At 46.6% G+C, this 288,358-nt stretch overlaps 1 protein-coding gene and 1 long non-coding RNA gene across 3 annotated transcripts; one reads left to right on the top strand and one right to left on the bottom strand.

Annotated features, from left to right (window-relative positions):
- Window positions 1-94,628: 94,628 nt before the first annotated feature.
- Window positions 94,629-152,749, bottom strand: LOC138566563 (uncharacterized). Of its 2 annotated transcripts, XR_011301964.1 has the most exons (4): window positions 152,598-152,748; window positions 102,425-102,499; window positions 100,725-101,006; window positions 94,629-99,770 (listed from the first exon to the last, which is right to left on the bottom strand). It is a non-coding gene; the product is annotated as an uncharacterized lncRNA (long non-coding RNA). The 2 variants fall into 2 exon arrangements; XR_011301963.1 differs by having other exon boundaries at window positions 94,629-101,006; window positions 152,598-152,749.
- A 96-nt stretch (window positions 152,750-152,845) lies between these two features.
- Window positions 152,846-233,887, top strand: TMEM115 (transmembrane protein 115). The gene is made up of 2 exons (XM_069644056.1): window positions 152,846-153,927; window positions 233,084-233,887. Exons 1-2 carry the CDS (start codon window positions 153,074-153,076, stop codon window positions 233,271-233,273), a joined length of 1,044 nt encoding a protein of 347 aa, XP_069500157.1. The 5' UTR covers window positions 152,846-153,073; the 3' UTR covers window positions 233,274-233,887.
- Window positions 233,888-288,358: the final 54,471 nt, after the last annotated feature.

The following is a 288,358-nucleotide window of genomic DNA, read 5'->3' as shown; positions in this document are numbered from 1 at the left end:
CGAGGCCTATTAAATGCCTGCTCTCTGGCAGCACATGCATTGAGCTGCCGTGATCTGTTGGAGGATGCCCGATGTGGCTCTGATATCGTTATCATGGTTGGGCTGTAACTATTCAATTGCTTCCTCCGCAATATGCTATACTTAGATGCCACCGTGAACCCCCCCCCCGGATGGGTGGAGGTGTTGCTGTGGTCTCGTGCATGACTTAAATATAGACGTGATCTTAGTTGGTCTGTCCATATCTGCGTCTAGTACGATATATATACTCTTGATTTATCGTCCTCCTGGCTATGACAGGAGGTTTTGTGAGGAGTTTCTTCCTGGGCTGATCACTCTGCTCCTACAAAAATATTCAAACTTGACTGTTACGGGTGATTTTAATCATCCTATCAGCGAATTTGGTGGCGTGCTGGCCAAGCAATTTCTATGGAAGATTTGGGTCCTACCCAATTGGTTAACTACCCCACACATCGACTCAGAAACACCCTTGATTTTATTTTTGTTATTCCTGCTTCCCTTTCTGTTGCTCCGGCACTACCATTATCCGACCATATGGTGGTACCTTTTTCTATACCAATAATGACCCATATTGAGTCTGGTCCTTGTCGGTTTGCACTTAAGCGTGGTTGGCACAAAGTCTCCCTTCCAGAATTCTCGTCTGCTATCCTTATGGAGCTGGCCACTGCCCCTAATTGCAGTCTGTCCACTCTTTCGCAGACTTTGACTTCTGTGGCTGACAAAATGGCACCTCGCAAATGCTGTCCTATAAGGACTCAGCTTTCCGAGCCCTGGTTCTCTGAGGAGCTAAAAGCTCTTAAACTTAGCAAGAGACGAGCTGAAAGGAGATGGAGACATGCATATTTAGCTGAGCATTGTCTCCTCTATCGGCAAGCTACTCTTCAATAACATAAAGCCATTAGGGCTACAAAACAGCTTTATTTCAGTAATAACATTGAACAGGCTATAAATCAGCCCAAGGTCTTATTTGAGATTGTTAATTCTCTTGCGGTCCAAGCAACTCCTCAGTCAGATGCTCCTGTGTCTCAGGATCTATGCAATTCACTATCTACCTTTTTTGAGGAGAAAATAGTTAACATACAAGATTATATTGCTGTCTCCAGTCCTCCTGCGGTGCTGCATCCCCCTGTGATTGCAGGGGCTGTCGATCCCGCTCTCCCGATATCTCGGTGGTCCTCCTTCCCTCTGGTTACGGAGAATGAAGTGCTTGGTGCACTTGAACGCCTTAAATCAGCATCCTTGAAGACTCGGTTCCTCTTTCCGTCCTCAAAAATATTTCCCGAGAGGTTGTTACCCATCTCATTGAGGCAGTTAATTATTCCTTTATTTCAGGTATCATCCCTGATAACCGGAAGCATGCTCTGGTCATTCCACTATTGAAGAAACCGGGGCTTGGCCCAATGATTATGTCCAACTTCCGGCCCCCTCCTTAGCAGTTTACTTGAATCTTCAAACTTTTTTGACCCGTATCAATCTGGATTTTGGCCTGGCAGTGGTACTGAGTCAGTTCTGATTTCAGTGCTGGATGATTTGACTCGCCTGGTTGATCAGGTTTGGGTTGGTGCTCTGATTCTGCTCTGTTTAGCAGCAACATTTGATACCATTGACTACCCTACCCTGATCTCCCGGCTCTCTGCTGTTGGTATCTCTGGTCATGTTGTCGCCTGGTTCTCCTCTTTTCTATCTAGTCGCACAGTTTCTATGCCTCCTTTTTGCTCTCGAGCTATGTCTCTGTTCTGCTGTGTTCCCCAGGGCTCTTCTTTCTCTGCTATTTTGTTTAATCTCTATATCCATCCTCTTCTGGCTATAATTCACGCTTGCTCTACTACTCTTATGCCGACGATACACATATCCATTGTACAGCTGGATATCTCCAATTCTGAATAGGATGCCCGATTGAGGAAATGCTTGCTAGCCATTGTTGAGTGTATGGTAGGAAACTGGCGAGGTATTGGTGGTGGGATCTGCTATGCCATCCCTGTACTGGACCCCGGAGTTCTGGTCAGTAAGCCTTGGCCCTTTTCCTCTACCGGTTTCATCAGTCAAAGATCTGGGTGTCAGGCTCTCAGCGTCTCTGTCAGAAGCTTCAGGTCTCTTCTGTATGCCAAAAAGCCCACTTCAAATTACGCACACTGCGCAAGGTCCTCCCGCTTATCCCAGCCAAGCTCCATGCACCAGTTGGATCTGCTTTAATCATCAGTAATAGTGATTACTGCAATGCCCTCTACTTGGCTCTCCCTAAATACCTCCTGAGCCATCTTCAGCTTCTGCAGAATTCGTCCGCTAGGGCTTTTCTCCATCCCCCATAGGGAGCTCACATGTCCCAGCTGCTGCGACAACTTCACTGGCTCCCTGTCAAGCAGCGTGTTATATTCAAGGCACTCTGCATTTTGCTAGGGCTATTCATGGTCTGGGTGCAGAGTTTCTTCAAAATAAATATGTATTGTATACCCCTGCTCAACCTCCTTGGTCCCAAGATTTTAGGACCTTACAACCCCCAAGGTTCAGGCACGCCCGTACTGGTGGTTGTGCATTCTCGGTGACAGCCGACAGAGCGTGGAACTTACTTCCGTTCTTGCTGCGCAGTACCGAGTCCCACATTGCATTTCAACGTGCCCTTAAAACTTCTTTGTTTTAATTCCGCAAACTTGATCTTTGCCTCTTGTTAGCGCCAAGGTGCCTTTGGGCTTATGCACTCTACAAAATTTGTTAAAATAAGAACACACCACACAGCCTCAAGGGTACTACGAATCTGTAAGGATATTTGGCGTGTTACAGCACAGAGTACAGCACTACTGCACAGGTAGCAAACAGCACAGAGTACAGCACTACTGCACAGGTAGCAATTTGTATATGTGTTACCAGATTAACAAGGAAAGACAGGCTATTCAGTCAAAAACGATTTTAACATATAAGATGCAAATCTATTTTTACAGTTAAAAGCACACGTGCACATTCAAAAATGCACACTATTTTCCACCTGAAATGCCTATGGAGCGAGAGACACATTTGAAAATAATAACTAACATTACTCATAACTAACCTGACTAACTAAAGTTAACATAATCCACTAATAAAATGTGTCTCCACTGCAGAATTAGGCCTATTCTGAAAGTGAACTTTTAAACGCACATCCATTTTTTTTTCTCTGCTGCCCTGTCCACATAATTACAGGAAGCAAAAGAGCTCGAAAGAACAGGAAATCAGTTGGTTACAAAGTATTACTATAAAAATGAGCCATTGTGTAGAGAAGGAGGAGATGGCATGATTGATTCTGATTGGAGCAGCGTCATAGCAAGTATCATGCTAGAGGGAGTGATCAGAGTTTTGCTGGGGGGAGTTTGAGGAGAGAGAAGGACAGTCAAGATTTGGCAGAGCTGGGAGAAGGACCTTTTTCCTGGTTGGAGCATTCCTATCTGCAAAAGCTGAGAATTCCAGGCAATGACCCCGGTTTGAGAAGGAAAGGCGCTCCTTTTCACTGGGGTTAATCTTCAAGGGAGCCACATTCAGAAAGAGAACAGCTGAAGAAAACTCTGAACAGATAAGGTAATTACATAAGTGTGGGAGCTGAGTGTGTACGAGAATGTTCAGTCAGAGTAGGAAAGGAGATTCCGGTGTCTTAATCACACGTTAATGTTGCAAATTGTGTTCTGTTCTCCACCATTTTTTTTCAGTGTATTACAGACAATGCTGTTACTGTGCTATTTTATTTATTTCTGTAAAGAGTGAGATTGTGTTTAAATGCAACTTTTATAATACAGAAAAATATTTGAAAGCAGACGGGTTTTGTGTCTTATATTTACCAATACAGTGCTGATGGTGAGGGGAGATTTTTAAACAATGCAATTGTCATTTTAAGACAGATGTGTGCATGATCATATTCAGTATAGACAGTTGAGAGTGATTGTTTGTAGCATAGCTCGTTGGAGGTACATGAGCCAACGGGAAGAGGGACTCTCTAAACATAGTTCCCTACCGTATATAAGGTAGTGGAAATTACCACAAAATTACCACATATAGCTCTCTGTCGTAAATAAGTCAGTGAGATCGCCCATGGTGGCACACTAACACTAACACTGAAAATGTGGTATTCCTAAAATGTAGGTCTGAGGTCTCTCTAGTGATTACACGAAAAATCTAAGCAAAGATAAGGGATTCTGGACATTGGGGCCACAAATAAAACAAGGGAATTATGCTCACCAAAATACCACCAACCACGCATATCAAATATGCATGTCTGGGTGCTGAAATAATGCATGTCCACTGTATTATCATTGCACATGGCCAAATCTGAATACAAGGAGTGATTATTGCTAAGTTATTTTTCGGCGGTAATGAAATACCGTCAGGCCCCAAATCTCCACAAAATACCCTACATATTTATGGTGATTTGCAGGCCGGGAAAGTGATCATAGAGTACCTACTGGGCGTGGCAAGTGTGTCTCACACTGCCATTTGCACATTAAAGGGAACCCATTTTATAATAGCAGTGTGCCACTAAAAACGAATTTCAGAATGTCACAAAGGGAAACCACATTCTCAGATCTAGTGCAATATTTAGAGGCAAAGTTGTTTGCACATGGGAATTGGTCGTCAAATAGCACGTTAGAATGGAGTAACCGCATTCAGGGTGAGGTGCAGAAAGAAAAACTAGACAATATTTTTGCAGAAGGCAGCATAATTCAGGTCTGCCTTACAAGATTATTGAATGCAGCCGATAAAAGTGCAGAGAAAGACTGTTTAATACGGCTATGCGACAAAATATGGTTTATTTTAAACAAGTCCCTCCGAATGCAAGAGAATGATACTCAGCTAATTAACAGGTTAAATACTGAATTAGAGGGGGCAAGTAAAAATCAGGAAATGTTGAGAGCAGAATTGGATGTATGCCAAAAAGACATGCAATTAAAATGCAGAGACTTTGATACTCAGTTATCCAAAAGCAAGAAACAATTTGAAGATAGTGAGCAAGAATTGGCACACTTAAAAGCCTTAGTGGATCACATTAGACGGGATAAAGATGAGGTTGTTTCAGAAATGCAGATTTTACAAAAAGAACATTGTGAAAAAGAAGGTGATCTCCAGAGTGCAGAACAAGAAATGATTAAAATGATTCAAGAAAGAGACAAGAGAAATAAAGAGTTCAATGAATGCCAAATGCAAATGTGCGACATGCAGGAGGAGATTAATAAAATGAATGGTGAAAACAACTATTTGCAAGATGAAGCCAACAGACTCCTTAAAAAGTGTAAGGACTTAGAACAGCAAATGTGCATTCCCAGGTCCCAGGAGAGGCGGCAGGGTACCACATTCAATGGAGTGGAGGTGAATTCTAGCTCTGCCCAAAGAGCTAGTGCTCCAGTGACTGGGCCGGTGACTGAACTTGGTTGCAGCGCCCTTGGGGGATTTGATACTCCCATTGGGGGCAGCCACCAATCTCATACACCTGAAAACAGGATTGAATCACAAAATAGTGCAATTCCATGCATTGCAACAAGTAGCCCCATAAAAGTAATGAAATCCATTAAAGCCCTGATCAAACCATTTAAAAAGGGAGGTGAATGCTGCATTGAGGATCACTTAGAAGCGGTGCATGACATTTTTAAAGCACTCCAGATACCTAAGGAACAGTACAGACAATATTTTCATTTAACTTTAGATGCCCCGACGGCCAGCATCATAAGGGGATTAAATGAACAGCAGAATATGACATGGATGGAGTTTGAAAAAGAAATTAGGCGTCATTTTTCTCCTTTTCCGTCATTGCAGGAGGCAAAGAAAGTCGCGTACACAATTACTGCTGGACCTAATATATCCCCTCGCCAATTTTTACAAGACTTAAAAAGAGCATTTTCTCGCTTTGATGTATCTTTTGACTCAAATTCCAATGAGTTTAAAACTGCATACTTCTATGGGCTACAGAAAGACATCATATCCCAATTGGTCCGTGAATTTGACCGTGACAAGTCCCTTGAATGGATTGTACATCAAAGCACAAAACTATATGAGGTACTCTATTGTCAGGGTAGAGAAAGTGATAAAATTAAAGATACTAGACCTAAATCTAAAGAACCCTCAGCCACAGTAATGGAAATCAGGTCAGCCAAAATGTCCCTTGAGTCTGCTCAAAGCCAAGGTAAAAATAATGTGACACCTGAACAAAGGGGTAATCAACAAAGATCGCCATTTCCTGTACCAATGTTCCAATCACATGATCCTAGTAATAGAGAGAGCTACATCAGCCCTAGGTATTTAGGGGACAGACCCCGGGTAGGATACCGGCCTGATATGGCAGGTATGAACAATAACCAGAGACAAAATCAAGATCAAAGAAATGATGGTCCCTACCAGTCATTGGGGACACAGAGCAGATTTGATCCCAGCACCATGATATATGGTAATCAGGATAGGCCCCAATATGTGGATCGATTTACTGATAATGGAAATCAACATAGGGGCCAGTACCCACAATCTGAGAGACAGGACATGAGGCAAAACGTGAACTACAATCCACGCCAGTACAATGATTCCCCACCAGGGGACTATAATCAAAGGATGGGTGCAACCCGCTCCCCTCCACAAATGAATCAAGAGTTCAGAAACCATCCCAACCGACATCAATCACCTGAGAGGTATCAGAATAGATCCAATCAGGGGGAAAACAACCAATATCGACCTAGGCCACAGAAAGAGGATCCTAGAGAGATGGAAAGGTTCCAGTGCCTTGAGGCCCAAGTGAAAATGTTAGCTGAGCAAATAGGAAAGCTCTATACAGCGCAAAAACAACCTTCCAAAGAGGGGGCTGATGGCCATAGCAATGACCGGGGGGCTTCCGAAAAGTGACTAAGTACTCATGATAACTGCAGTGCCAAAATGACAGATTGCTCTGATATAATTTTGCATAACGACTCTGAGATGCCTAATGGATTAAAAATGAAAGTACCAGTAAATGAAATTGTGACAGAAAGTGCAAATACTTCTAAAAAAGAGGTACGGTTTAACTTAGAGCTAAATAAAACAGTAAAGATTTGCACAAATGAAAAAGAAACATTAGGAATTCCAAAAGAACAAAGGGACAGATTTAAGAAAAATGATTCATGCATGTGGAATACCAGTGAACAGGGAGTAAGTGGGGATGCTATAGCTCCTTCCCTGGGCAAGCAAAACAATGACCAAACACAGACAGAAAAAGGAAATACTCACAAGGAGGGTACAAGTCAATCACCTGAAGAATTCTTTGAGCCACATATTTTTGAAGAGGCTGAAAGGGCTGGTATCACACTAAATGATCACAAATGCACAGAATTAAAAAATGACAAATTGCTGAATGATGTTGTTACACATGTTCAGTTGGAGGATTGTAATGTGGTCTCTGATGTTACCCAGATGGATGGGCGAACAGTGGCCACACTCCAAAAAACCTCTGATCATGGAGAAATGAATAAAATCTCTCGCGCAGAAATGGGTAAAAAGGAGGGAAAAATGTCTTTCCATTTACCAATGTGCTTAGCCAAAAGTGAAAAAGACCTGAGAAAGGTGAGCCCTGAAATCAGTAAGAATTCACATTTCTTATGTGTATTAGAGGAAGTTGAGGACAGATATTATGCACCCATCACTGTAGAAGAAAAATGCCACACCTTTGCTATGATTGACACTGGCGCACAGGCCACAATTATGTCCAAGGAGCTGGTAAAGAGTATCAATGAAGGGAGGCCTCCACAGAGTCAGATCACAGTGAAGGAAAATCAAGGCCCAGTGCATAACTTTAATGGGGAGGAGGTGCCCATCATAGGTGTAACTGAGGTTGACATAAAAATAGGAAAGCACAGAATGAAACAAGAGGTATTGATCACATCTATTTGTGAAATTCCATTTCTGATGGGGACAGATTGCCTGAAAAGATTGTCTCCTCTCATAGATGGGGTGAATGGAGTGCTATGGTCCTTAACCAAAAAACCATTGAGGCCTAAGAAACTAAAATCACAAAACAGCAATATAAATGAATGTCACACCGTTGCCAAAACAAATGATGCTGTGGAGGTATATCTCCAGAATAGCTGCATACCTAGTGTCACTGTCATATTAATGTGTCAAGACAAAATGCAGAGCGACAATGAAAAACTACCTGTACAAATATATTTGGACCCAAGGAAAGATTGGCAGACTGCCATAGAGGAGCACACATTACGTTTTTATTTAAAAGAGAAAACGTGCAAACAGAATATTGTTCCTAAAACAGATTCAGAAAAACACATTACCACTCTGGCAGAAATACACATGGAAGATGAGCAACCATGGGTTCATGTTGGTATAAATGACTATTTTAAAACAATAAAAGCCACTTTAGCGCTTGAACATGAGAGGAGTTTCATTAATGAGAAATTGTTGCAAAAAATAATGGAAAGGGAAGAAATCCCGAGATTTAGGGTTAAAAACCAATATGTTTCTGGGTTGGACAGTCCAGACTTTGAAAACCGAATTGCAGGCAGATGCATGCTTAAAATTAGCATTGGGCAGAAAACAATTTACCATAATGTCTGGATAGCGAGTGGAGCACAAAATGAATTTTACATGGGAAATGACATCATGCACAGAATGTGTATGGTGTTAGATTTCCTTAATCAAAAAATATGGTCACGCCTAGGTGGTCCAGCACCTGAATTTGAAGACAAAAGAAGGGCTTATCATTGTGCACAACTGGTTCCTTATGCAATCGAATTACAAATGAGGAAAGATACTATTATTCCTGCATTTACAAAACAGTTTGCAATAACACTGAAATGCAAAAATGGACAGCAGATGAAAGGCTCTGATGCATTTGTATGCCTGAATGAATCCATAAAACAGCAAGGCCTGTATTATGAATACATTCCATTGGTAGACATTGGTGAAGGATCTGTAAAAATCATGGTAAATAATAAAGGTTGTCAGGATATTCATTTAGAGGAAAACTCCCCATTAGGAATGGCCATACAAAAATCACATTATACGGCAGATTTAAATAACATGGTGATTGGGAATATTCCTGGAAAATATGTAGATGCCAAGGGCGAGTTGCCAGAACACCTGGACTCTCAGCCCAAAGGAATATTTAAAATTCATTCTGTGTATCCTTAGGATTCAAATGAGACAGTGTGCTGCCATCAAGAGGATTGCATAATATTTAATTTAAATGAAAATGAAACAGAAAATCAGCCCATTGAAGTGGAAGCTGATATGCCAAAATATTTAAAAGTGGCAGCTTTACAAAAAGACACGGCCACACAGTTAGAAGAAAGCGCTGAGATTCCCTTACCAGAAGATTTTCCAGAATTTTCCAAAATGGTAGAAGAGCAGATCTCCTTAGCGGATGCATGTGAAAGCAATGAAGAGAGGGACAATCTGAGGGAGATATTTATGGAGTTTAAGGATGTATTTGCAAAAGATGCTTATGATTGTGGTTTAACTGATTTACATGTGGCCACACTACCAGAAGGGTGTAGCAGAAACCCAGTGTTTGTACGCCAGTATAGACTACCGCTGGCATGTTTAGAATCATTGGCAGAGATTATTAAAAATTTGGAATCACGGGGAATCATCAGGCCCATTCATAGCACATCCAATACACCTATTTTAGGTGTATTGAAGCCAAATGGTCAATGGCGGCTGTGTGCAGACTTGAGAGAGTTAAATAAAAGAGTACCAATATCTAGATGGCCACTGCCATTCATTGATCAGGGCCTAGCTCAGGTACATGGTTCAAATGTATTTACCACATTAGATCTCACCTCTGGATATTGGTGCGTGCCATTGGCAGAGGAGATACAACATTTATTTTCCTTTACATTTGACAGGACTCAATATGCCTGGCTTAGAACTCCGTTCGGGTACATCAATAGTGGGAGTGAATTTGGCATATTTTTGAGAAAGGCCATGCCGGATGCAGCGGAAAGAGGAACAATAGTTTATGTGGACGATGTCCTGATAAAAAATGAAAGCCTGAAAAGCCACTTTGATGAAATAAGACATGTACTTGGGCAATTGCAGAAAGCAGGCGCCAAAGTATCTTTGCAAAAAGCACAATGGTGCAAGAAAAAAGTGAACTTTCTAGGGCATGAAGTGACTGAACATGGGCTAAATCCACAAAAGAAGAAAATAGAGTCCATACAAAGATTAAAAGATCCTAAAAATGTGAAAGGAGTAAAAAGTTTATTAGGGATGACAGGCTATAACAGAAAGTTCATTGAAAATTATGCAGAAATCACTCAACCATTGACTAAACTGCTTAAACTGAATACTCCCTGGAAATGGGAAAAAGGGCAGTCTGATGCAGTGGCTAAATTAAAGGAATGTCTTGTAAAGGCACCATGTTTAGCATACCCCATAAAGGACAGGGATTTCTTTATAGAAATAGGTTTTTCTGAACATTGTATGTCAGCAGTGTTATCACAAAAACACGATTTGAATCACAAAACCATTGCATATGCAAGTAAGGCATTTTCCCAAGTTGAAATGAAATTTAATGAATGTGAAAAGGCCCTATTAACCACTGTGTGGGCGCTACAACATTTCCGCCCCATTGTTCAGGGAGAAAAGGTAATTATTGAAACAAATCATCAACCTTTGCAATTTTTAGAGAGTAAAAGAATTAGATCAGGTAATCTAGCGCAATCCAGAATCACTTCATGGACGCTGGCATTACAAGGTTTTCCCGTAGAAGTGAGATATGGACAAAATAAAAAGAACCCAATTGCTCAAGGGTTAGCTGACTTACATGACTGTGCAGCTGAACAAATACCAAATGAAATGGAAGTAGAAACTAGTTTGCAGGAATTTGAACAATCACCACACAAAGCTTTTGATGAAAAAACATCCAAGGATTTGCCAACTGTATATGTGGATAGTTGTGCTTTTCACATTGAAAATGACAGTAATAAACAGTTAGTGGCAGGAATAGGAAATGTCTGGTTGAAATGTGAAGGTGTCCCCAGTATAGGGATGAGGATTGGAGATAGGAGCAGTCAGGTGGCGGAATTGGCAGCCATTTATAAAGCAATTGCTACTGCAGTTGATAAAAAGTTCAGTGAAATTGTCCTGGTGACTGATTCTGACTATGCACGGAATAACTTTGTGGAGTATTTGCCTGGTTGGAAAGCAAGAGGCATGGTTACATATAACAAAAAGCCACTTAAGCATGGAAAAATGATACAAGCCATAGACAAATTGGTGTCAGAGAATAAGTTAACAATATACTGGAGAAAAATTCGTGGGCATTTAAAAACACCAGTAGAGGATAAGGAGGGAAATGATAAGGCAGACCACCTGGCTAAGATTGGGGCTGTGATGGGAGAATTGCTACCTATTGATTATTTAATGGGTGAAATACAAATTGATGCAGTCACACGTTCTAAAGCACCAAAGGGGGTAGATCAACCGATGGTGCAGTGGAGTCATGACACGCCAGACCAAGATTTGATTGAGGCACAAAAGAATGATCAAATTTTGGGAATCTATTATAATCATTTGATAGATCCCGAACAAAATCCTTTAACAGAAAATGATTGTATGGGAAAAGAAGAGTTGAGGGTGCTATTATTATATACTAGAGGATGTCTAGTATGCGCCCAATTTAAACCTGCTTCACCAATGCATAGAGCACCATTGATGAAAAGAGGCCTAACTCTCCTATGGTCAGATTTGCAAATAGACTATGTAGGTCCTTTAAAAAGGTCGAGCAGGGGACACTGTTATATTTTGAGTGTGGTATGTTTGATGTCGAAGTGGATTGAATGCATTCCTGCACCAGATTGTAGTGCGCAAACAGCAGCCACATTGCTGGTGAACCATGTGTTCTCAAGCTTTGGGTTGCCACAAAGAATTGAGTCAGACAGAGGAAGTCATTTCACAAGTACTCTAATGAGTAAGGTATGGCAAATACTAGGTGTGAAAAGGAAACTACATATCGCATATCGGGCGGCGTCTTCAGGTACAGTTGAAAGAAGCAATAGGTCTGTTGTGGATATTTTAAAGAAATTTGTGGCAGAAGCAGGTTCCAGCTGGGATTTACGTTTACCGTTGGTTTTGATGGCAATCAGGTCGACTCCTGCCAAAGCAACAGGTGTTAGCCCCCATGAGGTCTTAACAGGTAGGAAAATGGTGTTACCACAACACCTACTATACAGAACACATGAGCAAACCCTTGTGAGTGCATCCACAGTTCATGAATATATTGATGAACTGAGGAGGCATTTGCAACATGCATTTGCTTTTGTGCAGAGAAATCTGGAAAGAGCTGCTGACAGTGCAAAATCGTATTATGATAAAAAGACATCAGTAAAGGAATACAGTGTAGGGGATCAGGTGTACAAGTTTCATTTTGGAAAAAGTAAACAGAAAAATTCTAAATTTCTAGCAGCCTGGCAGGGGCCATTTCGAACTATAGATAAGGTCTCTCCTGTAGTGTATAAAATTTTGAAAAATGAAGGTGAAACAGCAATAGAGCAGTTTGTCCATGTAAATCAAATCAAACCATGCCATCCCAGACATGAGATCAGGCAGCTTGAGCATGTAGAAACAGATAAAGTCCCTTGAACACAAAAGGGAAAATAAATGGGTGTAATCAGGAGGCAGTGACAAAGAAGTTAAAAAGTTGATTGTTATGATGGCACATAAACACTGTAGTATATGTAAAAATATATAATATAAAATAAATAAATAAATAAATGCACATATAACGGAAGCTCATGGTTGGTGTGCAGAGAGAAAATGTATTAAATATTGAATGCTGTTTATGTGTGCTTGTTTTCTTTTAACTTGTGTTTAATTTCAGAAAAAGAAAAAAACGAAATATTTTTACCAAGCATGTTTTATTTTTGGCAAAAGGGTGAAGTTAGTATTGTGCTATGTACTTAATTTGTTTATTTTCTATTTGATTTAGAAAATTAACATTATTTGGTCGGAGGTTCCGGGATCAGAGGCCACGGGAGACGATGGAGTCCTGGAGTCCCCTGGATGAATGTTGTTTTTAGGAATTGGCTTGGATCGTAGCCAGATTCTAAAAACAAAAGGAGGGTATGTAAGGATATTTGGCGTGTTACAGCACAGAGTACAGCACTACTGCACAGGTAGCAAACAGCACAGAGTACAGCACTACTGCACAGGTAGCAATTTTTTGCAGCACCACCACAAGGGTGCGGTGCATTGCTATATGTGTTACCAGATTAACAAGGAAAGACAGGCTATTCAGTCAAAAACGATTTTAACATATAAGATGCAAATCTATTTTTACAGTTAAAAGCACACGTGCACATTCAAAAATGCACACTATTTTCCACCTGAAATGCCTATGGTGCGAGAGACACATTTGAAAATAATAACTAACATTACTCATAACTAACCTGACTAATGAAACTAAAGTTAACATAATCCACTAATAAAAATGTGTCTCCACTGCAGAATTAGGCCTATTCTGAAAGTGAACTTTTAAACGCACATCCATTTTTTTTTTCTCTGCTGCCCTGTCCACATAATTACAGGAAGCAAAAGAGCTCGAAAGAACAGGAAATCAGTTGGTTACAAAGTATTACTATAAAAATGAGCCATTGTGTAGAGAAGGAGGAGATGGCATGATTGATTCTGATTGGAGCAGCGTCATAGCAAGTATCATGCTAGAGGGAGTGATCAGAGTTTTGCTGGGGGGAGTTTGAGGAGAGAGAAGGACAGTCAAGATTTGGCAGAGCTGGGAGAAGGACCTTTTTCCTGGTTGGAGCATTCCTATCTGCAAAAGCTGAGAATTCCAGGCAATGACCCCGGTTTGATAAGGAAAGGCGCTCCTTTTCACTGGGGTTAATCTTCAAGGGAGCCACATTCAGAAAGAGAACAGCTGAAGAAAACTCTGAACAGATAAGGTAATTACATAAGTGTGGGAGCTGAGTGTGTACGAGAATGTTCAGTCAGAGTAGGAAAGGAGATTCCGGTGTCTTAATCACACGTTAATGTTGCAAATTGTGTTCTGTTCTCCACCATTTTTTTTTTCAGTGTATTACAGACAATGCTGTTACTGTGCTATTTTATTTATTTCTGTAAAGAGTGAGATCGTGTTTGAATGCAACTTTTATAATACAGAAAAATATTTGAAAGCAGACGGGTGGTGTGTCTTATATTTACCAATACAGTGCTGATGGTGAGGGGAGATTTTTAAACAATGCAATTGTCATTTTAAGACAGATGTGTGCATGATCATATTCGGTATGGACAGTTGAGAGTGATTGTAGCATAGCTCGTTGGAGGTACATGAGCCAACGGGAAGAGGGACTCTCTAAACATAGTTCCCTACCGTATATAAGGTAGTGGAAATTACCACAAAATTACCAAATATAGCTCTCTGTCGTAAATAAGTCAGTGAGATCGCCCATGGTGGCACACTAACACTAACACTGAAAATGTGGTATTCCTAAAATGTAGGTCTGAGGTCTCTCTAGTGATTACACGAAAAATCTAAGCAAAGATAAGGGATTCTGGACATTGGGGCCACAAATAAAACAAGGGAATTATGCTCACCAAAATACCACCAACCACGCATACCAACCACGCATACCAAATATGCATGTCTGGGTGCTGAAATAATGCATGTCCACTGTATTATCGTTGCACATGGCCAAATCTGAATACAAGGAGTTATTATTGCTAAGTTATTTTTCGGCGGTAATAAAATACCGTCAGGCCCCAAATCTCCACAAAATACCCTACAAATCCCCTAGTATTTTTAACAGAATATTACATGCTGATTTAGGCAATATTCAGGTACCCAGGGCTATTCTTGAATATGTCGATGATCTTCTAGTGTGCAGTGTCAGCAAGAACCAGTGCAGGAAGGACTCCAAAACACTCCTACAACTCCTGGCCCGCAAGGGATACAAGGTTGATAAGGCAAAACTACAGTATTGTCTCCAGGAGGTACTCTACTTGGGCCGCTTAATATCTGTGAATGGCAAGAGAATAATTCCTGACTGCACTGCCTCTGTCCAGGCCACCCCACAGTCCAAAACAGTGAAGGAAATGCAAACTTTTTGGGGCTATGGAATTATTGTAGCGGCATGGATACATGATTATGCAGCATACACGAGACCCTTGTTGAAAGGCCTCAAGGAGACCACAAAATAGCGTGGACAGAGGTATCAATTTCAATGACTTCAAGGAGTTAATTTCCACTGCACCGTGTTAGCTAAACCAGAGTACACACAAGAGTTCTACCTCTTTTCCAACTCTAATGGACAACGGACGACTGCGCTACCAACACAGAAAAGCTCCATGGGCCCCAAGCCATTGGCCTTTTACAGTGGTATCCTAGATTCAGTTATGCAGGACCAATTTGCCTGTGAGCAAGCACTTGCTGCTGCAGCATTTGATATTGAAAAGAGTTCACCTATTGTTATGGGATGTTCCATAAATGAATATCATAAGGTACTGCAGAAAAGGGCCTACCATGGGCTACAGATGATATCCAGGCTGTCCAGGGGAAGAAACCACAAGAGTACAAGTCCCCAGATAGCGGGCCCCCATATAAAGTGCATATAAACCTTTTCAATTCCAACATCGTCCTACTACTGGCTTCGAAGGGCCTTTCTTCTCTTCCACTTTATGTGTGAAACACAAACCACAGGAAGTGGTATCCTGTTTGCAGATGGTCGGGTAAAGGTGGGAAGACATAACCACATTCCATCTGACCTCAAACACATCCATCACGTGTTCACATATGTTCTATTAGTCCCTAAGATTTTTTTCACTGTTCTTTCTAATCAGTGCGGTGTTTAGCCATGCTTTTCTGGCAATTTGGCTTATACTTGCTCTTCTTCCTCTGACCTGTTTGTTCTTCCAGTCTCTTATGCTTCTTGACGTGTGAAACTGACATAATTATTATCACCTCTACCACCAGAGGCTCCTCCCCCCCAAAGGGTGCATGTTAGATCCCCCAATAGGGGTTAAGGTAGGAAGAGAGGTAGAGAAAAGAATATACTGGTCACTGTGCATCAAAGAGAAAGTAAACAATAAAACCCTGCTAAGTGGGCTTGCAACCCACGTTCATTCACACAAGACAGATTTAAAAATGTCAAGTCATTTATAAAGGGACTATTGTTAAACCTCCTACAAACCCATTACTTATGGAAAGATGCACAATATACTGTAAAACAAATACTGCTTTTCAAATAAATGCCCCACATTTAATTCACATGGAAATATGTTCATGAATTGATTCTCAATAAAGAGCACTCACTGAAGCTCTCACACTCTGCTGCAAAGTGCATTACAAGTTCCTTACCTGTAACTCTTGTTCTTCAGCATGGGTCTTGCATGTATTCACACCGGTAAAAAGAAAGCAGTTCAGCTTAAACCTTAAACTGCTCATCTTCTCTATTGCCCATCAGTGTCCTTTAGGTGATACTGCCCCCAGCTAATGACACTCGTCCTCCTAAGCTCCACCCCTGGTGGACATCTTCAGATAGGGCAGCGCACGAAAAGTGGCAGCATGTACCAAGAAGAGCCAGAGAGCAGGAGGGAGGGTTCACCTGTGAATCCATGCGAGAACAAGAGTTACAGATAAGTAACTTGTTCCTTCTACAGCAAGGGGTCTTGCATGGATTCACATGCTCATAAATCAGATTATACAGCAGTACATAAACACAACCCCAGGAAGTGGCAAGGCTCACAGAAGCAATACAATTACCCCTGGAACAGACTCACCTCATACAAACAGGTTGTGTAGCACCACTTGGCCGACCCGGGTTTCCTCCCTAGAATCCTTGTCTACACAGTAGAATTTTGTGACGGTGTTGGTAGACCTCCACGTAGCAGCCCTGCAGATGTCAGGCAGGGGAACACCAGAGAGAAACACTGTCTTCGTTCCAATGGCTCTGGTGGAGTGGGCTCTCGGCCGGCCTGGAAGCGGTCTGTTGGCCAGACGATGGCAATGCATTATACAGCCAGAGAACCACCTAGAGATGGAAGCCTTAAACAGGGCCTTCTTGTCTCCCACATTTCGAAAATTGATGAACAGCTGAGACATCTCCCAAAAGTCTTTTGTGCGTGCCACATAGAACTTCAGGGCCAAATCAATGTTTAGCGAATGCAACACCCTTTCAGCAGGCAAAGAAAGAGTCACAAAGAAAACTGGTAGAATCAAAGGCTTGTTGAGATGAAAGTCTGACAGAACCTTCGGCATGAAGGAAAGATGAGTTTGCAGAACAACTTCAGTGGCATGGAAGTCCGAAAGCAGAGACTTAAAGGAGAAGGACTGTATCTCTGTGAAACACCTGGCAGCGGGGACTGCCACATGGAAGGCGGTCTTTCATGACAGAAACTTCAAAGGTTCACAATGCATTGGTTCAAACTGAGGCCCCATGAGCTTAGACAGTTCTACGTTCAGTTCCCAAGCTGGAGTAGGTGCATCAGGGATAAAATACCCAATTTGATTATTTTTAAACAAATGATTGAATGGTACATTTTGAAAGATTTCGGCCAGTACCATTCGATCACTGCCAAAAATACCGGACATACGTAGAAAGGGTTGTGGGGGTGGTCCTCGACTTCAGAAGCAGGAGAACGAAAAGAAAAATAACAAAAAGGAAGAAAAAAGAAAAAGGGACCCTGCGGCTCGGATCCGACCTGCGTTAGAGGGACGGAACTGACGCTGCAGGGTACAGAGGAGGTGGCGGCAGACTGAGAAAAGGTAAGTGGGGGGGTTGTGGGTTTACTGGCTGTTTGGGGGAGATAGGGTTTTCTTTTACCAATCAAAACATACTTGCGGCGATATTGACTATGGTCAATTCCGCTGAGATTGTTTTTGCCTTGGTAAAACAGCACAAATCCCTTCAGGGAATGCCCTGAAGAGACCCTTGAAGAACTCCTTAACAAGACTGTGCGACCACAGGGAGAGCTTGCCCGGAGCCCGTGTACCGGGAGATGATGGCCAGGTGGACCTTGACAGACGCATTGGGTAAGACTTGACCAGTGAAAGCAGGTATGGGAGAAACTGCGGAGCACGCACGCACAACACCAACATTCTCTGCACCCGGAACCACACTGTGAAGCACTTCCATTTGTGCCTGTAGCAAGTAAATGTAGAGGGAGCCCTGACCTTCGCCAGGATCTTCTTGCATTCCAAAGGCAGTGAAAAGTGTCCAAATTCTAAGGCTGCAGGAGTCAGACCGTGAGGCTCAGCGATGCTGGGTCCTAGTGCAGGATTGATCCTCCTTCTCAGGAGAGGAGGTCAGGAAATGGAGGCAGTTGGATGGCTGGATCCACTGACAGATAGAGCAGGTCCAAGTACCAGATCTGCCTCGGCCACGCTGGTGCAATGAAGATCATTTTGCAGTGGCAACGTCTGAGTGTGTTGATCACATGTAGCAACAGTGGAATTGGAGGGAAGGCGTATAAGAAAAGACCCTACCAGGGGAACAAGAAGGTATCCCCTAGGCTCCTGATCTGAGGATATCTGCTGGCTAACATCTGACACTGGAGTTGGCAGCCGCGGTGAAGAGGCCAATCTGCAGAAGACCCCACTCGCTGAAGAGCCTCAACACTTACAATTGGTGAAGCTCCCATTCGTAGCAGGACCACAGCTCTCAGCTGAGAGAGTCCACAATGGTATTTTTGGTGCCTGCCAGGTGAAACAGGACAAGAAACATGTGTTGAAGAATGGCTCAGTGCCATCATGGGCTTCCAGAGAGAGAGCGGAGGAGCACGTGCCGCGCTGTTTACTGATGTAAAACATGGTGGTGGTGTTGTCCGTGAAGACACGCACCACCTTTCTCTGGAGCTTAGCCTATAAAAACATGAGGGACCAGAAGACTGCCTGCAGTTCCAGGACATTTATGTGCATCTCCTTTTTCTCCGGGAGCCAGAGGCCTCTGGCGTGAGAATGTCCTGTGTGGGCCCCCAACCCTTCAGAGATTTGTCAGTCGTGTCTGTAGCTTCGTACGGAAGGATCTGAAAGGGGGGCCCTTCGAGTGAGGTATGAACTGTTCACGAGGAGAGGAATTCGCTGACGGGCCCATTGGTCAGAACTCACCCTCTAGAACTTGTAAGACAAGATATCTGCACCGTGTGAGGACAGGGGGTGCAGGATTCATTTACTCCGACACGACTCAATAACGAGGACTCAGTAGTTTGGCAAAGGGAAGTCTGTTTAATGATACATACATCAAACAGGGAAGCAAATGGGAATCAGCTGTAGTGCGATCACCTGTCTCGCTCCGACTTACTCGAACTTCAATTGAACAGAGATTCTTATAGGCAATGTTCGTCATCATTGACGTCTAACTTTACAAAACTCGACATGCAATATAATTGGTTAGGAAAGGTAACTTAAGTATAGGTGTTATATCTGTATATGATAATAGGGCATACGGATTGGATAACTCTTATCGGGTGGGCGTCTACGCCCATCCCTCTACATCACGCGTGATAGACGTCACTACAACTACGACGTCCTATTGGTTACAATAGCTATAGGATTTAAGATAACTTGGTCCATTGTGATTGGGCAGGTTACACCCCTAGACATACATTTCCACTTTTAATTAGCAGCATGCAGAATGGACACCCCTGTGCCCGGTGTCCCTAGTTTCACCCTGCCTCCCTTCCAACAATCAGTGTTTTAGGGCGACGTGTCAATTATTTGGCTAAGGATGGCATCGAAACTGTAGTCTCTAATCGGGAAAAGTTATGGCATCTTCAGGTCCTGGATGACATCAGGCGATGGTACTTCTTCGCGCCTGGCTGGTCACGTGTTAGTTCATCATGAAATCTGCTTGTTTCCAGCTTTAGTGCATTTAATTCTGTGTCGACCTAGCCACCTGCATGGGCCCCCCCTGATCTTGACCTTCATGAGGCAGGCTGGTATGCTCTGAAGTTGGAGTCTTGTGAGCTGACGCTCTCCTCCCCTTCTCCGGTTGACCTCGATTTCCTAGGCATGAGCCGATCTTTGTTGAGTTTCGATTCGGCTCCTTCTCTTGCCTTTGGCTGGGTTTCGAAACTTGGTCTGGCAGGCCTCTGGCCGCCTGGGTACCTTTTCTGCTTTTACAAAATGGAGTCGCACTTGTATAATGTGCCTTATTGAGGTAGATATACGGTTGGCGCTTGCCGCTCTATCTTCTACTAAGCATTGCAAGCAATATCGATTTCTTAGCATCTTGCGTTTCAAGCCTATTTACACACATTTAACAGGACGGTTGCTTCCATCTTGTCTCGTAACACTGTTTCCTGGCGTTGTAACATTGTCTCCTCTCTGTGCCTATTCCATTCAATTTCGTAGTTACTCGCACTGGCGTGTTCTCTTCGATAGCTGCTCTTGTTCATTCTCGAATCTGTTCAGGCCCTTGTGTCATTTCCACTGGCCTTCCATTAAGGCTTTTGGGGTCTCTTCATAGACGGTGTGTAGGTACTCCTCATTTCGTATTAGCGGCTGGTATGGCTGTGTGATAGGGTACCGTGCTGCCAAGGGTTGTCTGGTTATGGGTGCTTCAACCGGTATGGATCTTCTGATGTATACTGGGCAGAGTCCCACTGCAGCTCTTTGTAGGTTCATTTGCTCTTCATACGTCACATACCTTGGCGAGTGCGTTCCTGGCACCTCAAAATGAGGGGAAGGGGTGCAGGCCATGTCTGAGATCTCCTTTACAGGACGTACTGACCACCATTGCAGGCCTTGATGGAATGCCCGATTGAAGGCAATCTTGTCTGTCCATGTGCCAGTGACTTGCTGCCACCTGGCATCCAGAAATTGTTGGAGGGGTCACATCTGAAGCCTCCAAAAGGGGACCAGATGGATGCAGGAAGGCATCATCCCCAGCAGGGACTTGACAGCCGTTGGAGTTTTCCCAGGATGGCCTTCAACCTTTCTTCTGAGGGAGTCGCCAGACTCAAGACTGTTGAGTTGGGTGCCCAGTAACAGTGCGTTCTGAGATGGCACTACACAGGGCTTCAGATAGTTGATTGAAAATCCTAGAGAAGTCAGAAGTTGTATGGTCTCTGATGTGTGCTGGTTTGCCAGCATGTGGGAGCGGGACTAGATGAGCCAATCGTCCAGTTAAGGGTAGATTCCTTTGCAGAGTAGATGTGTTGCCAGCGGGCCCGAGCATTTGGTGAATACCCCATGAGCCGATTTCAAGCTGAAAGGAAGGGCCTTGAACTGGTAATGCTGCGAAGATGACAAAACACAGGAACCTCAAGTGTTTACAATGAATGGGGAGGTGAAAGTACACGTCTTACAAGTTGAGAGTTGCCAGAAAAGCCCCTTCCTCCAGCTGGTCAAGCACGTGTTGCAACGTGACCATCCTGAACCTTTAGGATTTTAGGAACTTGTTGAGGCATTTCAAGTCTAGGATTCGTCACCGCCCTCCTAACTTCTTCAACAGAAAATATCTGGAATACACTCCAGAGCCCTGGAGGCACTGAGGGACTGGTTCTATTGCCCCTTTGCATAGTATGGCTTGGACCTCCTGTAGCAGCTGGGCCATGCGTAGTTATTGTCACGCAACAGGAATGAATGCAGGGAAACGCATCTTGAAATTCTAAAGCGTGGCCCTGCTGAAGAACATCCAGCACCCATTTGTCTGTGGAGATCTTTTGCCACTGATCGACGAAGTTTGATAGACGGACTCCCACTGGGGTGCAGAAGTGGGGGTGCAGGACCTGGGCCAGTTCAGGGCTGTTTCAGCATCTTTATCCTGGATGGGAGGCGACAACGATGCTGGGTACCACTGCCGCTGGTCTGGGATCAACCTCTAAAAGCTTCCTGGGTGGTGGAGCAGGAGGGCTGATAGGGGGTGGTTTAACCCTTGGACCCTTCAGGGAATGAAAGGACAGCATTCTCTGCTGCAGGGGCCCCAGAGAGCGTACTGTCTCTATGTCGGTCTTGATGCCCTGGTGAGTGTCATCGACTGCCTTTCCAAACAGGTTGTTCCCATTGAACGGCATGTCGATGACCATGGTCTGCACATCTGTGAGGAAATTCGTGACCTTTGACCAACCTTGGTGTTGGAGAGCCACGCCATTTCCCATCTGGTGGAAGCTGGATGTCCGCTATATCAAGAGCGGCAGTAATGGCGTGGACAGAAGCTAATTCTCCTTCCTGAAATAGGGCAAATGCTTCAGCAGTCTTGTCATTAGAGAGGAAGTCGGGGATGGGCCCCAGCTCCCTGTTGTATGGTGAGGGCACTGCCGGCCTTGATGGTAGCGGATGCTGTGGAGATGATGCGCTTCCCTGCAGCATTTAGCTTCTTGCCTTCAGTGGTCGAAGTGGGCGGGAGCAGTACTCCTCTACTTCATTTAATTAAGCTTTACCATTCCTATACTTTTATTTTAAAAAGAAACCATTCCTGAACGGATTCCTTTTAAAACAAAAGTGTAGGAAGAAGTTGAAACTTGCACTTTCAGTGCATTGCACATGACGTTTCCTATAAGAGCAGGCACCAGGCACATGTGTTTTTTTTTTTTTATTGTGCATGGAAGGGGGCGTGGCGATGGGGTTTGTGGGGAGTGGTGCTGGCCAGTAGGGACTTCGACCACTGCTTGCCTTCCTGATCTGGAGGCACCGTGGATGACAGAGAGGGATTGAGGGACCTCTCCTTGGCGGCGGCCGATACCACAGAGTTCGGTGAAGACTGAGACCTGAGGCACCTGGGGGCAGAATCCCGAACCCAGTATTTCTTCTCCAACTGGTAATGCAGGTATGGTATTCGGAGCCTTCATGACTGCCAAGCCATCTTCTCATATGTCTTCCAACAAACGGACCAATATGGTCTTCTTAGTCGACTCCTGCCACTCAAAAAGGAAGCCATCCTTCTCTTCTGGCACCAGGTTGAATAGTTTGGCAGCTTTCGATGAAGTGGAAACGGCTAACTTTGTCCAGGCGAGAGGCTCTAGCGGGCTCATCGACGACTACGTTCCCACAGATGGGGAACCTCCAGATGTCGAAGTCATCTGTGTGAGTACTGGTGGTCTTGGTATCTGTGTGAACTGGCTCCTCTGCCACAAGGGGCACGCCTCTTAGCTCTGGCCGAGGGGTGACAGGTGCCTTATGAGGCGTGTAGGCTGATACCGAGGAAGCCTTGGAGGACTCTTGATTGGAACAGGCATAGGACCAGTGGGCAGCCACTGCTGAATTCCAGCCACCAGGGTGTGCAGGGTGGTTAGGATGTCCAAGGACATGCCTCTTGGCACAGGTGCAGTTACAGTCGGTCCAGGAACTTGGCCTGAGCCCCTTGGATGGCTCAATGGCTGGGAAGGCCGACAGGTCAGTGACCCCTCATGGAGCATGGGCAGAATGGGTTTGGGTTTCCCATGGCCCCCATCCTGATCTGACTAGAAATGTTCAGGCAGGTCCTCTTCGGAACTGGTGTAGATAGATCACGACTTTCTGGCGGATCCCATCGGAGCCAGAGTAAAGAGGGGGACACCCTTGGTGGGACGGGGCTGGATTCCCAGTGCTGGAGCCATGTCTCTCACCAGATCAGAGTCCCTTGGGAAAGTGGCCTTGACAGGAGCATGCTGAGCAGGAGTAGGAGCTGCCGTCTATGGGATTGTCGTAGGGACCATTGACGGTGGTCAAGGTAGCAGAGAGACCCTGGGCATGGTGACCGTTGTAGAGGTAAAGGTGGCGGTTGTTGACAAACCTTTTGGTGCAGCGGACGCTGAAGGAAGACTTGATTTCGCTGAATCCGTAGACAAGGTGCTCATCGATGGGGCGGTCATCGACAGGGCAACAGTCTTGATGGATGAAGTTGTTCATTGCGCCTGTCGACGAAGGAGGAACCGTGATGGGTCCTTAAAAGATCTGCTTTTCGACAACCTGTGCTTGGATGATGAGGTCAGAGATTTCCTCGGGAAATGAGGTAACCCACCGGCCGGCTAACCGTCCAAGAAGTCGGTGACGACGACCAACCCCTCTCAGAACTTGGTCCCGCAGCCTCAGCGACCATTGACGAGGAAGACAATGGAGCGTGGAATTTCACCTTTTTTTGTTTTTTCACAGAGGAAGCATCCTCAAAGGATCTCAAGCTCTTCTTACTAGTGAGAGCATGTTCGTAGACCTGCTGGCCCTGAGAAGAGGCATGATTGTGTTCAGAGGCCACGCCAGAGGCCTTCTCTTCCTCGATCCATGCCACCAACCCCCGGTGGCAGTCCTTCTGGGTCTTCACGAAAAGAATTGACAGATCGAGCATTCGTTCCTATTGTGGTTGGGATGAAGACAATAAATGCACTTGAGATTCCGATCCTCGATGAAGATATTCTTCAGACCGCAGCTTTCACAGGACCTGAAGAGGCTTTTCTTTGGGTCATACACCATAGTCGGTAGTTGGCACATGAAGGTTGATGATGAAGAGATGGAGAATTTCTTCAAAAACCAGAAAAAAATCCAACAATTTTTGAGGAGCAAAGCACGAGGACGCCCAACTCAAGAAACATGCTGTAAAATCTGAAGATGGCCACCAAGGGTGGATCTTAGGAGGACGAGTGTCATTGGCTTGGGGCAGTATGACCCAAAGGACACTCATAGGCTATAGAGGAGACAAACAGTTTAAGTTTAAAGCTAAACTGCTTTCATTTTACCTAGGATTCCCAGCCGGACGACGGGGAATATTCATGAGCATGTGAATCCATGCAATACCCCATGAGGGAGAAGTAATAGAAAAACATAGCAACTATTATTGTGACTACACATAACACACTCAATATGAGAAAGGTTATCAATGAAAACAATCCTATCATTTTCTAGCCTATATCTCTACTTCAAATGAATCACCCACCAAATGAATCACAATAGTTTCTCAAAGGCAATCTTATGCTCATCAATTGTCACCAATGTTGGGAAGGGAACACGATCTTCCCAGACCCCAAGCGCTTCAGAATAAGGCAAAGGACGCCACAGGTACTGTAAGAGACCATGGGGAGGGGTGTGCCTGTATAGGCTTCTGCAATTACATTATTGCATACTTCATAGATGCAGTGCACATGCAGGAATAGTAGCCATCTTAGATATTAGCAGACATACTGTGGCACAAAGTTAACACATAGTGCGATAGTCAGCACCCCAGGCTTAGGCCGCAAACACGAGCAAAGGAATAGGTCGTTTCCAAGCACTGATGAGAAAGTCCAGAGCTACACAGATCCATAAACCCTTCATTGTCCTAAAATGTTGCCAACCTATGCGCCCTGGGCGGAATGTGCCCTGCAAGGCTATGGAAGGAGTGCTGAGTGTCTTTGTAAGATGGGATCCCACGAGAAGGAGGGCACGAGGCTATGACCCCCACCAGTCCTAACTCTAGGTTATAGCACCCAAATGCCCTAGTTTTAAGAACTCTGAATTCTAAGGTACCAGCAGCCCTAGACCACTGATCATAAACCTGTAGGAACCTCGATTGATCAAAAAGATCAAAAAGTATAGCATTCCTGCCTTCACTGCTAGGTCACATGATTTGTGCTACGAGGTGCAGGGAGGGATGACCTCATAGCCCAAAATGAAGGTGGGAGACCTTGGAGAGATGATGGTCTGCCTGGGAGTGAGTGAAGTGTGCGAGTTAGTATGACCCCGACTTTCCACTTGGGCTCCTGTCCCCTTGTACCAGGTGCACTGTTACATAGATATGAGATGTGTTTAGCTTGCAATATTATTGCAATATGGCCACCTTCTGACATGACGACTGCATCACCCATGTGGAAGAAGATGGATGGACAGGGCTGGGGTCAAATGCCCCGGCATCCCCTATAAAGCAGGTGACCTATGTGTAGGGTCGCACCAACCAGCTGCGCAGGTTACTACTGTACAGAATGATGTCACTGATGACGCTTGTGTACCTTTATAATGTACTGCTGATGCAGATTTTGCCAGAACATTCCGTGGCAGCAGAGGTCTTTGATCGCACTTTTTTCCTTTTTCTATGAACTAAATGTTATCCTTGCAAGAGGTGTATTGAGCCTTTTTTCCTAGTGAGTTGAATTCTTTATGGTGTGAGTGTCTAAGGGATTTCCTACACTAAAAAGCCTCATGAATTGGACTACCTTTTCAATACCGCTCCTCTTACTCAATTTAATATTAAAAATGGGTAAAACCATCTCTCATACTCACAGCAGTCTTCTGTGTAGAGATACGAAAGCCAGTAGCTGGAGGAAGGCATGTACAATCCAAAAATCCCAGAAAAATCCCAAAAATCCACATAATCAAATCCAATGCCAAAAACCACCTTACAAATCCATCATGGTCTCCGATGGCCTTACACATGCATAATATATCAAATGAGTAAATGGCTGTAACAAAGACAAAAGAGATCTAGTGTCAATTGGAATTAACCCTGAACAAAAGCCAAATCTGAATAAGATAGGCCAATGTGTTTCAGCTGCTACATAAACAAAACAGCCACTGGATCACAGCACAGAATCACGTTTACAGTGTTCAAACCATGTACCAAAATAACGGATATCCGGCTTGAAGCCAGGACTTGTGACATGATCACCTCGAGGGTCAAGTGGCTGGAACAGTTTATGCAGGCTACCAACGGTTCATTGTGCAGACATGCGGGGACTAGATGATTAGTAGCATGGCGTGCCACACATTCCTCTCATTCACCAGTGTCAGAATCCGCAGCGGGCCCCTGTAGAGCTTCAATGGTAGAAGGTTCTCCCTAAAATGGTTGCCTTGTGGGTCACGGAAAGAATAGCATGAAGAAACTAATAGTTGGGATTGGAGGACGCGCCTTTGCACATGCTTTGCGTTGGTTCTGCTGACAGCAGCGCAACGCTTACCGCTTCTCTGTTCACAGACCTGTCAAAAGCAAAAGAAAAGTCATGTTATAAACTTATCGAGTTACCTGAAAGTTTCCACAGAATAAACATTCTACGCACCTGATAAGAATTCTCACAGCAGCAGTTTTCAAGTAAGTGCAGCTCTTCTCTGAGTTCTGCATCACATACCACTAGGTTCTTCTTCAACCTCCGACACTCTGTCAACCTGCAAGACAAGGTATTTAGTTAAAAGAGACATTTAATCACAGACTGCGTTAAATACAAACTACGCGCTTAAGTACCACATACTCCTAAGAACTTTTCTGAGTTTTCCAAGACTCGGCCACGCAGCGAAAACCTGCAGCAGGCCACAAAGCCAAGTATCACAGAGCGCCTTCCTTGTTACACACAGGAACAAGACTTTGTGGTGTTCATTAAAGACGCCTGTGAATCATCACGTGCAACTTTCTCTCGTCAAACCTGCAAGAGATAGAGATTTAGACATTAACAAGAGAATCCATCTCCTCAGACACTATTGTCCCCAGAGTCTACAACACAAGATCTGATTTACAGCAAAACTCTGAACTTCAAGATACTTACCACCTTAGAGGTTCTTCAGCACTCTTCATTCTGGAGAAATCTTTGACTTACTACCAAAGCACCCCTGCATGATAACAGGACGGAGAGCTCCCTCACCCAAAATCACAGGTGAGAAGGAAAGTGGCACCCAGACTATTGCAAGGGCGCACAGCAAGGTGGGGGTAGAGTCTTAGAATTGTGAGCTCACATTAGAATCATTCCTTGTTCTTTTTTTTATCTCTCGTTGACACAGGGGGAGCCCCTTCTTATCCAGCATTTGCAGCCCATAGAGTTTTCAGGCAACTTGCGCTCCTGCAGAGACAATGTAAGCGTTACAGAACGCGAAGCCATTACTTAAAATTCCTCTGCCTGAGCATAATGGAGACCACAGATGTAGATAACCTGTACCAGTTGTAGGGGAGTTATGTGCTGAAGTCGTCCATGCAGCACGGTCTGAAACCAATTCCCTGAGACAGGAATTGGTAGTTAGTAGCGATCGCACTGAGGAAATGGCTGGCAGCTACTTCCCGGTGGTATACCACCAGTTCAAAATTCCATAACCAGTGCCCCCTGTTCAGGTGGTTGTACCAGGAAACATTCCATTAGCACCCCCTGAACCGTTTATGGGGGGATCCTAAGCGTTTCGCAGTGTTCATGAACCAGTGCCATTTGCATTTCTTGTGTAGAACAGGGATTTTTCCATCAGACCAGTTCGAAAGTGGCCTTTGTACTGTTTTATTTGGGAGGACATGCTGCAGACTGGTCCATTCCTCTGGTAAACGGTGATGATCCTTTGCTACGAAATTGTCCGGGGTTCCAGCGAGAAACTTCGCCTGTCACACTCAGGGACAAGCCTTGGACATCGAGTTACTATCCCTGAAACAAGGCAGTCAAGATTTGCTGGCTTATATGGCCAATTTCAATCGATTAGTAGCAGAAACTAACTGGCCGTAAGAAAAGAGTACAATGCTTTTTTATCAAGGTCTGCAGGGGGAACTGAAGGATATTCTTGCCCAGGTTGTGAATCCTCCCGCTGGATGTGCAGAATATATTGATCTTAACATTCAGTTGGACCACCGCTTGCAAGATTGAGGAGTGGATCACCCTGGCTCGGATAACAGATCATACTATGTTCGTCCAAAAGAAAGTGTGGCCCGTCATGCATCCGAGAGCCATCCTGAGCCTATGCAACTGGGGGTAAATTCGGGGCCCCATCTCGAAGGAGGAAAGGGGAAAAAAGAAGACAATAGCACTTATGCCTCTACTGTGGTTCGGCAGGACATTCCCTTTGGGATTGTCCAGTGAAGCCTCCCTGGAAACCTGTAGGTGCCTTGGATAAGGCCTAAAAACAAGATCAGGCGGAAAACTCCAATGCCCGGCAAGCATAGAGGTTGGCTTGTCGAGCCAGAAGAAGGAATCTCAGATCTCTCATTTTGTTGTACCCGTCATCCTGATTGGCCACCAGCAACCCTCCAAATTATATCCTTTAGAAGCATGCATGGACAGCGGTGCGATAGGCCACTACATGGATCACGAACTCGCAACCAAGATTGGTATCACTGTGTATCCTAAGCTAGTGGTTGAGAACGTTACGGCTTTAGACGGTACTCGGCTAATATCGGAACCAGTGACAGTGCACAGAGGTTTGCACCTTGCTCTGCCAGGATGGACATCGAGAAAAGATTTTGTTTCACCTAGTCAGTGCTCCACAGTTCAAATTTACTTTAGGATTCCATGGTTAGAAGAACACAACCAGAACGCATGTTATATGCTGCTGGAAGATTCGGGAAACCAGGTACAGGCTGTACGAAGAGGAGGCCCTACACTAGGGTTGATGGGCATCCTCTAATGACAATAATTGTTTGCATGTTGCAAGGCTATCACCGCGCTTGGAACTAATATTCCTCATCCATAGTATTCTATTTGGTAGCAATTAAAGTCCACACATTGGAATCAAAGTGTTGTTTTCTTTATATTCTTGTCGTGCAGAACAACAATGATATAGCCGACACGTGTTTCGACCTGTGCGGTAGTTCTCAAGGCTATTTGTATCCATAAAAACCATATTAAACCATAAGCACATAGATGGTCATTACAATTTATATCAAAATCAACATGGGAGATGCAATAAAAACAAATCATGATTAGCAGCATGTAGAGAGAAAGCAAATTTTCCAAAACATACCACACAGGTTGTTGAAGGTTGGGAAGTGTAAGCATCCATGGCAATTACTGCGCCGAGCAAAAGAAAAAGCATTTCCAATTAACTATTCATTTGGAATTAACGTATATTCTCACACAGTTCTAACAACTCGTTATCTTATTCTATAAGTTATTGTGATTAATTGTTAAGTAACGTGGTCCATAACCCATCATTGGGGTACATGCGTTTGGTGCCACCTTCTACCAATATTAGGTCGTTTCTGATTTTTAAATCACCATGACCTATTGGTGTTGATTTGGTAAAGAAAAGGCATGCTAGAATCCAAACTGTGCGAGGCACCCAAATTGTGCTCCCCTGTATACTGGCCACAACGTTGTTGCTTTTCTTACCCTTATCCTATGTTTTAATCTTCAATATCTGTATTAAAAATGTATTATTATTAATTGGAGTATTCAGTATGTACTTCTCTGTATATGAGGTGGTATCATTAGTGATAATTTCGCCCACCTCAAATTCTGCTCATTATATCAATCGTGACACGATATCTCTTCTATTGCAGTCAAGAATGGTTTTTGGGTTGGATCCCAGTATCCTAAATAAATCGAAAATATATGTTCACTGACATTGTCTATTGACATGCTACAAAGAGTGTATTGTAGAGATTAATTCAATTCACCTATTAAGTAAGGTTCAATCCCTAGAGTAGCCTCACATCAGCATCGATTAAACCATCCATTCCGTTTCTTCTCGTTTTTAATACTAGCGGCAAAACAAAAATGGTGGCCGCACGTTACGTGATGATGTCACGCGCAAAATAGCGCGTGACGTCATACTGTAAACAATAAACGTCATCACTTATAGTTCGTTTTGAATCTGACTAATCTTAAACAAGTCGAATCTCATGTCTGCATTGTAATTACTAGTGCATGCAGCTGCAATCTGAATGCCCTAGTACATGTACTTTGTTTGCAATGTTATTAAGACTATTTGAATGTATGAATAGAAATTAGACTTGGCATTTGTGTTACACTTTTTGAAGGCCAATCTAATTTGTATGGGGCTCAGTTTTAAGTAATTGTGATAATAATTCCTGCTGAACTATAGCGCAATTATTAGTGGGTGAAAAGAGAGCCTGAAGCTATTAAAGAGGGTGTGACCCTTAGGTCCCACAATTGGTGTTAGGTTGTAAACAACATGTTGCACCCAAGATTGTTATATATTACGTATATTACAATCATAGAAATACATACATCTCATGATCTGAATTGAGTCCATGTTCTGTAGACCGTAGAAGACAAATTCATTTGGCTTCCATTTTCCGTAGTACCAATTCTAAATTAACACCTCTCTTTCCTTTTTTAGCTTTCATGAGACCCAAAAATCTTAAATCATCCATATTATCCATCTGGTGTTGGCTTTGCCAATGTATGGCCAGTGGTGTCTTTGGCTCTGTGTTCTTCAAACTCAACAAATGTTCCCTGATGCGTATGGGCAACTGTCTGATAGTGCTGCCAACATAATTCTTATCACAAACACATTGGATTATATAAACAACATAGCATGTTTTACAATTAATGTGGTCTCTGATATTAATTTCGTTGCCAAACTGATCTCTAAAGATTTTACATTTGTCCCAAGCATATGTGCATTGATTACAATGCCCACAATTATAAAAGCCACCTTCCCTTTTTAGCCAACTTTGTGTCTGCGTTTCTATTTTGGTGTTTAAAAAGGATGGACATAGTTTTTTCTAATGGTTGGCGCTTGCGTAAATGTAAACTTGGGCTTGTCAGTAAGAAAAGGAGTCAAATCTTTATCTAGTTTTAGGATATGCCAATGTTTGGCTGCCATTCGATACAGAGTATTGCTTTCTTTGGTGTATTGTGTTATAATTGCAATAGGTTGCGTTTGGGATCTGTTGTTGGGCATCCTCCCCCGGAATATCGAGATTTCCAGGATGTTTTTGAGAAGGAACAGGCCAACGTTTTACCACTGCATCGACCATACGATTGCCAGATTGGTCTGATACCTGGATCCCAGGCCCAGTGCAGTCGGATCTATGCCTTGACTGAGCAAGAAAACACGCAATTGAAGATAAGTACCTTGCTAATGGATTCATCAGATCTTGGAAATCGCCTGCAGCTTCTACCCTATTCTTCGTGCCGAAGAAAGGAAGGGGACCTTCTCACCTGCATAGATTATGTGCGCTCAATCAGATCACAGTAAATAACAGATACCCACTTCCACTCATTCCGGTGTTGGTGGACCAAGTTAAGCATGCTAAAGTTTTCACCAAGTTACACCTTCGAGGAGCTTACCATCTTGTGCGGGTTAAGAAAGGTGATGAGTGGAAGACCTCCTTCCGCACCCGTTATGGATTATATGAGTATCAAGTGATGCCCTTTGGCCTGTGAAATGCCCCTGCAGCCTTCCAGAATTTCATGAACGATGTGTTATGGGAGTTGTAGACGTGTGCGCTGTGGTGTACATTGATGACATATTTATCTACTCTGCCTCAGTTCAAGAACACATTGCCCATGTTCGAGCTGCACTTACCAAGTTGCGGCAACATCAACTGTACGTTAAGCCTGAGAAGTGCTCTTTCCATGTGACCGCTGTGGAATTCCTGGGATTTTTTTTACCACCACAAGGCATTCAGATGGATAACCGAAAGGTGGAAACAGTGCTAACCTGGCCATCTCCCACATCGGTAAATGGAGTGAAAGGTTTCCTGGGATTTGCCAATTTTTATTGGTGCTTTGTACCTGGTTTCTTTCAACTGGTATATCCAATTACGTTGTTACTTCGGAAACACGGAAAATTCGATTGGACAGTTGAGGCAGAAGAAGCGTTCCAGGCATTGAAAAATAGGTTCACTACGTCCCCAGTGTTACGGCATCTTCAACCTGATCTGCCGTTTGTGGTGGAGACTGATGCTTCTAGTGCTGCTATGGGAGCTGTACAGTCCCAAAAATATTCAAACACCGGACAGTTGCACCCAGTAGCCTTCTGGCCCAAGAAGTTTTATGCAGCTGAATTGAATTATGCTATTACAGACAAGGAATTACAGCTGTTAAGAAGGCAGTCAAAGAATGGAGACTTCACCTGTTAGGAGCTCTGCACACCATCACTAACCTTACGGACCAGTGAAAATCTGCAATATCTGCGATCAGCGAAGGCCCAGTCATCGCCACAGCTCCATTGGGCTCTGTTCTTTGCAGAATATGACTCATCTACCGCCCCGGGGTGCACAACGGTAAGGCGGACACCTTATCACGCATAGGGGAAGATGTTTATGTCGCTCCAAGTTCGGTGAATATAATTCCTGAAGGAAGTATGTTGGGAGCTGTGGGTGTGACCAACTGCTCCTTAGAAGACTTGAAGACAAAGATCCGGCCCAGTATGACAGAGAGTTGGAAGCCTGAGGGTCCAAAGGGCCTCAGTGTTCAATCCATGAGAATTTACTGTATTTCCAGGGGCGTCTATCTGCCGACACGGGCCCTGCAAGAGCAGGTCCTAGCAGACTATCATGGTGCACTGTTGGAAGGGCATCCGGGCATTGCTAAGACCGTAGCCAAAGTTAAAAGGTTGTTCTGGTGGCCTATGTGGCGTAAAAGAGAACATCACTTTTGTTCAGACCTGTGGGATATGCGCTCAGAATAAAAGTTCTAAGCAAATACCTGCAGGACTTCTTCAACCTTTAGCTGTTCCACCAGCCCCATGGCACACCATCTCAATGGAATTCATTACAGAGTTGCCACCTTGATCTAGTTACAACACAATCTTGGTGATGGAGGATTTGTTTTCCAAGATGGCCCACTTTGATGCTGACGGAATTCCTTTCAGGGCTACAGTCTTGGCTAAAGTTTTCTTGGAACACATTGTACATGGTTTTCCGCCAGTAGTGGTTTCTGATAGAGGCAGCCAATTTGTATCCCAGTTATAGGAGAGATGCTGTGAGATGGCAAGATCAAGGTGCGTTTGTCCACCAGTCATCATCCACAGACCGACGGACAGACAGAGCGGGCAAATCAGACCCTAGAGCAATATCTCCGATGTCTCCTCCATCAAACGGACAACACTTGGGTGGATCTGCTTTGGATTACTGAGTACACTTATAACAATTCTGAGCACGCATCTACTGGCTGTACTCCCTTTTACATCCTGAATGGTTGCCATCCACGAACCTCAGCTTATGATCCACTACAGCCTTTATATATGCCTGCGGTGCAGAATTTACATGAAAACATCACCCGAGCTAAAGAGGAAACATTGGTACATCTGGCAGCAGCGAAAGAGAGCCATAAGAAATATGCGGACAAGCCCTGGAGAAACACTCAAGTGGGGGATAAGGTGTGGTTAGCTTCTAGGCATATCGCTCTTAAAGTGTAGCATCGAAGTTGACTCTCCCACCCCTATGAGGATACATCCCGTGTTTCATGTCTCCCTATTGAAGCCAGTGTGCCCTGGAACCAGAGTGCAAGAATCCCCAGACACAGTGATTGTAGAGGAGGAGTCGGAGTTTGAAGTGAAAGACATTTTAGATTCTAAGGTAGTAAGGAGGACATTGTTTTACCTGGTAGATTGGAAGGGGTTTGACCCGCAAGACAGAACGTGGGAACCCAGTAAAAACATTCATGCTTCCCAACTACATAAAAGGTTTCATCAAAACCATCCGACTAAGCCAGGGCCGGAAGGTCCATCCTTAGGAGGGGCCTGCGGGTGGGGGGATGAGGGACTGTCATGATCACCTCGAGGGTCAAGGGGCTGGAACCATTTATGCAGGCTAGCAAGGGTTCATTGTGCAGAAATGCAGGGGCTAGATAGTTATTAGCATGGCATGCCAGACATTCCTCCCATTCATCAGTGTCAGAATCCGTAGTGGGCTCCCATAGAGCTTCAATGGTAGAAGGTTCCGTCTAAGATGGCCGCCTTGTGGGTCACGGACAGAATAGCACGAAGGAACTAGTAGTTGGGATTGGAGGACTACATAAGCCCCGCCCGTGCCTTTGAACGTGCTTTGCGTTGGTTACGCTGAAAGTGGTGCAACGCTTACCGGCGCTCTGTTCACAGACCTATTAAAAGCAAAAGAAAAGTCATGTTATGAATTTATCTAATTACCTGAACGTTTCCACAGACTAAAGATTCTACGTACCTGATAAGAATTCTCACAGCAGCAGTTTTTAAATAATTGGAGCTCTTCTCCGAGTTCAGCGTCACAGACCACTATGTTCTTCTTGGACCTGCGACACTCCAACCTGCAAGACAAGGTATTTAGTTGAAAAGACATTTAATCACAGACTGCGCGAAATACAAACTATGTGCTTATTTACCGCATACTCCTAAAAACTTTTCTGAGTTTTCCAAGACGCGGCCACGCAGTGAAAACCTGCAGCAGGCCACAAAGCCACGTATCACTGCGCGCCTTCCTTGTTACGCGCGCAGCCTTACCTCAGGAGCAAGACGTTGTGGTGTTCATTAAAGACGCCCGTGAATCCTCACGTGTGACTTTTTCCCCTCGTCAAACCTTCAAGAGATTTAGACATTAACAAGAGAATCCATCTCCTCAGACACTATTGTCCCCAGACACTACAACACAAGATCTGATTTACAGCAAAGCTCTGAACTTCAAGATACTTAGCATCTTAGAGGCTCTTCAGCACTCTTCATTCTGGAGAATTATTTGCCTCACTACCAAGACACCCCTGCACGATATCAGGACGGAGAGCTCCCCAACCCAAAATCACAGGTGAGAAGAAAAGCGGGCACCCAGACTATTGTGAAGGGCACACAGCAGGGTGGGGGTAGAACCTAAGAATTGTGAGTTCACAGAATCATTCCCTGTTCTTTTTCTTTTATCTCTCGTTGACACAAGGGGAGCCCCTTCTTAACCAGCATTTGCAGCCCATAGAGTTTTCAGGCAACTTACGCTCCTGCAGAGACAAGGTAAGCATTACAACTTGCACAGAAGACGCAAAGGAGTAATTCCTGATTTTAGTTTGTGAATAAAAGGTAAAAGCAACGTTTTACTGACATGCTGACTGTGCGGTTACATTTCTACATTTCACAGCTTATAATTATTCTTAAATCTCCTGAATGCATTTTCCTTCGTTTAGCTAGAATATATGACACCCCCTATGAGTAGTCATTATTCAATATTAAGCCAGTCGCTGATGTACACTGGCATTCTGCACTGGTACCTAAAATACAATATCAATTAAGCATAAACTAAAAATATTTGTACCGATGAGAAGCGCTGGCTCTGGCAGAAGTAAGGTTGTAGACTGCTTGCAGTTGATGCTGCAAGTCTATTCATTGACACAGTCACCGAAAAAACTGATCGATCAAGAAGAAGTTATAGATGTTGACAGAGATGGGTAGATTGAATCGCGACAACTGTTCCAAATAGTTCTCTTTCGTCAGTCAGGTTTAGAACAGTAGTGCATAGATATTATAATTTTCTTTTATTTGTGACGAAACAAGAACATGATCAGAATGAACCCAAGTGTGAGGATATAGAAGAGAGGAGATATTCCTGCGCTTGTTTCCAATGAATTCCATTATGCTTGTCATCCAGTCCGTAATGGTTCCTAGATGAAGCTCCCATTTGATGGGAAAGGAATTTTCCAATAGGGTTTGTATTCCTTTATGCCAATCAAGTGCTTTCTCCAGCAGGACTTTGGCCAAGTGCATGGCTCCCATGCATCTGCAAAGGTTTCTGTGGTGCTGGTGATCTACATGTTCACGAACTATGCCAGTTCAATGACAACTGATGAAACTGTAGGGGCCTCATTTTCCCTTCAGGTCAGTTCAACAGCACAGATTCAGTCTGCACCAGTGGATGAAGGATGAATTCACAACATTTTACCACTTCCGAGACATGGTGATCAGGCTGGCAACTCACATAGGGACACCACAGCTTGCATGGCACTTAATATACCTACTGAAGATTTGGACTACTGCTCACATGGACATAATTTTGAGATATCTGCGCCGCCCATACCATCCCGTCTCTGGACCCCTCTACAATCTGCCCCCTTCATCCTCACCCACACCCATCAACCACACAATGTCATCATCCCCGTCTCCCCCTAAACCACACAATTTCTTCATCCTCCATCTCCTCCAATCCAGTGAAACCCTTCAAAAAAATTCTTTAACACCCCCCCAGTAGGAAAACACCCACTAGACACCTCAAAATTTCCAGGGAACTCGGCATCATCCCAAACCTTACCCCCTTCACAAGCCAACTCCCTCTCTCATTGACCCATTCACCACACCCTCACCATCACAGCCACCCCCCGCTTGGCCCCACCTGAAACTCCTTCACACATTCTCCCTCCCCCACCAAAACCGACATCCCCCAAAATCCCACAACATTTGAATACTCTTTCCACAGTCCCTAGGAATGCTCAGAGCCTCCAACCTCCATCATAAAAGCTGAAACAATTGGCCTCCCACAAACAAAAACTCCCCCTCTTCTTCCCTTCCTGTACCCCCCCTTCCCCCTACTATCACCTTTACCAACACCAGAGCCCCCTCCACCACCTTCCCACTCCACCTACCCCTGCAAGGTCTCCACATGGGGACCCCCCGCACTACTTTTACAATTCAAGGCCCAGGCCCTCCGCTGCTTGAATCCCCAGGGGCCAACTATCCCCACCCTTCCTTCCCACTCTCATGCATTCTCATCAATGCTAGATCTGTCACCAAAAACAGACCCAACATATATGATTTCATCGACTCTGAAAGCCCAGACATCCGGTTTATCACAGAAACTGGGTTCTCGGACAACTTCTGACCCAGAAACCTGGTCCTCTGATGACTTCTGACCCATTGCACACAAGGCACCCCCCGCCCCTGACTTCACACTCATCACTCACAACTGAACTAGCAGAGCAGGTGGGATTGTCATCTTCTTTAAACCTCACCTATATAACCAACTAAGTCTGAGGCACAGGCATGCAAAGCGGACTGCGAATCGCTCCTAGACAAATTGCTCATAAACCCCTTGCACCCCCACAGCTCTTGCTCACATTTACAGACCCCCCCGCCTCGTCCCCTTGGCTACAACACTTTGCTAACATCCTAAGTGACTCCCTAGTGGCCATACCGATCTCCCAGCCCTCCCTCACCCTTCAAAGAGACCTCAAAGTATGGTACGATGCAAAAAAACTAAATCACCAATCCGCTTACGTGCCACAATTGCACATACTTCAATACAATGTACTTAAACACTGCACACACCTTTTGGTTTCTGTATAGAGGTTTAATTCAATATAAGCTCATTAAAAAGATAACCAATTTGAACTGCCCTAACATATCTGGGCAGATACAGTAAGCACATATTCTTCAATTAATACATCTTACACACACATATCACCAGCTTGATACATTTATTACTTGAATGCACTTTGTGGTTCCTTGCTTATGTGTTGCCTACTATTCAAATGCACTTTGCTTTGATTAACTTGTGTTTCACTTGGAAAGCGCATCAATTATGACCCCTTTCAGCAAGCTTCTTCAGAGGCTAAACAAATCTTGTTGAAACCCAACATGAAAAACACTGATGTACAAGCTCCCTTGAAAAGAATACAGGTTCCTGTGTGCACAAGACAAAAACAAAAACAGAAGGACAGACAACACAAAGGAAAATGTAATTGTGGATGGTTATATATCTCTTAAGAATTCAGATGCTTTGCTTTCTCAATTACACTACCGTTATTGTCTAACATACAGATATATTACCAATACAATACTCAAATTCTTGTTTCATTGGTTCAATGTTGGAGAACATGAGCAAAGGCAATATCTGGGCTTGATTACTGCCTGGTAGGGAATTAGTATGCGACAATACAATTTTTTGGCTTGACATTGTTGACATGCAATGACATTCATATAAAATGCAATGTTTGGCCTAATGTCTAACTCACCCTTATATTAATTCAATGTGCTCCCTTATGCAAATTCTTGCTGCTGCTTTAACTTTTGATATCATTCAATTCCAGTCAAAACGCAAAATGAAATGTTTTCTTCCTCTGAATAAACCCAAACCATACCGATTGTGATCTTGACCCCGTGCGAAACCAACAAAAATATTTACCTTCATTTCACTAAAACACATGTCTGTGTTTGTTTTGTTCATTCACTGGCTCTTACAAGTAAGGTCACGCCCTATCAAATTATTATTTTTAAAACAGGCTGATTCTCAGATACTTTAACCCCGTACATTGTCGCACTATGCCGTCTTAGAACTAGGTCGATCAGATTGTCCACCGGCTCACCTGTTATTGCTATAGATGTAACTCGAGGACCACCTTCTCTCTTGTTTCGTCAGAAACCAGCACTATTTTGGAACCTCATTATAGTCTCAATGAAACCAAAGAAAGACTACCTATTGTATGCAATGGCCTTAGCTGCCCGCCATCCTGTAGTGGCCCATTTGTCTAGTATTCTATTGTCATCGCCACATGAATTGATTACTGCTCTCTATTGCTTACAATTGATTATTGCTGCTCCTATGCCCACAACTGATTATTGCTGCTCCCTGTGCCCACCTCGTGCCTGCAACATGGCCAACACTGCACGCCCCCGCCCAGCACTGATCCCTCCCACTCCCTTCCTCCCATCCTTCTCCACTAAACCTAACCTCCAAGCTACTCTTACGAGACCCACCATCCACACAACACGTGCAAGAATTACTAGCTCCAGAAACCAACTACTAGGCCTGTGGTCCAGACACCCAATTAAAACTTCACAAACCAACCACAGTAACCCACAGGCCACAGACCATCCCAAACATGTGACCGACCCAACCATACACAGCACGCCCAAGGTTCTACCCACCTCTATCACAACGGAAGCAACCAAAAGCAAAACGGAAAATTGACCTCCATAAAACCCTCGAACCTGCAATGTGCACTGATCAATGCCAGATCCCTTCCCGCTCATGCCACAGAAATCCAGGAGCTCCTAACCAACCTTGACATCTTAACCATCACTGAAACCTGGCTACACAAAAACACTGGGCCTGCCCTCTCATTAGCCATCCCACCTGGATACACCATCCTTAGACAGGACAGACCATTAATCTAGAGATAAGACAAATATTCCTCTGAACTTGGTAAGAATATCGATTCCCTCACTGTTAAGATCTCGATATCTTCCAACACCACCATCAACCTAGTTTACCGCCCACCAGGCCCTACGTCTGACTTCCATGAAAACCTTACACACCTCCTAGCTAAAACCCTAAAAACAACCACAAAAACCATCATCTTAGGCGATCTCAACTTGGGATTCAATGACCAGAAGGACGGACCATCCATAGCCTTAGCACAAGCACTCCAGGAACTAGGCTTTGATAAAAAAAATCCTCGCACCTACTCACTGCAAAGGAAGCACACTTGATTGGGTAGCGGACCACAACTGTGGCATCGACATCAGCTCCATCACACCCACCCCATGGTCTGACCATTCACTTATTCATTTCCTCATCCCCTCACTCGCAAGCACAGCGAAAAAACCCAGCCCAACACCTCCAGCCATGGCCAGAAGTGCCAGGAACCTTACCAAAAAAAGATTCTACCCTACCTAGACACACTCACCACCAATCTCCCTGCCACCCTAGACCCAGCAGTACTGGCAGACATCTATAAATCCACAATCAGTACAGCGATAGACATCGCCCCTCTCCAAAAGAAAATAAAAATCTAAAAATATCAACCACTCCAATACTTGGTTCTCATCAAAACTAAAAGATCTACGCACCAAAAATGCAAAGCGCTGAACAAATGGCAAAGCTCTCCTAGCGCCTCCTCACTATCCTTATATAAATCACTGACCATCCAATACAAAAAAGCCATTATTACAGCTAAATCTACATCTTACAATGACAGAATTTCCAATGCTAGTTCAGAATCGAAAGAACTCTTTGCCATATTCAAGGAATTATCCACACCAGTCACCAAGACTCAAGAGATTGTTAAAGATCAAGCATGGTGCAACACCATACAGTCCGCCCTTCTAAACAAAATTGAGCTCCAACAGAAAAAATTCTAGTCCACCACAAAAACCTCACTCAACACATCCAATCAGCCTCCCACGTTGAGACTGAGGTCACAAAAAAAACAACTACACCGTTCAAATTTAGAGAAGTCTCTTAAATAGAATAGAAATTGTGAACAAAATTAAGCCCTCCAAATGAAAGGCGATGCTTGCTCCGCCAAATTAGTCAAGGACTGTGTAGAAACACTTGGACCGTTTCTCAAGTCATTTATCAATGCCAATGCCTCCTTTAACTTGAACTCAGTCCCGATAGCCTAAAAGAAGCATGGGTGTGCCCACTTCTCAAAAAAACAACCCTAGATCCGGAAAATGCCAAAAACTACAGACACATCACCACCCTCCCCTTCTTGCTTAAGATCCTGGACAAGGTGGCCTACACACAAATCCAGCAATACCTGGAAGAAAATCACATCCTAGGAAAAAGACAATCAGGCTTCCGCCGGGGACACAGGACCAGGTCTGCCTTACTCAATCTCAAAATACAACTCAAAGACATCATGGACAAAGGCAAACCAGCACTTCTGCTCTTGCTGGACCTGTCCGCTGCCTTTGACCTGGTTAAACACGACATCCTAGGCATGCAACTAAAAAACAAAGCCCACTTCTCCCCACAAGCCATTTCCTGGGTTACCTCCTTCCTCGAGGGTCGACCTATGAAAGTCTTCTCAGACTCCACATGTGCCACCCCGACCACCATCCACTGTGGAGTCCCACATGGCTCATGCACAGCCCCTACACTATACAATATATTCACCCTTCCACTCTTCAATGACTTGGATCGTCATGACTACACCAACTATGCCGAAGACACCCAAGTCTTACTCCCCCTCACAGGCATCTATGAACAAGACGCTGCAGCACTAAGATCTACAAAGCCATCCGAACTTGGATGGCAGCCAACGGCCTCTGCTTAAACAGAGAAAACAGAGATCCTCATAGTTGGCACTAAGGAACCCCCTGAACAAACTTCCACCACAATACAAAACCTTTAATATTGACAACTCCACCATTACGGTCTCATCCACAGTAAAAACCCTAGGAGTATACCTTGACTCAATGCTGTCAATGTCACGCCAGGTCAATGCCATAGCATCCTCCGCCGCGCTCACCACGAAGGTAATCAATGCGGTGAAACCCTTTCTCTCCACACAAAACTGATTGTCAATAGCCAGAGCGACAGTAGGCACCAAATTGGACTACTGCAATGCCCTCTTCCTGGGCATCTTGGCTAAAAAAATTTTTTAAAAATGCAAATCACACAGAACAATGCCTTGAGAGCAGCTCTGAGTATTCCCAAAAGGGAACACCTCTCCCAGGCAAGAAAAGAGGACCACTGGCCATCAATAAAAGAACGCATCCTTTTCAAATCCATGGCCAGTACACACATATGCCTCTCCTTGGACGCCCCTCCTTATTTATCCGAAAGCATCACCCTCAACTCGTCCACCAGATATCACCTTACAAACCAAACCTATGTATCCACCTTCAAAAGAAGTAAAGCTGGGAGGGTCCAGCTTTCAATACCGAGCACCAAAAAGCTGGAACACACTACCCACGACACTAAGAAATGAAAAATCATACCCTGCTATCTGCAAACTGTTGAAAACTACTCTGTTCAACTAACTTGTCTCCACTTGCCTCCACATAATGACTGTATGTAACACACTGAAAGTACTTACCTGCTGTAATGTATCCATGTATTTTATGTACCAAGTAAGCTTACTGTAACAGCGCCACGATGCCCCCGGGCCGATGTGCGCTATACAAATTCAAATAAACAAATAAATAAATCTTACTTTAGAGCTACCTTAATGGCTTTGATGGACCCCCGAAATCAAGTCACCGACACAGAGATAATTACTTCTGCCAAACCGTGGATGAACTTATTCCATCTGTTGTCCTTTGCCATTGTTGAACTCAGCCCCTTCTATGAGAACCCCCGCCATACTTTGCTTTTCAGTGAAATTAACGTACTCAGCCTGATATGTCCTACATTCATGCCCTCCTGCCCAAAGCATTATTTGGAAATAGTATGAGTTTGCCCAAGGCATATAAACTGTTTCCTGTCAAACACCCCAAGAAGTCAGTTACAAACCCTTGGTATTCAATTACTCCCCAGTAAGGCATGTAGCTCATGATCCGAATTAAGTCAAGAAATTCCAGTTCTGAAAAGAAAAAAATAATTTTGGCTTCATACTATCTCACAATTCGCTCACAATCTCCTCCCCTTTCATTCTGTTCAATTTTCTTGATACTACAGAAACAAATTCCATCTGGATTCTCTTGCTTATGATGAGTCTGCCAGTGTACTGCCAATGGATATTTTTCATTACATAGCGTACTGCTCGTAGATGTTCCTAAATATGCAGTTTTACCCGTCTCTTTGTGCTTCCTTTGTAAACTTTGTTGCATATACACGTAATCACATACACAATGTAAGAGTTGTCACAATTAAAACAACTCATTGAAATTCATCCTTTTGTTGTTACCATCAGATAATATTGTACAAGTGACAGCACATTTACAATAATTGCACTTGGTACATTTGTAAACCTTCAGGTTTAGTAGGACCACTGCAGTTTAGAGTCACCTCTTTCTACAGTTTTCTTTTAAAAACTTGAAGCTATTGTTTTACCTATTGTTGGAGCTTTCATAAAGACCAGCTTTGGTGCATTGGTAGTAAAAGGATACAGTTTCTTGTCTGATAACAAGATGTTCCAATGTTTTCTTAGAAGTTTAAAAACAATGTTGCTATAGACCGAGTACTGAGGGATGAATCCCTCTCGATCCCTTACAGTGAACTCTCTCTGTTTTACACAGGCTTTGGCTTTTGTTTGGGCGATATAGTGCTGTTCATAACCTCTTTTTCTAAAACTGTCTAAGATATCATAAGGTTTGATTAATGATTCTTGTGTACTGCAATTGTATTTAGCTCTCAGAAATTCCCCATACGGTATGCTTTTGACTGTGTTTTTGCGGTGACAGATATTCAAGTGTAGGACAGTGTTTACTTTTCCGTAACATTCCAGTCTCTACCTCATTATTATTAATGTGGTTGAGAAGATCTAAGTATGCTATCTCACGTTCGCTGGATGTATAGGTACATTTGATACCGAATGGATTCAAACTGAGGAAGGAAAAGTTACTTACCTGTAACTATTGTTCTCCAGCATGGGTCTGGCATGGATTTACATGCTCATGAATATTCCCAGTCAACAGGCTGGGAATCCTCGGTAAAAGAAAAAAACAGTTTCACTTTCACTCTAAAACTGCATTTCTCCTCTAAACCAATCACTGTCCTCTGGGTCATACTGCCCCCATCCAATGACAGTCATCTGCCTAAGCACCGCCTCTGGCAGCCATCTTCAGATTTGGTAAACACGTAAAGTGGCAGTATGACCAAGAAGAGGGGCCAGAGGGAGGGTTTGCATCCGAATCCATGCCAGACCCATGCTGGAGAACAATACTTACGTGTAAGTAACTTGGTCCTTCTCCAGCACAGGGTCTGGCATGGATTCACATGCTCATGAATAACGAATACACAGCAGTACACATTACACAACCACAAGAGGTGGCAAGGCTCAACAGAAGTAATCAACACTAACCCCTGGGACAACCTCACCTCAGGTGAACAGGTTGTGTAGCACCGCCTTGCCGACTCTGGTCTTCTCCCTAGAATCCCTGTCAATGCAGTAGAACCTTGTGAAGGTATGAGTGGACCTCCACGTCGCAGCCCTGCAGATGTCGAGCAGGGGCACCTCAGAAAGGCACGCTGTCATTGCAGCGATTGCTCTGGTGGAGTGGGCTCTCGGACGACCCGGCAGAGGCCGGTTAGCCAGCCGATGACATTGCATGATGCAGCCAGAGAGCCAACTTGAAATGGAAGCATTGGACAAGGCATTCCCATGGTTCACATGACCAAAGTTCAAACAATTGAGAAGTTTTCCGAAAACTCTTTGTATGCGTGTGTGTCGTAGAACTTCAGGGCACTAGAAACCCCCTGTGAATGCAAAGCCTTCTCTGCCGTCGACAAAGGTTTCAGGAAGAAAACGGGCAACACCAAGGGATTGTTGAGGTAGAATTCTGACGGAAACTTCGGCATGAAAGAGGGGTGTGTATGCAGTACGGTTGCTTGTAGGATAGGGCCTGGATCTCCCCACACGCTTGGCAGAGGTGATGGCCACAAAGAAAGCCGTTTTCCACGAGAGAAACTTGAGTGGTGCTTGATGCATAGGCTCGAAAAGGTGCACCCATGAGACTCATCGGGACCATGTTGAGTTCCCAGAAGGAGCCTTCACCTGCAGGAAAGATTGGAAAAGCCCCTTAAGAAACTCCTTGACGCGTCTGTGGGACCACAGCGAGGATCTTCACGGGGATCTGGTGTAGTGCAAGATGGCCAACAGGTGTACCTTGATGGATGTGTGAGCCAGTCCAGTTTTTGCCAAGGACAGCAAGTATGGGAGAATCTATGGAGCCGTGACCCTCAGAGGGGTAATCTTCTGCGACCGGCACCACTGACGCTCACCTGGTATCCACGGGGACGCCACCCAGCCTTGGTTGGATGATTTGCACTCTTGAACCCTCTCCCGGTCCCTTGGTAAGGCCTCTGGTTAAAGATGGGTCTTAATGTTGTAAAAGGTGGATTCTCCGTCCTGCTCCTCGTGGCAGGGGCGCGAGCAGCGACCAAGTTACTTCACTGGTGCAAGCCCCCCTTTGGGAATCCAGGCCTGCTGCGACTCCGTAGGTTTGCTGCTTTACAGTCTTTATATGCAGTTCTTATGTTCCTCTTAGTTCGAATAATAATGTCTTGCTTCTTTCCCTTTAGGTATGGAAAGGTATTTTGGTGGTGTCATGCAGTTTGAGGATGAGCATGAGCCGGCAGGCGAAAGCGCGGTGTGCGCGATGCTGTCCGGTGAGTAATGCACGATGTGCGGCGCTGTTTCGCATTTTATATTGCTAACCTGTGTCTTTTCTCTCCTTGCAGGTTACGATGTTCCTCGCAGAGCATGGTAATGTTCCAGCAATGATACTGACCAGGAGATGACTAACCAGGTAAGAATTGTGTGGCTTTCTTCATTCGGGAGGAAACGTGAGTAAACGCTTACTAATGCTGTCTTTCTTTCTCCTCTTTCCAAGTTATGGTATTCCAGGATGCATGCAATGCCGGATGATGGAGTTCGTACCTTCAGGTGAGTGGAACTGAAGTCGGCGATGGATTGAAGACAGGATAGTGTTCCAGGTAAGTTTCATAGTGTTCTTTCTATCTCTGCAGGTCCTTGGTTTCAGGTAAGCTGGCATCAAAGAACTGGACACGGTGAGCCTTACGCTGCCCACAGCAGAATAACGCAAAGCATGTTCTGCTGTTTGGGTGCGGTTTAAATAGTCTCAGGTAAAGTAATACAGGTAAAATAGTCCCAGGCCTGCCACACCCAAAGTAGTCCAGGTAAAGTAGTCCAAGGCCTGCCACAACCAAAAGACTAGACCGCATAGCTCAGTTCCTTGTAACTGAGCTATGTGTATGCCTCCATGTTGGCTGAACCCCCCCTGCCCCCCACCCCCAAGTTAAATAATCCCAAGTAAATAGTCTCATTCTAATGTTAGTCTTCATGATGGTTATGAGCCTGGGGCCAAAGGCGCCAGGACCGACTCCAAGAGAGTCTTGGTTGAGGTTTTAAGGCCTTTGACCTGGCCCTAACTGGAAGGCTGACTTCCCAGTGAGGGCCAGGGGCAAGCGTCATGACACCACATAGCAAAACGCTTCCATTTACGGCTGTAGCACTTCAGAGTTGACGGAGCCCAGGCTTTGGCAAGGACTTCCCTGCAGTCTGCTGGCAACTCATAACCTCCAAACTCTAAGGCTGCAGGAGCCATGCCCTCAGGCTCAGCGATCCTGGGTCGTGATGAAGGATTGTGCCTCCCTCTCTGGAGAGCAGTTCCGGAAGTACTGGCAACTTGACTGCAGGCGACACTGACAGGCTGAGTAGGTCCAGATACCAAATATGCCTTGGCCACGTCGGGACGATGAGTATCATCTTGCATCGACACACGGTGTGTTGATGACACGTAGCAGGAGAGTAAACAGGGGAAAAGCGTACAGAAACAGATGTTCCCACAGGAAGGAGAAGGCATCCCCCCCAAGCTCCGCAGTTGGTGGTATCAGCTGGCAAACCTCTGCCATTTGGAGTTCACTGCCATGGCAAAAGGATGAATCGGGGGTCTGCCCAACTTGATGAACAGGCGGTCCACCGGATCTTGACAAATTTCCCACTCGTGGCAGGAGCGCAGCTCCCTGCTGAGGGCGTCTGCGAGGATGTTCTTGATGCCTGCCAGGTGGAGAGATATGAGGAACATCCTCTGTCTGATGACCCAGTGCCACAGGTCATGAGCTTCCTTGGAAAGTGCCAGGGATTGAGTGCCGACCTGCTTCCTGATGTAGAACATGGTGGTAGTGTTTTCTGAGAATATCCTCACCATCCTGCCCTTCAGAGATGGCAGGAAAGACTTGAAGGCCCAGAACACTGACCGTAGCTCCAGGATGTTAATGTGTGGATCCTTCTCCTCTGGAAGCTACAGACCTCTGGCGTGTAGACGTCCTGTGTAAGCCCCCAACCTTCCAGCAAGGTGTCCGTGGTGACCGTCTCCTGGTATGGCGAGGTTTGAAATCGACGATGTGGAAGTGTACCCCCCACCAATATTGCCTGCCGGAACTCCTCATTAAAAGGGATTTTGTCCGCAAAACTCCCGGACACCTGTATACAACGTGCATCCAAGAACTCCTGTAGGGGTCGCATCCACAACCTGCAGAGACCGACGAGGTAGATGCAGGACATCATACCCAGCAGCGATTTGATGGCCCGGACAGAGGCCGTTGTCGCTGATGAGTTGTTGCACCTTCCCTTGTATAGCTGCTATCCTCTCTTCCGAAGACGATGCCAGGCAAGTCACTGTGTTGAGTCTGGCACAGAGGAACAGAGCGCTCTGTGATGGCGTCAAGTAGGACTTCAGATAGTTTACAGAGAATCCCATCACCGTCAGAAGTCTCCCTCGTGTGCTCGTCCGCCACATCTTACGAATGAGCGCATACCTGCCAATCATCCAGGCAAGGGTATACGTGTATGCCCTGCAGATGCAGATGGGCCGCCACCAGGGCCCAGGCATTTCGTAAACACCCGCTGGCCGATTTCAAGGCAAAGAGCAGGGCCTTGAACTGGTAGGGTTGGCCATGAACCATGAATCATAGGAACTTTTGATATTTCCTGTGGATGGGGACATGGAAGTACTCATCCTCTAGGTCCAACTATGTCAGAAAATCCCCTTCCCCAGTTGGCCGAGCACGTGTCGCAATATGACCATCCTGAATTTTTGGGACTTCAGGTACTTGTTCAGAAGGCGCTGGTCCAGGATGGGTCTCCAACCCTGTCTTCTTTTTTATCAGAAAGTATCTGGAATAGTAGTGATCTTTCTCCACTTGCTGAAGAACCTCATCAGCCGGCCTCCCACCGGGGTGCAAGAGTGGGGGCCTAACGTCTTGGCCGGTTCAGGCCTGTTTAGGCGCCATCGCCCTTCCCTGTGGTAGACGGCAATGCTGACTTCCGCTACCGTAGGCCTGGGAGCAACCTCTCTAGGCTTCCTGCAGGGAGGATCGGGGAGGCTGTCTGTATGATCAGAAAAAAACCTTTGCATGATTTGCTCGATTTACCCCTGGAGGAACGAAAAGAAGAGTGATGCTTTGGAAGAGTGCCAATGGAACGGGCCATCTCCGTATCTGTCTTTATGGCTTGAAGGGACTCGCTGACAGCCTTCCCGAACAGATTTTCCCCATCGAAGGGCATGTCCAGTACCTTTGCCTGAATGTCCTGCCGAAAAATGTGTGGCCTTCTTACATCCCGACCGACGAAGACAGACTCAGTTTCCCATCTGACAGAAACCTGTGTCGATGATGGCATGGTCTGACGCCACCTCCCCTTCCTGAAAGAGTGCGAGTGTCCATCTTCTTGTCGCTGGGGAGAAATTCCAAGATCAGGCCCAGCTTGTACCAAAGCTCCCGGTCTTATCAGGCCAAGATGTCCAATGCATTAGCCACCCTAATCGTGGATGTCGCCGTGCAAAACACTCTTTCACATGGCATTCATCTTCTTCCCCCTTGCTTTCCGGGGGGGAACTGAAGATGATGAAGCCGGGATAGCCAAAAATGTCCTTGCGGAAGCCAACACTATAGAGTCTGGTGACGATTGCCACCTCAAGCACTTGGGCAGGGAGTCTGGCATCCGATATTTCAATCCATCTCGCTTGGTTGGAGCCATGCAGAGTTGTCATGAGGGCTAGACCTTCCTCCCAAATGTCTTCCAGGAACAGCACGGCCATGATCATCTTCCTCTTGGACTCTCGTCCCTGATAAAAGAAGAACTCTTTCCTGGTTTCCTCGGGTACCGACTGGAACAGCTCAGAGGCACTGTAAATTATAGAGTGACATGATCCCACCGTCTAGTGGAGAAATTCTAGTAGGGGCGTCCAAGTGCAGTGATTCATCGTCTGCCATGACAAAGAGCTCATCTTCGTTGGTCCATACCAGTGTCCGTGTCTGGGCCGCTGGTGGAGTCGCGCCTGACGTGGTGGAGGATGCTGATGTGGAGGCATAAAATGACGCTTTCTCTTTTTATGTAGAGGCTGGTCAGGGGACTGCGGCACCACTGGTGCCGGGGGCAACCTCTGCTGGATCTCCGTCACCAGATGTGTTGAGAGTCGACAGGATGTCCATGGATATGTCCCATGGTTGTGAAGGGAACAATGGATCGCTAGGCCCTGCGCTGTCATCCTCGTGGTCATTATGGGCAGACTCTTGGTCATCGACGTCCATGGATGAGATGTCCATTGGTTGAGCGTCAACCCTGGAGGGCTGTTTTGGGGGCTCCTCACCCCCACTTTTTCCGCCCTGAGGGTTTTGGACCAGGATCTGGGCTGGAGCTTACCCCCCTCCCCAGGGGTGCCTGCAGCCTTTGCTGCTGCCTCGGTGGCCGCATCACACTTTGGCGGTAGGGAAACCCTTTGGGCCGTTGGAGCCATCCTCGTAGGGTCGCCACCTCCCGCTGCCATTGTCATTGTCATCACAGTAGGTGTCGCCGGAGTGGCCAACAAGAACTTTGGCTGCGCTGGTTGAGCCTGCTTGGGCTGTGGGGCCGCCTTCTCTTCCTCCGGCCTAGGCTCATCTGATTTCTTCCATAACTTGGCTGGAGTGGATGACTTCCTCTTTGACGGCAGGCTGGCTACAGATGCTGCAGGCGATATTGATCGTGGCCTAGTCAACCTGGGACCTGCATCAGCGGCAAACCCGGTGGAATCGGACTTGCGGTTCTTGGCCTCATCTTGGACCCTCATGGATGGGGCAACTTCAAATGACTTAGATATCTTCCTAGAGAGAGACCGCTCTTCGGACCGGCCGGTCCTGGGCAAGGTATGACCCTGCTCGGAGCATGGGGCCTTGTTCGAATTGAGCCATGCCGCCAGCCTGCTATTCCTGTCTTTCATTGTCTCCTTTTAGAAGCCCAGATATATCTCGCACTCTGCTTCCTTGGTCTGGGTGTAGGTAGTAAAGGCATTGTAGATGTACTCAACAAAGACGTTTCGTAGCCCGCATTTGGTGCAGTGCCTGAAAAGGGTCCTTCTCTCCTTTTTCTCCTACGTCATGATCGGAGGGCATGAAGTAGGCCCAAGAGGGTTTTCCACAAACTTTGATGAATCTTCGGCCTTGAGGGGTGCAAAACTTCACTGACAACGGGTCCCCGTTGCCGGCCGATGAGGAAAGAGCACACAGGCTCTAGTGGAAACAAAAACTAAATGTTTGCATGAAAAAACTTGGAAAACACGTACAAATAACTCAGAGAGCAACTCGAGAACTCCCAACACTGAAGCTTGCAGCAAAAATCTGAAGATGGCTGCCAGAGGCTGGGCTTAGGGAGAGGACTGTGATTGGATCAGGGCAGTGTGACTCAGAGGACCCAGAGGAGAAATACAGTTTTACAGTAAAAGTGAAACTGTTTTTCTTTTACCAAGGATACCCAGCCTGACGACTGGGAAAATTCATGAGCATGTGAATCCATGCCAGACCCCATGCTGGAGAAAGAGACAAATCCGACTAGATCATCTTCTGTGCCCACCCATACCACTAATACATCCTCTATGAAGCGCTACCATTGAGCAATGTTGGCACTGACGTTGTAAATATACTGCATTTCTAATAATACATTTGCTACTGATTGAGAAGATTTTGACCCCATTGCCACACCACGTATTTGTTTATATCCTACCCCATTGAATAAAAAGTAATTGTTGTTGAATATGTTCTTCATAAGATCCACCAGAATCTGTTTTTCTTGATAAAAGGTGCTGATTTTTGTTCACAGAAAAATTAATTGCTCGAATTGCAGCTTCATGATCTATGGACATGTAGAGAGAAACTACTTCTAAAGTCACCAACCAATAATTGGTTTGCCACTGTAATTCTGATAAGAGTCATAACGTGTGTGCTATCTCTGATAAATGACTTGCTGACCATTGGATTCAAAAATAAATCTACAAATTCCGAGATGGGTTCCAAACTAGGTCCCATCCTATTGACAATTGGTCTGCCTCTCAAATTGCATGTTTACTTTTGGTAAAACATATATCTATGGGTATTGGGGATTTTTAACCAACATATTCTTGCAGTCCTTCTTACTAATCAATGCCTCTTCTGTCCAATGTTTGACAGTGATGACTGCATTGTTTTTGACACTCTCCCATGGTTTCTCCTTTACAATTGTCTATTCCTCTTGTTGATTCAAGTGATTAAACCCCATTTGGATGTAATCTTTTTTGTTAAAAATCACTATGTTGCCTCCTTTATCTGCTGGTTTACAAGTTATGTTCTTATCCTTTTTCAATAGTTGTTTAAACGACAGATTGTGTTTGACAAACTGTTTGCAAGATCTAAATTTGCCATCTAGCTTACATAGGTCTTTGGTCATTATAGCAAAGAAAAAATCTATCACATTTTCTTTTGGGAGTGGTGGAATTAATTTTGATTTAATCCATAAACAATTTTCTTTGCGGCTCCTTATTCTAGGTCTGAATCATTCAGCACCGGCTGTGCACTTGTTTCTGTGTCATCTGGCATGGATAAAAGGTATTTCTGACGCCAGGATGCTCTCTTCCCTGTACGAGCCACTACATTTGGAGTAGTATTTTTTCAATTTTAGTTTTCTGCAGAATTTAGTGTCTACATATAGGTCCACCGGTTTCAATCCCACTGTGGTGGCAAATGATAAAGCCATTTTGTAATACCTATAACTGTTCCTTATCTAATACACTGTCTCATAAATTAATTACTGTTAATTCTTGAAGTCTTTCTCGCTTGTGCCCTTGTTCTCAGTCCTCTTTCTGTGTCTTTTCTTTCTCTGCAATCTTTTGCCCCTCTAGCCTCTTGGTCTTCTGAACTGGTTGGTGTACCATTGCCAGTCACCTTCATGGGTTCTAAAAAATATACTCTTTGTGTGCTTTCCAAATCATATGAGGCAGAGCTATTGGACTTTCTGAACATCTTTATCTCTGCATACACGTGTATGGTACAATGTCCCAGACAAATCCATGACGCTACCACTCCTGGACAACCTGGAAGCCCACAAAATGACTCAGCATTTAACAGGTGTCACTCACACATCAAGACATACTCGATGCAATGTTTAAGCTAAATTCTGGAAGACAATCCTTTTAAGGGAACAGAAACGCCACTTGGCATTCCGGAGGGCCCTCATGACATGGCTATTCCCCCTTGCACCCTGACAAACCCTGCCCTCTTGAGCTAGGCAATCACTTCAAGCAGCAATGAACTTCAATGCATTCACTGAATGATGGTAAGAATAACCTAATCATCTCCAGCAGAACACAAGAGAGTCCATGCCGCATCTTCGAAACCAAAAAGCTGTAATGATGCAGAGAAGACCAGTGACGTGTAAAGCCATGCCCCTGCCTGTTCCCAAGCGACTGCGAACATACAGAATAAGGAAGCTAGAATAAGGTGCCATTTTGTGTATGCCACCCACATGTAGAATGTAACACAATTAGCATCATAGTTTTCTATTTTGTAGGCAGCTAGTTGCAACATAAGGAGGGCTGGGGTGCTGAATACACAGAGAGGGAATGTAGTAAATGGTGGTATGCACAGTTAGGTAGGGTATATGGCATATATTACTCACCATAATCGTATTTCTGATGCTTGTATCTGCTTAGATTCACATCCTTTGCACAGGCCGACGGCTAGTGGTAGTCGCAGAGTATTGCATGATTTGTTTTTCGAAACTCGAAAAAGGACGTCAACTGGGCCTGTCAGTAATACTATCCTTAGTGTGACGTCCACTGTACCCATGATCCTTCATGTGTCGAGGTCCCTCAGATTGTTTTGTTTTAGACATGAAGTTGCATGAAGTGTAGCATGAGTAAAGATGTAATAAAGCAGAGAATAGAGAAAGAGCAAGAAACATCCATGCACCTTCGACTCCAGCAGGGGAGGAAGAATTGCCTCTTGTGAATCCAAGCATCAGAAATACAATTACAATGAGTAATGTATGCCGTCTGAGGCTTGTGGATCTGCTTAGATCACATGTTTTGTATAGATTAGCAAGCAGTATCTGGAGCAGGTAGGTTGTGAGAAGGCACAGCAGCAAATAGATGTTTTAGCACCGCTTGTCACACCTTTGAGTCTGCTTTAGAGTGTGTATCGATGCAGTACTGCTATGTAAATGTATGAACTGAGCTCCAAGTAGCTACTTTGCAAATTGCAGCTATTGCTACATTTGCAATAAATGCTAGAGTAGCTGATGTACTTTTGGTAGAGTGAGATCTAGGTGTACAAGGTAGAGTTTTCTTAGACTGTGTATAGCAGAGTTCTATGCATTTGACTATCCATCTGGAGATAGCGTTTTTCGAAATGTGGTCTCCTTCCCTACCTGGTGCTATGGAAACAAAGAGTTGGTCTGTTTTCCTTAGCGGTTTTGTCTTGCTTATGTAGAATAAAACTGCCCCATTACATCTAAGGTATGGAAGCTTTTGTTGACCGAGTTAAATGGAGCTTGGAAAAAGGTAGGAAGTTCAATGGACTGGTTGACATGGAACTTGGATATGAATTTTGGTGCAAACCTAGGATGTGTCCCAAGGACCACCTTGTCCTTGTGAATTCCAATGAACGGGTCTTGTACAGCCAAGGCTTGTAGCTCACTTACTCATCTTATGGAGGTGATAGTTACTAGAAAGGCAGTCTTGCAGGTTAAATGTTTTAGGCTGGCCTTGTGCATGGGCTCAAAGGGAGGACCCTGAGCTTTCAAAGTACAACAAGGGTATAGTCTCTTTACTCCCTCCATGAAATCCTTGATAACAGGAACTTTCCACCAAGATGCCTTGTTTAGTGAGGTGGTGTACACGGACAGTGCCGCCAGGTGTACTTTAATAGAGTTAAATACTAGACCAGAGTCTAGTAGAAAAAGCATGTAAAGTAGAATGCTTGAAGCTGAGCATTCAATTGGGTTTAAGCATTGTGTTCTGCACCCGATGCCAAACCTTTTCCACTTGTTGAAGTAACAGTGTATGGTGTTAGGTTTATGTGCCTCTTTAAGGATAACCATACACCTCTGAGGAAGGATTACGTGCCCAAACTCTATGGGCCTCATTATGAGTATGTCGGTCCGGTAACAACAGTGCCGGCAAGCTACCGGCACCATTGATACCGGACCGGCATACTCCGAGTTCTGTGAGCAGCTGACCTGGCAAGTGGAAAAGCACCCACTCGCAGACCTTGACGGATGCACCAGCACTGTTGCACACATGTTTCGGCAGGTGGTTGGATGGTCTCTGTAGAAGTTGTATACAATAACTTCCCGCCACAGTGGATAATACCCACTTGTCTGAGGTGATCTCCTCCTCCATGCGTGTGTGAATTGTGACATAGAACCTCCTACTGGAGTAGCATGGGAGGGGACTTGGAGTGGGGTGTCATTGTTTGGGTGTGGTGGTACCCTTGTAGGAGGATCTTCCTCTACTCCTGGAAATTGTGTAGCCTCTTTCAAAGCTGGAAGAGGACTGTCTCTGAGAGGTGCCCCGTGAAGGTGACTGGCTACCCTGGTTATAACTGGAGGATCGCTGTGGGCCCTGCCCACGGAAGAACCTTCTATTATTAAAGGCTCCTCTTTGGACAAAGGGCTTGTTGGAAAGCTGCACGAGAGACTGAAGGGTATCACATTCTTCTTTGACACTCTTAAGAGCATCCTCAACTACCTTACCAAAAAGGGCATTGGGCTCAATGGAGATATTTAATAGCGTGGCCTGTATGTCCAACTTAAATCCAGACTGCCTTAGCCAGGCATGCCGTTTTATCAACATGACCTCGGCTATGATGCGGCCTGCATCGTCTGCGGCATCTAAGTTGTTTTTTAAGATGCAGTTGGCCACTTGCTTGCCCTCTGCTACTATCTTTAGGAGCTGTGATTTTAGAGGCTTTGGAACAGCTTCAAATTGTGTTTCAAGCTTGACCCATTTGTGACAATTTTAAATAGCCAAAAGGGTGGTATTGTTGGCTATTCTAGTTTGGTAGGCAGCTAAAGAAGCCACCTTTCTGCCAAAAGTGTAGATTTTCTTGCTTTCTTCATCAGGCATGACCTCCGCCAGAGATGTGCCTCCTCTCTTTCTTGTTGTGGTGACATCTAAGGAATCTGGTTTGCGCTGGCCCCTGATGTGCTGAGTGTTGGTGGGGGCCGGCCTAAACATCTTTTCAATACGGGGGGTTGACAGCCCTGGTAAGGTTGGGTGTAAGGAAACAGGGCTGTAAGCACCTTTGGACGGATTGCAAGAGGGGGTTACACTGTGTGGCAGATTTCTTGTTGCCAAGGATATCCTCCACGAAATCCTCGCCGATCTGTACCCCCTGGGTGTCAACCTTAAAATGCTGGGTGGCCCTGAGAAGAAGCTCATTATATTGGCGCTGGCTATCAATCGGTGAATCAGCTACTGGTTGATCCTGGTTATCTGGGGATTGGATGATGTAGATGTCATCATAATATTGATCCTGGCCATACATGTCTCCTTGGTCCCCCTGGGAACTGGGGTCCTGACCACCTGAGAGGGGGTCAAGAGCCAATGGAGTGGAGCGGGCCTGGCGTGAGGTACTAGGCTGAGAAGAGTCTAGACGTGGCCCCTTGGCAGGTGGTTCGTCCCAGTTTGCCCCTACTCCCTGTGGTAAGACCTAGGGATTTCTAAAATTCATCAGGGTGTCTGTCCATAAAATATACAAAACAGGGCATCCTCCTCATGATCTTATCAATGCTTTCTGGAATCCACTCAGTTGACTTCGGGAGGACTGAGGGGGTAGGAGTGTCCTGCAAGGTTGTGGGCTCCTTGTGATATAGGATATTAGAGAGGGGGTCCTGGGAAGTAGTATAGCCACTGTCCCTAGAGGTAGAGGCTTGGCAGGTAGGGGCATCGAAGACTTGGGTGTTTGACGTTTTAGGCCATAGAAGGGTGGGTGGGGTGTGTTTTTTAAAGTGCTCCCTCATTTTGGACGTGTTGGAAAGGGGTGCCGAAACTCCTTTCGACACACGTCCTTCGGCGCGGGAAAGGAGTGCCTTTTTAGGCGTGGTGTCTGAAAAGGGCCTTGTTGGTGCTTGTTTCGGAGATCTATCGTGCAGTGAACGTGACTACGATGGCCCAGAGGACAGGGATAATTTAGAGGACCTCTCCTTGGACACTGCAAGGCTCGAACCGGTTGACGACTTTGTCGACATTCAGCCGTGAGGTGTGTGCTTAGTGTGGCGTGAAGTGTGGGCACCTTTGCCACCGGGTGACTTCTCAGTCACAGGCCCGCAGACTTGCTTGCTGGAGTCTAGGACACGCACATTGGGTCCCTTAGGAGCCCAATCGCCCTTGGCGTCATTTAGATGCTGACGCTGCCTTCATTGGATTCCCCGGTGACATCTATGGAGGCTTCAGCTTGCATGGTGTGTGTAGCCCAGTGCTTTGTTCGACTGTCCTTTAGTGTTTTTGGCCTTAAAAGTTTGCAGAACTTGCAAGTCTTTTCAGTGTGGTCCCTCGGCAGACAGCGATTGCACACTTTGGGCCTCATCAGGGGTTGGGCGGTATCCTGGCTAATTGCGCCGGGATACTGCCCAATGCTATTAGCGTTAGCGCTACTCGGTCTGGCGCCATCAGTGCCGGATCCCGAGTAGCGGTACAGCAGTAAGTTTGCATAGGGACCGCTATTACCGCCGGCCAGCAAAACTGGAGGTAAAACTCCAAACTTTCCGCCCAAATCATAATAGGGCCAGCCCTTAAATGTAGTGGTATTAGCGTTACCGCTGCATTTAAGGGCTACCACCCAATTCGTGATGAAGCCATGTGCGTGTCCTTCCAGGGGTATTTCCTGTTACAGGATGGACAAAATTTAAATGGAGTATTCTCCATGGCAAAAGGGAAAGGCAGCGCGCTGATGAAAGGAAGATAGGGCGTCAGAAAAGGAATTCTTTAGTAACAAAAAGAGTGAAAGAAACCTCCCCTCACTCTCGCTACTGTGTTGCCATCCGTCAAAAACCAACAAAGCAGTTGGTAGTGCGGCGGGCCATGGGCAGTTGAAGAAAGGATAGGAAGAAAGTCTAAAGTTAAACTTTGTCTAACAAAATGCGTTAGCCTGAGGAACTCTGCAAATTATCGACCGACCACGATGGCGGAAAAAACAATCAGAGGGACCTCGACGCGTGAAGGACCATGGGTACAGTGGACGTCACACTAGGGATAGAATTACTGACAGGCCCCGTCGATGTGCCTTTTTGAGTTTCGAAAAACAAATCATGTAATACTCTGCGACTACCACTAGATGTCGGCCTATGCAAAGCATGTGATCTAAGCAGATCCACAAGCCTCAGAAGACATGCATTACTTACAATCATCAGAAATGCTTTTACGGTATCTGCTTAGATTCACATGCTGTGCATATGGTCCGACATCCAGTGGTAACCGGGGAGTATTGCACCTTGTCTTTCGGGGACCGAAAGGGGATGTCGGCATACGCGCGTCTGAAACACTATCCCTATCGTGACGTGTGTAGTACCCAAAATCCCTCACACGCCGAGGTCCCTCCGATTGTATTTTTTCTGCCATGAGGGAGCCTAAGGCTATAGTGAGTGAGTACATGAAGAGAGAAAGTAGTAAGAAGTCTATGTTCCTTCCACTCCGAGCGGGAGGCAGGGAGGGCGCATGTGAATCTAAGCAGATACAATCATCAGAAATGCTTTTACGGTAAGTAATGCATGTCTTCTGATGCTTGTTAATCTGCTTAGGATCACATGCTGTGCATAGACTAGCGAGCAGTACCCGGAGTTGGAGGTGGGTTGTGAGAAGGAACAGTAGAAAAAAGATGTCTTAGTACTTTCTTGTCCCACCTGAGAATCAGACCTAAAATGAGTGTCTAGGCAATAGCGTTTTGTAAAGGTGTATACATAACTCCAGGTTGCCGCTTTGCAAATGGACTCTAGGGGAACATTTGCAATGAATGCTATGGATGCCCCAGTGCCTCGAGTAGAATGTGCTCTAGGCTTGAAGGGCAGTTCTCTCTTTGCAAGAGTGTAACATAGTGTGACGCATTTGACAATCCACCTTGATATTGCTGATTTAGAGACAGGATCCCCTTCTCTACCAGATGCCACTGAAACAAAGAATTGTTTAGTTTTCCTCAGTGGTTTAGTTCTATCCATGTAGAACATGACTGCCCTGCGCACATCTAGTGTGTGAAGGCTTCTTTCGGCCATGTTAGTAGGTCTCTGGAAGAACGTGGGTAGTTCGACTGACTGGTTCACATGGAACTTCGATAATTTCGGCGCAAATCTGGGATGTGTGCGCAGAACTACCTTATCTTTGTGGACTGCAACAAAGGGGTCCAAAACCGAGAGGGCCTGTAGTTCGCTAACTCTTCTAATAGAAGTGATAGCTACTAGAAAGGCTGTCTTGTAAATCAGGTCTTTCAGACTAGCTTTATGCATAGGCTCAAAAGGGGGTCCCATGAGCCTAGTTAAAACCACATTTAGATCCCACCCAGGGGCTGGGTGAGTGATGGGGGGATACATTCTTTTAACCCCTTCCATAAAGGCTTTAATCACCGGTATTTTCCACCACGACACCTTCTGCTGTGACGTGGTGCAGGCTGACAACGTTGCTAGGTGAACCTTTAAGGAATTGAAGACTAACCCAGAGTCCAACAGATGGGTTAGATATAACACAATGTGTGAAGGCGAGCAATCGGTGGGATTGACGCCTTTGGAACTGCACCAGATGACAAAACGTTTCCATTTGCTGGCATAGCAATAACGTGCGTTAGGCTTTCTTGCCTCCCTCAGTATGTCCATGCATCTTTGAGGGAGTTGCAGATGTCCAAACTCTATGACCTCAGGAGCCAGGCTGCTAAGTTCAGAGTTTGTGGGCATGGGTGCAGAGTCTTCCCCCTGTCCTGAGACAACATGTTGTACGGGCAGGGCAGCTTGACTGGTGGGGAGAGGGACATTTCCATCAGGTGCGCAAACCAAGGTTGGCGGGCCCACATGGGAGCCACCAGAATCATGGTGACTGGTTCCTGGTGCATCTTGTGTACTATCTTGTTCAGAAGGGGAGTCGGGGGAAAAGCGTAGACAAATTTCCCTGACCAAGTTATCCAGAGACCGTTCCCCTTGGATCGGTTCTGGGGGTACCTGGAGGCTTAATCTTGGCATTGGGCATTCTCCTGAGTAGCGAACAGGTCGATCTCTGGAAACCCCTATTCTGCGAAGACATTGGATACAATGTCTTCTTCGTGCAGTCGCCATTCATACTCTTCTGGCAGAGGAAAATCTCTGCCGAGTACGTCTGCCAGAAGATTGAGTTCCCCTGGAACATGTTGGGATATCAGGAACATCTTGTGTTTGAGAGCCCATATCCAGATGTTTTGGGACAGCTTGGATAGCCCTGGAGAGTGAGTGCCCCCCTGTCTGTTCAGGTAATACATTGCTGTTGTGCTGTCGGTTAGGACCAGCACTGTCTTCCCTTGCAGTTGCTCCTGAAAGGCTTTCAATGCTTTGAACACTGCTAGTAGCTCCAGTAGGTTTATATGGTTGGACGCTACCTGAGGGGACCACACTCCGTGCGCTGTCTGTTGAAGCAGGTGAGCCCTCCACCCTGTGAGAGATGCTTCTGTCGTGAGAGTGGCTTCCACTACAGGGGTGGTGAAGGTTTCCCCTTCAAGAGGTTCTCTCTCGACCACCACGGCAGAGAGAGAACGAGGGCTGGCGAGACAACTAACTTATCTTCCCATTGTCCGCTGGCCTGACACCACTGGCTGTTGAGCCACTCTTGCATGTGACGCATGCGCAGCCGCGCGTGGGGAACCAAGTATATGCATGACGCCATCATCCCTAGCAAACGCATAGCTTTGCGTACCTTCACCTCTCAACTGGCTACATACTGAGGAACCTGAGAGAGCATGTTCTGAACCCTCTCGCTGGAAGGCAAGACTAGACCGTCTTCCGTACGAATTAGAGCCCCCAGGAACTGTTTTACTTGACTGGGGACTAAGCTGGATTTTTTTTCATTGATAGAAAATCCCAGGCTGAACAGTAGGTCTACTGCTTTTTGGGTGTTCGAAAAACAAACGTTGAACGGGTCTCCCGTGATGAGCCAATCGTCGAGGTAAGGGTAAACTGGAACTGAAAGTCTGCGCAGGTGTGCCGCTGCCACTGCCAGGACCTTGGTAAACACCCATGGCGCCGAGGCTATGCCGAAGGGGAGACCTTGAACTGTTTGTGTTTGTCCTGAATCACGAACCTTAGGAACTTTCTGTGCGCTGGCAGCATTGAAATATGTAAGTATGCATCTTTCATATCCAATGTTGTCATGAAGTCCCCCTGTTTTAGCAATGGGATCACCTCTTGCAGTGTTATCATGCGAAACTTTTGGGGCTTTATGAACTTGTTCGCTGGGCGAAGGTCTAGAACAGGACGCATGGTGAGATCCTTTTTGGGTACAAGGAAGTACACTGAATAGATACCCTCATTTACCTGAAGAATCGGGACGGCTTCTATGGCGTCCTTTCCCAGCAGCGCTTCCACCTCTTGGATCAGGATCTGCAGATGTTCCGGTGAAAGGCGTCAATGTTTCAGCGGGCTGAACTGTGGAGGTCGGACGAATTCCACGCAGTAACCGTGGGCGACCGTCTTTAAGACCCACTGGTCTGAAGTTATCCCCTCCCATGCCTTAAGGAAAGATGTTAATCGCCCCCCGACCGGGGAGACATGGGAGGGGACTGGGACTTGGTGGTCATTTCTGACCCGAAGTGGACGCTCCTCTGGAATTGGAGCCTCTGCCTCTATTCTTACTGCGCTTCTGACCCCTCTGGGGGTAGTAAGTGGGGCTTGCAGCAGGTTGACTCGAATTGAAGTTGCCCGTGCCAAAATTGTTTTGAGCGGCACGGGCTTGTCCTCGAAAGAACCGCCGAGAATTACTGCCCCTCTGTGAAGAGGGTTTCTGGGAAATCTGGTGCAGCGACTTAATAGTCTTGTGCTCCTTCTTGGCTGTCTCCAACGCATCGTCTACTGCCTTCCCGAAGAGGTTGGCCTCTTCGATGGGTTTGTTGATAATGGATGCCTGGGTCTCAGGCCTGAAGCCCGACGTGCGCAGCCACGCGTGCCTCTTTAGACGAGTACCCTGTGCGAGAGACCTGCCTGTTGTCTCTGCGGTGTCCAGGGTATTTTTTACAACATTCTGATTGGAAAGTTTGCCCTCCGAGACAATGGCGAGAAGCTTGGCTCTGGTTGGTTCCGGAACCTCTTGAAGGCCTTTCTGGAGTAGGTTCCATTGGGCGTCGACGTAGCTTGCCAGTAATGTCTGTTATTGGCAATCCGGACGGTATAGGCCGCCGCCGACGTAACCCGTTTGCCTAAGGCATACAACCTTTTGGACTCTGGGATTGCGTGTCCTTTGATATAAAGCGGGTCGGTGGGGGAGGGTCGGAGACGTTTTTCGACCCTTGGGTTCACAGCCCTAGTCTGAGCGGGTTTGAGTAAGGAAGGGGCCAGTCGTCTCTTTACAGAGCTCAAGAGAGGGATAGAATGGCTTGCCGGAAGCTTTTCATTAATAATGTCCTCCGCAAAATCTTGTTCAGGCAAGGCTTCCAGCGTGGCAATTTTAAAGAATTCCGCTGCTTTTTTCAACATGTTGTTGAAAGCCATTTGATCATCCACCGGGGAAGCTTGTCGAATCGGGGTGGATGGGGGAAAGTCGAGGCAAACGATATCAGAGTTGTGATCTTCCTGCTGGGTGTCCTCCCAGTTGTCCATTGCCCCTTGATCTTCCCCATAGTTGTCCAGAAAAGACGACTCCTCTTCTTCTGTATAGATGTCTCTATACGTGTTCATCTGGACATCTTCTTGATAGTCAACTTGGTGTTGGACATCTAGGTGTTGGACATCTTGTGTTTGAGGGTTAGGGTCTACCCGAGCTTTTTTCAGCAGAGGTTGATCAGGAGCCCTGAAAAACTGCTCCAGCCGATCCATACGCCGCTCGAATTGCTCTGTGATCCACTTGGATGACCCAAATGGACCTAGCTGCGTAGGATCTCCTCAGGGTGCTTGAGAGGGCTACCTGGCTTTCTTCGTAAGAGTCTTCGGGATCGTCTTCCAAATCCATGGAAAACTTTTCGGCGGATTGGCCCATAATTGTGGGCGGAACCGGTACTAGGCCCACCGCCGTAGCAATCCTATTGATGCTCTTACGGATAGTCACTGAATCTTCGGGAGACAACGCCTCCGATGATGTGTCGGCAGTGAAAATGTCTTCCGCGGCTCCAGAAGGGCCAGCGGATTTCTTCTCGGGTAGAGGCCTACTCGTAGTTTTCGGGCCTCTAAGGGCCTTGGAATCCGTCGAAGTTTCTTGTTCTGAAACTTCAGCGTGTGTAGTTTGGGGAGTAGCGTCCTTGTTACGTTTGTTATGCCCAGTCGTCATGCGCTGCTGCGGATGCGGGGAAGGCTTCGGATCAGACCGGTCCGTGGGCGCCGCCGAAGTTTCCGGCTGACCCGTTGGCGCTTTCGCCTTCTTCGACGAAGTCGTCGAGGAGGGCGCTTGGGTTGTGTGCTTTGTGCGGTGTGATTGTACGCCCCTGTCACCGGGTGTGGTCCCTGTAGCAAGACCGGAGTCGAGCCTGGAAGGGTCGGGGACAGGCGTGGCGGCCCTAGAATAGTCCACCTCAAGGTCTATAACGTCCGCGTTGGACGTTTGGTCATCTGATGTACCCCCGTCACTTTCGGCTGGTGTCGCGGCAGGGGAGGGAGGCTCCACGCGTGACATTCCGTACGCGGCCCACCGCTTCAACCGGCGCTCCTTAAGGGTTTTAGGTTTAAGGAGTTTACACGCCGAACACTGCTTTTCGTCGTGCTCTAGGGGGAGACAAGCGTTACACGACGTGTGCTCGTCTTTCCACGGATATCTGACCCTACACACAGTGCAGAATCTAAATGGAGTCCTTTCCATAGCAGAAGGGAAGGGTGACCAGACCAAAAAGGAAAGCAGTGGAAAAGAGGAAAGACATAACAGTATGGCAAACCGCGAGCCCACTCTCCGTACTGTGTAGGCCGGCCAGAAGGCCCGACCACGTGGAAGTCCGAATGCCGGATCTTAGGCGCCAGAACCCACAGCCGTAGACGATTCCCCTGTAGTCTTCGTCAAAGATGTTCTTAATGGGGGCGCTGTTGCACACGACCAAAATGGCCGCCTGAAAGGAGAGCTCTGGTTTCACCAACAATCCTTTGTCAAATATATCCTTTCAGAATCGTCATCTAAGGGTATAAGATGGAAAACTCTGTGGCGGAAGACCGTGGGAAGAAACGCTCAAAAAATCGTGTCTTTTCATCCGAAGGAACCCGCGAGAATCGCCTGGAGGTGCCCAAGCAGTCGGAAGGATTGGCCGCGGCCGGCCGCCGGCTCCGCAGCGTATCCACTGCGGGCCCAAGGTCTGCTGAGAGGAGCGGGCCGCAGCGGGGGAGGAGCGAAGCGGTGATCCTGTGCCGCGCTACCCGCAACCAAAGAAGAACACGGCTGGGAAGCTCTGCAGCGCCGGAGACCACGAAACGAAGTCCACCAATACCCGTACGGCTGCTGCCGCCGGAATTAACCAGCACCCACGGCTGCTCTGCTGCGGCTGCCGAGAGCGACTGGTGCCCGCGGCTGGAAACGAGGAAGCGGCTGAGCGGCCGCGAGAGCGGCACACGGCTCTCCCGGCCGCCACACGCTTGGCGACACGACTGCTGCTGGTGAGGTGGCCCCCTTCTCTTCCGGGCTGACGGATCGGGGAGGAGAACACGGGAGAACGGCGTGGAAACACATGGTCGTGTCACAAAACCCAAATTAAGTAAGTGGAGCAGACCGAACGGACCCTCCTCCCCCCACAATGAAAACTGCCCATTCTACACCATAATCCTTATGGAAAGGCAGGGGGGGGGGAGGATAAACACTGCAGGTCAACAATCTGGCTGCATTAGATAAAAGGCATCGCCCAGCACATACCTTGAAGTGCAACGGGGGCCACTGATATTGCGGTCACTGGGTGGCTGGAGCCTGGGACTGCCACAGAAAAAAAAAAAAGGGAACGCAGAATCTGTGTTTCCCCCCGGCACTCGGCGAGCCCCACCCAATGGGACACCAGTAGAACTTTCGAGGTGAAGGGACGGATGCTCTATTAACATTCAACTGTGCGCAGACAAGTGTTGATGGCTCCCGTCAGACAGTAACTCATTAATCCTTAGTGGAGCGAGAGGGACACTCTGCTATGAGCCATTCGAAGACTGCATATGTGAACAAATAATAGGGGTAAACCCAGTGAAGACCCTGGTCCTGTGGAAGAAACAAAGATAACTGAACACCCGGAGGCTGGAAAGTGTGTGGTAGACCATCTCTGTCACAATACCCGCCCTGTTGCCCACTTGAAAACATCTACACGTAAGCCTATACTACGTGGGAGGACACAGTCCACTCAGGGATTGCACACCATAAGACATGGGACGTACCGAGAAGAAGGGCACGGGGGGGAGAAAGACAGGTCCAATGGATACCTTCGCCAGCTCCCAGCCACATAGGGCGACCGAAGAGGCGCCACAGGAAAATGAAAAACAAGTGGAAGATCCCTTGGACCGTCTGTCAACACTGGTCCAGAATGGCTTCATGGCGGTCAACGTCAAACTGGATGATATAGTCGCAACAATTGGGTCCCTTAAAGCCCGAGTAGAAAAACAGAGTGTGCGTGTCACGGAAGCAGAGAGCAGGATAAGCACCAACGAAGATACAATATTACAACATGGTCGCGACATAGCCCACCTCCAGACAGAGCTACGGAAAACTCAAAATAAGTGCGAAGATTTAGAGTCAAGATCTCGGAGAAATAATATCCGGATTGTCGGAGTTGCAGAAACTTTCGGCAAGGGCGACATGGAGAGGCAAGTGGAAATCCTTTTGAGAAACATCCTAGGATCAGGTTCCTTTTCCGATCATTTCCTTGTGGAAAGGGCTCACCGCACGTTGGCGCCACTACTCTGTGGGAGACAGGCATGGGTGAGGGGTATCCTAATCTCCAAATCAACGGGAATGCTGAAAGGGGGGAACTGACGGAGGTGGAGAAACGACTGGGGGAATTAGGGCAACAATATACTTCCTTGCATGCAGAGAGCACCCTTGCAGACATAAATAGCAACTTACAGGAATTCAATAAATTGGCTACCAGGGAACTGTTATATATGGCCACCCCGGTCAGGGCTCGCCGGTATGGTGAGGGAAATGAGGCGGGGCGCATCCTAGCCAACCTACTTAAATCTGAAAGATACCTCGCCCCAATCTCTAGTGTAATAGCGAGAGACCGCACAATAACAATAAAAGCAAGGAGGGTATAAATAAAGAATTCTCCCATTTTTATACAGAATTATATGCTAACCATGATTCGAAAACACCAAATGATATCGGGACATACTTGGACACCATTACGCTCCCGAGAATGTCAGCAGAAAACAAGCTGTTAGACCAGCCCCTCACTACTGAAGAAATAAAGGAAGCGATTAAATCACTAGCCAACGGTAAGGCTCCTGGTTCAGACGGTCTAGGGATTGAATTATACAAGGAGCTCAGCAAGGAGCTTGTCCCGATACTGCTGTCTGTGTGGGAGGAGGCCATAGAGGTAGGGACGCTCCCAGTGTCCATGAGAGAGGCCATCATCACAGTACTCCCCAAACCCAGGTGACCCCCCAATGAGATGTCCTCGTACTGGCCCCTGTCCCATATAAATTGTGACGCCAAGATATTTGCAAAGATTCTAGCCCCCTGACTCCTGCCACATTTGCCAGTGCCGATACACCCGGACCAATGCAGATTCATCCCCACTAGATCGACAGCACGGAATCTGCGTAGGTTGTTTGGGGTCATGGCCCAGATTAAACCGGAGGCCCAGGAAGTGGCTGTGCCTCTGGATGCTGAAAAGGCATTTGATTCTGTGTCATGGACATATCTATTCATGGTGCTTGAGAAATTTGGGCTTGGTCCTTACTTCCTGAAATGTGCAAACATACTATACACCAACCCGGGTGCTAGGGTATTGACCAAATCGCACCATGTCAGAATGGTTCGAGCTGGGGAGGGGTACGAGACAGGGCTGCCCTTTTTCCCCCATACTATTCACCCTGACAATGGAACCAGCTGCGGCAGCTATCAGAGAACATCAGGGACAGAGGGGGACACGGATGGCTGGTTTGACCCAATCAATATCCCTATATGCAGACGATGCCCTATTATACATTCGCAAACCGGACATACACCTGGGTCCAACGATGGAGGCAATGCACAAATTCACACAATATTCGGGATATAAAACAAATCTGAAATCTTCCCCCTGACCCCAGCTACTAGATGTCCAAACAACACACACGGCCTGCAGTGGTCCCCGGACAAGATAAGATACCTGGGGGTAATTGTGTCAGGATACAAAACATCCCTACTCCTGAACAACCACAAATCTTTATTAGGTACGATTGCCACAAAACTTTAGTTCTGGGCTAAACTTCCCATCTCACTTATTGGTCAGATAGCTATACTAAAAATGGTCATTCTTCCGAAACTACTGTATATATTTACTAATATACTGATCTGGCCTGGTAAGTGCTTCTTCGACACGCTTAGATCCATGGCGGTGGAGTTTGTCTGGTGCGGGGGGACGGCCAGGATGAAGTGGGAAAAAATGGTGGAACCATACAGCAAAGGTGGAATAGCAGCTCCTGATTTCGAATTGTATTATCTAGTTGCACAGGCTCAGTTCGTTAAGCACTGGTATGATGAGCAAGACACCTCACCCCACATCTGTTTAGAAAAACACTCTGCACGCCCAACTGATATACGGTCAATCATCTTCGATAGAAAACACAGAGATGAGTGCCCATTTGATCCAGTCAGTGCAACAGTGCAGGCCTGGTACAGGCTCTACAGTAGGCTTGGAGTAGAGACACCTTACTATGCTAAAGCCCCATTCTGGAACTTCCCCGGCATAACACCCACATATGATCCAGGTATACAAAACAAATGGGACCCGGAGGAGGAATTTAAAATCAGAGACATTTTCCCTAATAGTAAATTTATAATGCTGGAAGAATTTAAAATAGGTATGGGGAGTGACCAATTGATGATATTACAAGATCATAGGATGAGAATGGATTTTAAGGCCTGGCCAATGTTCCCCGATGAACCCCCACCACACCCGTGTCTGTTGGCCCTATCAACCCGATCGGGAACAAGTGTTTCGGGGCTATATGCGGCCGTGCAGGCTAATGCCCCGACGGTAAATGAAATAAAGGCCTCCTGGAAAGCAGATCTGGGGGTATGTATAAACGACAGTACCTGGGTGAGGTACTGTGAATTGACCAAGAGTGTCCATGAATACAGGCCTCAGGCTGATCCAATTTAAGATATTGAACAAACTGCACTATACCCCCAAAAAAGTTGCCAAGTTTACAGATAACGGTCCCGGTGTGTCAGAAATGTGGAGCTGATCAGGCCGACTCGATGCACATGTATTGGAACTGTCCTAATATACAAGTATTCTGGGGCGAGGTAGCAAGCATTTTGGAGGAAGTAACTCGGATACCGGCAGACCTTACAGCGCAGAAATATCTGTTTGGGGATATTGGAAAATAGTCAGAGTTGACAAGGAGACACTTTAACATTGCATGCGCAGTGGCCAAAAAGTGCATTCTGCAAAAGTAGAAGAGCGCACAGGCACCACAAGTGAGCCACTTCCTTAAAGAATTGATTTACGTAAATGAATGTGAGGAATACTATGTAATTTCACTCCCGAACTCATGTAAACCTAAGGACATTTGGGCCCCGCTCAGAATATATTTATGCGAAACAGACTCAGCCGGTAACAGCCCGGCAGGACCCGATGAAGTGGCTAGTCAGTAATGCTGTGTAATCTGTTATTAAACTGAACTGAATGTTGCTGTTTCAGAGATATGCAATGTGTGATGTTGTTGCAATGTTTTGTACCACGAGCATTAAATAAAGTTAAAAAAAATAAAAATAAAAAAGAAGATGTTCTTGATGGGCGAAGTGACTTAACAGGGATTAAACCGACAATTTGGTAAGATAAACAATGTCTCATGAAGAGCTCCGTTATAGGGCGACCAGTTATCTGGGCGGAAAAAAAACAATCTGAGGGTCCTCGGCGCGCGAGGGATTTTGGGTACTACACACGTCACGATAGGGATAGTGTTTCAGACACGCCTATGCCGACGTCCCCTTTCGGTCCCCGAAAGGCAAGATGCAATACTCCGCGGTTACCACTGGATGTCGGACCATAGGCACAGCATATGATTCTAAGCAGATTAACAAGCATCAGAAATAAATATATAAGCAGCATTAGAAGTGACAAGAGAAATGGCATTTTGCTTTGTAAGACCCTGCACAGTTCACAGTCATGAAAGCACAGCATTGTGGTTTAAATTGCTTAACATGGATTTTTGTTGGCCCACAATGGTGTCCAGATGACTGAAAGGGCCAATGCTGAGAGAAAAGGGAGGATAGCTGAAACTGCAAGAATGGGGCTTTCCCATGCGTCCAGCTTAGATAAGCAACAATTGAGTTTGTTTTGTTGTTAGTAGACAGAAACATATGTAGTTTAATTGCCAGGTCTGTGCCTTTCCTCCCCATTATGGTCCACAGACCAGGGAGGGCAGGAGCCCATCCCTCATCATCCCAACGCCAGCTCTTGGAGAAGCGAGCCCGTAGACGTGTGTTAGACGATCCTCTGCACACCAGAACACTGCTAACATCTCCACAACACCTTCCCCGGGTTCCCACACGACTCCCTCTAGGGTTCGAGACTCACGTGATTTGGTTACCCCAAAGGATCGAAAGTTCCGTACCAGGTACAATTTACGTGTCCGGTTGCAGCCCTTCCTGCATTGGCAGTTGCCATGGAGAACATACAGCAGAAGGGGCGGCGGAACACCTCTGCGTCGATCGTTCATTTGCTCACGTGATTCAGAGCGGCGTTTACCACGTGACCTTGGTGGACGTCACATGACCCAGAAGCGCACAGTATATAAAGCCTGATGCACGGAGCACTCCTTGCTTCTCAGCTGTCTTCTGACCCTGTTTGGCGCTACGTTTGATAAACTCTGTTGGTTTACCTTGATCTTGGAACTCTCACCTGGACTCCCTCGGATTACCCTTTTGTACCTTTGCTTGGAACTGTTTACCTATTGCTGAATCTCGACACGACCCTCACCTGTCTTCGGATCATCCCTTGGTACTTTGTTGGACTTCTACGCCATTGCCCTTTTGGAAACTCAAGTTACGCCTTCAGCTCTACAGGTGGCATATCCTGTGTCCACGCTTGTCTGCGTTCCCTCTTGTTCTGGGGACCGCCTCTCATCTGAGTCTCAAACCTCCCTCCGAGGTTTCCAGGGTTTTCCAAACACCGGATAGGTAAGATTATTCAGATCCTTTGGTTCTTGTTCTATATTGTATTTTCCTGGTACTTAACCTCATACTTTTTGCAGCAGCATCGGTGTTCCAGAGGTTCCATGGATCCGGGAAGTAACATCTCCCACCTATGGCCCCAAAGGTCGCACAGCGGGGTTCTTTTGGTTCCCCTGTGCGTCGATTGGGGACGGAGGTCTCAACGGTCTACACGACACTCAAGTCAGAACAGACTGAGAAGCCGTATAGTCGTGTTAGATAATGCAGGGGTCCACGGAAGAACCCATAGCTGCTTTAGTTCAGGCAATTACAGTATTAACGGCAGATATGGCCACCGCTAACACGGTAATTCACCAAAGGTTAGATTCCATACAGAGTGTCCAGCATTCCCTCCCTGCAGACTCTGAATTTGGGGATGCTGCCACTTCAACCACACCTCCTCCGTTGACAAGTACCCCAGCTCCAACCCCGGTGGTCCTCCCAACCCCTTCTCCATTGGCCGCTCCTGAACGTTATCAAGGCGACCCCAAGAAGTTCAGGACCTTCATCAATCAGTGCAAGTTACATTTCCTGTGTAGGCCTCTGGCCTTTCCTAATTCCACTGCTAAAGCGGCCTTTGCACTTTCCCACCTGGCTGGAACGGCTGCCGCTTGGGCTAATCCTTTACTGGAGAACAATAGCCCGGTTCTCTATGATTTTGATTTGTTAGTTATAGAGATGTCTCGAGTCTTCGACACCCGACACAAGGCACAGTCTAGGGATCTGGAGTTGTTAGAGCTAACCCAGGGTAAAGGGACCTTGATAGATTACATCACCCGCTTCAATCAATTGGTAGCCGAGACATCATGGCCAGAAAGCAAGCGGGCGGTCATATTCTATAGGGGGTAGAATAATCCAATGAAAGATGCCTTAGCAGTGATTCCTTCCGTGCCCACTCAGTATTAGGAACTAGTGGATCTTGCCCTGCAGGTAGATGCACGTCGTTCAGAGCGCAGGGCTGAGTTGGATTTTTCTCATCCTACAGCTGTCAGTACTCCCGCTTCCAGCACTGAGGAACCTATGCAAGTGGGAGGTTTACGTAGCCCTATCACAACATCCGAGAGAGAACGTAGGAGGGTGGATAATGCATGCTTTTATTGTGGCACCACGGGACATTATGTTAAGGAATGCCCTCGTCGTCCCAAGAAGTCCCAGGTTTTTCGGACAGCTCGACCTTAGATCCGGAGACCAGGTCGAGTTTCCAGTCCTCATCTCCGGGTGCCACTCCTGCTTTCGCTCGTGTCCAGCCCATCTTTGTACAGGCCACTCTTTGTCCCTCTACGGGTATCTCTCACGCAGTCCCGATCATCATTGACTCTGGTGCCACTGGGAACTACATAGGCATTGCTTTAGCCCATTCTCTCAATCTACCTTTAGTGGTGAAAACCCGACCTGAACCGGTTCAGGACGTAGATGGCACTGCCCTAGCATCTGGTCCCGTTAGACCCCAAACTGCTACTCTATTAGTGACTATACAAGATGTTCACACAGAGACGTTAAGTTTTGACTTGATCACCACACCTCAGTTCGGTATTATATTAGGAATACCATGGTTGCGTGAACACAATCCTCTGATTAATTGGCAAACAGGCACGGTGCTCTTTGAATCGGATATCTGTCAGAACTTTTGTCTCCCAACCCATCAAGAAACAGATACTCCTTCACGGGCCTTGGGAGCTCTTGCTCAACTTACATTGAATGATGGTGGATCAGAGGTTGTGAATTCCCATACCGTCGGAGGGGTAGTTACCGGGATTCCCTCCGAGTACAAAGCATTCGAGTCAGTTTTCGATCGCGGTTCTTCCGAGGTGCTTCCTCCACACAGACCATAGAACTGCCCGATTGAACTAATCCCGGATTCTACCATTCCTTCGGGCAGGATTTATTCTCTGTCCCCCTCGGAAGAACAAGCTCTGAAACAGTATGTACAGAACGCCCTACGACTAGGACACATCCGCCCCTCTACTTCACCAGCTGCAAGTCCCATTTTCTTTGTACCCAAGAAAGAGGGGGATTTACGTCCCTGTGTGGATTACCGGCGCCTAAACGCCATCACGAAAAAGGATAGGTATCCAATTCCTTTGATTACCCCTCTTCTGGACCGCTTATCCCATGCCTCCGTTTTCACCAAGCTGGATCTTCCTGGCGCATACAATCTGGTGCGTGTCCGCGAGGGCGATGAGTGGAAAACTGCCTTTCGCACCCGTTACGGCTTGTATGAATATCTAGTCATGCCCTTCGGTCTATGCAACGCCCCGGCAACATTCCAGCATTTTATGAATGACATATTCAGGGACATTCTGGACGTATACATGGTTGTTTATTTGGATGATTTGGATCTTGATCTTTTCACGGAATCTTGATGACCATGTAAAGCATGTTCGGGAGGTCCTATCCCGTCTGAGGGAACATTCGCTATTTGCCAAACCCGAGAAATGTCAATTCCATAAAATGTCTGTTCAGTTTCTGGGCTTCCACATTACCCCTGGGGCAGTATCCATGAATGAATCCAAGGTTAAGGCAGTCCTAGATTGGCCAGTTCCTCAGACACTCAAGGCTTTGCTGGCTTTTTTGGGCTTCGCCAATTTTTACAGGCGCTTTATTTCGTCCTTTTCCACAATTGTGGCCCCACTTACGGCTCTGACCAGCCCTCAAGTACCCTATCAGTGGCAAAAGGAACATCAGGAATCCTTTGAAGCTTTGAAAACCGCTTTCACCACCGCACCGATTCTTCAACACCCCAATCCCGAACTTCCATTCATAGTCGAGGCGGATGCCTCTTCTTTTGCCCTCGGTGCGGTGTTGTCTCAGACATGTCCTACGACAGGCAAGTTGCACCCGGTGGCATACCACTCCCGCAAGTTTTCCAATACTGAGACCCATTATACTGTAACGGAGAAGGAACTTCTGGCTGTCATGGACGCCTTTCGTGTCTGGCGCCATCTTCTGGGGGCTAAGCATCCAATCACTGTCTACTCCGATCATCGGAATCTACAGCATCTGGCCTCCTTAAAGTGCATCAATAGCAGACAGGTCCGGTGGCATTGCAGGCTTTGCAGGCTTTTTTGGGCTTCGCCAATTTTTACAGGCGCTTTATTTCGTCCTTTTCCACAATTGTGGCCCCACTTACGGCTCTGACCAGCCCTCAAGTACCCTATCAGTGGCAAAAGGAACATCAGGAATCCTTTGAAGCTTTGAAAACCGCTTTCACCACCGCACCGATTCTTCAACACCCCAATCCCGATCTTCCATTCATAGTCGAGGCGGATGCCTCTTCTTTTGCCCTCAGTGCGGTGTTGTCTCAGACATGTCCTACGACAGGCAAGTTGCACCCGGTGGCATACCACTCCCGCAAGTTTTCCAATACTGAGACCCATTATACTGTAACGGAGAAGGAACTTCTGGCTGTCATGGACGCCTTTCGTGTCTGGCGCCATCTTCTGGGGGCTAAGCATCCAATCACTGTCTACTCCGATCATCGGAATCTACAGCATCTGGCCTCCTTAAAGTGCATCAATAGCAGACAGGTCCGGTGGCATCTCTTCTTTTCCGCCTTTGATTTTCACATTACTCATCATATGGAATCACTCATGGAAAAGCGGACGCCTTGTCACGCTCTCCGGGTGGAGTCGCGTTGCCAACCTTCCCCGATACTGTTCTTGGTAAGAGTCATGTGATTTGTCTCTGCACTCCCTCTCTGTCACTGTTGGATTCTGTGCGAGCATGGGCGAGCAATCATTCTGACCAATTGCGGGATTGGGATCCCGTATATTGTGATGGTTTGCCTTTCGTGCATGATCGCCTGTTCCTCCCCACGCCTGACACCCGTAACCTGGCCCTTCAATGGTCTCATGATGCCCCCTTTAATGCCCATCCCGGCCTGGAGCGTACCATGGATCTCCTAAAGCGCTGGTGCTGGTGGCCCTCTATGAAGCGTGACGTGGAATGCCATGTCAACTTTTGCTCTGTCTGCGCTCAGGCCAAACATCGAAGAGGTCGTCCAATCGGCCTGCTGCTCCCGCTACCGGTACCCCCAAGACCTTGGCATACACTGACTATGGATTTCGTGACCGATCTCCCCAAGGTACGGGGTTTTGATACCATCTGGGTGGTGGTGGACACATTCACAAAAATGGCTCGCTTTGTTCCCTGTAAGGGGATCCCTTCGGCCCCGGTCCTGGCTGAGTTGTTTTTTGAATCTGTGTTGATGTTGTTTGGCCTTCCTTCTGTCATTATTTCCGATCGTGGGTTGCCGTTCACCTCTCGTTTTTGGAGGTCTTTGACTAAGCTACTTGGCATCGATACCAGGTATTCTTCGGCCTATCACCCTGAGACTGATGGGCAGACTGAAAGGACGAATCAATCTATGGAGCAGTATCTTCGGTGCCTTATCCTGCAGCAGCAGTCCTCCTGGTTGAGTGCTTTACGGATTGCCGAGTTCGCATACAATAACGCGGCTCACTCTGCTACAGGTTTTTCTCCTTTCTACGCCCTCTATGGCCAACACCCCAAGGTCTTGCCTGTCCCTGACGCCTCTGTCTCTTTGCATCCTGCGGCCACGGCCTGTTTTAGGGATCCGTCTGCTGTTCATGCTCGTACTTTGGTCCATCTTACTGAAGCAAACGCCTCTATGAAGTCCCGTGTTGATAGTAAGCGCTTGGCTGCTCCTCCCCTTGCGGTGGGTTCCAGGGTGTGGTTGTCTTCCCTTCACCTTCGCCTGGTTGGTTGTCGGAAACTTCTGCCTCGTTTTGTTGGCCCGTATGTGATCTCTCAGGTTGTGAATTCAGTGGCTTTTCGTCTGGTTCTCCCGAACTCTTGGCGAATCCATCCTGTTTTTCATGTCTCTCTCCTCAAGCCTTGCCCTGATTCCTCTCGCCTTCGGGCCCCAGCAGCCCCCGTGTCCCTGGCCTCCCCTGATGTTTTTGAAGTTGCAGCTATTTTGGGTTCCTGTTGGTTTAGGGGTGGGCTCCAGTATTTGGTGGATTGGAAGGGTTATGGACCGGAGGAGCGTTCTTGGGTTTCCGCCTCGGATGTTAACGCTCCCAGGTTGGTAGCCCGGTTCCATAGGGATCACCCGTCCTGCCCACGAGGTCGTGGGCCGTTGGGGGGGGAGCTATGTTAGACGATCCTCTGCACACCAGAACACTGCTAACATCTCCACAACACCTTCCCCGGGTTCCCACACGACTCCCTCCAGGGTTCGAGACTCACGTGATTTGGTTACCCCAAAGGATCGAAAGTTCCGTACCAGGTACAATTTACGTGCCCGGTTGCAGCCCTTCCTGCATTGGCAGTTGCCATGGAGAACATACAGCAGAAGGGGCGGCAGAACACCTCCGCGTCGATCGTTCATTTGCTCACGTGGTAAACGCTGCTCTGAGCGGCGTTTACCACGTGACCTTGGTGGACGTCACATGACCCAGAAGCGCACAGTATATAAAGCCTGATGCACGGAGCACTCATTGCTTCTCAGCTGTCTTCTGACCCTGTTTAGCGCTACGTTTGATAAACTCTGTTGGTTTACCTTGATCTTGGAACTCACCTGGACTCCCTCGGATTACCCTTTTGTACCTTTGCTTGGAACTGTTTACCTATTGCTAAATCTCGACACGACACTCACCTGTCTTCGGATCATCCCTTGGTACTTTGTTGGACTTCTACGCCATTGCCCTTTTGGAAACTCAAGTTACGCCTTCAGCTCTACAGGTGGCATATCATGTGTCCACGCTTGTCTGCGTTCCCTCTTGTTCTGGGGACCGCCTCTCATCTGAGTCTCGAACCTCCCTCCTAGGTTTCCCGGGTTTTCCAAACACCGGATAGGTAAGATTATTCAGATCCTTTGGTTCTTGTGCTATATTGCATTTGCCTAGTACTTAACCTCGTTCTTTTTGCAGCAGCATCGGTGTTCCAGAGGTTCCGTGGATCCGGGAAGTAACATCTCCCACCTGTGGCCCCAAAGGTCGCACAGCGGGGTTCTTTTGGTTCCCCTGTGTGTCAATTGGGGACGGAGGTCTCAACGGTCTACACGACACTCAAGTCAGAACAACGCGATTATCAGCATTCTGCACTGGTAAGCAGAAACATCAGCCAACTCGACACCGGAGACACCCTTCTGACCTACCACCTCCACTTTTAATGCTGCATGCGCATTTGTAAGCATTTCGCCTTTGCCCCCTCCTGGAGCAGCATTTCCGCCGACGGTGCTTTTAAATAGCACGATTCGACCATTCTGAAATGGCCGCCGCCACGCTTTCTTCATGTTGCTAAGTAACGTATCAGCACCTCTGTAGTACGTTCTGATTGACCCTCACCGACTATGGCTACTTCTTCCAATCAGGGGTGCCGGCAGGCGGAAGCCAGCCCACACCAGAAGGCCCCACTAAAAGGCCAGATCCTGTCTGTGCCCGTCTGTGCCTGTCCGTGCCGCCACCCTAATAACGCCTCGTTTGAAAACAGTCAACCGAGTCAGGCAGTGCCCGCCTTACACCGGCAGTAAGTGTTAAGCTATTCGCCCAAGCCACTTTGGGCTGCCTCCTACCTATAAACTGTGGACATTGCCTCCAAACTGTACCATTTCGAATATGCCTTACTGAGCTATACATTTCTGACCTAACTCACGTGTGGACACACATGGACTTCTCCTAGCGAATCCAGCCGCATCTATGCCTCGCTCTTGTCCAGCTCAGCCAATTTTATGAATACCGTCTCATCAGAACTGTTCTAGATGTGTAACTTCACACATTCTGTTATTGCCGTACAACCTCCCACAGCATTCCTATCGCGCTAAGCATTACGGCTCGCATGTTACCCCACCTCTTAAAAAGACCTGATATCACTTCGGTCTGGGCCCACCGTGCCCAATTTACACACCTGTGGTCATAACTTATCTACTCTTACCGCCTGCTACCTAACGATTTATTCGTAATCAGTTTGCATTTCCTACACACGGTCAAGTTAGCCACAATCCGATTCGTGCTATAGGTATTTATATGTATGATCATGTGCTAAATATGTATGGTAAATGTACTTTATTCCTATTAATACATCTTTCTGCATAATGCTAAACTATGCGCATGTCCAAGCTGCCTTTTTCTGCCTGCAAGCTGTAAACTGCATATACCACTTGTGACTATATTTACATTAATGCCAGACAAATATCCCTGCATAGGCCAATTGTACTGCTTGATATCTGTATACACACCATTTTTAACTAATGTTCCCACACCTGTAGCCTGTACCTTATAATACGAAATAGACTTTAACACGCCAGTACTATCCTAGACTATTCCCAGCTAGACGTCCACCTGCCGACCCGACACACCACTCACTCCCGTAATCCCAACCACACACGAAGTAATCCCCTTAAATCTGAACTTCGAGGACTGCAAATCTTGCCTTTGTTCAAAATGTGTCATTTACTGATTCAACCCCTCTCACTAAGTGCCATCTTAACCACACTGAGCACCTTGAGCCCGTTGGCTCCAGCGATCAACCCGCACACTTTGAAGCACCCAACTCCGGACCCGACACTAACTTTTAACAAGAAACAGGTCTATCGCCATGTCCGCCAATCCATTACAGCACGACGCTATAGCACCAACCTACTACCTGCCATCCTTATCTCCACAACCATTTAAACACTTTAATAGGACTTCAACTCAAACTAAAGACACCAACTCGATTTCACAGATTGAATGGATGCAACGCTATTCCAACCGCCAACACCAAATCAACCCTGCGACATAGCAACAAGAAACTGCAGGTTGAGATCAAGGTTTAACCTATTTTATCACACGGCCAAATCCCTCATCAAATCTAAAACCATCAAGGACAAAATCGAAAAGCCTTACAAAAATGCTACTGACAAAGGTACCCACCTACCCACGAGATGCACGGCGACCAGTAGCAAGCCTTGCATCACCACCATGCCATTCAAAGGTGGCCTGATTAAGATTAGATTTCTGACTGTACACGCCCTAGACATGGCTGACCTTATCACCAGCAATAAACTAGACTTCTTAGCCATAACAGAGACCTGGCTGCATGCCGCAGCAGGCCCTTCACTGGCACTAGCAATCCCAGATAATTACTCAATCAGACAGGACAGAGAATCTTCCAAAGGAGGCAGGATCGCCATTATTAGCAAAACTGACCTTGGCCTTAGAGCACTCCCACACCACTCACTTGATTCATCTGAACTCCTCTCTGAAACTTCCAATATCAGCCTCAGGCACTGTCATGATCACTGTTTCCAAGGAGCCAGGATCAGCCCAACGTCCTTGGAAGCAGGCCCCTAATCCTAGGCACCAGCCGGTCCCTACTGGGACCTTTTGGACCCTGTCCTGGCGCCGGTGGCACCAGGCTCATCAAAACCATCGGTCCCGGCACTGGAAGCGCCGGGCTCATAATTGGTGTGAAAGTGCTTGGGTGGACTTACCTGCAGCAGACCATGCTGCTTACTTACCAGCCACTTAGAAGCCCTCTGTGAACAGGAACTACTTTCTTACCTGGGTGGGGCAGCTCCACTCCCTGGATACAGCACTGGAACTGTTCTGGAAACTGGAACTCTTTTCTTACCTAGGCGGGGCCGTGGAAGAAGACGCCTCATCACTCCAAGGCTATTTAAACCACACCCGATAGATGAAACGTGCTTCGCGTTATTCTGCATCTGCAGCAGAACGCTCACCGAGTCTGTTCCAGCCTTTCCTCTTTCGATCCTGAACCTGCAAGAATTATACTTACCATTCCTGTATCCAGTCAACATCAGCACCTGCAAAAGACAAGAAACAACAGGTTAGCAAGACAAACTTTACACACAGTGCTTTCTCACCTGATCCATCAGCAGCGGCCGTGTCTTCACGCTGCACCTTCGCCTGCAAAGACAAAAGCATTGTTATACTTACCGGCACGCCGTGAATTCCGGATTTCTTCATTCTGCATCTCTGCCTGTGAAGACAAAGTATAGTTAAAACTTACTAGCATTCCGCTGACTCCGGCGCTGCAAACCAACATCTGAAAGACAAAAGAAAAAGACATTAAGCAGGTATTTACTGCGAATACTCCGGCATCTCTTTAACACGAACTAAGCTGCAAGGAAAGAGACAGTTAGAGGGCTTGCCATACTTACGAATTTCCAGGCGCTTCACTCCATCTTCCATCCCAAGAGTCCTGCAATACATAAGGGAAAAGCATTATACAGTGTCTTCAATATTAACGTGCCACGCATTTAAAGGCTATAAAGACAAAAGGTTTCCAGAAACTCACCGCTCGTGCAGATAACGACGGTAACCATCCTCTGAATTCAAGAGGCCAATGTTTCACCAGTGAAGGAACTGGCAACGGCACCCTGCACCAGACGCAGATGGAGAGCCCAGCATTCACCTATCTAAGGTGAGCACGTTGACCTGGGGGGGCTCTACAGAAAAGCAAGAAAGAGAAAGAGAAAGAGAAAGAGAAAGAGAAAGAGAAAGAGAGAGAGAGATTCAACAACCCAGGCCATTAACCCCATATTCTTTCACCTGCAGAAACCTCACTCTTCGAGTTCGACACACAGTGCGAAGAGGTTCGACCCCAGAAGCCAATCGAGTCCTGCACATCACTTTTCGAGTCACAGACACCTTCCTGCCAAGACCCGCGCCTCCGTGGGAATCAGGTGAGCGTTACAGGCACTTTAAAGATCCATCTGACCTATAGGTCAACAGGACCAATATCTACCTTCGAGGAAGATATACAACTCCTTGTCACCGACACCAAACCAGGCTCACAAATATTGTTACTTGGTGATTTTAATCTAGGCTTCCTCGACCCCAACGACAGCCCAGACACATCTCTAGCCAACTCAATCACCGAATTAGGACTGTCCCATCGTATTACTAATCCCAAACACAATAAAGGCAGAACCCTTGATTGGATTACTGACCTTAACTGTGAAACTAATATCCTCTCGAACGTACCATGTGCCTGGACTGACCATCATCTCATCATATTTACCATACAGCCCTGCATGCCCAAAAACGCTACCAAAGCTTTGGCGCCACCAGCGCTAACGAGAAATAATAGGAATATTACAAAAGACAACCTATTACCTCTACTCAAACCTATCCTAAACTTCTCCTACACCAGCACAGACCCTGCCTCATTTGTTAATCTCCACAACCAAACACTTAGCCAGGCCATTGATACCATAGCCCCTATGAAATTACGGAAAGCTAAGCCTCACGCTCACCTTAATAACTGGTTCACTGCTAGACTTAAAATGTTTAAGGCTAAGGCCTGACGTGGCCGACCGTTTTCGCTCACGGTGAACTGTCCATGAGAAAGTGTTTGTGTCGGGAAAGGGGGTGGGGGTTGAGTTCCTGGGACTGCAACCTGGTAGGATGGGGAAAAGGTGTTACAGGAAAGCGGACACTGCGTCTCATCATCCAGTGTCCCACTTACACTCCCCGAAAACCCCTCATCCAGGTGATCCTCCCGCACCGGTCCACCCCCAGGAACTGGATCCAAAAGTGATGGCCTTGTCCTGGCCACCTGGATGACAGATCCCCGGGGACTAGCAGGTGAGACACCTTCAGGTTTCTCACATACCCTTACCCTATTCGATGCAGCCACATCGGTTTCCCAGGGGAACCGAGCAAGGAAATCCACGTTCCCTTGGTCTTTGCCTTTTCGGTGCTTCACAGTGAAACAGTAGAGTTGCAGGTCTAGGAACCATTGCATGACTCAAGGGTTGGAATATTTTCACTGGCTAATCCGAACTAGTGGAGAATGGTCCGTGAAGAGTGTGAACTTTCTTACTAGGTGGTAGTGTCTAAGGTGGATCATGGCCCACTTGATGGCCAAGGACCTCTAATTCCGGCACAGAGTAATTTGTTTCATGTGGGAAAAGTTTGCGACTAAGATGGGATGTTCCAATCCGTTGCAAATTTGTGATAAGACTGCTCCTAGTCCTGTAAGGAAGGGGTCTGTTTTTGATACAAATTCCTTTGAAAAATCTACGACCTTTAGGATTGGATTCTGGTACAGGGTTTGTTTTAAGTTGTTGAAACATATCATCCTCGTCAGTCCATTGAATATTCTGGGGTTCAGTGTTCTTTCATTTGTCTGTCAGCCTAGCGGTCCTGTCCGAGAAGTTTGGGATAAACCTACGGTAATAACCGATTAACCCCAGGAATTCTCCGAGATCTCTTTTAGTTGTAGGTGTAGGGGTATCTAGGGTGGCCTTCTCTTTTTCGCATTGTGGTTTCACACTTCCATTCCCCACAAAGCAGCCTAGGTATTTCATGGCCGATTGGGCCAGTCTGCATTTGGATGGATTGGTAGTTAGGCCAGCTTCTCTGAGGGCTCTCATAATAATAAAGTGATGGAAAAGATGGTCTTCCCAGGTGTTACTATAAATGACAATATCGTCAATATAAGCTCCACAGAAATCAGAGTAGGGCTGTAATATTTTGTCCATAAGTAGTTGGAAAGTGGCTGGAGCCCCGTATAGGCCAAAAGGGAGGACTTTGAACTAGAGCAGTCCCAGGGGCGTCGAGAAAGCTGCCTTTTCCTTATCCGGTCCATACACAAAGGCATCGAAGTCGGAAATGGCCTTAACTTGGCAGAAATCTATGCAAAACCTCCAGGAATGGCCAGGTTTGGTGACCAGTGCGATAGTGGAGGACCATGGGCATGAAGGGAGCTCGATAACATTTGCTCTTAACATTTTATTCACTTCCTCAACCACTATCTGTTTACGGGCTTCCAGGAGTCTATATGGTTTTAGATTAAACACTTTTCCCTTGGGTGTTCTAAAGTAGTGATAGGTGCCCTTGTCGGGAAACGATACAATTAAATCTTTTACATCTTGTTGTTCTTGTTTAGATAGCTCTTGAGGAATTAATTCGAAGTTGTCAATTTCTTCTGGCACCAAACAGGATAGTATTGTGGCATTGGTGGCAGACTGGTTTTCCTACCACTATTTCAAGAGATTTACATGATATAGATGGACCTTCTGTTTCCTGTCTAGGTTTTGCTACCTTAGAAGTACAGGTTCCTGTTCGTTTCAGTATTTCATATGGGCCATGGCTCTTAGAGACAAGCTTTTTTTCCCCGAGGTAGGCAAGAGGACCAATACTTTTTGCCCTATGGAAAACGATCTTAAGCTCATCTTTTTGTCATAGGTGGACTTTTTTGGGCCTTTTCCATAGGAGTATAGACTAGATTCTGAAGAAGTCTTATATGCTCTCGCAATCTGGTAGCAGCTTGCGAAAGGGGAATGGGTGCCTCTTATTTCTTCCCAGGTCTCCCGGAGCATGTCCAGGACTTCTCTAGGTTCTCTACCATAAGGTAGTACAAAAGGAGAGAATACAGTAGATGCCAGATGGGTTTTTCTGCTGCAAATAGTGCACAGGGGATCATACAGTCCCAGTCCTTGCAGTCCTTAGCTGGCAACTTTCTTAGGATCGTTTTAAACGTTTTATTGAATCTCTCTACCAAACCATTTGTTTGGGGATGCTACACTGAAAAACCTAAAGGTGGTCATATGGAGCCTCCTTGACTTCACCCATCAGCTTGCTCATAAAATTTGATCCTTAATCCGTTAGGATTTGCTTGCCAAAGCCAAATCTGGAAAAATATGGTAGGAGGTGCTTTAGAATGTGATGGGTGGTGTTGTTCCACATATGGAATGCCTCTGGGTATCTGGTCGCATAGTGGACAATCACAAGTACATATTTGTTACCCAATCTAGAGGTTTCTAAAGGTCCAATGATGTCCATCCCAATTCTTGAAGAAGGGATTTCTATGAATTGTAAAGGATTCAGAGGGGCAGGCAATGGGATGAGAGTACTGGTTTTCTGACATATTTCACACGTCTGAATCAAGGTTTTTATATCAGCATGGATTCCTGGCCAGTGAAACTTCCCACTGATGTCTGTCTGGGCTTTGGATTGTCTTAAATGTCCCACGGTCAGATGGGAATGCGCAATCTCTAGTACGATTTTCCGGTGGGTTTTGGGTATTACTAACCAAGTTTTATTTAAGCCTTCTGTGGATGTTTCTTTTCTATATAGCAGACGTTGCTTTAAGAAGAAAAAAAAAGGACTTCCCTTCTCTACACCTACTCTTTCGGAAATTGCTTGCAAGAAAGCCTCAGCAAGGGCTGGGTCATTTCGCTGGGCGAAGGCCAGGTCGGGATAGATGGTAGGCTCTTCTCCCTTTTCTCTTCAGTGGTAGATGGTTCATCAGCTTCCCCAAAGCCCAAGGTACCCGTCTTCGTTGGTACATGTTCGCCTTTTCAAGAATCCCTTGGGCATTTTGTCTCCACAATGTACTTCAAATTACGGTTTCACTGGGGCTCGAGAACCTTTAGGTCTCCCCGGGAGTCAGGATCGATGACGCCTGCTAGAACGTCTATACCAAACTTCCAAGCCATGCCAGATTTTGGGGCCAATCTTATATAACACCCAGGAGAGGGTTATCAAAACTAAGTCTGTGGGAAACATTCCTCTTTTCCCAAGACGGATAGTAGCCTCTCTAATGCTACAGATATCAAAGCCTATTGATTCTTTCGTGGCAATAGAGGGGTTGGACGCTCTATGACTAAGCTTCTGGAATTTTAGAGCTCCCCAATTTGTTTCAATTGAGTCACATCCCACTCCTGACACCACATTTAAGGAAGGCATGGAATCAATAGTAAGACAGACACAAGTGACCACAGTTCAAAGGTGTTTATTGCACTTCAACAAGGGTATGATTAAACTCCTAGCTAAGCCTAAATTTACAGATGGGAGCAAGCTATGACCCTCAATTAATAATGCAGTCCTAGTGGAGTCTTGTCAAAATATAAGAGCCTATACAAAAAAGGATGTTCAGGCCATTGGCCTCCCTTCCCCACCTTTTCAGCACAGGACAAGGCGTTTCACTCAAGCAAAGCACACACTCTGGCTTCTTCGGCACGAGGATACAGTTCTATTACCAACATCTGGGCCTTCTGTGTCCAAGTCTCTTTACTTTTCAAAAGTCTCTGATCCTTCCTCTTATACAATTAGTCGTCCTCAGCCAGACTCAGACCAATTTCAATTTGCATTACAGTATCCAAGCCTTTCGAATGTGCACAGGATTTAGCTTGACCCTTTGCATGACCACTTCGCCCTTCTCACAGTTGCCAACCAGTTGGATACCTAACAGAGACCTTCGAATGAACACCCAGGTGGCGTCGGACCACTCTGTGTACACTATCTTTCTTGGCCTCCGTCACTCCTCTGTTTTTCAATTATATTCGCACTGTTCATCACATACGTTTTACACACGGCTCTCCTTAGATTTCTTCATACAATGTTGCTGCTTTCAACCTTGGTTCTAGCACAGGCTGGTCTGGTATCAGTCTCTCCGAATCACCAGCTGTGCCTTCTTTACTGGCGCTGCTCTGTTGTAGGAGCAAAGGACAGTACCACAGCAGCAAATGCTCATCCCGGCCTTGGTTATCGACGCACGAGAGCCCCGGGTACCTCCGACACTCAATGCAGGTTTGTTCAGCTTTATTCCCTGGTCTTAGGTTTCTAATTTTCCAAAGTTCACAAAAGTAACAGTCTGGAAAGTTCAAGGGCACTTCCCTCTTTGCAACCCTCTGGTCTAGCTGTCTTTCTCCTTGTATTATACTGCCATCTTGGAACTGCTGCTTCCTCATGTGCTTTGTCGTGCTCAGGGTGCGCTTTCTCGCTCCGCCTTTTATCCGTGTGGGGAAGTGTGATCGAAGTTGGGTGTGTGTAATGATCAGTAATTGCCTGACCATTGTATTGGGACATGTTCATAAATGCATCATTTACACAAGGGGTAGTTCCGGACCCTCTGAAACTGTCAGTCATCTGCCAAATGTTAAAAAAGGCTAGTCTCGATCCTGAGGACTATCCGAATTATCGCCCCATTGCAGGCCCTTCCATGGCTGGGAAAGATTTTGAAAAAGGTAGCCACATGTCAGCTCCAGAACTACATTGAAGACAAGGGTCTTTTTCATCATCTACAATCTGGCTTTCGACCCAAATTTGAAACGGCAATGGTGGCAGTATGGGACAAGTTGTTGCAGGCAGGGGATGTAGGTAAACCTTCCCTGCTTGTAATGCTCGACCTATCCCCTGCATTTGATAGTGGACCATGGTATCTTGCTAGACCGCCTAAAGAATATAGTGAACGTGGACACACATGCCTTGGATTGGTTTGCCTCATTTCTTGCAGGGCGTAGACAATGTGTACAGGTGGGAGGTTTTATATCTGAAATCCTCTCCCAATGCTGTGGTGTGCCACAGGGCTCTGCACTTTCCCCTCTTTTATTCAATATCTATCTCTGCCCACTAATGGACATTTAGGAGAAACACCATCTCAGGTTCCACTCCTACGCTGATGATACGCAGCTGTACATCACACTTGACGATGTGGAAAAAGCCCTTGCCAAGGTAGGCAGATGTCTGGAGGAAATAGGGGTTTGGATGGTACAAAACTGGCTGCAGCTCAACCCCAAGAAAACAGAGGTTATTCTGTTTGGACCTAAACATCTATTTGAGGGGAAAAGTAGCACACCCTCACCCCTGTTTCTGGGGTCCAGACTTAAATATACCTCTAAGGTAAAACATCAAGGATGCATCTGGCAGTGACCTGGGTTGCGACGGTCAAGTTTCGGGTATTGGTATTTCAGCCAAAGTACAATCTGTTTTTTACAACATCCGCCTGCTGCGGAATGCACTTCCTTATATACCCGAGACTGACCATGCTCTGGTCGTGGGAGCCCAAGTCAATTCCAAACTAGCATACTGCAATTGACTCCTTGCTGGAGTCCCGGCCAAACAGATCTATCGCCTACGAAAGGCACAAAATGCAGGAGTAAGATTGGTATTTGGCGTATCTAAAAACACCTCAACCTCAGGCCTCCACCACTACCTTCACAGGCTAGCAGTAGAGACCTGCATAAAATTCAAGATTGGTTGCCTGGTGTATAAATGTACCAATGGTCTGGCACCAAGTTATTTAATGAATAAAATCTGTACTATCCTGGACGGGTCCTAAGGTTGGAAGACAAACATCTGCTTACCATTCCAAGGACAAACTGTGTTTCAAGAGGAGACTGCAGATTTTCAGTTGTTGGGCCTAGACCGCTGCATCTAAGAAGGGCCAATTCCTTCCTGGCCTTTCGAGCAGGTCTAAAGACCTACCTTTTCAAATAAAAGCCTTATTCTTTTTCTGAGAATTTCAATGGTACTAATGTCTATATGACTACATTTTCCATCCAGTCTACTGTTCCACCTGCGTCGGGATTCGATTCAGTTCGTTGTGTGTGCGCATATAAATGACTCAAAAAAACAAAAAAGTCAGGTATACGGCTCTGTTTTTCCTCACGGTGAGAAAGTGTTCATGTCAGGAAATGGGGGAGAGGGTGGTGGGTGTTAAGTTCCTAGGTACCTGGTAAGATGGGGAAAAGGTGTTACAGAAAAGGGGATACTGCGTCTCACCATCTGGTGTCCCACTTCCACTACCCAAAGACCCCTCATCCAGGTGATCCTCACGCACTGGTCCACCACCCAGGAACTGGATCCAATAGCGATGGTCGTATCCTGGCCACCTGCATGACAGATCCCCAGGGACTAGCGGGTGAGACACCTTCAGGTTTCTCACAAAGGACAGAATGGACATTTTGAATAATGCAAGACCGGACCTAGACTTTAAGGGATCCGCAGTGAGCATTTACCAATACCAAGAAAGTGTATGACTCTCACGACCTGCCTCCGGGCCCATGAGGTGAGATATAAATGGGGGTTTCCATTCTATCATTTGAGGTGGGGAATGAAGACTTATTTATTTTATTGTTAGCTTGTTAAGCGCTTATACAATAAGAATATACGGTTTCAAAGAGCACACAGGGCATGGAGGAGGGGAGAGTGAGGAAATACATTACAACACAGTATTTAAGAGCAGAGGGTGGAGAGGGCCGAACCTACTATGCGTTGTGAGTATTCAGAACGTGCAAGTGCAGAAAGGAAGAGGGAAGAGGGGTAAGTGCTGTGGAGTCCGAGCCCGTGGGTGAGCCATGGACGAAGTGCTAGGAATGTAGAGTGGTGCACGGCCTGGGCCATGTAAGGGAGGTGTAAGTGCGAGTCTCCAGAGCGGAGGGTGTGCAGATACAAAGTGCTTTGGCAAGACAGATGCTGGGAAGAATTAGTGTAAGGCCCTGAAGATACATAAGGGCCAAAGACACAGATTCAGCAACCGTGGGATTAGCAGAGGAGAGAAGGAGGAGGAAAAGAAGAAAGTCTTAAGGAGCTAGCAGAATTTGAGAAGATACTGCTCAAGGCGCAGGGGGAGGGAGAGGCTATTCCAAAGGAGGGAGCCTTCAGGAGGAAAAAGAGCAACCCCCTGGCCTCTGTTTTGCAAAACGCTTTGCACACAGAGTTGGTGCCAGAGGAGTGAAGTGGTCAAGAGGGAGAGTATTTTGTGAGAAAAAGTTGAAGATTTTGTGGTCCAAGGTCCCAGACAGCCTTGTGGATGACGCAGATAGGGGTTTGATTTTAATCTGTGCATCAACCAGGAGCCAGTGAAGACTTTTTAGTGCAGGAGAGATGCGGTCCCTGGGCTTAAGACCAAGGATAAGTCTTGCTGCTCTATTCTGGATAAGCTGGAGGGGTCACAGAGTGGAAGAAGGAAGATTCAGAAGGAGGCCGTTACAGTAGTCAAGTCTAGAGAGAACCAGGCGTTGAGCCTCTGGGGGAAAATTAGAAGAAAAAAATAAAGGTAGAATTCCTTTGAGAAGGAAGCGCTGAAGCGGACTTCTTGGCAATGTTCCGAGGGTGAGGGAGGAAGGAAAGAGAGGAGTCGAAGAGGACGCCAAGGTTTATGGCAGAAGGAGGGAGCAGGCGTCCCAAAGGGAAGAGTCTCCGTTTTACAGACGTTGAGGCAGAGATCATTGGAGCCGCTTCAAGTCCTGGATGGCAGAAAGGCAGTCAGGGATGATGGAGGGTGCAAAACGGTCATCAGGGAGTCTGAAGAAGAGCTGTGTGTCGTCTGCGTAACACTGGAAGTTGGAGGAGAAAGTGGAGATGAGGCGTGCAAGGAGAGCAAGGTAGATGTTTAAGAGCCATGGGTAGGGTAAGGAGCCCCGAGGGACACTACAGGTGGAGATGGAAGTAGGAGAGGAGAAGGAGCCCAGGATGATTTGGGAAGAGCGGTTAATAAGGAAAAAGGACAGCCAATCCAGTGCTGTTCCAAGATACCAAGTGTATCGTGGGGCCTTTGTACGAGGATTGAATGGTTAACTGTGTCAAATGCAGAGGAGAGATCGAGAAGGATGAGGAAAGCTTGGGAGTTGGAGTCCAGAAATGCAAGCAGTTCTTCACGGGTGTTCTGAAGAGCAGTTTCCATGCCTCTGGATGCTCAGAATCCAGATTGAGGGTTGTGGAGTCCTCCAATAAGTTCAGGGTGAGAGTTAAGTTGGAGCAAGGCTAGCTTCTCAAGTAGCTTCCCCAGGAAGGGGGTGATGGAGATAGGGCGATAGCTGGCAGGGCAGTTAGTGTCGGGGGTGCACAAAGGAGTGCTTGGGGGGCAGGGGGAGATGCAATGATACAATAAGGGATTGCAGAAATCAGCAAAAGCAGGGGCAAGAGAGCCAATGTTATCTTTGATGGTCCTGGATGAGCTCGGGGAGACGCGTTTAGAAGAGTCCTTCATGGAGCGGACAACTCTGGTAACTTCTTCAGGTGTGACAGGAGAGAAAGAGGAAAAGGAGGGGGACCGTGGTGGGGGCAGTGGGATGGGTTTTGAGGGAGTGTAGAAAAGGTAGTCAGAATGGCCTGAGTTTTGGGGCAAGGGGAAGGGGCGGCGGAGGAGACTGCTGAGGGGTTGGCTAGTCCCCTGCAGATTTTGAAAAGTTCAGATGTGTTATGGGATGCGCCGGGGACTCGTGCCCGAATGTGGGCTCTTTTCTTGGCACGGATGGCGAGTCTGTATTGCCTTTGAAGCTGGTGGCAGACCAGTTTGTTAGGGAATGAGTCTGAGGTTTGCCACTTCCATTCTGCTGCCCTGTACTTTCGTTTCAGGGCTGCAAGTTCAGTGTTGTATCAAGTGTTACGCTTTGAGGCAGGTTCAGACAGATCCTCATGACTGAGGTGAGAATGTCAAGAGTGTTGGTGATGGAAAAATGGAGGTGGCTGAAGCCAGAGTCGGGGGGGGGGTGAAGGTGGAGGCGAAGGCAGCCGCAGTCACTCGTTTCATCGGGCAGGTTTTGGTGAACGAGGTTGGTGCGATATCTTGGGGGGGCGGGGTGGGGGGTGTCAGGGGGCCAATGGGACCCAGATGGGAGGAGAGAGCGGTCAGACCAGGAGAGATGGGTGACTAGTGGGGGTGGAGGGAGAGAGGTTAGAGTGAACAAGGGCATCCAGAGTGTGTCGAGCTGTGTGGGTTGGCCTAGAAGGGAGAATGGAGAGGGAAAGCGAGGAGCAGAGGTCAGTGAATAGAGTGGATGCAGAGCCAGGGGAGTCCAGTTGAATGTTGAAATCACCCAGGAGGAGAGGGTTAGAGGTGGAAGATAGTGAAGAAGAGCAGAAGACAGCCCATTCATAGAGAAATAGGGAGGCAGTGCCTGGAGACTGGTAGATGGTAGCAATGGTAAGGGTGGAGGTGGGAGAGGTGACCAACTTGCAAACCAGGCTTTCCAAAGAGGAATAGGTCTGGGTAGGTAAAATGGAGGCAGGAACCCACTCAGGAAAGATTAAGGCAACCCCCTGCCAGTGCAGTGAGGTTGAAGCTTGGAGATGATCGTGAAGCAGTCAGGGAGGAGGGAGTCAAAGGCAGTGACTGAGCTGGTATTGAACCAAGTCTCAGTAAGAGAATGTCGAGGACAATGTCTTCAAGGAGACCCATGTCAGAGGATTGTTTGTTGGCTGAGCAGGTAAGAGTCGCCAGGTGGAGGTGGTCAGCGCTTTTGAAGGTATTTTGAGGTGGGCTACAGGGGCGTGGTACACCATTCACAGGAGGGAGAGAGAGAAGGGGGAGAAGCAGGCAAAGGAAGGAAGTTAATGAGAGAAGGCAGGATGCAGTCAAAGAGAAGCAGATTGGGTTGTGGAACCTGAACCAGAATGGTGCCAGTGTGATAGACATTAACGAAGCAATGAGAGGATGTGTCCCACTTGATGCCACTGTTAATAGTAGTGTGAGGAGGGAGAGAGAGTGGAAATGAGAATGGGAGTCCAGAGATCAGGAGAGGAGACAGAGAAAGGGAGATCAGTGAAAACCTCTCAAGAGCAAGCACTGACATAGGTGTCTGCAATGGGAAGTCCTGGGTTTGCACTCAGTATATCTTTTGTGCTTTTTCCGGCTGGACTTGGAGAGAGATGGAGGGGTAGGTAACAGTGTAGCAGAGAATATGGGAGAGATGGAGAGAGCCATAGAAGGGCAGAGGTTTTAGCGAAAGAATGAGAGTGGAATGGCAACACTGCAAGTTATGACTGAACTCACTAAGGGGCCTAGTAGATTGAGTCGGAGAGAATAAGTGAAACGCAGCAGGAACAGATTCATATTGGAAGAGTGGCACAGAGATGTAAATATACAAATAAATTGATTTTAAGGAAATGCAATCCGCCCAAATTCGATTTTAAAAGCAGACCCCAAATTTGACTTTAAATGAAGGCAGCAAACAATGCAGATGGTGCACAGGAAATGCAAAATACAATTGAGAGTAATAAATTCAGTGAAAGGGATGAAGTTAGTTAGATGAGGATGGAGGAGGTGAAGAGCACTGACAATGCCTCATGAGAGGTAGTTATGGGGGTCAGCCAAACTCACTTTCATGACTGCAGGGATTGTGGGTGGCCTTTGGAATCAGTGAAGCAGTCAGCAATTAGTTCGGTGGACAAATCATAGTTAGAGATGGAAATCTATGGCTCTCCAGGTCCTCCTCGGCCCACACATACAGGGGCCTTAGAAATGGGGCCTTGGAAAGTCGGAGGCCAGCTTCTGCCTGCCGGCGAACGGGATAGGCTCTCAGATGAAAGGGGAGCCAATCACAAAGGGGAAGCATTGAGTTGGTCGCTGCTCGCAGAGAAGGAAATGTGTTGAATGTTTATCCCAGGCAGCATTAGGAAATATGGGCATTTAAAAAAAAAACAATGAGCCCCATGTTACAGCAGCGCAGACCTCAGGAATCATCAGACATGCAAAGCGTGCTCCTGCAGAGTGAGATGGTGGTGAGGAGCGCCTGCCCTCACAATGTGACTGCTGTGTCGGTTGCTACCATATTAAGTCGAGAGAGGAAGCGAAGGAGCTTTGGCCTACCTATCCAGAGAGGCCATCTGCAGACAACAAAGGAAGTGGAAGCAGAAATTTCAGAAAGCTTAACACCCCATGTCCGAAAACATAAATGACTGAATAAGGGGAGAAAAGGGCTCTGCAGATAAAAGGGAGGTGTAAAGACTTGCACCAACGGATAACGCAATGAATGGAGGCGTGTCGACAATGGGGTATGAGGCTATGGGGAATCACAGACGGAGTGCCTGACAAACAGAATCAATAGATGGAATAGTGTATTTCTTCAGAGAGGGATTTTGCCCTGATTTGGGGTCAGAGCGTCTCGAACTGGGGAAAGAAAAAGAAAGGGGACCGAGGGGGTGGACTGGTTGGGGGTTATGTTGGATAAGTTTGTTGCTTGGTTATTTGTTACACATGCAGTATTGATATGTTTAGTTTCAGATCGCAAAGCTCTCCTCATGAGAAGGGAAGTTGCAAGCTGTGACAATGGATGACGAGATGGATGTAGGTACACTGTGAACCCCCCAGGAAGCGGGCAATGATGTTGCGGGTGCTCTGGCAGGAACGACTGGATGTGCTCTTTGTACAAGAAACAATATAATAAGTTAGAGGAACTTGACATTAAGGGGAGAGGGGCTTGGTAAGCTGCTTTGCACCTTCGGACCTGACAAAATAAAAAGAGGGGTTTTTATACTGTACAAAAACAAAAACCTTTGTTCGGTTGCTGGGCCGATAAAAAGGGACCCGTATTGGGGGGGGCGCCGATGCATGGCAGTAAAAAGTACATTTGGAAACCATTGTTTAGTGGTATGTGCAGTATACACCCCAAACACAGCACAACTAGGGTTCTGTATGGTGACTGTGTTGAAGTGCAAAAAGGGAGTATGGATCTGTGGTGGCGATTTCACCATGATTATGGACCCAGCTCTGGATGTATGTTCAGTGGGTGAAGGGAAACGCAAGCCATAGGAAATGGCTAAAAGCACATTGCAACAGGTAGCAAGAAAACACTTCCTGCTTGATAAATTGAGGGAAGCGAACCAAGAAAAGAAAGATTACACACAACACCTATACACGGATAGACCACATTTTGATGGAACAAGGGCAGTAATACCTGGAAAAGTGGGCGCTAATACACATGGTGGGATGGACGGATCACGATGACAGCAAGGGTGGCACTCGGAGATGGAGTTAAGAGGGAGAAAACCTGTATCTGTAACAACACGCTATTCAAAGATAAGGTCTTTGATGAGTTGAGAGTGAATATTAATCAATATTTCAAGCTGAACGCTACTAGGCAAAGTGGGACTTCGCGTAGTGTGGGATGTTAGGAAGGACAAATTTAGAGAGTGGATCATGGCCAAAGGAGCGGCTAAAAAAGGAGGGAGTCCTGGTCAAAGGTAAACTGAAGGCAGAGATTCAGGCATTGGAGGCACAGATCAGACTGCAAATGTAGGGAGGAGACTTGGAGAGAAGAGAAATGCAAAAGAGAAAATCCCTGAAAATGTGTGTGTGTGGTCGGACAAGACAGTGGCCAAGTTTCGATTCTGTAAACAAGCATTCTATGAGAACAGAGACAAGTCTGATGCAATGCTGACAAGGAGGCTGAGGGAGCAACAGACTGAGAGGACAGTTAAGAAGAGATGAGCATGGAAGGGCCTTGATGTCGCCATCAGAAGTGGCGCATATATCTCACTTCCGAGGTGGGCAGCTCCGAAGAAGGGATACCATTTTTTCTAAGCAAAAATGCGCTGCCGGCAATTAGCAGAGAACAAGAGTCCATGGAAAGCCCAATCACCATAGAAGAGATAAAGGAGCCATAGCCTCAATGAAGCTTGTGCTGCCATTGAGCCTCTGGTTCATTCACAAATCAAAGCCCCGATCACCATGCTAGTGAACGGTCCTCGGATTTTAGGGCTCCCTTTCCCCACACAACCAAATGAAAGGCCCAGAGTGGGCTGGTGAGCAGGTCTCTGGTTCCGGGGCCGGGGAGAGGTGGAGCATTTTTCACCCATTCATACACTTACACAGACACATCCATATTCATATTAATTGCATTCACCTCTTTCACCCAAACAGGAGACATCTCCCCTTGAGTTTACGTGTGGAGGAATCCAAATTTGGCTGGCTACTACAACTGCAAATCAAATACAGCAAAGTTACATTTCTCTACTGAAGAAAGGTTTATGCCAGACTAACTTTTGTATAACATGCACATAGGGTGGCATGACGGCAGGTGGTGCGTGACGCCAGCATTACGGAGCACCCACTGCCCCTATGAGCACATTAAAACACACAGAGCTGATATACATTGGAGCCTGGTAATTTTTTTTTTAACAGAAGAGGCTTAAATGTTTGCGCCAATTATGTAGGATCGCAGAGCAGAGTTGTGGAGCCCAAACGAAACAAGTGGTGGTTGAGAGGGTTTCTCACTCCCAAGAAAATGTTTGAAACATTGGGTTAAAATGGTGCATTTTACAGCACTTTCTTTGAAAAATTGGGCAGAAAGCCATGTAGTTTGCAATTGGTTTTCTATGGTAGCACACGGAAAACCCCAATAGTTGCAAGTCACCAACTGTGCACAAGAACATTTTCCTATGCATTTCATGCTGCCTTTTCCCACAACATATGCCAGTATGAAAATATATTCATGCTGGCTGTTCCCATGTATATGTAACAACAAACAGGGTAAGCTAGTGTAGATACAAAAACAAAAAGCACGGGCAAGCCGTTGAAATCCTTTTAACCGTTAACAGGATGAACGTGGTATCACAAAAACAACGGTTTTGTAGGACAAAAGTGATTCAAATGTTATGTAGATGAAAGAACAGGGTTCTAGACCACTCGGGCAAAGTGGAGGGTGGAGAGGGAAAGGGGGGAGGTTGGGCCGGGGATGATCACCCAACTCGGCGTGCCTGTCTCTAAGGAAGGGCACCCTGTACTTAGCTGGAGTGCCTATCCCTAAGAAATGTGTGTAGTGGCGCCTGTCTAACAGAGAATAGAAAGAAGGGCTGCCCCTGGTATTCTATACTGGTGACCAACGTATACAATGGAAGGACCACTCAACGCACGAAAAGCTAGGATTTTTATTAAATCTTGTAGGCAGTCTTCGATACTGTAGGGAGATCCAATTTCGTTTTTGTGCAGCAAAGTACAGAACTGTGTATTACGGCTGGGTGTAATTTTTTTTTTTTTTCTTCTTCCTGACTTTTCCGGGTCTGAAGGTTTTTTCTTGTCAGCGGTCCCCAGGTGGTATATGACCCTCACGGGCCACCCCCACTAAGGTTCCTCTGCCCTCCCCCGTCTCCATTTGCCTGTTGCCCCCCCTTCCTTTTCCCCTTCCTTCACCTACCCCCCCACTCCCACCTCCCCTCCCCTTCCGTGCTCATGCTGTGTTGCCAACACCTCCTGTTGGTCCCAATAACCTGTACAGCATTTGCTGCTTTCATCTACAGAACATCTGAATCACTTTTGTCCTACAAAACCGTTGTTTTTGTTCCCATGTATATCCATGCAAGCTGCACCAATATATGCCAGCATTACTGTAGAAGGACTCCCAGCCCGTAAAAGTGCCATGCCACAGAAAGCATACCCAGACTGGCTGTGCACCATAAGTGTTATTACTGGCTAGACTGGCCTACATTCAATGTGATCCAGATATGTTATGTAGTAACACTTATGTTTGATTTACCCTTGATGCATGGTCCTGTACATCATGGGTAAAGCAACACAAGGGTTTGCAATTACCACAGTTTGGGCTTTCGTGTAGGCATGGGAAAGGCACTGCTGTATTGGTATTAACTGACCTTGATGGTTGCAGGTGCAAAATGGTTTGAGTACCCAAGCATCTAATAGCAGTGGCTGGCAAATGCCTAATATTTATGCACAAGCCATAACGGTTGGCTTTGCCAATGCTTGTTGTTAACAGGACTTCAGTGAAGGATACACATAGTGCTTTTTAATTGAGTGGCTGAAGGCAGACCAGGTCAAGACATTTTTATTACACCAATGACAGATTTACAACTCCAGTTAAGTCATTACCTCTCAGCCAACTCCTTAGAGAAAACACTTGCAGGCACTTGGAGTGCAACGTTTGATGGTAAGGCTTGAATAAAGTTAGCTCAAAGAGTTCCCATTGGGAGGTATTTGGGGCGGCAGGGTTCAGGAACTGGGTGCGAATTGCCATAGTGATTAGCTTGGGCATAGGCAGTCCTTGGGTGGACAAATAACCAAACAACACCTGCAAGCTAGGTGTCCTGCTTCATATGCCATTTCTCCCGATCTGTTCTCAGTGCTGTCATCGGGACTGATCTTCCTGGATCCCAGATTCGGCAAAAAATGTCTCCCCAGATCTCAGATCAGGCTCCACAATCCTGGGAAATCAATGTGAATTATACATTTTTTTAGAACACTGTGCTGCATTTGTGTTTTAAACTATGTCGGGCAGGGATTTGAACTGTGGTCTCTAGGTTCAGAAGTGAGACACTTCACCACTTGAGGGTCTGAGTAGGAACCCTGTGAAATACATTGTCAATGTTGCACTGTACTGGAAATATTGATGTGCATTTTAAGGGGTGCAGATTTTGAACTTTGCTGACATTATAAGAAATTGGTTTATTTTCCAAGTGTTCATGATAAACCTTCTGAGTGGCTAAGAGGCAAATGTTTATGGTGGCGACTAAAATACCCGTCTTACTCCCTCCCAATCGGGGCCTTTCAACCTTTTCAAATTAAAGGATCTCAGGGTTCCCCCTAGCAACTGCCACCATATTGCCAGTCAGCAGTCTTGTAACACGGCAATATATTCCTTATTATATTTTTGTTTTTGGGTTTACAATGTGCTGTGTTTCCCGGAGCCCTTCCAGCCGTCACTTCCCACGCGATTTACAGAGGTGTTATCACCTCATTGCCTCCTAACACTGGTTCCTTCACATCAGCAACTTGCTCACAAAGAAGTGTTTACAGTTCTTCAGCGGGCATTACTATAGGCGGCTATTAGCCTTATATTTGTCGCCATGGTAATGTAGGCACCCCAGGGGCGCTGCATACTGTTTTCACCCTAAGCAGGGGCGCTGGCCGATCATGTTGAACTGGGCCCCCCACACATATTCTGCCAGACCTGCTCCCAATCCTCCCTTCCCTGGATCTGCCCCCCGTCCCGTTGTGCTGCACCAGTAAAAAGAAGTCCACTGTCTGCACTCCAATGCAATTGTTTTGATTTATTGGTGGCAGTTTCCACCTAATAGCCCAAACTAAAAAGAATGCTATTTTTTGGAGGCCTGCAGTGCCGCAAAATTTAAGGGTGGGGGCTGGCACACACACTTACCTACAACACATTCACACAGCCATTCATCCACCACTAACACGACTCCTTGCATTCATGCATACGAAAAAACAAAAACAGCATTGACACACACAAACAAAAATCATACACATGCACATTCATGAACCTATACATACACATTTAATGTAAATACACATATATACATATTTAATTTAAAATAAAAAACCTTACGTCCATGCACCATTCAAAAGCATCCGAAAATCCAAACGGAGGACCGGATGGCCCTCTCTTCACTCTAATACATAGAAACACTGCTTGACAGGAGAGGAGTCCTCTCTTGCCATTCAGCGTGTACACGGTCAGCTTAATAATTGGAGGCAACAGAACTCACTTCTGAGCCCTGCTGTCCTGCTATTCTTTTGCTTTTTTTCTGGGGAACCCAACGGCTCCTTGACAGACAGCAAAATCATTGTAGGGGCTGAGAGTAGGCAGCACACTCCCTCTGTGAATAAAGAATATTGATGGACTGTGCTGCCTCCTCCTGGCTCCTGCACATGCATGCCAGAGTGCCCCCTGGCAGCTCTCAATGTGCAGGGAGGTGCAGGAGCGCCCCCTATGCACATTCAGAGCTGAAGTACCCCAGCCCTCATCCCCAATGCTCCACGCAAGGCTGGGCAAACAAAACTACCCAGGCCTTGCACAGACCATTGGGCATTCATGCTGGGGTACTAACAATTCAAACCAGCCCAGGTGCACAATCAGCTGAGGGAGCATTTAATGCTAACACTGTGCTGGCTTCTTGGTATTTGCCATTTGTTGAAAAGAATGTTTCTGTTATGGGTATCAACTGTGATGGGTATTACCCCTGTTATTTAAGATACGTATCAATCACTTCCTCGATTTTCACATAGGTATAAAGAGCGAAATCCTACCTGTTCTTCTATACTGCCTTCAGTAGGTAAGAGCGATTCACCCAGCGCTTTCTCACAGTGTGGAAGGATGTCGACACTGCGTGAAAATGCCGGGGAAGAAAACCCAGAGATGGTGGTAAAGAGGAGTTGGATGTGGACTGTCTCCCGTGGACTTCTCACGGAGTGTGTAGTTCTCAGTCACATTGTCCGTAGGAGGCTAGAAGTCTTGTAGCTATAATGAGAAGCAACAGTTAGCAATGGGAACAGAAACCAAATAAAGGATAGGGGGAAATAAAGTGGGAGACTATACCCTGGAAGACTAGTCGAAGTCAGAGCAGGGTTTGCTCGGTGTCCAACTGAAGAAATGAAAAAGGAAAAAGCTGCTTGGGAAATGGATCCGCGTCCGGGAAAAAGGGTTGGCTGGGTATTGTAGTTCGGTATTGGCTCGACCCTGCGAGTGCTGAGAAAAAGGGGAAAGCAGATGAAACGTGCAGGGATACACAGAATGCTGGACGGTGGGAGAGAAGGTAATGTGTTTACCTAGGTGAACAGGTTCTGGAGGTTGGGCAGGATCACGTAGTTCGTGGGAGAGTGAGGAGAGATTGACTATCTCGCGGGATGAAACCCTGAGTGGGAGAAAAGGAAAATAAATGTGTGTGTCTGTGAGGGTTGCAAGTTCGTAAGGATTAAAGGTCCCTAGGAGCGATACTCACGGAGCGCAGTCTCTGCTGACAGAAGCAACGCGAAGCCGTCCTGTGTTGGGAGCCAGTAATACTTTATCTTCGAGGATGGGTTTAGTCAGTTCTCTGGTCTCCCGAGCCACTGGACCAACCCCCTGTGAAACAGTGGCCATCTTGGGAGTAGGAAATTGGAGATTAGCAACATGACGCCAGCGGCGCCATAGGGAAAAGTGCCGGATAATCCGGTGCTGACGAGGAAATGTAACAGTTCAGTAAATAGAAAATTACTTGCCATGAAGGGGATGGGCAATGAACCAGAGATTTTGGGAGCCCTCACATGTATATGTGGGGTGAGGAATATGGGGTGGGAGCGATGTAAGGAACTCATGGGGGCAACAGCAGAGACATACACAAGTGATCACAGTTCAAAGGTGTTTACTAAACTGTAAATGCAGGGTGGAAAAACACCTAACCTAAATCTAAGATGGGAGTAAGCCTTGACCATCAAATGAAAAGGCAGTCCTTGTGGTGTCTTGTCAAAGTAAAAGGCCTATATAATAAAAAATAAAAAAACTATTCCCAAGTACTTACAACTATTTACAGAAAGAGTGTGGGATACGGATTTCAATAAAGAAAGAAGTGTTCACAAATAAGATGTGATTGACAGGGGTCTCTCTTCCCCACGTTTTAAGCACGGGACAAGTTGGATCTCCTGAGCACAGCACTTACTCGAGCTTTCCCAGCACGAGCCGATGGTTCCGTACCAGCTATCATTTTCTTCGATGGTTAAGTCTCTTTTGAATACAAAGTCTCTTGCCTTCGAGGGCCTGAAGTATTCTAGAACAAACAAAGAGTTCCTTTCCAAGTGAACTTTGGGTGATGACTTTTCAACCCTGCATCTCCCTCGGTCGGGCTCGGACGCAAATGACAAGGGGGACAATTGACTTCCCCTGGTCTTACAATACTCGTATTCACAAATATTAATGTCTTTTTAAACAGTTCTTCAGGCTTCGCCCCTTTTGTCGGCGTCACTCTTGCCAACTTTTACAAAACAGTTCACTGTGTACACCCCATGGTTGGGTTCACTCAGGTCAACACACTATTCATAGGGACTTCAGACTTTGCCCCTTTTCATTAGCATCCCTCTGGCGGGTTCATGCTTGCCAACTTTTACAAACAGTTCACTATTTCAGTATGGCCATCCATCGGATCGGTTCACTCTTGTCAACATGCTGTATGGGACTTTAGACTTTTCCTCTTTTCGTTAGTATCCCACTGCCGGGTCCACTCTTGCCAACCTTTGCAACATATGGTTCATGTGCTGCTTTCAGCAAGTGGGATTAATTTCCCTTAACTTTATATTCATCTGTCGATCAAAGTCTTTCGCCTGTACAGAGGATTTTACAAGACCCCTGTATAACCACTTTGACCTTTTCTCGCCTTTTCCCAAGGCCTTCTGGTCACGGTAGTTCCTGCCATCGGGAAATCTCCCAGAGTTTCCTGCGTGAGCACCCACGTGGTGCCGGACTCCTCTGTTGCTGGTTTTTATAGTTAAGCCTTTCAGAGTTCAAATTAGCCATCGGCTACTTTTCGTTCAACACAGTTCAGTTTCTTATTGACTCTCCCCTCGACTCACCGACTGTGATGAACCGCTTGGCTTTCTCTCTCTTTGGAGTCAAGGTTGGTACCACAGAGTCTCTCCCCGGCTTGGTAATCAGTGGAGGTGGGTCTCATGTACCATTGACATCTGCTGCAACACACGCTGGCTATTGTTCGCGGTCTTACAATTCCTTCTGATGAGGGTCCACGGGCCTTGGTCGGAAAGGGCAAGGTCGCATCTCTCCTTGTCACCCTCTCGGTATGCACCGTCTTTCTCCTCCTCTTGAACAGCCGTGCTGAGTTAGCTCTCATGTTGTGCAGTCTGCCTTGCTCGTCCTGTGCTATCTATCGTGCTCCACCTTTTATACCTGTGGGGAAGGGAAAGAGTTGTCAGTTGTGTGTGATTCTGGTCAACTGCCTGACTCTGCCTGGACTTTGGGTTAGGACATGTCAGGTGAATAGCTCTGGAATTAGTCAGTTGCTTTTCGTGGTGTAAAAAAGTGTTTGTGTCGGAAGAGGTCTTGTATGGGATTATAACCCTCTAGAGGAGTTTGAGGTGATCTTGGAAGGGTGGTTTATGTAGGGTTTGTGCATTGAGTAAGAGGGTTTTCGGAAACTGTACTTGTTGGCCACATTCGACTGGGAAGTCGGAAATTGACAATCAGAGGGATGGGATTGGTAGGGTTTATGAACTAAACGGGAATAGCTGGGATTGTGAACTGAACAGAGGGGATTGTGGGAGCTGTGAGTGTTTTGTCAAGGTAGACTGGGTGTTCAAAAATTAATTATCAGAGGGAATTGGAGAAGAATGGTTTGGGTTATTCTGGTGGGCAACATGAAAACAGTGATTCCTAGCGAGGTTGTTTCCTACTGTAATGGGTTTGGGTTTTTAATTGGTTTACCAGAGGTGTATGGGTGGTGGGATTCTAATAAGAGAGCTTCATTGGGAAAAAGGGAGATGGATGTAGCACAACCTAAAGGTTTCAAGGATGTCATTCTCCTCTCCTCCTTCCTCAGCATAATACTGCATCTCACCTGGGGCTCACCCCTACCACTCCCCCCCACAGAGCACAACCCCGGGCTTCCCTACCCAGGTGATCCTCCCTCGCTCGTCCACCCCCAGGGTTAGGATCTGAGAGCGCCAGCCCTGCCCTGGCCCTATGAATAAGGAACTCCTGAGGTCTACTTGGGAGAATACCCTCAGGTTTCTCATAGCGGGTAGAGGATGGAATGGGTGAGTAGGTGAGCTAGAAAGGGTATGGGAGGACCCCGATTAACAAAAAACAGGTGACATTAATTTTGACTTAAAAAAGTGTACAAACCGATGGCACACATTTAAAAAAAATTCTTTGAAAGCACGTAGATCAGCTGGGGAGGGTAGCATGGTCTGTCACACCGCCGTGTAGGTGTTTTATTCTCTGCCACACCTCTCACTTCCCGCTTGCTCTCTGCTACTGGTGTCGTATTGCTGCCAGTGGTACACGCTTGAGAGTTGCTCTCACATGGCTGGGCCTCGGTCTCTCGCTGCCTTGTGCAGGCATGGGTGGTACTGGATGATGCTCCCTCTCTATTGGCGTTTGCTGCTGCCCAGGTCTGGTTTGTTCCTAGAAAAAACACAAAAGACTTAATGAGCATTGGGCTTCAGAGGCAGGATGTGAGACAAGTGAGTACAGTACATAAGAAATTGGGCACCCTCAACTGCCACTGCCCTTCTCAGGGGTAGGACTGGAGGACTGGTTCGGGAATTCTCTCGGGTAGGCTTCCCACCCCTGTCAGAGGGGTTCGCGGAGTACTAGATTTGTCACAATAGGCAGAGAAATTGGTGTTCTCAAAGCCAGGTTTGAAAGCCATTAGATGATGTTGGCACCAAAAGTCACAAAAACAAGATCACATTTTTGAAAATCACAGATATTATTAAAAGGTACCTGGTGGGAAAATGGAGAGAGTGGCTATTGTGACGGGAGGCAAGGGGCTAGGACCCTGGTTAGGGACAGTTGCACTGGAGCTGGCATACCAGGAATCTCCCACAGGGCACCCAACCAAACGCTGGCCACATGGAGGTAAGGGAGTTCTCCATGACAGGGACTGCATCCCATGGCAAGCCAGGTGCAGGGATTCTGCCTTACACTAATGTTGATGCTGTGAACCAACCATAGTATCAGAGAGCAACATACAGAGCGCACCACAGACATCTGAAAGAAAGAATGCGATGCCCTGACGGTTGCAACTATTACAATTGTGAGATAACCCAGGATGTTTGCACGTGGGTGGTGCAAAGCTACCAGAAAAAGCGTCAGGACAGAAAAACCTTAATATTGTGTGGTCTGGTTCTGGCAAACATTGGTGGAGGCATGTTGGAATCGAGTGGTCCATCAATCAAACCTCCGGACTCCAAAATGGCAGACTGATATCCGATAGCTTCGTTACATGGAAAAGGGGCTTCCCACATATCCCAATCAGACACATGCAGGAACTGTAGTCCAAACAGGCATCAGTCAGTGGGAAGGCCCGATCGCTTTGCCAACTCTGGGGCTCCCAACTTGCTAGTCAGTGTCTCAGTAATGACCGAGGGAGAAGTATTAAAAGTGGTCAGGGACAAGAAAAAGTGTGCAAGTAAAAAGTAGGTTGGCAATGGGAAAGGAGGGAGGGAATTGAGATAAGCCAGGAGAACAAAGAAAATGCAGAGATGAAAGGAAGGGAGTGGGCAAGAGAAAGTGGAACATGAAGTGAGAGAGAAGAGAGCAAGAGAACGCAGAGCGGGCAAGTGGGGGAAGAAAAAACAACAGAAGGAGGGGGGAGTGCGAGGGAAGAAGGAAGTAATATAAAGGAGAAGACAGATAGTGAGACAAGAAAACACAGAGGGGACAATGGAGAATGTAAGGAGAGAATTCAAGAAACTGCTTGGAGAGGGCATAGGGATGAGAGAGAAGAAAGAGGAGCAGGACGGGTAGGTAGAACACCTGAGTTGCAAAAGACAGAACATATGTTAAAACAACATAGGCAGAAAAGTTGGAAATGGTACCTGGGTGCGGAGATCGGTTCAGAGCAGCATTAAGAAACTGGTGGCAACAGCTTTCACTAACAGGGGCAATACAGCCTACAGAGGAGGAAAACAAGAGCGATCCATCAGAGTCTGATGCCTGAACCTATTCAAGACAACCTAAGGCACCAGGGTGGTCGTGCCAGGTAACCCTAAGTCCCGGAGGATCCCAGCAACATCCTGACTAAGAAATATCTCAGTGGCCAAGATAGAAGACTCTGGACACCCTTTGAATATCACAGGAACCTTGACGGTTTATCTTACACATCGTGACATAGCCCTGATCTGGACTAAGACAGAATCAGGATCATAGCCAATAAGAGAAAAAAGAAACCACATGAAACATCACTATTCGTTATTTTACTTGAAAAACTCTACCGCAGTTTCTTTACTTGACCCAACTTTTTTATTTTACATCCCACAGAGAAAACCCATAAACCGTACTCCTTTCCTTGTTCCTGCAGTGATCAGATTAAACACAGAATTTAATCAAGAAATCAATGTGTCTTCTGTTGTCACTTGGACATTAGAGTATTCATCTTTCCCACAAAAGGGTGGAAAAAGGTTTAGTGGAATGTAGTGACAGGCAGCGCATGACACACAATTGTTGGATTCGTTTTTACGCATTAGCTATGCAATGGCGCCTGCTCCAAGTAGGAAGTGCAATACAGAGGCCAAAAAGGCCAGCACTCTAAGAAGAATAGAGATGTATCACCTAATATTAGTGGAAATATTGTAAACAGACATTTCTAATTATCAAAGTCATTTCATCGTAGAAAGCAAAGTGTGCAATAATTGAATGCTAGTATAAGTTGAAACAATGAATTAGGTTTTTGAAGAAAAAGAGGCGACTGAGAGGCAACATTGTCTCAAACCAGGAGTAAAACTTTCAAGTTGCAAGCTAATAGACAGCCATAAAAAGTTACTTGCCCCTCAGTTCTCTACATACAAGCAGCACTCGCCAAGAGTCCATTAGGACTAGCAATAAAGATTGCCCACGCTTACAGCTCAGGAAGTCTTCATTCTATTCAAGACAAGGAGGCGAGCATTATGCTTTTAACTTTCTTTAATACTGCCATACCAGCACTTTAAAACAACTTTAAATTACATTTTTTTCCTGCATGTCCTTGGGAAAAATGAAATCACAAAGTTTAAAGTTCTAGTTCCCAAACAAACTCCAGACAAGTAATCAAAGGACTCCGACCGCCATGATCCTTAGGTCCTCTGTAATCCTGACCTCCATCTCTCCACCTATCAGTGTCCTGCCTCGGGTATAACCACTCTCAGCTCCATGTCCCTTCCTCTTTCTTTTTGCTGCCATTTATGGAGATAAGTACTATTTCTACATTGTCCTGAATATGTTCGTGTATAGCAGGTTTTCATTAGTGGTGGTCATTAGTTTTATGTACAATCTGTTTCAGTAGTTACATTAGTATGATTACCTTGTGGGAAGCGCTTGCGAGTGCGTACATTTCTTCGTCTCAGAGCGAGCTGAGGTGACTTAGTACACAGTGCATGCGTGTGCGACTCGCGTCAGCGTGGTTTCTAATCCTTTTGGTTAGAATTATTGATGCGGATTTAACTTGATTTTAGCTTGTGGAGAGGCGGGGTGGAGCCGCAAGCAACGCCGCTCGCACAAGGCAGCCGGCCCGCTCTCCTCGTCATACGTTTCCCGCTGCTTGCACCAGCGAAAACAGCAGGCTTTAGGACCTTGCAGCTTGGAAGGTGCAGAGTCTCTGATACTACTGACTCTGCTTCAGAGCCTCATTTCATTTGCCGACTCCCCAGAAGTTGGCTTTGCTAACAAAGGAAAATGGCTCAAGTGTCCGGGAGGTTAATACAAACATTAGGGGATAGTAATAGCAGAGCTCAGAAGTACCAGACAAAAGGTTGATGTGGAAGGACACTGCAAAGAAGAGTTGCTATTGTGAGGAGGAAAGAATATGTACTGCAGGGCAGGCCATCTAGTATTCGCCAATTAAAATGGGAATTTGGACCATAGTAAAGGTAACAGGGAGAATGGAAAAACAGAGGCCGAGCAGGGCTCATTATGCAAGTACAGAGACTTGTCTCAGTGCAATTGATGAAATCGTAGCACTAGATCTGATTAAATTGAACGGTAATAATAGAAGGATCATAAATAATCCTGTGAGGGGATCAATGGAACGTGGGTCACACTATCCTGAGAAGACAGTAAAACACCCAGTTACTCAAGGAATATTGAGGCAAACGTAACAGAGAAAGAATATTATAAAGTGAAGGGCAGAGAAGTTTGAGGAATTAATTAATATACAAGACACACTACGCCAAGAAAGACTGAATCATACTTGCATAGAAAACAACCACCACATAGGAAAGGATACTTTCCACGGTTACCCAGAATATATTAGCATGCATCAAAGGATTCGACAAGGCCAAAGAAGGTAATCTTTAAAGAGGACAGGAAAGCCAAAAGTCTGCAAAGAGAACTACAGGAATATATGAACATTTAATATTAACAAGAAGCTTGAAATATGAAAGAAGGGAAGTCGTGAAGCATCCATCAGGAGAAGGGAGTCATGACTTATTCCTTTGGACATTTACTGATGACCGACGAGAACCTTCGTTAGGAAAATAAGTAGGGAATATCCCACAGCAATCGGGAAAGTTGTGTATTATTCTTATTCTTTTTTAATATTTAATCAACATATGATTTTTACAAAACTGTTTGAACATTCATGTTTTTCACCATCTCCTTGTAATATGCGTGTTATCATGCACAAGTTCATTGCTGTTTGTGCACATCTGTCTACTAGAATCACACGTTGGCGTTGAGTAGCTTGTTGTCGATATATTCCAAAATTTTGGCTGTGGCAATTTGCCAAGCTGTTCTATTGCCACCAATGAGCCTGCACCACCATGTGTCCTCTTCTTGTAAGATGTCGAATCCTACCAAGGGGGACAGGTATCGCTGTCTGATTGCCTTGGTTGCTGGACAAACCATCAGTAGATGGCGTACTGTTTCTTTTGGCGGCGGTACGGTTCATAGCAAAATCGACAGTTGGCCGATAGAGTAAGGCCTCTGATGTGAAGTATTTCATTTGTTTTTAACAAATTAAGACAGGCGCGTAAAATTAAATTGCGGGCTTGTCTATTCGGAAATTGTTTTATTGGTTGTTGCAATTCATTTCGTTTCAATGCATTGGTTGGCAAATGTGAAGTGAGCTGTAGTTTTGCTGCAGTATCTATTGTGTTTGCCAAGTCCGCGTCTTTGATTTTGCGTAGGACTCATAAGTTATTCTTCATGAGATGCAATTGTGTGGAGCAAGGCTTGATTTTCTTTTTGCCAGTCTATCAGCATATCGGATTGTTGCTTGTCCATCTTAAATCTGATCATTCTGAATATTTTGTTGTCGTTTTCCATTCTGCATTTTCTGAACAGCATGATGGTGTTACAGCTCACCGTACATTCTAAGGACTGAGGACTTAGTTCACGTTTAATAGCCACTCCTGATGTTGAGTTGGGCAATTTCAGCACCTGTCGCCAAAGCGAGGCTTCAAGTTTGGCCCATAACGCCTTGGGAATGGTCGCATTGCTTCGGTGCCATATGTGACAGCGAGCATAACTTTCATTTCGTAAAGATTTCCCGAATTTGCTGTCTGTGGCCCTGGCTTGGGTCGCTAGTTTATTTATTTTTGCATGCAATTCTGCTTGCATGGTGGTTTCATGGCGTGAATTGTCCAGGTAAACTCCTAGGTATTTAAATACTTTGAAGGTCTCCATTTTTGTTTGACCCAAGAGCCAATTGAAGTCAGTGTTTTTCTTTTGATGTTTTTGAAGGATCATAATTTTGGTTTTGTCTTTATTGATTTCTAGATGGTTGTTGATTGCGTACTGTGAGAGGGCGTGTTGGCGTTGCAGCCCTATTTGCGTCTGATCGAATAATGTGAGGTTGTCCGCGTAAAGGAGGCGTCCAATTGTTGTATTTCCGATCTTCGGAGGAAATGCTCCTGTCGTCTTCGATTTCTTGGATGTCTCCGATGTAAGCGAGAAAGAGTGCTGAGGCTAACAGACACCCCTGCTTTACCCCACGTGTGCTGGGAATTTCTGCTGACAATTCTCCCTCACGACTCAAGCGCACTCTCACCAGGGTGTTCCGGTGAAGGGCTTGGATTGGAGCTAGGATGTCTTCCTTACAATTTCATGTTTTTAGCTTGCTCCACAAGCGAGATCTTTCGACGCGGTCAAACGCTTGACTAAAGTCTATGAACACGGCGAACAGGCGTTGGTTGCTTTGCATGACTTTGCTTTTTAGAATGCTATAAACCAAGATGTTACAAGTTTACAAGTAGTGCCTGCCTTTTTTTTTTTTTTAAAGCCTGCTTGGAGCTCATCGTTGCATTTTGCAGTTGCAGCCCACGATTGGAATTTTTTCAATAATAGTGTAGCGTATACCTTGTCCATAACATCTAATAGGGCTATCGGGCGGAAGTTCGATGGATCCGAAAGGTCGCCTTTTTTGTAAATCGGTATGATCGTGGCTTTTGTCCATGATGTTGGTATGGATCTTGTTTCTGCACAGCGTCGAAAGATGACACTCAAGAAATCGGCCCACTCGTTTGGATGAGTCTTGAGTTCAAAGTTTGTAATGCCGTCGGGGACTTGTGCTCTTGAGTTCCAGATCAACCCAATTCATAACTCCTTGTCGTTGGTCATTGATGGTTTCAGTTGTGACCGCTTTAAACACCTTTGCAAAATGATTCTCCCAGGTGAGTTGGTTAATGTTGTTCAGGATTTGGTTATCCAGGGGTTTGTCTGTGGCTCTCAGTAGCGACCAAAAATCTCTATTGTTATTCGTAACGAGCGCTTTTGTGATTTGCTCGGCGTCTGACTGATACAGTTTGTGCCTGTGGGATCTGACCCAGGCTTTGTTAGCTGATTTTAGGCCTTTTAATTTTTGCCTGAACCTCTGATGTTAGGTGTTTTTTGACTGAACGCAACGCTCTTCTGTAATCACGTCTTCTGTTGACCAGCTCTTTATTATATAGGCGATTTGCGTTTGATCTTGTGGCGTTCATATTGTTTTTTGGTCGCATGTGTGTTGTTAGCAAGGGTTGATATTCAATTGCACTGCGTGTTTCAAGATGTGCTTTTGCTTTATATTTTGATGTTAGTTCGTTAATGGCCGCAGCACTTAGTTTTAGCCTGGTGCCTTGGGCGTTCGGTTCAATTTGTAGATTTGAATGAATTAGGTTTCTATTTCTTTGTTGCTAAAATGTCTCCAGCAAGTTATGATCACTTGCAGATGTATGCCGTACATTGAACGAGTTCGTAATATGTAAGAGCGGCTGGGAGACGAAGATAAAATCAATCGGTGATGCAGAATTTCCTTGCTCCCAGGTTGGCATTCTGTTTGCTTGTGGAAACGCGTTGCTCAAATTATGAAGTCCACAAGAATTGGTGAAATTAAGCCATTCTTTACCTCGTTGTTCTGCAGCAGAATTAGAATGGGTTCCTAAGTAGTGCTTTTGTGGCTTGCAGACTGCGTTTAAATCGCTGCATACGACTATGGCGGTCGTTGGATGTTCTGTTGTGGCTACGTCAATCGTGTGTTCACACAGAGCGATACATTTTTTTTGCGGTTATTGCTGCAGGATTCCAATATGTATTGACTATGACGACTTTGTTGGAAGAAACTTTGATTGTTTTCACTTTTCCAGATGAGTAGCACTGCCAGGATAGATTGGTTTGCGATTAGTATCTTTTCTATAGATGCTCCACATCCGTTTTCGGCATGCCGTCAACAATCCGGAGGCTAGGCGTCCTGTACAACCTCTAGCTGCTGGGGCTAGGATGACTTGATATTTGTTCATGGTTGGAGTTTGTTGAAGCTATGTCTCTTGGAGGCAAATGATGTCATATTCTCCGAGGTTTGGTCCCCTAGTTGTGCGAGATGTACATGGCCTAGTGTGTTCCATGAGCACAACAGTATTTTCTGTGGCTGCTCCTCTGCCTGTTGCGTTGTTGGTGTCTTGGAGCTCGTGGATGGGTATTTGTTACGTTGCAATGTGAGACCATAGTCCTGGTTTGTTAGTTTGCGGTGAGTTTGCCTTTTGTTGAGTTGAAGTTTGGCGTACTGTTTGCGCAAAGGTTCTTATCGTCTCAGTTTCACAGTTTTTTTTCTGTTGGTCTTCTTGCTCTCGTCTTTTATTGCTTGTGCTACTTTTGAATGTGAGAATTTGCTTCCTCAAGGATTCTCCATTGTGTACCGAGTCGTCTGGAGTGCAGAGGCCCCTCCCGAGTTTGTGTGCCTTTTCTGTTCCCTGTTCATTTTGATGTCTTTTTATTAACGCTTTCTTCTCATGAGCGTGATTATCTAGCTTGGGTTTCTTGTGTCTTTCCTGGTTGTCATGGTTTTCGTTGTTCGGTTGCTTCCCTGCTTGTTGACCTCGCTTTGTTGCGTCTTCGACATTGAAGCCATGCTTATAGATGTCATGTTTATGTGTTTGGATCAGTTTGTGGGCAGTTGCTGGTTCAAGATGTAGCAGCGCTGCTGCTCCTTGACGATCGTGCCAAGGCTCGACAATGCTTATATCTTCTGATAGTATGCCCCTTAAGTTGCCAATTTGATGGAATATTGTCAGTACAGTTCTCCTATTTAGGATAAGTTCTTCTTTGTTGCAAGATCTTTGTGTCATTCTGAGTGACCATCTGAAATCTTTTCTTTTTTGATTAGAGTGCTCGTTGATCTCAGAACTTGTTCTCAGTCGAGTGTTGTTGCCAGATTTCAGTCGTGATTCTCTTGTTCTTCTTCCTCTTTCTTGATGCGGGTTGTATTCTGCATCGTGGTACTTTGTTGTTGACCTTGCGCCTTGTCTCTCGATTATTTTGTGTTGATAGTTTTCCTTTGTTTCGTATTGCCGCTTATTGGAGTGTGCTTGTGTTGGGTGGTTGGTTCTAGGACTTCCTTCTGTACTTTGTCCCTTTCTTCTGTCTGATTCACGGTGATCATTTCTTTCACTGCGCCTGGCCTCCTTTTGATGTTCCGTTTTTGTTTTCATCTCTCGCGGTGAGTTGTTATTTTGCACTTGATACTTTTTATGTTCATACAGCTGGGTTTTGTAGAGAAGGCGATTACGTTTCTCCTCTAATGTTTCAAAGTCTCGCACTTTACATTCTTTGATGTTATTTTTTTTTCCACATAGGGGATGCTTTGTACACTGAGCGATGGTTCTGCTCTTTCATTTGCCTGCTGAGGGCTGGGGTCCTTGGTTGGTTTTGGTCGTCATCTGAGTACACACTTAAGTTCATCAGTGTGTCGTCTGGATCAGAAATTTCTACTGGATTTGGGGCGTCCAATGAGTTGTCTTCGTTTCTCCTTTCTGCCAATGCTGCATGGAGATGTTCGCCTTGCTGGTATTTTTTAGATGGCGTTGAGATTGGATCGATCAATCTGTCGGAGGATGCAGGAGGTGGTGCGCATTGCCTGTTACTTGTGCTTCTCTTAGGTCCTGCATTAGTGGACGATGGATTACTTATGTCACCTGTATCAGCTTTCCCTTTGAGGTTGTGCGCTTCGAATATCGCATATGAGGTCTCTGGGACCTCGTTGTCGCTTTTGGTGTTTGTAGTCGTTTCGTTTAGTACTAAGACTACCTTTGCAACGTTTTTGGTTTGCTCAGTAGAAGCTTTTTTTTGCGGTCAGATTTGACGTTTGAGCCTTTACGTTGGATTCGTGCTTCTGAATGTTCATACGACTTGTTGTCATGCGTTAGGTCTATTAATGTCCTTGTTTGGGTACCGGAGTCCTTTGTGTTATACCCCTTGGCTTTATTTGTTATGTGCTCCGGCACGTTGATTGTGGCTTTGAATTTGTCTATCGGTTCACTGGTGATTTGCTTCATCGTCTCCTTGTTATTTTTATTGTTCTCTTTTGCAGTTATGTAATCTTCCAGGTGTAGCAATTTGGACAAGATTGTAGCTTGAATGACTCGTTGATCCTTTACCGCGTCATTTATTGCCTCGTATAATTTGCAAAATGGATTGAGTGCGATGGTTATGGCCGACATTATACTTAACATGTCTGTTTTTTTTAAGACGGCTCCTGTGTTGTGCCAGGGATCTGTGACGCAAATCCTCTGCCTGGGGTGTGTACATAATCGCTTTGCCTCCTTCTTGGAGTTTGTAGCGCGTTACCAGCTCTCGATGTATTGAGAAGCGAAAGATTGGCGGCTAAGGGTGTAGCATAATTCCTTTTGTCTTGCTGGTTGAGTTGTATTTCCTGTTCTGCCGCAAGATGTGCCTCATTTAAAGCTGCTGCGTTTAACTGGATCGGGCGTGTAGATTGCTCTGTTTCTATAGGGTTTGTCCGATCCGGCACAATGGTGCTTTCGCTCTCTAAAGGCTGACTTAACTCGATTTGCTTAACAATCGATATGCTGAAGTTTGATACACTCTGACGAGGTGGTTGGTCACAGACATGCTCCAATTCTTGGTTTTGATTTTTGGCTTCAGGTTTGAGAGTTGTCTCTTTTGCTTTGTGATGTGACGAGTTCGTTATTTTTCCCACATTTATCGGAGTTGAACTGTTTTCACCATTGTGTTTTGTATTAGGTGGATTCTGTGGCGAATGACTACTAGGAGTGCACTATTTTTGGGAGCCATTGTGACCTTTGACGGTGCATTTTGGTTTGACAAAACTTCTGGCAAGTTTTCTGACGTCTTGGGTTATGAAGTTTTTAATGGCTCCTGCGTTAACTCTGGTATATTGTCCAGTTTGCGTTGTTTTGCATGGGGAAATGGTTCTTTCACGGCAGCAAGCATTTCGGCGTCGGACAGTTCACAATATCTTTTGGTTTTTGAGAATATTTGGGATTCAAAGAAATCTGTCAAGATTCACATTGTGCAGGTTTTTGTTACCACTGCTTAGCTTGTTTTGCTGTTTGTGCCATCTTTGTTGAAATGCTGCAGCTGCTTGTTGTGCGTGATAGGTTTTACCCGTGATTGTACAGTTCTTTTTTTATTTTGGTTTGTGTAGCTGAGCTTAAGGCTAGTTTTTCACTCTCTTCCCCGAATCTCTTTTTGCAGTTTTTTACTGCAGTTAGTGAGCTAACTGTTTGATCCAAACATTTTTGCGTGTTGTCTTGCTTTGGGGCGTTTACTGTGCATTGTGCGAGAGTTTTCGCAAGTAGCATGGACTTGCGCTATTGTAAGCTGAGCGACCTCCTGCGATATGGAGATCGGTGTCCTGGAGGCAGCCTCGATTTCTTTAGAAGAGTGTGCCATGTGATCCTTTGTTTTGATTGTGGCCTCACGCTCGTGACTGGCCTCTCGTCCTGCCCCCTGCCGACCCGCTTCCTGCCTTGACACGACGCATTGGGGCTCCAACGTAATCGCGGGCTGACTGGGCTCTGAGCCCGTCGCCGCAAAGCAGGCGTGTGGCTCTTCGACCGCCACTGCGGAGCCTTCACTGCGGAGCTTTGTCTCCCCTCCAGGAGACTTCAGTGAAGACAGCGCGGCTGCACGGGGCGGGAGAGCCACACCCCCCAGCGAGACGTCTCCAGCTGATGATGCCAGGGGCACGAGTCCTGTCTCGCACGTTATCCTCTCCTCTTCATTTTACGGCGAGTCGTTTTTTTCAAATGCGCGCGTGGAAGGGTTGGGGATGCCTGGGGGGGTAGGTCCCTTGTGTGACCGATTGGTACATACGCTAGCAATGTGGGGGACATGAGTGAGTTGTTTCACCCTTTCCTTGCGAGGATAGGCTATCTCCAGAACCTCCAGCCCCTTTCTTCGAACTACGTAGGTGGCGGCTGTCCTCCGCGTCAAGCTCGCTGCCGATTGAAACGACTTTGAGTGGCTTTGATTTTGTTGCCATTGTCACTTCGTGGATGTAGGGAGGAGGGGGGGGTGAGTGAAAGGAGTGGTGTGGGGCTGAATGACGGATATAGCTTATGTGACTTACCGTGAGTCAGCAGCACTACACCGACATCGGTCATGTGCGTCCGTTGGAGTGTTGTTCTTGGGCACGCCGCATCCATCGGTCCCCTGCCGGACCACAACAGACCACTTGCTTCTCCACTTCCTCTCCGCGCGTGCTCTGCACCACGAATGATGTTTTATGCGGTTTGCAGCTACTGAGTGCTGTGCTGCTCCTCCTCCTCCAATAGTGTCCACAGAAAACAGACTTGAAAATCAAAGGAGCAGCCCACGACAGACCACTTGCTTCCCCACTTCCTCTCCGCGCGCGCCACAAATGATGTTTTATGCTGTTTGCAGCTACTGAGTGCTGCGCTGCTCCTCCTCCAATAGTGTCCACAGAAAACAGACTTGAAAGTCAATGGAGCAGCCCACGACAGACCACTTGCTTCTCCACTTCCTCTCTAAACATCAATTGGAAATGTCCTCAGAATGTCTGCGTCCTTCATTCTGACTCGCCACACTGCACCGTGTATTGTTTCTGAATCTTGAAAATTCAGTGTGTGGCCTAGGACATGGTGAGAAAGCCGGCCAATAGCCAGATTAGAGGAAAGGGCCTTGTGTTTGGATAGATTCCTCATGGACATAGACGCAGGACTTGAGTTTAAGACAGTTTGATGGTGTGGCTAGGAAAGGAAGGATGGCTTTGGGAAAGAGATAGATGGGCAGGATGCCCACTTCCCAAAGAGATTTACCTGTTGGCCTGATGAATGCCAGTCAAAGCTAGCCACTTATCAATAAGTCTGTGTATCAGGCATTTGATTAGACCATTGGACTGAGTCCGGGCATAGTCATTAAGGAGTATGTAGCAGATATGGCTGGCAGATATGGCTGTTAGTTTGGAGTCAATGGCCACAGCAGTACGACAAGTTCTGGCAGACACTATAGTGATGAGGGTGATTTTGGACAGCACAATGACATGGAGATACCGTCAAACGCTCACAAAATGGCAAACAAAGTATTAAAGAAAAATAGCATAATAACCAAGATGGTGGGTATGGCCCTGGACAATCAGTCTCCCATTCTCAGGACAGACACTGGTGGGAGCATCAGCGGCAGGTGCTTTGAGATTACTGTTTGGGCTCCACTTCAGCATAAAAGGCACACATTCCAGCCCTAGGCTCCACATCTGTAGTTGAATGCTGAAACACGGCATTGGGTAAAGTGGATTCTCCCACCATTTAATGTTGAACCCATAGTAAAACCATGTGAGAATGTGATGTATCTGAAGGATGAGGATCCAGATACATCTGCGCAAGTGGACCATATAGGTGAGCAAATGATAAACCCTTTTGGGATGACTCACCTGAATCCACAGAACGGTATACTCATCATTTACTCAAGAGGAAGGTCCCATAGAAAGATGAAGGCTGAGTGCCCAAAACCATCCATGACCAGGAAACCGCATATGGTGCTAGACATGAATCTGAAGCTATCAGTCTTTTTATATGGGAAAGATATTCCAAAAGGAGCAGACAAGGACTGGGCAACCTGCCAGGACCGTATACCAAATATTGGTGATTTGGTGCTCTGGTGAGAATCTTGGATCTTTCAGAAGAAGGCCAGATTATGGAGGAGCTCCTGGATCCAGAGATCGTTTTGGGGTGGGCCCAGAAATCCTTGTTTGATAGGAGACACCAATGCCTCCATCACTCTGGCATGCAGGCAACACAGTTAAATTGGGTTTTTAGATCACGCTCTATGCTGGAGTCCAATCTCCAAGCACGGAACTGGATTTTGAACCATGCTGCTCTGCGTTGTTTTGCTTCCAAGACAGTGCACTGCCCCGGAGTGATCCTTCTTGCATAGCATCCTTCTGAAGATGAATCCTAAACTGGTGGGTCTGGTCAATGCTCTCATGCAAGGAGACTCTTAGGAAGTCCTCTTTGGAGATAGCCCTGTAAAAGAGATCAGCAAATTTGTATTCCAGATTTACTACTCTGGACAGAGCCCAAACCTCACTGAAGTAGTTACTTCAGTCATCAGTCTCTACTATGATGAATCACAGATGATAATCCCAGAAACCCTGGCCTGCAGCCCTTCTCATGTGGCCAGGAAAAGGCAGCCAAAACCTGATCCTGACCCTGGGGTGGTATCTTGTGGCAGGATCACATGATAGGGACGGAGGGGGGAAATCAGGTCAGGAAGAATTGGACGATACTTTAAATAATTTCCCTAATAATCATACTGGATATTGTAAAGTTGGAAACCTTGACACAAAAAGGAATATGAACATTATGGACTCAAGTTCCATAATGGTTTGAGGACTGAGACAAGGAAGAGGAGCTCAGAGTAACAGAACTATAGTGTGAAGTCTAGTGGTTGTGATGACCCACACCTGAGTGGGACCTTTAGACATTTAAAGGCCCTTCAAGTGGGGGCCATTAGAGAGCAGTGGAAGCAGCAGAAGCATGAAGTAGCAGTAGAAGATGGGGCTGCCGCTGTTTTGGAAGCGGGATGCCGGGTCAAAGTTGTGGCAGAAGTCGGGAGCCCTATGGGATGCACAGAGCGAGCATCGGAAAGCGGTACGGAAACTAGCTGTCCCATGGGAGAGCAATGCTCTCCTGGTTCTGTGTGCGTGGCGATCACAGTAATGCGAGCGGAGCAGAGGCACATCCAACCACAGGAGGCGCAAGCAAAGTAAACATTACCAGAGATGTCAGATGCCTGTTTTCCCCAATGAAAGAAGAAACATGAGCAGCGGGTCCAGCGGAGGCATGCAGAAAGACCATCGAGTTGGCCTTGGTTAGGTGACCCTGGGGTCTGCAGATCTTACCACCCGGGGGGTGGGTGGGCCAGGATCTGGACCCCAACCAGTGTGGTGCCGTCCGCACCGGCTCCCAGTCTTCCGTGGAAGAGAAAATGGATGGCCTCAGTTCGAAGGTACCTTTCTTGAGGCACAACCTGCACAAGTTATCTTCACGTATGGGGGAGACCGAATACTGCAAATCAGATGCTGAAGATGCCCTGAAAACCCTTGAGTGCCGAATAAATGTGGTACAAAACAGCTCAAAGTAATAGAAAACGGGGTAGATGAAGGGGAAGGCTGATCTCAGCGCAACAATATTCACATTCTGTGTCTTCTAGAGAAATCAGAGGGCCCTAGCATGGAACTCTTTCTCGAGAGGTGGCTGATTGATCTAGAGGCACCGAAGGCATGCTCTAACTTTTTCTCTATCGAAAGGGCCCTCCAGGTACCATCAGGTACCATCAGGTCAACCCATTCCTGGTGCTGCACCCTGCACAGTAATTGCAAAACTGCTCAATTACAGAGACTGTGACACGTTGCTACAGGGCCGGATACCTAAAAGGGATCTAAAATTGCCTTCTTTCCCCGACTACACAAAAGAGGTGCAGCTAGCCAGGCAGTCTTTAGACCCATTGAAGAAGTGCCTATAAACCCTTGGACTTATATATGGTCTGTTATTCCCTGCTCAACTCAAGGCGCATTATAATGGGGCCACCCACCACTTCACGGACCTTCGCGAGGCATGAGCTTGGGCTGAACTGCATCTAGGGTGGGAACTGAGCGGATGAGTGGCACACAACAGCCCCCGGTCTCGAGGCCACCCCCCCCCCGCAACTGGTGGGTGACCGTGACCCTGATACAGACATGCAAGATGGGGAGGTCACAACCCCACAAGACAAAGGATGATGACGCAGGAGGAACTGGGGGGGGGGGGTCGGAGGCCCGCTCTACAACAAACAATTATTTTACTTGTTTGGGTCTGCTCTTTCAGGGTCATGGAGATGGCGGAGCATAGGCCATTGGGATACCACCACAGCCCCCTTTTTTCGTTCTCCCTTTTTGGTGTTTGAGGGTTGGTGTTTAGAATGGTTGGGCAACAGGTATTTCGGGTTGGGACAGAGTATGGGGTGGGGGAGTTGTTGGGATGGAAATGAGTCTGTTCCACCCCCCTAGGTGCTTTGAGATGAGGTGAATCCCATATGAAAGTGTACGGGGGGCGGGGGGGACCGTGCTATAAAGTTTAGCGCGGATATAATATAGCGCGACAGTAGATGCATAACCCTAGAATGTGCATAGAAAGAAACACCATTTTGTAATAATGGCAAAGGCACAGTCTTGCATTGCCGCGTTACACAGATCTCAGCTTCATGGAAGGGCTCCACAAGGCCAAAATCATTAAGACAGGATGGGTCCACTAACCAGTTCTCATGGAAGTGACCACTTATCCCTTCACTGTTGCAATTACTTAGCATCAATGGGAGGAATGCGCCCTGCAAGGCCGTGAGACAATACCAGGCTCCTCGCAGTGCCCATTCATCGCAACCAAACTGCCAGCAGGACTCTAACCACCACCCAGCCTACCCAGAGCCAGAGCCCACAACACTGACCCGACCCTCAAACCCCTACACTCCTGCATTCCATGATAGTGAGTGACCCCAGTCCCTAACATAAACCAAGTGACCATAAAAGAACTAAGCACTTGCGACTGTTCACCCCTCGGCACAAAATATGTCTTTTGTAATACGAAGTACCAAGGGGGATACATTATAAATCAAAACGAGGGTGGAAACCTTGGGTGCGAGAGGAGTCCCTTGCTGATATTTTGTATCCTGTACAATTAAACCTGGTTATCCTTGTAAGCTATCTCTTGGCTCCTTTCCCTAGAGGTTGTATTCATTCTGCCGTGAACGTGGACAGGGACTTGCCTTCAGAGTTCTGGTTCTTGTTTGGTTTGATTGGGTCACTGCATATGAAGATCAGTCCAACATGGTGGGCGTGGTCACACAGGCCAGCTTTGGGGAGGCTGTAAACACTGCTGAATTCGCACCCAAATCCAAATGGCCAACGTAGCGACAAGATCCCTCAAGGTCCTCAAGTGGAATGTCAACAGCATCTGCTCTGTCATTAACATGAGGCTGGTCCTACAATTTCTGAATAGATGCTCCCCTGACATAGCCCTCCTTACCGAGAGACACATGGCTGGGTCGACATGCACACTTTTTCGTAGGTCAAGCTACAAGACCTCATTGCATTCAGGTTTCACCAGTTGGGCCAGGGGTGTTTTGGTCTTAATTCATAGGTGCATTCCCCTCAAAATGGTGTTGCTGCAGCAGGACCCCAGGGGTAGGCTTATTTTGTTAGTCAGTTAAGTCTGCGGTACAACTATTGGTATGCTGGCAGTGTATGCCCCTCCACCGCTCTCCGCAGAGCACCTTACTGACATTCAGGACACACTTATGAAACGCCAGGTAGACTTGTGGGTCCTAGGTGGTGACTTCAATGGATGTGACTAGATTGCACGCATCTATGAGATAGGAATCCCGATGCACCCACAAAGTTGGCTGCCTTCTTGTAGGTGCTAGGCCTCAGCGATGTATGGAGGGATCTGCATCCATATGAACACAAGATATTCATTCCACTCGGGGGCCCATGCCTCTCTTTCACGGCTGGATTACTTTTTCCTCCTGCGTCATGGTGACGATCACACAGTATCTCGCCAACGGGATTTCAGACCATTCACCATTGGTAATAGAAGTTCAAAATAACGATACGAGGGCAGCCCCGAGTTGGCGCCTGAATGGTTACTAACAAGGGTTCCCGATTTTGCAGACAGTATTCAGTCTAAGACCGCTGAATAGTTTGAGATCAATATAGGCGCCGTGGACAGTGCAGCGACACTGTGGGAGGGTTATAAAACGGTCCTCCGAGGAGAAATTATCTCCTTGATATGACGGAAGGCCCAACTTCAGCGGATGCTAGAGGCGGAAGATCAAGATGCCAAGCAGGAGACAGAATAGTTGTCCTCGGATTCTCCCGAAGCTCATCGGTTGCTCCTTAAGGCTAGAGAAATAGCTGAAGTCTTTGCTGATTATCATGCAGAACTTTACCGGAACCTGCATAGGTTGCAGGATACCACTATACTTGATAATTTGACGTACCTCAATTGTCCAGGCCCCAGTGCATATAGGTGGAAGCTGAAAGAACGAAAGAGGAAATATCCGAAGCAATTACACAACACCACTATGGTAAAACACTGGGACTTCCCTAGTGAGACATAGAAAAGAAGAAATTGGGGGGGGGGCAATGATTAATCATCTGAATAATACGTTTTGTTAATTAACGAGTGGGGCACCCTCCCCCTGGACCTCCATAAAGCCAGTATAGTGTTCTTCCCAAGCAATCCAAACCTCCAGGCCAAATTCATTGATTAATGGGGCAGCTAAGATTTTGGAAAAGGTGTTTGCGAACCTGCTGCCACATATGTCATCTCTGATCCACCCGGATCAGTATGGATTTATGCCAGATAAAGCCACCCGCATGAACATCCGGCAGTTGCACTTAGCAATTGAGCGGGCCCCAGTTTTAGAAGGGATCAGTTGGTGCTTTTTTCGGTCGACTTTTAAAAAAAGCATTTGATTTGGTACTCTGGGATAGCATATGGGAAATTACGGGCAGAATGGGGTGTGGTATTGCGTCTTGGGTCGGCCTACTCTACGAATCGCTGAGGTTAGGGTGAATGGTAGAACCTCCAGATCCTTCCCGATACGAGTGGGATACGCGGCAGGGGTGTCCGTGGTCACCCGTTACTTACGCTTGCCATTGAGCCTTTGGCAGCACAACACTGCCAAGACTCATTATGGGCAGGTTTTTGCTGGTCAAGCTGGGAGGAGGACAAGGTTTCTCTGTATGCAGACGACTTGGTGGTATACTTAGGCACTCCAGCCCTTTCCTGTCCAATCTTGACAGCGATTGCGGGAATATGAAACAGTCAGCGGGCTGCGAGCAAACTGGAACAAATCCGTTCTGTTCCCAGTCCAAGTTGCCGACCTGGGGATTCCCTGAGACTGCCCATACAGAGTGGAGAGGGAGAGCTTATGGTATTTGGGCATCCATATAATGGTAGACCACAGATGATTTCTCACCCACAACCTTCACCCGATTACAGAATGCTTTCTTAGAGAAACGCTTTCTCAGCGCTGGAGGTCTCTGCCGTTGTCTCTCATGGGAAGGGCTTCCCTTTTCAAGATGCTCACACTGCCACAGTATGTGTACATTTTACAGAATGCCCTGTTACAGATTCACAAAAAAGAATTTGGGAGAATAGACTGGGCTCTTCAAGAGTTTTTAATGGGAGGGTACACAGCCCCATATTGCCCTTCCACACTACACCAATCGGTCTGGGAGAGCGGAATTGGGATACCACACATCCAAGGCTACTACAGGGCGAGTCAGCTAGCGGTGGTCAACGATATGCTACATGTGAATCCTGGCCTGCCACATATTCAAGCAGAGAGGATGGGCCTGGAGGCCCAACCTCCGCTCTGTTACTTATACCAGCAGCCACGGAAGGCCCCCTCTGTCAATGACTCAACACACAGTGAAGGAGCGGAAGGAGGCCCATAAGTATACTGGATGGGACAATACACTGACCTTGGCACAACCGCGTTGGCAAAACTCCTTGCTAAAAGAGGTGAATAAACGGTCAGTACTGATGGGGTGTGAGGAAGCGGGCATTAAGACCATTGGTGATGTGGGCGGGGGAGGAGGGAGGATTACCCCATTTGCAGAACTGCAACAGGTGTTTTGCTTCCCAGAGATGGAGCGCTACCACTACTTGCAATTGTCACACGTAGCTCACCAACCTTTCGGACATGCCGCAATGGTCTCCACTTGAAAGGAATGTCCTCTTGAAACACATTACAACTAAGGTTACTTCTACCCTATACCAAGCCATAACAGCCTTTGCAACCCCAAACTATCCAATCTTAGGGCCAGTTGGGAGGTGGATGTGGGATCTATCGAACCGGAGGACATGGTGGAAGCCCTGATATTTCCCAGGGAGGTGGCAATCGCCTCTAGATTCTGCATGGTGCAGTTACAAATCCTCCACAGGGTCTACTACCCCAGTCTTGCCATTCCAATAGGGTTGTATCGATGGCCCCCAGTGTTTGAGGTGAGGAACAGAGGCACTTTTATCCAAGGGTTTGCTGCTTTTGGATGGCATGCTGCAATAAGTAATCTCAGACACGTGGCATGGGGATACCTCTAGACCCTAAACTGTTACTTTTGGAGATTTGGTGTGAAAACTCATAAAACCGATATGAAAAACTGTTTTATCCACAGCGATTGGACTGGTAAAGTGGAAGTGGGGGCCCCCCAAAACATCCGCAATACAGGCAATGGGTGGCTGACGTAGACATTTGTGTAGCTATGGAGCAACATGTATATATACCCTGCACTGGGGTGCCCAAAGAAGGCAGATAAGATCTGGGGGCGTAGAGAGAGATCCAGATCCTTGGAAGGAGGTGGAAATGAGGTGTCATCTCTATAGTGGACCGGGGACACAGAATAAACTGTAAAACCACCACGACAACTTGATTTATTGTGACTAATTTTCTTTTTACCTTGGTTAATGTTTGGTTATAAAATTAATACAATTGTCTCATGTAAAAAAAAAACAAAGTGTGTGGAGAAGAACCTGTACCTAGGTACCCTCTTCCACAGATCACTGACCCACAATAGAGCAAATGCTGCGCAGCTAGTAGCAAATGAACTACCATTGGCCAGGTAGTGGCCTCCCCCCATGTATGCAGGGAGCATTTTAAAAGCTTATCTGATGCCGCCCAATATTTACACCTTTTGGTTGTTGTCTGCCTTTTTTATAATGCTGTATGGTTTCCTAAGCCAGCCTGAAATAGTTTTTCAATTGTTTGGTTTATTTTACGTCACCTGGTTGTTTTTTTCTCTCATCTTGCTTTATTTGAAACTTGGTCTTATTATTACTTCCCCTCTGGCAAGGGAGGGTGTTAATGCATCAATTGTTTAATGGTTGGCTCTTGGAAGTTAATCAGGGGTTGCACTCTTTTATATCTGTTAATGCGGGATGATGCGCTTTCACAGTGTTCTACAGTGTCCAGCAGACTCGTTCTGAATAGGATTTGCCGTTTATGCTGACCGCGAGCGTTCTGATTCTCACTCAGAAGGTGTAAATTTGGCCAGGCAGGTGTCGAAATTGATTGGATAAGCAGGAGCTAAAAAGCAGCTCATCGGTATCCATCATTAACCAGTGTCCAGGAGCTACTATGGTGGCACAATGAGCTAGTACATAGTGTTCCGCAAATCTAATTCCACATAAGATACAACTCGTATTGTTGCGTCTATTGTTTATGACCTCTTATGCTTTAAATGAAATATAGAGGGGTCCTATTGTTTATTTATATATATATTGTCCCAAACCCACAGAGTTAAATTCATATAGATGTGTTCGCCATTGGTTGTCCTGTGGAGCCAAAAGTTCTCCTGGTGCCTGTTGGTGTCAAGCTAACCATGCTCTTCTAGGTAATAAGCAGGAGCTACATAGCTCCCAAGGTTATCAGAGTGGTGGCAAAAGCACATGCTGGAACATGTAGGCCCGATTAATCTTTTCAGCTCGAGACAAAGCTTTCTAAAATTGGGGAAAAAAACTGTTCCCCTGAGGGGAGGGCGAGTCCAGGAAATTCCACTTCATCCACCTTTTGGGATGCTCATAGGGTAGTGGACAGATCACACCAGTGCCCTATGGTGTAACCCGCTCATACAAAGATAGGCTTTTCCAACTTACCACAACTGATACAAAGATGTAGACATCAACTTTAACCGTTTATATATGTACTTCTACTCGCCCTCATTGCCGAAGTTCTTCCTTATTTTTGTTGAAAATATATTTTTATTTATGTTTACAACAGCAGATAATAAGCTGGAGTCGAGCTAGTAATAATTCCACAAAAACAAGTAATGCTTTATGCAGGACCCAAGGAGAGGGTAGCACACCAAGTCCAATGACTCAACAACCGTCCTGTTGCTGAACTAAACCACTTTTGCCAAACAATATACTTCGTTAGCTTCCTCTCCCCGACCCAGTTCCCTTTCCCCTCCCCCCAGGTTGTGTTGATGGACGCTTTGAAAGCGCTATGGGGCTAGTGCAGATGGGTCGACAAGCGGGGCAGGTGCGTGAACCGAACAGGAGACTTGCCGCGGGTCATCTTGTGTTGGAACGTGAGGGTGTTTGTGGCCATGCAGGGTCATGTGGTCATCGCGTTTGTGGTATGTCTCCATTCATATGCGTTTGGTAATGCTCCATGAAGGGCAACCATTGTGTGTCAATGTGCTTGTGAAATTCTAAGAGGATGGCCGTCAGGCTTTCCATTACAGATATTTTGTACAACTTATCTAGCCATTCTCTGTGTGTAGGGAGGCGTTTCTTTTCCAGTAGCGAGGGACACAGACTCTGGCCGCTAAAAAAAGGTTCCTCTGCATATGCGACAGGAGCGTGTATTCCTCCTCCTGCCCCTCTATCCCAAATAGGACCAGCAAATGTGTAATTTCCATACTAGCCCCGTCTATGTCCTTAATCCACCCCAGCACTTCTTTCCTGTACTGAGGTGCAGATGGACATTTCCACCACATGTGCCAATACGTGCTGGTCACGCCACAATTTCTCCAGCACAGGGTCTAATATTGGGATACATTTTGGAAAGCCTTTGTGGGGTTAAATGCCACCTGAAAAGGAGCCTACTGTTGTGCATCTTATATTGCATCACAATGTTGGAAGACCACACTGCTCTATAGTGTGCCATATGTCTTTATCTTCTGGAAGGCGCATGTCTGTAGACCACAGCTTTTGGGTGTTCGGCACAGGTATGTGGGCCCGGATTAGGAGGGAGGTATAGAGTGCCGAAATTAGACCTTTTGAGTCTGTGTACAAGTAGAGGACTTGCTCAAATCGGGTCAGTGAACAGCTTAAGCTTATGTGCCCAGTTCTGATCCGTCAGGGCCCCCTTTACTTGAAGGAATGTTGGTGATCCCGATAGCTTCTTCCATGTTGGATTTCAGTAAAAAATTACCATCTTTTCACATTTGACCCGCTCTAGTTAGGCCGGCTTCGTAATAAGGCTGAAACCTAAGAAGATCTGTGATCATGTACCTGATGGGAGGGGCCCAGGTGCAACTTAGTCTCAGGAATGCCCCTTTCACTCTCACCTGAGGTGTCAGCAAATGAGTTAGCTGATCTTTCTGGTGTGAGAGTAGTGGTTCTTCTGCAAGGGAATCTTTTCTCGCAGAGCTACAGTCTGTTACGAAAGGTAGCCACTATGCCCTGCTAAGTGGGAATGGTTGGGAAGAGTGGCCTCCCTCCCGGAAACAGCCAATATGGGGAAAAAGCCAACAAGGCAGGAAGAAAACCCACATCCACGTTGGCACGTGTGACCAGTCAGGCTCCTTAGTAGCTGAGCAGGTATGTAGAAAAGGCTCAAGAGATCAGATAACAAGGCAGCAGAATGGTAGAAGCAGCAGGAATTACCCTAGGGCAGCGGGCACAGAGAATAGGGGATGCACAAGGCAGTGGAAGAATAACAATCCAGGAAAACAAGATCACAGCGTCTTACCCCAAAGAGAAAACACCAGGGTTGCAACATGCGGCTCGGGCCACGTATGCGTTGTTTGTAGTTACTGTGGGCGGCCATCTTGGTGGAAAACTAATGCATGTTGCAAGAAGAAAGTGAAAGGAAAGTCAGCGTTTCAATGCATGCCATAACTTCCAAGACAGGGAGGTTATGACACTTGGGGGGGGGCGGGGGAGGAGGCCATGTAGGACACCTTTAATTTCACCAGATGGCTTCCAAAGGTAGAACAGGACCAGGTGGGATCTATGGAACCCAGGGCCATTCTCCCAGAGTGACCCATTGTTTCTCTCTGCTCTCCTGCAAATCGTCCACCAGGACCCGAAGCTCCTCTGCCCAGTAATACTTGTATAAAAGTCTGGGAAGCCCACCCCTCCCTCCCCCTTGGGTAAAATCTGAGTTTTAAAAGCGATCCTGGGTCTCTTCCCTGCCCAAAAGAATGGTTCTCTTCATTTCATCATGAAAGTGAGCTGGCAATATCAGGGGAAGCGCTTGAAAAAAAGGACAATAGTCTCTGTAAGACATTCATCTTTGTTGCCATTTGGTGGGACGCCCACGGCAACGTTAGTTTCGGTCATTTCTGTAAGTCTTGTTTAATTTTGTCCCACAAGTGCAGGTAGTTGGTCTTGTATAAATCTGCGTTATTCAAAGGGATATATATATATATACAAAGATACTTTATGCTGGTGCCTTGGATAGGTTTGCCCTGATGTGCTAAAGTTTCGACTGAGAGGGAGCTGGGAGGCGTCAACGGGAGTGGCAAAGTTTTAGCAATGTTAACTTTGAACCCGGACAGACACACATTCCTTCAGTGCGTCAAGAAAGGCGTGGACAGAGGAGCTTGGACGTGTAATGTACGCTAGTATGTCGTCTGCGTACAAGGCCAGTTAAAACTCGTTGTCCCCAACCGTATACCCGCACCTGTCCCTCAGCATGGACGGCAACCACCAGCGGTTCCAGGGTCAGCGCGAAGATCAGCAGGGACAACGGGCAACCCTGCCACATCCCTCGGGTCAGTTGAAACTCGGGGAGGCCACGCCGTTAACCATGACCTTGGCCCTTGTATTTTGATATAAGGCCATCGCCCCGGCGAGCCATCTCGGGCTGAGGCCTGTCTTACGTAGAACTTGTTCCATGATCTGCCATACAACCCGGTCAAAAGCCTTCCTCAGCATCAACTGATAACAGAAGAGGATCTTCAGTTGTGCCCGTCACCACAGGCAATGATGTTCAAGGTTTTGCGGATACTGTCCGCCTCTTGCCTACCACTTATGAATCCGACCTGGTTGGTGTGGATACGTTTCTGCAGGACTGGGTTCAGTCTACCTGCCAAGACACTGGCATAAATCTTACCGTCCACATTTACTAATGAGTCTGTAAAACCCACAGTTCAGCTTGTCTCTGCCCTCTTTCGAGAGGACTACCATTCACGCTTGACTGACAAGTCAGGGGCCTGCCCACCATCTAATATGCTGTTGATTAGCCGCACCAAGAATGGCACCGCAAAGGGCCATGGTTTTTTTAAAAGGATGGGTTGTATCCATCCTGTCCCGGGGCCGAACCAGCTTTTAATTTAGAGACGACATTGAGAACTTCTTGATTGTTTATAGGGGAGTCAAAGGCTGCTCTGCCCTCCGGGCTTGCCCGTCGAGATAATTATGGGTGTCCCTCTCCCATCCCGTGCATTCTGTGGAGTATAGTATTCGCCAAAATGCTGTGCTATGGCCTCTGGCTCGTTATGTTTCCTAACCCTTTTGCCCCTAATTTTATAGACTGCGCATTCCGCCCTTTGGTCCCACAATCCCGTTTCAGAGTGTTTCCCTAGATTCCTATATTAGGTATTGTTACAGACCCATTGTGGGCCAAGCGGTGCACAGGGTCCAATCTCCAGGGTTAATCTACACGTGTCGTGGTCTGACCACACAACAATTTCTAGGTCTGCGTCGAGTATGGTGTGCTCTTGTAAGGCGTCTAGGAGAATGTAATGAAACCTTGTAAAGGTCGGATGGGGTGGGGAGGAGAAAGTGAATGTAGGTGCAGTAATCTCCATGAATCTATCACAAAGTGTTCAAGCAGGAGGGTCTGCAAGGCATCACCGCCCTGGGCAGTGGAGGGGTAGGGGCACGGGGCAGCGCGGGGGTCTCAGGGACAACCAATCTACTGCGGGATCAGAAATTCAGTTAGTCACCTCCAAAAATGAGATGGCCCATCTTCCATGGGTTTGTTGTTGGTTGGGGGCGTACAGCGAGCACAGCAACTGCTGTATGGCTTATATTCCCGTTCACTGCCAATAGCCTCCCCTCCATCCCTCTTTGATTTGCAATATCTCAAGGCCTAATGATTTTTTGATCAGCATCCCCACCCCCGACTTTAAGGGTCTGAAACCCACAGCGCTTATCCCAACGCTTTCCCTCTCAAAGTATATTCTTCCCCGCTTTAAATTTAGTTTCCTGCAGGAAAAGGATATCTAGCCCCGAAGTTATAAATTCATGCAACACCAGGGAGCGTTTCGATGGCGAGTTCAACCCATTAACATTCAATGACCCCCGACCAATACACTAATATTATACTTATTCAAGTGTGTTTCCCTTCTCCAAGATGTTTATCAACATGCCCATTACTTCAAGACCCCTGATCCGGCCCCCAACTAGCCACAGCACCCCCACGCACACTTGCACATTCACGTAGTCTTATGCGTCCATTGAAACCCCAACTTTCCCTTAACCCCGTTGTGCCCCGTCGACCGGATGGGAAGTAGAGTGAATCATTCATGACGGAGCCGCCCACCAATATGAGGATCAACCAAGAAGGGCCCCTTGCCCTCCAACAAACAACACAACTATGTAACAGTTAAGAAAATGGCACGAACATTTTCCGGATTACGGGGGTGGTCATCCACGGCAAATCCGGTGTGCGACCTCCGGGTGCGGGGGGCCCCCCGCTGCCTGGCAAATTCCCAAGATTGCAGGCAAAGGAAGAGACAGGCGGTCATAGGGTGTAAAATATTCGGTATTTCCTCGAGCCAGCTGATCAACCTCTTTTAGGGCGATTGTCCAGTGTCCTGCACCTGCGTCCTTGGGTAGATTGGAAACAAACCACTGTTCTCCACTTTTAATTACTTCAAGACCCTCTCCGCTTCTACTTGCATGTGACCTTGTATTCCTCTTTGTATTCGAAAGTCACTGCGAACAGGAATCCCCAGCAGTAGGGTATGCCTTTTTCTTCTAGCCACTGGGTCAGGGGGCAGGATTCACGTCTTTTGATAAGGGTCAGATTTGCGACCCCTCTAAGGTGATGTCCCCTTTGGTCCTGGCTCTATGAATTATGTCCATCTTCAGTTTATAATAGTGACATTTTACTAGCACAGACTTAGGGACGTTAGGTGGGCCCACTCTGTGGACTCTATCGAAAGAGACCTGGGTCTGGTGGGACATTAAAGAGTCAGTTTACAAGAGATTTCACTAGTTGCTCAGGGCCATAGCGGTTTCAGCCTGCAGTTCCTTCATGCCTACGATTCTGATGTTGGATCTCCGTTCTCGGTTTTCGAGGTCATCGATCTTTAGGACCAGGTCCCTCTCCTTTTGTTCCAGTTCGTGCATGCAACCTTCCTCGTTGCTCAAGGGCGACAGCGGATTCAGCCTGCGGTTCCTTCATGCCTATGATTTCAATGTTGGACCTCTATTCCCGGTTTTCGAGGTTGTCGATCTTCAGGGCCAGGTCCCTCTCATTTTGTTCGAATTACTGCAAGGAACCTTCCGTTCTCATTTCAATCAAGTCCACCCATAGCTGGTAATTTTCATTCGAGTCAATCTTTTCTTCCATTTTGTCGACTTGTCCTTGCAGGTCTGATATTTCCCCAGTTTGGCCTGTCTTTATCGATCGAATCTCCTACAGGAGCATTCAAATGTCTGCCTTCGTGGAACCCTCTTTATCACCCCCTGTTACAGGTCGGGCCTCTGGAGTTTGAGCCATTATGGCTTCGGCTGTGCACAAGTGTGGCTGTGCTGGGGTCCAGCAGTGCAGTGAAAGGTGGTGTCCACCTTTGGTCTCTGCTGAACCACGGGGATCCCTGTGTGCCGTGAGCTGTGGCGTCTGCCGCTGTCTGCGCCACCTTCCACCCACGTGTGCGCGCCAGCGTGTGGACCGAGTTCATGGGGTAAGCGGTTCCGAGTACCGTGTGGTGGTTTTCTCACCAGTTTAAGCCCTCTTCCCCAAGGTGTGGGTAATAGTCTGCTGTGTTGGGATCCACCAGGACCGGCAAAGTCACCACCTCTGTTGCTCCATGCACTTATGTCGTATCGTTTGCCGCACCGTCCAGGCCTACGATGTGTGCAGAGGGCAGTTAAGTTTGTCCACTGGGCAGCCTGAACTGTAGGCCTTCAGTAGCCCTACAGCGCTTCATCCATGCCGGGGTGGGGGTGGCGGGCCACAATGCAGGTCTGTTAGTCAGTGCGGGGTCCCCACTAGCAACATGGAGAGCACGGGCCATGTGGAGGGGAGTGTGTGTGGTGGGAGGAGGGACCGCACTTGTATTGCCCTTGTCTGCACACCAGTGCGCTGGGAAGTGTGTGGGAGTCACTGACCTTATGGCTGCTGTTGCTGGGGTCGCTCCAGGTCGCTGAGGACCGCACGAGCACATGGTCACCACTGCCCCCTTGCTGTCATGTTTCGGGTGGTACTCCTCTCAGCCGTTGTTTCTCTTGGGGTCTGGCAGCCCCCCAGATGTCATTGGACAGTCACTACACACCCGCTGTGTGGGATTGCGGGCCCGAGCCGGTTTCACTTCTGCCGGTTGGTGGGACACAGCAGGCACGGTGCGCGGCAGCTCCAAAGCCCTCACACTAGTCCTGTACTGTCCTTAACTGGGCCTCCACATCTCCACTGGCTGTGGCGTTTCGTGACCAAGATCTCCGGATCACCATCTCAGATTCTACTCGGACCCCGGTGTGCAGCTACAGTACATTGATTAACCCCGTCTGCTTTCTATTAAAATGAATCTGCCATTACTGAATTTATTTCATTTGGATGTTGTTGGACGAGGGAGACCATGGATTAGAGGACTATCCTGTTTGTGCCCCTTGGTGGTCTCAGTTCTTATTGATAAGTGGAGAAATTGTATATGGTATTCTCTTCAAGTTCAAACATTTCTTTCTGCAATTGCTGAAATGAGTAATACACTTGGACTACTGGAGTTTCACAGCATTAGGAATTACTATCATTTCCATGGAATGTAAACACTATAACACAAAGGAATGTTGCTTACAAAGTACTTGGTGGGGTTTGCAATGCCTTCTCTAAATCCTATTTTCTTAACTCATTAACAAGAGATATATAGTTAAGCCAAAAATGCTGCAAACGTGCAATGCACTCTTTTTAATGCAACAATACATAGTTGGGGAGACAAAATGTAAAAACGTACTAAAAATGCTCCACATGACGTTACTAGTATGGATGACAGTTCATTCTAATCAAGAATAAAAGCTCTATAACAAAGCTGAGTGAGTTAAGTACACTTATTGCTGAGATCTGTCTACAATCAGTTCACAAGGCAGTATCTTTGCAGCGTGAATGGATGGTACAGTTTTCAAAGGTTGATCAAATGAGAAAAACAGATGTTGTTAATAGTGACAACTGTTATTGCAGTGCTTTTAAAAAGCAAAAACTGTAATAGTAAGCAATAATTCATAACAAGAATTCCTAGATTACTTCTAGATAATACTTGCTCATTTTAATCATTTGTGCCCTTAGTAATGATACTGCCACCCACACAGGAAACATTCACGTTACCAAGTTAAAAACAGCTCTGAAGTCAATGCTGAAGAAAAAGAAAACCCCAGGGTTCAAATTGAGGGCAGCTGGGAGCTATTTAGTTCCCGTTTGGAGCCTAAAAAAGCTTGGTTAGCTTTACACCAACAGCTATCAGCAGCTACCCTTGGCTCCTCAGGCCAACTTGTGAAGAACAAACATACATTTAACTGTGTAAGCTATAAGGGATACATTACTCACTGTGATCGTATTTCTGGTGATTGTATCTGCTTAGATTCACATGCTCTGCATAGTCCGACATCTAGTGGAAGTCGCAGAGTATTACAAGTTTTGTTTTCGAAACTTGAAAACAGGGTGTGTTTAGTAATACTAACCCTAGTATGACATGTACTGTACCCATGGTCCTTCACGCGTCGAGGTCCCTCAGATTGTTTGTTTCTGACATGAGTTTGCATGATGTGTAGCGCGAGTACAGATGTGATAAAGCAGAAACAGTGATAACCGAGAAAACATCTAAGCGCCTTCTACTCCAGTAGGGGAGGAAGGGTGGGCGCGTGTGAATCTAAGCAGATACAAGCACCAGAAAAACGATTACGGCGAGTAATGTATGCCTTCAGGAGCTTGTGATTCTGCAGTATCTGGAGAAGGAGGTGGGACGTTAGAAGGTACAGTGGCAAAGTGATGTTTTAGGAACAGTTGTCCCACCTGTGAATCTGCGTTAGAGTGTGTGTCAATGCAGTAATGCTGTGTGAATGTATGGATGGAACTCCATATAGCAGCCTTGCAGATGGCGTCTAGAGGGACGTTTGAAATGAAAGCTAATACTTTCTTGGATAGGGAATAGCAGACCTGTATGCACTTGACTATCCATCTGGAGATGGCGTTCTTTGATATATGATCGCCCTCTCTACCAGGTGCTATGAAAACAAAGAGTTGGTCTGTTTTAATTAGATGTTTCTTTTTATTCACATAGTTCAAGACAACCCTCCAGACATCAAGTGTATGGAGGACTTTTCAGCTGAATTGATGGATTTTGAAAGAAGGTAGGAAGTTCTATGGATTGGTTTACATGGAACTTTGAAATGAACTAAGGTAAGAACCTAGGATGTGTTCGGAGGACAACCTTGTCCTTGTGTATAATAAAAAAGGGGTATTCTACAGACAAAGCTTGTTGCTCACCGAATCGTCTTATGGAGGTGATAGCTACTAGGAATGCAGTCTTGTAAGTAAGATGTTTTAGGCTGGCCTTGTGCATAGGCTCAAAGGGTGGACCCATGAGCTTGAAGAGCACAACACTGAGATCCCAACCCGGAGGAAGGTTGAAAATTGAGGTGTGGGGGTATAGCCTCTTTACCCCTTCCATGAATGCCTTAATGACAGGGACTGTCAAGGCAAAAATTGTGTTTGGCCCGATTAATGGCAAGATGATAGCTAGAGGTAATGGACCAGAATGCTACCCTACCACCAAAGGAAAAGGGAGAGCGCCATTTCTGTTTGGTTTACCTGCGTTTAAGACGAAGAAGCTTAAGATCGTCATTAAACTAGAGCTCAGAAGGCTGACCACGTACTCTAATACATTTAAGAGGGGCCAGTAGTTCGGCCAGAGTAGTGAATATCTGGGAAAGAGAACAAAGATCAAGACAGAGTGGCAAGACACAGCCTATTAATATGGGGCACTAGAAGGGATCGATCAACAGCCCGCCAGTTGCGCTTCCACACCTTCCGATTACAGGATGTGAGGGCACAGTCAAGTTATGAACAAAAGGAATAGCAAAATGATCAGACCAAGCGTTCCTGTGTGCAGTAGAAACTGTAACAGCATTAAACTTAGCAAAAATCAAATCTAGACATGACATCCTTTGCAGCCTTTCCCCTCCCACGGGCACCCCGGCCGACGCCGCTTTCTCCTGTGGCCCCCATATAACGGTGGGGACCGCCTGTGCACAGGTCCCCCCCCACCCTAGCGGGGGTTGCCTAAGTGAGACAGCAGCAACCCCCACGCCCAGCGCCAACTCTGAAAGCTACATCCCCTGGACTGATTTAAGGTTTGGCCATTTCCTCTTGGCCACCCAATTCAAGCCTAAACGTCAAGGGTCATTAACAGCCTCCCTGCTCCTTCTGCTCGGCAGCTCACCTCTCCTGGGGCGCCCGGCCCATTCAGCTCCCCCCGACCTGATTGAGGTGCGGCGTTGGGGGTCTAGACACTGCAGCGAAGCTTGCAAACCATAAAACTGGTGAGACCACCAATTAGCAGTTGCGGATCCACATCCCCCAACTTAACACCCCCAACCCATACCTCAGAGGGCTCTCGAGCCCATCTCTTGATCCAGAGCTGTAAGAATGTCGAAACAAGCAAAGGCGGGCAAGAACTCAGACATTGCATCCATGTTCTCCACAACAGACAAGGGAAAGAAGCTAGATACCCTGAACCCCCCCCCCCAAAAGCCCAAGAAGATTGGGGGTCCCTGGCTACTAAAGAGGACATACAGGCCTTCATGGCCAACATCAAATCCGAGTTCAGGTTCTGCATGACAGAGCTCACTAACAAACTAGAACGTACGGATCAGAGTGAACGAAATGGAACAAAGACTGGGGGAGAAAGACGACCGCTCCCAGGACCAGGCGACTGCACTAGGGGAAATCCAAGGCGCTATAAGATCCCTACAGGATAAATGCGAAATCCTTGAGTTCAAGCAAGAGGACTTGGAGAACAGGGCCCGGAAAAACAACCTCCACATCCAGGGGTTCCATCATCAATACCAGACAAAGACCTGGCTGTATATGTGGGAGACCTCTTCCAAGCCCTACTCCCACACCTGGATAAAACACAGCTTCTTATGGACCGCACCCACAGACTGTGTCCACGACAGGGTGGACTCTGACCTCCCCCCAGATGTAATAACAAGGGTCCACTTCTTTACCACAAAAGAGGCTATATCAGCTATCAGTCACACCCAAGATGAAATCTCCTTCCAGGGACTACCCATCCAAATATATCAAGACCTCTTGCTCCTCACCTTCCAGATGAGGAGGGCCCTCCGCCCATTGGCGCTCTTCCTGCAAGAGAAACAGATTTGGTACAGGTGGCTGTTCCCAACCGCTCTACAATTTTCATACAATGACACTCTACGTAGAATCTTCCACCTCGAAGACGCCAGCAAGATAATGGGACCCTCTGCCCAGATGACTCCTCCCCTCCCCCCAAGATCGGAGGTCCCTACAGGCCTGGAGGCGGATGCCCTTCCAAAGCCCAGACGTTCCTCATGGTCCAAGGTCCCACGGAGCAACAGGAGAAGATAGAACACAATAAATCACTCAGCATGGGGGGGTGCCCCGCCCCCCGGGGTTATCCCTCAATCATCGCCTTGGAGATGCCTCGCCATCATTAGCCAAGCTACAGACGATCTTGTCCGATGCAGCGGGCCCCACTCTCGGCCCATGACCAGTTCCGAGGTACATACATACCACCCTCGAGTCCTCGGAACCCCGTTACTCACGTACTTCACAATTGGCCCTGTTGGCCAGGGAGATGGCCATATTCACACAATTGGCCCCTCCAGTAGTTAAAATGACGCCCCCCGTTGGGGGCACATGTTAAAACCCCAAGTGCAGGGAGACCTAGGCCTAACATTCCCCCCGAGATACTGGCTGATCAGCACTTCACCGACCCTACCCCCGGCCCAACCATGATAGGAGGGGCGGCTCAAGCACAGGGACATCAGACCCTAAAGTTCCTCACCCTGAATGTCAACGGGCTGAACTCCCCTGCCAAACAGAAATCGATCCTGAAAAACTTCAGGACGAAGACGCAGCAGTAGCCCTGATACAGGAGACCCATTTGCTACCGGAGGACTGGGGACGACTTTGCTCCGGATCCTTCCCGCTTCAGTTTTTTGCTTCAGGAAGCTCCAAGAAAGGCGACACAGCAATTCTTTTTAGGAAGGGTCTAAACCCTCAAGTTCTAGACACCAAATCATGCCCAGAAGGCCGATTCGTGGCCGTCAAGTGCCAATTGCTGGGAGATATCTACTCTTTTGTCTCAATATATGCCCCAGCACTAGGCAATCAGCTTTTTACGACTCAGTGGGCAATACCTTATCCCACTTTATAGAAGGCCAAATTGTAATCGGGGGAAGACTTTAATGGCGTGCCGGACCCCACAAGGGATAGGTCCCACCCCCCCACACCCGGAGATTTTACCCAAGCACTCAGCCTTCTATGCCTGTTTAGGACACTAGTAGATTCATGGCGGATCCTCCACCCTTTGGAAAAAGACTACTCCTTCTACTCCTATGTGCATCAAACCTTCTTGCGGACAGACCTCCTCCTAACCTCTGCCCAGGTGCTCTCCTATACTGAGGAGGTATCCATCGGCCCCCCGATCTTGTCTGACCATGCCCCAGTAACCTTGGAAATCCGAGCAAACATTCCAAAGCCTCACTCTCCCCCCAGATGGTCACTGTATGACCCCATGCTTAATGAAATGCCGCTCAGGGACACGATCAAAAACTTTCTCGAGGAAAACCCGGTGGAGACATATCCCCCGCAAACACCTGGGACGCCCTGAAGGCGGTGATCAGAGGTGAGCTAATCGCACAAGGAGTGGCGTTTCATCTCAACAAACGCCTGGTCCGCCTGGCTCTGGAGGAAGACCTTAAAACAGCAGAAGAGGCTCATAAAGAAAAAGGATGGTCCCCCAGGACACAACGAGCTATCCGCATTGCCAGGAAGAAACTAGAGGCCCACTAAGCCGACCATACGGCCCACCTCATGGCAAAAGCTAAGCAATTCTACTACGCCAAGAACAACATAAACTGCTGGTTTCTAAACCAGCCAAGGCGAAACGTAACAATACCATTGTTGGCCTCCGAGATGCACAGGGGACAATACAATATGCGGAACCCCAAAAATTGCAAGTGGCAATTGAACATCTTTCCCAGGTTATGGCAGCACCCCCCCCCACCCGGAAGCAGAATGACCAGAGAAAATACCTGTGGGAGGAGTCCCTCCCCCAGCTGCAGGACTCGCCGAAAGAAAACTTGGAGAACCCGATTACAGACGAGGAGGTGGAGGAAGCCATCAAGTCTCTCAAACCCCAGGCCCCGATGGCTTTTCCACGAGATTCTACAAAATCTTTAAACCCCAACTAATCTCGCCCCCGACGGCACTCTTCAACTCCATCAGGGAGACAGGCCTCAATGCAGGAATCTACCACAGTCCTCCTTCCTAAGCCAGGGAAAGACCCGAGAGACCCGGCTTCCTATAGACCGATAGCTCTCCTGAATATAGAGGCCAACCTATACTCCAAGATCCTGGCTAACCGCCTGGCCCGAGTGCTGCCCGATCTAATCCATCCTGACCAGACGGGCTTCATCCTGAACAGATCTGCAGGCGACAACATTCGCAGAACCCTGAATCTGGTCGATCTAGCCACGCACAACTCCCAAGGGCTGGCGCTAATGGCTCTTGATGCCACCAAAGCCTTCGACAAGGTGGATTGGTCTTTCCTGCAGCTTACGTTGGAGGACTTCGGTTTTGGTCCGTCATTCCGGACAATGGTCCTGGCTAATTACAAAGCACCTAAAACGCTCCTTAGAATTAATGGCTCATTCTCTGCCACGATCCCTCTGACCTGTGGGACTAGATAGGGCTGCCCTTTATCGCCATTGCTGTTCGCACTGACTATGGAACCATTTTTCCAAAGGATTAGACAGAATATCCATATCAAGGGCCCTCACTCTAATCTCTCACAGCATAAGATCGCCCTCTACGTAGATGATGTCCTGCTCACGATCACAGAACCCTGCACCTCACTACAACATGCTCTTGGCTGAAATAGCTAGCTACGGCGAGGTCACCGGATTCGCCATTAATTTCTCCAAATCAGTGGCCCTGGGTGTTGGGCTTACCCCGGAGGACCAAGAGGTTTTGACCCCAATGTGTCCAATCTCATGGAAGAGGATGTCTATCCCCTACCTACGGGTCCAGAGCCCGGCAAACCCGAGAGACACATTTCAAGTTAATTTCCCCAAGCTCTTTAAAGAATTCAGGGATGATTTTAAACGCTGGGCGTCCCAGGAGATCTCCCTGATGGGTCGCATAACCGCTTGTAAAATGAACCTTTTGCCAAGATTTCTCTACGCCTGCTCATCTCTCCCAGTAGCAGTCCCGACATCCAACTTAAATAAGCTACAGAATGGGATGCTCCGTTTCATTTGGAAAGGTAAAAAAGCTAGAATCCTCCGGAAGTCACTAATGGGAGACGCAAGACTTGGGGATATGGGGGTCCCCGATCTGCACGTCTATAGGGCAGTGGCGCAACTAGCCCACGTCCGCGCCTGGCAAATAGTCTCGAACCGCCCAAGATGGGTAGAACTTGAACAGGCCCGGCTCCCGCTTCCCCTCAGATTTCTCCCACATATCCCGCCCACCCTTAGAGAACACAGGGAGGGCCTTCTACTGGCAATCAAACATACGCAGGCCTCCTGGGACTGGGCGATGAAGCGTAGGGGAATCCCGAGGGGACTGAGCCCCCCCTCTCCAATCTTCTACAACCTGACCTTCTCACCCGGGACACATTCGCGAAACTTTCAGCGGTGGATTAAAGGAGGCCTCGAGACTCTGAACCAACTATATGAAGGCACCCTCTCCTGCACATTCGAGCAATGTAAGGAGCGGTTCCAGCTCCAAGAGAGGGACAGATTTACATATTTCCAGCTTCGCCACTGGTGCTCACACCCGCAGACCCGCCAAGCAGCCACGCGCCTCCTCGCGGCCCTCGAACTAACCCTCACAGACCTCCCAGCCCGGGGCAGAATATCTACCCTATACAGACGATTCTCAGAGGACTTTTTAGATACAAAAACCCGGGCCGTGGCTCAATGGGAGGCGGACTTGGGGCACCCACTGAAGGACCGAGCCTGGGTGGATATTTGGACCCGAACCCACGCGGCATCTACCTGCGTTACCAATAGAGAATGCGCATATAAAAATTCTACTGCGATGGTACTACTCCCCTCTCAGGCTCCATCACATGAACCACTCCTTAGACCCCCTCTGCTGGAGAAGATGTGGCCGACCGGGCTCTTTCTTCCACATGTGGTGGGCATGTCTGAAAGCCCAACAGTTCTGGAAGCTATGCCTAGGGGCTATAGAACAGATCATTCAGGCCCCCCTCCCCCTAGACCCCGGTCCCATCCTTCTGGGGACCCCGATCTCGGGGATATACTCACGCTCGGGAAATAAGGCCAAACGGCTAATCCAATGCCTCTTGGCGGGGAAAATAGTGATCGCCCGCTCCTGGAAAGCCCTGGAAGGCCCTTCCATGATCCAATGGTGGGGGAAGTTATGGGATATCCTAATTGCCGAAAAGGTAAGAGCGGCAAAAGCCGGGTTCCTCCACCGCTTTCAAAATATTTGGGCCCCCGTCGTGGAGTCTTTTCAGAGATTCCCTGCCTTGACATTTAAGCCCACGAACGCCCAGCGGGTCCTGGGGGACCATAACGCCACCTGAAGGAATGAACACGTAATAGACGCACAGACCGGAACCCAAGCACAGAGAAAATGTACCTACACCTCGAGTGGGGTAGGGCACCGGGAGTAGAGACATCAAGGGGAATGTATATGACATATTATTTGTTATACTGTCTACAAACTTGTTTCCTTGCCTTGGTTTAAAATAAAAATATTAAAAAAAAGAGGATCTTTGAATTGAAGAGGGAGAATCATACGCAGAAAGACATCCTGGAAGGACGGAGTCACGCTGGACCGCGGAGCCAGCGGTACCATGGAGAGCGAAAAAGTTGCTTGCAAGACGCCAGAAGGCTGGTGTCTTGTCCGACCCAGGATCTCCCAAACCTCCTTTTTCCCCACTCACCACCCCCTTCCCAGCAAAACACGCACTCACTACACACTGCACACTCCCACACACACAACCCAACATACACATCCACAATGACGATTCCGGATCTCGCTGTGCCAGTCAGCACCTGCGTGGACTCGTGTGCATCGCAGAGGCTGACAGTTCAATTTCGCAAGACCGCTCTGTGGGATCACAGAGCAGTCTTTCTAAATCAATCTTTTTTTAATCAGTATAGTGAAAACTATATTTTCACTTATACCAAACAGAGATATTCGAGGCTGGAAGAGCTGCAAGGGTTACGGGAGCTTGAAAAACTTGAACGGGCAGACGCCCTATCAAGACCCTACTAACGCTAGCCTAACAGTGGGCCAGATGGTTTTGGAGAATCCTAAGAAACAGACTTTCGAGGCTGGGAAAGCTGCAAAGGTTACAGGAACCAGACAACCTCGAACTCCAGATAAAACAAGCCTATCAGAGGGCCATAAGACTTTGGAGAGTCCTGAGAAACAGACAGTCTGAAATGGAGAAGAAGAGAACCTGGAAGGTGTCAATCATTAAGTATCATATCAGTACATTTCAAGCCCCGACTCGGAAAACGGGGTATCGTATGAAGAAAACCTTTCTTCCTGGAAAGGGAAAACTGTATGGAAGTAAGACTTGGCACAACAAAACCTACAGAGAGGTTGTGTAGTGTGTTGCAAAACATTGACAAACTTTTAAGACCTAATTAGATTAAGAAAACGTTTTCTTTCTGGAAAGAGAGAGAGAGAGAGAGAGAGAGAGAGAGAGAGAGAGAGAGAGAGAGAGAGAGAGAGAGAGAGAGAGAGAGAGAAAGAGAGAAAGAGAGAAAGAGAAGCGTATGGAATTGCGATTTGGAATACAGAATCTGCATAAAGGTTGTGAACTGAGTTACAAGAATTGACAAACTTTTAAAACCTCTTGGAAAAAGAGATTGAAGCGATTGGGCCAGGCAGAAGCCCAAAGTTAGAGGGCATTGCTCTGGCCTCCTTTCTTTTAATGGGGACTAGTTAGCCAATAGGATTTGGACTAAGGTCTATTTCTTTGGTCTTTGACGAGCACCCAACTTTTTAGTTTGTTAGGCAGGGAACTTTCCTCATAGCAGAAGGATTAGATAGGCGTTTTATTTAAATATTTAAATAAAACATCTTAAAAATGGCACACCTTTGTCAGAGTCCTACTTCTGGTTCCCAAAACTGCCTTCTCCGCCATCATTAGTACATGGCGGACCGGCACAGAGAAAGTGGGCGGGCTTAGCCCACTTTTCAAAACATTCAAGTAGAGTGAAAGAAGGGTGCTTGAGTAGCTGGTGGGAGGAGGAGAGTAGTAGTGGGAGGAGAGTAGTAGAGGAGAAGAGTAGTGGTAACATCAAAGGGGGGCAAGAACCAGAGGAGTTAAACAGCAGAGGGACAGAAAAATGGTAGGAGGAGTAAAGAAGAGGGGTGTGGTAGTAATAGTAGAAGACAAGAGGTAAACATGGGTGTGAGTGAACCATCCTGAATCCAGCAAGTCCCAATTTACATTAGTATCACCAACCACTGGATAGAGGAAGGACAGTTAGAAAGTTCCCTAGGGAGATTACGTTTTAGCATACCATATGCAGTATAAAATAAGCTTCTAGATAGCAGGAATCAACATTCGCTAGTACCAACCAGGGATTACGGTTGAGGTTAAAAAAAATAGACAAGAGAAAGAGAGCGGCCTTAGGCCCACAAAGGAAAAAAATAAAAATGCTTGAACTGTTTCTATGACTCAGATTGATTTTTTTGCAATCTGCAACAGTGGTCCCACCATGATTGCCCTTCTCGGGATAGTTAACTCCTCTCTTAGCGTAAACACTTTTCAAGACAAACTACAAACAGGTCTCATCTACTTGGAAAAAAAACACCCTTGACCTGAAGGTTCTGGCAAACTACTGTCCAATCAGTAGGCTTCCTTTTTTCGGAAAGATCATGGAGAAGGTTATTGCCAATCTATTCGCTAAAATTCACCAACTCTGCCTTTTTCGGGATTATCAATCCGGCTTCCGCAAACTCAGCAAGGAGACAGCCACTACTCAGGTGGTTAATGAGACCTTGCAAATCAATACATGGGATGCATGCCCATTAGTCCTCCTCAACCTCATTCTACCAAGACACACCAACGCCCTGCCTTTGTCACAGAACGGGTTTTGCAGGCACAGTGGTTAATCTCATACCTATCTAGGAGACACCAGGCTGCCCAAATAGATTCTCCAAAGTCAACATGCTGCCAAGTGGGTGTGCCCAGAAATCCACCCTTTCTCTGGTCTTATTCAGTCCATACATTGGACCCATCAAAACACACTCAACTGAATGACATCGGAATACACCAATTTGTGGGCAACACTCAACGATACCAAAGAGTTATCGGTTCCCAGGACATCGCCCACCCCCGAACAGCACTGCCATTCAGAATGAGAAAGCCTACTTGAAACATAACCCTATCAAGACCACATTTTTTATCCTAGGCTCTCACTCAAAGTTAGCTGGACGACATGCATTTGGACAGATGTACCCTGCAACTCACTAACTTAACACACATTTCTCAGATTCATTGTGGAAATGAAAGTCTCCTTTCAACATCACATAGCTAAAAATGTCCGAAGGCGCTGGCATCAAATCACCCTACTTTGTAAGATCAAAGCCTTCCCGCTGCCAAGCAGTAGTGTAAGCTCTGGTGATAAATTGATCACTTAGATGGTGGGGAAATACCCAACTAGCAGGGATCACAGTCATTTAGCTAGTCCCCTCCTTAATGAGACACCTACACAGTGGCTCCCCTCAAAACCATAGCATGCAAATTCGACCCCTCATCACCTCCACTATATACAATCTGACTGGACATCCTTACCAGCTAAAATCCTGTTAAGATTCCTGCATCACCTATAAGGCTACCTCAGCAGGCACACCACCTTGCCTGCCGGCTAAGTTATTAAAACACCTATGGCAGACTGCGATAGAGGCGCAATAGCATCATTGCCACACTCGAGACTGGATGGACCAGTAAGGAGAAAATTAGGAAACAGCCAATCTCTTGCTATGCTCTGTATCAGAGCAGCACTATGGACCATTCCCGCTCTCCTCCATTTCTGTAAATAACTGAAACCCTCCACATTTCATGCACACCTTGACATTACCAAGACTCCGGGACTACTCACCAGCCACAGGGTGACTATCTGTAGCTCATCGCAGTGCTACCGTGTTAATTGTTTCGTTGTCACACAATACTGCATTACTGTCTGCCCCTCAACACTCTCGCCTGTCAATGTAACCCTAATTCTGCTCTACAGCACTTCACTGCTTCCAAGCTAAGTCTGTGCTAGATCAATATAATAATATGAATTCAAATAACACAACAAATAATCATCCTTCTGGTTCTTGTCAAAGCCCTCAACCTGACCACTATTCAATGCTGCAACACCAGCCAAAGCCCTATCCAGATGCACCCACAAACAGGTAGATACATCTGCAAAGCCACACCTGGACCCCTTGTTTATAGCCTGATCCAGACACATCTATGCACAACTCCCGCCTAGCCCGCACTCAGCACAAACCTAGTCTGTATACCAGTGTTCCCTTCCCCATCTACACCTTTCTCTATAACACCATCCACACGTGTATCAAAATAAAATCACTATCCAACACACTTTTTTTCCAATATTTTTTATTATTTTGCATACAAAGAAAATAAGGAACAGTTCACTGTAAAGAACAACCATAACACAAAAACACGATACCAACAGGTTAGAACAAATCATGTGCCGGGAGAAGTACTGGCAAAAGAAAGGGAAAAAAGAAAGGATTGAACGCCCGGAACAGCACTAAATAGTCCAGTTTGCACGTGCATGCTCCCGTCTCCCTATCCGTCCACTTACCCCAAATCTTCTCCCATTTCCCGGGACAGCCTCTAGCATTATATATTGTTTTCCAGCGCCATACAGCAGTCCATTTCAGCTACCCATTTTGACAGTCGTGCGCAATATGGTGCCCCTCACTGCGCTACCACAGCTCCCATCATCAAACCTACGGTCATGGACCCAAACAGTTTCTCAAATCTGGTGAAGCCTATTTCACCGCACAGCCCCAAGAGCAACAGGCAGCAGTGACGAATCCATGTGCAGCCAGTCATTTACAACCACCAGTTGCCCGGCCCAGAAATATCCTCACAAGTTAGGTAGGCTGATGCCCCCCTCCCACACCGAGCGCACCAGTGTTGCTAGAGCTACAGGGCTGAACACCCCCGCAAAGAAGGGTCCGGAGAGCAGCATCCGCTCTGTCAAATTCAACCTGAGGAATCTGCAATGGGGCATTCTGAAGGACATACATGTAACTCGGGAGGGTTAACATCTTGAATAGGGCCACTTTCCTCAAGTAGAGTCAACGGGAGGAATCTCCAGTGAGTCACATCCTGCAAGAACCTATCTGTGATAGGATGCAAATGATACTGGGGAAGATTGGGGTGGGCACCAGTTTTAGATCAGGTGTGTCATTCAATCAATACCTATTAAACACAATGATTATTAAATGCAATGTACAATCCAATCTTAGTAAAGAACAGAAAATAGAACTAGAACTAGAACAAGATAAAAAAAATAGATCTGGGCCTCCCTCTGGAACAGCCTCCCTGCTGCCCTCCATTTTGAGCCTGATCTCCTTAAGTTCCAGAAACTCCTTAAAACATTCCTCTTCTCTTGCTTCTCTCTCCCTTGCTAACCTCTATCTCTCTCTGCACTATCCCTCTCTCCCTCCTTTTCCACACAGCATGCTAACTAGCCACTGGGCATACCTCAGAGTATCATAGGTCCCTGGCACCCTCGCCAGTCCTCCTGCACTTGGCCATTGCTACTGCACTTGGTCAATGACCCATGAGAACGACATCTCTCAGCAGTTAACAGTTTCTGACTAACTGTTATTGCACGTGTCCCTCTGCCCCTGGACTTGTCCTACCTCCACTGTCCTGCACCTGCTTTGCACTTGCACGATCTCAATGTACCATTACTGAAGTTCAATCATTTTCTTCCAAGTCTCCCCTCCTGCATGGTTGCGCCTCTATGCACTTGGAAAAACTGCAGAATCGTCGTCAGACCCATTTGCCATTATCTACAATGTTAATATTTAAGCACTTACTCTACCTGGGCAGACTTGTTATCGTTCAGAAACTCGAGGGATCTGAATTAGTTTTTCTCCCCCTGCTGCCCCTTCACCCTCCTTCAGCACTTTAAAACATGTGTCTTGTGTACAGGCGCTACACAAATAAACATTAACATACCATAGCAACTTGAAACACAATTAATCCTTGAACAAACTCAGTACGTGAAAGTCCCATGTGCTCATATGGAGCTGGGCTGGACACTGTTAAGATAGGTTTTTCTGAAAGTGCTACCAACTTCATCAAAACCATTCAACTGAGGCAGAACAAGACTCCACTCTTAGTATGAGGCTGTACCACCAGAGTACCTGGTAGCGTAGACAGAGCAGCCAGGCTTGTCTTAGGAGGGATAGGGCTGTAGAATCAGTACAAATGAAATTGTAATACAAATGGTCCAAAGAAACACTGAAACACTTTGTATGTAAAAATAAAGGATGTATTTAAATACAGGTAGGCCCGGCGAAATCTAGAGTAAAGTAAGTATTAATACATTATATGAAATCACAATATAACACAAGACTATACCTGAAGGTACACAGACCAAAGTATAAACCTTATTTGGAATACCCAACAGTAGTTCTAGGGAAGTGAAACTCTTCATACACATTCAGTCTAGGTCACACCTATTCTTGTGGAGTAAAAACCAATGGTTACTTTCACAATTACATTCAGTAATGCAAGGGCAGTAGACCCTACCAGTCATACAGTGACTCTCAGTACAAATCACATAATCAGTCAACTGGACAATATACTTTTTGGGAATAGTGGAGCACTTATTCCAGGTGCAGTAAAAACCTATAACTTCTTTTGTGATAACGCACAGTTATACTATGTGAGTAAAACCTTAGGATGCAATATTCAATTACAGGTGCTTTTGAGATCAGTGAACCACAGATAGAGATAAGCAGTAACTCTTGCAACTTATTTTTGGGAAGGCACACAGATAACTCAAGATAAGTAAAACCTATATATGTTTTTATATCTCACAAGCATTCCAGGTTAGATCTTTCCCAGCTATAAGGATAACTGATATACGAGTTATCCGGGACAGTTAGAACCACAGACTCTAGGTTAGATAGCACAGAGAAAATTAAACCCAATGTTACACTTTTCTGAATGACTCAAAGTTATTCTATGTAGACAACAACCTAATACACACTTATTCTGGACACGCTAACAGCAGGTCAGGGGAAGCAAGACCCTGTTGGGGGAAACTCCTACAATTATCCTCAAAGGACTAATCTGGTGATACCAACAGTTGGAGGACACTCATACAATTACCATGCAGGAATAATCTGATAAAACCAACACTGTACCTTTGGGAAGAGGCACAACCTAATTATAGGAGAGTATTATCTTCACATCTGCTTTCTATTAGAACGCAAAACAGTTTCTAAGGACGGAAAGATGTTAACCATACTTTAAAGAATAGTGCCTCACACATCCAAGATAAGTAAGAACTTTTCTAACGGTTCACTCTTAGAGTTACAGTTACCAACCAACTCTTTACAAGTAAGCACCTTTTACACACTTTCTTTTCTTGGTAAAAGGACCAATCCCTTAAAAGTATTTCCCTTATTCTTGGAGCATGAGTGTTCTCAGTGGCAGAAGGGTGGGTCACTAGGATCTAGTGACCAACAGGCAGTGTCAGGATAGGTTCTTAAGTAGCAAAGGTCAGAGTTCCTTAAGGAGACTCAGCAAACAGGTGAGTATGTTACTTCCGAGTTAGAAGAGGGTCCAGGGGCTTCACAGAAGGCACTAGCAGGATTCTAGCAGTGGGACTGGATGCACTGGATGAGAGGCCTCCCCATCACAAAAAACACCCCACAGCTTCACAGAAATCCTAACAGTCTTAAGGTAAGCACATACCCAAGCCAACACAGTACCTCAGCATTGAAGAAGATTTTGCAGCAGGAGGACTTCAGGGTCTGCAGCCAAATTCCAGGTCAGTGGATTCCTTGTCGTGGTGACTGAAAACAAGACCTCAGAAAGAACTTTGCATTAGGGATCTATGAAGAAGACTCTAGGCAAGGTTTTCCTTGCCTTGCGGTTGAACGCGGGACTGTGGATTTGGCGCCTTTTCAAGGAGCACACAAGAAGACAGAAAATCACAGTTGAATTCTCGTTCTTACAAAAGGTCCAGCACTCTGTTGAGGGGACTTTTCAGACTCGAATTGTGTCTCTGGAGATCCACCAGGATGCCCACGAAGTTTCTGCGAGATTCGGAAGACCATGCACCGCGCAGTGGCTTGAGGTCCCAGGGTATTGCAGCAGCGCAAGGGCGCAGCAACGCATGGGATGGCTCAAAATGCAGGTCTTCCTGAGTCTAGTCGGTCTCACCAGGCTCTGTGCACGGTATTACCCAAATTGTTCATTTACAATTGTTCGAATGAACAATTGACCGAATTTAAAGGGTCACAACTGACCTTTTCACAATTGACCGGGTATATATATATATATGGGTGTTGGGGGCTTTGGCGTTGGGTGGTGGGTTGTGGGGAGTTTCCCCCCACATGGTACAATTGACCTTCACAATTCGGTCAATTGTGAAAAGGTCAATTGTCATTCGAACAGTTGTAAAACGAACAATTCGTATACAACCCTGTGCACACTTTAGTAGAAAAAGAAATGCTGAAGTATTTAGGATGATTCAAGTTTATCCACAATATTTAATATTATAATTCAAAGAAAATGTATATAAAATAAACATTGTTTTTTTCTCAAAACATATTCATGAAGAAAATTTGCACTACATGTGATGCAAATATTAATGCGATACAATGGTTTGCAATCTACCATTTCTGTCAAAGAAAATAGCATATTCCAAATCATACAAATCTGTTGAAGACATTATTTCATAGTTCAATATAGAGAAAATTAAAATCAGAAAAAACTGAAACATAGTCCCTTTGTGATATATGAATGGTCTATCGTATTTCTATCCATGACGCGTTTCGGGCAGATTTGCCCTTCTTCAGGTGGAAACTAATCAGTATTCCTATAAGTTAAATGAAAAGTGAGAGTCAATTTCTTGAGACTCTATATACTCTATTCAGTAACTATTGTCCCCTTCCAGGACTAAAACCTACTAACCTGGGATGAATCTGGAGATAATGTAAAATAAAATCCTCTGTGAGTTTAGTCATAAACGTTGGACTGGAATTGGGACCAGTCGCTACCAAATAGCTTCTGAATTCAATGTTCCCCAATGGGATGAATTTAGACTGGGATCTTAGTTGTTTCCTTTAAAAACAAGACAGGATCAAAGACTTCATGACCGCCAACAGGATGTATTTAGACCAGGACTAGAGCTGTCACCTTCACAAGCAAATCTCGTAACCTCATGTCCCTGAAAGGGCAGTTCTGACAAAAGCAACAAATGACCCTTATCACCAAATTGGCGGGTTATTCCTGTTCTACTTGAAGATTATCTCCAATGCGCAAACAATAATAACGTAATCCAGGACATCTATTTTCAAAATTACGTGTTAAAACAAAAGGATATGTTTTCTCTAACCACGTGCCTCTATGGACACATTTTAGACCCTTCAAATAACATGTCTCAAAACGCGCTTGAATCAGTCTATTACAATGTTTCATTGACATGCCTCGAAACCATTACAAGATGGCGCCAATATCATAGTCCTCGAAAGTCCTTCTTCTATTATATTAGAGCCTTCTGCCGGAGCGTGATCATGCTGGTAGTCATGCCAACCAGGCCCAACAGAGACGAAGCTGAATTCACAAGAAGCAGACGCTCGCAGGGAACGCATTTCAAGAAAGAAGTGTCTCTCAATTCCAGTTTCTATTCGAAGCAGTCCGCATAGCAAAACAGCATTTAGATGATAGATAAAAAGTCCAAGAAGATACTTTTGTGATTTCAGCAACCACACGGAGGAAATGAGGTACTGCATGACACGTGCATTTATTTTGGCGAACAAACAGGCTCATCCGTGATCAAAGCAAAGCCCCAGCATTAAATGCAGTAAATTAAGAGACATCCATCACGCGGATGATGTGGTATGATCTTTTCATATCGCATTACACATACCCAAACTCAGGCCTTTATATAAGACCACAAACTGAACAGAGGTTGTTTTCCACAGATTGGTGTAACCACATGAACACCTAAAACTGCACAGAATGCCAGACCCGTACATTTGTGCAGCTTCAAGATATTGGATTCATGACTACCAGCATGAACACAGCCTGCGGTACAGGTGCACCAAATTAATACAAGGTATCACTGCCACCAGCCATTGAAGGTAAGCTTGTCCCAGCAACAGAATTGTTGCAGTTTTAGTGTGAAAGGGCATACATTGTATCTCCCCAGCACTGTGCTGGCTTCACAGAATAAAATGTAAAAGGGATCCAAAGATCCTTTCTACCCTTGGGAACTGTAGTTCTCTCAAGGTTAGCAAAATAAAGTTAAAAGGGGAGCCCCTAGGGCAACCGATCAACAACAGGCACTTATTGCCAATATGTTGTTAAAGAAGATAACTGACACTTTGGACAGTCCCATAAAAAGAGTAAAAGATTCTGTGAGTGTGGAAAAGGGTTCCCACTCGCGGGGAGATATTAAGGAAAAATAGTCCACCAGTAAAGAAAAATGTTCTGGGGTTGACCCAGGTCAGGAAGATTTACCAATTCTGTGAAAATCTTACCTAACAGACACTCACCCTGCGTTCAGTTGGCACTCACCTTGCATTCAGTTGGTAATGTGTGCAAGCGCACATCTGCTTGACCGAAACATAGGTCATTTTGAATTGTCCTGTAACAGAATCAGTAAGCAGGGGTCCCATTTGCTAAACTATAGCAGAAAGTCCACATATGATATGTGTTAAAAATGCTCAAAAGTCAGTAGACGATGGGTGTAGATGTCATAAGTAGCACATTTAGTTTGTGTCTTCATTGATGCCATCCGGGGTGAGGGCATCAAGGTGGTCTATCCAGTAGGTTTCCCTCTGATTGAGACGAATTGTGTGACACAAAGAGAAAGAATCAGGGAAGATTGGAGTGGACACCACTAGACCAGATGAATGCTTATTATACAAATGATTCAAATAATCGGAGCATACCTTAGGGCCTTGGCACAAGGTTGCATAAATCACAGAAAAAAGAGAACTAGAAGAAATTTGAGTCCAAGGTATGCTCACATAGAAAGCTGCTACTGATATTTGTATTCACTTATTGGATGTACTTCAGATATCAGAACATGAGGTTTGTAAAGTTCTCCAGTTATTTAATTGCACGCCTAATTCACGCCTCATTTATTTCAGACATGCCATAAGACTTCCAAGCCAGGTAACTATTGTGCGTTAATTGGAGAAGTTCTCTCTAAAAAATGTATTAACATTTCTTTATTTTGTGTGGATTTCCACAGATCATGCAGCCATGCACTAATGGTTTGTTTAATTTTGTTTTATCTTTTGATTTGAACCCAATTTGGCATGTAAACATTTATTTTCTCGATGTATTCACTCATTGTTATCATTTATGAGCGTATTATTTAGTGTCCTAGCCCTGAAGACGGACTTGGTCATCCACGACCCGCAGCCGCCCAGACTTGTCGCCTCCCTCACATATCTATGCCCTTCCACCTTTTCCAACCCGGTCAGCATTTTGCCGGCACGACCCAGACTCATAAATATGGCTTATTTTCAGCCAAAGCGCTTGCTTAGCAGTGCCTAGTGCAGTGTTCGAGAGTATCTCCTGTGCTCTGCGAAGCTCATCCTGCCTATCCAGGGTCCCCTGCTCCAAGTATGCCTCCTCTGCCACTCTCTCCTGCGCCTCTGCCTTCTCGCCTCCTGTCTATGGACAGTGCAATGAGCTACAACTAGGGAAATCACCTCTCCCCGAAGGACCGCCTTGTAACCTTCCCATAACACCTCCGAGCTATGTACCATACCTGTATTAATGTCAAAATATTCAATTGTCTTAGGCCACCCTTCCAGGAACTCAGGAAACCCCAAATAGTAGCTCTTTATACGCCATGGAGACCATTCCTTTTTCTTACCTTATCAAGCTCCACAACCAAAGGGGAGTGGTCAGAGATGCCCCTAACCAGGAAAGTAGCCGACCTAAGCCTATGCATGTCTTCCATCTGAATAAAAAGATAATCCAACCTGGACAGAGCCATGCACTCCCGAAAAGGAGAAACCACTATCCGACGCGTGTACCGCTCTCCAGGCGTCTACCAACCCCAGTGCGCTGAAAAGTGTATTGAACTTCGTTGGAGTACCAACCGCTCTACCCTGTGCATGCATACGATCCAGTGCAGGATCCATGACTTCATCCAACCCCATGAGCCAACTGCCCGCCGGACTGCGGCATAGGGCTGCTTGGATTTCGTTCAGTAGTTCCAATGCCAGTGGTGGAGAGGCATACACGTGCACCACTCCCCAAACCTCTTCCCAGAGTTCGCCAGTCACCAGGACATATCACCCCCTACGTTCTTGCTTCATCTCCAGGAGCTGGAAGGGAACCTGTCTGTGTTATAGTATCAGGGCACCCCTCGCCTCCCTACAGAAGCCAGCATGTATCACTGTGCGGCAATTTGTGTACTTGAAGAAGCCACATTCTGATACAGCCAAATGAGTGCCGGTGAAGAAACGGCATCTGGAGAGTGCCGATTGAGAGTTGTAATACCAGTCGTCTTCTAATACTGGACCCCAGCCCGTTCACATTCCATGTTAAAAAGGAAATTGTTTTAGGTCTAACCTGCCCAGCCATATTTGTGAGCGCTACAAAATATTGTTGCCGAGGGGGCCCATCACATACCCTACCCTGACCTGGAGAAACAGCGAACAAACCTCCCAGCTTCCAATTTCCCCTAGTGTTCCAATCATCAAATAAACCCACCCCATCCCACCCTCCCCTCCAAACAACCATCAGTGCAAACAAGAACACCCCCCATCCTATACGCCCCCAACCAGAAGCACTTGTCGCCCAAACCCATGAGAACCGGAACATAGAACAACCCTTGAAAACATATTTGGAGTCACCTACAAGACACAGTCGAGCCTCCCCATAACCCCCGCCAGAGGCCGCCATCTATAGGATTCCGGCACGCAAGAGTGATCATCATATTAACAGTTTAACTTCTTTCATCACTCTACTACAAAGTGTCCAGCTGCTCCTCAACCCCCCCCGTATAGTCAGCCCACTTCCTCATGCCCCATCCCACCACTGGTCGACTCGATGAAGGTCAATCCCTGTGTATCAAACAAAAACGGGGACGATTCTCTATTGCATCCCCGGTTAGGCCGATCTCTTAGTGATCCAGAGCACAGGTCAGACAGGATATGTATCTCTAACCAGTCCTAGGCTTCCTTAAGGTTATGGAACAAGTGTACCGTGCCTTTATGGTAGACCTTGAGCAGTGCCGGGAAGAAAGTACATATTTAACGCTGAGCGACATCAACTTTGTTTTAACAGAGTCAAAGGACGATCTAGCCCGCTGTACGTCCTTCGTGTAATCTGGGAATTATCTGATCCGAATCCCATTATATTCCCAACGTGATCAGACCCTTGCTCTCGCTATATGTAGGAGAGTGTCTCAATCTCTGTAATATGCGCAATCACATTGCACATAGGTGCTCCAGGTACCGGGGGGCCCTTTGGGCCTCCATGTGCCCGCTCAATTGAAAAGAAATTAGAGAGTTTTTGGGGTGCCATGAGGTCCGCCAGCCAACATTACAGAAATAGCTCCATACAGGGCCCTTCCTCCTTCTCCGACAGGCCGAGTATTTGCAAATTACTTCATCAGGACCTACCGTCACTGTCCTCTGCGTGGTTTTCTAGGATGGTGAGTTTCTGGGACACTGCAGCCAACTGCCTTTCCATCTTCATGAGCGCGTCTTCATTATCAGATATTTGTTGCTCTGCTTTGCCCTGCAGTGAGGCAAGTTGTGATGGTCCTGTCGGATAAAGAACCCTCCGAGGCCAACCCATCAATCGTTGCCTCCACTGATGACCTGGAGTCTCCCAAGGCACTCATAATGTTTGTGAGCGATATTCTCTGCTCTTCTCCGGCGGTCCCAGCACATGCAACCGCTGTCTCCTATGGTGTGACAGAGGGTGGAGAGGCGCTCAACGTATAACAGTCCATCCTGTTCAGTATGGTCCCCTTCCGGGCTTGTCCTTTGCCACCCCAGACTGACTTTTTGCTCTAGTAGTCCTGGGCTGGGTGCCCCTCTGTGCACAGGACAAATAGGTAAGTTTGCCACTGCAAATGGCCAAATACACCCTCTTCTCAAGACAAAAAGCTCTTGTATAATGGAGCACAAGTAGTCCGCTATTCTTCACTACCCAAATGTGTCCTTCTGTGCAGGATAAATGCTCAAGTATGCCCATGTTCATCAACTCTCGACTGTGATGCCGTCTCAAGTTCCTGCCTTCCGACTTGTGCAATGACAAGGTGCTAAACTGAAGGGCACTGCAATGCTCAAGTATGACCCACTGCACGCAACACATATCTCGCTCTGCTGCACACAAGGCAATCCACAAACCACCTCCCTTGGGCAGGCCAAATCACCCCTCTGCTATGGTGACCAGATGTCCCGATTTTGCCGGGACTGACACAGAATTGGGACCACTTTCCCCCCCATCCCGAGAGTTTTTTTTAAAATTAAAGAACATGTGCTGGTTTTAGGGAAAGGGAATGTGACCACTAACAGTTCCATCACAAAATGATTGAATATTTATAGTGGGCAACACTTATAAATCAAACAAGCACCAAAATACTTTACAAATTTTCCTGTATCACATTAACCAGATCTCCGACACTGCAGGGTGGCCTCAAACCTCCAAGGGTTCGATGTGTTCAAATCGCAGCAAAAATGGCCATGAACACAAAATATCACGGCAAGAAGGCCGTGGTATGGCCACTGCAATCCATGTAAAGGATGCGGGGGACACCCCTGGAACTCCCAGACTCATTATACCATTTAAGGGGAGCAGGGTATATCCCACATCCCCCGCTCCACTTAAATGGTGTAATGAGGTACACCTTTAACAGGTCAAACCACAGCATTTTTCCCGCAATTTTTTGTTCAGGCGACATTTTTGCCATGATTTTATCACTGCATACCCACCCAAACCTTTCAAGTATTCATTGTACGCATTATTCAATTGTGCCACAAAGCCTGGTTACAAAACAAATACATAAAAAGGCCTGTAATCTTAATTGCATACATGCCAACCCTCTCGACATAGGTGGGAGACATCTGTTTTTTTTTTAACAAATCGTTTTTTTTACTTTTGCCCTCCTAAAATAATTCCTACCCAAATGCAAACTAAAAGGGACAATTAATGTTTCCGATTTCCGATTTCCATGAGAAAATCTCCCTCCCAGGTGCTGCAAAATGTTGGCATGAATGTAATTGGAGGAATCACAGGAAAAGCTCCTGTATAAAGGACATACATTATAAATCCCCACATTTCAGATGGATGGCAGTCCAGTCTTAGAAATACTGCACAATGTTTTTTTTTGTTTATGGTCTGCCTTGGTAGTACTTTTATGTTTGTGGCTTTCCCCGTTTTTTGTAATCTTGAAAATCTGGTCAGCCTACCCTCAGCCACTGCGCGAGAAAAAAAAATCCCAAAAATAACTAGCCAACTTTCTGTAAACTGTTATGCTGCAAATTCATATCCAAATGTGTCCTTCTGCACAAGGTAAATTCAAGTATGTCCGACTGCACAAAACACAACTCCCCCCTCCGTTGCACATAACAAATCGTCAAAATACCACTTTCCAGCAGGTAGGACAAAAAAAAAGCCTCTGCAAGAAAACAAAAAATAATTAACCGTATTACTACTGTAAACGGGTATACTGGAAATTCGCCTGGCAACGGTGGAATATTATGCCCGTGCTCGGTCCCATTGCACATAAAGAATCGCCGAAATACACACTCCTCCAGGAAGGCCAAATCCCGCTCAACTAAAATATTTAACCAAGCATGCGCTTTAGGACTTACTGTAAAACAAATTGGTTTGGTAACGAGGAATGACGCGGTGAAGCAGCTGTAAGATCTGGGCTACTACGCTTCCTTACGCGCAGCCCTGCCCCTCTCGGCCACGAGGCTGCGCCAGCCTTCCCGCTCGTGTCACGCCTTGCACAACAAGTTGATAGAGTGCGTAAACTAGGGCACGTGACTCTCCAGACACGCCCGAACGTGCAACCCACGTGACGAAGCGGGGACGAAGCGTCGCTGAGGTCCGTTTCTCGGAGGGGAACTAGACACTACCTTTTTGGTTGACACTAGTTCCCCGAATGGGAACTAGACAGCACCTTTTTGGTACCCGAAATACCAAGAGAAGTTGGAACTTCAACTGCATTTTTCTCAGGGCGTGGCATTTCGTTCTATGAATGACCCAACTGTAGCTGAGAAGTCAATTTGTGGTGAATGCTATTCGTTTACGTTTGTTTGTCCTTTGCTCGTTTTGTAAAATAATGAAACGCTATCTTCCAGTCGCCCAACAGCACTTCCTGGCTGTGCTGGCCAGCACCAGCGTGGTGGTGAAATCCATTTGCGCCACTATTGTCCTCTTGTACTTGCTCAGCTTTGGGGCAGACACTATATCGGCACTAGGAGTGACTCCTGGTTTACTTTTCCCACCCAACTTTTGGATCTGGACGCTTGTCACGCATGGCGTTGTGGAGAAGCACATCTGGGATGTCAGCATCAGCTTGGCCACAGTGGTGGTAGCCGGTCGACTGCTGGAGCCACTGTGGGGAGCTCTGGAACTGTTAATCTTCTTTGCAGTGGTCAACATTTCAGTCGGCATATTGGGGGCTTTTTCATACCTTCTCACCTACGTGGCCACGTTCAATTTGGCATATCTGTTTCACATCCACATCCATGGCGTTTTGGGCTTTCTGGCTGGCGTCATGGTTGCCCTCAAGCAGACCATGGGTGATAGCATTGTGGTTAAGGTCCCACAAGTTCGCATGAAAGTGGTGCCCATGCTGCTCTTGCTGATCTTGGCCATCCTCCGTCTCATCGTCCTGATAGAGAGCCAACTGCTTGCATCATATGGCTTCGGTGTCCTCTCCAGCTGGGTGTATCTGCGTTTCTACCAAAGGCACAGCCGGGGTCGTGGTGACATGTCCGATCACTTTGCTTTTGCCACATTCTTCCCAGAAATCCTACAGCCTGTAGTGGGACTGGTCGCCAACCTGGTGCACAGTGTCCTGGTGAAAGTGCGCATCTGTCGGAAAACAGTAAAACGGTATGATGTGGGTGCCCCTTCGTCTATCACGATCAGTCTCCCCGGGACTGACCCTCAGGATGCGGAGCGGAGAAGGTACTGTAATTTGTTATCCATATTAGCAGTTAAGGATATGAAACCTGTTGCTGCTTTTACGCATACACAGGGATTGCTGTTCTTTTGTATATCAATGTCCTGTAGTGGGGTCTGAAAAAAGGCTCTTTATGTAATCTGGTGCTGTATGCAGTGGGGTAATGATAATCAAAAAATTGTATGATTTGCATATTGTGGACTTAAAATTATCACTGGCTGACTAAGCTAAAATGGCGGAATAGTTTTGTTTGTTTGTTTTATTCATTTGTAATACGCGCCAGACCCAAGGGTATCAGGGTGCAGGAGCAACAAGGTTATTCTGAGCTTGGTTACAGTGCTGTACAGTAATTTACAGGTGGGTACATGGGTCAGTGCAGGTACAAGTACAAAACAATAGAAAGCAATTTACAAAATGTACATAAGGAGGGCAAGCATGGGTGATGTTAGCAGTCATTTTCCTTTATCCACTGAATGTAGTTGCGCCTGAAGTGAGGGTAGGTTTGAGGTGTCCTTAGGGTGAGTGACAGGGAATTCTGTAATGACGGGCAAGAGCCAGGTAAGTTGGAAACAACTTTATTCTCTTCAACCTGAACAGCCGTGTCCTCGGCCGCTCTCACTACGTCTCTCCTCTCCTTCCAACTGCCAACGACTCCGCACGAGCGTAGAATTCTCCTGAGAATTCCACGCTCGTGAAGAGCACAACCGGAAAAGCCATTACAACAATTCTCACTCACTCACTCACTCACTCACTCACACACAAGAAAGCGCAAACATCCCCCAAACACCACGTGAAGGAACTGGAGAGAAAACAAAAGAAACACAAAAAAATATTGCTTAGTAGGAAGGAGAAAAGGATTTTCCTAAAGAATGACATAAATAAAATCCTCAATCATCGGCAAACTCTAGGACAAAGTCCTTATACTTAGCTGGCACTTTCTTCACTCTCCTTGGGCAGATATTTGTGTCATTGCTAGTCTCCCCAGAAGAATTATGCATAGTAGAACTCACTTCCCTTGGAACCAGCACAGAATCCTGCGGACTACTTTGGAAAACTTCATCAACTCCCCCACCCAGAGGCGCAACACCCTCACATTCCGGGGAAGAGACCCTCATACTCTCACCGACTCCTGCACCCATAGGTGCTGGCACTACCACCATACCATTGGCCCCGTGGACCCCGGAACGGACGCAATACAATCAGTCGCATCATCACCAGACCTAACCGTTCCCTTGCCACCTGCAACCGTACCATCACCACTACTGTCATTTGCGGAACCACACGATTCATCACAAGGAGCAGCTGTCCAATTTCCATCAAAACTCCTATCCTGCCCCCCCGCGTAGAGAGTATCTTCTTCCAGCCAGATGCCACCAGGACTTTCCACTGGAACCACACGTCTCAAACTCCATCTGGTTCCGTCCTGTAACTTTACATAGCCACGACCAACCTTGGTCACCATACATGGCTGCATGAACTTGCTCAAACCCTTGGCCACGAACCTGGGATTCTTCACCACTACATGGTCACTTTCATGCACAAGTGCCTCCTCCGTTTAAGTTGACTTTGCCAAAACACATCCTGCTTGGCGTGAACTCTATCGAGAACTTCTTGCATGTTCACACGAGTTTGAACACCACCCCCCAAGGCAGCGACCCTCAGCTTGGACCCAGGCTTCCTTCCCCTCATTAGCTCAAACGGAGACACACCCGTAAGGAACGAAGGGGTAAGCCTATATGCCTTGAGTGCTTCTGACACCACACTACTCCACGGCAAGCCATTAGCGATCGCCAACTGAACCGCTCCTTTCACAAACCGATTCATGCGCTCCACTAACCCATTGGCCTCTGGGTTGTACAAAGCCACCTTGTGTTGACGAATCCCTAACTTAGAGAAAAATTCTTGCATGGCACTTGATACAAACTGAGGACCAATGTCGGTGACAACGTCTGCAGGTACACCCTCCTTGTCAAACACTGATGCCAAAAACTCAATTACCTTTTCCGTAGTTGCGGAAGACAAAGATGTGGCCTCCACCCACCTGGAGGTGTAGTCAATTAATACCACAAAAAATCTCAACCCACCTCCCAAGGCGTCTATGGGCCCCATGATATCCACCGCCACCTTGGACCACACATCTTGGGGCACCTCCACGGGGTGAATTGGCTGCGCTAGGGTCGACTTACTTTTATCACTGACGGAACAGGCTGCGCAGTCCTTAACAACCCTTTCAACTTCTTCATCCATCTTGGGCCACCAATACCCTTCTCGGAGTCTCCTTTTCGTCATAGATCTCCCGATGTGACCCTCATGCGCTAACTCCACAAGCCTACCCTTTAGAGACTCTGGTGGAACTAACCTAGAACCTCTAGCGATGCCCCATGGACCTTCCGACAACTCTGACCACACTTGACCAAATGACTTACTCAAATCTTCCTTGCCCGCACCAGTCGCAAGAGCTGACTTAATACTGTTCAAAACGGGATCCCGACCACACTCAATATCCCACTCCTGTTCACTGATTGCAGGAAACACTTTGGCCACCACTTGCATCCTCCCCTGCTACATTCTGTACCGGATCCCCAGCATATGAATCTTGGCGTGGAAAACGAGAGAGACAGTCTGCCACTGCATTTTTATCACCAGGCACATACTCGACCTTACAATTGTACTCCCCCCCCATGTCAGCCATCCAACGCATCACTCTGGAGGATGCTTGGGCCAATCCTTTAGTTGTTAAAACGTGCACTAACGGTTTGTGATCGGTGCGCAAAGTGTATTCCACACCCCATAAAAACGTCCTAAAGTGCTTCGATGCCCAGACCGCAGCCAGGGCCTCCCTCTCTATCACGGCGTATCTGCGCTCTGTCTCACTGAGTACCCTGGAAGCAAAGGCAACAGGGCGGAAGGCCCCCTCAAGCCACTGCTCAAGTACAGCACCCACACCGTATTCACTCGCATCTACGGTCAAAACCGTCCTCCTAGAGGGACAAAAGGAAACCAAAGAAGGAGCTTGATCGACTAGAGCCTTCAAATATTCAAACTCGCGCTGGCACAACTCGGACCAGTCAAAACGAACATCCTTTTTGAGTAACGCTCTCATGGCCACAGTCTTGTCAGAGTATGTGGGAATGAACCTGCTGTAATATTCGGCCAACCCTAAGAATGACCTCCGCTGGTCCTTGCTGGTCCTTGCTGGCAGGTGGTGACACCTCACACAACATCTTCACCAAATCAGCCTTAGGATGTATCCCCTTAGCATCTAAGGTGTGTCCAAGATAAGTGGCACTCCCCACTCCAATCTTACATTTACTCAATTTGACTGTCAAACCACTCTTTTCCAATATGCCAAGAACTTGCAAAAGCCTCTCATCATGCTCCCTATGCGACCTGCCCCACACCAAAATATCGTCCTGAAAATACTCTACGCCTCCCACACTGGAGAACAACTTCTGCATCACTCGCTGGAAAACAGCAGTGGCGGATGCTAAACCAAAAGGCATTCGCCAGAAACGAAAAGCCCCAAACGGGGTGATGAATGAGGTGAGGGGCCGCGATTCAACATGAAGGTCCACTTGGTGGTAGGCAGAGGATAGATCAAGGGTGGAAAAATGAGACGCTCCGCCCACCAGAGAGAGCATTTCGTTGATGTTAGGCAAGGGATGTCTGTCAATCCAGATACTGTAATTCAAATCCCTGAGATCGACACACATCCTCATGCCTCCATCAGATTTGCGTGCCAATACAATAGGAGCCAGCCACTCTGAGGATTCCACCTCTTCAATCACACCAGCCTCCAATAGTTTGTCCAGTTCTGCCTTGAGTGGATCCCGTGCGACAATGGGCACCCGCCTGACCTTATGCACCACCGGGATAGCACCCCTCTTCAAAACTATTTTGTGGGAAAAACCACGCAACTTTCCCAAGGTAGAGGAGAACACCGCGGGAAATTTGACCTGGAGCACATCGGCTGTCAATGGGCTAGCATCCTTCCACTCATCCCCACCTTCCTTGCTCACACACAAAACTGGGACCGCCTTACCCGGGCGAACCTCGATATCAAGAGCTGCCTGTTCATCCCAACCAATAACCGGATCACCCTTGTGTGCCACATAAAGTTTACCTCTAGTCCTTCGCCCGTGGAACTCTGTCAACCCAGTCATAACCAAACACTTTAATGGGGACACGCCCATAAGCACAAGGTTTAATGTCAGGTGGAATCAAATCGGACACCTTTTTCTGAAACTTAGCCTTGTACAACTCGGGAGAGACCATAGTATAAGGAGAGCCAGTGTCAACTAATACGCTAAGGGGAACCCCATTCACATTAAGGGTAGCCCATGCGCTCTTCTTAGTGGGTCCCACACTCAATAACGCCCCCTCCTTGGCGCGCATACCCGGTACCTGCGAAGGACTGACGTACCCAACCACCGTTACATCCTCATCGGCCCCATCGGGGTCCACCATGCGCACACTCTCCCTCTGCGGACCACCCCTGCACATGCGGGCGTAATGCCCCCTCCCCTTGCACTTCCTGCACACAACCGCAGAAGCAGGACACTCCTTGGACCCTGCAACATGTCCTCGCCAGCCACACTTCTTGCAAAGGTCTTTGGCACTAAACGTTCCTCTTTGGTCCTTGTCCCTGGCACGGTTATCCTCTGCCTTGCGTGGCTGAACCATGTGTACCAGATCCACTTTTTCAGTCATTTCTTTGACACTCTTCCTGGACTCTTCCAGGGCGCGGGCTATCTCAATCACTTTATCCAAAGGAGGGTCCTTTTCCGTCCATAACCTCTCCCTAACCTTGGAATCGCTTGTCCTCATCATGATCTGGTCACAAATGTACTCCTCCATAAGGCCCGTGAACTTGCAGGTCGAAATAAGGGTGCGCAAAGCCGTCACGTAGGAGTCAATACTTTCACCAGGTCCTTGCGCTCTCGAGAAAAAGTGATACCTCTCCAACACTATGTTGGCTCTCTTTCCGAAACGAACCTCCAACTTCTTGAGAGCAGTTTCATAAGCCAACACTACCGCTTGGCCCCCCTCCCCTTCACCATCGCCAGTGGGCAACGCCAATATGTTGTTTTCTGGAAGATGCCTAAAGATCCTTAGACCCTCCGTGCCAAGACAGTTAAGTAGGGCCGCCTCCTTATCGTCGTCAGATAACCTGGAACCCCCTGAGGCTCTAAGGTACACTTTGAAACTATCCACCCAAAGCTCCCATACAATGGGAGGCTCACCCGGGTTGGGTAAAAAAGCGGGGGGAGGACGGGCATTGCTATGCTGCATTACTAAACAATGCTGTAGAAACAAACTTGCAACGCGGAACTGGAGAAACCTCACAAAACACGCAGTCGGCAGTATAGATGCGGGCCCAAGGACACTTGAACTGGGTTAATGGCACTTTCAGCAGATGTAGTAAGAGGAAGAAAAACAAAAACTCTTCTGCTGATAAACGTGGAGAGTTAGTGTAGATGGTTCTGTAGACACCCCTGGGACCATAGGGGTTAACTGTGGACAAAGAAAGGACAAATCCGCCCCTTTGCAGCCAATCCGCCCCTTTCCAGACAAATCCGCCCCTTTACAGCCACAGGGGCCGTTTCCTCCTCCTCTGGAGACGGGACGTTAAAATCCCTGACGTGGCTCAGTCACACTGGCAAACCGCCAGGAGAAGCGGCGAGGAGAGGACACCCACCCGGGCTGGATCCCCTCCAAGGCGTGCGCGGCCTCACCTGCGAGGAAAGCTGGAGGCTGTCAACGCCACGCTCAATTAAACTCGGGAGCGATGCAACTGGTGTCTGGAATGGACCGCGCTCGACCACGTCCGGGAGCGCGGCACGGAAGGCACCAGTATCGGGCACAGAGGACCGTCTGCAGGCAGCAACAACAGTGGTGGCCGTTGTGGACCGCGCTCGACCACGTCCGGGAGCGCGGCACGGAAGACCCCAGTTTCAGGCACAGAGGACCGTTTGCTGCGGAGAGAGCGATCAGGCTGCTGGGCTGAAGGACAACAACAGGACACACAGCTTCGTCAGGCGCGTGGGTATCCGGTTGAAGCTCGTCGCCAGTGTAATGACGGGCAAGAGCCAGGTAAGTTGGAAACAACTTTATTCTCTTCAACCTGAACAGCCGTGTCCTCGGCCGCTCTCACTACGTCTCTCCTCTCCTTCCAACTGCCAACGACTCCGCACAAGCGTAGAATTCTCCTGTCCTTAGGGTGAGTGACAGGGAATTCCAATGTTGAGCTGCTTTCACCTGGAAGCTATTGCCACCAGTTTTGGTTTGTTTGAATCTGGGGACTGTAAGTAAGTTAGCGTTGGCAGTTCTGGTAGATCGGTTGGGGGTGTATCTCTTGACTCTGTCTACAAGGTAGCGAGGGGCTGCATTATTGAGGCATTTGCGCGTCAGAGAGCCTACCTTGAGCATGATTTTGTTGGTGGTGGTGAGCCAGTTGTGGGCTCTCCTAATGTTGGAGATGTGTTCTTTTTTGGAGATACTCAGAGCTGCTCTGAGAGCATTGTTTTGCAAAATCTGGATTTTGTTTGTAACTCATTTATTGGCTCCTACATATAGGGCGTAAAAATAATCCAGTTTTGATAGGATTAGGGCCCTGGCTAAGGTAGTGCCGCTCTGGGTCGAAAGGAAAGGTTTAGCTGCTGTAGAGGAGGCCATGGAGCTAACCTGTTTGCGGAAGGATAGGGTGGTGTCTAGATAAAACCCTACTGTTTTGACTTCTTTGGCTACATTAATGGGATTGCCATCTATACTAAAGCTGGAGTAATTGTAATTCAGTTTATTTAAGTTAGGAGTGGAACCAAGGATGATAAGCTCTGTCTTGTCATCATTCAGGCATACAGTATGGGAGGTCATCCATGCCTGGATGATGATGTACACCTTGTTCACCAAGGCCGAATCCTTGTCGTAATCTCCCGTCAGCGGGATGAGGATCTGGGTGTCATCGGTATAGTTAGTGTAGGTGATAACCAGACCATCAAGATCATCGAACAGGGGCTTTGCAAACATGTTGTACAAAGTAGGGGAGACGCATGATCCCTGGGGAACCCCGCAGGTGAAGGGGATAGGATCAGCGGAGGCTGAGGTAGAGAAGACCCACATAGACCTGTTGTTGAGGAAAGAATCAATCCAGCCCATAGCCTCTTGCGAGAAGTGGGCTGCCGAGTCTAGGTGGTTACAGAGAATTTTGTGGTCTAAATCAAATGCTGCTGAGAGGTCAAGTAGTAGTAGAGCAGTTTTCTCGTTGCCTCTAAGGGTATCAATTTGAGCTTTAAGATTGATGAGTGCAGTCTCCCGGGTTGGGGTCTAAAGCCCGACTGACGGATTCCCAGGAGATGGTTTTTTTTCTAGGTATTGTTGTATTTGCAGATAGGCTGCCTTTTCTAATATTTTAAGCATGAAGGGGACGGTTGTGATGTGTCTATAGTTCGTGGGTATTGATGGGTCTAAAGAGGGTTTTTTGAGTAAGGGGAGGACCCATGACTCTTTGAGACTGCTGGGGATGGTCCCTGTGGAGAAAGAGGCATTGATGAGCTTGGTAATGAAGGCTGAGAGGTCTCTGGCCGCATCTTTGATGATTTGTGAAGGGCAGGGGTCACCCTGGCAGTTTGAGGGTTTGAAGCTAAGAATGATTTTTTCCACCTCTAACGTGGAAACATGGAGAAGCTGAAGCGAAGGGGGGGGGGGGGAGTTTAGGTGTGGAGCTATGGGGTGGAAGAGGTGGCCTGTGCAGGCGAGAGATTCTTTCTTATTATTGATTCTAACTTGTAGGCCTGCGACTTTATTGGAGAGGGAACTTTGGACACTGGTGCACCGTTGTTTGTCTTTCACACATGTGTCAAGGACTGGAATGGGTGTTTCCAGCTCTTTAATGATAGTGAACAGTTCTTTTATGCTAGAGTTAGCTTGTGATATTCTCAAGTTGTAGGACTCTTGTTTGGCGATTTAAGATTTCTTTTTTGTAGAGTGCAGTTATTTTATTGAACTTCAGCTTATTGTTATCCGAGGGTGATTGTCTCCAAGCCTGTTCGCTTTTGCATTTCTCGAGTCTGGGAGATTTCAGATAGTGGGAGAACCATGTGTTCAGGTGTTTTTTAGGTTTGCCCTTTCTAAGTTTTAGCAGTGCGATGGAGTTTAGTGCTGATCTCATGATTTTGTTGTAGCCATCTACAAGGGAGTGGGGTTTGGAGATAGCTGATAGTGAATTTAGGGTCGGGAGAATGAGGGGGTGAGTTTTTCAGCTGTAATGTTTTTCTTGTTTCTCGTTGGGATGGCTGTGGCTAGTGAATTATTAGTGGTAGGGGTTGAGGCCTCGAGGGAGAAGTGATTCACCGTAACAATGTTAAATTTAGGGCGCATCTTAATTTTATTAATAGTCTGAGTTGCATTCCAGGGCCGTGCGTGTATGTATGTATGTGTGTCTATGTATGTATGTATGTATGTGTGTGTGTGTGTGTATATATATATATATATAATTTTATTTTTTTGCTATAAGTTTTTTTTGTTTTTATACCTCACTCACTTTTGCATTACAGAATAAACTGTACATTCTTAGCATTTTACCATTTTATTCTGAAATTTGAAGGCTGATAACCGATAATCAGCCTTCAAATTTCGATAATCTGCTTCCATTGTTAGCGGCAAGAAGTAGTTGCCAACTTCATATTGAGCTTTTCATATTAGTAGTGGGTATCTGATTTCTGAAAATGCATGCAATGGCTTCATTCATATGCAAGACTGAGCTGCTGTGGATATGTTCGCAGATCTGATTTTCTCTTTATCGCCTTGTCTATGTGGATTGAGTTGCTGGGATATTATTATAAACATGTATATCATTCATCAAAAAAAGGTAGCAGGCGCTCCTCTCCAGGAAGAACATAGCATTATAACCTGTTCTGAGATGAGAGTTTGCAGCACACGCTTTTTGCTCACTGTACCTTTCACAGATGGGAAATATCCATTTGCTTATCAGTCTTTGTCCTGCCCACATGGGCAGTCCAGCACCGAAATGCTATGGCAATTCCTCTCTGAACAAGAGTACCGACAGCAACCCCATACACGTGTTTCAGCCTTGTGGGGCCTCATCATTGAGGTGAAGCTGTGCCTCTCTGAGCACAGTGAGCAGGGAGTCCACGTCTGGTTGCCCCCAGGTAACTCAGGGTGACCAACCCCAAGTTCCTTGAAAATGTTTCAAAAAAGGTACCAGGCGCTCCTCTCCAGGAAGAACATAGCATGATAACCTGTTCTGAGATGAGAGATGAATATAATTCAAACTATTGACCTTTTCAAGAGTTATCTTAAACGTAGGGGAAAGCCCATTATGTTGTCAGCAAAATAACGTTCAATTATGGCTCTTTATTTTTTATCTGTCTAAATTACGTGGAGTACTGGAACACAAAATTCACCAGTTACATACCTATTAATACAGAATAACAATGATTTTTAAAAATATAAGAACGGAAAACTATAGACATTAAGAACATAGGGCAATGCTTTATTTAGAACTGAGGCAGTCGTCTTTATTCATCTTAAGTAGGTTATTTTGTCACAAAGAAAGTGCGCATGTTCCTACCCTGCAAAACCAAATTGGTCTTGGAACCAATTCAATGTGTAATTGTACAGTAGATGTTTTAGACTTCAATGTTTTCAAATTACAACCGCACAATCGACAAACACTCAGCCCTACAGATAAGGGGTACATCAGGCACTTTCACTCCCTACATACTAGCAAAAAATAAAAATGGGGAGTAAAAATTCTCCCAACAAAAAAATCACCTGTTCCCTCTTTCACCCACACCGGCCCAGGGATGTGTTTGGATCCATACTGCACGTAGTGCCACAGGAAGAAACTACTATTATTACTGCCTGAACAGAAGAAATAAACCTGTATCTTTTAATGTATCGAAATAACTAGGTGCAAAGAAACGCATATTACCAAAACATTTCCGTTTTCCAGTTAAAAGATATTTTTATTAGCTTAGAACATACTCCCATTGGGATTTGGACTTAACACTCTAAAAAATAATTTTACTCCCAACTTTAAAAAATAAGGAGTAAAGAACTCCCACATCTGGAGCACTGCAAACACTAGCCTGTAGCATGGCTTCCAAGTATTTATTTGACATTGGTTCATAAGCAGTTCAGATAATCCATCTGGTCATCGCTCTCATACACCAACTTTATAATTTTTGTTCAGAGCAGATCCTCTGTACTATGATGTCACTGTTGTCAGTTTCCTGTTAACATTGTAATTGTGTGCCAGCGCTAATAGTTTCTCTGCTCCACAGATTCATGATCAAATCGATTCTTTTGATACTGTATTTCAACACAAGACTATGGAAAGCCTCTGTAGCACCAGTTTGACTTGTTTGACTTGTGCGACCGATATTTCTAGTGTTTCGTCAATGGTGGATTCATTACTAAGTCTTGGAGGTGCTCCAAGGCAGGATTACTTGAGATCTATTTTATATTCTTTTTAGCAGTGTCAAGGGGTGTGTGAGAAGAAGAATGAGCAATTTAAAATCATCCAAATAATTGTCCACATGTTTGAGCATGGGAATCAAACACTTTTGCTTGCCTTGATGCTCCACCAAAAATGTGATGATTGAGGGCAAAAAGCGTACAATTTTGGAGTTCTTTATTGTATTTCTTAAACTTTTTTTCAAACCCTTTGTGTGATACAGGTGGCTTACTTTCCAGTACTTAACCACCATAAGTTGTATCATGTAAATATTCCTGTCAGTTGCAATAACAACACTCTAACTGTTTAACATTAATTTGTGATGCATTTAAAATGCTCCCAACACAATAAAACCTATAGTTAAGATATTTATTTTTGCATAACTACCTTTTTGATACTGTCTAGATAAACTACATAATTCTTTGTCATTTCCCAATGGCGGTGGACGCTTCCGTACAAATAGTTATGTTGTTGGTGTTAGTGAATTGATTATGCAATTTTCTTTTTTCCTAGAGTATTGCCCATCTCTTAAAGTTTCTGCAATTTGGACCACTAAATAGAACTAATGTAGCAAACAAAATATTACCCTCTGTGACCTCAACAGTAGGGCGCCTTCTACCACTTTTATTACATTTGTGATTGGTAAATTGCATGGTAATCCAAATCTACGTGTGTGTTTTAATAATTCTTTGAAACTGCGTAGTACTGTCAAGAGGAAAAGGACTTTTCACAATGAGCATTATTTTGTGTTGGGTCAGTGACCCTTGATTCTCTTCTTTCACTCATCCGCCTTGTTGCACTCTTGTCAGGCACTGTCATGCGTAAGATGGCTCGTAATGCAGCTTCTGAGTCTTTCCAACTCTTCCCCGGTGATTAGTGGGATTTACTTGACCACTCCAATGAGGAATATTTCCTCTTACTCCATTCTCAGTTTCCCAGAGTGCCAATACCATCTTTGTCTTCTTCGCAGCCCAGCGACCCTTGTGGTGTGCTCCTTGCTACATTCCCTGTGTTGCTGCCGGCATGCTCCTACAGGGCTCAAAATTCAGATTAGATGAGCACGAGCTAAAAGCAGCTCTTGGGCTTCAAGCATTTAACCCGTGACCAGGAGATAGATACCTCTGGGGAACGAGGAGCCAGAACATAGTGTTCTGCAAATCTAATTTCCTCATAAAATGGAAATATTTAATTGTATCCGTTATTTATGACCGCTTATGCTTTAATTAATGTCATATGGACCAACATGCACTGTGAATGTATGCGCATTTAGCACACTGTAGTGCCTACTATGATCTGTGACCAAAGCACACAACTCTGACTATTGCCTAGCCTTAGCAACAAACTTGAACCGCTGAATAGTCACCTCTGCCTCTCCTAGCCCACTGTGTCCTTTTCGAGTGACTGCCTCCTGTGCCAGTGTGGGATCCTGCGCCCTCAGCCCAACCACCTACATGACACTTGTATAACACAAATACTCTACGCTAACAGAATGCATATTAGCACAACCCTATTAACATACGCCCCATTGCTGCTACTGCACTTTTTACTGGCAACTATGGACCAAGTTAAACATGCACCCTGCCCTACTCTCCACAGAAACTCTAGGCTTCGCGCTAGGCTCTCCACCCTCTACGAACCGCAGCTACGCAGCAACACCTACCTGAACTGCCGCACCATCCCCAAAAACCAAACTAAAAGCTCTATGCAACTCAACCAACTACCTGCTAGCACACCAATGAAAGAACCCACTCCGGCTACCTCTAAAACCAACTACCAACCTAAAACGACCTCCATAACAGGAGCACTGATCAATGCTAGATCAGTCGTGGCCCACGCCACTGAAATAGCTGACCACCTTGCCTTAGATAACCTTGACCTCCTAGCAGTCACAGAAACTTGGCTACATGACGCAGCAGGCCCAGCCCTCTCCCTAGCAATACCTAAGGAGTACCAACTACTAAGACTAGACCGCTCTAACCACCAGAGGTGGTGGCTTAGCCATCATTGCCAAACCCAACCTGAATGTAAGGCTAACAACACTGTCCACCTTAAAATCCTGTGAACTCCTGGCCGCCAAAATACCAATATCCCCATGCCAAACACTAACTATCTATCTCATTTACAGGCCACCAGGGCCTTTAGGCCTATTCGAAGAGGAATTATCCAGCCTCTTAGCGGGGAACATAAAGTCTTCCCAGATAATGATCTTTGGCGACCTTAACCTAGGTCTTAACGACCCCAATGACCAACAAGCGCAAACTATTGCTACCATGATTGAAGGGCATGGCCTCTCCCAAAAAGTCCTCCCCCCCCCCACCCACAACAATGAGAGAATACTAGATTGGGTAGCCACCCTCAATTGCCCTACTATCATCACCAAAATCGCACCCCAGCCTTGGACCGACCACTCCCTCATCAACTTCAACTTAACACTTAACATGATGCCCAGAATTGAAAAAATAATGGCACCATCTGTACCTACTAGATCCAGAAAAAACATTGCACTAGACAATAACCTACCCTTGCTCCTCCCTACTATCAACGCCTTGCCATCCGACTCTGACCCAGACACAATGGTTAAAATATATAACGACACCATGGCCACAGCCATGGACACTGTTGCCCCACTGAAAAAACGTAAAAGTAAACAACTATCCCACCTCAATACTTGGTTCACCCCCCCATCTAAAAGAATTGAGACTGGAAAAAAGGAAGCTTGAAACCACATGGCAACGCTCCCCTACAGTTGAAAATAAACTTAAACTATGCGCACGAACTACAAGAAGGCCATTATCCAATCTAAAAAAGAAATCTATAATGACTGGATCTCTAAAGCATGTTCCAATACAAAGGAACTATTTGCAATCTTGCGAGAGCTCAAATCTCCCATACCACCACCCGACAACGTACCCATAGCAATGGTGTACTAATATCCAAAATGCCATTGTAAATAAAGTTAAACCATTACAGTCAAAAATTGCCATAAAAAAAGCCTTGCTCCCTCTTAGCGAATCTCCCAGCACGCCCTCGCTCAAACCTAACCTAACACCCTTCAAATTCTCTAAAGTCTCCACTCAGGAAACTGAAAAAATCATTGCCTCACTAAAACCGTCCAACTGCAAAGGCGATCACTGCCCAGCCCAAATAATTAAGGATGCAGCCAGAGACCTAGCCCCCTTTGTTACTAAACTCATCAACGCATCCTTCTCATCTAGCACCGTCCCAAGCAGCCTAAAAGAGTCCTGGGTTCTCCCCCTGCTTAAAAAAACAAACCTTAGACCCCTCTGTCCCCACCAACTATAGGCCCATCACCACTGTCCCCTTCCTCCTGAAGATAATTGACAGAGTGGCCTATCTCCAAATCCAAAAATTCCTAGAGTCTAACCAACTCCTCAGCACTCGTCAATCAGGCTTCAGACTGCAGCACGGCACTGAGACCGCTCTTATAGATGTAAAGGCCCAAATCGACGAGCTTAACGATGAAGGAAACGCAGCTATGCTACTCCTCCTTGACCTGTCGGCGGCTTTTGACCTAGTGGACCACGCAGCACTCTGCAAACACCTAGCGTCAGCCTCCCACTTCTCAAGTGAAGCTATAGCCTGGGTCCAATCCTTTCTGGATAACAGAAGCATGCACGTCTTCTCCACCTTAAATTCTGCAGACCCTATCCAGATAACTTGTGGAGTTCAAGATGGCTCCTGTGTCTTGCCAATGATGTACAATATCTTTACTAAACCTCTATTCGACAAAATGGACAGACTGGATGTCACCTACACAAATTATGCAGACGATGCCCAGATTCTCATCCCCCTTTCGGGCAATTTCACTACAGATACAGCTTTAGTAAATAAAATGGACACCCTCATTCAGGCATGGATGGCAACCCATGGCCTCTGCCTGAACGATGAAAAAACGGAGATCCTCATTCTAGGCTCACCCAATAACCTAAAAAAACTCGACCCCAACTACAGCTCCTTCAACATCGATGGTAACACAATCCCTGTCACCAAAGAGGTGAAAACCCTTGGTTTATATTTGGATTCCACTTTCTCCCTAAGGAAACAAGTAAATTCTCTGGCCTCATCCACCGCCTACACTGGCAAACTTATTAAAGCATGTAGACCATTCCTCTCACCAGCCAGCTGCATTTTCCTAGCCAACACACTAATCCTCTTAAAATTGGATTACTGCAACGCACTTTATGCAGGCGCAAATAAACATATCATCAATAAACTTTAAACCCTGCAAAATAACGCCCTCAGAACTGCCCTGAACCTCCCAGCTAGAGCGCATATTTCGAATGTGCAGAGAAACTACAATTGGCTAAAAATTAGTGATAGGATCGCCTTCAAAATTGTCACACTGACATTCAAATGTCTGTACAGTGCTACCCCCCCCCATACCTCAGGGATAGAATAAGAACTGCTGCACGTCCAACCAGAACAGCCAACTCCTTCTGCCTCCAAACCCCTAGATTCCGACTAAAAAAAAAACAGAGGCAATGGCTTCCCTGTGCAAGCAGCTCAGTAGTGGAATGCCCTACCAGTTGAACTTAGAAGGTATAAGCCCTATAACAGCTTCAGGCACCACTCCCGCACCTGGCTTCAACGCAACGACTCCTGAAACCTATGACCCTATGCATTGCGACCCTGATGATATTCCTCCCCCCTCGTTCTGACATGTCTCATGCCCATAAGGTATTGTATATAAGACGCTACCTCACATGTAAAGAATGTATATAATGTAATTACTGTACAAAATCTATGATATCTGCATTGCTGCAACCTGTAACCAAGTTCTAAGTATTCTCATTATTCTGTGCGCCCAGCTACCCAAGGGTTTTCTTCCGCCCTGTAAATAAACAAACAAACATATAGATGTGTCCAAAGATGTATTTATAGATCGTCCCAAAGGCGCAGAGTTAAATTCACACAGTTTTTTGTTCAGCATCAGTTGGCCTGGGGAGTCAAAAGTAGCTCCTGGTAGCTGATGGTGTCTAGCTAAATAGCTCCCAGCTCCCCTCAATTACAAACCTCTCATACCTCCCGTTACCTTCAAGGATCTTTTCCATACAGCGGCAGCACATCCCGGCCCTGGTCTTCTGCCTGCTTTCTCTGGTTGCCTGCTTTAGTGGTTGTCTGCTCAGCGTGGTTTGGCTCCCTGCAGTATCAGTACTACGGTGGAACCGCACAGTCCCCCTTCTCCTGGTGTTCGTACCGTACCCCTGCCTGTATGTTGCTGGACCAGCTGACTTTGGGACTTGTAGAGCCACCTTCCGTTTCCTGCTGGCTCTCTGGTCTTCGCTGGGCAGCTGCTCCCCCTCCAGCTTCCGTGCTTGCTGCTACTCTGAGGCTGGCTTGACAACAATGTAAGTCCGTTGTTGATTTTTATACAATGTTGACAGCCTAGTCTGGGTCCATTGTATAAGTCGCTCATCTCGTTCACGGGATCCATGTTCATAACTCTGCAGGGCAAACTCGTCCCAGTACCTGGATTACCTGGGTTCCCGTAGCTCTTCTTCGTCTTGGTGTTTTCAAGAACACTCGGGTCCGCTGCCTTGCAATAATACATTGATGTGCTGTCTAGAAAGGGTTTGTAGAAGAAAGAAGGACCCGAGTGTTTGGGGGTGTGATATAGTTATAAGGGCTGTACCCTAGATGTTCGTCCTTCTCCCATTAGATACTCTTGCTGTGTACCTCCCACAAGGGGACTATCGGGTAGCGGTTTCAACTCCCTGGCCTCATGGGAAATAGCTCCCCCTCAGGGAGAAGTGACGGAATCGCCAGTGCTCTTAGGAGTCAGGAATGAAACTCGGACACAAGTTAGACATGCTTTTGGCTAAAGACCATTTATGATAAATAAAAGGGGTTGGGAAAATGCCTGTGTTCCCCTACCTGAACTCAAAACTAAGGATCTGTCGGTGTCCAGATGTCCAAAACAAAACCGTCCTGCATCCAAAGTACTATTCTGACCCTCACATTCTAAGGTAATACGTTTTAAGGTGAAAAGGATGATGTCTTTGGCCCTCAGTGTTTCAAACATTTTCAAATTGGAAAAGGAATAAATAACTCCAACAAGAAGAATGGATATTGTTCCTTAATCCAGAGGGTATCTTCTTTCCCCTGGGTTCTTCACGGTTTCTGGAAAACAGTTTGTCTTTCCTCTAAATCAGAGGTCTTCGAACTGTGGGGCGCATCACCAAGGGGGCGTGAGAGCCCAGCATGAAATGTAAAAATAAAATGTACGTTTTTTAAAAATTTTTATTTAAGATTGGAGGAAATGGGCAGGGGCGGCTCACATGGTTGGACTGGACCATAATACTGTCTCGGGCACCAATGAAAAAGCACCCCGCATTTGCAAATGGATATTCATTCCTTTAGTTACAGACTGTTTGAATAGTATCCATGGAGGTATTTTTTGTAAAAATCTAAGCAAATTGTGATATTTAAAGAATATTCGTTCAGCAACCATGGTCAAACTACTAGCTGCATAGCCTGGCAGCTGATCCATAACGGGCGAAGGGCCGTCCACCCAGTGGCCCCCTCACCCATTATGGAGGAGCCGAGAAGCCAGCCCAGTGAAACACTGAGCGCTCGGCTGCTTTTTCCAGCTGATGGAGTGCTCCTGGCCTGGCTGAACTGTCAAAGGAAACGCTGTTTCCCTTTGGCAGTTCAGTTCCCCAGCCGCACATGCTCACTAAGTCATGCAAGGCTGGAGGCGTTTCGCTTCGCTAGCCTTGCATAGCTCATTGGACGTGCTGGCTGGGGCACTGCATGTCTATGTGCGAGGGGGAGCTCCTGCGCCTCCTCGCATATATGGACAGAGCAACCTGGAGCGGGGCATTTCAGCACACATGCGCAGGCCCCTGCAGAAGGTATGTTTATGTTCATTTTTTTATTTAAATGTGTATGGATGCGTGTATGCTTGTGTTATGAGTGATTGTGAGGCACTGGGGAGCCCAGGGGACAGGGATGGCATTTTTTTTTTTGACTGGATATCCTAGATTTCCAGTCAAATACCATGGTATGCCCCCCGCGCCAATTGCAAACTGTTTGGCTTTTTACCCAAGTATGCTCTAAAAATGCAACATTTGAACCCATAATTAAGTGTGTTGGGAATGGGCTGGTGGAGCCCCAGGGAATGTGGTGGGAGCAGGATGGGCAGGAGCACTGGGATAGTGGTGGGAGCAGGGTGGGGAGAGCCTGGGGTCTGTCTGTGGTTGGGTGGGGAGAGCCCAGGGCCTGGGTAGGAGTGGGATGAGGGAGCCCAGCAACTGTGATGGGAGCAGGTGGGGGAGCCCAGGGACTAGGGTGCAGTGACGGCTTGCAATAGTTCATAGCCATTTCTATATAAAGTCCATTTGGCAGTTTTTGGGGGTGGGGGGAGGCCTGAACAAATGTTGCTCAGTGGGGGCTCAGGGCCAAAGAAGTTTGAAGACCACTGCTCTAGATCAATACCAAAGTCATCTTTAATAATTATCCTTGTCCTGTGAGTTGTCAGGATACCTGGTATACTCTCCTGCTAGGGTTTCTCTGTTCCCCTATAGTCAGACACTTGTGATTGTTTGGTGTACTTTCCTGCCAGTGCTTCCTGTATTCACAAACTTGTAATTGCTTTTCTCTACCACTCCACTTTTGATAATTCATCACAGTATCCCACTTGGCTAATTCCTCTTGGTCATAGTATATTGCCTTGTTAGTGTTCTGCTCACACTTCCAATCATGGTAATTAACCACCTTCGCAGTATTGGCTAATGCACATTGTCCGGTAACTACTAACTTGTTAATGTTTCTTATTCTCTTTACACAGGGAAAAACCTCAAAGATTCCCATCTGTGGTAAATGTACTTTAACATTCTTGCTTTCGATGTTAGCAAACGGCTTTCTTGCTTTCTCGCCAATACGTCCCGGTGTTCCCCCTTCATCGCAGCCTGGACTCACCCGCTCTTCGTGGCATTTCCCGGTCTGCTTGTAGCCCGCGGATGACAGCCGCTGGATGCTCTCTTCCTCACGCTGCTCGGCTTTTGGCTTCCCGTGATTTCGGTTGGGCTTCTCTTCTCCTCGTGGGTCTCTCCAGTAAGTGTGGAAATAATCGCAATAGGCAATTAAGGTATTTTGTGTATGAGATTCATCCTGCAAGGGGCAAAGGTGGATACGATGTTTCATCCTCTGATGCCACCACTCCCTCACGGAGTTGTCTCCCCCCAATGTGATCCTCCCTCATATAGCCACCCCCAGGTTCAGGATCAGGTAGTAGCTGCTGTTCCCCTGGTCACACAGGGAAAGGCCACAGCTGGAAAAGGGAGCAATGATATCATTGGATGCATTACATACTCTTCCCCTTAAGTTCGGCTTCCTGCACAAGGGCTATTTTTTTCTGCTTTCACTTGCGGTTCCCCCCTAAGAAGTTGGTCTTTTTCTTAATTTTGGTTCCCCATTCCCAGATCGGGTTGTCTGGTACAAAGCCACCTTCATCCCAGCGGTCTACAGGGGAGCACAAATTGGAGAAATGATAAACATTCACCGTTTTCTTTAAAACAACAAAATAGAGGTTCTCCCATCCGTGGGCCAGATGGTTCATTTGGGCAAGATCCACCCCTGAGGGTTCGTATTTTTATTTGGGCCACTCGCGATGCCCATTGGTCAAATTGGGGAAAGTCGCTCCCTATAATTAATTGGGCAGGTAGGTTGGGCATTGCTACCACCACAAGATGTAATTCTCATCACAAGATGGTGATGAAGTGTTCTCTCTCCAAGGGACAGGAAACATTTCTAGTTGGTGGGGAATCGGCAAAGCTGTTATTTTCCTTGTGGGGTATCCTGACTAAAGAAGTCTCCACTGGGTGTTCAGATGTTATAACGTTCTCTGGGCAATATAATTTAATGACTGTAGGGAGCATTGCCATTTTCTGTTTTCGAGGGAAGAGGGATCTCCTGTGTTATTGGGATATCAAGAGCTCTTCTCTCTTCTCCTAGTAGTCTTGACTCTGATCGTAACTAGAGTTAGAGTTCCTCACTACCTCCAGCTTCGAGCCATACAATAAAAGAAATCTTGGTCCCATCTCCCATTAGGTTGTTTCTCTGGTTTCTCTCCATCTCCCTTCCTAATGGTTCCCATAGGGTTTCATGCACCAAGGGTCCTATCATCTCACCCCTCTTAATCTGCATCCGATTGAAAAACAAGTTTATTTTTTTAATGTTAATATACAAATAGCCAAGAATTGACTTTGTAAACACACAAGATCACAATATAGTACATTTGCGAAGACAAACCTCTATAAATAGTTATTATACAATCGAATTCTTCAGTTCTATAAAAAAGAATCCTCAATATTAATTCAGTACTACTTTAAAAAGATATAAAATGTAATCAACATACACCACTAGATAGTTCACTTAAAATATTCCTACGGTGCAATAACATTTAATAGTAAAATACATAATTTATATCATTCCCATTCATACATTTGCGACACATATCCACTAGATCTGTCGCATTACTATCATTTCTATATAACTTGACATAAGAAAGCCTAATGTTGGCAAGGCTTTCGCAGTGCACTAAAATATGTTCAAGTGTTTCCATATTGGTATTATCACACAATCGACAAGAGTGATCCCCATGCTTGCTCCTCTGGTCTCTAAGACCTTGCTAACATCAAACTTTAGGAGATGGTATTGTCGCACAATAGCACTTTCAGGATAAACCGTTATATAGACAGGCTTAGTTGTACGCTGCATTCTATATTGGACATAGGGTCCACTGTTGCGTTTAGTGGCCAACTGAATTAGGTCGGTTTTTAGACTGTAATCAATGACTTTTCTTTTGAGCCAGCGCTTGCATGACGCAGGATGATAGTCATTTGTACCATGTTCAAAACTCTCTGGCCACTGTTAATGTAGCAATATTATGCACCCCAATGTCCCTTTTCTAGCTTGTCTGTCTAATTTTACAAATGCATCAATGTAAGTAACAATTTATAGTATTGTTACAAAGCAGTCTCACTCTTTCGTACCACTTGACCGTTTTTTCAGTCATTACTGCCCATATACATTTTAGGTCAACCTCAAGGCAGATAAATTCAACTGAAAGGGTTTTTGGCATGCAGAGAAAAGTGCTGAGTATTTTAGCCTCCAATTTGCACAATTCGTCAAGGAAGCGAAGCCCACAAACTTTAACAGCATGCAACAAGGTGAGCATGATCTTAGTGGTGTTTAACAGCACAGTGTTAATAGAGCGCCCCCGATTCCTCCCAATAAATACACTAATAGACTGTACAATTTTCATGCACTTGAGTTTAGTATCAAGCCAAAGCGGCAAACAATTGAAGTTCTCATTGACTGTAATACCCAGGTATTTATAATGTTTAGCCTGCTCCACTTGTTTGTTATTAAATGTCCAGACCAAGCTATTTTTCATCTTAGCTTTTCCAGTGAACGCCGTTATCTTAATCCATTCAATTTCATATACACAGGTAAGGCATCTAACAGGTCTGTAGTCCTTTAGGTGTATGATCAAGCAGGAGCAGGTCGCGAGCGTACACAAGCCAACTAATTTTCAACAAACCGACTTTCACTGGTTAGTGATTCACATTATTAAAGGCTGTCGCTAGCTTTGCCAAGTATAGATTGTTGTTGCTGCCACAATACAACTGTTTCACTCCCTCTACAGGTACTAATTGAACTAGATAATATTGCCCGTCCATCCATGCGCATCTTAACCGGCGAGTCATTATGCAGCAACATTAACATCCTTAGTGTGCCACGCAAGATATTCAATTTAACAAGTTTCTCCCAGAGGCAATTACGCATGACAGTGTCAAATGCTGCAATAAAGTCTATAAATGTGCCATATACCGCTGTCTGTGGGATAGAATGAAAAAATATATCTAAAGGGCGCCTGGCAGAGTCCTGATATGCCCAGGAGGGTAAATAATACTAATATCAGAAAATCAGGATGTGAGATCAAAACAGGGCTGTAATGTTTTGGATACATTTATTGAATCTCAAAACAATTTTTCGGCAAAATGTTGAATGTTTGCATTTTTCAGACAAGCAAGACAGTGAAACGGACAGGTTTAGTATTCTAACAATGGGGGGTACATTTGGGTACCAACCTCTTCATTATTGAGGTAAAATTCCCATATTGGTGCACATGCTGACACAACAACTTAGACAAATAAATCTGAATACGAGTGAGTGCTAGCCAGGGCTACTATTGGTCCATGGGTTTTTTTTACAAGACAGTATACACAACAATATACATAAACATAAATGGAGGGTCAAACAGTTGTGTCAGAAATCGACACTGTAGTGTTTCGGCCAACGGTGGCAGTTTTTTGAGCACGCTACTGTGGGGGCCGCCTTCCGGATAGAAGTGAAGAGTAGTTCTGCGAACAAGGCGATCTCTCAGCGAGGACGGCGTGGTCGCTCGCTGAGAGATCGCCTCGTTCGCAGTACCTCCAAACCTGGTACCATAAAGTGCCACTAATGGGCACATCCATTTCCTGTTGAACTCATTGGATCCAGGGTACTCCAGTAATAATCTCTCATGGATATTGCTACTTGATCCAAAGGGAGTCTCCCTTTTTTTTCTTCAGTTTCTGGAAAACAACCGTTCTTTTCTTTCATCTTGATCAATATCCAAGTCAAGTATACTTATCTTTAGCCTTTGGGTTTTTAGGATACTTGGTATACTCTCCTGACATGCTTTCTCTGTTCCCCTATAGTCACATACTTGTGATTGTCTGGTTTATTTTCATGCCAGGGCTTCTGGAATTCACACAATTTTAATTGCCCGGTGTACTCTCCTGCCAGTATGTCTTGTATTCACACACTTGTAATTGCTTGTCTTTGCAACTCCACTTTTTGATAATTCCTCACGTTAGTCCTCTTAGCTAATTCCTCTTGCCCATAGTATACTGTCTTGTTAGTGTTTTGTGGCAGTGAGGTACTGAGTAGAGGGCAGTGCACCTTCCCTGTGTTAGTTAAAAAGTGGTATTTACTTAGCTGTGTTGCCTGGCAGCAGAACTTAGTGTTGACTGATACACATTGGTCGATTTGTGAAAATTCAAAATTGAGTTTGCTAAATTCAGATGCGCTGGGGCTTTTGTTGAGTGAACAACCTTTGTCAGACTGTCTTATTTGTTTAATATTTTTTTAGATTTATTTGACTAAGTATTTTGTACATTGCGCCAACATTACTCCTTTTTGGAGTCACGTGCTACTGTTTCGCCTGTAGGCACATAAACAGTTTACATTATATACACGTTAAATCTTCATTTGTAGATTAGTTTATAGTCTGGTTACTTATATCATTTGTTACTGCCATTTGTAGGCATGTGGTTGGTACATTTGATTCTTCAAGGCATTTCAAAAGTGAGTTTTATTTGTATGCAGGGTAAATCTTCATTTGCAAATTTATTAGTAGACTGTTATATTGGCAAATAATAGGGGGGGGGGGTGATCCTGGGAGACTATCTGTCAGACATGAGTCCTGGTTACAAGAGCCTTACCCAGAGTCTTTAGCTCACTAACTGTCACAGAGGAGAAATATCCTAAACATATCAGTCTTTGTCCTGCCCTGGTGCAGTCCAGCACCTAAATGCTAGGCAATTCTCCTCTGAACAAGAGTATCAACAGCAGTTATATTAGCATCCATTATTGCCATTTGTAGGCATGAGTGTAGTACATTTGGTTCCCTTTGTAAGTGTATTATCACATCCTTTTTTTCTAGTATATATAGCAAACCTATACAGTCAGAAAGTGTAGCGAATTATTATAAAACAATATCATTAAATATCGCAGTTGGTAATGTAATAGGAAGTTTTGAAGTGAGGAAGAGGACCCTCGCGTATGGAAACCAGGCACAATCACCACACACAAACTGATACGCCAGTCACGAGGTTCAATTCCCAAAATCTAGGGTTTATTGCAAAGCAAATAGTCTCAGTCGGCGGACTGGTTCTCACGTCCCGCAACGTGTGTCTCCAGACCCTGTGGGACGCAAGAGAGCGAATATTCAACACCAGTTACATATATATAAAACGAACATCTTATCGGTAATGACATATTCAATACCGCCCATAATGTATTTCCTTTGAAATGGTTTTGATGATTGACAATTGTGACAAATATGACACCTTCAGACATTCATTTCAGCAACAGTTTGCAATTTGAGAAATCGCAGACACGATTCTTTATTTTAGGGGACATAATGCTCTTGTTCTTACAAGCAAGCTGCGTTCAGGGGAGAGACACATTCCAGGCCTCACTATCTTCTAGTTTCTATTTGTGTGCTAGAGGTCAGCTCGATCTACAGGAGCTCAGTGAAAGGGGGGCTGTAAAAGAGAGCATAATTCAAGCCATTAATTGTTAGTTTCTACCGCACCAGTAAGACTAGCTGGCATCTGCGTAGTGATTAAATGCCTTGTTGCTTACTTCCAAGGACTTGTGAGGGAGGAGATCGGGCATTGCTGTCTGGGTTGCCTGAGCTGCGTTTCAACATGTAACTTGTGGCCTTTCTCTATGCATGAGCAATAACGTAATAGAATACGCTTGCAGCAAAGCAGTTTAAACAGAAAGCAAGAAGCGAAAATTAGTCAAAATGGCAAATTCTATTCCTACAAAATGGACGCTCTCTGGTCATGCTCACGAGTCTGCACTAATAATGCTGAACATATGAAGCGGTTGGTTTTCGGCCAACGAAATACATCGCCTATGTTATGGGAGAATTTCTAGACTCGCAACATCCTTTTTTCTAGTGTATATATAGCAAACCTATTCAGTCAGAAAGTGTAGCAAATTGTTATAAAACAATATCACAGTTGGTAATGTAATAGGAATTTTTGAAGTGAGGAAGGTAGGAGGTAGAATGAAATGTTAGTACCTAATTAGGTCTCCCAAAGTCCAAAATAAAGTGATTTATTAAGAATCTTATCGATTCATTAAGGAATCTTACCTAGAGGGCGTATTATTAAGATGTCGTGCAGTCCTGTTTCTATCTAGATTTTCAGTTTCTAAGTGCAGCCTGTAGTGAGTTCAAGGATTCTTCTATTCCATAAGTCCCAGTTGTCATTCTGTCATATCAATTTAAGAACATTTCTCGGTGTAAACCTAGTTTTATTAATGGTCATTGCTATTAATCTGCTGTCTGGTGCCTGATTGATTAAATTCTATGACCATTTGTATTTGGTGCATGGTTCTAGTAGAGCACTCCATCTGCAGACTGGTGCCTGGTAGAATACTATCTAAGCCCACTTGCATTTCTACAGTATAGGGGCCCAGGTTGCTTCTTTATCTATTCCAGTGTTGCGCTCAATATGTTTTGACTCTAAAATGGTGCCTGCTGCGTTTTTTTTCTTCAATAAAAGTGGTTGATTGGCATCTGCCTGACTTATCTAACATGGCCTCTGCAAGAACTGTCTAACATGGCATTAGTTGACTTCCCAAGGCGTAAATACCATTGCTTCCTTTTAAAAGGAAGCATCTGCTAAGGTTATTGAGCAAAAGTGGTTCATTTAGCTACCCAAAGTTTATACAGAAAGTTTCCTTAAAGAGAAAGGTGTCCGCATTGTGTTTTTTCAATAATGTTAAATACCATCTGTGTGAGCTGTCCAACATAGCGTTAGTTAACTGTCCAAACCTTATGTGTAATTGTTTACTTCTAGAGGAAAGTGTCTGCTGCAGCTGCAGTCTAACATACTTAACATAGCCCTGCAGATGAGGACCCAAGACATCGTAATGTAGTGAGAAGAGCACCGTCACTTACTTAATTAGGTTAAACAAGTTTCTTTCAAGGTTTTTTTCTTTCCGGGTGGAAGCGCTCCGCACAGTGTCACAAGTGCCGACATTCTTGAAGCTAGATTAATTGGTGTCATGGCCGCACCATGTTGGAAAATCGAGCGTGGTGGTGTTATCACGTTTTAATGATATGGGCGGTTACTTTAACCGCTACTTGAAGTTGTTTCCATTATTGTCATGCTATCCCCCTAAGCTCTTTAATAAGCCTTGAAGAATAAAATGTACTAACCACATGCCTGCAACTAGCAGTAACGAATGAAATTATAAGTAACCTGACTGTAAACTAATCTACAAATGAAGATTTAACCTGAATATAATGGAAACTGTTTGTGCCTTGAAAAAGCCCAAGTAGGGGCGACAGTAGACGTGCCTCCAAAAGAGTAATGTTGGCACCATGTAAATAAATCTCTAAAAATATAAAACACAAGACTGAGTCTGACTAAGGTTGTTCACAAAACAAAAACCCAGGCGCATCTGAATTTAGCAAACCCAATTTTGAATTTAGTGTTTTGCTCCACCTTCCATTCTTGGTAATTCACCACCTTAACGCAATTGGCTGATTCACATTGTCCGGTAAATACTAACTTGCTACTGTTTTTTATTCGCTGTACATATGGCAAACATTGTTAATGTTTTGCTCACCCATCTTGGTAATTCACCACCTTTAGCAGTATTGGCTCAGGGCTCGAAGTTAAGAGTGGATAAGCAGCAGTAACCAGTCCCCAGGAGCTAGTGCATGGCGTTAGGCAAATCTAACTTCCACATAAAATGCATCATATAATTGTATCCATTATTTCTGACCCTTTAAATGCATATAGATGTCTAATGTTTATTTATAGATTATCCCAAATGCACAGAGTTAAATTTACATAGTTGTTTGGTCCGCATCTGTCGGCCTGGGGAGTCAAAAGTATGTCCTAATAACACTTGGTTTTAAGCTAACTAGGCTCTTTTGGGCCTTAGGCACGCTAAATGGCTCCCAGCTCCCCTCCATTTTGAAACATGTTGGCTAACTCACATTGTCTGGTAAATGCTAACTTGTTACTATTTGTTATTCTCCTTACACAGAGACAAACTTCAAAGATTCCCTTCTGTGGTAAATGCACTTTTACTTTCTTGCTTTCAGTGTTACGACTTCCTTTCCTTATCCGTTTTGCATTGTTTGTTTTTAAACATGCAGTGTGCTAGCCAATATGACCCAGTGTTCCCCTCGTCCCAGCGTGGACTCACCGGCTCTGTGGCATTTCACGCTCTACTTGTAGCCTGCCGATGACAGCCGCTGGATACTCTTCCTCGCGCTGCTCAGCTTTTGGCTTCTCGGCTTCCTGTGGTTTCGGTTGGGTTTCTCTTCTCGCGGTTCTCTGGTAACTGTATTGCTTCTTCTTTCATCTGGCGAGCGTCCAGGAGCTCTGCACTTGCTTCTGCCATTCCTGCGTGGAATGTTCTTCACACAGCCTTTCTCTGGTTAACACCTGAGCGCCTCTGCTCCTCTGTAGCACGAAGAGCAGCAGCCCCATCCCCACCTTGTTTTTAACGTCCCGGGCACAGGTGCATGCTCTAAACAACTAAAGCATTGCCTGTGCTTGGGGCTTCTCCTGCTCTTTACTCCTCCATTCCTCTTCCTAGTTGCAGTTTTAAGGCATTTTTGGGAACCGTAGATCCTTTTCACTAACTTGCATGAAGAATGGTTGCATCATGATCTGAGGGCAAGTCAGTGTTTGAAAGCTGATCTGCAGATTGATTTGTGAGGAATTCAGCACTCTCCTTTTAGGGAGCAGTGAAAGAATCATAGTATGCCATTAAGTATTTGGTATGGGAGATTCATCCAGCAAGGGAAAAGGGGTGGATCCTCTGATGCCACCACTCCCTACCGGAGATTGATGGAGGATCACATGGGACGGAAGACAGATAGCCGCCCCCAGGGTCAGGATCAGGTAGCAGCTGCCATCCCCTGCCTACATCAGGGAAGGCCACCACCAGAAAGGGAGTAATGATCTCATTGGGGCGTGGCCAGGCAGCCATGCGGTAGGGACGTCTTCTCTGCTGCTCCTGCGAGATCCGGCAAGATCCTGGCCAAGATAGCAGATCCTACAGAACCCATAAGCTGAAAGTGGGCTGTCTGTTTTGTGAATAATGGAGGAACACATGCAAAATCGGAAACGATGTTTGAAAGAGCGGGACCGCCGAGGAACACACCTGACCGAGCGAGCATTCACCCGACATGGCGGCGGACCCGGATAACGCAACCCAGCCTATACTGCCAGCAGAGTAGCAACATTGGCACATTAGCCAATCTGCAAGGAAGGGGAGGATTGTAGCAGTATGCCCCGTCACAGCGCGGAAAGAGCGGACACGACCGCGGTGCCGGCTGTGCTTCAAAGCACCATTTGAGCGCAGCGATAAAGTGCTGGACTAAACAGTACAGCATCCATTCAGAGCGGGCATATTAACTGGGTCGATCGGGAGTCCAGGTAGAGCCCATTCTGTGGACTGAGGGCCTTGAGCGCGAGGACCTGACCTGCCCTTGTGAGGGTGTTGAGAAACAAACACGAGCCGTGAAAGATAGCAGAATACAGCCTAACAAACCACAGCAGGAAGGTTTCACGACTACAGTGCTGCGTAGGCCAGCAGAAAGTAAACTGAGGCACGACGGAGAGGCGGCGGGAACAGACAGACCTCTGCAGCACTAACAGATGGACCAGCAGTAGGCGCGGGGATCCCACACTCCTACAGACCGGATATAGTACCCAGTCAGCCACAGGACACGTTGCTCACAATAAAGTGCCCGACTTAACGAGGCAGACGATTGGCGCCAGTAAAGCGCATCCCAACCACAAAGCGTTGCCAGAACTGAGACTTGGGAAGAATCGCACAGCAGGAACCTAAAGAAGGCACTGGCATACACTGAAGAACAACGGAGCGACAGTATCGCCCAAGTGGAAGCAGCAGACGGACAGCGGGTGGTCCACACATGCCTTCTAAGGCATCCAAAATCAGAACTAAACGATCTACACTGGACACCTTCTCAAAAACAGTGCACACAAGCAAAGCCGCGACACCAAACAACACAGTGCAACTAGGAGAGATGGAACAGAGTGGAGGTGACCAACAGATACTGGCAGCAAAGGCGGCCTTGAAAACCACGTTGGAAACCAAAATGGACACCATCAGCCTAGACGTGAACCTGCTGAGGCAGGATGTCTTACTGAGAGAACAGTCACTTTAGAGACGCATGTGCCCGAGAATGCAGGCGGTCTTAAGGGCACCACGGAAGACGTCGCGACACTACAACAGATGAGGAACCTAAAAGGGAGAGTGGAAGAGACGGGAGGACGAACCAGGAGAAACAATGTCTGGATTGTTGGGCTTCCGCAGGGAGAAGGCACAAACCCCACCAATTTTGTGGAAAATATGCTGCTGCAGGCGATCGGGCCAGGCACCCTCACCCAGGGTTTTACAGTGGAGCAGGCGCACAGGTCTCTAGCCCGGAAACCGCCGCCAGGACCCCAGCTGAGGCCCATTATAGCGTTTATAATGAATTATTATTGACAGAAAGAATCTTGGAATATTTCAGAAAAGTCAATACGATACAAAGGGCATCTGACTTCAGATCCATGCTGTTATACCCGTTGAGGCTCAGTCATACGCAACGGCTGAGTGGTCTTCTTAGACACCCCAGAAGATGCACACAAGTGGGTGGATTCTGATTCCCTGCTGGCAGCGACAGAGAGACAAGTGAAAACCACAAGCAGTGCTCCAGCTCTCGATTTTTAAACTTTGAGTGTAAATGTGATTTTAAGAGAGTAAAAATGACTTTTCTCCTTCGCAAGAGAGTAAAGCGTATACGACATCCAGCCGACGTGTGAAAAAACTGTATGGAAATCCATTACAATGTGGCAGCTTTCTCAGATCGCTCCTGTATATATTTAAAAGTTGAAATCACAAAAACCTAGCCAATTATATAGTAAACCATACATGAATTTGTATTGTGTGCTTTGAGATTCAATAGCAGAATTATCTTTTGATGTTTAATGAAAGTCCTCATTTCCTGGAGCTAGTACTACTTTATGGTATGCCAATGTTATGATTCAACAGTGCAGAGAGGCAAGAACTCCATGCTAAATTCTATATCTAATCTAGTGGTCAAATGGTTATTTATATAGCTCTTTTGGCAAAGCGCTGTACATAGAATATATTTATCACAATTACCACCAAACCAAAGTCGGTACTCCTTTATTAACCTCGAAAGGATGAAAGGCTGAGTTGGACTTGCTGGAATTCGAACCCACAGATCACGCAGAGATTGCAGCAACGAGTGCTCAACCGGCTGAGCTATCTTATAGGCTAACATCCTTCAGAGGTTGGTTAACTAACTGAGTATCGACTGAGGTATAATGATCACCATACCTAGATGTATGACGAACCATTTATGAAGTGCTACATAAAGTTTAATACCTATCTGGATTATCACAGGGACAGGTTTTGCTGAGTTTCTATTTCAATTACCAATGTAACTTTAATTTGTTTGTTTTTGAACAGCGCTTGCACTTTGTTGAGAGTTAGGTTTTGTATGTTTTATTTGTAGTCTTGGAAGATTTGAGAGGCTAGAACACCTGTGATCAGTGTAATGACAATTACCCTTGAGCAAAGACTCTGCTGCTACTGACCATTTATAGTAATGTACCCCATTGACTGCAATGTTTAATGGATGTAAACTAGACTGTGCATAGTCACCATTTTACACACTGTTTTTATAATTAAACTGTAAAATAAATTAGAAGTGTAAAAATGATCTGCCTCGGCATGATTATGCACACAGCACCGGAACTCGGATACTAGTTTGCTTTCACTAGGAAAAAAAGCATAACTTATTTTTTTTAAAACAAAGAAAAAAATCGAGGAAAACATGCGCAGTACTCCTGAAGCTGAATGGAAGGAAACCATTAATTTTATCAGTGTGCAGTTTATTTTTTTGAAAGACTTCAGAGAAATACATTCTGTTTCAGAGGTGGCTTGCAATTACATCCATGAAGATAAAAATCACAAGAAGCCTTCTACTTTCTGTCAAGTAACCTGACATTTGCACTGCCCTCTGCTCTAAACCTGTGTGTAAATGTACCCAGGAAAATAATAAAGCTGGTGTATTTACAAGATTTGCGTGCGTAAAAGGCCTGGTACTCGCCTTATCTGCAGCCCTGACCTCAAGGGAAACGTGAGAAGCACACCCCACGAAGGTTGACAAGGTTCAGCAGGACTGCGCCAGTAGAGATAATGGAAGATATCGAACCTTTTTTATTTATTTATTTATTTTCCTTTCTTGTTCCTTTTCATAGCTATCCTAGGCTACAGATCGATATTGAACAGCAACAACAATGTGGATTCCGGGACAGGAACACAAGTTGTGAGAGGACATCCTTCACCCTTTAAGGTTTAGATACTAGCAACTACTTATCCGCCCACTGCACCTCTAGCACCAGCGGACATGAGTAGCTGGGACGGGATTGAAAAGCGGTAAAGCCCGAGCACGAGGTACTGAGCTGGGCAATTGTTGGGGGAGGGGAAGGGGGAAGTTGGAAGGGACAGTTTGGGACCAGCAAAAGCGAAGTTTAAGGCCACAGAGGGGCGAGGAAAATATCACAAATGGCCGGGGAACTTAAGATCGCCACCTGGTATGTGAGGGAGCTTAATAGTTGCATCAAAAGGAACAGGATAATGACCTATCTGCACTGGCAAAAGGTTGACAGTGCTCCTACAAGAGACGTACCTCTGCTCGCTATATACCCAGATCGGCCCTTACAGAAACTGTACACTAGTATGGGGGGAGACTTTAACTGCACACTAGACCTCGATCGCAACAGGTCGGACAAGAAATGCACGCATCCAGCCCCTCCAGCCAAAGCTCTGAACACCTTGCTACAAGCCTTTAACCTCCCAGACAGCTGGAGAACCCTACACCCGCAGGCCCGGGGTTACTCGCCCTACACAACCCCATTAGACCTATACACCAGATTAGATTTTCTTTACTGGGGTGGACCCCTTGGCGAATTAACAACTGCAGACTACAAGTGTGGGTATTGTGTGACCATGCGCCGTTATTCGTCACATGGCAGGCCTTCCCTCCCAGAGCATGCATCCCGACATGGAGGCTTAGAGGGGAATCTGTGAAGAATGCAGCGTTCCACAAACACTTGAGAATAGGCATTAAAGACTACTTTGAACATTATACAGGCAGTGTAGCATCTGCCGGGACCTTGTGGGAGGCCTTCAAGGTAGTAATCGGAGTGGTCTCACAAACCACGATAGAGGTTCTCTAGGGAGGAAGCCTCGCTAGAAGAAATGGACTAAACGAGAGGCAGAATCCGAGATGGTGCCCGTGAAGCCACACGGCTGCAACTGGAATGCCTGAAACACTGGGACAAGTTAGGTACACTGAATGATGCGAACAGCACACTGAGGGAGACAAGCTGGGCCGTCTGCTAGCCTGGCTATGCAAGAACGAAACTGGATATGATACGGTCAATTGAGCGAGAAGATGGAACATTGTACTGTTTTTTTTTAGATCGTCTATTGTGTTTGTTCCAGCACCCCGATGTCCATGGGCTTTCGGTGCTTTATAAATATATAAATAAATAAGCAGTGCGCAGGACGCAGGAAAGGATAAACGTTTCTTTGAATATTATAAGGAACTGTATGCAGAGAAATCCGAAATACAGCCCCCCGAGATAGAGGAGGCCCTTGCGCAGATTATTCTCCCGAGACTGGACCCGGAGGCCGCTGCAAGAATTGGAGGCCACCATCTGGGGGTTACCAACTGGCAAAACGCTGGGTACGGACGAATTGCCTAGTGAGTTTTACAAAGAGTATAAGACCGACATTGTGCCGCCACTGCTAGCCATGCTAAATGAAGCCTTGGAAAAGGGGGCCCTCCCGACGATGTTACGGGAGTCCCAACATCACACTGCTACCTAAACCAAATAAACAAGAAACAGTCTGTGGATCATACAAACAAATAAACCAAGATGGGAAAATACTACGGCCCTACTCGCCAATAGGCTTAAAACCGTAATAGCCAAACTCATACACCCGGACCCAACCGGATATGTGCCAGGAAGGAATGTCACATGGAAACTCTGTAGATTGCATCACATGATAGACTATACCAATGATGGCACTGATCGATGAGCAGTGGTATCACGCGGTCAAGGCGTTCGATTCAGTTAAATGGTCATGGTTGCTACACTTAAAGATTTGGCATGGGGCCCTCATATATCAGATGGGTACAGCTACTATATAGCAGCCCGATAGCCAGAGTCAAGACGGGCAGCCAGATCTCCGAACAGTGGGAGCTAAAAAAAAGGGCACGAGACAGGGATTCCCATGGTCCCCCATGCTGTTTATATTCGCTCTTGAGCCCCTGGCGGTATACATCCGGGGAGAATACACACATGGTAAATGGCACTTGATTCCCTTAAATGAAAACGATATGCTATTATATCTACAACACCTAGAAAGTAACCTACAGTACATATTGGAAATACTCGAGCGTTACTCTGAACTCTCGGACATAACAATCAGTAAACAGAAATCTTGCCTGTTTCCATTGGCAGGATACAGAGAGTGACCCGCAAATCTTCTACCGGTACTCCCAGGCAATGGGAAGTGAAGAGCTTTCGATATCTGGGAGTCGACATTTTACCATGAACCCAAGACTTAAAATACACTGAGCGCGGTAGATAAAGTGGAGAAATCCATGGACGTTTGTACAAAGCTACCCCTCTCGATGATGCATTGCTAAAGATGGTGGTCCTTCCTAGGCTGCTCCATTACTTCACCAATGTTCCATACTATATTCCCATGAGCTTTTTTCATAGGCTCGACATAGTATGTCGAAGGTTCTTATGGCATAACACCAGAAGCAGGATGGCATTTCAGAGGTTACAGAAACTACCTGGCCCGGGAGGTATCGGGGGCCCCCAACTTCGAAGTGTACTTTTGTGGCAAGCCAATTGCAGTTTGTCATGGGGTGGTTATCGGACGAGTTCACACAAGACACTCCCCTACTACAACCTGCATGCACTCCGTTCTTCTTGAAAGAAACGGTATGGATGCATGCATCACATTGGCTTAGGCCCCCTCTCCTGCTAACGGTGGGCAGGTCCGAATGGCACAGAGCATGCCGCTTGCTAGGAAAAAAAGCGCCTTACTCCCAAATCCCACTGGTGGCACTGAGACTGAGAATCCGCAAGTTAGGCTAAACGCGAGAAAGTATTGGGAGCCCCGGTCGGTGGTGACGATAGGAGACCTGATAAGGGATGGAGAACCGGTGGCCTTTGACACACTTGCTACTGAAACAGAATTACACAGGGCTCATTACATAGTTTATGCCTCAATCCTCAAAGCACTGACACAGAAGTGGCCAGTAAAGGAAGTTTGGCGTGATCAGAATGAAGCCATAGAAACACTGTATGATACCTCAGAGGGTGGTCATGCATTATCAAGACTTTATGAGCTAATAATTACCCAACAGACTGATTGACTGGCACAGACCTGACGTATCTGGAAAAGGGATTTGGATGAACCAATTGCAAACAAAGCACGGGAGCAGGCGCTAGGGTGCAGGCGCTATTGTATCATAGTGTCTAGAACTGCTAAACTACAGCAGATGCAATTATACGTGACCCCCCCTCCTCCCTGGGAAAATAGCACAATTTAATAAGGCAACAAAGCAAAGCTGTCCGAAATGTGGTCTGGGTGATGCGGACATGGAATGTATTTTTTGGGCTTGCAGGAAAATCCAATGCTAGTGGAAAGACCTGTGGGATGTATTGATCTGCTGTGCTATGCAGCATCACCCTGCTAGTCCTGGTGCAAGGAACTGCAACAATGCGGTAACACTCTTGTGCACGGCAAAAACCGTGTTCTCAAGCACACAAAAAGATGGATGCACAACCAGCCACCCATGGTGCAAGTTTGGTGGAATAAAGCACACCCTGCAGAAAATGTGCCAGTGGGCTCCATGACCAGCAACCAGAGTGCAGAGAGAGAAGCAGCACTTTGAAAGTGAAACCCCAAAATGCGCCTATAAATGACATTTCCTTTGTTGCTAAAAACTCAAAAAGGCCTATAACACAACACTTCTCAACATTCAGAAACTTGCTTGGCGCTAAAATTGATGTAATCTAATGAAGCATTGCTAACATACAAAGTCCTAAGGCGAAGAGCAAAACATTTCTTCAGAAAAACTGGATTGTCTGTAAACTGACAGCCCCTGTCAGAATCTGGGTGCAGTACCCTGGGCTACCTGAATGACAGCTGTCAGATGAGTTACTGATGAAACTTTAAAGTGATCTAAACTAAAAAGTCGGCCGGATCAGCAAACTTAAAAAGGATTGTGGCTAAAAAGAACACAGATCTCAGTTGCTTTTTATCCCACAAAGTAAAGCTAAGAAAGTAATGTATTTATGTTTGACGCAACAAGTTTGGTTTTTCCTGGATTTTTAATTAAGAATACATTTAGCTGGGCTGAGCTGCCACCCTTTGGAAGTGGACAAACCTGTTTCTCCCAGGGGGGTGGGGGGATATCCTCTCAGCTGATGCTACTGGACTCCCAGGAGAGACAAAGGGGTGGAGCCAAGCGACCATCTGCTGTTAAACATGAACGAAGAACTATTTTTAAAAAGACTCACAACTTTTGATTCAAAATGGTGAAAAATATACCAAGGACATATCTGTTAGTCTGATTTTTGGCTGCACGTTATAAGAGGTGGCAGAACTGTGTAGCATGTTCCGGACAGGAATGGCAATATTTGGGGTTTTATGTGAGATGTATGAATCCTAGAATTGTGAAGGTTTACACACACATTCCTATGTTAAACACACGCATTTGTGGAAATTTGCATAAAGTTTGGAAATTGTGTTCATAGCAAGAAGGACAACATTATGTAGAAAGTTGAAACAAGATCCTACAGCTGCAAGATTTTGATGAACAGCTACTACATAAAATATGGCATCTTTGTGTGTGATTTGTGTAAAAGTGACCAATGTACAAATATGTATTTAGTATAAAATCCGATTTTGAGACCAGTGGATAGAGGGAGGTATCTGAGAACTGTAATGCAAACCATAAAATGTGACATCATCCGGCCTTGATCCAATCACTCAAATGCAAGGCGGAGATGAATTTTTGATCCAATCCCAGCTCACAAGGGCAAGCTTAGCTAAGCCGGCCCATACACCCATTTTGTGATGTCATTTTAAAGCATAAATAGAGACAGATGACAACGTATAGGGACTCGCTGATTCACTTCCTTTCCTTATTCCGGCGAAGCACTCTGATCCAGCCTTCTACATCCAGCCTTTCACATCCTTCCAGATCCAGATGCCAAGACTCTTGCAAGCAGTAGAGAACAATTGACCTTCGGCAAGGCCTAAATCTTCAAACTTATTCTTGCAACCCACTAAAGCGCTGTGGTGTGAGAAGGCCTTTTGAACTAAGATCCTGAAACTCTTTGCCTTGCTACCACTAGGCTTGCCTGAGGAAATCGCTATCCAGCTGATTAAAATACCCACAGACTAGGGGGCCTGATCCTTTGCAAATCCAGTGACCGGCCTAGCTGATCCGATCCCGTGCCTGATGTGCTGTTCTTCCTAGACCAGATCCAATCCATAACCAGAACTGACGGTCCAATTTAATAACATCCTGTGAGTATTAATAGGAAGAACTGTGACCTATAGCATATTTTGCATTGTTTTATCCCAATCTCAACCCATCCTATCTGTAATACAGGACCATAATCTTGCTAGAACTACCTTTGCACTGACCCTTCTCTCATATGTGTTCCTAAACCCTAACTTCTTATGTATTAATTAAGAAAAGTAATTCCCAAACCAAACGGAAAGTAGAGTATCACACCTGAACTGTTATGATCGGCTGTGAATGACCTTCCTGTGTGGCATTCTCCTACCAATCTGTCATTTCTAAACCCACATTTCTGTTTTTCATTCTCGTGCCTATTTTACAAAAACGACCTTTACTAAAACCTCTATAACTCCCTCAGTTCGTATGATAGAAACGAGATTTCAACTCCTATTTGTACCTAACATCCTTAGCTGTTTCAATTGTTTTCTTGTGACTAAATCATTGTTTGTGATTGTGTGCAACTGTTCAAAGCGGCTCCCATAGGAATTTATAATCATTGAAGTATTTTTGACTACATTTGTGTTTTTTGCCCAGTCAGTTCCAAAGACAAATGCAATGCCATCTTGACAGCTGAAAAGTCAATTCTGTTTTTCTCCTTTGTTTGAAAGGAGAAGGTGGGACTGATATTCTGTTTGATTTTTGCTATTCCTGAATACCTGCTCTGTCCCCTCCATCTATTTACATTGTCTATTGGGGGGTTGAGGGGTGTTGCAGGGGGAATCTCTAACCATAGTGCCATCTGTCCCAACCAACAAAAAAGTATTCGGTTCTGTGCTGCATTTGTTTTTGTGCTCATTACTTGATTCATAATGTATTAAAGATATCATTCAGTTTTCTGTCACGCCACCCCATTGGTGATTGTTGTTACCTATTAAAATATATTGTGATTACATTTTAAATGCATAAATAAATATTTATCTTTGCAAACTAGCCTGATATCTGGTTCAGTGTGACCGGGGGGTTCCAGGAGAACGGTGTGATAAGAGTGGTATATCGTTAGAATATTGAACTTGTAGATAAAAATAAATAAGGGTTTCAATTGTGCACTACACGCTGGGAGCGACTTGGGCGTATGCCGGATTGAAATCACTTACAGATTAGCACAAAGGTTAGCCAAGGCAGACATAACACTAAACATACAATCCCCTAAAGCATGCCTGCTCGGTATCTTCTCACGCCCGAAACAGACTTAACACTTGGGCAAACTGAAAGACTTGGCATATGTGCTGGCAAAACGTAGGATAGTGATGAGCTGGAAATTGCACAAAGGCCCAGAGGCACAGTTGTGGTGGTAAGAACTCAATAAATGGTCGCTCGCCGAGACCGCAGTGTGGCAAGAGGCAGTACGATTGGGACGAGGCAAGGGAAACACTGACATAGAAGTATGGAAACTACAGAGCACAATAAACAGATATAAACACCCGAAGCGGTTGAAACAACGAATAGAAGAGTTTGAACTGTACAGCGGGTAGGCTGATGGGGACAGGGGTGTTGAGTGACAGAGAAACAGACTTAAACACTTGTCATAAGGTTACTTACAAACATGTGCAGCTCTAAGTTCTACAAAATGTTAATAAAATACATTTAAAAAAAATGATCTCATTGGATTCATTAAAGTATATCCAGCATTGCAGAATGAGCAGGAGCTACCTCTGTGTAATATGAGGTGCTAGTACCCAGCTTGCTGCAAATCTTCAATCTGAGAGGCAAACCATACCTTTCTATACCAATTTATACATCACCTATAATGCCATAAATGTCTTCTAAAGATATTCTAATACACTGTCCTGCATTTCCCCGCACACAGAATGAATGCCAGATAGCTATGTTTGAGGTCATCTGGTGCCATACAGCGTCAATGTGACTTCTGCTAGCTGTTGGTTTGAAGCCAACCAGGTTCTCCTAAACTATAATGTGAAGCAAAATGGCTTCCAGCAATTTTGAAGAAGTGCTTGTTCAGGTTTCGTGTTTTAAAACCTTCTGGTACCCACCACAGCATATCCTCCGGAGAATGATTCTTTAGGTTATAATGGTGTCTAAGAGGGGCATTAGGCATCGTACATCTTATATGTGACCAATGTTCAATAATTAGTATTGACAGATCTCATGGTCTAACCCACAATCTCATATTCCACGGGCACTCAATGCAGTATACCACCTTTTGCTCTTGCAGTTGGTCATCTCGTGGCAAGTCCATTCTCTATCTCTAATGGTGACATTTTTAGTATTTTTAAAGCTACAAACAGAGCAACTACCACATGGATAGCAGCCTGCCAAATTCTAAGTAGCCAGGGGGGTGGGGGGAGTCTCTTGTTTTTGCTAAATTAAGAATGTACGAGACAGGCTCCTTGATCTTTTTAATGCAAAGAGAGGTGATTCTAACTCGAAGTCTCAATTTAACCAGGTGCCAATACTAAGGATGATCTTCTGGAGAGCCAGGGTGTTAGGACAGAAGGTGGATGCAAATGTAATCCTATTTGTTTTTTGATCTTATTCTGTGTCTAATGATCTAGTCCCTTGGGCTAGATCTAGCCCTTTTGCGTGAATTACTAATTCCTTCGGGTACCCTTTAGGTAATAGGGAGGTGTTAGTATTGCAGCATTTATTTTAATGTTTTATCTAGGGACGTGCAGTTTCTGAGAATTCGTAAATATTGACCTAAAGTGAAATTATCCCATGTCCTACAGGGAGGGTAGCTTTTGTAGTGCAGGCAGGTGTTTTTGTCAGTAGGTTTTCTCAATAAGGTGCAGGCCAATTTACCGTCAATGTTCTTGATGGTTAAGTTAAGAAAGTTAATGGTCCGTATACTGAAATCCATGAAAAATCAAATGTTAGTATGGCTGCTTTGCAGCTCTCCTGCTATGCATTCTTTTTGCTTTGATGTTACTTTGATTTATTTAAATTTCCTTTTTATGTCTTCGGGTAATCAGAGTCCATGCGGTGACTGGGCGCCATTCTTCTGTTTTCATTTCAGTTCTGCACGCATTTGTCATTTTTAACTTTTGCTTTTCTTTCATTATTTTAACAACATGCTCTTTGTGCCTTGTAGCCAAATAGCTCAGCAGGAGGGTGCCTGGCTTCCCTACAGAGCCTCCAGGGTCTCCTCCCCAGTCGTAGTCTTAGGTTTTACTTTTAATTTGACTAGCACTCACTCACGCAGTCTTTCCTTGTTGCCTGTTAGGCAAAAGTCTGGGGATTGCATTGCAGCAGAGATGCACAACGGAGACGCGCCAAGGTGCTTCCGTCTGTGACTTGAACGGGGCGGTATTATACTTCATCGTATTGCCCTTTGGCGACACCTCTGATGAGCAGCTCATTACTGCATCTTGCCTTAGCTGAGACAGTTTTCCCTGATGGTTTCAATGGTCCCTCTACACCAAGTCCTGATGTTGGGCCCAGCATGAAGATGCTTTAAAGTGCTTCCTGTTTAATGTATGTTCTCTTGCAGCTCATGCTGCTTCATGCTGTGATCTTCATGCTTCTGTCTGAGAACTTACCTGATTTGGCATGTGTGACTGTGATTCATCTGGCTCTACAGTAGTGCAAGCCTTGCCAGTCAATTACAATATAAAATTTCTGTCTAGCCTGGCGGCGATATTACATTAATTTATAGATCTTCTATTACTTTTATAGTTTTGCCACTCGCCCACAGTATTAGAATGGAAGCCTTACTGATCCATGTGTTTTATCACAGCATCTTTTACTTTGTGTATTCTAATTATTGGTCGTCGTCCTACGGATTCTGCATTTGATGTGGCTTTTTTGGAATTGGCTGGTAATTTACAGATCTGTTTTGATAACTTGGTAATAGTTGGAGATTTTCATTAGGCCAAATGGCCCGCTGGATTATCAGGCTGCTTGGTTTATTATAGCCATGAGTGATTTGGGTCTTCAACAGCTGGTTTTTGGGCCGACTCACCAGTTGGTCAATACGCTGTACTTGGTTTTTTCATCTGCTATGTTAATTACTATTTATCCTGCTTTGCATGCTCTTTGGACCAACCCTTTTTATTGTTCCTTTTTCCTTCGGGGTAATTTCCTCCCCCAATGTGTCTGTTAATCGGGGCTCTTTGCAGCAGTGCTCAGTCGGAACCTCTGAGATTTCGACTCAAATCATTAAGTGCTGTGCGGCCTTGAATGTTCTTGACTTGACCACTCTTACAAAGACTTTTACAATTACAGCGGACCTTCTCGCTCCACTTAAATCTTCTAAGCCGTGCTCTCGCCTTTCTGAACCTTTGTTCAACACTCAACCGGCTGGAGACCAGCTGAACGGAAATGGCAGATAGCATTTTGTCCAGCCGCTGAGCATCTTTTGCAACCGGCTACTGCTATCTATCATAAAGCCATGTTTGAGGCTAACTGTGTGATTTTCTTTACGCTAACCGTGTCTGAACTGCCTTGAATCAACTGAAGGAGTTTAATCCTGTGCACTCACTTTCTACCACTTAAACTTCTTCGGGTTTGGTTTCTCCTTCACTGACTCTGTGATTCATTGTCAACCTATTTCACTGAGAAAATTGCCACCATTCGTGAGAATTTTATCTTCTGGTCTTAGGACGGCTGACCCTGAAATTGTGCATTTGGCTACTGTCCCTGCACACTTGTGGTCTAGTTTTCCTCCTTCTGTCCCTACTGATATTGTAGCTGCCACAAAGAGTATGATATCTGCTTCTCTGATTGACTCCATTCCGCTTGCTATTCTGATTAAAATCATGCCTTCCCTTGAATTTTTGGTTACTCAGGCATTTAATCATTATTTTGTATCTGGTTTAATTCACCCTTCTCTGAAGCAAACTTTGGTGATGCCACTTTTGAAAAACAAAACCTTGGACCCCACTATTCTGCACAATTTGTGGACCATTTCCCTTCTTCCTTTTCTAATGAAATTTCTCAAATCCCTTGTACAAAGGGGTAGCTTTGTACAAACGTCCATGGATTTCTCTTTGTGACACTTCTGCTTAGTGCTTTTCATGGGGAATCTCTCTTTTTTGATTCTTTTTAATGGGGTTCTTTGCCTAGGTCGCAGCACAGAATTGGTGCTTGTCCCGGTCGTTGATGATCTTGCTCGGCTTTATGATCAGGGTGGTTTTGGGATGCCGATTGTACTCGATCTGTTAGTTGCTTTTGACACCATTGATCATTCTGCCCTGGTCTATCATCTGGCTATGGCAGGCATGTCTGGTTCTGTGCTGTCCTGGTTTAGATCTTTTTTGTCTGACTGGGCTCAGCCACTTTCTCTTTACTCCAATCTGCACCGGCCCGTTGATCTGTGGGGTCACTCAGGGATCAGCTCTTTGCCTTATTTTGTTTAATGTTTATATTCAGGCTCTTGCTAAGCTCATTCACACAGCTTCCTGTGTTATTCATATGCTGATGACACCCTGATTGTTGTCCTGTTTAGATCTTTCCCAATAGGATACTGCCTTGCATTTAAAGCTTTGTTGGAATCTGTAGGAAATTGGATAAGTAACAATTGGCTGATATTGAACCGGGATAAGACAGAGATTATGAGTGGTTGGAGCACCCTCAGCCACGTCTTTTTGGACTCCATCTTTTTAGCCCTCTTTGGTTGGGCCATTCCCAACTCCTGTTTGTGGTCAAAGATATGGGTTGTTAAGATCTCAGCCTCTGTCTGCTGAACCTCAAGTCAGTGCTGTTTGTCAATTCAGTCATTTCAAACTAAAGATTCTTCAGAAGGTCCTTCCCTACCTGCCAGCCCATATGCAGGCTCCTGTGGTAGCCTCTTTGGTACAATGGACTATTGCAACTCTCTGCTTCTAGCGCAGCCAGCATATTTAATTCAGCATCTGCAAGTTTTGCAGAATGGCTACTCGATCCCTGTATGGGGTTAATTTTTCTCCCATGTCATTGGCCTCCTGTACTCAGTCTTATCCATTTTAAATTGCTGTGTATTGTTCACCACACCTTTTTATGGCTTGGGTGCGAAATACCTTTGATCACAGTTTTGTCCTTATGCTCCCTCACAACCTCTTCGCTGTCGAGATGCTCGTCTTGTTCAGGTTCCACGGTTTAAAAGCTCCCAGATTGGAGGATGTGCTTTTTCAGTGGCTGCGGCTGCTTTATGGAATCAACTTCCATGCTCACTCTGGTCTATTGAAAATTACATAATCTTTAGACGTGGCTTGAAAACGTACCTATTTTATTTCGAGGGGTGCTCTTGTGATGGTTGTTCTGCATAGTTTTGTTGGTTAAAGTTTGCGCTTTAGAAATGAATTTACCATACCTTAGCCAACTTTGGAAGTTTGAAGGGTAAGTATATCCCCTCTCCATATAAAGAGAATGTTCTCAATATATGTTTGCAACTTTTAATGTTGTTTAGAAAAGGGTTGGTGGCAGAATAAATGAGTCTTCCTTGAACTGTGCTGCACTGGAGATTGGACATCTCTAAACAGAAAAAGAGCACATATATGTCTACCTTCTTGGTGGTTCTTCCCTCCATCACAGGACATTATTTACTATTAATATTTTCGAAAGAATTCTGCCTCAAACCCCGCCTCCCCCTGACTGGGTAGGCAAGTGTACCTACAGGATTATAAGACCTCTTGGCCACTTTCAAGAGATAGAAACACTATTTGTAAATGCCAATGAACATGTTTAAAAAAGGCCTGAAGTCCTATTGCTGCTTACCCTTCCCACCAAACACTTGACTGTGAAGTTAAACTTGGGAACCTTAGCTGAGGAAGTGGTCAGATGGCGGCCAATTTCTGCATTGTGAAGCGTCCCACACCAGGGTCCTTCAAGATAGTCCTCCAAGAGCTCAAGTTCTCCAACTGACATGCCCAAGTTGGGTGAGACATTTTTTAATCTCCCTGTACGAGTTTCATTCGTGTATCGCCTTCTATGAAGTATTCTGTGTTGCCAAGTGATGAGTCGTGGCCAGCCAATAGCTTGTCCAGTAGCTGGCCACCCTTTGCGCGTCCCTCCTTTTCTCCCCTGCAGGTCTACTCATAAACCCCCTTCCTTAAACATTATATTAAACAGTGTGTCCTAGATTGTTAAGCCCAGTGCCACAACTGTTACCTACAGTCAGTAGGCTCTGGTTGAGTCCATCCCTCTGAGACAGATGCATTAGGGGAAGTGTGGTCCTATCCGAGTGCATTTTTGGCGTTTATAGGCACGTGATGGCATCTGAGAGGACTGAAGTAGTGCATTCTAGCTCCATGAATTCTGCACCGAGGGCAAAATGCTTCCCGGAAAAGGTTGCTCTGTAGGGCATTCCCCTTACTGAGGCGGTGTGCATTCTGGGGAATATAGAACTCTCGGGGGAGACGCGGAATTGTGTTTTGAGGGAGACCTACTGCATTCTCTGAAATCTATACCTGTGGGCGCATTGGTACTTAATGTGTCAAGTACCTTTCTGAACTTGGAGATATTGTGGGTGAGTAGGAACTATCAATGCCGATGCAGTGCACTGTGTGCAATTAGTGCAATGGATGCAGCAAGTACTATTATCGGCATGCCTTTTGGTGCATGCAGTTCTAATTTGAGTCATTTAGGGATCTGCATTATGTGAGACAGTGTGCATTATTGGACATATATTCTTGCGGTGTTGTGAGAAATTGCATTTGCACTCTGTGCCTCGGGATTTTTTAAAATATATTTAGTTCTTTCTGCAGTATGCATAGACAGAAGCTGAGGCCTAAGTAGACTAGCCCCAGTTCCCTGTGCTGATCAATTAGCAATCCTTACTCCAGTAACTTTATCTAGATAGTATGAGGACACTGGCACTTTAGACAAGACTAATGTACACCTCTGGAAGTCTGTGATATAAAAGTGAACAATTGCCATATGCAGAGTTTGTAATTGCTGCAAGCCACTTATCTACTGGATAGGGCCTAGAAGAGCCTGGTTAGCTTGATGCCAACAGCTACCAGGAGCTACATATGGCTCCCCAAGTCCACTTCTGTACACCAATATATCCATCTGACATTCACTCTGTCGGGGAATTTGTATAAACGGTGCATTGCTAAACTTCTAGAAGTCATGTAAACATTGAGTGGTCGTTTGTATGATACACAGTTATCGTTGCATCTAATTTGGAAGTATGATGGCTCCTGCATCACGATGAGAGGAAAATTCTGGTCAGATGAAAATTCATACACTGAGAAGCTACTTCCTACTCCTGCTTGATGATTCAATGTTGACCCCTGTGTATGCAATGTCGACAGCCTTGCAATAGAAAGAGGCCCGGAAAGAAGGTAGCCTTCCCATCACCCCATCTGCTCTATAGTCTGCTATATACGTATCTGCACAAATATGATGTGGACACTGTCCTAGTTTCCCAAGCCAGTAGTTTAACAAATTGGATACCTGTTTAAAATCAAACTGGTGACATATTTAAACTCAACTACACTAAAGGAAGGGCATAGATTATAGTGACCTAAGACTCAAACAATCACTATTACAAAAAATGTTGTATTTTTATTAAAAATTACAGAATTCATAAATGTACAAAATATATACAGAAATTCATAATCTAGATGAAAACAAACAATGGAGGGAGCTGTAATATATGAATGTCGAATACAACCGCAGTGACACAAAATGTCTTACAACATAAATGTGCTTAAAACAAGGGAGAACAAAATTACAAGTATAAACAAATATAAATAACATTCTCAACAATCGCTGAACAATTGAGACCATCAGGGAAACCTCAACCTGATGGAATATCTCACTTTACTGCATTCAGTGTATACGCTCAATAATATGCAAATGTTATTGAGGGACTTTTTGGTTGATACCTTTTTGGGTTGTACTTCGCGACCTTGATTATATTACTGTCATGATCTCTGCTTCCAAAAGGTCAGGGTTTTCCCAACTCCCTTGGAAGCAGATCCATAACCCAGGTTCCGAGGGCCAACCAGTCCCAATTGGGACCTTTTGGACCCAGTCCTGGCGCCAGTGGCACCAGGCTCATAAATGTGCCCAGTCCCAGCGCTGGAAGCGCCGGGCTCATGATGCTTGGGTGGACTTACCTGCAGCAGACCATGCTGCTTACTTGCCTGCCAGCTGAGCCTCTGATCCTCTTCTGTTTGGAACTACTTTTCCTGTTGGGTGGGGCAGGAGCCACTCCCTAGATTCAGAACACTGGAACTCTTCTGGAAAGCAGGAACTCTTTTCTTACCTAGGCGTGGCTGTGGAAGGAGACACCTAAGCACTACACGAGGCTATTTAAACCACACCCGGTGGATGAATCTTGCTTTGCGTTATTCTGCATCCCCTGCAGCAGAACGCTCATCGTGTCTTCTGCATCGGATCCTGGGCCTAAGGAAAAAGGCTTACCATCCTGAATCCAGTCTTCAGCAACACCTATAAAGACAAGAAAGAACAGGTTAGCATTCCGGCATCTGAAAGACAAAGGCTTACCTACTCTTCGTGCGCTCCGGAGGTCTTCACACTGCATTCCGGCATCTGAAAGACAAAAGCTTACCGACTCTTCGCACGCTCCAGAGGCCTTCGGCGCTGCATCCTGCATCTGAAAGACAAAACAAGGTGCGTTTAAAGACATTGGGGAACTTTGATACTCACGCGCCATTACTCCTTTCCACATCAACCCCAGTGGGTATTCCGGCACCCTGCAGCCGCTCCGAACTCGTACCTGCAAAATAAAAGACAGTTAGAGCGCATCGTGAAGCAGGCAACAAGCGCTTACTTACGTGCTTCCAAGCGCTTCTATTCATCATACGGACTCCATCTTCAACTCACTTCAGCCCGTCATCCGCCATCGCCGGAAGCTGCAAAACAAGAGACATCATTGCTAAAGATTTTAAAGACAATAGAATTACTCGAAACTTACCGTTCGTGCAGTAAACGACGGACAGCAGTCCTCTGAAGTCAAGAGGCCTGCGCTACCGATCCAGTGAAGAAACTGGTTACAGCACCCTGCCCCGAGGCAGATGGAGAGCTCGGCATTCACTTACCTAAGGTGAGAGCGTTAACCTTTGGGGGTCTACAGGAGAGCAAAAAAGGGAAGAGATAGGGACACCCCAATAACCCCAGTTCATTAATCCCATATTTTCTGTCTGCAGACATCTTACTCTTGAAGTCAGGCATACAGTGCACAGAGGACCAGCCCAAAGAGCCAACCGGGTGCTGCACATCACCTTTGAAGATACGGTAGTCGCCCAGTCAAGACCGGCGCCTCTGCGAGAATCAGGTGAGCGTTACAATTTAAAGTTATGGTGTCCTTAGTTTGAATTGTAATTTTTCTTGTGTCACATAGGTGTGAGCATCTACGGAGACTAAGAGACCCTCTACTCCATTGTTAAATCACAAAGAAAGTTTGGTTGAGTTTCCACCTTCTTATGCGCCAAATTACATCAGTATAATTTGTGTGTGATTAATGGTTCCTCCATAAGAAAAAAAATTCCAGTATTTCTTTATTTGAGAAGTATTCTTTATTTGAATTTTTATAGCCCTTAGTGGATGACACGTGTTTCGGCAGACCGAGCCTTGCCTTTCTCAAATACGGGCCTTTTAGTTAATTGCGTCTCAGGTACGCTTGAAGCAGGAGACAGATAACTGTGAGGTGGGATTGAGCCCCTAGAATTTATAACGGCATTATGCAATTAACTACGTACCTGAGACGCAATTATCTAAAGGCCAGGATTTGAGAACGGCAAGGCTCGGTCTACCAAACTCTTTTTTTTTTCTTATGTGGAACCATTAATAACACACAAATGATATTGATGTAATTTGACTCTATAATATGCAACCCACCATTCCTCAGGGGGTTATTATGATTAGTCTCCGGTTGTGGTTTTACAGTAGGAAGAATGGATCACACGTTTGTTTTGGGATCTCTTCAAAATGAATGCATAATGCGACTTCACATTGTTCTCAAATCGCAATCTTTTAATATGTTTTGCGTGATTTGAATGACACGGCCTAGTAAGATCGTTGTTTTGTCCTCCATTTGTTTCTCCCTCCTTGTCTTGTCTCGCCTAGAAACACCTGTGTACCGGTGCGTTATAAATGCCATATCATATATCCTATATCATGCACAAAGCCACACTGTGTAATATAAAAGGAAAAATAAGGATGTGAGTACTCTAATCTCTCATATAACTTACTAATATATTAATTAATTCACCTCATAAATTAAGTACCTGAGACCTTCTGTGGTAGGTACCTCCTCTGAAACTGAATTATAATTAGTCTAATTGTAATGATTTCCAAGAAATATATCTCCTAATTCTTGTCAAAACAAGTAGCAAGAACAATTATATTCTGTTAAAAACTATTAATGAAGACTACGCTACGATTAATGACCACTCCTTGCTTTAAAAAAGGGGTGGGGGGAGAAGGAAACACACTTGACTACCTCCAGAGTCTTTGAAAATGTCTCTTTTTCCAAATGCCAATCTTAAATTCCAAAGGGCATAATCTGATCCTAAAATTCACTGTACTGCATGTTTGCCATAGTCTACAAGAAAACTGAAAACACATGTTCATGTTAAAGATATCTAGGATACACAGATCTCTAAACAACAAAGTATCATGACTGAGCATTGAAAACCTATGATGTGTTGCTAACAGATATTATGTGTTGCTTACGTAATGTATTTTTGAAACATCTTGAACTGAATATCTTTTATACCTGCAAACTTTCATCACATCATTGTGAAGCCAAGCAACCCTCTTCTGGCTAACAGACAAAAGTATTACATTTTAAATGTAATAATGCAATGTAACTCGGGATTACGGAGTGTATGTCGTCATTGACCTAATTACGTCATTACGTCCTCAATGTAGTTGCTTCATTAAAATGCTGACCTATGGAGTAGGGCAAAATTATAAATGCAAGAGATCACCTATTTATAACTGCATGTCCTCAAGAAACCTCTAAACAAACCTGTATTGGCACCACTGCCTTATTGTAAAATCAACGACCCCTGATTCCCAACTTAATGGAATAGCGTATCATCATGTCAGCAACAGGATTATGCCCAAACGTATTTGGGGTATAATTGCTCCAACAAAAATGCTTTAAATGTTCGAAGTTGTTATGGCTGACTTCTTATAAATCCTTATGCGTGCCAGACAGTCATGTGAATCATCCACAAATCACAACAAGATCATATTAAGGAGGGTACCATCTAATAAGTTCAAATTGAAATTAGATCCGAATAATGAAGAACTCTCTGAATTTTAAAGTCGCGGCTACAGGGGAACGTATAAATAGGTTGTGAAAAGATTTACATTCTTTGGTACATGAAAGATTTTCCATATGTTCAAGCTGATTATTTATCAAGGTCAAATAATGAATTCACTAAAAGAAATAAGGAGGGTCAGGTTCTGTGATACTATCTATAGTTCGAGGGACGATAGTCCACTCACGAAAAATGAACCCAAGAGTTCAAAGAATAATGCCACCAAGAATCAAGAGCCTAATCATATTCAATAGAGAGGCTGCAATACCTAGGGGCAGATCTCATTCTAACCAAATGTTTCTAACCAAATGTGGTGGTCGGGTTCCGATCTTTCACATCTTACCCAACGTACATTAAAGCTTAGAAAATCTCCCCCGGCAGACCAGTGGTATCAGATGCTTCATCGATTTTGGTACCGTTATCAGAGCGTGCAAAATCTACTGTGCCACTAGCATTGGCAAGTAGTTTTTATGAAGGATGAGTATCGTTTGCACGATATTTGACCTTGCTAGTGACCATGGGGATGTTAGAAATTTATATTTCATTGACCACAAACACACTTTGTTTGCAGTAAATGACAAATACAAGTTTCACTGTATGCTTGAAATCATTGCACCAAATGGGTAGTGTGCTTAAGGCGACATGCACCAATTACAAAAATCAGTGTCAATATTTTGTCATGAGTCACCTTGGGGCAAGTGCATTTCTCTTAGATCGAGTATGTAAACTAAGAAACTCGCCCTGCGGGTCTAGTGGGATTTAAAAAAATGTGCAAGGCCTGGTTATCGAAATTTGCAGATGTATATCTTGGACCGTTTGTGATTTTAAAATGGCTTTGTAAATACAGACACAAAGAGTGCCATTTAATAAAATCAAAGGACTTGCTTTTGACCCTATGTATCAAACAATTTTATGTCTATATAATGAATACCATAACAAATGTAATACTCAAGGGGCAACTCTTGAAATTATCGAAGAAAGTATGCTTTAGAGAACTAATGATCATGCCGTGACAAATGGCTTTATTTTGTGGTGTATAGTGATGGCTCTGACAAAGAAAATGTTTCGATTTCAGGGACAATTTTATTTGCAGACTGAGGATACTGCAATGGCCCATTCCTGGCCAATTTATACATCAATAGGTTTGAAAAGTCTCTAATTGAGGTTGAGACTAATACTTTTAAGCAGTATATTACAACATGGATGTGTTACATTGATTATATATCTATCATCTGGCGGGGTTCACAAAAGAGTTACTGAGATTTGTAAGTTGGATTAATAATAAAAACAGTTACGTCCGGTTCTCTGGCCTGGTGAGCAATGTGGAAGTGCATTTTTATCTTGCCAAACACACGTACCGTTTGGCAAGTTTCTTTGATTAAATACAAAAAAGGCAATCAACTCGAAACCCCCAGCGCCCCCATTTCCAGCTTCCTTAAGGACAAAACATGATGTACTACTGTCCAAGCAGCACTGACCAACAAAATCGCCATCCTGAGAAATGAGACCATCCATAACGAAAACGCTGCTTCCTGCTAAAGATGCACCATCCATCCTTCCTTAAGAACCTTCCCTTTTCAACTCCCCCTATTTAACTTCACCCGAGTCTCTCTGGACATCCTTTCTATCATCCAAAGTCTAAACCATCAAACAAAGATATTTTCAAAAAAGGAAGCGGCGCCCCTCTCCAGAAAGAACATAACTGGTTCTGTGTTTTTTTTCCCTCTTTCAGAGTTCTCAGCCATAACTTTTTGCCACTGTACCTTTCACAGATGGTAAATATATACATTTGTATATCCGTCTTTGTCCCACCCACCTGGGCAGTCCATCAGCGAAATGCTATGGCAATTCCTTTCTGAACAAGAGTACCAGCAGCGACCCCATACACATGTTTCAGCCTTGTTGGGCTTCATCAGTGAGGTGGAGCTGTGCCTCTCTGAACACAGTGAGCAGGGAGTCCCCGTCTGGGTTCCCCCAGGTAACTCTGGGTGACCAACTCCAAGTTCCTTGCAAAATATTTTCAAAAAAGGTAGCAGGCGCCCCTCTCCAGAAAGAACATGGCATGATAACCTGTTCTGTGTTTTTTCCCACTTTGAGAGTTCGCAGCCATCGCTTTTTGCTCGCTGTACCTTTCACAGATGGGAAATACTCATTTGCATATCAGTCTTTGTCCTGCCCAAACTGCAAGGGTGACATTTGCCCTTCCCACATCATCAAAATGTGCGGTGAACCTCTGGCACTTATAATTTCTAAATTCATAAATGCCTCCTTCGACTGAAGCTCTGTCCCCCTAGCCATCAAGGAAGCCTGAGTCACCCCACTACTTAAACCCTCCCTTGACCCTTCCTCCCTACCACCCCATCACTACGGTACCCTTCCTCCTCCAAATTCTTGACCGCACTGCATACATCCAACTTCAGGCATACCTGGTAAACCACAACCTCCTGGGATCTCGCCAGTCTGGCTTCAGACCTAGGCATAGCACAGAGGCTCCCCTCCTGGACCTTGATATCCAGCTTGATGGTATTTGAGACGCTAGAGAACTCGCCATCCTCCTCCTACTCGACCTCTCCACCACCTTTGATTTAGTCGACCATGACGTTCTGTGTCAGCACCTCTCCACTAAATTAATTTTCTCCATAGAAGCTACGAGCTGGTTCAAATCCTTTCTTAGTGAGCGATCCTCTAGGGCCTTCTCCGCTCAGATGCTGCCGACCCCATCCTGTCAGTGTTTCTCAAGGGTCCTGCATCCCTCCCATTTTGTATAATATGTTCACAATACCTTGACTAACCCGACTATCTTGCGATTTCCTACACAAACTTTGCAGATGAAGCCCAAATCCTGCTAAAACGCACTGGGAACCATTGCACTGATTCTGCTAACATTAAACATGTCAACAGCATCGTTCTGGCCTGGATGGCTGAATGACGACAAAACTGAGCTCCTAATTGTAGAATCACTGCATCGACTCAAACATCTGGACCCGGCATACGCTTGATTCTCTGTCAATGACAATCCCACAGTGGTTTTGAACCGTATGAAAACATTGGCGTCCACTTAGATGCCAAACTTTCTATGCACAAACATGTAAAGGCCCCTGCCACCTCAGCAGCTTACACCCCTAAATCCATCAACCTCCGTAGAACATTTCTATCCAATGAAAACTGTTTTACCCTTGCCAAGGCCATCATTGGCAGCAAATTAGACTATTGTAATGCCATTCTCTCAGGCACTGCCTCAAAGAAATCTTAATGCCCTTCGGTCAACCTAGGGTTTAAAACATTCTTATCACATCTCCCATGCCAGTCGGAAGGCCCATTGGCTGCCAAAAGCCTTAATTGAGTCCAAAATCCTTTCTGTAGCAGACAGACGCACCAGCCTTCCCCTATCAATGCATTTCCAAAATATTTAATCGTGGATGTTTGCGCTCATCCTCCACACTGGCAGTAGCCACTCCTAGATTGACTAGGAAAAGAGCATGGGGAGCCAGCTTTACCGTTATTGCCCCACCTTATGGAACACACTTCATCCAAGAAGAACCCTCTTACCTAATCTTCAGAAAAACACTTAAACTCAGCTTTTCGATAAATATAACAAGTTGATTTTAATTGACCGGTGTCTATGTAATTTTTCATTGGCCTGCTTTTTTACCTATCCTTTTGTACCTGCTTACTTCACTAAAACCAGCGCAGCACTGTGATACTCATGGGTTTGGGCGCTGCCAATAAAAGCAATAAATCAATCAATATATAAATAGTGTAATTAAAAAGTTAATACATCGGGATTATCCTAATTCTCTGGTTAAAAGATCATCCAGAAGAGCATTTAACGACCATTGTGAGGCAGTGTTGGAACAGTATTCTAAAGATAAAAAACAGACAGATTCGTTTTTTGAAATTCTTTTACGAATCTATCCTAAAAAATGAATTCCATTATGAAAATAAATTGGAAACAGTGTTTTTATAAAACCTTGGACGAGCCAATTTTTGCTTTGAAGAAGAGCCCTTGTATTCCAGTATGATCATACGCAATGATATTAGGCCAAAACCTGGTAAATAAGCTACCATTACAGAGATGTGGGGGTATAGATGCCAATCGAATGGATTGTGTCCTCCCACGCATTCCTCATCTTTGACACTTGTTGTCCAGCTTCAGCTGCTTCGGAAAAAGTTTTGACATAGGGCGCTGTGCGTCGATGCCGTTGAGTCGATGTCCCTCCAAGGCCTCCATCGAGGATGTCATCGAAGGCCTATATAGCATGCGCAGCGCCCGTTATCCTCGGTTCCGTTTTTCGTAACCGCTTTGAGTGAGGTTCGGCCAGCCTCATCTAGTGACATAATTTGTTACAAATCACCTCGAGTAATGTCTTCTTCATCAATGCCATCGACTCCGAAGTCCGGCATCAAGAAGTGCTGGGATTGCGGGTCAAAAATGTCACTCACTGACCCGCACCGTATCCATTAGTGGTGCCTCAGAGAGGACCATGACACCTCCGGCTGTTCGAAATGCCAGTCCATGACAGGAAAAGCCTTGAGGGAATGGAAGGGGAAACTAAAGGTAGGAAAAATCCTTAAAAAAAATCCCCTACCCGATCTGCGAAGCCTTCGACCAATGAGTCGAGAGGTGACTCTCTTCAGCGGAAGAAGGCCAAGCGATCCAGGTCGAGGAGTGGCTCACACCATTCCTCTTCGTCCTCGAAGAAATTGAGAAGGCATCGTAGGTAGTCAGACGTTTCCCCCGATAGGGTTGCTTGCCCTACTAAAATGTCCAAGTGGGAGGCCTTCAGGGTTCAAATGCAAAAGATTTTTGAGAAACAAAAAAGCCATGCTCCTACTGAGCCTTCATAAGAAGCTGGAAAGAAAAGGTCACGTCTGAAATCCTGCGTGCCCTCAAGCCTGGGTAAAAAAGGCCTGATACGCTTCGTGAGCCTTCAAGGCCTCGATCAGATATACCATTAAAGGATCATACGAGACGCAAGGAAAAGTTGAGGTTGTCAACTCCATCGACGCCCGCGGTGCCTTCGACCTGCCAGGCCCTCGACGTCGACAGCTGCTCCATACTTGCCAGTTGTGCCTTAAGTGCCGAACGCGACTCCTTAATCAAAATATCGACCACTTTGACGCATACTGCCACAAAACCAGACAACATTTATGCTTCACTCCCTAAAAAGGAATTCTTTAAATCGCCTACTTCAATTTTTGAAGAAGAGGAGCGTTCTGAGGATGATGAAGCCCCAGTACGGTACACCCAATTTACCAGTGAGTTTTATCTCTGAAGAGTCTAGAATGAAGGACCTGTATGACAACTTGCAAACAGCAAGTGGGATAGATACCTCGCTCGAACTTCAGTTTGGAAAACCAGAGGGTGGGGAGCATGCGGATGCATTTTATAGATGGCTCATGTCGAAAATGGTCGAATACATGGGATGGAGTAGGCCCCCATTACCCTGTGAGCAAGACTACCTCAGACATTCTGGACAAGGGTCCACAATCTGATCCTATTTTGCCTTTTCATATGGAACTGCAAAAAAAGGGTGGCTGGGAACTGGGAGACTCCAGAATCTAATCCGGCAGTCAACATGACCAAGAAATACTGCCTCTCCAGTAGTGACCTCGAAGACGTGTCGAAACACCCCACTTCAGAGAGTCTGGTGGAGCAGGCAGCTATGGGTACTTCCAAATAAACAGCATACCATACCATCCCTCCTGATGGGGACGACAAGTGCGTAGATGGATGGGTGAGGAAGGTATTTTCTGCAGGGAACATGGTACTAAAATCTGCCAACTCCACTTGTGCCCTCACAAAGTTTTCGTATACTATGGGATTGTATTTCCATGGCGGCGGATCACCATGAGAGGGCTTCTTCCTATTGTTAGGGACAACAAAGAGGCCATGTGCGAGTCCCTTCAATCAGGATTGGATTCTGCAGATAGCGTCAGCAGATCCATGGCTACCAGCACCGTTATGCACAGATTTGCGTGGTTGAGAGTCAGGTTTTGCACCTGATGTGCAATCAAGGCTTCTCAACATGCCTTTTGAAGGGTCTCACCTTTTTGGCAACAAAGCGGACTAGAGACTTGAGAAGTTGCAGACCTCAAAGGCGGCAGCCAAATCTTTATATGCTGCTATTAGACAACCTCAGCCTTTTCGTCCTAGTGGGCAACCTTGGAGGGGTAGATCTTTTCGCTACTTCTTCTCAGTTGGAAGGGCAAGAGGAATAGCCAGTCAAAGAGGCCATGTATGGTATGGTATGATATTTTATTTGTCGTGCGCTCGTACACAAGTGTTTCAGAGCGCGACTAGGCAAGGGAGGGGAACAGGGGAGAACACAACACAACACAACAACAATCTTACTAGGCCCAGTGACATTGAGTATGCGCAAGTGCACGGAAAAGGGAAAAAGTGCATGGAAGGGGGAGAGTGGAAAGTGCACAGCAGAGGAGGACAGATAAATAGAAAAAGGAGGCAATAAACAGTGGTATTGCAGCCAGCAAGTGGCAATTGCTGTGTTTAAGGCATCAGACTGGGTAAGTCTGATAAGTGCAGAAAAGGTAGAAAAATGGGACGGTGGGCTGTATGGGTACAGATACAGTCCTGGGTGCAAGGGGTGGCCAGGAAGCAGTGCAGGAGGGTGGCAGGGTGAGCAGGTACTTGGGTCCGGGGGACAGAGGGTGGCCAGGTGCACAGTGCCAAGAGAGAGCAGAACAGCAGGGGAGAGGGGGAGCGAAGGCAGAGGCAAAGGAGAAGGTCTTGAGGTGCTTTCAGAACCAGAGATGGTTCTCCTCAAGTTTGGCAGGGAGGCTGTTCCAGAGGGAGGCCCCAGCCAAAGATGGCGATCTACCCCCAGCTTGTTTCTTTGAAAAACGATTGACCCGGGGGAAGTTAGAGGAGCGAAGAGCTTGAGAGGGGAGGAATTTGCAGAGGGATAGCTGAAGGTATTTTGGACCCAGGCCCCAGAAAGCCTTGTGGATAATGCAGAGGGTTTTGAATTTAATCCTTGCATCCACTGGGAGCCAATGGAGAGATTTTAGAACTGGAGAGATACGATCCCAGCGGTTGAGGCCAAGGACAAGCTTGTAGTCCTGTTCTGGATAAGTTGCAGAGGGCAGAGAGTAGAGGCAGGTAGATTTAGAACGAGTCTGTTAAATAGTCCAACTTAGAACCAGAGCTTGGGAGACAGCGAGCTTCTGAGGGAAGGAGAGGAAAGGCAGATTACCTCTGAGGAGGTGCAATAGGTTTGACTTTTTAGAGGCCGCAGAGATATGGGCGGAGAAGGAAAGTGTGGAGTGAAAGATGACCCCGAGGTTCTTAGCCTCGCAGATGGAGGTAGGCGGAGGGCCAAGGGAGGCTGGCCAGAGAGTAAGGTAAAAGGATGGACATGGTGTGCTGATGAGGAGGCTCTCAGTCTTACTGGCATTCAGACAAAGATCATTGGTAGAACACCAATCTTGAACGGCAGTTAGGCAGTCGAAGATGAGAGGGGGAGAGGAGGTGGCCGAGGGCAGACGGAAAATGAGTTCTGTCATCAGCGTAGCACTGGACATTTGAGCAGTAAACGGCAGTACAGTGGGCGAGAGTTGCCATGTATTGGTTGAAGAGCCAGGGTGAGAGGTTAGACCCCTGGGGAACCCCACAGGTAGAGAGGAAGATAGATGATCGGCAGGACCCCAGTTGGACCTTGGAGAGTCGATCAGAGAGGAAAGAGGTCAGCCAGGCCAGAGCCTGATCAGTGATACCCAGGTTGTCACAGAGACGGTTGAGCAGGATGGTATGGTTGACCGTGTCAAAGGCAGAAGAGAGATTAAGAAGGATGAGGACAGATGGAATGTTAGAGTCCAGGTTGAAGAGCAGATCTTCACAGATGTTCAGGAGAGCAGTTTCCGTGCTTCTGGTCGCTCTGAAGCCAGACTGGTGGTCATGGAGACGGCCAACAGAATCTGAATGAAGTTTAAGCTGAGAGACGGCCAGCTTTTCCAGGAGTTTGCCCAGAAAGGGGTAATGGAAAGTGGGCGATAGTTAGCCGGACAGGAAGGATCAGCTGTGGGTTTCTTGAGAAGAGGATACACAAGGGAGTGCTTCAGAGTGTAGGGTAAGGATCCTGAGGCAAAGGAGTGGTTGCAAAAATCGGCAAGGGCTGGAGCGTGGGTGTCAATGTGTTGCTTGATGGTTTTAGAGGAATAGGGATGAACCAGAGAAGACGTCCTCGTGGTGGACGAGGTAGAGGTGCAAAGCCAGCTCAAGCAGCAGCCTCCTTACCATCTGCCTCTGCAGCAGCCGCCGCAAAACCACTCTGAGGTCTTGAGTCACAATTCACCAGTGGGGGCTGGGTACAGACTGTCTCAGCATCCGGAAGAATGGCAAGACATTACTTTTGATGCTTGGACTCTGGAGACCGTAGACCACGGTTACTGTACTGCCTTCCTTTTATAGAACGACCTCAGAACAATCCACCGGGGAACTTGAGGATTCCAGATCCGCTCCTTGTGCAGGACATTTTAACCCTGCTAGAGAAAGGTGCTATAGAACCAGTACCTTTAGCGGAGAGGAGCAGGGGTTAGTACTCCCCATATTTTTTGGTACCCAAGACGGTCAGAGGACTGAGACCCATCTTGGACTTGGGATACTTGAACAAGTTCCTCAGGAATGACACGTTTAAGATGGTCACTCCTTCTCAGATCCTTCAGGCCCTCCAATTCCAGGATTGGTTGGTGTCATTGGACCTTCTGGATGCTTATTTTCATGTGCCAATCCATCTCGAGCACAGAAAATACCTGATGCTAGCTTGGCGGTTCTCATTATCAATTTCGAGTTCTGCCATTCGAGCTGACCTCCGTGCGAGGGTTTTCACCAAACTGATGGCAGTGGTGGCAGCGAGTCTCAGGAGAGCGGGGATTCACGTCTACCCCTACCTGGACGATTGGCTGATCAGGGCATGTTCTCCCAAACAAACCTGGGATCATCTCAACGTCACCTGCCACTCTCTTCACAAACTGGGCTTCTCCCTCAATTACAAGAAGTCCCATACGACACCTTCCCAAAAGCTCCAGTACATAAATCCTTGGGAAAGAGATCGCCACCTGAGGTGAGGGCTCTAGACATTCTTCACATGGTGTCCAAATTTCAGAATGCCCACAGTCTACCGGCCTTCGATTTACAGAGGTTCCTCATCCTGCATTTTTCTGGTGCCAGAGGCTCGCTTGAGAAGGAGATCCCTTCAGTGGGCTCAAACAACACAATGGTCCCAGTTCTCGGGAAAGATGTTGGACTGTCTTCAGATTCCAACCAGGGTCTCACAGGATCTTCTGTGGTGGGCCTGCGAGGACAATATTCTGAAGGGAGAACCCTTTTGGCAACCTTGGCCGGAGATTACAGTAGTGACGGACACCTCACTCACAGGGTGGGGAGCCCATGCCAACGATCTGTCAGTCAGCGGTCGTTGATCTCCATCAGAGTCCAAACTACATATCCATCTTTTGGAACTGAGGGCAATCAGCCTAGCGCTGCAGGCCATCCGGCCCTATGCACAGGGAAGGAATGTCCTGATAATGACAGACAACACAGCGGCCATGTAATACCTCAACAAGAGAGGTGGTGTAGGGTCACTACCACTGTCCAGAGAGGCAATGCAGCTCTGGTACTGGGTAATTCAAGAAGGAATCTCCCTATCGACAGTTCACCTAGCCGGAGAGGAGAACACGGCAGCGGTAACTCTGAGCAAGCAGAGCACAGTCTCCCATGAGTGGGAACTAGCTCAGGAAGTCCTTCAAGAGATATTCACTCTTTGGGGAACCCCCTCAAGTAGATCTGTTCGTGACTGAGGTCAACCGGAAATGCAAAAAGATATTCCTTAAGGAAATGTCCCCCCAATGGGAGCTCTAGGAGACTCGTTCATAGTGGACTGGGAATTTCCACTCCTGTACGTGTTCCTCCAGTCCTTGTCATTCCTCGTGTAATCAGGAGGTTGAGAAGGTTCGGGAAACACATTCCCCTAATTGCCCCGGAGTGGGCCAGGAGGACGTGGTAGCCGGACTTTCTGGGTATATCCATCTGTCCTCTAATGCACCTTACACAAAAAGAGGACTTTCTCTCGCAAGAGCCCGGTCTGGTTCTCCATCCAGAGTTCAAGACTCACAACCTTCATACTTGGTTTCTAAAAGGCTGAGATGTAAGGATTGGGACCTCCCACATGATGAATGATGTCCAACTGATGCAAGGAAAAGAATATTTATCCTTTTCTATGTAAAACACTGGATGTTTTATCTTTTCTCTTATCCTTAGCTAATCTGGGACTCCAGATTGGTGCCATTAAAGGCTACTTGGCGGCGCTGTTCATTTTTAAGCACTCGTCTGAGGAATGTTCCTATTTCAAAATTCCACTGGTGACTCAATTTCTAAAGAGGCTCACTAATGTCTTCCTGAAATCTAATTTCCAGGTTCCGTTTTGGGATCTTAATATGGTTTTAAAATTCCTGATGGGTGCACCATTTGAACTGCTGGACACGTGTCCTTTTATGGTTCTTAACCTTCAAAACCATCCTATTGGTAGCTCTGACATCGGCCCGTAGAGTGAGTGATTTGCAGGCACTTCATACAAGCCACCCTTTATCATCTTCCACAAGGATAGGGTTGTTTTAAGGGTCAAACCCTCCTTTTTGCCCAAAATCATTTCTGATTTTCATTTAAGTCCGAAAATTGTTCTAAATTCTTTCTATCCCCCTCCTCATCCTGGTAAGGAGGAGGAAAGACTACATAGGTTAGACCCTCGGGAGAGCATTAAGCTTTTACATTTCAAGAATGTCTAAGTTGCCAGTTGATGGCCAACTGTTCATCGGATATACAGGACACAAGCTAGGACAGGCTGTTTCCAAACAAACCTTGTCTAGGTGGATAATTCTGACAATATCAGAATTTACAGGCTTGCAGGAAAAGACCCTCCTGAAGGTTAAGAGCTCATTCCACCAGGGGCATGGCTACATCTACGGCCCTTCAGATGGGCGTACTAATTAGGACTCTTTGTGAAGCGGCAACGTGATCTTCCGTACACACGTTCACTAAGCATTATTCCATGGATTCTTCCCTTGGTCAGGATGGTTCCTTTGGCAAGGCAGTCCTTCACTCTGTACATATCAATTCCAGTTCTACTCCCACCTCCAAACCTAATAGCTTTTGGAGTCTGTCAAAGATGCGGAATACGTGGCAGGACACAGTCCATTTGAAGGACAAGTTACTTACCCCGGTAACCTTCTTTCCACTGGATGTTCCTCCTCGCTCCCCCCATCCTGCCCCTCAGTAGAATTTCCCGTGCTATTACAGCTTCCATTCCATCAATGCGGAGTATGGTCACTCCTGTGTTTACGGGTAGCTCTGCTGCAAGAGGGGAAAAAAAAGAGCTGAGGCCAACGGGCGCTGCGCCTGCTATATATGCCTTTGATGACATCATCCTCGACAGAGGCCTTCGAGGGACATCGACTCGACGCACAGTGCCCTCTGACGATTTGTTTTTCTTTTTTTTCTCTCGAAGCAACTGAAGCTGGACAACAAGTGCCAAAGATGAGGAATACCTGGGAGGAACATCCAGTCGCAAGAACGTTACCAGGGGTAAGTAACATGTTCTTCTAGGACATTATCTGTGTAGTTTATGAATAGTATGTGATTATACCTGCACTTTGGGCAATCCTAAATCGATTGTTTTCAATCTATGGCACTTAATGACTTCACAAATTGTAACAGTATGTATGAGATCTATTTGATCTCATTCCCTTGTAGTCTTGACACATTGGGAAGACCAATCGAAAATGCAAGACCAGAATTATTGAACATCGTAGCTGTATTAAAAATAACATTGATAAAGCACCTTTGGTGAAGAATTATTATAATAATGGTCATACCTCTCAGGGTCTACAATGGGTGATTAAGAAAATCAAAGGTGCTAATCAGAATATTATTAACAAAGTTTCTTTGGTTCAAACAGCACCTACTAAATTTGATTAGGAGCCATCAATTGGGTTTTAATGAAAATATTAAATGGCACAATTTCAAATATTCTTTGTTTGGCATTGTCTAGTGGTCCTTTGTTCATTTACGTTTTCAGCGAATATTCGATGTACATAATCTTAATGACGCAGGATTGACTTTGGCCTCTAATGATTTGAATTTACAGACAGGACCTTTCTTAATAAGCTCTTTTTGTGATTAGTGGATGATTCACATAATGATTTTGTTTCTGACACACTTGGGGATTTATAAGAAGTCAGCCATGACAACTTTACCCATTTAAAGATGGTGGCAGGTTTGTTGCAGCAATTATACCCCTGATACGTTTAGACGTAATCATATTGCTGACATCATGACGATACGCTGTTCCATTAAGTTGGTAATGGGGGTCGTCAACTTGACAATAATAAGGAGGTGGTGCCAATACACTTTGTTTAGCTGTTTTTTGTGGACAAGCAGTTATAAATAGGCGTTCTTTTATTCATAATTTTGACCTACAAAATACGCCAGCGGTTTTATGAAGAAACTACTTTCTCGAGGACGTAATGCCCTAATTATCTCAATGACATGACCTACTCTCTGGAATCACTAGTTACATTTTGAATGTAATGCAGTGGCGCAGAGATAGTTTTGTCTGTTACCTAGAAGAAGGTTGCTTTGCTTCACAATGATGTGGCAAAGGTGAAACTTTGCAGGCCTAAAAGACTTTCTGTTCAAGGTTTTTCAGAAATACATTAGGTAAGCAAAACATAATCTAGGTTTTTAACTATCAATCATGGTACTGTCTTGTATAGCTATGTGTCTTCTGCATACCTTAAGCATGAATAAAATCAGTTTTCTTGTAGATGACAAACATGGGACTATTGTGAACAGTGAGTGTTATATTTCTATTATGCCCTTTGGAATTTTGAAGATTAGAAAATCTGACTTTTTTCAATGATTCGTGTGCTTCTTCTCTCGCCCACCCTTTTTGTAAAAATGAGTTGTCATTAATGTAATCTTTGCATAGTCTTCATTGGTAGTTTTTAACGTGTTATAATTGTTCTTTTTCCCCTCCCTAATTGTTTTGACTGAAAAATTAGGAGATCCATTTCTTGGAAATAATTAGAGTAATGAGAATTCATTTCTCGTGGACGCAGCTACTACAGAATGTCTCAGGTACTTTATGTATGAGGTGAATTAATATATTAAGTTATATGAGGGGTCAGACTAGTCACTTTATCATTCCACTTATTATTTCTCCTTTTATATCACACATGGAGACTTTTTGCACATAGAACATTAAAGAATGAGATTTGAGAACAATGAGAAGTTGCATCATGTATTCATTTTGAAGAGATCCCAGTACAACAAAATAACATGATCTATTCTTCCTACTATAAGACCACAATAGGAGACTAATTAGAATAAACCCTTAAAGAATGCCCAACACTTGGAGGACTGAGGACAGAAACATGTTGAGTTGCATATTATAGAACATATACATGAATGCAGTATGTCCGATAGTTCCATCAGGTTGAGGTTGCCCTGATGGTCTCAATTGTTTAGTGACTAACTAGAAGATTGTTGAGGAAATAAATATTTATTATATACGAAAATCCATTTGAGCCAAGTCTCACATTCCACAATGCCACCAAGTAGCCATCGCTGTAAATTCACCTCCAGTTCTGTATACATGTAATTTGGTTATTTGTGATTTTGTTCTCCCTTATTTCAAGCACATTAATGTATGTTTGAGTATGGGAAGGTGATTCATGCTCAAGTTAAATTAGGTAAAGAGGTACAGCTGTGAATAACAATGTTATTAGAACACATTAATTCAGAAGATTATATAGTTTATTCCAAATCACACTGATCGTTTTCAAGGAACGCTATTGATGCATCACGGGGCTTGGGCCCCTTAATTGTTCTATTTACCAAATACGGGTTTATAATTGTAACTGTGAATTATCCAAGTCTGCTCCCATTCCAAAGGGTTATGATTGTGCTCAACTATTGGTTGATTCACTGGGACCAGGTTTAACTCCACCGTAGGACTCCTAGAGTCATCTCATCAATCCTCAATTCTGCATTTCCTGGATTTTACCAGTTTACTAGTATGAAGATTTCACCATTATAGGACATGTGTATCCTCACGGAAATCTTCTCTTTGAACCAAGAGTTAGGCCTTGAAAACGACCAGTGTGTCGAAACACGTGTCGGCTGTTCACGATTTGGAATAAACTATATAATCCTCTGAATGAATGCGTTCTAATAACATTGTTAATCACAACTGTACCTCTTTACCTAATTTTGTGAAATAAAATGAAAATATTTTTTGTAATGATTGTTTGATTAGTGATATTAGACTCACCTAATCATTCCCTTCTAATGTAATGAATTCTGGGATAAAAAAAGAACCTGGATTCAAATTAATTCAAACTTGATTAGAAAGCCTATATTTTGTTCTCCCAACTCCTAAACGGCTGTCTAGTAGATGTAGTCAGGCTTTTACCTTACTTGGGTCAAAACCACTGCCCTCACGGGCTGTTCACTCTTTAATGTGCCAATCCTGGGTAGTGCCTTCCCAGGAGATAATCTAGGTAGGCAGAAAGGGCCTGAAAATGCAATTTTCAGGGTTCTAGAGGAATACCTTTGTTCTTAGGATGGCAAGTCCTGACAAGAGGGCACAAGAACTAGCCACGACTATCCCCTGTGCACAGGCATGCCATACATACATACAGCCTTGGAGATTTGAGTGTCTGAATCCCACGGTGGTCTATTTCGGGTTGCAACTTTTACTATGACATCAAAGCAGAGGATGTTGGCTCATGGGGTCACAGAAGGTGGATGGACACGTAACTAGGATTTAGATTTGGTTACTGTGCTGGGAATTACCAAGACTCATTAAAAGGATTACTGGTGTATCAGCTGTGGCATTACTGGATTTTTGAATATGAGGACAACATTGCTCATATCTGCTGACCCTTTAGGACTGCATGCCTGCATTGGAAGGAGCTTTACCTGAAATCTTCTGACCGCTGACTGGCGGCTAGCAGAGTTGAATCCAACTTATCCTTTTGAACAATGAGGTGGAACATGGCTGCCTTTCTGTGGATACTTTTCTTGTATCCAATGCAGGCACAAAGGCTATGGACCATTCAAAAGGTTTTAGAAGACTCGGGACCTAGGCCCCACTTTGAAATGCACTACAAGAGAAAACAATCTCTTATTGGCACATCACCAAGTCTCTGGTGCCCAAGAATACCTTGAAATAAAACATCTTGGGAACAAAACCAAATTGAGGGCCAATGGAGACCACTGGCATTTCCTGAAAAAGATGTGACCTTGATGGACGATCCCAGATGCTTGTTGGCCTATTCGGAGCTGTATTGGAACATTCAGGAGCAACATACTAAGAGGTACCTGAACGGGTCTTGAATTCTATGGAACCCTAACGCCTCCTCAGTACTTGTGAGGATCTGCTACCTTTTCCACATTGGGATGCAATTTATTTATTGCCTCTTTCTAAAGCCGTGGGAGAAACCCAAGGACCTAATGCAATCCTGTGGAGACATTGACCCACCACTGCACTTGTGCAGATCCCACCCCATTATCCATGATGAGACTTAGAAACTCGTTTTGCTATCGGGGGCACCCAAGAGGAGTCTGCAACCTCTTGGAGCCCTTGTCAGGTACAGCCTTACTTGCAATAGTTGCTGATTTTGTTGACTTCTTTTATGCTGGTTAAACCGTTTGGGGTTTTCTTTTATTAATTTTCTGAGCACTTTTCGATTATTGGCTAATAAAATAGGTAGGTCTGGACATTATAAGCCCTACAACCTCTCCACTGGCTCCCGTTTGCTGCAAGGATCAAATTCAAATCCCTCTTCATCATCCATAAGGCTGTCTGGGGACAGAGACCACACGATCTACAACTGGCTCTCACCAAATACTCTCCCTCCAGACCTTTACGCTCCTCCGGCACCAACTCTCTAGCTGTCAAACGCCTCTCTAAACAGCGAGCTGGTGGCCAATCTCTTGCCTCAGCTGACTCCCTCTTCTGGAACAGCCTCCTCCATCTTCTGCGTCTTGAGCCGGTTCTCCTCAAATTCTAGAAACTCCTCAAGACTTTCCTTTTCACCTCCTCCTTCCCCTAGCTAAAAGGTGACCAGGTCCCTTGTGTCCTTTCTGGGTCTTGTCCTCTTCCCCCCACCTCCCAGCCCCCTCCTGACACTCCCAAATAGCCTCAGCCTGCCCTACTCCCAGCACTTGCATTTGGGCATCCGCTGGCCTGTGCTGTCTCACAGGCCTGCACTTATTGTATTAACAGCCTACTCTCAAGCACTTTCCTCTGTGGAACTCCTAGCACTTACTCCCCTCTCGTCCCTGCTCTCTCTGCGCTTGCACGTTCTGAATGCTCACAAGGCCTAGTTAGGACCACCTCCTTCTTTCTCTTCATTGTTTTATATTTGCCTTTCATTCCCATGTTCCCTCCCTAACCTCTGTAGGTGCTTTGAAACACAATTTACTTGATGTATAAGCGCCTTACAAATGCACAATAAATAAATATCTATCTTTTTTAATTTGTATTATTTTTTTAACTTCATTTATTTTCTTGTTGAGATTTTGAGCTAGCTGGTTGCACCTCACATCTTTTTTTATGAGTAAGTCTTGACCACATTCCTAAAAGCTAAAAGTGAGGCAAGTAATGCTTTGGAATTTGTATCCTTCATGTTGGGTATTCAAGGACATGAAGTCTGTGGGACCCTGTGAGTGAGTTGATGTGTGTTTTATAGTATGTAGTTCTGGATGTGGTGGGGCGGCATCTGGACTTTGTGAGGCACATGCTCTATTTAAGTCCTTCATTCTTTCACTACTTGATACATCTGTGGCATGTGCAGCTGAAACAGAATCTTCCGTGGATGAGGTTTAGATTCAGTCCACTTTTTCCACGAAGAGAATCTAACTAAAAGCTTGTTTTCAGGGAAATGACTGTACTTGGATAGCTAAGCAGTCTAGTGTTTCTGTAAGAGTGCCAAGGCACTGGGATGGATGCACACCGAGGTGTGTTGGTCACTACACCAAACAGCTCTTTTAACATTAGTCGTGCACCCGTTCCACCTAGGATCCAAATCTAAAAAAAAAGTAGGCTTCAGTGTGGATGGATGAAACTGCTGCCAAAGCAATCTGCTCCGATATCTAGCAAGGTTGTCGCTGAAACCTCTGATAAAGGTGTTGTGGGTAAGTGAAATTGCATGATGATAGAGCTGCATGTTGCAAAATTAAAGCTTTCTTTCACACTGTCGAACTCTAATCCAGTAACCCATATTCTCCTATACTATGAGCAGCCTAAACACACCAACTGAACAAATCCACTCGCATGTCTGCATCAGGACATATACTCGTACTTCAGGATTCACAACGTTCACCTGTGCTGGTCCAAAGCATGCTTTTATCGAGAAAAGAAACCCTGAGCCCCACCTTTCTCTTGTATACCAAGCACCGTGGTGAACCAAGTATGACTCATTGAGCCGCACCTTGCCAAATCATGCAGCAAGGCGTAACCTTGTTTGTCGTTGCTCCGTAAATCATTTTGCTGATTATTTCGAATTGCTCACCAGGCCCGTTGTACCAGTTCTGCGAGAAGGCGTTTTGTGACTTGTGTCTTGCTCTTGCTCAGCTAACTTTTAGAATATCCCCAGCCTTTTCATTGCTATTATCTGCTTTGCAAATAATAAGTAGTGAAGTTTCCTACATTATTCGTGTGAAACAAATTGGCAAATAGTAAAAGAAAATACTAACTATATTGGTCTGGCTGGTCTTTCTGCTCCAAGATGTGATGGCGTAAATGATTGAAATGTATATGTCCCTGCTTAACGCATTATGCAGCCAAAATAGCACTGCATAATGAAGAACACTGTGCGTTATGTGGTAAAATTAACTTTTAACTTAGTTAAACATGAAGAAAACAAAAATAAACACTGATATTTAATTAAAACCAATATATATGAAAGCACAACTGGCTGGGAACATTATGATGTTGAAGGGTGCTTAGAAACACAGGAGTGGGCTCACCCACTCCTGATATAACGTTACCCAGGGGGACTGCAAGCTACCAACCATAAAAAAGCCACTTGCCACTTAATTTATATTCATACACACAGCACACCATTTACTACCCACCAAGAGTCCTATTTCACTAGCCACTAGCTAGTGGTGAGTGCAACTATTGGACCCTGCCTTTACCAGTGAGATATGCAAGTTCAAAAGCAGGGCTATTCAGCTGGGGAACGATGTGGTGTCCCCTGCACCCCCATACGGCTGAAGTAAAAAACCAAACACTTTTTTAGAACTGATGCATATATTGGGCTGGAATTGTCTTTGATATTGATGTTTTATTTATATTGCTGTTGTACACAAGTGTTACAGAGCGCGACAAGGCAAGGGAGGGGGAACAGGGGATAATAAAACAACGATCTTACTAGGCCCAGTGACATTGAGAACGCGCAAGTGCATGGGAGAGGGGGAAAGTGCAGGGGGGTGGAGTGGAAAGTGCAGCTCATAGGAGCAAACAGATATATAATGGATAAATAAAATAATAAAGGCAACAAATAGTGGTTCAAGGCAGCAGACAGGTTATGTCTTATAAGTGCAAGAAGAAAAAGCGGGGGGGGGGCAACTGTATGGGTATAGATGCAGCCCCAGTGCAAGGGGTAGCCCGGAGGCAGGGCAGGAGAGTGGCATGGTGAGCAGGTACCTGGGCCCAGAAGACAGAGGGTAGGGCATGTGCACGGTGCAGAGAGAGAAGCAGATCAGCAGGGCAGAGGGGGCGGAGGCAGAAGCAAAGAGAAAGGCCTTGAGGTGCTTCTGGAACTGGAGATGGTTCTCCTGAAGTTTGAGTGGCAGGGAGGCTGTTCCAGAGGGAGTCCCCAGCCAAAGATGGTGATCTACTCCAGCTCGTTATTTTGAGACACGACTGACCCTGAGGGAGTTAGAGGAGCGTAGAGCTTGAGAGGGGCGGTATTTGCGGAGGGATAGCTGAAGGTTTTTTCGACCCAGACCCCAGAAAGCCTTATGGACAATGCAGAGGGTTTTGAATTTAATCCTTGCATTCACTGGGTGCCAATGGAGAGATTTCAGAGCTGGAGAGATATGATCCCAGTGCTTGATGCCAAGGACAAGTCTTGCAGTCCTGTTCTGGATTAGTTGCAGAGGGTGGAACGTAGAGGCAGGTAGTTTTAGAAAGAGGCTGTTACAATAGTCCAACCTAGAGCGAACCAGAGCGTGGGAGACGGTGAGCTTCTAGGGGAAGGAGAGGAAAGGCAGAGTACCTCTAAGGAGGTGCAGTAGGAAGTTTGACTTTCTAGAGACATCAGAAATGTGGGAGGAGAAGGAAAGTGTAGAGTCTAAGATGACCCCAAGGTTCTTAGCCTCTCAGGTGGGGGTAGGAGGAGGGTCAAGGGAGGCTGACCAGAGAGTGAGGGGAAAGGAGGATGAAGGTGTGCCAATGAGGAGTATCTCCGTCTTGCTGGCATTCAGATAAAGATCGTTGGCGGCACACCAAGCTTCAATGGCAGTTAGGCAATCGGAGATGGGAGAGGAGGTGGCCGAGGGCAGCTTGAAAATGTGTTGTTGTCAGCATATCACTGGAAATTGGAGCAGAAAATGGCAATGTAGTGGGCGAGATTTGCCAGGTATTGGTTGAAAAGCCAGAGATAGAGAGGGAGATAGATGATAGGAGGGACCCAAGTTGGACCTGGGATGGTCAATCAGAGAGGAAATAGGTCAGCCAGGCCAGAGCCTGATCAGTGATACCCAAGTTATCACAGAGACGGTTGAGCAGGATGGTATGGTTGACCGTGACGAAGGCAGAAGAGAGATCGAGTTGGATGAGAACAAAGGGAATGTTAGAGTCTAGGTTAGAGAGCAGATCTTCACGGATTTTCAAGAGGGCAGATTCCGTGCTTCTGGCAGCCCTGAAGCCAGACTGGTGGCCGTGGAGAAACCAAACAGAATCGGAATGAAGGTTAAGCTAAGAGATGGCCAGCTTTTCCAGGGGTTTGCCCAGAAAAGGAGCAATGAAAATTGGGCGATAGTTAGCTGGACAAGAAGGATCAGCTGCAGGTTTCTTGAGAAGAGATTCACAAGGGAGTGCTTCAGAGGGGAGTGGAAGGAACCCGAGGCAAAGGAGTGGTTGCAGATATCGGCAAGGGCCCGGAGGTAGGGTATCGGCGTGGTCCTTTATGATTTTAGAGTAACAGGGATGAATCTGTTTTGATGAGGCTGTCATAGATCGGACTGGTCTATCAGGGGTGAAAAGAGGAAAGGATGAGAGAGAAGGTGGAGGGGTGGCTGAAGGAGGGTCAGCATGCACAGGCAGAGAGGCGAGTGGAGGGGGAGTGAGTGAGGAGGAGAGGGTGGACAGTTGACATCCTTTGTTTTTGAGATAAAGTGAGAGGCAAGGGCATTGCAGAGAGCCTGGGAGGCAACAGGAGGGGTAGAAACTGCAGCAGGGTTGGCCAGCTCCTTGCACATTTTAAAGAGTTCGCGCGAGTTGTTAGATGCCGCAGAGACACAGCCTTGAATGTGGACTCTCTTCTTGGTGAGGACAGAGTCAGTATTGCCTTTTGGAGCAGGCGACAGGCAAGTTTGTCAGGATGAATAAGAAGCCCTCCATTTCCTCTCAGCTGCCCTACACTTAAGTTTAAGTGTAACTAGGTCAGAGCCATACCAGGAATTGCACTTGGCTTTGGACTTCAAATGGAGCCTCATCGCAGGGCCAGGAGTATAAGAAATAAGAGTATAGCAGAGACAGGGCTGTGTCAGGATGTGAGTCAACCATAGGTGATGGAGGGGGTGGGGGGGAGAAGGTGGCGGCGAAAGCCTCAACTGACGTACGATTCATGGGCCGGATGTCCGTGAAGATGGGTGGCAGTGTTGGGGTAGGCATGGCCTGGGGGGAATAGGGGGAGAGATGAGAGGAGGGAATGATTGCTCCAGGAGAGGAGTGGTTAGAAGGATGGTGAGGGGCAGGTCCGAGGAGATCAAGACATTGAGTGTGCCCTGCAGAGTGAGTCGGGCCAGAGGGGAGGATGGACAGAGAAAGGGAGGTCGCAGAGGTTGCGTTAGAGTAAAGAGGAGGGGCAAGGAGAGTCGAGATGGATATTCAGGTCACCACGGGGGAGAAGTTGAGTGGTAGAGGCAAGGAGGGAGGAGCAGAGGTCCGCCCACTCAGAGAGAAATTAGGTGATTTGACCAGGACGGCGGTAGATAGCAGCCATGGTACAAGAATGGCTAGGAGAGAGCGAGCCTACAGACCAGGCATTCAAAAGAAGAGTAGGACTGAGTGGGAGTGATAGAGGCAGGAATCCACTCAGTAAAGATCAGGGCTACCCCCCCCCACCAAACCACCCCCGGACCAGGAGGATCTGGTTGCGGAGAGGATTTTGTAGCCATCAGGGAGGAGAGTGTCACAGCTTGTGACACAGCTGGCCGTGAACCATGTCTCAGTAAGACCAAGGACATCAAGATCTAGTTCAAGGTTGTGGCAGATGACAGAGGAGTGTTTGACAGCAGAGCGAGAGTTGAGAGTGGCAAGATGAAGGTTTCCAGCCTTAAAGACCTTCCGGGGAGGGGTACAGATCAGAGGTATGCCCTAGGTGGGGCACAGGAGGAGAGAGAGGGCAAGGTAGCCAAGGGGTGAGAGAGAAGGGGACAGCAGCAGATGAGGAATTGATGAGGCGAGAGAAGCGCCTGTCAAAGAGGAGATTGGCCCGAGGGCCTTGGACCATGACAGTGCCATTAAGGTAGACATTAATGATGACTTTAGAGGAGTCGAAAAAGCCATGAGAACTTCCCAGCGAGTGCCACCATTAATGGGAGAGGAGGAAATGGGGCAAAGCACAGAGATCATATGAAGAGTCCATAGATCTGGCGAAGGAACGACAAAGAAGATGTCAGTGAGGGTCTGTCTGGAGGAAGTGTTGAAGTAGGTGTCGGCGATGGGAAGACAAGGGTTTGAGGACAGGATATCCTTTTTGAACTTCTTCCTGCCAAACTTAGTGAGAAAGGAAGGATAGTCAATGGAAAAGCAGTTGGAAAAGACAGGAGAAACAGAAAGGGTCATGGAAGTGGAAGCGAGGAAAGGAGGGAGAAGCGGGGGTGGGGGGTAAGGCATCTAGGTGTGGAACAAAAGAGACTGGTGAGGTCACTGGGCCGACAGAGAAGCAACAGTTTACAAGCAAAGTACAGAGAAATTCGCAATGGCCAGCAAAATTTGAACTTTCACCAAAAAGCAAAAACGGCAACATTTGACTTTTCGGCAAAAAAAGCATTTTGTATTGAATTTTTAATTCTTCATTCACTTTGTCTCTTTACTGTTTTACATTACTGTCAGCATAGCACTATTTTTAACTCTTAACTTTTAGAACTTCATTTTCTGGGCGGATTATTAGTTTTATATATATATATGATTGGTGGTTCCATAGAGTCTGTTAAACTCATCCATCCCACTGTTCAGGGGTTTGAGCTTTGCAAGCGGAGAGAAAGCTTTTTCTTGATATTAGTAAGTTTAACAATACAAACATACCTGAAATATCATAACAAGAATTTTAATGTATCACGTGGAAGGAGCAGAAGGTAAACCGAATGCACAATACTTTCATGTCTATACAGTTCATGTTTTGCCATTCGTCATTGTAACTGCGCAATAGGAAGGATCATCTTTATGTATCGGGCTACCTCAATGCCTTGTCAGTGTTCTACCATTCATTAGTATGAATCTTAATTTTGTCATTCATTTTTAAGAAAAAGGTTCAAGGTGGTCTAAAGTCGTTCAACTGATCCAATGAATCCCTGTCCTATGCCACACCAAACAAATGTCCTGCACTTTCCTTCTTGCGTTGCATTTAAAAATGATGGAGATCCTGTTCCACCGCCGCCCATATATGACGAAAGCCAAATGGTAAACAGCCGGGAACTTTCCTTCTTCCAGGTCATGGCATTGTTATGCTTTGCCAGAACCAAGTAAAAAAGCAAATGGGTTTAACGCTGCATATGCTTTTTGACCAATAGTAAACCCAGGAGACCCAAATTAATGATAGGTTGTAACCGCCAGGTTAAGAAGCTCATCAGCCAATATACTACTTATTCCTAAAATGGCCGTCCTGTGGCACGTCCACCACATACATAGAAAATGTGCCTCCAGGCTGTCACCATTGCAGGCGGACAGCGTGCATATACATATTTGACCGTATTCTTGTTGCTCTCAACAGCGACGCAAGAAATCCAGATCATAAAGTTGTGTTACTCTGACTAATCATTTAGAGCATTAGAAATTGCACATGAAAACAGCCCTGAAGATTTTATTTCGAAACACCGTGTCTGCTGAATACATGTGCTACTAGAATTTGTTTGTCTAGCAAAAAAGTCCTAATTAGACATATGAAATATATGGTTGAATATATGTAAAAGTGCTGAATACATGTGTCTCTAATAATTCTGTTTGGCTTTAAAATAAAATCCTGTTTAGACTTGTTACAAGTAAAATATGACCTCATGCAATAGATGTTAGAACATAAGTGCTTTATCTTAATCTTTGAAAATGAAGGCTGAACAAAAGTGTATACTTTAAACCCTTGTCCAAGGTAACCCCAAATCAACCAATTTGTTTGCTGAAAAAACCTATTTCCAAAACATCAAGACATTAATAAGCTATTTGACTCCATTGATTGCTTAACTAGGTGCGAAGAGAGGTTATGCAGTTCTATAGGCATACGTGGAATTTAACAACATATGAATCACTTACATGCATTTGAATGTCCTCGACATAGTGTGAAATCCAGTGTTTTACCCCAATTACTCTTGACTCCATCTTTGCCAATGCTTTACGGAAACCTCAGTCAGTGGTTCCTTAGAACGTTAAAGAGGAGAGCGGGCAGCCCTTTCTGGTGCCATGCATCGCCTTCCAATAATCTGTTTTCCTGTTTGACCACCACATCGCAGCAGGTTATTCAGCTAAAGTTCCTCCACCTCAGGAAATGTGTGCCTCCCTAGTCCAAACCAAACCAGGGTTACCTCATTTCCAGTGTACCATGTTAAAATATGTGTATGCATCATGGCTCATCATTGCTCCCTTATTGCCAGACTACCCGACCACATCCAGTTAGAGGAACATTCTCCTCGAACTTGTTTTTTTAAGGACTAAAACTTGCCAACTGACATGTTTTGAAATAACCAGTTCCAATCTACATGCTAATATTTAATATACAATTTGTATGTCGACATTTAAAGAGGAATTCAAATGATACAAAACAGTCCTATCCTTACCTGGTTTCATTATATATATATATATATATTTCTGAGGCTTGTGGAATCTGCTTAGATCACATGCTGTGCATAGGCCGACATCTAGTGGAAGCTGCGGAGTATTACAGTTTGTTTTTCGAAACTCGAAAATGGGCGTCGACACAGGCGTGCCAGTAATACTATCCCTAGTGTGACGTCCACTGTACCCAAGATCCCTCACGCGTCTGGGATCCTCAGATTGTTTTTTTCCGCCATACTGGTCGGAAGCATCTTGCGGAGTCCCCTGGCCTTAGCCATACTTTTGCTAATTATAGAAGTTTAAAATTATTTACTGACATCCTTCCCCACCCCAACGTCGACCCTCGACACTCGACGACGGCTGGAGAAGACATCGACCGTCGGCTGCTGCACGACGGATCTGGGCCTCGGAAGGCCGCTGGCCTCGGCCCGGGCCTAGTAGGCCACTGGCCTCGGCCCTGCAAGTAGGGAGAGTGGGGGGTGGTACATACTCTTCACTCTTGGTATATAGGTACACCTTATATATTTCCTACACTTACCAGCCCGCTGCCTCAAGGTGCGTATGGAGGCAACCTTGGATATGAAAGATGCTTATTTTCATATTTCCATGCTCCCAGCGCACAGAAAATACTTGCGCTTCAAAGTGGACAGTCGCCACTACCAATTCAAGGTACTGCCCTTCGGGATAGCTTCAGCACCAAGGGTATTCACCAAGGTACTGGCGGTGGCAGCTGCACACCTACGCAGGGAGGCAATCCCAGTGTACCCTTATCTGGACGACTGGCTCATAACGGGGGAAACCCCAGGAATTTGCAGGTCAAACATTCAGAGGACTATCGACCTCCTCCACGAATTAGGCTTCTCTATCAACGAGAAGAAGTCAAGTCTGGTGCCAAGCACCTCAAAACAGTTCCTAGGAGCAATCCTAGATACTCAAAAAGGGTTGACCTTCCCTTCGGAAGAGAGAATTCGGAATATACTACTGCAAATTCCACATTATCAGTCAGGTCAACAAATAACGGTACGCAAAGCAATGCGGTTACTGGGCATGATGGCGTCATGCATTTACCTGGTCCCCCACGCGCGTCTGCGCATGCGTCCCATGCAGGAATGGTTGGCGAAACAGTGGTCTCAGGCAAGTGGTCAGTGGGACGATCTAGTGGTCGTTTCGCCAACACTCGTACAGAGCTTACACTGGTGGACAAGAGAGAATCTCGCAAGGGGAAAACCCTTTTACGATCCCGAAGTACAGGCAGTGGTGACTACAGATGCATGCCTGACTGGGTGGGGAGCTCACCATCTCCACCACACAGCTCAGGGTCTCTGGTCTCACTCAGTAGCCAAGAACCACATCAACCTGCTAGAGCTTCTGGCAGTATTCCGAGCGCTTCGGGCGTTCGAGCCCCATCTGCTAAACTTGTCGGTGCAGATCCGGACGGACAGCACGACAGCCATGTTCTATCTGAACAAACAAGGAGGGACTCGTTCGCCAAATCTGTCCAAGCTTGCCCAGAAAATCTGGATATGGGCACTCAGACGGAACATCTTCCTGTCATCACAACATGTTCCAGGGGAGCTCAATTCCCTAGCGGATGCCCCAAGCAGAGACTCCCTCCCAGAAGAACACGAATGGGTCCTTCACAGAGATATCGTAGAAGATCTCTTCTCTCAGTGGGGTGTCCCCACTATAGACCTATTCGCCACAAGCGAAAACAAACAATGCCCAGGATTTGCATCCAGGTTCCCCCAGCCAGACTCCCAAGGGAACGCCCTGTGGATGAACTGGTCAGGGATGTTTGCGTACGCTTTTCCACCAACTCCTCTCATCAGGAAGGTGGTGTACAAGATGAACAAGGAATCGATGACGCTCATCCTAGTTGCTCCCATGTGGGCGAGACAACCATGGTTTCCACACCTACGCAGGATGGCGGTGTGCGAGCCCATCAAACTCCCAGCCTGGTACAACCTACTGTCCCAGCAACAAGGTCAAACAGTGCACCAGGAACCCAACTCAATGAACCTGGCAGCATGGCTCCTGAGGTCATAGAGTTTGGGCATCTCAATTTACCACAGAGGTGTATGGACATCCTAAAAGAATCCAGGAAACCAAACACAAGGCACTGTTACTTTGACAAGTGGAAGAGATTCGTTATTTGGTGCCAGAATAAACAAATCAACCCAGTTGATTGCACTCCTTCCAACGTTGTAACATACATGCTCCACCTGCTGGACGCAGGTTTGGTTTTTAACTCTCTGAAAGTACACCTGGCAGCCCTCTCGGCTTACACCACATCCCATAACAAAGTATCGTGGTGGAAAGTACCAGTAGTTAAAGCCTTCATGGAAGGAGTAAAGAGACTTCACCCTCCTATTTCGAACCCACCGCCAGGATGGGACATCAATGTGGTGCTAGCTAAGCTAATGGGCCCCCCCTTCGAACCCATGCATAAAAGTAGTCTCAAACACCTGACTTATAAAACGGCCTTCTTAGTAGCCATTACCTCTATAAGAAGGGTCAGTGAAATTCAGGCTCTGTCAGTGCAGGATCCTTTCTTTACTATCCACAAAGACAAACTGGTTTTACGCACACACCCTAGGTTCTCACCTAAATTTATATCTAAATTCCATGTAAACCAGTCCATCGAGCTTCCGGCTTTCTTCCAGAACCCGCAAAGCTCAGCTGAGGTGAAACTACACACCCTTGATGTGCGTAGGGCGGTCCTCTACTATGTAAATAAAACCAGACCGCTAAGGAAAACAGATCAACTGTTTGTCTCCGTAGCTACAGGCAGAGAGGGGGATCGCGTCTCTAAAGGCGCGATCTCGAAGTGGATTATCAACTGTATACAGCTGTGTTACTCTCTTTCTGAAAAAAACTCTGCCTTTTACGCCAAGGGCCCATTCTACTAGAGGCATTGGGGCCACTCTGGCTTTCATTGCAAATGTTCCCCTCGACACCATTTGCAAAGCAGCTACTTGGAGCTCTATTCACACTTTTACTCAGCATTACTGCATTGACACTCATTCCAAGACAGATACACAAGTGGGACAAGCGGTTCTAAGACACCTGTTTGCTCATGACCCTTCTCACATCCCACCTTCTTCGGGTACTGCTCGCTAATCTATGCACAGCATGTGATCTAAGCAGATTCCACAAGCCTCAGAAGGGATACATTACTCACCGTAATCGTATTTCTGATGCTTGTATCTGCTTAGATTCACATGCGACCCACCCTTCCTCCCCTCCGAGAGAAGGTGCATGATTGCTTGTAGTCTTACCTTTCTGTCTATCTGCTTGGATTATCTGTACTCGCGCTACTCCTCATGCTTCCTCATGTCAGAAAAAATACAATCTGAGGATCCCAGACGCGTGAGGGATCTTGGGTACAGTGGACGTCACACTAGGGATAGTATTACTGGCACGCCTGTGTCGACGCCCATTTTCGAGTTTCGAAAAACAAACTGTAATACTCCGCAGCTTCCACTAGATGTCGGCCTATGCACAGCATGTGAATCTAAGCAGATACAAGCATCAGAAATACGATTACGGTGAGTAATGTATCCCATATATATATATCATGATCAAGCGCTTAGTGTAGCGCGAAACGCGTTGTGTTGTAGGTCGTGCACCACAGCGTCCTGCCTCTGTTTGTCTGTTGCTGTTTTCTTTGCATTTTACTCTATTATTAAAATATCTATTTCCATTGATTGGAGTATATTTTTGGCCTGCGGAAGTGCGGTTCTTCTTTCCTCCTTTTTTCGATATATTTATACATTATTTTCCTGTGTGTGTGTGGGGGAAGTGAACCCATCATCAAAGCTTCGTTTACAACTTGCTGCAGAATAGCATCCATTTCCCTTCGTTGTTTCTATACAAACAAAAACTGAAAAAGCTGTTAAATGGCTGCAGATACGGTGTAGCAATAGGGACAGCAAGAACATCCATTTGTTTAAGGTAAAAATGGCCTTTGTCGAGAACCCAGCTCTGTAAACATTCCATTACAGGGTCCAAGTGCTAATGTATATTTTTATATTGATTGTATGTGGAAAATATGCTGCCATGCACGAAGGCCCCTTTTCGTCTTTTTCACTGTTCACTAGCCAAGCTAGGAGCTGATCTGATTTGCGACCTTAATTATACGGTCTGGCGATATAAGCAGCTTAGTCAAACTGTCCCAACCTGTCATACGTCCCCAGAAATTGCACATGCACCTTTTTTTGTTCATTCATATGTTCATATGTTTTAGGTAAAAGGCCAATTCAATTCATACACCTGGACACAAGTCCTCCCAACCACCGCACTCTAAATACTTTCTTAGAATCTCCAAACTTTCTGAGAAAAATGCAGTGTCTGCATTACTGGGTGCATAAACACACAGCTAGTTTAATTCCAGTAAGGGCACCAACCCCTTCCACATATCTGTCCTCCTGGCCAGTCAGTGCAGTAGTAACTTATTATGGGATCCCATCAAGTAACCAATTAAGCAACCCACAGACTAAGCATAGTATGTTTTCATCCACAATGTCAGATCACGATGAGTAGTGCCTGTCATGTAAAAGATATATTTCAACAGTGAAACAAGTCCCTCCCTCGCCCAAGCCTCCAACTCATCATGGAACCACCTGTCCCCAACCAATGCAACTATAGACCTTTGCAAAATGATTGACAATGTAGAATTCTTTAGGATATAGCACTCCATTTCTCCCAAATCTAACCTCTGTTAGCAAACCTCTGAACATGGAGAAATCAATTAAATAGCGTACTTTGTGACCCAGGAGCCACCCAGTTTTGTTCACCCTGCAGCTAAGGGGGGAGATTGACCCAGCAGCCAAACAAAGCTACGTCTCAGCCCCCCAGTTATTTGCAGAAACAAGAGGGTAGCCTAACATACCAGAGGGTAAGACTGCGCCCATCTAACTCTCCAAGTCCAGCTGAATTACACCCTAAAACACAGTATATTTTCATTACACTTTTAAGACCTAGATTTCTTAAATGTGAAAAGGGTAATCATTAAAAGTAAACCTATATTCTCCAGATAGTAATCGCATCAAATTACATTTGGGCACTGTTCCAGACTAACTATGTGCATGACTTTTCCATTCCCTACAAAGAATAATGTGTGAACTGTCATCATAGTCCACTCGACAGCAGCTACCAACCAAACCGAAGCAACATCACTGTACCTGCTGACCGCTCCATCAATGGAGCGAGCAGTCTTCTGTCCTAGGTGGACGCCATGATACTAACTCAATTTCTGCTCTCCACAATGGACTACCCACAGGCCTGCAACCCGTCAGCCAGGCCCGTACCTCCACTCTCCAGTAGGCGCCACCAAAACAGGGCCTATTTGCCTGCTCCCCTAGCACAAGGGGCACCAGCCATGCCCACGGCCCTTCTCACCCCTGTGACTTCATGTCAGTTACAGCAATCCAGGTTAGCCACTCTTCTTGGCTTTGCGGGACGACTCCTACCGCAGAGCCCTCAACAACAGTTTGTTCCAGTCCTTTCATCACAGCTCGAAATGCACTACAGTGTGCAGTGTCAGTCCATCGTTTCTCACCTTCAGAACACCAGTCCCTCATTTGGTCACATAAAAGCTGCCTCAGTGGCCATTCTTTGTTTGTGCCATTCAGCACTAGCTCCGTGTCGGCTGTACTGCACACCTCTTAATACTCCGGTTGGTCACCCACTGAAGGACTTAAAAGCCTTTCAGACCCCGTATTTAGGAGGATTATGAATCAGAATAATTGGTGCCAGGGAGCCCCAACAGATCCAGCACCGCACCATTTGCCACTTCTGTGTTTTGCCGTTATTTTTTTATTCTACATTGGATGCACATTTAGAGGGATATTAATGCTGTCTAAAGCAATGTTGTTAACTCATTATTGGTTAAGGCATATTTTGCAACTGGAAATCTACTCTAGAAGATTGAGCAGCTTGAGAAATGTTCTGCTGCAAAAGGCAGTAATATCAAGATGCGCCTTAGCTGCAGCTTTGTGGCTAGGAAATATGAAAGTGTCATTAAATGTATCCAACTGAAAAACACCAGTTGTCTCTAAACCTTGTCAATAGGCCTATTTGTATGAAGTGTATGTATGCATTCTTCCCTAGTAGTTTTTATTTTTAATTAGAGATGTCGATTTAACATTGTCCTCGTTTTATGATCTGACTAATTGAGATCCTGTGGCACATGTTTCTCCTGGGGATATTTGTCACTGTGGCTCATTTATTTTTGCTGAGGCAGTTCTAAAGAAAGTGTCAGGTTTGTACAACATGAGGAGGCAGCTGTGCTGTCTAATGGATTTCCCTGCAAGATCTGTGCCCCATGTCTATTCACGACCTGAAACGTCGATGTAGAATGGTCCTGCTGTCTAAGTACTGATCTGCCAAGATCAGTCTGGCTTGCCAGGCCCAATTTGCTGATTAGATGCCATTTGGAGGGTGTCCTTGTTAAGTCCCAAGCTTGTAGTAATACAGAGCATGTATGATATTTGACGGTCCAAATCCAGAGCGGCTCAATGAAACATAACTTGAATTTAGGTAAACCTCATGTATGAAGAGGACCTGATGAGTACAATACAACTAATGAATCGTTGTAGTGCTGGTTTCCTAGCAGCTGACTCTGGTCCAAGTGCTCGATTTTACTAGAAGTATTTGAACCCTACTGTGAATATTAACCACTCCATGTCTTTTCCCCCCTAGACAAATTGCCCTGAAGGCATTAAATGAGCGACTGCAGCGTGTCGATGACCAATCTTCGTGGCCTAACATGGAAGATGAGGAGGAGGAAGGTGGCAGCAGCAAGCCCACAAACCCTATGCTGCCTGAAAAGGATGTGAGCGGCCAGGAGTCTAGCCTGATCTCTTTCCATGATGCCCCTTCGCTGGTGTAACTCTCTAGAGAGCTTGCTCCCCCAGTGCCTCCCGATCCCTCCCTGAACTTTGTATCTCATTCTCAATGTCTGGGAGCTGCTATTGGAAGACAGACAAATGAATCAATCACTCAGTTGTTCTGTACTTTAATAAAGAAAGGGAAAAGACCCTCTTTCCGCACTGTTTGTGCGCACCCTTCTGTTCCGCTGCCAACTTTGAGTGAAAAAACAGGCTGCTGTACTTGCCTTTTGTGAGTGGGATCTGTGGATGAAGGGGCTCAGCGCTTACCAGTTTCTTCGCTTCATGGTTGAGTTTGAAAGGCAGCCCGAGCTTACCCAGTTGCAACTGAGATGTCATCTTTTTTTAACCTACATTTCACTTTTATTTGCAGCTGTGGCAAAAGTATTCTCTGGTAATTTAGAACGTAATCATTCTACTCTATATGGACTTGTCTCCTGAGGAATGTTATACTTGTTCCCCTTTTCGCTCTGAATACCCTGTTGACTGATGGATTTCCTGTTCATGCATTTTCTATATTTTGATGTCCTTTTTTGATTACTTCAGACACAATTGTTTTGTCATACTTAATGGCTGTGCATCTTTATTAGAGTGCTTGCGAGTATCTACTCTCCAATAGACTGTGGGTGGCTTCTTTGCGACTGACTTGTAACCTGAATGCTTTGTGATTGCCTTGGACTACTGTGTGGTAATTGCTTTCATGGGTTCTGTGACACTGGCCATATGTAGTGCCTATGAATACTTGACTGGTCACTCAGACTGGGAGCTTTGTCCTGTTTATGCTTGGGTCACTCTGCATCTGCAAAGTCCAATAAGTGGCCACTGTGTGGCTTAATTAGTGTATGTGTCAGACTGCTCTGAGTTGCTCATTATGTAGGTTTGACTGTTGTGCGTTTCTCTGTGCTTGTGCTGTGAACTACTGTACCAGGTAGCTGCTATGTTGACAACTGTGTGAAGTGCTAGTTGTAGGAGTGTGGTGTGCTTTGTGACGGTCTGGTAGCATCTTTTTGTAAGTGGTACGTGTTGCTGTTAAAACTATAGGCAATCATTTAACTTGCACTACCCATAGGCAATGTGTTGTTAGAATTTGTAATGGTAAAGCAGTACAAGTCGAAGTCCATAGTGTCCTCTTTACAACAAGGAAGGGAAATTAAACCCTCAAGACTAACTTTCAGTTGGGATGGCAGCAAGTGAAGTTTGGCATTAACTTATTTATTCCCTCCGCCCCCTTGATTATATGGAGATCATTCTCAGAACCTGACCGACTTGCGCCACCCTAGGACTGATAAAATGTGTTTGATTTTTTGCAGCGTACCACAAACCTAGCACAGCATAGAGTGTGGTCTTATCATTTGATCAGAGCCCCAACAAAATTTAAGCAATAATAGTAAAAACTGTCTGTTGTACCAGATGGTAATGGCCAGGCCTTTGAAAGTGTCGTCGTGCAGTTGTGCAGTTGCCATCTGGTACAGCCTGCCAAGTTGGATGGTATTGCTGTAAGTCGTTGTCCCCCCCCCCCACGCCAGACGGCAACTGGCTGGCCATAACATCTGTTTTCTTTTAAAAGAAACGCTGCCATGTCTTACTAATCATGAAAGCAAAATCGAACCCATTTCTATATGGGCACCATCGACAAAGGAAATGGAGCTTAAAGCAAGAGCCACTTTTCTCTTCATGGCGCCCCAGGCAGATGTTAGCTACGGGACGCGATCAAGGTGGTAGAGAGGGTAAGAAAGGTAGGGGGAAGTTTGTCAAAAATGTACGCAGTGAGAGGGGCAACGAGACTGCTTGGAGCACAAATCTGCACTGGCATTATGTGGCCGGTGTTCTGAGCAGTCATTGCTGGCGCGCTAGCCACAATGCTAATTTGAAAAACTATATAATTCTGGCCTTCTTTATAGTGACATTGCCGTTTGGATTTAGTGCTCCATTAGGTGCTGAATAACTCCATGTTCTAACCTTTTTTCACCCCAAATATTGATCTGTGCCAGTACTTTTGAAAGAAAACAAGAATAGCATTTAGTTCAGATGTAACATTCTGTCAATGGTTGTATTCCTGAAGTGAAGAAGTGTATTGTGTTAAACAAAAACATAATTTCTGTCCCCCAAGTCAATTTCATATTTCTCCAGGGTTACTTACTTTTGGGGACAACCCATTTAGTTTTTTTATAGGAAACTGTGACCAACGGTATTGACACTAAGTGGCAGATACTAATTAAGTCTTTCCTCAGGGGTCATAAACATGCATGTGTAATAAATTAGGATTGTTCTCACTATATATGTCATGTTGTTTCCCAAAGCATGCCTGGGAATTCACTTTGTTGCATTCAGCATTTATCAGCTGCATAGGAATACTTGGCTTATGAAAATCTTTTTGTTTTTATTTTCTTCAATGTAGTTTGTAGAGCCAGTTATGGTGTTGACAAACCCACACGGCTGCAAGATTAGCACGTCATGCTATAATTGGAAATATGTAGAGCTAAAACTCATGAACCAATATTGCATGTTACGTTCTCCTTAGTTAAAACTTCCAGCATTGTAATTTATATTATTTCCCGGTGGGTGCTCTCCCATTGGCCAATTTCTGGGCTATACGAGTTGATATGACTCTCAAATTTAATATAGCCTGGAGATTAGCCAATGGAGGAAGGTCTCGCCGTTCCCCCACGCTCTCTGCACTGACAGCATGGCTATCACAGGAGTGGTTGTCAACATGGCGCTTCCTCTTTACTGGAGCGCTGCGTTGATAGCCATGCTGTTAGAACGGCTTTCCACCATGCCCGGGCCACAACTAGCCAGTTTCCAGCAACTACTTCAGGCAGATTTCCCTTTTATAAAAAGAAATAAACGCTCATGAACATATTTTTTTAAAATGTTTTATTTTTTTATTTATGATGTATATGGTTATACAATCGACAACCTTTTATCACATTATCAATTTAAGAACACATTTCCAAGTTTTGCCTTTTCTGGTAAAACAAAGTTCACAAATCTTCAAGCACTGACAGCTGCTTCTGTATGGCAATGGAAAATTTGACCACAGCCACAGTTATTGCCGTTTTTTTCTCCTGATTGCAGCATTTTCCACCATAGATCTTTTTATCTGTATCCGTATTTTGTAATGATGGGAATCATGAAAGTGTTCCTTTGTGGCGATAAAGCTGGGCAGACCATTATCAGGTGATGCAGATTTTCTATTGACTCAGGGTTTTTGCATAGTCTACAAGTCAAAGGGCCAGCTGCCTGATTCTGCAGCCAGATGGTTTCTCTTGTTTTAATGAGATCGAGCCGAAATCTAAGGAATTGATCCCTAAAGTACCAGTGCGGAAACAGTGTTAAGTAGCTGGGCAGAGTTTTTTTTTTTTTATTGTCCTCCCACGGTTTGCCATATATTTTGCATGTTGACCATTCTTTTTCAATTCGAAACCAATCACAGGAGTAGAGCTTTTATGTTACCTTGTTCGGGTTGTTAATCATAGGGTCAATATCGGATCTTGCTGTCCCATAAGTACTTTTTTGAGGCATTTGAAGCCGCCTTTAGGATTTTCCTCCATGCACTTTCTGTAGAATGAGTGTCTTTCGCTCCACAGTAGCTAGCATGGAGTTTAAGCCCAGCTCTCAACGTATTGCTTGTATTGGTGTAGCTTTGGGAAGGCAAAGTGTTTTTCCAAAAATAACCTTCTAAAGCTGCCCAGTTTATAAGTTTGAAGTTAAAGGAGGTTTTGGTGCCGTAAGTGAGAATCGCAACCACCTTAGCCTTATAAAATTTGATGAGTCGAATTAGGCTGAAGCCGCAGTAACGTCTTAAAATGATTTTACCTAAGCCTATTAGGTTTGTTACTTTCTTTTTTAGTGTTTGAATCCGGGCAGCATCAATCTTGCTTGAGTTGACACATACTGCTAGGTATAAAAAGGATTGCACTACGGGGATCTCGGTTTACAATTGTGACCAACGCTTTTTTTTGGTTCGCAGCTGGCTCTTTTGAACACCGAGAGGTAGAATTGCAGATTTTTTCGGATTGATTGCAAGTCCGTTCTTTTCCACATAGAGTTGTAAGGCTTTTAGCTGTCTTTGAAGACCTATTGGAGTTTGGTCTATAAGCACCACATCGTCGGCATAGACTAAACGACTAACTTGAATGTTTGCTATCGATGGAGGAAAGCATCTTATGATGTTTTTGGCCACGTCTATGTCGGAGATGAACAGATTGAATATTTCCGAGGCCATTGGACAGCCCTGCTTGACACCTTTGTTGGTTGGAATCGGTGCGGTTAATAAGCCTGTTTTATTCAGCCGGACTCTGAGAGTGGAATCATGATGAAATTCTCTAATAGGGTCGATGATGGAAGCTGGACAATTCAATTTTTTAAATTTAGTCCATAGCCGTGGACGTGAGATGCTGTTAAAGGCTTGACTTAAGTCGATAAAGGCGATGTACATTTTTAGGTCTTTCCCTCTCTGTGTGCATCTTTTCAGCAAATTTAGAATAAAGATGTTTGCCTTGCACGAAGCCTGATTGCCATGGATCAAAATGGCCAGAAGATGTTGCCCATGCCCGCAATGCTCGAAGTACAAGGGTGCCAAAGACTTTGCCCATGGAATCCAGCAATGCTATTGGGTGGTAGTTAGCTGGCATTTGGCGATCGCCCTTTTTATGAATGGGTATAATTATCGATTCTTTCCATGAAGTTGGTATCTTTTGGGTGGTTGCAATATAATTGAATAAAATTGATAAAAGCTTTGCCCATTGTTGTGGATTTTCTTTAAGGGTGGCATTGCTTATCCCGTCAGGTCCATGTGCATTTGATTTTGACAGCTTCATGATGACATTTTCGATGGTCTCTGCTGAGGTGTCTATTAGATGCCATTTCACGTTCTTCTGCTGAAAAGACGTGACATCACCTTCTTGATTGAAAATTCCCTTGTAATGGGAAATCCAAGCCGCCGGGAGGACGGGTGACGTTATCAATGATTCTTGATCCATCTGTGGTTGGTTTATCTGTCTCAACATCTCTGCGTTGTTGGATGATTTGATGATGTAGAGCATTTTTTCTGCATCATTGTGGTCTAGAACCTTTTTATGTCGACGTAGCCAATTGCGATAGTATTACCAAATTTCTCCAGCATGGGGTCTGGCATGGATTCACATGCTCATGAATATTCCCCGTCGTCAGGCTGGGAATCCTCGGTAAAGAAAAAACCAGTATCAGTTTCATTTCTGATCTGTCTTTCGTAGTAGTAACCAATCACTGATCTCTGCGTCATACTGACCACAGCCAATGACTGCCCTCTACCTAAGCCCCGCCTCTGGCAGCCATCTTCAGATTTTTACCGCACGTTCATGTGTTGGGATCCTCGTGCTATTGCTCTCGAGCGTTAGTGCTAATTTTTTCACGTTTTTTCTCAAAAACTTCGTTTTTTCGGTCAAAAGAGCCTCAAGCTCCACCGACTCTCCATCCGATCAATGGGGACCCGTGTCGGATTCGTCTACGCCCCTCAAGGGTGAAGATTCGTCGAGCTACGCTTTTGGAGGACTCCAGAAGTTTCTCAGGCCCATCTCGGTCATGGCCCAGGAGAAGGGAAGCTCGACGCCCGGAAAGCTGTTCAGGGTCTGCCCTGGATGCCAGCTGCAGAATGTCTTTAAGGAAGACGAACACTCCTTTTGTCTTTACTGCCTACATGAGGGCAAGACGCACGTGGAGAAGGACTGTGCGTTTTGCGGCAACATGTCGGAGCGGACCCTGAAGGACCGCCATCAACGTCTCGCCAACTGGCTGGAAGGGAAGAGCCCGTCCGGCGAGAAGAAGAGGAAGAAATCCGAGCAGTCTTGAGGACGCCCCGGCGACGGGGGTCCAACATAAGGCCAAGCACCGCGAGTCCGCTGGCACCGGGAGCGCCGAACGGTCGGGCTCTACGGGCGCCAGGCAGGCCGCACCCTCCCCGGCACCATCAACCACGAGCCAACGCTCTGGGTCGGGTAAGAGGAAGGCCGAGCACCCGGCGAAGCTCCTGGAGAGGCCCCGGTCGAGCTCTAAGGCAGAGGGGGAGCGAGGCAGTGTCCCCCCCGCCCCCTCAAGGAGAAGGCAGTGAACGCACCAAGGGTGGTGAAAGCCTTAATCCATCCGGCCAAGGCCTCTATCGAGACAGTCGCGGCGGCCCTGGCTCAGCCTGGGGAGGCTACACCAGTGGCGGCGACCTCGGGGCTCAGAGTCTCCCTGCCACCGCGGAGGGAGTCCTCTTTTATGCCCATCGACAGGACCCCCGTCAAACGTCCGACGGAGAAGAAAAAGGGGGGGGCAGGGGGTCGTCGTGGATTCGGCCTCAACCTCTGAGGAAGAACTGATCGAGGTCTTAAGCCACAGCGTTGGCGTGGAAGAAGACCAGCCAGTCGGGAGGGATCCCGACGCAGGAAACGACGACGACATCGTCGAGGGTACCGACGGGGCCCCTGACCGCCCGTCGGATTCCCCTCTGCCAGTGCCGCAAGACAACTCGGCGGCCATTTTGTTGGCTATACAGTCCTTATGCTCAGAGATAAGGACGAGACTGCCGTTACCGGTGGAGGAACCACTCCCGTCGGGGGACCCGGAACCAGGCCCTTCGGGCAGCCCCCCTCCTAAGAAAAGAAGGATTCACCCTCCACCTCCTTTTCAGCCGTCGCGCCCCGTTCAACCCTCCTCCCCGTCCACGACTCGAGGGGATGATACGGGGACTGACACGGCCGCGACGGGTACGGACGACGAGGTGTACGACGAGGACCTGCCGTCGTCTCCTCCCACCCGGTTCCCCGCCCGACGAGATTGGATCTTTTCACTCCATGATCGACAGGGCATCCGAGCTCTTCCAGCTCTACCCTGAGGAGAAGAAGAAGGAAGGCTTCCTTTATCAGCGGCGCGAGGCCAAGAGGAAGACGGTCCTCGCGGTACCTCTACTGGGCGACATTTGGGATGAGGGCCTCGCCCTCCTCAAGAACCCATCCACGACGCCAGCTAGAAGAGACCGGTACGAGAAGAAGTACCGGGTCCCGGACGCGGCCCCCTTGTGCCTCCGGGCACAGCCTACCCTGGACTCTGTCGTCTCCGCGGCGGCCAGGAAGAAAGCGGGGGGGGGTGCGGCATCCACGTCAACTTCCCCGCCGGACGGCGAGGGAAAGAAATTGGACACGATGGGGCGCAGGGTCATCTCGTCTGCAGCAACGACGATTAAGGCGGCTAACGCCTTGGCTATCGTAGCCCGGTACGACAGGGAGCTGTGGTACAAACTGGCTCCCCTGCTGGACTTCCTACCGGACGACAAGAGGGCGGATGCCCTGGAGATCTTGCAGGAAAGTGAGGTGGCGTCGGACCACACCATCATGATTGCGACGGACATCGCCGACACCGGATTTCGCCAATTAGGCAACGGCGTGTGCCTTAGGCGGCGTGGATGGCTCAAGGCTACTGACTTCTGTCAAGACGTACAGACCAGAGTCCTGGACATGCCTTTCGATGGGAACAACCTGTTTGGGAAAACAGTGGACGATTCCCTTCAAGCCATTAAAGCGGACACGGAGACGGCCCGGGCTCTCGGGGTTCTCCAGCAACGGCGGCCGCCCTTTCGGAGCGGCGGAGGCAAGGGTGCCTCCAAAGGTTCCGGCGGCGGATTTTCCACCTACCGTCAAGCGGCCCGTTCGTCGTCTCAGGAGGCTTACAGGGGACGAGGCAAGTCAGGCGGACCCCGCCGTCGTCGCCAAGGAGGTCAAGGCGGCAAAGCCTCGTCTAAGCAGGATTGAACCGGCCGTGGGGTCGGGCCCCCACCGAAGCACCCCAGTGGGAGGCCGGCTGGCGAGCTTCGTCAGCGTGTGGGAGTCCATCTCCACCGACCGTTGGGTGCTGGACGCCCTAGCCCAGGGCCACGCGCTCGAGTTTCAAAGAAGGTGCCCGCGCGTCCCCCTTGTGGCCAGGAAGGAGCTTCACGTCCCTCAGCTTCTCCGGGAGGTAAAGGCGATGCTCAGGAAGGGCGCCATCGAACTCGTCCCAAAGAGGCTTCGGGGCTCCGGAGTATACTCAAGATACTTCCTCGTGAAGAAGAAGACGGGAGGATGGCGCCCCATCCTAGACCTGCGACGGCTGAACAAGTTCTTCAAGGCACTGAAGTTCCGGATGGTCACCCTCCAGCACGTCCTGGGTCAGCTGGAGGAGGGCGACTTCCTGTCGTCGTTGGATTTGGAGGATGCCTACTTCCATATTCCCATCCTAAAGGGGCACCGAAAATTTCTCAGGTTCGTGGTCCAAGGGCGTCACTATCAGTTCAGAGCCCTTACCTTCGGTCTACGGTCGGCACCCAGGGTATTCACCAGGTGCCTTGCACCAGTGGCGGCGCAGCTGCGCCGAGAGGGGATCCACGTCTACCCCTACCTGGACGACTGGCTCATCCGAGCCAAGACGAGGGAGCTCGCCGTGGAGCACACGGCAAGGACCGTCCAACTTCTCACGGACCTGGGATTCTCCGTGAACTACGCCAAGTCCCACCTGGTACCCGCGCAAGACGCACTGTTTCTGGGACCGAAGCTCGACACAGTGTCCCTTCTGGCCTCCCCGTCGGAGGAAAGGACCAGGGCCATCCTGGGCAAGGTGCAGCGGATGTTAGTTGCCGACGCGGCCAAGGTGAGGTCCATCAAGTCCCTCCTCGGAATGATGTCCTCTTGCATCTACCTCATTCCCATGTGCAGGCTCCGGATGCGCCCGTTGCAGGAGTTCCTGGACGCGCGCTGGATCCAAACGACGGGTAGCTTAGAGGAGTGGATCACACTCGACGAGAGTTTCCGACGAGCGATCCGGTGGTGGGGCACCCGCGCGCTTCTGACGGCGGGCATGGACTTCCAGACCCCAGGCCACCAGGAGACAGTGACCACGGATGCCTCCCTGGAAGGGTGGGGAGCGCACACCGAAAATCTGCACGCAAGAGGGCTTTGGCTCCCGACGGAGAAGTCCCTCCATATCAACGTCCTGGAGCTCCGTGCAGTGTTTTGGGCCCTCAGGTCCTTCCTTCCGTCCCTCAAGGGCAAGGTGGTGAGGATCTTCACCGACAACACCACCACCATGTTTTACATCAGGAAACAGGGCGGAACCAGGTCCCCAGCACTGTCCAAGGAGGCGCAGGACCTGTGGCATTGGGCCGTCGCCCAAAGGATGTTTCTGGTGCCGTTTTATCTGGCAGGGATAAAAAACACCATCGCCGACTCACTCAGCAGGGAGCTGCGCTCGTGCCACGAGTGGGAACTACGGCAGGATCTAGTGGATCGCCTCTTCCGACGGTGGGGCACACCCCAGATCGACCTGTTCGCGATGGCGACGAACTCCAAGTGCCGGAGGTTCGCCAGCAGGTTTCCCCAGCCGAGGAGCATGGGCGATGCTTTCTCGTTCCCCTGGGAGGGCCTGTTCCTATACGCGTTCCCTCCATTGCCACTGCTGATCCGGCTCATCAACCAGCTCAAGAGGTCACGGTGCAGGATGATCCTCGTCGCACCTGCGTGGCCGAGGCAGATATGGTTCCCGGACCTTCTGGACTTGTCAGCGTCCTCGTCAATCAAGCTGCCAGTGGACGCGGATCTGCTCTCCAGGGAAGGAGGCGCCATCCTCCACCACGACCCGAAGTCGCTGAACTTGCAGGCCTGGCTCCTGCAGCGCTAGAGTTTGGAGGATACGACATACCGGCCGACTGCAGAGAGGTTCTTGCAAAGGCCAGGGCGTCCTCGACTCTTAAATGCTACGGGCACAAATGGAAGAGGTTCTCTGTCTGGTGCCACGCACAGAAGATTAACCCTCTAAGGATTACGGCTCCCCAAGTACTGCCGTACCTGTTGACGCTGGCCAAAGCTGGATTGGCACACGCGTCCATCAAGATTCATCTTGCTGCAATCTCCCGATACACCAGAACCACGGGGCGGACGTCCTTGTGGTCTCATCGTCTGGTAAAAGAGTTCATGAAGGGACTGTTCAGATCGTTCCCGCCGGTGAAGGCTCCGGCCCCGGCGTGGGAGCTCAAGGTGGTGCTGACCAAGCTCATGGGACCTCCGTTCGAGCCTCTGCACTCGGCCCCGTTTAAGTTCCTGTCGTGGTAAACAGCGTTTCTTGTGGCCATCACCTCCGCACGACGGGTGGGAGAGATCCAGGCCCTTTCCTGCAAGGCCCCGTACTTGACTTTTCACGACACGAGGGTGGTGCTCAGGACGCACCCCTCCTTCATGCCCAAGGTGCCGTCGGACTTCCACCTCAACGAACCCTTGGTGTTGCCTGTGTTTTTCCCGTCGCCTTTGTCGCCGGCTGAGAGGACTTTGCACTCGCTGGATGTGGCTAGAGCGCTGAAGTTCTACGTGGACCGCACAAAGTGTTTTCGGAAGAGGTCACAACTCTTTGTGAACTTTGGACCTGTCAATCAGGGGAAGGCTCTCTCGAAGGCTTCCATTTCCAGATGGCTCTCCGGCTGTATCATGTACTGTCACCGGTTGGCAAACCGACCGCTGCCTGGCCGTTCGAGAGCACATTCCACCAGAGCGATCGCAGCTACCACGGCGTTCCTATCTGGTGTGCCCCTGCTGGACATTTGCAGGGCTGCTATGTGGAGGTCGACGCACACCTTCACGAAATTCTACTGCGTCGATCGGGATTCCAGGGAGGAGTCCAGGGTCGGCCAAGCAGTGCTGCGCAACCTGTTCGCCTGAGGTGAGCCTGGTGAGGAGGTAAGATTGCTTAATGTTGAGTTTGATGTGATGCTTAATGTTGAGCCTTGCCACCTCCCGTGGTTGTGCATGTGGGTACTGCTATGTATTCTTTATTCATGAGCATGTGAATCCATGCCAGACCCATGCTGGAGAACAACAGTTACAGGTAAGTAACTTGTTCCTTGTTTCCTTTTGATTGTTGCCAGTGCAGACTTGTCTCGTCTGCCTCAGGACTTTCTTTTGAAATATGACTTGGTGGTCAAAGACATGATGATGTACCGTTTGTTGTGAAGTGGGTGGTTTTGGTTTGATCTCATATATTCTGAACACGCTAAGATAGTTCAAGGGTTCTGTCCCTCCTGTTGAGTATAAATGACTCACTAAATTGGTTATGTTTCTGGCCAATAAAGGTAGTTTGGTGGGCGGAATTTTTATTTGCTTTTTGCCCATGTTAACCTCTATCATCGTCATGTTTGTAAAAGATACATTATTGCAGATTGGTAGTAGACTGACTGAAAGCAAGTTGTGATCGCTATTGTCCATGTGGTGGACTATCATCCTGTTATCTGCAGAGATTAATTCTGATGAAATATATATATATGTGTGTATATATATGTGTATATGTATATGTATATGTATATGTATATATATATATATATATATATATATATATATATATATATATATATATATAGTCTATGATGTGGCCCCCATTTGGATGTGTTCTGGTGATATTTGCTGGTATGTCTCTGATGGTATTTCCATTAAGTAAACTTAATTTGTACGCATTCATGGTGATATTCCACTGATAGCCTCTCTATTCTGCTGGTGTTGCTGAGAGAGTGTTTACTGTTAGAAGACCTCCGGTTTCATCCCAGCATTTTGAGTTCAGATCACCACAAATGATGAACCATCGGTCCGCCCATTTTTGTTTACAGTGCACTAGCCATTTTTCAATTTGATACAGAAAATTCAAACTTGCGATGGAAGCTGGATTCCAATAAAGGTTGATGACAATAAGCGTTTTCCTTGTTTTCTTGTTGTCAATCTTTATGGATCCTACTATGATTTGAATTAATGAAGTAGGCATAATTTCTTTGGCTATTACAAAGTCAAGCTGATTGTTAATGAGGATAAGTAGGCCAGACGTAGGTCTGCCAGTGTCCATTTTAAGTGCTGGATTAAGGTGACTTGAATATCCTTCAACTGTAGGTGGAGTGCGCATCCATGTTTCTTAGAAACAGAATATGCCTTGAGTTTCGATTTGGTTGGATCCTGTTTGGAACAAATGAGTGAAGCCCCTTGTATTCCATGATGCTATTTTAAGGGACGTATCCAATGAAGAGAGCCCGTCCTATGGCATCTTGATTTTATCGGCCACTAACCCCATAAGCCATTTCCAGTTTTCTTCGGTGCCAACTACTGGGGTCTTTGTGTCTTGTTTATTAGATGATCTTTCCTGGCTGTGTCGTTTCGTAGGTGGAGGTGACGGTGAACTTCTACGCCTGTTAGTGTCGTCGATGGTTTGAATTGTCTCTATTTGATCTGTGGCGGTCCAAGTGACGGGACTGGTTTTCTTGCTAGTCCCTTTTTGTAGCCGCGTCGATCATGAAAATCGAGAGAACTGGCTCTCGTGCCGTGATGTTTTGAGGGCCACTTGTTGTTGTTCCCATTAGCAATTTTAGAATTAGGTTTGGAGTGCAGATCTGCAGAAGTTTGGATATTTTTTGAAGAGCCATGCATTGTTTTTGACTCAGTAAGGTCGAATCCTAATGATCTTATTTGGGAAATTTCTTGATTCTTAGATTGTGTAATTAGAGGAGTCATTGGATAAATGAGCACTCGGTCCAATGTGTTTGCTTCTGGAAATTCAACTCTCGTTAGATCTTTGGATGTTAAGATGGAACATGTCGTAATAGTCTTATGACGTTTGCTTGGTTCATGATCAGTCCATCTTCTGTAGTCATTCTTTCAAGTAAGAGTCCATCTTCAAAAGAATTGATGTTGGTGCCAAGAATTCGTGCTTTATGTACCGCTTGATATTTTGGGCGAGATGGCAATTTGAGTGGTGAGATCTGGTAAATTTCCTCAGTTGGTTCTACCCCCGAGACGTTATGCTTGTTCGTTTGTTTGATAGGGCCGAAATTTGAGTCAGCCTTTGCATCTGCAGATTTGCTTGGCTCTCTGTTCGATGTCTTATCCCTTGGCATAGTTGATGCAATTTTGTCCAGTTTTAAAGTCTTTTGAGATGGTAAACTCGATGTGTCAGAATTTTCACGTGCCTGAATGGATGCCGGAATTGGCATGGGCCTCTCTATATGTAGTCGGAGAGGCCCTTTTAAAGCTCTTTTTTGATCGAGCTTGTCAATGAGAATTGAACGTCCATTGTCCATGTTCGTGTGGACTGAAGAGAGGCTCACATTGCCCTCTTCTTCTTCTAGATCTGCACTCGCTAGGGTGCAACTGTCAACGGAATAGGTTGACCAGTCCATCAAGTCTGTTGATGAGGCATCGGTTTCATTGATGATTTCTCCTGATGCAGTATGTTCTTCTGTCTCTATTGTTTGCAGAGATTTATCCTGTGAACTAGGTTGTTTGCAAACTTTGTTCTTATTTTGATGCAAGACATCAGTGTGGGCCTCCGCCACACAACTTTTTTCAGTGATTATTGGATGAGAATGATTTTCATATTGCTTTTGTTTGTGGCAACTGTCGTGCTTATGTGTGAATCCATTGCGAGATGTGTCCGATGAGGTTTTTGTTTTCTGATTTGTCTGGGTTGGCTCAATGGGCAATTCAGCAGTTGTTATCAAGACGACCTTCTTTTGTTTAATTTGATTCGCCAGATGTGCTGTGTTGGGCTCAGGCAGTAATTCGCTTGTAAGTTGTGCTTTTAATTGCCTTTTGATTTACGGTTGTTTTGACTCTGATGTTTACAAATAGAGGTTTGGTTTGGTTTTGGCTGCCTTGGTTGTTGGTTTTTGTTTAGATATTGTTGCTCCTTTTATAAAGATGGGACATATTTGTTGAGATGAATTGTCACAGGTGGTGTGACTCGAGCCCATCCCAACTGCTGCAGTTGATCCCACAGTTCCTGCCTTGCAGTGCATCCTGGCATTGTCAGGAGTTATATCAGTTTCCAAGGTAACAACAGAACCATTCGACGTAGAAACAATAGGCTTTTGGTGAGGTGTGGTCCTTAGAGAAGCGGGTTCTAGATGCTCTACAGGATTTAAAGGATGTAACAATTGAGTATTTGTGTTCATGAGACCAGATTTGCCTTCCATAGACTCGAATCTTCTCGATAGTCGTCGGTTTTCCTTGTCTTTAATCACTGTTTCAAGAATTGATTGAAGGAGAGCTGCCATTTTCGCTTGACTCATATCAAGGTCCTTTTGAATGGCTGTGATGAATGCTTCAACAAAAATGATTTTTGAAGTCATCATGGCTATGACCGTCATCTGGTCTTTTAGTTGTTCTGCCATTTGTTCATGCAATTTCATGAAGGGTGCCAGGATAGCGGTCATAGTTGATATTACAGTAAAGTTGTTTTCTGAGGTAGCCTTTGATGATATGTCAAGCTGTATCTTTTTCCGATACATTGATGGTTTGAGTGGCATTATCCTGTAAACTCACTGAGTACTGGTGGCTTGGTCAGATTCTGACTGAAGTCTTTCCTTGATTTGATGTTTGCTTTTTCCAAGGAAATGCCTTGCATGTTTGAAGTAGCACAATGAGTTGATTTTTGTAACTTTGAGGTGAAGTTGAAGCTGCTTGAGCTCTGTGAATGCATTTTTTCAGTGGCATTCACAGGCAGAGCTTTAAGTCGGCGTTCCAGAGCTTCTAATTTTCAAGCGGAATGTAAGAGTTGCTGATGGGAGATTTCAGAGTCACCAGGTGGCTGATCATGGGAACAGGTGGAATGGAAGCGTTTATTGCTGTTCTGCAATCTTTCAGATTGATGTGGGCGCCAGTAATCGTGGCTTTCAGTGTTCCATATAAGTTTTTTTCGGGTAAATAGTAAGGCATAGATAATTGCTTTCTTGGAAAAAGGTTACGTTGCTTTGTTTTCCCCCCTCCTGACATCGAGTCATTTGGGCACCTGTGTCCAGAAGATTCAGCTTGGTGTGACATCAAGTCAAGCCCAAGTCATTGGTCATTATTGCCAAGTGCATTTATTTGGGCTGGTGTTGATGTACGCGGATTGTCCACTTTTTTTCCAATAATAAGTTTCGACATGCAAGAGGATTCTGGATCAAATGAGAATTGGATGAGGTCATTTCAGTTTCTGTGACAAGTTGCTCATCATTGGTGTGGGCAACGTGAACGGGTTGCGTGTCATTTTTTGTCTCAACTGCCCTTAGTCCAACTGCTGAGGTGAGTTCAAGTTTGTTACATTGGCCGTTAACCTGGCAATCAGTAGCCAGAATGTCAGGCGCTGCAATTAATGCTAATGCATGTTGGGCAGAAACGAACTCGCCATTTTCTTGCAGCTTATTTAAATGCATACAAGATGAGTCACAAGTTTCACGTGAATCTCGGGGTTCAGGAAGATCATTGTGGTTATTGTACATAGGATTGATGTCCCCCGTGTTCTCCATGTTGGGATTTGCTGAACACATTACGGATGTGGGTGTTAAATGCGGAGAATGGTTTATTGTGCCTTTTTGAGGCGAGAGCGTGGCAGTGGGTGGGTGAGTGAGCTGTCAGGTGAGGCGGATGCGCTCTCATAAGCGGCGATGTGGTTTTAGCCACAATAACAATGTGGATGTTATTTAACGGACACAGAGGCAGTTTACAGGTTATGTTTGACTCGTCACTCACATCACTCCCCTTCAAAGCTTCAACCATGTTGCTGGCAGCAAGGCTAACTTCTAGGGTTGCTTCCATCGGAGTGGATTCCGAAACGGTTTCCATGCTGCCAAGGGCTGCACAAACGTAGTGTGTTTCATTATGCAGGTTCCAGCACACGCACCAAGCCGCCAAACAGCATTGCCCCAGCTCTTCTGTCCTCGGGGCTTACGCCACAAGGGCGTCGGGGGTGTGCTTTTGTACACAGCCGGGTCAAAGGTCAGTGATCAGTGGTGTGAAGCCAGTTAAAGCGGCAGGCGTCCTTTTCACCTGCCTGCTTTTATTCCACCACGGCTTCGGAAAAAAAAAATGTCTTTAAAGACGATTGACTCGGGAGACTTGAATGGAACAGAGAGATGCTGCCACAGCCAAACAGCGTTGCCCAAGCCCTTCTGTCCTCTGGGCATGAACATAATAGTTTCATAGACCTAGCCAAGGGCCATGCCGGGAGTTATGGGTCCTAAAACCTTGTTAAATGCCCTCTAACTTGGTCTTCAGGACCCATACTCCTACATCCCGTCCCCTTTCCTCCATACTTATGGGACATTCCTCCTAGGACGGGACCGGGGCGCTTGTAAAAAGCATCACATTTAAAAAAAAGTGTCATCCTCTTTTTACGTGGGGTACCGCACGCGGCCGTAACCCTGACCTCCTTAGCTCCACCAAGCGCATCACCCATCAGTTCTTTTCTCTGCACTTTCTGGACTGGATGTACTTGCATCTTCAGAAGATTTTTTTCCCTCCAGTGTCCTTCTCTCCTGCTCCAGTTTAGCGGTCGTGTAGCAAGCAGTCTGTCTATGCCGGTTTGGTTAGATTTTCCTAATTGTTCTTCCTGTGAGCCACGTTTCGCTATGGCGGATCCCCATCCTCTTTGTTTAGAGTGTTTGGGTGCAGATCACCGGTGGGACTCGTGCTTCTTCTGCGATTCCCTTTCCGTCTGGGCACTTCAACTTCGTCTGGAATGGTGGGAGGAGTTGTTTTAGCGCGTTCCTCCTCTGCATTTTCAGAGTTTCATCGACGAGAAGACGAGACGCCCAGTAAGTTCTTTAGTTTTTAGGGCACCCCGACCGGGGGACTCCTTCCCGGGGTCTTCCCGGTCCGGGAGGGGCTTTAAAAGCTCCGTCACCGGGGTTTCCCCTGAGGTGCCTTCTAAGCCTAAAAAAAAGTAGCAGAGTTTTCTCTGAGGGCCTCCGTAAGGAGCCTACTGACACCGGATTGCAATCCGAGGCCCCTGCAGTAGGGGCTATTCAACAGCCCAGTTCTACTGAGGCGGTGGGTACCGGAACTTGCTTCGAGGTCTCCTTGTCTGGAGCTTCCCATACAGACACCGGGGCATGCCCCGAGGCCTCTATTGAGGTTTTCTGTACAGAACGAAGGTACGAGGCCCCTCGTGAGGGAGCAGTTACTGGACTCTGGTCCGAGGTTCCTCTATTGGAGGCTAAGCTGACCGACAGAACTGAGAGGCCTGTTAAGGTCTTGTCGGTGAGGTGGGTTCCTCATCGGTCTCGCTCTAGTGGGGATACCGGTTCTGTTGAGGGGGCACAGAGTGAGGTCGCTGACCGTAATTCCTCTGTTACCGGCGTCGCTGAGGTTCCTCTTTCAGAGGGATGTCATCGAGTAGGTCGAAGATCTCTGTTGAGTGTTTTGACATGGATCTTGCATTTATAAGATTGCAGTGGAGTTTGAATGTGTCGTTTGGCTTGGTCTTTCTTGATGAGATTGTTTTCTGATCAGTATTGTGGTTTCCTTCCTGGTCGATCTCTTGCTGAGGTGTAGATTTTGGTGTCAGCTTCTTTGAAGAGTTCTTCTAGGTCCTGTCTTGGATTTTTGCTTTCATTGGGTTCGTCTTCCATGAGTTGTGGTTGTCGATTGGAAGTTCTTCTTGCTTTGGTGATTTAAGGTGTTATCACGTCGGTTGTGTGTTTGTTGTTTCTAGTGTTGTTCATCCTTCTTCTGCTCGTTTGCGTTGGGTAGTTTGATGTTGCTGCTTCTGGTGTTGGGTTGGTTTGCTCTGGTGACCAGTTGTTAGCGAGGTAAGGAGTTAAGTAGAGGGTTTTGTCTCTTCTCTCTGTGTTGGTTCGGTTCTTGTTCCTAACTGTGGGGTGCGTTCTGTAGTTGTGGTTCTTTGTTTTTGTTCCTTAGTGTTTGTTGCTTCTTCTCTTTTTCTTTCCCTCTTAATGGGTCGTTTGCGCGGCGTTTTAGGAGGTTGTTTAGTCTTTATATGTTTGCTGATGCCCAGTAGGTTTTGGTTGTCTTGTGGTGTAGTAATGGGTGTGGAGGGCTGTCCGCTAACAGTTAGGGTTCTGTCTGTGGGCTGTATTTCCGGCTGATGTTGCTGACTCGTTCAGTTGCTGTCTTGAGAGGGGTTGGGAGGTGTGTTAGGGGTTATATAGTTAGGTGTTCTCAGTGGCTCTCTTTAGTGTCGGTCTCCCTATACGTGGTTCACTGAGGTGCGCGGGCAGTTGCGCCAGGCGAACGCAGAGCTCATTTTAGCGGGGACAAATATGAAAATGTGGAAAGGTCTGTCGGAATTTGAGGAGTTCATTACTGCAGACAAGCTAGATGTTTTAAGGCTGGCTTGTCAGATGCCAGAGTCCTGGTGCAGGATATGCTTGAGGCTGCGGCGCATCATGTCAACCTCGGCTCGGCGCCTCATGCTTGGCATGGACATGTCGCGTCAGGCTTGGCTTCATGGTACAAAGTTTTTCAAGGAGGTGCAGGATAAACTTCTGGACCTGCCTTTTGACGGCAAAGAACTGTTCCATTCGTCAACGGATGTCGAGCTGACTAAAACAAAGGACAGTACTCAGACAGCCAAGTCTTTGTCCGTTCTGGTAAAACCACCTTTTAGGGCTCAGAACGCCTTCGCAGCCTCGGTCTTCCTCTGGTTTTCAAGGGTTTCTAGATCAGGAAACACGGAGAGTCGATCCTCAAGGTGGAAATTCCTGCAGGCGTCAGCAGCGAGGCCGGTTTTTCTCTCGGTCCTCAGCTTCCTCCTCAGGATCTGGGGGTCCCGCCTCTGAAAAAACCTGCTAAAGGAGGGTTTTTGGCACTCGCACGAGACCCCGGTGGGAGGGCACATTGCGTCTCACTGAGAGGTGTGGCAGACCATCACCGAGGACAAGTGGATCTTGTCAGTCACTCGGGCGGGCTTCCGCTTGACCCTTCCCTCCACCCCACCCTTCAATCCTCCTTTCCAGCAGTCGGGGACGCCCTCCCGCAGAGCTGAAGTCCAGAAGCTTCTGGATTTCCAGACGGTGGAACCCATTCCGCTATGGGAGCGAGGGGAGGGCTTCTACTCCTGTCTGTTCACGGTGCCCAAACCCAACCAGGCTGGCCTGAGCACCATACTAGACCTTTCCCAGTTCAACCTTTCTCTTCCCCAAGAGAAATTCAAGATGATCAACCCAGGCCAGATAAAGTCCTCTCTACAGAAGGGCGACTGGCTCAGCGTGGTGGATCTTTAGGATGCTTATATACATATCCTCATTTGGAGGCCGCATCGGAAATACCTGCGATTTTCCATGGGGGAGGAGCATTTCCCGTTCTGTGTGCTCCCTTTTGGTCTCAGCTCGGCACCACGTGCCTTTACGAAGATGATGTCGGTCATCGTGGCTCATCTTCGGCTTCAGGGTATCCATGTGTATCCGTATTATGACGACTGGATGCTGCGCAGTCCCTGTCAACTGAAAGCCTCAAGCAACCTTCAGTCTATCCTCCAGCTCCTGTTCCACCATGGGCTGTCGGTGAACTGGTGGAAATCCTCCATGATGGTCTCTTAGGACTTGATTTTCCTGGGTTTTCGTTGGAACACGATCGATTGCAAGGAATACCTGACCGGGGACAGAATGGTGGATCTCTTCGCGACTTGTCAGGTGTTTATGCAGTCGGAGAGCATGTCGGCATGGTGGTTCCAGAGGCGTCTGGGCATCATGGCTTTGTGCGTACTTGCTCTTCCTCGTCTCAAGATGAGGCGGACGCAGATGGCTCTTCGGAGCTCATGGCTTCAAGCAGTGGATCCAGATTCCAAAATTATATTGGTTCCATCGTTCATGAGGCCGGACCTCTTGTGGTGATAGTCTCTCAGCAATCTGTCGGTGGGCACTCCCTTCAGGATCCTTGCTCACTATTAACTGTCACAACAGACGCCTCCCTTCTGGTTTGGGGTGCGACGCTGGATCGTCTTCAAGTATCAGATCTCTGGTCGCCACAGGACAGACGGCTTCATATAAATAATCTGGAGCTTCTGGCTATGTTCCTGGCGCTGAAAGCGTTCAAACCAGGTATTGTCAACAAGGTGGTCCGTGTCCGCATGGACAATGCAGTGTCCATGTTCTAGATCAACAAGCAGGTGGAGGGGGGGTGGTACCAGGTCTCCTCCTCTTGCGGATCTTACCATTCAGATCTGGGAATGGGCCATTCAGCATGGCATCTGGCTGGTAGCAGTTCACATCCCGGGCCAGCTGAATGTCACTGCGGATGCCCTCAGCCGACGAGCAATTGTCAGCTACGAGTGGGAACTGAACACAGAGATCCTCTTGACATTTTTCGCTGCTGGGGCACTCCAGAAGTGGACCTCTTTGCAACATCTACAAACAAGAAGTTTCCCCTGTATGCCTCCAGGAACGGGCTCGGAGCCTCCTCACTCGGGGATGCTCTTGAAATCCCATGGCACAACATGAAGGCCTACGCTTTTCCGCCTCTTCCTCTGATCCATGAGGTGCTTTGCAAGCCGAGGAATACGATGAATTGCTACCTGCTGTTCAGAGCCCCTTGGTGGCTAGCCAGGTTTTGGTTTTCAGAGCTTCAGCATCTAGCAGTGTGCCCATTGATCAAGCTTCCACTGGTTCCCAACCTGCTTCACCAGAGCGATCAACAACTGTGGCACCCCTCCCCACAATCGTTCAGCTTGGCATCTTGGTGCCTGAGTTCAGATCTTTAGAGCGCTTCAATATGTCTGCGGATAGCATGCGCATTAATCAAGCGGCCAGGAAGCCCGCAACAAGATCTCAATATAGAAGTAAATGGCTACGCTTCTGTCACTGGTGTTTGGCTAGGCAGCTAGACCCCAGGGAAGGTACTATCGACATGGTCCTGTGTTTTGTTTCACATATGGCAGAGTCTGGGATCCATGTCTTGTGCTGCAAGACATATTTATCAGCTGTTGCCGCTTATTTGTCCACTGACCAGTGTTCCTTTTTTACTGTCTAATCCAGTCATTAAAAGACACTTTGTGGGAGGCCACCAGGGGGCGCACAGGCAATGGCAGCCTGAAACTCGCGCTCCGCCAACGGCCAAGTCGAACTGGGGATTGGGGATTGAGTGCCCCCCCCGCAGAGAACGAAGGAGCCGACACGAGCCGTTAACCCCCAGGGCCCCCACCGAGAAAAATAGCGGCTTCGGTAGACCCCCGGAAGGCTGAGATCCAGAGCTGCGGCCTCGGCGGTGAAACCGCCTCCGGAGAGTTGGGCGGGGGAGGAGCAGTAGGCCGCCTAATCCAGAGGCCTACCTCCGCGCCGGGACTGGAGCCCCACGCGAGAGACCAGAAGAACAGCGAAGCTGTCTCCCGCCGCTGACCCAGTTCAACACCTGGAGGCGCGGCGACGACCCTCTCCTGCGGCCCCGATCGGGCGGGGTGAACTGCTGAGGATCCGCGGAGGAGGGGTCCCTCCCGCCTTTCCCCGGGCCCGACGACCACCACCACCATAGGCAGATCAGAGCATCGCCCCCCCCCGGAGGGAACGAGCCCCCCCCCCCGGAGTGCGCAGTGGACCCCTGAAGACCCCTGCTCTGGGTGTGAGGCCCCTGCCTGAGACATGTGCCCGCCCGACAGCATCTGCTCGAGCACCCGGGAGGCCCGGGAAGGGGAGAGCGAGTTATCAGTGGACCCGCCAGGTGCCTCTGTAGCCCCCGCAGGAGCGAGGCACATTTAACGGTAAGCCGGGCAAACGGATGGGCTGGCAGAGGAAGCTACAAAAATACTGTTACCAAGAATCCAGGCCCCGCGCTCTGAGCCCGCCCCACTACAGTGCAATGGCCCAGTCTGAAGCCTCAGCGCCCTCGGCGGAGGCAATGGAAAGGGGCTTCGCCTCCATTTTGCAGGAGATAAGAGACATGTGCTCGGGCTTTGCCTAAAAGTTCGATTAAATGGGCCAAAGAATAGACAAAGTGGAGGATAGGCTCCTTCAGGTGGAATCCAGCCAGTCATCCTCAGCGACTCTGGAGGTGGAGATGGACATGAGGTTATCTGCCCTTGAAAGACGGGAGGAGGAGAGGTCGAGACAAATGGACGACTTTGAAAACAGGGAACGGAGAAAAAACCTCAGATTCTTTGGGGTTCCTGAGGCAGAGGGGGAGACGGAGCGAGAGATCACTCGTGTGGTGCGAGACATTATAGCCCTCCTCTTCGAAGAGGAGATGACCACCGAACTCCTATTTGACCGGGTGCACAGGGCGGGAGGTCGGGCGGGTGGACCTCGATCGATTCTGGTCCGGTTCCACTATTACGCCGACAAGACTCGGGTGCTGCAGGCCGCCAGAAAAGCTCAGGAAGTCACATTTAATAATTCCTAGGTCTCCATCATCCAGGACCTCTCCGCATATACGTTAGCCAAGCGCAGGATGTGCCGCCCCCTCACACACCTGTTAAAAGAGAAGGGGGTACGATACAGATGGGGCTACCCCTTCTCTCTAACCTTCGAATACCTGGGCCAGCGGACGACGTTGACCACCGAAGAGGATATCAAGGGTGCCATCCAGGACTACGTGACAGACCCGGTCCCTCGGAGGGGGCCAACGGGACCAGACCTGGGTAGAGCGAATGGCCAGGTCCCGTCGAGTGAAAAGAGGAAGACATCCAGCCCAAGGAAATTCGGGAAGATGAATACTCCCTCCCCGGCAAAGGAGGGAGAATGGAATGACTCAGAGGGATGAGCGCAGGGTATCCTGGCCGAGTTCGGCACGGGAGCTCAGACCATGGGGCGTGAAATGGGGCATGACCACCTGGTGGTCTGGAAACGAGAAACTGCAGTCTAAGTAGTGCCCTAAATCCCCGGGCAATGCAAGTAAGGTGGGGTGACTGGGGGGACGAAAGGGGGGAGGGCTCAAGAAAATAGGTGCTTGTGAAAAGATTGCCTGGCTGTAGAAGGCGGGCTGGTGGTCTGGCCAAAATGCCAGAAATGGCGGAACTATCTGGCTGGACGCCTGGGTGGGGGGGAGGGGTAGTACGAATCAGTTGGGGTTTGTTGGGGAAAGGGTCTAGGGGGCAGTTGAGGGAAGGCCCAGAAAGTGTCCAAAAGATGAAACAAGGGGAGCAGGAAGGGAGCAATGATGCAATGACAGTGGCAAATAGAGAGGAAAACGCAGATCATGGTTGATGTCCGGCCGGCCCTTGGTGTGGGCACCCTCAACGTGCGGGGGCTGAATACCCCCACAAAGAGATCCCTGGTTCATAGGGAGTTCAGGAGGGCGAATCTTGACCTGCTCTTTCTGCACGAGACACACTGGGCAAAAGGAAAAGAGCCCAGAATGCGTGGGGGCAGAATTGGAGAAGTCTTTCATGCCTCCCACAAGACCAAAAAAAGAGGGGTGGCCATATTGGTGGCAAGGGATACAGTCTTTGAAAAGGAGGCCATCCAGAGAGACCCCGAGGGTCGGTACTTGATGGTGCGGGGTTCCTTGCCGGGGTCCCCCTTGACGCTAGCAGTAGTGTATTGTCCTAACGAAGGCCAGGCACAATTCTGGGAGGAGATAGGGGACAAATTGAGACTGTTCGTTCAGGGCCCACTGGTGGTGGGGGGAGACTTCAACATGGTCCTAGACCCGACTATTGATAGAAGACGGGTTGGCCCCCAGCACCTCAGACACACAGATGAGGTCATGGCGCAACACTTCCAAAGGGTTAACAGAGACCTTGGACTGTCGGATACGATCCCATCTCCCAGGGTGGGGACCCTCTCCTTCTCCTACCACTCAACGATCCACAACTCGTTCTCGAGAATAGACCACATCTTGGTAGACGAGGTCCTCACCCCATATGTAGCGGGCTACCGGATAGACCCAGTCCCCTGGTCGGACCACAACATAGTCCGAATCACCTTAGCGTTGCGTTGGGGTGAAGAACATAGGGGGCGCTGGAGATGCAATGATGCCCTGTTAAGAGACGAGGTACTGGCCCAGGAAATCCTCGACTCCATAACAGAGTTTTTCGAGTTCAACGACAATGGGGAGGTGGCCATGCACACACTTTGGGACGCCTTTAAGGCAACCCTACAGGGAGTCCTCATAAAAATAGGCTCCATGAAGAAGAAGGAGAGGGAAGCTCAGGAGAAAGCCCTGTGGGGTAAAATAGCCTGTCTCCAGCCGGGGAGCTCCCCGGACCAAGCTGTAGAGCGGGAGCGGGTGGCTGCACTGGAGGACTACAGGCTTCAACTTAAAGATCTGCTCCTATACAAAACCGAGAGGAGCCTCTTAATGGTGAAACAAAAATACTATGAGAAAGGGGACAAAGCTGATAAAATCCTAGCCTGGAAGCTAAGGGAAGTCCAGAGAAATAGAAGGGTGAAAGAGGTGAGGGATACCCAGGGACATCTCGGCCGCGATTCCTCTCACATAGGAGAGGCCTTTCGCCAAAACTACAGAACCCTCTACTCCTCGGAGTACGAGGGGGACGACTCCCAGATAGAGGATTTCCTAAACTCCATACAAATCCCATCCCTCTCGCAGGAGATGGCAGAGGGGTTAGAGGGCCCGGTGACAGAGGATGAGATTGATAAGGTGATAGGCGGGATGAGGGTGGCAACCTCCCCTGGGGATGACGGCTTCACTGTCTATTTCTATAAAAGATTTCGCTCTACCCTGGCCCCGTTCTTGGCGAGAGTCTTCAATGCTGTCCTGGTAGACGGCATCCTCCCCGAGTCCATGATGGGGACCATAATAGCAGTCCTGCCCAAGGAGGGGAGGGACCCCGCGGAATGCTCCTCGTACCGCCCCATATCTTTGTTAAATATTGACGTTAAGATTCTGGCCAAGGTGGTGGGAAGGCGTATGGAGGGAATTATGCCAAAGCTAATCCACGGTGACCAAGTGGGCTTTAATATGTGTAGGCAAGGGTCGGATAATATTCGCAAGACAATAGACCTCCTCCACTTTGCCCAGAGTTCGGGGCTGAACGCGAGTATCCTCTCCCTGGACTCAGAGAAGGCCTTTGACAGGGTCGAGTGGCGATACATGGGGCTCCTCCTCCAGAGGATGGGCTTCGGGCCCCACATTATGAGCTGGATATCCGCCCTCTACTGGGCACCCAAGGCAATGGTACAGGTGAATGGGAGCCTGTCCGAACCATTTCCCCTCTCCCGAGGGACAAGGCAGGGCTGCCCTCTCTCCCCCCTGATATACGTCCTCACGATAGAGGCTTTGGCAATAGCAATTAGAGCTCATCCGGACATCAAGGGGGGACGTTGAGTTCAAACTGTCCCTGTTTGCAGATGACATCCTGGCATATCTGGTGGACCCTGGTGCATCACTTCCCCCCCCCCCTTCCTGGCGTTGGTAGCTGCGTTTGGTCGCTTCTCAGGCTTGAAGATAAACACAGCTAAATCTGTCCTGCTCACTATGAGGACAATAGACCCGGGGCTCGACCCTCTAGACTGGTTTCATGGGATCAAAGTGGAGAAGGCCGCTGTACGGTATCTGGGTGTTCTCCTCACCAGAGACATTTCGAAATTGAGCTCCGCAAACTATGACCCCATGATGGCAGAAATCAAGTCAGACTTGAGATGGGACAAGATGACCCTATCGTGGTATGGCCGGATGACTTCAGTAAAAATGAATATTTTACCCCAGCTTCCCTACCTTTTCACGGCTCTCCCAACCAACATCCCCGCTCAGACTTTTAGGGAACTACAAAAGGGGGTCCAAGACTTTGTGTGGCAGGGGAAGACCCCGAGAATAAGGAAGACCACTCTGTCTCTGCCTAGGGAGGAGGGGGGATTTGGGCTCCCGGATTTCTACCTCTACTTTTGCACCGCCTAACTACGTGTCCTTCTGGAGCATATGAAAGAGGGAATGGGAACGTATAGGACATACCTGGAAGATATGGACGCCCATCCCCTGAAGGTATGAGACCTCTTGTGGGCCCCTCGCGGGTCGATCCCTCAACACTTAAGGTCCCACCCGACCCTGGGAGTCCTCTGGGACATCTGGAGAGAAGGCCCCCAGACCGCTCACCTCACCACCTGGCCGTCTCCAATGACCTCTCTCTGGGGCCACCCCCTTAGACTGGGAAGCACGGGGTTCCGGCACTCTCAGGAATGGTCGGACAAGGGAATGGAATGGGCGGGGCAGCTGTTCAGAGAAGGGGAATTCCTAGCATATGAGGACCTCAGGGAGGCTCTCGGAAGAGACTCGCTGTCCATCTTCGAATACCTCCGCCTGAAGGGCATCCTCTGCAACCCATCATGGGGCCCGAACTTGAGGAGACAGCTGACCCCCTTCGAAAAACTCCTCGATCTGGCGACCTCAAGGAAAGGGGCGGTGTCCAACATGTACAAGATCTTAAACACCTTTGACCTTCAAGGCAGAAGAAACTTTCGTACATTTTGGAACAACCTAGCAGGTGAGGAGATCTCCGAGGACGCCTGGGCCAGAATCTTCAAAATAGCATTTCATGTAAATTTGTTCACCTCGGACATGGAGCACAACTTTAAGGTGCTACATGGGTGGCACAGGGACCCTGCGAAGTTGTCGAGGATGTTCACGGGGGTCTCGCCTAGGTGTCCGAAAGGTTGTGGACAGCCGGGCACCAGAGGACACGTGGTGGCTCTGCCCGAAAATTCAGGACTACTGGGGCTCAGTGCGGGATTGGATGGCAGAGGTAATAGAAGAGCGCTTGCCACTGAATCCCTTAACAATGTTGTTGGGTCTCCCCCCAGAGGAAACAGAGCTATATCGATACCCTAGGATGTGGGAAACCATGCTGAGGGCGGCCAGAGTGGCCCTTGCCCAGAAGTGGAAAAGCCCCGAGCCCCCCTCCAAAGAGGACTGGCAGCTAAAAGTGAAAAACATGTTCTTGATGGACAAACTAACTGCGATGGTGAACAAAGAAAGCAGCACGTTCCTCACAAACTGGTATGGTGTCCAGCAGTCTTGGGGCTGGGACGTTCATTGATATTGACGCCAGGCCTCTGGCCTGAATGAACCAAGACGGACCCCGAAAGGTGAGACTACGTGCCGGGGAGCCCACGACCCAGGGAAAGCGGCATCTGACCGTCAAATGAAAGGCCACAACTTGCATCTTCTCCACGGTATAGACGATGGACTGATCATTGAAATTCCCCCAAGGCAAATATAGGTTTTTTGGACACAGGGTAAGGGGGAGGGCAGGGGGTTGGGGTAGGGGGTTAGAGGGGGTAATGGTAAGGGGGGGGTTTTCTCTTGGGTTCTTGAAAATGTTTGTTATTTCTAAAAATGCTAATAAAAACTAAAGTTTTAAAAAAAAAAAGACTTTGTGGACCTGATGCATCTTTATCCTCCTGTTCGCAACATGCATCTGAGGTGGGATTTGTATGTGGTCCTTACAGCCTTGTGTCATAAGTCTTTTGAACCCATGGCTACTGTCGATTTTAAGTACCTTTCCTGGAAAGTGTCCTTTTTGATTGCTGTGACTTCGGCAAGGTGTGTAAGTGAGCTTCAGGCCTTGTCGGTTGAACATCCATTCCTTACTTTTCATAAAGATAAGGTTGTCCTGTGAACGAATCCCGCCTTTCTTCCTAAGGTGGTCTCTGATTTTTCATCTGAATCAGACAATTTCATTTCCTGTATTCTTCCCAGCCCCGGCCTCAGAGGCCGAAAGGGTTCTGCACTGCCTGGATGTTAGAAGAGCCCTAAGTTCTATCTGGACAGAACATCTGAGCTTAGGAACTCATCGCAGCTTTTTGTGACCTTCGAAATTCCGTAAGGAAAGCCGGCCTCGACCATCTCTCGGTGGATCGCGGCTTCTATTTCGGAGGCGTATACCATTCATGGTCTTCGTGCCCCAAAGGGAATTCATTCTCATCTTGTGTGGGGCACGGCGGCTGCCATTACCTTCCAAAGATATGTTCCCTGGGAGTCCATTGCGAAAGCGGCTAGATGGCCCTCCCCATCGGCTTTTTGTAAGCATTACTGTCTGGACCTGAGCTGCAGGGCTGCTGCTCAGTTCGGTCAAGCTGTGCTTATGTATCTGTTTCAGTAAGGTCCATCCACCCGTAATTCCTGTGAGGAGTGCTTGGGAATCTCCCATAAGTATGGAGGAAAGGGGGAAAGGGGATGGGACGTAGGAGTATAATAAAGTTACTCACCGTAGTGACTACCTTACTCCCAGTCCATAGTCCCCTTTCCTCAATATGCCCGCCCGCCGTCCCCTCTAAAAAGGTTCCTCTGTTACTGCTTAAAGGTCATATACCTGGCAATAGAAAAGGACTGATGGGCGATGCGCTGGGCGGAGCTAAGGAGGGCGGGGTTACAGCCGCGTGCGGTACCCCACATAAAAAGAGGACACATTTTTGAAAAATGTCATTCTTTTTACAAAGTGCTCCGGTCCCGTCCCACAGGACAGAGGCATGTCCCATACGTATGGATGAAAGGGGACTATGGACTAGGAGTAAGGTAGTCACTACGGTGAGTAACTTTATTATAACCCTTGGTACGGTTCTTGGAGTAGGTTTAAAAAGCTTTATTATATCAAATGGCCACACATGTCTACGATATCCTTTCTGTGAAGCATAATTTAAGGGATCTGGTGAAGTAGCCGATACTTGACTTGTTTCCAGATCAGTAGTGCTCTATATCTTTCCTATTGTAATGGGTTGGAGAAAGTGTTGACCATGTCATTAACTAGTTGGCTTGCGCTAGAAAGGGCACCTTGAGTGTGTTTTTGCTAAACATTTCTGTTCCCCAGCCCCCATGACAAGTTTGTGCACTAGTGTTAGATGAGAGGAAGACCTACAGACCAGGTTGTATGATGTAGCACAGCAGGAAAAAGTTAGCTCAACAAAACATTAAAATTAAACTGAGGAATTGGTAGCGTCCTCACTTAATCCCCTTTCTCATTTTAATGTGCCACAAGTTTTAGTTTGAAAAAATAAAGCCCAGAGAAGGCTGAAACAGTGACATAGCAGATATGCAAGGGAAGGTACTAAACCAATCCTTCATTAACATCTGATCACAGCAGTAATGAACCGACAAGTAGATCTGCTGGGATGACGGTGACTTCCATTTTTATAAATTAATGCTATCCAGAATCTTAGGCCTATCTCCAGTAATCAGCAAAGCATTGTATACAGATGAGGAAATCTAAGCAATCCATACTGTACATGTGCTGGTAGGGGTGATGCAGGAGTCATGCACAACTGAGAAATTGGGATGTCGGTAAAAGGTGGGCAGAGGCCGTGATATTGGTGGTCTTTATTTCCATCTGTGTTTGAGTTTATTGGCTTTGGCCAAGGTGCTCCTTAGAAGAAATGGGTGCAAACGTCTATTTATAGGATAAGAGCAGGTTGGCATATGTGGCAAGAGGTTGTACAAGGGTTTGATGTAGACCAATACGGTTCTAGGTCAAAGTTTTGAATGCAAAGGGTCGAATCAAAAGGACCGAAAACCAAAGGGTTGAATTTTTTTTATTTCTATTTTTTTGGGGGGGGGAGTCCTCCCCTAAACCCCTTTTTTTGTGGTAAAAACCACTTTTTTTCCAAAAAGGAAACCCAAAAAAAAATATTAAAAATAAAAAATTCCACCCTTTTGTTTTAGGTCAAATTGACTCTCACCTTTGGCATTCAATCCTTTTGAATTCGGTACTTTGACTGGACACCGACCAATACTGCTCCTCTCAGCAATTTGGAATTTTGGACTAGCTGAGGAGTCACTCCTGATGTACATCAGTGATGGGGAGTGTTTCTGCCAGAAATGTTGAGTCCCGTCACTGTGCTTGGTGAAGGAGCCCACCTTGATTTAATTTTTTTTTTATAAACAGGATTTTATTAGCTTTTTGATAAACACAGAAATCAACCACCTATCCCAACTGCCCCACCCTTTCCGTACCTCCCCCAACTCTGGCAGCCCTAGCCCCCTCCTGGACCTCCAACGCTCTTCCATTCCAACTATGATCTTTGCTTAAGCCATCTTTATTCCTACCCTCTAAATGCAATGATGTTTACAAACCAATATCTTGAACGTTCCCCTGTCCCCTTGTAACTGGTGTATAGTCTCCAAACACTGACAGCATATTCCTTCCTTCAGGGGGGTAAGTCATCTGGGGATGTCTGCAAGCCTGGGGATGGATGTTTGTTCATGTACAATTGCTTTTTCTGCTATCACCCATTTCAGTAGGTCCTGTGCCCATTGGCGGAGTAAGGGCCTCTTAGGAAATTGCCATATAAATTGTTTACTCTGTCCAGTACCCCATGCCAAAAGTGACCTAATACTTGGCACTCCCATACCATGTGCCAAGACCCGGCCAAGTCCCTCCTGCATTTCAGACATGTGTCTGTATTATCTTCACTTATATGTAGTTTTTGGGGTGTGGTGATGTAAACTTGGTGCAAGATGTTGAAATGAATTAACTTAAAGCAAGCATTTAGTAATATCTTACTTGTGAGCCAATCTTACTCCACACCTTTTCACCAGTTACCTCCCCCCATGTCCCTTTCTTCCTTCAGTTGGGGTAACTTTCTGCTGTCCTACGTACAGTTGTGTTATTGCATGTCTTTTTGTCCCTCTGGTCAGTATAGAATGAAGAACTGGAGTGATCTTGGGTTCTTTGGGAATGGAATGCCGTTTGTTTACCAGTATTGTAACCAATCGTGCAAAATTGAGGAACTGTCCTCCAGACATCTGGACTGTCCATGTCCATTATGTAAAGGGCAGCAATTTCCCCCCTTTGAATAAGTCTTCTACTATCTGGAACCCTACTCGAGCGCACCTGACTGCCCCAATAGCCCCTATAATATTTTGGGATCCGCTCTGAAACTAGGGTCGGGTTATAGTCAACTTATACCTTTTTAAATTTGTTTCTCGCCCTCACCTGCTGAACCGTGCATGTGATGCAGGAAGTCTGGTATCGTCTCACCACCCTCCATAGTCATTTTATCCCTGTGTGATGTTGCAGGGGTTTCCCCAGAAATAAGCTGATTACATCCAATCTGGTTGTGTGGTGTAATTGAGAAGGCAGAAAATATAACTTCAAGTGAGACCGCCCCTTTCATACCTTCTCTGAAGTATTTTTAGGGACACCTAGCACCTTCCCCCAGCCCACAGGAACCCCGATAATTTTCAGTTAGGCAGTCTGGAAAATGGGGGTCTGATCATGTATGGAATGTTAGCAAACAAATACATCAGTCTAGGTAGTACCACCATTTTGCAAATTGCTATTTTGCCCATTAGAGATAGGAGCAACTTCTTCCAAAATTCAATAATGTTCTCTAGACCCATCATTTCCCTTTTTACATTACATTGGAAGGTGTCTGCTGTCGTGTGATGGAGCTGAATGCCCAGGTAACTTGAAGCAGTCCATTTCCCATTGTATACCTACCTCTGGCAGGTCCCTATCTAGCTGTCTCTTATGGGTCCCCAATGGGAAGACTACAGACTTCTCTGCATTGACGCTATAGCCCGATAAGGTCCCTATATGTTCTAGCATGTCCTGCATGTATGGGATATGGAAGCCCGGATTCTGCACACACAGAATAGCGTCATCCGCTTATAGGGAAATACTGTGTGGTTGGCCATCTACTATTATTCCTGCATCCCTAAATCTTCCCTGAAAATATTTGCTAGGGGTTCCATTGACAAAGCAAACAATATGGGGGAACAATGGATGCCCTTGCCATGTGCCCCGTACCAGTTGCCACGTAGGTGATATCCCTTTGCCAGTTTTTACCCTTGCTAGTGGAGTGTTATAAATCGGGTGAATATACGTCCGCATGTTCGGGCCCAGACCGATCCTCTCTAGTACCTGGAAGAGGCAGCCCCATTCCATCAAGTCAAAAGCTTTGACTGCGTCTAGAGAGGCCACTGCCAGTTCCACTTCTACATTTTCCACCCTTCCTGTGACATTTTTGAAGCCGTCACAAGTTCATTGTGGTGTTCCTTTCCCATACAAAAAATCGCATTGGTCCTGGTGGACCAGGTGCGAGGTCTGTTTCAGTAATCTATTTGCTATCAACTTGCCCAAAATCTTTGCATCTAGATTCAGTAATGAAATGGGGTGCTATTTTTATTTTATTTAGCATTTATAAAGCGCACAAAACACTTAGGCATTGAGGCGCTGTTACAACCAAGTACACTTAACTTGGGCCTAAAGAGAAAAGTCAGGTGGAAAGGAGCAAGTCAATGTTTTATGTGAACAGCCACGTTTTCAGAGCCGTCTGACGACCTAGTAGGATTGTTCTGCTCTTAGATAAGGTGGAAGCGCATTCCAATGGTGAGCAGCAACATAAGGGAAGCTGGCCCATCCACATTTGGCTTTTTTGGAGGTGGAGAGTGTCTGTGAGTGTAGGCCCTCCTAACAGGTCTGGAGGATTGGGCCTTTACAAAGCTTCGAGAAAGATAAGGTATAGCATAGTTTGACAGGGATCTGTGGGTGATGGATAGGGTTTTAAAGATACTTTCCTTTATGGGTAGCCAATGGGTGTTTCTGTGTGCCTCGGATATGTGCTCTTTCTTAGGGATGTTAAGAGCCACTCGTACTGCATTGTTCTGTATCGCTTAGAGCCTCTGGATATTGTGGGCAGAGGTGCCGGCGAAAAGGGCATTACAAAAGTCCAGACTGGCACCAATGATGGCTCTGGCAATGGTGAGGCAGCTGCTTGGGGCTGGAAGGGTCTGGCTGCGTTGACAAGCATAGTTGTGTAGGCGGCTGAGGTTGCAATGGCATTGACCCGGCGTGTCAGGGAGAGAGTGGAGTGGTGGCACACACCTAGTGTCTAAACCGAAGTGGAGCCCGGTATCGTGAGCCCATCAATGCTGAAGTTAGCATATTGGGGGCCAAGGTTTTTGGTGATGGAAGGTGACCCAACCACCAGGATCTCAGTCTTTTCATCATTTAGACAGAAGCCATTTGCTGCCATCCAGGGTTTGTAATGTAGTTTCTGGAGAGGGTTAGCAAGATTTGCGTATCATCAGCGTAGTTTGTATAGGATATGCTGATTGATTACAGTAGATTGATTAGGGGTTTGGTGAAAATTTTGTAGAGAGTGGGGGATACGCAAGAGCCTTGGGGCACTCCTCATGAGATAGGTGGGGGTGCAGGCAGCTTCTGAAAAAACTCTTTGATCTGTCTTCCGGGAAGGAGGCTACCCGGGAGGTGGCTTTGGGTGAAAAATGAGCTACTGAAGTAAGGTGATGTCACAGACTTTTGTGGTCTACCAGGTCGGAGGTGGCGAAAAGATTGAGTAGGAGCAGGAGGGCAGGCTTTCCTTGATCTCCCAGTGCATCGAGTTGGTTTTTGAGGTCCAGCACGCAGATTCCGTTCCATGGGCCGGTCTGAATACTGACGGATGCAGACCACGGATCCAGTTGCTTTCTAGGTAGTGCTGGGTTTGGGTGTAGGTGACCCATTCTAGGATATTTAGCAGGAAGGGGACTGTTGTGATGGGGTGGTAGTTGCTAGGGATGGAGGGAATCTAGAAAGGGTTCCTTTAGAAGGGGGGAGTACTGTGAGAATCCAAAGGGTGTCTCACCTGCTAGTCCCTGGGGCTCTCTCTTTCAAATGGGCAGGGCATGACCATCGTCTTTGCATCCAGTCCCTGGGGGTGGACCATTGTGGGAGGTTCATCTGGGTGAGGGGTCTTCAGGGAGTGGGGGTGGTATGCAGTATTCTTCCTTTTCCATGACCATCCTATTTTATAGGATCCACCAACGTCCCAACTCTTCACCACCTTCCCCCCCCACCTTTTCTACACACACTGGGCCGAGGACGAGGGTGATTGAGAGCAAAGAGACTAACACTTACACAACTCATTGGATGTGTCCCGCTAATCTGGTCAGGCAAAGTCAGGCACTTGACTGTAATTACATACATCTGATACCCATTAGCTCTCGCCACATGGATAAAAGGCGGAACATAGAGACACTCTGAGCAAGGTGGTACACAAGGAGCAGAACTTCTGGTGCGAAAGTGAACCCACTGGAGCAGAATGACCGACGGAGGGATGAGAGCAAAGGGTAGGAAAACCCAGGAGATACCTGCAGGAGGTTGTTGTCTCCAAAGAGCTGTGAAGGTTATGCAGAGAAAACCAAATCCCAGACAAGAAGACTACAGTGTGTTTCAAGGGCGTTGGTGACCCTCCTGGTTGAACGACAGAGTTGGAGAGGCAAAGCCAAGCCTGTGGTATTAACCTTGACTCGTGAATTAAAACAGAAAAGACAAGAAAGGAATGCATACAGGCCCAGTGAGTTGGCGAGTGACATGAAAGGCTGATGTGTGTTAAGGAAAGATTGAAAGTGCAAAGCATATCTCACAATTGAAGGCTGCACGCATGTGGATGAGACGCGAAGGAAGGCAAACCTGTGGGAAACGTTTTAATGATTGATAACTGTGAAGCCAGTGATGCAGAGTAGCGGAGTGATCTGGCGAAGGGAAGTAGCCCACTCGAAAGTTTGTGCAAAAGGTGAAATGTGTTGTTATAAAGCGACAAAGTGAATTAACTTTAAAATGCGTAATGATCAAGATTAACCCAGATAAAAGGGGAAGTGAAAAGGTGAATGCTGAACTTTTGTGCTTGTGATACTGAACTACCAGGACCAAGAGGCACTGGGTCTAACAACACAAGGTGTGAGCCGAAGGAAAAGTCGAAGTGGTCCTGCAGAGGTCTATAGTAAAAACCTTGCACATTTGAAAGTCTTTGATATCAGGAAAAGGTCCAAGCCTGATTGAGGGAGACAGAAAGTGATGAGTTAGGGGAAGGGAATCCTTACAGAATGTGAATTAAGCTTGGGGAAGGGTACCCCTGCAAGTGGTGTGAATGAAGGTTCCGAGCCAGATCGAGGGAGCCCTGCGTGAGCCTTTGTTGAACTGTGAAACAACTTTTGAAAGGTGGAATTAGTGACTTTAATGTTTAAGGCCAAGTGGGCCCCATCCACGTTTTGAACTGCATTTGTTTTGAGAACCTGAGCCAGAGTGTGGCCTCCTGCTTACGGGGATCGCCTTACTCGTGCTGTCCAACGTGGGAAGGAGAGCTTGCTCAGCCACATTGATTCTTTGTTTTGACAATGATTTTCCTTAAAATACATATTCCCCTTTGCACATGTTTTGTATAAGAGATAGGGCAGGTATTAGGTTTTATTAGTATAGATCATCTTTGATTTGACAGAGACTGACTAGGACAGTGTCGTTATTATTTGATTGTAGAGACTACTCCCATCCTAGCTATAGGGCAAAGCAGGCGTTTTTCCAAACCCTGAAAATAGAATAAAGGTTTTACAATAGAAACTATTGTGTCAGTATCAATGCCTCCCTTACAGTACCCAGGCTGCTTTGAGGACGCTGGGGACTGAAGATTTGGAGACGGAGGCATTGATGAAGGTGGTGTTAAAAGGGGTGAGAGCTTTGGCGCATTCTTTAATGATAGGGGCAGGGCAAGTGTTGCCTTTACACTTGGGGGGAGGGCTCAAGGCTCTTGATAATGACTGCCACTTCTGTTTCTGAGACCTGATGGAAGTGAAACAGTGTTTAATACAGAGAGCTGTGGGAGAATGGGGCCGAAGAGGCAGTTTTAATTGAGGCTTGCTTGGTGGCCATTTTCCTCTCTAGGGAGGCTACCTTGTCAAGGAGGGCCTTTTGGATGGTAGCGCACCAGGGTTCATTTTTTTTTTTTATGCCTGGTGGTGGGGCTGGGACTTCACATTTTTCTTAGGATACTGAAGTTCCTGAAGATTTTGCTTCAGAGATTCTAGTGTTCTAGGAGGCTCCTTTGGCCTGGGTGATGGCTAGTTTGTAGGTTCTGGCTGAGGATTGAAACTACTTTGTGGGCGTCAAGGGTGCTGCATGAGTGGGGGAGTTTATGCGGTGGATAAAGCCTACAGCGTTCAGTGAATTAGCTAGGGAGGTAACGTTACCATCTTTAGAGTCATTAAGGCCCAGGTTCAAGTCTCCTGGTAGGATGACTTTGGAGGAAGGTTTGAGGTTTGCATTGAGGAGATGAATGGCCAGGAGGCCTGAATACTACGTAGTACGTAGAGTAGTAAGGAGCTGGGGAATGAGGGGTCATTTTAGTTGCAAGCAGGTTGCGGTTTCCAGGCCTATTGGAGGGGCATTGCCTGATTTGGAGCGTTTCCTTGAAGATCAGTGTAACGCTGCCACCTCGTGGTGTCTGTTCTGTCCGTTCTTAGGATGGTGATTCCTGGGGGCGGGTGAGGGGGAATAGCTAATGATGGTTCCAGGCCAGAGGCGACTTGAAGCCAGGACTCGGTGATGGGCAGGTGGTTAAGGTCATGAATATCCAGAGTGTGAGCATGCATTGATCTTGCATTGATCAGTGATCCTTTGAACTGGGTGAGGGGTGGGGCATGAGTGTGCTGGGTGTTGTAAGAGGCCTTGGTGGTATCAATGGTTGCCGCCTTGAGAGTATTTTGCTGGGGGCAGTCTCGCTCTGAGGTTGGAGGTGGAAGGGGCGAGGAGAGTGCATTTCAGGAATGGTGTGCCACCAATGACTTCTGCCTTAATGCCATTGAGACTGAGATCCTCCTTATCGGAAAACCAGCTCCCTCCTTTCCTCTCTCTCTGGCCGCCTTCTCTAGGCCCTCTTCCTGCTCCTACCTGTGAGGCTAAGAACCTTAGGGTCATCTTTGCCTCCACCCTCTCCTTCTCTCCGACGTCTATAAGAAGTCAAACTATCAACTGCACCTCCTCAGAGGTATTCTTCCTTTCCTCACTTTACCCCAGAAGCTCACTGTCTCTAAAGCTCTGGTCCTCTCTAGGCTGGACTACTACATCAGCCTCTTTCTAAATGTTCCTGCCTGCACTCTCTGACCTCTTCAACTTATCCAGAAGAGGACTGCAAGATTTGTCCTTGGCCTCAAGCCCAGGCATTGTATCTCTCCGGCTCTGAAATTTCTTCATTGGCTCCAAGTGGCGGCAAGGATCAAGTTCAAGACCCTCTGTATCGTCCACGAGGCATTCTGGGACCGCACTACCGCTGACTTGCTCTTCCAAAACATCTCCTCTCTTGTGCTCTCTGCTCATCCACTTCCAACTCTCTGAGGCTGAGTCGCTTTTCCAAGCAGAGCAGGTGTCTATCCTCGGCTGGGGCCTCCCTCTGGAACAGCCTCCCTGTCTCTCTCAAACTAGAGCAGAACCATCTCTGGTTCCGGAAGCAACTCGAGAACTTCCTCTTCGCTTCCGCTTTCTCTCTTCTTCTCCCCTGCTGATTCCCAACTGCTCCATGCACTGGCCACCTGGATACCCTCTGAACTTGGGCCCAGGCTTCTGCATGTCCAGTTGCACCTTGCACTGCCTCCCTACTGTCCCTTCTCTCTGCACTTATGAGCCAACCAATGGCTGCACTTCTGGATTTACCTGCACTGAGCCACACGCTGGCTGCACTTTTGAGTTACCTGCAATTCTCCCTCCAACCCCTGCCCCGTCTATTCTTTTCTCCCTTTCCTCTTCCCCGCTCGAACTTGATCCGAATGACACAGGGCCTAGTAAGATCGTTGTTTTGTCCTCCCTATGTTTCCCCCTCATCTTGTCGCACCTAGAAACACTTGTGTACTGGCGCGTTATGAATGCCATATCATATAATTTCTGAGGCAAGATCGTTGCAAGTTGCTTTTTCTAGAGTTGTGGACAGCAGTGTGGTCTGCAAGCATAGCGTTCCCGTTAAGGAGAGTTTATGGATAAGTGGCTTTCTTGCTAGTGCTTAGTTTAATCCTGAGGGTCAAGTTCCCATCAGTGATGGGCGGTGGGCGCGTGTCCAGAGGCTAGTGATAGATAGGGAGAGTGCCATGAGCCTTGGGGCATTTCTGGGGAGTGGGCTCCAGCATGGGGTGGCACTTGAGTTGGTCCTGTGATGGGGGAGCACAGCATGTGGGTCTGCACTCTATTGCTTGGCGGTGAGGTATGCTGTCAGATGCTGGGCTGTGATGAGTGTGCAAGTTGCTCTTTTCGACTGCATGCCAAGGAGAGCGTTAGCCGATATGATGGGTTTCGTCGTGCAGGTCGGGTGAGGATGGTAAGTGGAGGTGCCGGGATGAGCGGGTTTGATGCTGTGAACGGCCCACAGGGCTTAATCACATTGGGCAAAGGAACGAGGGGGCATAGTGTAGTGGTGACCTGAGCATCAACAGTACATATAGCGGCATTTGAGCAAAGGTCATATGCACGCTTACCTTTTTCTTGGACTAGGAGTTCTTGTGTGCAGCTCCTTGTTACCCGATCAATTTCGCTCAGCATTGCATGGCAGATTGCGTCTGAGAGCTGCAGAGGCCTCGAGCCTTGGATAAAGGCCGGCTCTGTCTGCCGGCTTCATGGGGTCATGATCCGCATTGTCGTGAAACCTTCCCAGGTTTTAATAGCACCACTATTATCGCTTCCATTAGGAATTCTGGTAACAGTCCTGTCTGGAAGGCATACTGGTAGAGCCTTTTTAGTTTAGAGACCAAAAGATCAGAGAAGGTGTAGGTGTAGGTCCCTAATCACCTTAACTCAAAGTGGGCCCACCACCTAAGAAGCTAGTGCACATTTCATATGTAAAGCAGGTTTATTGTACAAACGGCTGGGAGGGGCTAGATGACCCTTTGAAGTTAAACTAACCAAAGTCTCCCTGAACCACACAAGTTGACACTTTATATACATTTTTGCAGCAGTTAAAACACTCCCATATATTTTGTTACAAACCTCCCTTGACAGGTGATTGGTTAAAACCTTTACAAAGAAATACCATCTTTCTCCAACTCTTCATTCTCATTGGCCATGGATATCTTAACTACCATCTTCAGCACATGTGTAGAACACTCCTCTTTTTAGGATTCGTCAGTGGTAGGCCATGACAGCATCAACAGAAAGCAGGACTAGAATGAAATCTCAGTCCAAGGTATGCTCACGCGTTGCTCTCCTATTTACATGCAAAATTATTCAAATGATGTTTATATTTTAATTGTTTACATCATTCATATTTATTGTGGGATCCACCAAAAAGGTAAGACCTCTCCTGTGTCATGTTTATCGATTATTTATTTTGCTTGGAGGCTAATTGCATCCAAAAAAGACAGTGCCACTGTGTGTGTGGTTTGCCTATGCATTTCGGAACCAGTCTGTCTTCAGGGCTGAGGCACTGCTTATAGTAATGTTCAAATATCACATAAGCAGTATAATATCCAAAGCGTAACCGTATCCAAAGCATGGCAATAATAGAGTCCAAATTAGAAGTACACATTGATACAATTCATCACCATATTATGATTCAGATTTGTTTGTAGAACCAACAATGGATACACAGATCAAGAGTACATAGTAAAACAAACATTCCATATGTACATAAAGCACATCATTATTGTAAGAACAAAAACATAAGAATCAACGTAGTAGTCACATGGACAAAATAATAATTATAAAGCATACCGCATAGATGGTAGTGTTATCATCAGGTTCAGGTAATAGAAAAAATGACATTTTAGCGTTAGAAATGCTCTGATGCCTAATTGCAATCTGCATGTTACAACAGCTCCATTATGGTTAAAAACATGTTTACCTGCTTGTTGTAGCTATGGAGCTAAAGTGAATCTGAAAAATAAATACCAATGTGTCAGGGGTTCATTGATGTCACTGTACACTATATGAATCGTGCGTTTATTTGCAACTGAATGGTATAAATGAAGCCTACCTGGCTGTGTTGTTGAAGGTTGAAAGATGCTGTAGCTAAATGTAAATGATAGAACAATAGGAACTATCAGTATTCAGTGGAGCCAATCTTGACATTGCTCGAACACAATCTAATACATGCTTACTGTTAGGATTCTTCTCACAGAACCACGCGGCCGCCAGGGCATGTTCTGACAGCAATTCCGTGTGTCTGAAAATGCTATGGTGTTGCAATCGCCTCTTGCCCGACTGTTCCTGTGAGCAGGGACAGCGGGGATTGGTGGCTTAATGTATATGATGCTTACACTTAAACCGGTATATGATTTTTAATTCTAACATTCAATCTGTAACAGTAATGCCGCAAGTCAATCTAGCTGTTGCTAAGCAACGTTGGGTCACGTGTTACGGAGGCACGTCCGCACGCCCTTCACCGGACAGTAGTCATGGTAACACGGTTTAACATGCAGTCCATACACTTGTAACGGGGTATGTGGGCACTGCTCTATTTCTGTCATAATTCTTCGTAGGGGCACATAGGAAATTGGTAGCGTGCGGTCTCTGGATACTTTCCATGCTGTGTCTATTTATTGAATTTGTTGCTCTCTGTTAGCTATTCACAGGGCATATAACAAAACATTAAATGAAATAAACTAAGCTGCAAGTAGCTGGAAATGTATTGTAATTGGAATAGCCAGGTGGACCCAGCTCTACCGTAAAAACAGTTCATGTTGGTGGTCAATTTGATGAATTGCTTAATCATCAGTGTTTTAAGTGGATTGCTAAGTCCATCTGGATGTGTTACTATCGATCAGGACTCAATTATTGGTATATACTAGTTGACCGGTCCATCAATGTAAGCGGCCAAATGCTCATCCTAGTGTCATGTGGAGGCCCAGATACTCTATCTTTATTAGGAAAAAACTGCCTCCCTGTTTTTTGTTCTGGTGAAGTAAGATAGAACATAGTAGAACTTGTATTTTATTAAATCCATTACCATATCTCAGTCATAGGGAAATGGAGAAACATAATGCAACATTATTTACAAATCTTGTCAAATTAGTTGTTCGACTGAGTATGCTGTTGACTCTAAGGGCCTCTTTACCACCCGGGTGGTAAGGGATTACCGGTAAGGGCACCGGTAATCCCTTACCAGCCTATTCCGAGGTCCCTTTGCGGGTCCTCCCTCAACGGCTGGTTTTACCAGCTGTTAAGGCCGGGACCCGCAAAGGGACTTCAGAGGTAATAACGGTACCACAAATTGCGGTACCATTATTGCCGCCTTCCCCATTCCCATTGAGCCCTATGGGGGATCAAATGGGGAAGGGCCAATGGGGAATTACCGCCCCGCCAACCTTGGAAGGGGGGCGGTAATTGCGCCATTCACCATGGCGGAATAGGTAGGGTTTTGGTGGCAACCATGGCGCAAATAGCGCCATGTTACCGTCTGGGTCGTAATGAGGCCCTAAGTCTTGAGAGGCTATACAAGTGTATTTTGCCACTCATCCCACTCATAGATGGCATGTGTAGTTCACTTCCTCATTAATTCCCCCTGGAGCGAGGTAATCCAGGCGATCAATCTAATATGTTTCTTTTTGATCCAACCTTTTGCTGAAGTTCTCATGTGTAATGGCGTGTAATCACTTCCACTATCTGAAAGCGGATCTGGTTGATGTTATGTCTCTTCTCGCTCCAGTGTCTTACAAAAGCTGAGTTCACATTGTTTGTTCTTATACAGGACCTATACTCGTTTGCATTGTCAAACATAGTAAATGCCACTTGATTGCAGAAATGATATTGACTGTGTTCCAGGTGGCATAGCAATTGATGTTTAATTTTCTCTCCTGTGCAAGGGTGATTGATGGTATCCCCGTTCTTTATAAAAGGATGTGACCGGTTGCTTCAGTATAAGTCTTGTTTGTACTAGGTGACTCCTGAAGTTGGCACTTCTCTTGTGTGCAAATATCTGTTTGTCTATGAACAGATGTTGTATCCTTATGTCAGTAATCCGGGTGTGCCAATTCTTATTGAGTGTTGCTTTAATGCGATTGCTTTGTGTCCAGTAGCATGATACATAAACTAGTGGCATGCTATTTTTGTCTTGTGTTGGAGTCGGTGTAGTGACCCATTCCTTGGCTTTTTGAATCTCATCTGCCTTGTAACCTTGTGTCAGAAATGTATCGCCCATGTTTTCTTACTCTTTTGCATATTCTGTGGGATCATTAACAATTCTTTTCACTCATCATTTGGCTAAAGGGTACATTTTTGATTAGGCTGGGCTGATGAAAGCTTAGGCGATATAGTAGGTTATTACAATCAGTTTCTTTTTTGAAGATACTGTAAGTGTATTTATCTTCTTGTACTTTGATGGGAGCATCTAGGAAATGTATCAGTCATCGAAAATTCGTTGGTGAACAGTATTCTCTGATCAATTTTTAAGATAATCCAAAGTAGTCTTCCTGGTTTTCTGGTGGGCCTATCCAAATTCCAAAAATATCAATGCATCTAACCCATAGGGAAATCTAGTTTCGCTATACTGGCTGGTCTGGATATGCTCTCTCTCAAATCTGTGCATAAAACAGTTTGCGTACGTTGGTGTCATAGTGGCTCCCATTGATGTTCCTGATGTTTGTAGGAAGAAAAAACTTTTGTACTGAAAGTATGAGTTTTCCGATATGAACTGTAACAGTACCAGTATATATTATTTGACCGCTTCCATTTCCCCTTCTTCCAAAAGGAACCATTCTATAGCTTTTAGGCCCAAATCATGTGGTATGGAGGCATATAAACATTTCACATCTATGGTGAACATTATGGAGTTATTGATGTGTTCAGTATCATTCAGCCTTTCCAAAAAATGCATTGTGTCCCTGATGTATGTATTGGTCCTCTGTATTAAAGGTTGGAGGAAATAATCTACATATTTGCCCAGTGGTTGCAGTAGAATATCCATACCAGATACAATTGGTCTGCTGTGTGGTAACGTTGGATGTTAGTGGATTTTAAGTATGGTGTACAAATTTGGTATTCTTGGATGTTTGTTAAGAAGGTATGTCTAGATCTTCTGCTTTGTTGAGTAGTGGGTTGAGGTTTGGTAATATCTCTGCCGTGGGATCTGATTCAAATTTAGCATAAGTTTCAGTGTCATTCAATTGCCTTTCGTGTTCTCTGTCGTAATACAGACTGTTCATAGTCCCAGTGCTTCTCCTTTGTTAGCTGCTCATATCGTGATACTCTCATCTCCATAAAGGGTTTTCAGAAGAGACATTCTGATGCTATAAAGTTTCTGAATCTTGGTCGTTTATGTGAGATCTTTTGGAGGTCTTTTAGAGTCTGTTGATGGAATATCTCCAAGGATGTTAAGCTGATGGGTGGCATGAAGCTGCTTTTGCTCCTTAATTCTCGAAGGATGTTGTCATTTTCGTTACTCATCTGTTGACTGTTTGTCATCTTGAGTTTGCTGATGAATACTTTCAGTTTTAACTTTTTGACGAATTTAAAGAGATCTAGCTTGGTTTCAAAAAGCGATGTGTTGTGTGTGGGGACACAGCTTAAACCTTTCTTGCAGCTTAGTTTATTTCCTTTTATTTTTTGGTGCATGCCCTGTAGATAGCTACTAGAGAGCATCAAATTCAATAAATATACACAATGTGGAACGTATCCTGAGACCGCACTCTACTGATTTCCTATGTGCCCCTACGAAGAATTATGACAGAAATAGAGTAGTGCCCGCAGACATCGTTACAAGTGTATGGACTGCATGTTTAACTGTGTTACCATGACTACAGTCTGGTGCAGGGCGAGCGGACGCGTCTCCATAGCACGTGACCCAACGTTGCTTAGCAAGAGCTAGATTGACTCGCTGCATTTCTGTTTTCCTGTTACAGTTTTAATGTTAGAATTAAAAATCATATTCTGGTAAGTGTAAGCATCATATACATCAAGCCACCAATCCCCACTGTCCCTGCTCACAGGAACAGTAGGGCGCGAGCCGATTGCAACACCGTAGCGTTTTCGGATGCACAGTGACGCTTCGCTAGGCAACGGCTTGAGGAAATGCTTTTCAGCATTGCTATTGGAACATGCTGGCTTGCTGAACTGGTCTCTGCATGGTTCTGTGAGAAGAATCCTAACGGTAAGCACGTACTAGATTGTGTTCGAGCAATCTCTGGCTCCAGTGTCTTTCAACATTCAACAACACCGCCAGATAGACTTCATATATAGTGTTCAGTTGCAAGTAAACGCACAATTCATATAGCCTACAGTGACATAAATAAACCCCTGTCACATTGGCATTTATTTTTCAGATTCAGTTTAGTGCCATAGCTACGACAAGCAGGTAAACCTGTTTTAACCATAATGGAGCCGTTATAACATTCAGATTGCAATTAGACACCAGAGCATTTGTAACACAAAAATGTAATTGATTTTTCTATTACCTGAACCTGATAACACTACCATCTATGCGGTATGATTTATTTTGACCATGTGACTACTACGTTGATTATTATGTTTTTGTTCTTACAATAATGATGTGCTTTATGTACGTATGGAATGTCTGTTTTACTATGAACTCTTGATCTGTCAATACATTTTTGGTTATACACACAAATCTGAATCATAATATGGTGATGAATTGTATTGATGTGTGCTTCTAATTTGGACTCTTATTGCCATGCTTTGGATATGGTGACACTTTGGATATTATACTGCTTATGTGATATTTGAACATAACATTACTATAAGCAGTGCCCCAGCCCTGAAGACGGACTGGTTCCGAAATGCATAGGCAAACCACAAACAGTGACACTGTCTTTTTTTTGGGATGCAATTAGCCTCCAAGTGAAATAATCGCTGAACATAACACAAGAGAGGTATGGCCTTTTTTGTGGATCCCGCAATGAATAAGAATGATTTAGACAATACTTTTGCAGCTCCATAGGAGAGGAACGTGTGAGCATATCTTGGACTAGATTTCGTTCTAGTTCTGCTTTCTTTTTGTTTTGGTAACCTTGTGCCAAGGTTTTAAGGAATGCTCCGATATTTGCAGCAACAATAGTTAAATATCACGCAGTGCCCACCCTCCATCTTCTATGTCATGACATCATCACACAGTTAAACATTCTTATACAAACATAATTCATGGCAAGTCCCAGCTCGTCCGAGACCCCTTTGCATTCGGTTTGCACAGATACTTCAAATGACATGATGGAGAGCAGAATAAACAGGTTCCCTTTCAACCCTTGGTAGCCATCTCATCTACCCGTTTGCTGGCGTCATTGGAAAATTCTAATGTAATGCATGGCACATCCTGAAAACAATCGAAACACAGGAAGTATCGGTACACCCTGGCAACAGGTGTCCTTCACGCCACGTTTGTTTGTCAAAAGCAAACGTTTGGATCCATTTGAAAGACCCCCATGCACTTAAAAAAAGATTACATCTGCGTTTGTGATACTACCAGGCCATAAAAACCCTGGATGGTGTGTTAGTGTCATGATCCCTAGCAGAATACAGTGCACACTTTCACAGAGCAGTGGAGGAAGACGTAGCAATGTGGGTATAGCATGGACATTAAGGGTTGCTGGAAGGCGTAGACATCAGTTTGCAAATGCTGGCAGCCTCCACCAAGATGGCCACCAGGGTAAGACATTGTACAGAATGCAAGAGGGGCCCAGGCAGCCCATGTTTCAAGTATCCTTGGTGGTCTAGTGGTGCAGGGTGCAGCCCCGGGCTATAAAACCACACCCAGGGTTATAAAACCACGCCCTGGGCCACACCCTGTGCTTAGCGTTTTCTCCGGCTGACTCGCAAGCAGTGTACCGCTTGATGCTCCGTTTGAATCCACTTGCAACAGTTTTCTGAATTTTGGTCGGCTGCTGCTCTCCCGCTTACCTGATTCCGGATCCCAGCAGTCTTCCTGAGCTTCTCTCTGACTCGCATACCACAGCTCGAGTTGGGAACAGGACGCCCTTTTATCCACTGCAGCGTTCCTCTGCTCCTAGAAAGGAAACCACAGTAAGCAAGCCTTTTGGAATGCAACACCATTTGCTGCCGAGCCCCTCTTTGAAACCTGCTTTCCTGGGGCCGCAACTCCACGAGTTCTGCATCCTATCTGCTAACGCTCCGTGCACCAGCGACTTCCAACACAGCAGCTGTCAGAAGATACAGCACCAGAGCACCTGTAAAGACAAAAAGAGACACGTTAAAAGGACCTAACAATGCGCTCCGCGCAGTGTTATTTCATAGACATGAGCTCTGCTGCAGAGCCGAGGGTATTTACCACGCACAAAGAAAGGACACTCGCCTTCAAAATTCATCACGTGTGCCACAGCTGGATTGGGCCACAACCGCCAGTGAAGAAACTGGAACCAGATGCCCACCTGACACTTTGGGCACAACTTTGGTATTAAGGCATTCTAAAGCTCCTCCCTGGCCAGCCTCTAGGCACTTCATCGCACATTATATCTGGATCGCATTTTATATTTCATTTGTTGGTTTTTGGCATTTGTCTTTCTACGCGCTTGCAAATCTAATATATATCAACTGAACACAAAGTAACACTAAAGTAACATATCCCATTCACATTTAACTACACTGGATGCATATATCTAATTGCAACCTTGCGCTAACTTTGCCGCAACACCAGTCTCATATATGGTGTGTGCAACATGAATCATTGTTGGGACCTTTCCTGACCACCCCAACATTCCCACACTTTAGTTAATACTTTAACAAATCATATTGCTGTTCTTCAAAACCAACTCGGGGGGGGGGGGGGAACCCTGCAATTATCTCTTACATTGGTCCCAACACAGGCATACGCCTCCACTGAGCAAACCCAACTCGTCCCCCGACCATTTCCGCAATCTACCCACTGCTCCACACAATCATCACTATTTGGTGAAGGATACAATATGATATGGCATTTATAACGCGCCTATACGCAAGTGTTTCAAGGCGCGCCGAGGCAAGGGAGGGGGGAACAGAGGGAAGACTGACAATGATCTTACTAGGCCAGGTGTCATTCAGATCGTGCAAGGGAAGGGGGAAAGGGAAAAAGTGTGGTGGGCAGTGCAGTACATGGGATTATAAAATAAATGATAATAAAAAAACAGCCAGCTGATGGCAATTGCAGGGTGAGTGCAGATATAAGTGCGGGTGGGGGGACTGTAGGGATAGAAAAAACAGTCCTCAGATGCAGGGGGTTGCCAGGGAGGTAGTACAGGCGTGCAACTGGCAGGGCTTGGGCCCGAGAACATAAGGGAAGCCAGGTAACCAGTGCAGTCTCAGTATCAGCCAGGAATTCAGCAGGGGAGAGAAAGCAGAAGCAAAGAGGAAGGTTTTAAGGTGCTTCTGGAACCAAAGATGGTTCTCAGGTTTCAGGGAGGCTGTTCCAGAGGGAGGCCCCAGCCAAAGAGAGAAATATACAAGATGGGTTCAGTCTGAGTAACCATGTGAGATGAACTGGTAGTTCTAGCTTTGGACAGGGTCACATTCATCATGGCAGCTGCTTTCGGTACCTGGGCAGAACAACATCATAAGAGCATTTGACAGGAACAAAAGATAATAAGAAAAAAACACAAAAATAGGCACCAAAATCCTCATGGCTAGGCTCATCCAATATGCGCCCCAAAAAAAAAGTGAGTCCAAACACAGGTCATTTGTGATCCCTGCCTCGTTCTCCATGATTACTCTGAGCTTAAGTCAGAGAACCATTTCCGGAATCATTGGGAGGCACAAATGTGCAGCATGTGCTCCCAATCTCCTGGCAAAACCCTCCCTCCATGGCTGTTAGGAGATTGAGGATATACCTATTCTGTACGGTTATAAACCCAGTGGCTTCAGTTCTTCTTTGATGGCACTGAATGCTGATTCATATGATTTGACAAACAGTAAGAGTTCATACCAGGTCACATGGAGCCATTTGCCGCAGCTTGCACTCCAGGTGCCAGGAGGGATGTGAAGACAGTCTCTGCATGACTAAATAGCTGGTACTGTTCAGGGATGTCCATTAATGCTTTTGATGATGATGCTGCTGAGACGTAATTGGACTGCTTGGTCTGTCGCAATAGTCCCTTTTCTCAGTGGTCTGACAAATCCATTGATATGTCCATGTGTGGTGATACAGGGGACACAAGGGGCCCAGATGTGGTTTTGGGCATTGGGCGGGCCAGGATCAAAAGTTCCTCTGGGGTGACCAGGACAGGCACGTGCAACAACTAATCACACCTCACCAGAGTGGGGACAACTACCTGTAGGCGTACGAACCACACATTCAAAAAATGTCCAAAAGAGCAGCTGTACCTCCAGCCAGGACGTTGATTTGAAGTGTGCAGCTGCAGTTTCTATTTGTGCCAACAGGCACTGTGCCATCGCCCTTAAAACACAGAGAAACCTGGGTAAGTGTCTGTAACTTAATAGGTTTTTCTGGCTCCTTGAGCAATGTAAGTTGCTGCAGGTAGCTTTGGCACACATTTCCACATTCTTGGTTTACCTTTGCCACCCCTTCTTCTGAGAATCTCCTCATTCCTCCAGCTCTGCAACTCTTCACCCCTGGCTCCCACTGTTTTTCAGAAAGAATAGCCCTTTCAAAGGGATTGTGTCCTCCGACGTATTCCTTATCTTTGATAATACATTCCCAGCTTGCTGGCCTCGGAAATTTTTTCTGTAGAGGGTGCTGCGCGTCGACGTCCGCTGAGTCGATGTCCTTCGACGGCCACCGTATCGGCGCCAACGTCACCATGCCCATAAATAGCCACGCGCTGCGTCCATTGCTCAGTTCCGTTTTTCCGCGCTTCGTGGGGCCTCGGAACGTCGTTGCTCAGTTCAGTCAGGATAACTAACTATTTCTACTGGAATATTCCCTATATGTTCTCGATGGCTTCTTCATCAGAACCGACGAAAGGCGCGATCCGGCTTCAAGAAATGTCGAGACTGCGTTAAAAAAAGGTCAATAACGGATCCACACACTGCTTATGGTGCTTGGGATCCGAGCACCATTGTTCGGAGTGTGAGGACTGCATGTCCATGACGGCGAAAGCCTTGAAGGAGCGCAAGGGGAAGCTCGAGAGAGGTAAGTCAGCCAAAACCTCCTCGAAAGTTTCATCGGCTGAGTCGAGGCATTCGTCTCCTTGCCGTCGAAAACATTCCCATTCTAGATCTCAAAGTAGCTCCCACCATTCGTCGAGATCAAGACACTCAAAAAAGAGACGTCGAAGGTCCCATTCCTCGTCGTCTTCTGTGTCCCCAGAAAGGGTCTCCTGTCCCACTAAACACAGTTCTCAAGCTGAGTGGGAGGAATTCAGAAAGAAAATGTTAAGCGTCTTTGAGAACGTGGCCTCGACCGCCTCGAAGACAGCTGAGGGTGATACCCCGGGTGAAAAACCCAAAAAATCAAAATGCCGCGAGTCGCAGCACCCGGCGAAACATTCCACCCGAGAGCGCCATGAGCCATCGGGTAAGAAGGCACCGTCTTATACGCCATCGTCGAAGATTCCTTCGACGCACGGATCGACGCCATTTTCGAAGGGTTCCTCGACGCATCGGTCGATCGACTCGACGCCATCGCCGACGCCGATGAAAGAGAGGACCAAGGCCACTCCACAGCCAACAGTGATTTCAAGGGCCTCCGGCACGACGCCGAGACCGTCGTTGATGCCCTCGAGTAGGATCCCGATCCTCTCGAGTTCTTCGAGACCACTTCCAGTTTTTTTGACGCCGTTTTCAGCGCCTTCGAAGCCTGTTACATCGGCGTCGAAGACATCGACATTTTCTCGTCCAATAACGACGAGTTTGGCTCCTTCTGCCGTAGAGATGGGTTTTACTCCATTTCAGAGGTCAGAGTACCCTGGACTTTCTTCAATTTATGAAGAGGGGGAAGATTCTGACCAGGAAACATTTGGGTTACAGAGGACCACACTGCCTATTTCAGAGGATTTCACCTCTGAACAAAGAAGACTGAAGGACCTACAGGAGTCACTACATGAGGCAAGTGGGCTGGACACTTCCCCAGAAGTGGAATTTGTTAAGCCAGACCCAGGGGAACATGCCAAAACACCCTATAGAACCCTGATGGCAAGAAGTATTGAATTTATGGGTTGGTCTGCTCCTTCACCTGTTTTTCAACAGGATGACCTAACAGATATATTAGACAAAGACCCACAGGAGGACCCGGTGGTCCCCTTCCATGCAGCCTTACAAAGGAAAATTGCATCTCATTGGGAAAACTCCCGAAGTTATCCCTGCAGTCAATAAAAGATTGTCAACCAAGTATAGGGTAGCGGCTGCTGACCCCGAATACTTATCAAAACACCCGACTCCAGAGAGCCTGGTGGTTCAAGCGGCAACTTCATCTAGCAGTAGGACCGCTTACCCTACTGTCCCACAGGATAGAGATGACAAGAGGTACGACTCTATGGCGAAGAAAGTTTTCTCTGCCTGTAGTATGGCGTTGAAGTCCATCAACGCCACCTGTACGCTCGCCAGGTTCAGTCACACACTATGGGAGTGTGCTTCCTCAGCGGCTGACTGCATACCCGAAGAAGAGGAAAAGGAAGCCTTACTTAACATTATTAAAGATGGCAAGGATGCCCAAATCACTTCAAACTGGCATCGATTCCGCTGACAGTATCAGCAGGGCCATGGCGGCAAGTACAACAATCCGCAGGCATGCGTGGTTGCGAAAGTCAGGTTTTGCTCCAGATGTACAGGCCAGACTTTTGAATATGCCCTTTGACGGCTCCTCATTATTCGGGAAAAAGGCTGATGACAGTCTGGAAAAGTTACAGACTTCTAAAGCAGCAGCAAAATCTTTAGGAGCTGCTAACCGCCAACCTTCTTTTCGCCCCTCAGGAACCTCTGGAAGAGGAAAGTCCTTTCGCTATTATTCCGCATTCAGAAAAGGCAGAGGACAGCCGGCTCAAAGAGGCCAAAGGAGATCCACCCGAGGTGGACAGGTCAAAAGTACTAAGGCCGCAGCAGGTACCTCTTTCTCCAGCATGGGGTCTGGCATGGATTCACATGCTCATGAATATTCCCCGTCGTCAGGCTGGGAATCCTCAGTAAAGAAAAAAACAGTATCAGTTTCGTTTCTGATCTGTCTTTCGTAGTAGTAACCAATCACTGATCTCTGCGTCATACTGACCACAGCCAATGACTGCCCTCTACCTAAGCCCCGCCTCTGGCAGCCATCTTCAGATTTTTACTGCACGTTCATGTGTTGGGATCCTCGTGCTATTGCTCTCGAGCGTTAGTGCTAATTTTTTCACGTTTTTTCTCAAAAACTTCGTTTTTTCGGTCAAAAGAGCCTCAAGCTCCACCGACTCTCCATCCGATCAACGGGGACCCGTGTCGGATTCGTCTACGCCCCTCAAGGGTGAAGATTCGTCGAGCTACGCTTTTGGAGGACTCCAGAAGTTTCTCAGGCCCATCTCGGTCATGGCCCAGGAGAAGGGAAGCTCGACGCCCGGAAAGCTGTTCAGGGTCTGCCCTGGATGCCAGCTGCAGAATGTCTTTAAGGAAGACGAACACTCCTTTTGTCTTTACTGCCTACATGAGGACAAGACGCACGTGGAGAAGGACTGTGCGTTTTGCGGCAACATGTCGGAGCGGACCATGAAGGACCGCCATCAACGTCTCGCCAACTGGCTGGAAGGGAAGAGCCCGTCCGGCGAGAAGAAGAGGAAGAAATCCGAGCGGTCTTCTAAGACCTTTGAGGACGCCCCGGCGACGGGGGTCCAACATAAAGCCAAGCACCGCGAGTCCGCTGGCACCGGGAGCGCCGAACGGTCGGGCTCTACAGGCGCCAGGCAGGGCGCACCCTCCCCGGCACCATCAACCACGAGCCAACGCTCTGGGTCGGGTAAGAGGAAGGCCGAGCACCCGGCGAAGCTCCTGGAGAGGCCCCGGTCGAGCTCTAAGGCGGAGGGGGAGCGAGGCAGTGTCCCCCCCCCTCAAGGAGAAGGCGGTGAACGCACCAAGGGTGGTGAAAGCCTTAATCCATCCGGCCAAGGCCTCTATCGAGACAGTCGCGGCGGCCCTGGCTCAGCCTGGGGAGGCTACACCAGTGGCGGCGACCTCGGGGCTCAGAGTCTCCCTGCCACTGCGGAGGGAGTCCTCTTTTATGCCCATCGACAGGACCCCCGTCAAACTTCCGACGGAGAAGAAAAAGGGGGGGCAGGGGGTCGTCGTGGATTCGGCCTCAACCTCTGAGGAAGAACTGATCGAGGTCTTAAGCCACGGCGTTGGCGTGGAAGAAGACCAGCCCGTCGGGAGGGATCCCGACGCAGGAGACGACGACGACATCGTCGAGGGTACCGACGGGGCCCCTGACCGCCCGTCGGATTCCCCTCTGCCAGTGCCGCAACTCGGCAGCCATTTTGTTGGCTATACAGTCCTTATGCTCAGAGATAAGGACGAGACTGCCGTTACCGGTGGAGGAACCACTCCCGTCGGGGGACCCGGAACCAGGCCCTTCGGGCAGCCCCCCTCCTAAGAAAAGAAGGATTCACCCTCCACCTCCTTTTCAGCCGTCGTGCCCCGTTCAACCCTCCTCCCCGTCCACGACTCGAGGGGATGATACGGGGACTGACACGGCCGCGACGGGTACGGACGACGAGGTGTACGACGAGGACCTGCCGTCGTCTCCTCCCACCCGGTTCCCCGCCCGACGAGATTGGATCTTTTCACTCCATGATCGACAGGGCATCCGAGCTCTTCCAGCTCTGCCCTGAGGAGAAGAAGAAGGAAGGCTTCCTTTATCAGCGGCGCGAGGCCAAGAGGAAGACGGTCCTTGCGGTACCTCTACTGGACGGCATTTGGGATGAGGGCCTCGCCCTCCTCAAGAACCCATCCACGACGCCAGCTAGAAGAGACCGGTACGAGAAGAAGTACCGGGTCCCGGACGCGGCCCCCTTGTGCCTCTGGGCACAGCCTACCCCGGACTCCGTCGTCTCCGCGGCGGCCAGGAAGAAAGCGGGGGGGGGGTGCGGCATCCACGTCGACTTCCCCGCCGGACGGCGAGGGAAAGAAATTGGACACGATGGGGCGCAGGGTCATCTCTTCTGCAGCGACGACGATTAAGGCGGCTAACGCCTTGGCTATCGTAGCCCGGTACGACAGGGAGCTGTGGTACAAACTGGCTCCCCTGCTGGACTTCCTACCGGACGACAAGAGGGCGGATGCCCTGGAGATCTTGCAGGAAGGTGAGGTGGCGTCGGACCACGCCATCACGATTGCGACGGACATCGCCGACACCGGATTTCGCCAGTTGGGCAACGGCGTGTGCCTTAGGCGGCGTGGATGGCTCAAGGCTACTGACTTCCGTCAAGACGTACAGACCAGAGTCCTGGACATGCCTTTCGATGGGAACAACCTGTTTGGGAAAACAGTGGACGATTCCCTTCAAGCCATTAAAGCGGACACAGAGACGGCCCAGGCTCTCGGGGTTCTCCAGCAACGGCGGCCGCCCTTTCGGAGCGTCGGAGGCAAAGCCTCGTCTAAGCAGGATTGAACCGGCCGTGGGGTCGGGCCCCCACCAAAGCACCCCGGTGGGAGGCCGGCTGGCGAGCTTCGTCAGCGTGTGGGAGTCCATCTCCACCGACCGTTGGGTGCTGGACGCCCTAGCCCAGGGCCACGCGCTCGAGTTTCAAAGAAGGTGCCCGCGCGTCCCCCCCCTGTGGCCAGGAAGGAGCTTCACGTCCCTCAGCTTCTCCGGGAGGTAAAGGCGATGCTCAGGAAGGGCGTCATCGAACTCGTCCCAAAGAGGCTTCGGGGCTCCGGAGTTTACTCAAGATACTTCCTCGTGAAGAAGAAGACGGGAGGATGGCGCCCCATCCTAGACCTGCGACGGCTGAACAAGTTCATCAAGGCACAGAAGTTCTGGATGGTCACCCTCCAGCACGTCCTGGGTCAGCTGGAGGAGGGAAACTTCCTGTCGTCGTTGGATTTGGAGGATGCCTACTTCCATATTCCCATCCTAAAGGGGCACCGAAAATTTCTCAGGTTCGTGGTCCAAGGGCGTCACTATCAGTTCAGAGCCCTTCCCTTCGGTCTACGGTCGGCACCCAGGGTATTCACCAGGTGCCTTGCACCAGTGGCGGCGCAGCTGCGCCGAGAGGGGATCCACGTCTACCCCTACCTGGACGACTGGCTCATCCGAGCCAAGACGAGGGAGCTCGCCGTGCAGCACACGGCAAGGACCGTCCAACTTCTCACGGACCTGGGATTCTCCGTGAACTACGCCAAGTCCCACCTGGTACCCGCGCAAGATGCACTGTTTCTGGGAGCGAAGCTCGACACAGTGTCCCTTCTGGCCTCCCCGTCGGAGGAAAGGACCAGGGCCATCCTGGGCAAGGTGCAGCGGATGTTGGTTGCCGACGCGGCCAAGGTGAGGTCCATCAAGTCCCTCCTCGGAATGATGTCCTCTTGCATCTACCTCATTCCCATGTGCAGGCTCCGGATGCGCCCGTTGCAGGAGTTCCTGGACGCGCGCTGGATCCAAACGACGGGCAGCTTCGAGGAGAGGATCACACTCGACGAGAGTTTCCGACGAGCGATCCGGTGGTGGGGCACCCGCGCGCATCTGACGGCGGGCATGGACTTCCAGGCCACCAGGAGACAGTGACCACGGATGCCTCCCTGGAAGGGTGGGGAGCGCACACCGACAATCTGCACGCGAGAGGGCTTTGGCTCCCAACGGAGAAGTCCCTCCATATCAACGTCCGGGAGCTCCGTGCGGTGTTTTGGGCCCTCAGGTCCTTCCTTCCGTCCCTCAAGGGCAAGGTGGTGAGGATCTTCACCGACAACACCACCACCATGTTTTACATCAGGAAACAGGGCGGAACCAGGTCCCCAGCACTGTCCAAGGAGGCGCAGGACCTGTGGCATTGGGCCGTCGCCCAAAGGATGTTTCTGGTACCGTTTCATCTGGCAAGGATAAAAAACACCATTGCTGACTCACTCAGCAGGGAGCTGCGCTCGTGCCACGAGTGGGAACTACGGCAGGATCTAGTGGATCGCCTCTTCCGACAGTGGGGCACACCCCAGATCGACCTGTTCGCGACGGCGACGACCTCCAAGTGCCGGAGGTTCGCCAGCAGGTTTCCCCAGCCGAGGAGCATGGGCGATGCTTTCTCGTTCCCCTGGGAGGGCCTGTTCCTATACGCGTTCCCTCCATTGCCACTGCTGATCCGGCTCATCAACCAGCTCAAGAGGTCACGGTGCAGGATGATCCTCGTCGCACCTGCGTGGCCGAGGCAGATATGGTTCCCGGACCTTCTGGACTTGTCAGCGTCCCCGTCAATCAAGCTGCCAGTGGACGCGGATCTGCTCTCCAGGGAAGGAGGCGCCATCCTCCACCACGACCCGAAGTCGCTGAACTTGCAGGCCTGGCTCCTGCAGCGCTAGAGTTTGGAGGATACGACATACCGGCCGACTGCAAAAAGGTTCTTGCAAAGGCCAGGGCGTCCTCGACTCTTAAATGCTACGGGCACAAATGGAAGAGGTTCTCTGTCTGGTGCCACGCACAGAAGATTAACCCTCTAAGGATTACGCCTCCCCAAGTACTGCCGTACCTGTTGACGCTGGCCAAAGCTGGATTGGCACACGCGTCCATCAAGATTCATCTTGCTGCAATCTCCCGATACACCAGAACCACGGGGCGGACGTCCTTGTGGTTTCATCGTCTGGTGAAAGAGTTCAT

The sequence above is a fragment of the Ambystoma mexicanum genome, chromosome 2p, assembly GCF_040938575.1.
Source record: "Ambystoma mexicanum isolate Mex_15411 chromosome 2p, UKY_AmexF1_1, whole genome shotgun sequence".
NCBI classification, from domain to species: Eukaryota; Metazoa; Chordata; class Amphibia; order Caudata; family Ambystomatidae; genus Ambystoma; species Ambystoma mexicanum.
This window is presented reverse-complemented; position numbering and strand designations above follow the sequence as displayed.

What these genes read in the sequence shown, in the direction of transcription:
- TMEM115 (XM_069644056.1), top strand. Translation starts at nt 153,074, where the DNA reads ATGAAACGCTATCTTCCAGTCGCCCAACAGCACTTCCTGGCTGTGCTG. An exon ending in CAGGATGCGGAGCGGAGAAG is followed by an intron (nt 153,928 to 233,083) that starts GTACTGTAATTT and finishes TTTCCCCCCTAG; the next exon opens with ACAAATTGCCCTGAAGGCAT.